The sequence below is a fragment of the Necator americanus genome, chromosome V (genome assembly GCF_031761385.1).
Source record: "Necator americanus strain Aroian chromosome V, whole genome shotgun sequence".
NCBI lineage: Eukaryota > Metazoa > Nematoda > Chromadorea > Rhabditida > Ancylostomatidae > Necator > Necator americanus.
Window position 1 is genome coordinate 1,178,106 of NC_087375.1, and position 288,358 is coordinate 1,466,463.

At 37.7% G+C, this 288,358-nt stretch overlaps 21 protein-coding genes across 33 annotated transcripts in view; 12 read left to right on the top strand and 9 right to left on the bottom strand.

Annotated features, from left to right (window-relative positions):
* Positions 1 to 6,433: 6,433 nt before the first annotated feature.
* RB195_012624 (uncharacterized protein) lies at positions 6,434 to 28,719 on the top strand (the record flags this gene model as incomplete). Of its 2 annotated transcripts, XM_064202084.1 has the most annotated exons (30): positions 10,393 to 10,429; positions 12,610 to 12,680; positions 12,746 to 12,868; positions 16,086 to 16,220; positions 16,402 to 16,560; positions 17,262 to 17,414; positions 18,480 to 18,578; positions 18,721 to 18,851; positions 18,917 to 19,058; positions 19,117 to 19,316; positions 19,374 to 19,491; positions 20,528 to 20,608; positions 21,240 to 21,284; positions 21,348 to 21,522; positions 21,828 to 22,174; positions 22,944 to 23,190; positions 23,250 to 23,439; positions 23,502 to 23,621; positions 23,686 to 23,824; positions 23,906 to 23,991; positions 25,444 to 25,589; positions 25,648 to 25,774; positions 25,878 to 26,059; positions 27,113 to 27,250; positions 27,343 to 27,521; positions 27,617 to 27,739; positions 27,975 to 28,226; positions 28,519 to 28,544; positions 28,578 to 28,582; positions 28,658 to 28,719. In XM_064202084.1, the coding sequence occupies 30 exons, from the start codon at positions 10,393 to 10,395 to the stop codon at positions 28,717 to 28,719; spliced, it is 4,038 nt and encodes a 1,345-aa protein (XP_064057965.1). The 2 variants fall into 2 exon arrangements, with proteins under 2 accessions (XP_064057964.1, XP_064057965.1); XM_064202083.1 differs by lacking the exons at positions 10,393 to 10,429; positions 28,578 to 28,582; positions 28,658 to 28,719 and adding an exon at positions 6,434 to 6,494 and having other exon boundaries at positions 28,519 to 28,548.
* A 3,942-nt stretch (positions 28,720 to 32,661) lies between these two features.
* On the top strand, positions 32,662 to 39,016 carry RB195_012625 (uncharacterized protein; the record flags this gene model as incomplete). Of its 3 annotated transcripts, XM_064202085.1 has the most annotated exons (13): positions 32,662 to 32,676; positions 32,762 to 32,863; positions 32,928 to 33,039; positions 34,112 to 34,208; positions 34,266 to 34,365; positions 34,945 to 35,042; positions 35,120 to 35,247; positions 36,179 to 36,186; positions 36,828 to 36,920; positions 38,447 to 38,571; positions 38,663 to 38,733; positions 38,827 to 38,858; positions 38,933 to 39,016. In XM_064202085.1, 13 exons carry the CDS (start codon positions 32,662 to 32,664, stop codon positions 39,014 to 39,016), a joined length of 1,065 nt encoding a protein of 354 aa, XP_064057966.1. The 3 variants fall into 3 exon arrangements, with proteins under 3 accessions (XP_064057966.1, XP_013291667.2, XP_013291669.2); XM_013436213.2 differs by lacking the exons at positions 36,179 to 36,186; positions 36,828 to 36,920; positions 38,447 to 38,571; ... (1 more) ...; positions 38,827 to 38,858; positions 38,933 to 39,016 and having other exon boundaries at positions 35,120 to 35,297; XM_013436215.2 differs by lacking the exons at positions 32,662 to 32,676; positions 32,762 to 32,863; positions 32,928 to 33,039; ... (5 more) ...; positions 38,827 to 38,858; positions 38,933 to 39,016 and having other exon boundaries at positions 38,663 to 38,822.
* A 2,399-nt stretch (positions 39,017 to 41,415) lies between these two features.
* On the bottom strand, positions 41,416 to 43,393 carry RB195_012626 (uncharacterized protein; the record flags this gene model as incomplete). The annotated part of the gene is made up of 5 exons (XM_013436216.2): positions 41,416 to 41,558; positions 42,755 to 42,845; positions 42,910 to 42,993; positions 43,044 to 43,136; positions 43,259 to 43,393. The coding sequence occupies 5 exons, from the start codon at positions 43,391 to 43,393 to the stop codon at positions 41,416 to 41,418; spliced, it is 546 nt and encodes a 181-aa protein (XP_013291670.1).
* Positions 43,394 to 45,771: 2,378 nt separating this feature from the next.
* On the top strand, positions 45,772 to 47,441 carry RB195_012627 (uncharacterized protein; the record flags this gene model as incomplete). Its single annotated transcript, XM_064202086.1, has 3 exons — positions 45,772 to 45,831; positions 46,542 to 46,604; positions 47,355 to 47,441. The coding sequence occupies 3 exons, from the start codon at positions 45,772 to 45,774 to the stop codon at positions 47,439 to 47,441; spliced, it is 210 nt and encodes a 69-aa protein (XP_064057967.1).
* Positions 47,442 to 64,343: 16,902 nt separating this feature from the next.
* On the bottom strand, positions 64,344 to 68,183 carry RB195_012628 (uncharacterized protein; the record flags this gene model as incomplete). Its single annotated transcript, XM_013436217.2, has 8 exons — positions 64,344 to 64,495; positions 64,556 to 64,707; positions 65,332 to 65,438; positions 65,504 to 65,588; positions 66,785 to 66,903; positions 67,314 to 67,412; positions 67,955 to 68,034; positions 68,099 to 68,183. 8 exons carry the CDS (start codon positions 68,181 to 68,183, stop codon positions 64,344 to 64,346), a joined length of 879 nt encoding a protein of 292 aa, XP_013291671.1.
* Positions 68,184 to 72,910: 4,727 nt separating this feature from the next.
* Positions 72,911 to 78,329, top strand: RB195_012629 (uncharacterized protein; the record flags this gene model as incomplete). The annotated part of the gene is made up of 10 exons (XM_064202087.1): positions 72,911 to 73,003; positions 73,199 to 73,333; positions 73,457 to 73,642; positions 74,106 to 74,232; positions 74,290 to 74,467; positions 74,615 to 74,773; positions 74,931 to 75,013; positions 76,972 to 77,097; positions 77,212 to 77,336; positions 78,138 to 78,329. The coding sequence occupies 10 exons, from the start codon at positions 72,911 to 72,913 to the stop codon at positions 78,327 to 78,329; spliced, it is 1,404 nt and encodes a 467-aa protein (XP_064057968.1).
* RB195_012630 (uncharacterized protein) lies at positions 75,791 to 76,057 on the bottom strand (the record flags this gene model as incomplete). Its single annotated transcript, XM_064202088.1, has 1 exon — positions 75,791 to 76,057. The coding sequence occupies one exon, from the start codon at positions 76,055 to 76,057 to the stop codon at positions 75,791 to 75,793; it is 267 nt and encodes an 88-aa protein (XP_064057969.1).
* Positions 78,330 to 79,035: 706 nt separating the features above from the next.
* On the bottom strand, positions 79,036 to 96,494 carry RB195_012631 (uncharacterized protein; the record flags this gene model as incomplete). Of its 2 annotated transcripts, XM_064202089.1 has the most annotated exons (19): positions 79,036 to 79,201; positions 80,389 to 80,567; positions 84,375 to 84,470; positions 85,678 to 85,854; positions 88,595 to 88,818; positions 89,748 to 89,888; positions 91,507 to 91,607; positions 91,699 to 91,784; positions 91,839 to 91,949; positions 92,007 to 92,156; positions 92,237 to 92,312; positions 92,396 to 92,477; positions 93,638 to 93,762; positions 93,891 to 93,976; positions 94,578 to 94,719; positions 94,833 to 94,930; positions 95,734 to 95,879; positions 95,960 to 96,011; positions 96,465 to 96,494. In XM_064202089.1, 19 exons carry the CDS (start codon positions 96,492 to 96,494, stop codon positions 79,036 to 79,038), a joined length of 2,268 nt encoding a protein of 755 aa, XP_064057971.1. The 2 variants fall into 2 exon arrangements, with proteins under 2 accessions (XP_064057971.1, XP_064057970.1); XM_064202090.1 differs by lacking the exons at positions 92,396 to 92,477; positions 93,638 to 93,762 and having other exon boundaries at positions 91,528 to 91,607.
* Positions 96,495 to 100,026: 3,532 nt separating this feature from the next.
* RB195_012632 (uncharacterized protein) lies at positions 100,027 to 131,944 on the bottom strand (the record flags this gene model as incomplete). 2 transcript variants are annotated; one of them, XM_064202091.1, is made up of 18 exons in its annotated part: positions 100,027 to 100,035; positions 100,105 to 100,200; positions 100,755 to 100,908; positions 101,020 to 101,130; positions 101,939 to 102,019; positions 102,078 to 102,286; positions 102,936 to 102,986; positions 103,065 to 103,211; positions 103,273 to 103,416; positions 104,051 to 104,156; positions 104,219 to 104,340; positions 106,314 to 106,464; positions 108,590 to 108,741; positions 110,556 to 110,687; positions 110,746 to 110,821; positions 113,439 to 113,572; positions 119,376 to 119,505; positions 131,808 to 131,944. In XM_064202091.1, the coding sequence occupies 18 exons, from the start codon at positions 131,942 to 131,944 to the stop codon at positions 100,027 to 100,029; spliced, it is 2,142 nt and encodes a 713-aa protein (XP_064057972.1). The 2 variants fall into 2 exon arrangements, with proteins under 2 accessions (XP_064057972.1, XP_064057973.1); XM_064202092.1 differs by lacking the exons at positions 108,590 to 108,741; positions 110,556 to 110,687; positions 110,746 to 110,821; ... (1 more) ...; positions 119,376 to 119,505; positions 131,808 to 131,944 and having other exon boundaries at positions 106,314 to 106,343.
* A 9,363-nt stretch (positions 131,945 to 141,307) lies between these two features.
* Positions 141,308 to 150,036, bottom strand: RB195_012633 (uncharacterized protein; the record flags this gene model as incomplete). Of its 2 annotated transcripts, none has more annotated exons than XM_064202094.1 (9): positions 141,308 to 141,325; positions 141,785 to 141,853; positions 143,209 to 143,283; positions 144,185 to 144,352; positions 145,346 to 145,498; positions 147,180 to 147,296; positions 147,713 to 147,826; positions 149,400 to 149,459; positions 150,016 to 150,036. In XM_064202094.1, 9 exons carry the CDS (start codon positions 150,034 to 150,036, stop codon positions 141,308 to 141,310), a joined length of 795 nt encoding a protein of 264 aa, XP_064057974.1. The 2 variants fall into 2 exon arrangements, with proteins under 2 accessions (XP_064057974.1, XP_064057975.1); XM_064202093.1 differs by lacking the exon at positions 150,016 to 150,036 and adding an exon at positions 149,547 to 149,557 and having other exon boundaries at positions 149,400 to 149,481.
* Positions 149,690 to 150,061, top strand: RB195_012634 (uncharacterized protein; the record flags this gene model as incomplete). Its single annotated transcript, XM_064202095.1, has 1 exon — positions 149,690 to 150,061. The coding sequence occupies one exon, from the start codon at positions 149,690 to 149,692 to the stop codon at positions 150,059 to 150,061; it is 372 nt and encodes a 123-aa protein (XP_064057976.1).
* Positions 150,062 to 151,187: 1,126 nt separating this feature from the next.
* RB195_012635 (uncharacterized protein) lies at positions 151,188 to 153,324 on the top strand (the record flags this gene model as incomplete). Its single annotated transcript, XM_013448971.2, has 5 exons — positions 151,188 to 151,338; positions 152,302 to 152,435; positions 152,955 to 153,020; positions 153,082 to 153,176; positions 153,252 to 153,324. The coding sequence occupies 5 exons, from the start codon at positions 151,188 to 151,190 to the stop codon at positions 153,322 to 153,324; spliced, it is 519 nt and encodes a 172-aa protein (XP_013304425.2).
* Positions 153,325 to 153,681: 357 nt separating this feature from the next.
* RB195_012636 (uncharacterized protein) lies at positions 153,682 to 156,301 on the top strand (the record flags this gene model as incomplete). The annotated part of the gene is made up of 3 exons (XM_064202096.1): positions 153,682 to 153,826; positions 154,216 to 154,355; positions 156,167 to 156,301. The coding sequence occupies 3 exons, from the start codon at positions 153,682 to 153,684 to the stop codon at positions 156,299 to 156,301; spliced, it is 420 nt and encodes a 139-aa protein (XP_064057977.1).
* A 2,916-nt stretch (positions 156,302 to 159,217) lies between these two features.
* Positions 159,218 to 159,755, bottom strand: RB195_012637 (uncharacterized protein; the record flags this gene model as incomplete). Its single annotated transcript, XM_064202097.1, has 3 exons — positions 159,218 to 159,355; positions 159,412 to 159,424; positions 159,559 to 159,755. 3 exons carry the CDS (start codon positions 159,753 to 159,755, stop codon positions 159,218 to 159,220), a joined length of 348 nt encoding a protein of 115 aa, XP_064057978.1.
* Positions 159,756 to 173,358: 13,603 nt separating this feature from the next.
* On the top strand, positions 173,359 to 181,253 carry RB195_012638 (uncharacterized protein; the record flags this gene model as incomplete). 2 transcript variants are annotated; one of them, XM_064202098.1, is made up of 8 exons in its annotated part: positions 173,359 to 173,476; positions 175,527 to 175,569; positions 175,660 to 175,801; positions 177,857 to 178,020; positions 178,083 to 178,211; positions 179,596 to 179,725; positions 179,827 to 179,980; positions 181,066 to 181,253. In XM_064202098.1, 8 exons carry the CDS (start codon positions 173,359 to 173,361, stop codon positions 181,251 to 181,253), a joined length of 1,068 nt encoding a protein of 355 aa, XP_064057979.1. The 2 variants fall into 2 exon arrangements, with proteins under 2 accessions (XP_064057979.1, XP_064057980.1); XM_064202099.1 differs by lacking the exon at positions 179,827 to 179,980 and adding an exon at positions 180,933 to 181,017.
* Positions 181,254 to 185,227: 3,974 nt separating this feature from the next.
* On the top strand, positions 185,228 to 197,571 carry RB195_012639 (uncharacterized protein; the record flags this gene model as incomplete). Of its 3 annotated transcripts, XM_064202101.1 has the most annotated exons (19): positions 185,228 to 185,290; positions 185,914 to 186,096; positions 186,154 to 186,288; positions 186,349 to 186,423; positions 186,549 to 186,647; positions 186,728 to 186,811; positions 186,888 to 186,938; positions 187,482 to 187,601; positions 188,313 to 188,464; positions 188,515 to 188,632; positions 189,589 to 189,768; positions 189,850 to 189,909; positions 190,240 to 190,361; positions 191,839 to 191,986; positions 192,062 to 192,123; positions 192,598 to 192,622; positions 194,359 to 194,508; positions 195,058 to 195,165; positions 197,509 to 197,571. In XM_064202101.1, 19 exons carry the CDS (start codon positions 185,228 to 185,230, stop codon positions 197,569 to 197,571), a joined length of 1,998 nt encoding a protein of 665 aa, XP_064057981.1. The 3 variants fall into 3 exon arrangements, with proteins under 3 accessions (XP_064057981.1, XP_064057982.1, XP_013304430.1); XM_064202100.1 differs by lacking the exons at positions 192,598 to 192,622; positions 194,359 to 194,508; positions 195,058 to 195,165; positions 197,509 to 197,571 and having other exon boundaries at positions 192,062 to 192,163; XM_013448976.2 differs by lacking the exons at positions 185,228 to 185,290; positions 185,914 to 186,096; positions 186,154 to 186,288; ... (11 more) ...; positions 192,062 to 192,123; positions 192,598 to 192,622 and having other exon boundaries at positions 194,362 to 194,508.
* Positions 197,572 to 197,782: 211 nt separating this feature from the next.
* RB195_012640 (uncharacterized protein) lies at positions 197,783 to 202,167 on the bottom strand (the record flags this gene model as incomplete). Its single annotated transcript, XM_064202102.1, has 6 exons — positions 197,783 to 197,940; positions 199,193 to 199,298; positions 199,807 to 199,889; positions 200,029 to 200,137; positions 200,226 to 200,312; positions 202,051 to 202,167. The coding sequence occupies 6 exons, from the start codon at positions 202,165 to 202,167 to the stop codon at positions 197,783 to 197,785; spliced, it is 660 nt and encodes a 219-aa protein (XP_064057983.1).
* Positions 202,168 to 207,068: 4,901 nt separating this feature from the next.
* RB195_012641 (uncharacterized protein) lies at positions 207,069 to 211,154 on the bottom strand (the record flags this gene model as incomplete). The annotated part of the gene is made up of 7 exons (XM_064202103.1): positions 207,069 to 207,164; positions 207,303 to 207,422; positions 207,488 to 207,744; positions 207,805 to 207,907; positions 207,968 to 208,101; positions 210,796 to 210,916; positions 211,002 to 211,154. 7 exons carry the CDS (start codon positions 211,152 to 211,154, stop codon positions 207,069 to 207,071), a joined length of 984 nt encoding a protein of 327 aa, XP_064057984.1.
* A 4,600-nt stretch (positions 211,155 to 215,754) lies between these two features.
* On the top strand, positions 215,755 to 245,372 carry RB195_012642 (uncharacterized protein; the record flags this gene model as incomplete). Of its 2 annotated transcripts, none has more annotated exons than XM_064202105.1 (49): positions 215,755 to 215,833; positions 219,760 to 219,962; positions 221,150 to 221,218; positions 221,859 to 221,989; positions 224,157 to 224,328; positions 224,397 to 224,463; positions 224,527 to 224,667; positions 224,774 to 224,903; positions 225,036 to 225,147; positions 227,156 to 227,214; positions 227,288 to 227,435; positions 227,489 to 227,622; positions 227,759 to 227,849; positions 229,085 to 229,252; positions 229,331 to 229,478; positions 229,564 to 229,726; positions 230,894 to 231,078; positions 231,190 to 231,292; positions 232,063 to 232,201; positions 232,409 to 232,540; positions 232,876 to 233,096; positions 233,277 to 233,446; positions 234,197 to 234,304; positions 234,691 to 234,785; positions 234,889 to 235,011; positions 235,813 to 235,941; positions 235,994 to 236,110; positions 236,165 to 236,257; positions 236,340 to 236,504; positions 236,772 to 236,931; positions 237,000 to 237,142; positions 237,242 to 237,387; positions 237,892 to 238,102; positions 238,406 to 238,690; positions 239,636 to 239,782; positions 239,858 to 239,967; positions 240,025 to 240,223; positions 241,624 to 241,798; positions 241,852 to 241,952; positions 242,031 to 242,159; positions 242,212 to 242,376; positions 243,269 to 243,346; positions 243,625 to 243,734; positions 243,803 to 243,917; positions 243,976 to 244,046; positions 244,111 to 244,216; positions 244,897 to 244,983; positions 245,052 to 245,178; positions 245,245 to 245,372. In XM_064202105.1, the coding sequence occupies 49 exons, from the start codon at positions 215,755 to 215,757 to the stop codon at positions 245,370 to 245,372; spliced, it is 6,588 nt and encodes a 2,195-aa protein (XP_064057985.1). The 2 variants fall into 2 exon arrangements, with proteins under 2 accessions (XP_064057985.1, XP_064057986.1); XM_064202104.1 differs by lacking the exon at positions 215,755 to 215,833 and adding an exon at positions 218,452 to 218,479.
* A 3,691-nt stretch (positions 245,373 to 249,063) lies between these two features.
* On the top strand, positions 249,064 to 274,998 carry RB195_012643 (uncharacterized protein; the record flags this gene model as incomplete). 2 transcript variants are annotated; one of them, XM_064202107.1, is made up of 18 exons in its annotated part: positions 249,064 to 249,140; positions 258,296 to 258,379; positions 266,672 to 266,814; positions 268,219 to 268,313; positions 268,789 to 268,848; positions 269,481 to 269,567; positions 269,656 to 269,730; positions 269,966 to 270,071; positions 270,129 to 270,223; positions 271,058 to 271,197; positions 271,313 to 271,400; positions 271,457 to 271,558; positions 271,616 to 271,716; positions 272,322 to 272,427; positions 273,161 to 273,220; positions 273,277 to 273,410; positions 273,528 to 273,636; positions 274,870 to 274,998. In XM_064202107.1, the coding sequence occupies 18 exons, from the start codon at positions 249,064 to 249,066 to the stop codon at positions 274,996 to 274,998; spliced, it is 1,791 nt and encodes a 596-aa protein (XP_064057987.1). The 2 variants fall into 2 exon arrangements, with proteins under 2 accessions (XP_064057987.1, XP_064057988.1); XM_064202106.1 differs by lacking the exon at positions 249,064 to 249,140 and adding an exon at positions 257,859 to 257,902.
* A 5,712-nt stretch (positions 274,999 to 280,710) lies between these two features.
* Positions 280,711 to 288,358, top strand: part of RB195_012644 (uncharacterized protein) — a gene marked incomplete at both ends in the record, with an annotated part of 13,400 nt that continues 5,752 nt past the window's right edge. The window contains 6 exons of one of the 2 annotated variants that reach the window (XM_064202108.1): positions 280,711 to 280,871; positions 282,840 to 282,923; positions 284,489 to 284,615; positions 284,701 to 284,869; positions 285,414 to 285,542; positions 286,338 to 286,420. In XM_064202108.1, coding sequence (XP_064057989.1) covers positions 280,711 to 280,871; positions 282,840 to 282,923; positions 284,489 to 284,615; positions 284,701 to 284,869; positions 285,414 to 285,542; positions 286,338 to 286,420 — 753 coding nt within the window. Of the gene's footprint in view, positions 280,872 to 282,839; positions 282,924 to 284,488; positions 284,616 to 284,700; positions 284,870 to 285,413; positions 285,543 to 286,337; positions 286,421 to 288,358 lie in introns of those variants that run through there. The other variant, XM_064202109.1, reaches the window with a different exon arrangement.

The following is a 288,358-nucleotide window of genomic DNA, read 5'->3' on the forward strand; positions in this document are numbered from 1 at the left end:
CACGTGTGTGTATGTGTGTGTGTGTGAAACGAAATTCTAAAAGACGGGTGCGACGGAACCCCGTGATCGAGTTGGTGCGCTGACTCCAGATAGCTGTAAAAAGGGATGCGACAGGTCCACCGGCGTCGAACTGGTGCGCTTCGTTGTAGAGTGGTAAAAAGGGTGCAACGGGTCCATCAGCGTTGGTGCGCCAACAACAGAATGCTGTGAAATGAGGTGCGACGAGTTCCACGGCATCGGGTTGGTGCGCCGGCGCCAGATATCTATAAAATAGAGTGCGATGGGTCCACCGGCGTCGAATTGGTGCGCTGGCGTTGTAGAGCGGCAAAATGGGGTGCGACGAGACCCACGGCATCGGGTTGGTGCGCTGACTCTAGATAGCTATAAAATGGGATGCGACAGGTCCAACGGCGCCGAATTGCTGTGCCGTAGTGCATCGCATCGTGTAGCATCGCGCAGCACCATTGTGTGCATGTCGCGAAAGGTAAACGAGACGTTGGCCCGTTCTGTGTTTCACCTCTACGACTACCTCACACGTATATTTCATTGCACGTTTGCTTCACGCTGATAGTACTCCTTCTTCAGAACGTGGAAACACCCACGCAAACGGCTGCTTAAAGGCATCACTCCACGAATCTGAAGTGGTGCAGATTTCGGAAGGAGTATTCTTTCAAGGGATAATAAATTATAGAAAGGAGGGTGATTCCGTCCATTTCTTCCAAATTGCCGTGAAAAACGGTCCGGAAGATGCGGCGCGCTCCAGTCGAACTCCTTGTAGAAAATAGTGCATCAGAACGCCCGAAGCCGTATCTTCCGGGCTGTTTTTTACGGCAATTAGGAAGAAATAGACGGAATCACCATCCTCTCAATAATCTACGATCCCGTTCACAACTGCTCCACCGGATATCCGTACCATCTCGGATTCGTGGGGTGATGCCTTTAACGAATGGCCAACAGTTTACATGATCTGGCGTGGAACGTCATCTTCATCAGTACGATGATATCCACGCCATTCTACGTTAAAACATCATTCTGTGATAACTGCTGAGGGAAAACAGGGGGAAAGCCCATACTTTGAGGAATGCTTTCAAATTGTGTCTATATTATGTTGATATCGAAAGAGTGTTTGAAGCTGAAGTCTGAATGAATGAGTCGAAGTCTTCAAAAGTAGAGATGATGGGTTCAGAAAGAAAACTGTGGAATCTTTCGCCTAATTTCATAGCAAAAAAAAGAAATGAAGAAGGAAACGTTGTCAGAAAAACAGAATTCGTACCTATATTAAATTGGTATCGTGGGAGTGCTTGGAACAGAAGTTTGAATATTTTCCAAATGTTTGTGTAGAAAGAAAGCTATGAAATCTTTCGCTTTTAATAGTTATTTTAAAAAAAGAGGTTGTTTGAATAACACAAATCTAATTTCACAGAAAATGCTACTACTATTAATATTTTCATTGACCAGTGAAAAGGAGCGAAGCGAAGACCGTGGAAAGTCTGAAGTACGGCTTTAGCCGGACATTCAGACGAGTCGTAAAAACATATGACGACGTTTTAATCGTCAATGAGTTGACGTAAGAAAATTTATCGATTATTTTTTACGCAGTTAAAATGTTTCTTCAAGGTATTTTGGATTATTGGATTTGACGTGGGTGATCAGCTAGTTTCAAGAAGAAAAAAACTCGTAATTAAAAGTGCTATTATAAAATAATTCACTATCATATAAAGATAATAAAATTGTCCGACTACTTGTCAGCTCGACGCAAATTTCCACAAAATTCTTTGATCACAGGGTACCTCAAAGTTTGTTACGGTGTTGAAAGAAAACAATAAACAAGTAAGTTATGTAGTGGAATCTGGACCGCCAAAAAAATCAAATCATCTCTATTTTTTTGTCTTTTTCAGTTACTTTCGTGAGCTGAAGGACTCACGCTCGGACAAGAAAATTAGCCGCATAAGTGTATAAGTCAGATTATGTCTTTTCTTCTTGAGAAAGAAGAAAAAACTGGAAAACTCGCTCCACTTACGAGTATTCGTGTGAAACAAGCACTTTACGTGAGCGATATCATACTCCATTGAGATTTCTAACTAAATAGCAACGATTTTCAAAGAGTACGACATAATAACGGGACCAACATGCTATACAGCTCCTACACTTGTCCAAGTGATTTCCAAGCGTATGGGAAAGACATTGTGATTTGGTTGTGGCTAGGAAAGAATGAAAATTTCATGTTCCAGAAAAATATGCATGTATGAGAGACGGAAGACGATGAATTACCTCGAATCCGATACCTACTGTTAAGGAGGGTAGATTGAATTTCTCAATGGGGATTTTATTCGAGAAAAAAAAACGAGCAGATTTTTGTGACAAAATACTTATGTCATAGGAGCATATAAACCTCACGAAAAATCTGCTGGGAGTCTTTGAGATTTTGACTATCAATGTGTTATTTAATAATAATTTTTTTTTTGATTCAACTACTCAGAAATTTCATGGTGAGTTTCTTAAAAATGAATGCAATGCATTAACTAGCATGCTTAAGATGGTAGCGGCATTATTTCTGTCTGTCCTTTTTTGTCAAAATCTCCCTAACCCCTTAAGCCTGGTTATATTTCCATTCCGTTACGAAACCGACTGGAAAACGTCAAGAACCACAACTGTGAAGCATCCATGACTACTTGAGAGGAATTTTTCAAAATGATTAGATTGATTGTACAGTATTAGTTAAAAAAAAATTTAGAAATTAAAGAAAAAACAGAAAAGAAGAAAGTTTTTGACTGGTTCATAAATCAATTTCGTGGTGTTGTAAAAAAAGCACAAAGGAAAAAAAATTAATTAGAATTAGAAGAATTAATTAATTAATTAGTAGGAAAAAAAGAGAAAATGAACGAGTGAAAAAAGCATTTATAGTCTTTTCACACCTTAGCGGGCAATCGCCTTCGATTTTCCCACTTAAGCTCGAAAAAAAAATCGCAAAATCGAGAATAAACCTTAATTTTCGTGAAAACTTATAGGTTATAGATTGTTCCAACGTTGAACGTTACACTCTCGGGATTTTCACATTTTTTGACATAACTGATATTAATAACTAACATAATTACGCTCATATGAAAATCTATAGGTTCTAAATCGGTGTTACATCACCACCTGGTTAGGAACAGTGTAGTGTAGAGGATTAGATGGATCGCCAGTCTCATTAAAGTTAAGTAAAAAAAAATCGGTAAACGAGGAATCAGTGGAGGGATGGATTGGCCTCCAATAAAAACGAATGAAGTTTGGCTCCGGAAAGACGTGCAGCGGTATTCTTTGAGCAAATTTTTTTTTCCTTAAATGATAGACGTGCCTTGTCCAATAGCGAAGCCAAATTGAAGAAGCGTTTTTCCATTTCTCTATAGACCTGCTACGAAATACTTATTGATTTGGGGTACCTCAATATTTCTTACTTTCTTTCGTCTGTGTATTTGGATTCAATTTTTTTATGTCGACATATGCAAATATAATACCCGGGTGTTATGATTCGAGTGTTCAAATGAAAATCTTTCACTTTTCTTTCCCATTCACTTCAAGAAATCCCATATATGTGAGTGAAAAATGCAAAAGAAACTGTTGGAAGCATTTTATTCAACTTTTTCAAGCGTTTCACTTATTTTCATTTGCACAATGTTCTCATGCAAAGAGAATACAACGAGAAAAATCATAGTCAGAAATTTAAAAAAATAATAAATAAATATAAAATATATGAAATAATAAATAAAATAATCAGAAATCTGTATAAAACACTTTAAAAAAACAGAAAATAAGATAAAGTATTCATTGGAAAACACAAACAATAAATATTTCTTTCCAGTTTACTGAATTCATACAATGTTTTCGTTTTAAAAAACGATTGCATTTGTCGTAGAGCGGCAGGTAATCAATCTCATAAGTGCTAGCGATTTTTCCAAGCTCTTTTTCTAACATGGCAGTCAAAATTCTCAAGAGAGAATAAACGAAAGGCAATTACTCGTCGGCTACGATACGGTCTTTACTTTCATGTTTGAGATTATAATCATTTGAGAAGGTTAAAACAGCGCTTATGCATTTTTTAGGCGAAAAGAAAAAAAAGCTTTCAAAAAAAGGAAGATTCTCTCTAGATGTTTGCCAAAAAATGTTAATGGTCTGGAAAAAAAAAACGAATCCGAGAAAGAGAGAAGAAAGAGAATAGAGCCAATCAATATAAATCTTGGCTACAGCTCAAGAAAATCAATTAAAAACTACGTTTCAATCCAAGAACTATTCTTGTTATTATAACAGTAAGTAATTGTATATTTGAACGAGTAAGAAAATCAATCACATCATTTTGTAAAAAAAAGAGAAGACTTCTTGACCGATCCAATCAATACATGAGAATTTCGAAGCACAGGACGTCTATCGTAAAGAAAAAAAAGTTTTCAAAAAACGGAAGATTCTCTCTAGATGTTTTTTGCCAAAAAAAAAGAGTTAAGGATCCGCAAAAGGAAAACAAATCCGAGAATTATTTTGTAAAAAAACAAGACAATTGTGAAAACATTATTCCACAAGTAATGTGCACGGTTATCCGTCACTTTTCAATTGCACACTTCTTAGATCAGTTCATTTTCACATTAAGGTGAAATTTAATTTACTTACTTACATTTTTACAAAACTCATTTCACATCAAAAAAAAGTGTAAGTGGTGTGTAGACGCAGGCAGGCTACAAAATACGAACACCGCAATTCCAAAAAAAAAGAGTAATGTCACCGCAATGCTCTGGATTTTCCTTTAAGAATAATGGATTCGAGAATAGCTTCGAGTAGTTGATTAGCTTCGAATTGAATTGAAAATAGTGGTAGAAATGATTGTTATTCACGGAATAATTTCTATAATACCCTATTAAATGGTCATTTCACTTTTTTTGCAGCAATTTTGAGAAATGTGAAAAACAGGAAAATGCGGCGACGTTACACGTAATTAACGACGTTAATTTAATTAATGATCTCCAGCACACAGTCAGCGCTATTCTTGGATCGCTTTACACCTTTTAAGGCTGCTTTTTCATTGCCCCACCCGGCTCCATATGTATTCATCGTATGAACGACTGAATAAGAAGCCTTGAAGGTGAAGTCCTCCTCAGTTTCCCTCAGTGTAGCTGCACTGACGTGGGACAGGCATTACCAGGGAAAGCAGACCCACACCCAGCAATTTCTGCACGTGAAAGTCTCAAAAGGAGAATTTTATGCGGCTCTATTATTTATTTTATTTTATTTTATTTATTATTATTTATTTTCTTATGGGTTTTATTTAAAACAGAGAAAAAAAAGAGAACTTTTGAACTTTTAAAAAACTTTTAAACTTTTAAAAAGAGAAATTTTTCATGTACGCAGCATTTCTCCGGAAACTTTTTTCCAGTTTTCAAGGGTTTTTTTTTTCAAACTGGTTATCTTTTAGTTACCAAAGAATGAGCTATGGATAAGGACTGAGAATTTTGAATGAGCTCTTCAGAACAGACTTCAATTTCAAGTACAAAAACATTTTAAATAATAAGAGGTATAAATAAATAAATAAATAAATAATAAAGAAATACAATTAAAATGAAACGTACGCAGCAGACAAGCAGAAGAACATTCAGGCGAAGTACGACGGTTATTGGCATTTCCACCGCAAGATCCAAGATACTCAAAAGCCAAACAGGAAAATGTAGATAAGTAAATTTTAAATAATAAGAATATCACTTATTTTAAATAATAGGTGATATTCTAATAGCAAAACAATGGTCTACAAATCCTCCCTCCACCTTAAATTGAGATCCCGACAAGAGGATGGTGAGCCCCCGGCAATGGTGAGAGCTGCAGATAGGAAGGTATGAACAATGATTGTCATTTTAAAGGCGGAGTTTGAGGAGAGGAGGGATAATAGCCAGAAAAGCCTAGACACAATATTGAATATTTCCGCAAACGTTGCCTTTATCCGAACGTTGCATGTCCATACGCCTGTTACTAGACTCTAGACTGGTTTTCCTGAATGACAGCGGTTTCAGCTTCAGCCCCCTATAAATTTTTATTTGACAATGGCTCCTAAAAGTGAATAGTATGTAGTTGCAGATCCGATTGCACAAACGCTATATCTTCTGGAATTTTTTTCTTTTGAATTCGAAAATCCATTTTAACATTATCGTGCCAGGTGTACTCCATTATAACAGACACCATTCTCATTAAAATTTCTCATTTCTTTCTCATTTCTACTGATCATATCCTTGATTTAATGTGCTTAATTTAATACTACAACCATTTTTCATTTTTTTTAACGTTAACACATTTTTCTTAACGAGCTAAGAGCATTTACACACCGAATGGGACCCTCCGGAAATCCATGTCATGCCCTGCCCATGTAAACTGCTCCTAAGAATCCTTGATATTCCACGCTCTACACATTCTGTCGCGCATGTCTTTATTTTCTGACCAATATAAGACAAACATTGACGGATACGAAGTGACACGTATACGTACGTAATCAGATATGCTCTACCCCCCTCAGCAGAATACTGCTTTCCTCTGTTCGTTGATTGAGAGGGTTATTTCTTTCAGAGGAAAATATTCCGGAAATGTACGAAAAGAACGTGCTGTTACACGAATATTTCTGGAAAATAAATCTTAAATATTTCTGGAAAATATAAAAAATCCTCATTCATCAAGAAGCCTAAATGTGGTGTCCTATAGAAGTGAAATCGAACCAGAGCCTAAATGAGACGTAATTCACCTTCGTCATTAGTGAATCCATAAGAGAAAAGTCCACTTGGTACCTTCTCCCTCACACTTAAACCTAAACCTCACCCGTGAAATGCTCACGAAAAAAATCCTTTTATTTACTCTCAGAGAAAAAAAACACAAAACGACTTTTTCACTTCAAGTGTGGCGAGCGGGAAGGGAGTGGGTGTGTACTTGCTAATTTATCTTCTTAAATACTTTCGTGCAGTACCCCAATCGAAAATTGAGAACTTACAAAAAAAAAAGAAAACGAAAACTTTCCTCTCACAGCTTTATTGATTTTGATATTTGTACTTAGCTTCATTCGAAAATATGAGTTCAAAATAATATCATTTTACTATTTTGTTTCCTAAGTTCTCTGTTAATGCTGTCTTCAGTTTTGAAAGTGTAACTCAGTTCGAGACAATCGATTCTCTAATTTAAAACATCCCATTTTACAACATTATGGTGTTTTTTGGGCGGGTGTAGTGTAGCGGTTAGAGGTTCCGCTGCCTGCACGATCGATCGGAGGTTGGAATCCGCCCCAGTGCTCACCAAGCCTTTCATCCCTCCGGGGTCGATAAATTGGTACCCGAGACCTGTCTGGAAGGATAAAAACACTGACTTGACACAACGGCTGGCCACCGCAAGTCATTCTATAGGCCAGTTACGCGGTCGTGAACCTCAAACGATTCTGAATTGAAGGGAACTTGGGGGCGAATCCCAAGCGGATTGATTAACGCCAGGCGCTTTATCCATTATCCTAGATGGTGCTTTATAGTCCCGGCTTGGAACTTTTCGTGAAAATAAAAATACTTATCGTACTTCGAGATGAAATTTTTCGCTCGATCTCGAACTCGATGATAATTTTTGGAGCAATTTCCTATTTCTAAAGGGTCTTGCTTAAAATAGCTAGGCTGTCAAAACAACTTCCAAGGAATTCAAATTGTTTACAAAATTCGTAATCTCCGGCATTGCCCAATTAATTGCTCTGATGCATAGCAACTGTAATAAGAAGTAGTGGACGAGAAAAATTTATAGCAATCTGAAATTAGCTTGTAGATTGAAGAAATATACTTGATCTTGGGTCAGTTTTCATTTTACTTTGCTTTTTAAGAAAAAAAATGAGATTTATAAAGATAGATAGAAAAAAGAAAGGAATTGTGATGTTTTAGCAGGTCTTTGAACTGCATGGAGCCTTTTTTTTCTCTACATAAGATTTTTTTTTTAAATTTGAAAATGTTCAATTGCAATCTATTTTTGTTTTTGAAAAAAAACTGTAAAAGAACAATTTTTGATCTTTACATTGGAGGTTTCATTCTTGAACTAACACTGAATACGCCATAGTTATCATTCCACGTTTCATACTGTAATTGAATCCGTTCTACACTACATTGTTCAACGTAATCCAGTTTCGAACTCCCGTGTATTTCACCGGTCCCGTTCCGACCATGGATCAACTTCCACGAACGTGCTCATATGCATATGAGTTAGGAAGGTTGCTTTAAGGATTCACACCATAAGTCATCTAAAATTTTAGATTTTGAAGGTTAAAGAAGGTTGCTTTAAGGAAATTGAAGGTTAAAGAAGGTTGCTTCAAGGATTCGCCACTATGAGCCATTTAAAATTTAGCGAAGAAGCGAACCAATAAGCTTTAAAAGTAGTGTTGGCGAAATTGGCGACTTTGGGATCTCACCACGAACAGGAACAGGGAAAAGTAAGGGTGTAGTTCACGAATATGAACGTGACCACGCTCAATTCTCATTCGTAATCCAGAGAAATGGGCACGAAACAGATCTATAGTGCATATGCGTGTATGTATCCCTCTTGCGCTTCGTGTTCTACGCACTTTTTCGAGTTTCCGAAAATGTAGCGCAACCTTCTAACTAAAACAAAATCTACGACGAACTAAGTGCAATTTTCATTCACTGGACTCGGCCCGGCTAATTTTTTGCAACATGAAGAAGTATCCTATAGAACATCTATGGATATACCACCTTAATTTATTAATTAATTACCTTAATTTATAACATCTTAATTTCGCCATTCTACAAGAATATCATCATTGACTCAGGGTAGAGGGGTGTTCGACAGGGTGATATAATCTCGAAAAATATTCACGTCCACCCTCGAGAATGCAATGCGAAAGAGTTGGAATGGGACGATTCGCACATGCTATATTATTATTCGAAACTGGCAATTCGTATTTATTGTCGATGTGAGCATGAATGGGTGAACAAAGCCGTAGTTTTCCGGATCGAAGATGATTTTAAGCACTTCGATACTCGAATTGTTCAAGTGGGTTCACTGTTTAAGACCTCCTCTCCAGCTGTCTTGAAACAGTGTGCAATTTACCCTCAAATCTTGAATACCCTAAAATTATGGTAATTCCTTGGTAAGGCTACGGCTAAGGAGCTGAAATGTATGAGTTGGGCGTTATACACGATATATATAATGACCAACTCATTCCTCTTTTCTCGTTGCTGGATTTTTTATTGTTTATTTGTATTCATTCCTTGCCTCTTACTCTGGGCACGCCTTTGAGCGTAATAAATAAATAAATAAATAAATAAATAAATAAATATACTAATACGATATGATATGGATATGCATGTTGCAAGATGGATGCACCCAATAATCCTTAAACATTTGAACAATTGGACATTTCACTGTTTTCTTTGATGTGAACGTCAGGAACACATCGCGTTATGCGTTATTTGAATTGGCTTTAAGGAAAGAAAGTGTAAAATCAGTGCCAATCCTATGGCCCAAAAATCGATGAAAACGACCAAATCGAAGAAAATATGCTGCCTGTTCATGCTGATGCTTGGATTTTCCAGCAAATGGAGGATGACCAAGATCGAGAGTGCTAGTTTTTTTGTCATAACCGTGACATATGTGCATATGAATTCCATTAGGAACGTTATGTTTTGAACCGCATATTATCGCACATTTCATTTCTGGTCTATGGATTACAGTCGTGCCTCAGTACCAGTAAGGAAATGAAAAAACCAGTGTGCTTTTTTTTCTAAGGAATAAATTCGTCCCAACAACCTTAAAAAACCTTAAAAGGGAATTGGCATCCTTGACAAAATCCAAGCAGAAATTCAAAAGAAAAAAAACCACAGATCACCAACGCATTTTCGCTACCCATATTGTGAACATTCAGTTTTCTTATTACTTATTTATTTATTTTTTATTTTATTTCTTCTTTATTTCTTTCTTATTTCTTACCTTATTTCTTCGAATTTTTCGGAATTTTTCCTCGCACAGAAAGTCCCCACTTTTTCGCGTCATTCATCACATTTCTGTGTCTGTCTCTCCATCTTTATGGGAACACAAATCTTCGAGAATCCTATTAGTGAAATCCCGAACAAATTTATGAGTTCTCTCGCGAAACTATGACGTAGTTTAAAGAGTTTGTTCGCTGTAAAAATGTAGCATCTAATAAATGATGTTCTATTCGTAGAGCATTCATTATTTTTGGTGTAACAACGGAAATGGGGGACCTGCAGCTACGCGTTAGGAGCTGCGCCATGTCCTCACATTCGCACCTCATCATTCTCCGATGGCCTCTTGGTGCTTAAACTCAATACTCAATTAACCCCTCTTTCTTCCATATGCTCGACGTCAATGAACTGCCCTGAATGTGTTTGAATGTCAATTAAATCCAGGCAACAGACACCTGCCGATTGTGAGCAAAAATGAAGAATGAAAAGTTATGAATTTATGAGTATTCCATACTATTTCTTGATGTTTCACGTAAAAAAATCATAAAATTTGAGAAATAAGTCGTTGATATGAAGGAATATCTCCAAATGGTAAAGTCAGTACGACTACAAACGTCAAATTTCTTTCCTGCACCTCATTCCTGGAGTTTGTGAACTACATCTACCAGATAAGATTAGATTCCTAGGCTGAGAATAAGCAAATGGTAAAGAAAGTAGAGATCTGTGGATGTTAGCTTCCAGTTCCCGAATGTTATATCCACAGTTATGTAAAGAAAGACAGGCATGAAGGAGGAAAAGTTGGCAGGAGAAAGAGCCAGGAAGACATATGGATTGTATCTGTTAGAACCCTAAAAATAATAAAATAGATGACATTTGGTCCCAGTTAACGTATAAATCATTATGGTTCACATCTAAATTGAGCTATTGATCTTTTTTTCTTCTCGTGTCCTCTCCCTTATTGAGGATTACCGAGGATTCACATGCTGCAAACCACTTTGCAGGTTTTCCACCACGATCTCTGTGTACGTTTCTGGGAATATGGGAGATGCTATTCGATTTTCTGAACGAAAATCGATTTATTTTTAAAAGAATGCTCTCTGAATTCTCTTAAACTAATGCTTTTTTTTGGAAAAAATTCTACAAAGTATCCAAGCAACCCACACACACACACGCACGCATTGCACCCACATCTCCTACAGACCTCAGTGCATCGGTCCGTAGCTAATTTGTGAATTTTACAAATACCTTCCTATTCAACATCTATTCTAAATTAAGGTAAAGTTATCCTTTATGAAACTGCTGGAAGATTGGCAATCAAGGATCAGTTTCAAACGAACGAAACAAACAGAGACAATAAAAACACAAACAAAAAATTATTATTCGACAAAAAAAAACTCACATAGTAGGCATTTTGGCACCGGTTTAGCGCAATAATAGTATGAACTAAGAAGTTAACGTAAAGATGATTCAGATACACTGATATCACCGAACTTCTGAAGCGATTCCCTGGCGTGGTTAAGCAATTAAAATCGAGGGGGGTATGAATAACAGCGCTACGATGGCGTGCTGCCAACTCGCTGCTGCCCGAGCCACGCCCCACCCCCCGTCGCATCCGAAACTTCGACTCGGCGCTTCCTCGAATTGAAATCAGCAATTTTGTATGCTGAACGGAAGCGAAGGGGATTCGGGGATTTGTCGTTGCTGAGTTTGCTGGTCAGGGTGGTGGTTTTACTCTGAGAACTACATTGTGCTACCTAAGGTTTATCTGGATAACTATCTGGTAAGGATAGAAACATTACATCAATCAGAAGTGATTCAAGGAAAGTTCGATTTTCCTTGAATCTTAGCATAGAGATTGCAACTTGTCGATAGTCAAATTTAAGTAACTGACAAAATTGTAAACAAGCTTTTTTGCGGCTAACGTATCGGCGTTATCGCCTTCGTCTGGAGAGTCTGGATGGTTAGATTACAACAATCTTCTATAAAACACTTCTTTCATGGCGGTTTGATGACATTCGAACGAATAAAAACTAGCTGCTTTAGAATTTACTTTAAAAAGGGGCAATGTTACATTAGAAATGCTTTTAGAATTAGAAAGAAAAGCATACATACTTCCCCTTATGCGCTTTCTTGGAGTGTACACTCTTGGATGTCATCTATAGGCATCCCACGAATCTGAGGCGGTAAGGATTTTCAAGTGGAGTATTCGTATAAGGGATCGTAAATTATGTAGGGATGGGTGATTCCGTCCATTTCTTCCTAATTGCCGTAAAAAGCGGCCCGCCCTACGGGCGTTCTGGCGCGCTATTTTCCACAAGGAGTTCGATTGGAGCGCGCCAGCCTTGTGCACGCGCCGTCTTTTCCGTGCCGTTTTTTACGGGAATTAGGAAGAAATGGGCGGAATCACCCCCTCCCCTCCCTCTCTATAATCTACTATCCCGTATATGAATACTCCACCTGAAATCCGTACCACCTCAGATTGATTGAGACCTCAGGGTGATGCCTTTAGGCTTCATTTTTTCTTTCTGCAGTAGTGAATTCTGTTCGCTGACCAGTAACACGGTTTTTTTTTACTAGGAGGTTTTTTTGCAAACAGGACGGGTGGAGTGATGCTTTCTTATAGCTCTCTATGTTGGCGTTTCAGGTCGTCCTACCCCAGTTGTGGAATGGTTCAATAATAACGGGGAGTTGATAACGAGCTCCGAGAAATATAAGGTAAGTAGATTTTCCGCTGTTCGCTATTTTTTGTCGTTCTCAGAACGCATGCACACCTTTTCAAGGTCGAAAGCGCTGCTCTGAACACCGTGCTCACCGTTAGGAACATTAGCGTGATAGACAGAGGAGAATACAAGTTGAGGATCAAAAATCGCTGCGGAGAGGACAATTTTTCGATTTCCATCCAGGTATTATAGATCAGATCTCTTTGCTGTCTCCATTTGCACTACAGTATGTTTCGTTTCGGAAACAAGTGGGAGTGTGCAATTGTTACGGTTGTAAATACATATGCACTTCTCCTATAATCCCCTCTACAAACAATGTCCTCTAATCTTTCAGACACTTGTTTTCCCGGCAAATCCCTATGTATCTGTCACAATTTACTTTAGAGAATTAGAGAAAATGTACAGAAAACTCACGGTTCCATTGTTTTCGATCCCTGAAAAGTAAAATTTGTTAGGAATGTCGTCGTCTGGTTCAGAATAAGAGTATAGTTATGAACAAATGACAAATGACAGAAACGAATTGCCGTCAACTAATCAATTAAAAGATTTACCGTAGGGATTACCATTCTCCGTTCTCTTCTGCTATTTCTCTGTCAATTAAGCAATCAAATGAATCGCAATGTCAACTGAAACAGTCGAACAGTTTCGTAAAATAGTGCACATTTATTCGTTTGAGTCGTAGAAATAAAGGAACGCTTAGCGGAATAACGAAATAGTACGGTGGAGAAGCATTAATCCATATAGATATGGATTAATGTACGCAGAATTCAAAACTCCTACTAGGGAACGACTTATTTATGAGAGTACTGTTCAGCTGAGGTGCTACAGTAGATGAAAAGCTGACGAGACCGAAATGATTATATTAAAATTATATCAAAATATATGATAATATAATGATATAATGATATAATAAATAAATAAATGACATAATAAATATATGATGATGATTATATTAAAATTATTAACAAAAATGATTATTAAAAAAAGATTATAAAAAAATTAGAAATGAAGAATTAAATTAAGCGGATCCCTCAAATTCTGAAACATGTAATTCTACAAATGTTGAAAGAATTATGCACTGACGTAGAGTTCACAGAATAAACGTGAAATAATTGAAAATACAATAATGGATCGTAAGAAAATAAAAAGACGGGGATGGCTGACTGCTTTGCAAACCTTTTAATCAGTGGACTTTACTTGGCGGCAATTTTCTTCCCATTCACACCCTATAATTCCATAAATCTCGATAGTAAACTGAATCTCAATTTGAATATTTCATTTTTTTTTTCTCATTCACCTACAGTTGGTTTTTACCTCTTGAAAATGGCAGAATTGTTAGGAATTTTCTACGACTTAGTGACATTAAACATCACAAAAGTATAAAATCCATATTAAATAATATAGGAGGAATAATAACAAATAATACGAGGAATAAATATAAAATGAATATAAAATGAATAATATAATTAACGAGGAATAGTAATAAATAATACGAGGAATAAATATAAAATGAATATAAAATGAATACTAAATAATTCAGGAGAAATACGGGATGCTTAATAAGAGTAATAGGTGTAGAGTATAATATAATGTATGAAGTATGAGAATAAGGTGTTTAAGAAGAAAAAGTGCAGCAATGCCTTAACCTTAAGAACTCGTGAATTTCGCGTGGACAACGTGTAGGTAGGAGATATATTCCATGGTAAGCGTCTCTCGGAAGGAACTTCCCCAGGGACTTAAACCAGACGACTTGTTTCCTCCAAGTGGTGACAATTGCATCACACATACACACACACACGCCATCAAAAGAACTAACACATTTTTAAGTCAGCGCACTACGGTACTAAAGAGGTTTTTTTTTTCTTTTTTTTTTTGTTCACCCTCAGCTCTTAGCTTGATCATTATTTTGTGATGTGATAAAATAAAAATGAAAAATAATGATCAAACTAAGAGCTGAGGGTGAACAAAAAAAAACCTCGTTAGTACCATAGTAAGCTTACTAACCTTACTAATTTTATCTCCTTTATTTAAGTAGCATTTTTGAGTTTTTTTCAAGGCGGAAAATAGTGAAATTTGGTTAGTTTTGTGCGAAATACGATGTGGTGCTCAAATAAACTGCAACCTCCCCCTTCAATGTCCAGTTGATTATTTGACGGTTAAAGTAAGATTAGGTTCTAGAAATGGGAACTTAAGCTACTTGTTCAAATTGTTAGCTCTTGTCGAACTAAATTATTGTTTCAATTATTTTAACGGCTATTTTTTAAAATTCTTTCTTCCTCGATAGTCTTTTCTTTGGGGACAAGAGGAAGAAAAGGAACGGGACTAGCTAGAAAAATCTCAATAGTTATCACTACCAAAAAAACTGGAGTATTTTTTTATAGTAAAAACTAACTCAAATTGTAATGTTAATGTTATGTTAATGTTCGCTATTTTGTGAGCTTTTTTCTAGCTCTTTCTAGTGAGGAGCCAAGCAAAAATGTGATACAAACACCGAATCAACATCTACAACATCAATTTTGGCATTTTTCAAAGATATTTCATATATTTCAAGAGATATACTCTTTATCCAAGATATATATTTTTTTCGAAGAGGAAACAAGCTGGCCTTCCAGCTTTTACATTGGAGTAACAGAATTTTTCCAGTAACTATGTATATTTCTCTAACACATGCATGTAATAAACAATATTTCTAGGAAAAGGAATACTGAAAAAAAAAGACTTCTGTCAGAAGAACTCTTGTGCTTACTGCTTAATGTTTTGATTGCTCAATGACTATCAATTCAGATTCTACATGTAGTCAAACCTTATTGAGTAGGAATTTTTGTTTTTGTGCTGAGAAGCCCGTATTTTTCGTTCGTACTAGTGTCACCTATTTCCCACCGGTTTAAGGTTCCGGAAATAAGTTCCGGAAATCCTGAACTATTTAGGTTGTTCTTTAGTTGATCTCCAGTTTTTTTTTTTCGAATAAAAGCATGTCACTTTTGCAAAAACACAATACAAAGAAATGTATGTATTCACTCCAACTTCGAAAAACAATCCAATTCCACGATTAGAAAATTTTAATACAACTTTCATGGGAACCTTTCTTATCTCGCCTATTCTAGCTCCTCAATAAAATCATATCCGCTGTCATTTTTCTAAATTAAATCACGTTCTCCGGCAAAATCCTTAAGAAATGTTCAAATTTTATCATTTTTGCGGTCTAAGAACGATTTCAATAAGTGAAACAGACGAATAACTGTAAATGAGTGTTGGAAAATCCACTGTGTGATTTATTTCATCTCATTTTTATTTTTATTCAAAAATTTCCTTTTCAACAAAAATTGACATACATCTGAAAATCATGAAGTAGTAAAGATAAGTGAAATAGGTCAATCTTCACCGCACTGAAGTGTTTTAGACAACAGATCGTCCTGGACCTCCATCGAAGCCATCCGTACAAGATCAGAACGTGGACTCAGTCCGGCTTCTTTGGTCGGCTCCAACGCAGGATGGTGGCTCTCCGATACGTTTCTACACTGTGGAGATGTGCAAAGTGGGTGATTCGTAGCGATTTTCATGCATATTTGCTTCATTCCTACCACTAACCGAAGTATTTTTGCCAATTGTTTGTCTTGTTTACCACGACGCTACATTCAATGAGGTGTATTCTCAGCCATAGATAGTTCTTTGCCTGAAATACACCGAAATTAGTTGGTATTGTTGAACTGTTGTAGGTTTCCGAACAATTATGGATAAAGAAGGAAACCACCAAACAACCATTCATTACTGTTTTTAATTTGACGCCAGAAGAAACGTACAAATTCCGGGTAAGAGCTGACAACGCTTTCGGACAATCCGATCCATCGGAGGAATCGGAGCCCATCTACGTCAAGGTGAATTCAGGATTGGAATCTTTTTTTTTAATTTCCAATTTTGTCAAATCCTAGAAATGAAAGAGTCTTAATCCCACCCTGTCGAGTTTATGCGCTTTTTGAAATTACTAAATCGTCCCTGCTTTACTGTTCGCGTGACTTATCCCTGCTTATTCTCATTCTACTCTTTTCTCGTTTCTGGATTTTCTATTGTTTATTTGTATTCATTTCTTGCCTCTTACTCTGGGCACGTAGTAAAGAGCGTAATAAATAAATAAATAAATAAAAATGCTTACACCCTAACGACACTTTACATTTCTACATTGCAAATTAAGTTGGCCGTTGATCTAATGTTTCGTTCTTGGAAGCAAAATCCATCGTATTCTGGAATGGAATAGAATAAGCCTTCTAAAAGAAATTGTCCCAATTTTTACGCGTCGTTTTTACAATCAATTCTCTTTTTTCACTATTTTAGAACTTACAGAACACTATTATCTTTTTTTTTTCTGGGATAAAATGTATACCTTTCACTTCGCGAGAACAAATTTTCCCCCCGGGATGCTTTTCATCAAGTCTGCTTTCGTCAACAACAAAAAAAAAACCCGTTGGGTGTGCATAACCTCTTAGCATCGTCAAAAATAAATCCATAAAAAAACCAGGAGAACTTTTCTTCAGGATGATTAAATAAACGAGTTTTCTAAGACTATTTTTTTTTTCTTTAGGATGTATCGAGAGCGGTGGAGGAACCGAAGAAAAGAGTAATGGAGGAAGAAGAGCCAGAGACAATCGATTACGATAAACTTGACGCTAAAGTCGATCACTCGGATCACAAAATTATTGACATAAACCATCTACCAAATGATCTACAAGCAAAGGTTTGTGGATTTGAATGTCGGGGCAGTGGCGGTAGTGCTTTTAGCCGTTTGGGGGCCATGGATATGATGTTGGTTCCTCGGTGGAACTACTACTGCTTCTGAAATCTCGCCTCAGTCATTTTCCGAAGAAATTGAATTTGCGAACAAATCGTTTTCCTGGTGTAAGGGAAACCGGGTTTTTTGAAAAACTCCGTACCCACATTCTTATTCTTTTAACTTTTTATAATAAATCCGAAGATGAGTCCTCAATTCCATGTTTATTTTTATAGGTCAAAAAAGTTCCCGTTTCCTTTGATCAATATATTGCGCGCCATGGGTGGTTCAAAACTGCTCGCTCAATCGTAAGGAATCCCATCTGATTATTTTGATACTTCGGATCCCAATGGAAATTCAATCCATTTCAGTCCTTAATGAAAAACCCATTAGGCTGTCTTTGTTGGAATCCTTGCCATTTCGGATAGCAACATTATGGAACTCAGAAATACTTCTTTTTAGCGAATCCTCCTTCATTTTTATTCTATTCTGATCACTATCCGAATTGTTCTTTCTTAAAATGTATTGATCAACCAATACATCGGGTTGGTTCTGGAACCAGAATTAGCTCTATGGTACACCTTGATCAATTTGACTACCGTTGATCTTCGAATCGATTGATCTGATCGAGCGGGCCCCGGTAATTCTTCCATTACTCCCGTGCCAGAGTTGCCCAGTGGTTCCTCTGTTCGCGTGGGGTATGGTTACTCGGAATAAATGGAGGCCTCCAATGTTTTTGCTCCGCCATCTGAGGTTTTCACTTAGGTTCACCTTGACTCCTTCATTTTTATTCTATTCTTATCATTTCTTTCTCTTCTCCTTCATTTTCATTCTATTCTGATCATTCTTTAGCATAACTGTTCCAACATCAATTTATGCTGATGTAATCACTGTTTCCTACTGTTGCCTACGAAAATCCTGCAAATCTCCTGAACTTTTCTTCCTCAACACTTTGTACACTTAATTCGATTTGAACACACACATGTAAGTGGTGTTTTCCAGAAAGAAAGTACGTAACAAATTGTGTTTCAGTACATAATTTGCGAGGAACTGGGACAAGGAGCCTATGGGACCGTTCATCGAGCTGTCGAGAAGGCTACCGGGAAAACATGGGCAGCTAAAATGATACAGGTAATTGCCAAAATGCTTTGTGTCGTCTGATCTCTGGATTAGAAAGACTTCAGCATAACTGTTCCAACATCAATTAATTTTTTGTGCAGTAATGTCTGACTTCTCTGTCTATTCCAGAACTTTCACAAAAATTCTTTATTAGGTACGTCCTGGCGTTAAACGAGACGACGTGATCCACGAGATTTTGGTGATGAATGAGCTGAATCATGACAAACTGTTACATTTGCACGAAGCGTTCGACCTCGGCAACGAGATGTGTCTCATTGAAGAATTGTAAGTTTTCGTAATTCATACCAATTATAAATCCTATTTAGTATAAGTTAGATTTTTATCCGTAGTGTCTCCGGAGGCGAGCTTTTCGAGAAAATCATGGAAGACGACTCTTTAATGAGTGAGGAAGAGGTTCGAGACTATATGCATCAGATATTGTTAGGAGTCCAGCATATGCACAAAAACCAAATCGTTCATCTTGATTTGAAGGTATTTTTGCACTATATTTTTCAAAAACCGTTCGATCCCATTACAGACTTCAATTCAGCCTGAAAATATCCTGCTCAAGTCGAAGAAGTCAACTGATGTGAAGATCATTGATTTTGGTCTTGCTCGGAAGTTGGATCCGAAAAAGTCAGTTAAGCTACTTTTTGGAACACCAGAATTCTGCGCTCCGGAAGTGGTTAACTATCAACCGGTTGGTCTTTGCACAGACATGTGGACGCTTGGAGTGATCACCTACGTTCTGTAAGTAGTTGGTCTTCTTATTTATTTACTTCTAATGAAATGCTACCGCTGATTCAGACTCTCTGGACTATCACCTTTCCTCGGAGACTCGGATGAGGAAACACTAGCTAATGTTTCGGCTGCTGATTGGGACTTCGATGATCCGTCATGGGATGACGTTTCTGATGTGGCAAAGGTGTGCAACTATTAGATAAGGTCACATTCCTAAAGGGATCACCCCACAAATCTGGAGTTAGGAAGAAATGAGCGAATTTCAGGTGGAATATTCGTATACAGGATCCTAGGTTGCAGAAACGGATGGAATCCCGCTCATTTCTTCCTAATTGCCGTAGAAAACGGCCCGGAAGATACGGCTTCGAGCGTCCCGGCGCACTATTTTCTTCAAGGAGTTTGACTGGACCGCGCCAGCCTTGTGCGGCACCGCATCTTCCGAGCCGTTTTTTACGGTACTTAGGAAGAAATGGACGGAATCATCCCCCCTCTCCGATAATCTACGATCCCGTATACGAATACTCCACCTGAAATCCGTATCACCACCTCAGATTCGTGGGGTGATGCCTTTAAACATTCAAATCTGGCCACCAGGTGCTATACTACTCCAATCGATAGTTTTTTGATCTTTGGCAAAAAAAACGGCAGTGATGGTATATTTCAAATCGATATCATCATTCCAGCAGTATGTAGACACAGACAGTCATTAAATCCCCAATCCTAAAATGAGTTTTTTAATTAAAGGTCTAATTTTGATTCGGTTACATGGGTGTTCTTTGTGAGTACACTTAGAAGAAATATTTTCCTATTACATTCTTCCAAATGTTGCATTGTTTCTTTTACATTCAATTTTTTGTTATCATGATCTTTTTGTTTTTGAAGTTATAGTTTTGACTTACGCATTCATGAGGGAGCGAATACATTACAAAAACTTTTTTTTTTCTCTTTTTTGAATGCTCAGATAAGACCGTTATTACGTTTTAATTTTCCATTTACTTTTTATCAAAAAAAATAATAGTAGTAAACAATATTAGTAACAAATAATTATAATAAAAATAAGCCAAAATTAACAACATCTTACCCTTACGGTGAGGACCAAGAAGTTTATTTTAGAATGAACAAAATTTTTATTCTTCCTTATACCATGTGAAGTGCAAGTATTTTATCGATTATTTCGTTTGGTTTTAAATCACATTTGCATTGAACTGTATCATTTCAAGGACTTTATTTGTCGACTCATGGTGAAGGATAAACGACGACGTATGTCTGTGCAGGAGGCACTTCGCCATCCTTGGATAACTGTGGGTTTTATGTAGGAACAGATTTGAAAAGTTTCAAAAATAATCACAGATCCAAAGACGAAAAAAGAAGATATCTTCGGACAATGAGGTTAAGCATATGGAATGTATACATTAAAAGCATCAGCCCACGAATCTGCAGTCAGCGGCATCAGCGGCGCGTGCACAAGGCTGGCGCGCTCCAATCGAACTCCTTGACCTTGAAAATAGCGCGCCGGAACGCCCGAAGCCATATCTTCCGGGCCGTTTTTTACGGCAATTAGGAAGAAATGGACGGAATCACCCTCCTCTCCATAATTTACGATCCCGTATACGAATACTCTACTTGAAACCCGTACCACTCCAGATTCGTGGGGGATGCCTTTAACCAGAAATTTCGATTCACTCAAACTCACAATGTACAATGCTCATCAATGGCACATTGAAGGACATGAAAAAAAAAACTGAAAAAAATTAAAAAATGTAACTGCTAACTAATGATACGACAAAAGCGGATTTTTCAAACCAAAGAAAAATTAAAGTTATGAACTTTGCAAACACACACACACACACACACACACGCACATCAGTATCTTCTTCTTAAACAGGTTATTACATTACAAATCCAAACAAATAACCCATCGATGATTTTCAGGGTCCTTTGCTGTCTGCATTCAATGATTTATCCGAATACATCAAGGTGGTGACAACTTACGGACCACAAAGTTTCTCAGTAAAGTCTTACGGCAAGAAACAATTTCAGAAAACGCAACCCTTCCCGGCTGGTCGTGGTCCATTGCCAACTCGTCAGAAGAAGAATTTCCTTGCGCTTAAACGTTGGTCTGACGATCTGCTACCGATTGGTCGCCTTGCAAAAAGAGGAGCCATATTTAGAAGACTCACGATGGATGGCGTATTCGAGAGGAACATTAGTTTCGGTGCGATAGTTGTTTTACTCCAACAACTTCTCTTTGAAATCCTAACGCTTTTGAGAATAAAATAAAAGAAAATACTTCCGGAAAAGGCATGTTTGTGCGTCGATTTTAAGATAGTTGAGAAGTATCAACGTTTCAGCGGGTCCTCTGCTCACTCCCTTCTTATTGAATCCTAACTAGCCACAAATTTTAGAATACTTACGAACACATCTTTTATTTTATTCTCCAAACAATACTCCGTAGTAATTCAATTTTTCTTATATGGAATTCTTTAGGAGCATTTTTATTGTATAGCCTAACGTTTTTAGAAACAGAATGTGCTCCATCGGTGAAAAAGCAGCTGGAGGATATAGTCGCTAACCTTGACGATTTGATAGCGACGCTATCCTGTGATATTGGAGGAGTCCCAGAGCCGCATATCGCTTGGCTTAAGGACGATAAGGAGTTGTTGGTTCCATCAGCCAAGTACGAAGCGCGATTCACAAATGGTTTGGCGGAGCTGACTGTGAAGAATATTGTGGAATCTGATGAGGGCAGATACAGTTGTCGGGCAACCAACGATCTTGGATCTATAACTACGAAAGCCACATTAACTGTTGCCACGAGGAAAGCTGGTTCATCACCTGCTAAATTGGAGAGGAGAAAAAATACAGAGGTAAACTTTTTCTCTTCTTCTCAGAAAAATCATATTTTTGATGTAAACATTGGGTTGAGGAGTGATTCATTGGTTTTTTTTCTCAAAACTAATTAAGAGCAAAGAAAAACTGCAACAGATAGACTTTCTTCCATTGTTTGAAAGATTTGATTCGTATATCGTTTTTCCGCAAATTTTTTGCCTTTTTTTTTCTACAAACCTTGTCTAATAGATCTAAAAAGAGCAAAGAATGCCCAAATTCCCCTGCTTTGTCCGTTCGACATTTCAGTTTAATATCAGAATAGATTTAGTTAGAAAATATTTCCTTGTAGACTGAAAAAGTCGTTAAATAATTCATTCATCATCATCATCAAGTGTAGTCAGGTCAAAACGACATGAAGCACGGACGTTTGCGCAAGCGGCTGCGCTCGAAGCGGAGCGGTGGAGCGTAGCGGTTGGGATCGTGTAAGAATCCTCGTTGTCGCTGCGGCTGAACCACCTCTGCGGCTCGCTATGGTCCCACCCCGATTCCAACCGTTGTCTGCACCGCACCGCTTCCGAGCGCGGCTGCTTACGCAACGGTCCGTGCTTCATGTCGTTTTGACCCAACTATAAATCACACATCTACTTGCTGAGTGCATCCAAACAAAGCCTTTGAGTCTTTAGCGGGGACTCTTTTTAACCCTTGGCTCTTTTTTAAAAATGGATGTTGACTTAAAATTCTACTATTTAGTGTGTTAGTCTGTTCTAGAAGTAGTATCGACACATAATACCCAACAAAATGTTGCAGAGTAGCGTTCTCGATGGCAGCACGGTCGGATCCGCTCCTCCCTTCTTCCACCTCCACTTAGCTGACTGCACAGCTAAAATCTGTGAGCAGAAAATCCTTTGCGTCACTAACACTACTCTACCGGAACCGGAAGTCGAATGGTATCACAATGGAGAGTTGATCCGAAGAAGCGACTTCAGGTATCTACAAAAACACGACAAAGGACGATTTGTACTAACAATACTCAGTGTGACCAAAGACGATGAAGGTATGCTTGGACCTCACTTGGATTCTGATCAGCAAAAATTGTCCTCCTTGACGTTGAAGGAGAATGGAGAGCTGTTGGTAAAAATGCTTATGGAAATTGCGAGAGTTCCTGCAACCTCACCGTCGAAATCCCTGATAACTTCGTGGCCCCATCCTTCGACCAACCGCTTTTGGACATCCGTTCCGAGGAAGGTGATATGATGAATTTCGCCGTTAGAGTCACGGCTAACCCTGCTCCACTGATAATTTGGTAGGAAGTACCAGTACACATCTATCATGTATTTGTTTGTTGAGCAAGTTTTTTTTTCTCAGGTATCTTGATGATGTCGAGATCCATCACTCAAAACACCACCGCATTCAATTTGATTTGGAAAAGCGGGAGTATACCCTGACCGTTATGAGCTGTACCATAAGAGACAGTGGAGAGTACAGGTAAAGATCTCTGACGTCACGGAACCTCATCAGTTAACAAGTAGTTAAAAGTAATTCGAAACAGGTGTGTCTCTAAAAACGTTGTTGGTGAAGCGGAATGCTCGTGCCATGTCCGTATCGGATATCAAAAAACGGGTCATCCAAGGAAAGTTGATAGACTGAAGGCGCCGAAATTTCACATGCCATTGCCAAATCCTCGACAAGTTAGTTATTCTTCCTCTGAGGAGTTGCTCATTCTTCTAGGGAGGTTTTTTTTTCATGTCAAGAAATGTGTAGTTTTTAAGATTCCTGAAGGGGCTGAAATGATTCTCACTTGTGTGGTAACAGGCGTTCCTCAACCAAACATCACGTGGTTCAAAGATGGTGAGAGGTGAGAGGTTCCTTGTTTGCTGGAAGTACTTTTACATATACGTTTAGAGTGCTCCTCTCTGAGATGAAAAAAAATAAAGAACAAGGAAAAATAAATGAAATAAAGGTTTTCAAAGAGGAGGAAAATTATGAAAGCGAGATACGTTCTAAGCTCACATAATTTAGGAACGTAACCAAAGTTTTTGACGTTTAACGGGTCGTTAACTACAGAGATCACATCATCTTTCTTAGAATGTGAAATTTGTAGACTATACAACCAACGAAAACGAAATCTCCACGAAATTTTTAGGATTTTCGGTATCCCAAAAAGTGAGGGTGCGAACTGTTGCGAATGTTTTCAATATGATAGAACTTTGAAATGTTATACTATCATCGATAGTACACTAACCATCATGAAGTCCAGTTGCTTAATAAATGGAAATAAATCAAATTCTTATAAGAAAAATCAATGGCAAAAACAATGATTTGATATCCAGGAATGTAATAAATACTATCTACTAATGATAGAAAATAGAAGAGAAGAAACATCAGCTATTGCATCCTTCGGTACAGTTATGGTTATTTTTCTACTATCTAACAGGCAGATATAGAACTTCATTACATTAAAGACAGCATATCACAAAATTGGCAATGTCGTTGTCTTGATTGAACAATATAGAGTTGAGGACAAAAGGGTTACGGGTATGGTGTGGCGGTCAGAGGTTCTGCTTCCTGCACGATCGATCGGAGGTTCGAATCCGCCCTAGTGCTCACCAAGTCTTTCATCCCTCAGGGGCCTCCAGGGTAGATCGTAAACCTCAAACGATTCTGAATTGAAGTGAACATGGGGACGTATCCCGAGCGGAATGATTAGCGCCAGAGACTTTATCCTTTATCCTTTAAGAGTTCAGGATTACGAATTACGAGTATGTGCGCGATCACAAACAATTCTCCCTAAGTGTCCTGAAAAGCAGCGCCTTAGTTCTTAGGAGGTACATCAGAACACTCTACCTTTGCACTTCGATCTGATTCGCTCCGATTTCTTCAACAGCCTACTCATTTGTTTCACCTGAATAGGCTGCTGAGGAGGATCGCACTGATTTTCGGCTGGTCGGTCGTTAACGAGGCGTGTGACGGTGACGCGGTCAACGTACCTCGTAGGAGCTAAGGCGATTCTCATGCCGTTTTTCAGGACGATTAAGGGGAATTGGATGTGGCCACGCTAATACTCGTACTCTGCAATCGGAACTCCATAGTATTCCAATAAAATTCCAGCATCGTCAATTTCAATGTTTTCTTTGATTATACTGTTTCATTAGCTGTTGTACTTCTGTTTAAACGATGACACATTTTTAACTTTTCACATGTTACTGTTTGTGAATCTAATGCGCACACAAAATTAACTTAGCATCAAACTTCACTCACTGTACGGCTCTACTAAAGAAAACAATTATTGAAACTTCACTCAGTTTAGACTAATTGGTAAAGATGTGAAGTGCGAAAATGGCGTCTGCACTTTGACACTCTCAAAAGCTTCAATCCGTGATGCTGGGACCTACGTATGCGAAGCAGAAAATATCCACGGCTCGGCAAGATCGCACAGCATCGTGGAAGTCACACGTGAGTATATGTATGTATTTTTCGTCTCCGCTCAGATAATCAGTGCATGTTGCTTAAGCTCCTCCTGAAAAAGAACATTTTGCTCCGAAGTTCATTGAACTTCTTGCTAATCGATCCGTTTTCGAGAACGAGGAAATAGTTCTGGAATGTTCCGTTACTGGAAAGCCAACTCCGACCATTACATGGTAACTACATTCACTTCGTTGCCTTTATGAAACCCCAGTATAAATGAATTCCAGTTCTAATTCAGTGAGTATGGTTAGATTTAGACTTAGTGTGATTTTTTAGGTACAAAGATGGATTGAAATTGATGTTCGAAAACCGAATGCTGCACTACACCGATCGAAAAGGAATCACTCGTTTGAATATAATGAAAGCTACACCTCGAGATTCCGGAGAATATACCTGTGAAGCTGCTAACCCCCTTGGAAAAGACTTCACACACAGTCATGTGCATGTGAATGGTCCGAGTAAGGAAATGTTTCTGAGTTCTTCCACGAAATAGAGCAATATAAAAATTGGGTGGAAAGATATTTTAAAGTATTGAATAGAGGAGAATGTTAGCATCATGTGTGCACCTACGATTTATTTCATCCGGGAATTTCCTTTCTGCACTTCTCGAATTAATTCTCGGATAAAATTTATCTTTCGTCCTGTGATCCACCTTCTCGCATCAACTACTTGCACCCACTGTAACATTTCGGTTTTGAAGATTAAAATTTGTGTGAAGTGGTGTTTGATGTGTCTGTTTGTTCGATTACCACTCCACGAAAAAAAAAATAACTTCACCCTTGAGGATAACAACTATATAGAGAGCAAAGAGAGTAAAGAGCCAAATATATGGATTATAAATTACTTAATAGAAATGGTATCCACAAAAAAGTGAACGAAGCAGAAAAATCCATGCACTGCGAGTTCCGTGTTCCTACCTTTTCCAAACTGTCGCTATAGTACAGATCCTATATTCACCTTAGGAAGTCAAATATTTATTCACTTCGAAGGTGGTTCCACTTTTGATGCAAAACTACCAATACACTGAAATCAGTCTCTAGACTAGGATCGCTCAATGCTTCTTTTCAAAATTCATCTAATCAGATTGTTCCCGAAATTTGCGGAACTTCTTTTCACAATTTCCCAGTAAGCATCGTCGATAGTCATTTGAACACCAAACATGTTGTGTAGGATATAAATGCAATATGTAATGTAAGCGATTTATTCGTCTCCCATCCTGAATTTTTACACCTCAGCATTAAATATTTAAACGCGAATACGTAAACACGATGTAAGATCAAATATGCTTCATTCTCCCTTTAAAAGGGAGACGTGCAACAGAGCAAAATTTCGATTTGATCTTTTTCCAATCCAAATTTTCCCAGCAGGAATGAGGTAGTACTGTTGCTTCTTGCTTCTTTTTTTTTTTTTTGGTTACTCCTTATTTTTCGATGCGTACTCGATGAGTAGTTTTCGAGTGGGTCCCCATGGAATGTTCAGATACGGTTCCGTTAAGACTTTATGACTTTTAGGTGTAATACCATTTCGAGGCACACCATCAACTTCACGGTGTCCAAGTCGAAGTGCCAGCCCATCACCGGCTTATGCGTTGAATGAACTTCGCCCTCCTATTATAACTCGGCCGCTAGAGGGAGCCACGGTGACAATAGGTGAGAGGGTGCTTGTTTTCTTTTACATCTAACTGATACGCAGGAGCAGGACGAAAGTAATACCTCCGTTACTGCAATGAGAGAAATTCCAGGAGGTCGTGAATTACTCGAACTTGAAGTTAATGCTAACCCGACGCCGACTGTTGAGTGGTATCACGACGGAAAACTCGTCGCACAAAGCAGAACACTTCGAACTTACTTTGATGGAAGAGTCGCCTTACTTAAAATATATCGAGCTCAAAAGGATCATGCAGGATCTTATGTTTGCAAGGTAGCTTCCATTATTAGTTCAGAGTATCTGTCAAAAAAACATCCCATAGGAAATAGTTATTCTAAAAATGTATGGTTATCCTCAAGAAATTGTAGGTCTTCAACAAACTTGGAGCTGTTGAATCAAGCGCACAATTGACAGTTGAAAAGGAGTTCTCTCAACATGTTCCAAATATGCCTGTATTTGTTCGTAAACTCGAAGATATCACTATTGAGAAGGTATTTATTGATCTAAAAATTAACTCTATCTAAAAACTAAATCAGCATAGAAAATCAAAAACACTCTCCTTTAGAGCAGAAAATGCCCTTTCAAGTATCTCCTTAAATAAAGCTAAACTATTTTTTTTCTGTGAGCGAATTTAATCTTGAAAAGTCATTATTTATTCACCAATCTAATGGGATTTTAGATAGTTGCTTCATGAAACGCGCTATCCAACTACGAGTCATGTTCCAGATCGGTCAATCCGCATCTCTGAGTTGTCGAGTATGCGGAGATCCACCACCGGTCCTCTGCTGGCTGCTGAATGGCCGAGCCATACACAATGACTCGAGATACAATTGTCACCAAGGAACGAATGGTACAGCAAGTCTTCAGATCGTTGCCGTCACTGATCAACACTGTGGAACGTACACTGTGGTAGCATCTAACCAATTCGGTGACGCTCATTCCTCGGCCGTTCTTAAGCTGGAGCAGTTAAAAAACAATGTATGCTTTCACGGAACTACTCAATATAGTCGGGTCAAAACGACATGAAGCACGGACATCTGCGCAAGCGGCTGCGCTCGAAGCGGAGAGTGTAGCGGTTGGGATCGTGTAAGGATCCTCGCCGTCGCCAACCACCTCTGCAGTTCGCCATGCTCTCACCACGATTCCAAACGCTGTCTCCACCGCACCGCTTCCGAGCGCGGCCGCTTACGCAACGGTCCGTGCTTCATGTCGTTTTGACCCAACTATAGCTGCGTACGCACGTGCGAAATATTTCAAACGCATATTTCAGACACATATCACTCACTCGATTGACATGTGATACCTGCCAAGGGGAGCCTTTTTTATAAGCACTGGTGAGGAATTTTTCGCAACAGCAATGGTTTCTGAAAAAAAAACGGATTATTTGTTTTCTATGGTATCACTTTCAGATTTGTCGTCATTACTGTGTTCAATCCCGCTTAATGTGCACTGTACGAGCCATATCGAATGAACGAGTCTTCTTTCTGCTGAACAAATAACTACTTTCTTCGAAACTTACAACTTTTGCAAACGATTTGTATCTAATACTTAGAGGAAATGTTTAGAACTGTACAGTCGATGCTAAGCTTTCCCCATTTCGATCGTGCAAAAGTGTCGTGTTAAGCTGTGTACTGTATATTTTCGAATACGATTTGAAAGAAACATCACGATAGTTACAAGCAGATAGGAATTAAAATTTTTCATCAACCCACTTGTTTTATTCCAAACAGGGGGAATATCAATACAGTTAAAGAAATTCATAATGGTTTACTTCTTCTAATTGTTGCAGTTCGCGGCAAACGTAAAGAAATAAGGCTAGGATCACAAGAAATTGCGACATGAACTGTAGCACGAAACTGCAGAAGCAAATAATTGAAGCTTATATTTGAAATCAGCCTCAAAAATTGGAGATGTGTACAAGGCTACCAAACTGTTGTTGTTCGAAAAGACTTGTGGCTGGCTTGGTAATGTCAATAGCCGCTCGATTTATTACGAATTTCAGAGAATATAGATTCGGTTTTGATTTTTTAAAGGTGTGAATTTACTTCCTGCTTAAATGATCTGTTTAGCTTGCTCTTCCAAGGAAAGATCTTGAAAGGGAATCTAAAGACACTAAAACAAAGTCGATTGAAAATATTTACGAGTTGAGACTGTAAGTAAAGTCTGAAAACCCTGTCTAGTTTGTAAGTAAAGTCTGAAAACCCTGTCTAGTTTTGTTATGGACCGCACTGCCTTTCTTTCGTACTTTTTTCAATATTTTGTACCAATGCTGGAGCAGTATAATCCAAGATGTTTTGTAGAAAAAGTATCTTCCCCAACTAGAAAGAGATACTGAAGAAGTCTTTACTTTCATTTGAGAAACGTCCACTACTTTTTCTATGCGAATTGTGTTCTTTTAGCTTCAATGTTCTTGTCATATATTAACATGACATGAGTGCCGATTATCATGCAGTACGGATTCTCTAAGTAGGAGCAAAATAAGCAACTCAATTACATGCTGCGAAGTAAAGATAGAGTGAAAAAAAGAAAGAAGGAGTGAAAAAGCAGAAACAAAAAAGAATGGATTCAGGAACACTGAGACACACGAAAATGAAACAAACATGAATGAAGTAAACGTGTGGTACAGGGGATAAAACATGCTGCATAGAAAAAAAAACAAAGAAGTGGAGGCCGAACGCTTTTCTGAGGAGGTAAGAAGAATAAAACCTAGAAAAAAACACAAAAATACAACTTTAAAAGACGTAGAAACAAGGCAGAATAATCATAACAAGCAAAACAATGGATTAACACAAAACAATAAGACAGAGAAACAATAAAAGTAGGACCGAGAAACAAGACAAGTAAGAATAGCTGATACAAGAGATAAAAGGAAATGAAAATACAAATTAAATAAGGAAAGCAATGCAGAAACAAATGGAAAAACTCGAAGAAAACTGGACAGAGGAAGAGTAAAAGATGTCAACTATGAAGTTCACTGAAGTCTCTAGCCGCAAGATTAGGATCAAAAACCTCAAATTATATTTCCATCATTTGGATTAAAGTTCATTGTGATATTCTCTTCGTCTGTTTTACGGTAAGAGTTGGTAAAGTACCGTAAAGCACCCGTCTTCTAGGTTTTTCCAAGGTTAGTCTTCTGAGCAGAGGAATTCACCGTACCGTTTTGAATTTCGCGGCGCGTTAGCATTGGTCCACGGGGCGGAGCCTCCCGCAGCCGGGTGTAAGTTTAGATACGAGTCTTCCAAAAATAAGAGCCCTGTTCATTGCCAGCGAAGCAGTGAGAACCTGAGTAAAGAAGAACAACGTATAATCTATTATTAAAGACTGCAATTACGTGAAGAACGACTCTGAAGAAACGACAGGAACTGGAAACACACATGAAGAGAAAACAACACGAGTTTAAAGAAGAAACAGATATCTTCAATACAAGCAACTTAGTAATAAACTTGAATAAAAAGCAGCAGCATATCGGAAGTGGACGCTGACTGATGAGAAGAGGGATAAAAAATGAAGAAGAACATAACCTTGCAGGGTTTGACGATAGTGAATTGTAAGCAGTAGAAACCTTGCGCCGAGGCTGCTGTGCTCCAATGTACAACGCCGCGACGCGGCCGCCAAAGCGAAATCTGCGCGCCCTCTACGTTTTTTTTTTTTTGGTGCGCATTAAGTGGTACCCAGAGCGGCTGTCAGAATATATCCTTAGGAGTTGTGTGCGTCGACACGCTACATTGCGGTCGGTAGCCAACTCAGACCCTTCCACTGCGCACGCAGAATGCCCTGCACATCTACTTTCTGCAGCTGAGCCTAGGAAGATCCACCAAAAATCTAAGAACTCCAGAATGCGATTATGACCGTTAAAATCCACGTAGATGGCGAAAATGAGCAAGGAGTGGTGTGTAACTGGTAACTCAAGAGATAGCTTATTTTTTATTCAAAACTTGAAAAGCTTAAATCTTGGTTGTATTTGTTTTTGAAACCCTATTCGTAGTCGCCTTATTTTCTTAGTGATATGTATTATTCTCGCACTCTTCTAAACATTGTTTGTTTTAGTTTGTTTTTTTATTTGTTTTCGTTTGTGTAAGGTTGTTTTTTGTTGTTTGATTGATGGTATCAATCGACCTGGCAGGTGCGAAAACTTTCTTTAAGGTATACAATATCCCTACAGGCATATCTTACGGATAGGATGCCGCATAATCGTCAGTCAACTATTGTTTCTAGCCACATCGATCTCTTAAACGTGGAGAAATACGAAGTAATATATAAATACATAAATATATATGTATTGATTGGCGACTAACAAGAGTACAACTTGAAGCCAAATTTTTACTCGTACAAAAAGATAGAAATCATAACCACTATAATATATGTTACAAATATACTTCATATGTACTCTTCTCCGTAACAAAGTAGTGATGCTCGCTTGTAGTATTCATATAGAGAAAGCTTTGAAATATGTAATTCAGTTTGTACCTCACCTTTACGAACTTCACTTGCATTGCCTCTTCGAACTACGAAAGCTGTAGGGTATCTCACATTATGTAGTGTTGTATAGTGGATGTGACTTCACAGAAGATCAACGGAGGTAACAGCTAACATCGCATTTCGTTCCCTTCCTAATTAATCAGTCGGTTTTACTTTTGCATTCTGTTATTCCATTATTTTTCTGTCATTCTTTAAAGCATAACGCCTTTTCCCGTCACTTTTACGGAGCAATCTTCATGTGCAAACGCGTTTCTCATTGTTGAGCTCATGTGTTACCCTCTCATTTCTTTATAAGCTGGTTTTGTCAGGGTAGGGTGTCAGGGTTTTGCCTAGTAGAAATATCACGCAGGACTTCTGTGCAAGGGGTGGCCAGAGCCTAAGGGTGGACAGTGTGCCTGGACAGCCGCAGCGTCGATCGCTGCTGCAGGCACATGCATCGGCTGCACCCAATTTGCTTGGGTACCTCCTGAGCGCCCCCGTTTTAGTTGCTTGTGTAAGTTCTCAAGCATAGCTGCGATAGGGAGGAGCCGGATCCTCCTCAGGTGAAGGGGTCCAGCTCACGGTGTGCAACTTAAATGGTGAGGATCACTTCGCCAATCGTCCAGATGTGAAGAGGGTCCCTTCGGCGACTGTACAAAAGTGAAGGGGATCCCTTCGGAAACCGTGCATAAGTGAAGGGGATCCCTTCGCCAACCGTACAAAAGTGAAAGGGGTCGGAGCACCGGGTCCTACTATCGCATGGATATTCTCCAGTGAATTCATCCTTATAAATTGTGGTCGCACCTGACGTTTCCTTGTTTTCCGTTGTACTTATGTTCATTTGTACTATATATCTTATTTGTGCGCCGAGAACTCTCATCAGTAATTGTAATTTTCACTTGGTAAAGGCTCAACGTTTCAGGCGCCCTCCCTCTTATATTTGGGAAGAACTACTATGGATAAGGAAGAAGTGAGCTAACAGCTATCTCCCAATCTGCAGTTGTTTTGCTTAGTTTTTTATGCAAATGTCGCGTTGTTATTCTACATGACTTTAGTTGGCGTTAGATATCGAGGACCTTCGCTCCCTGCTCCCCGCTGCGAAAAGGCCGGCTGTTCGAGAGTGGATCAAGTCGAAGATAGAAGAATTGGAGAAGAAAGTGCTGACGTTAGATTACAATCTTCTGCTCTGAATACTATTTTGATTTTTGCCTTATTCTACAGGTGGGAGAGCCACAAGCAGCATCTATTCAGTCTGCTCCTGCACCACCAATAACGGATTTCAACAAGGCTGTGGCTCCTTCAGGCCTTCCAACTGTCAAGGTCACTAATTACGGTGAGTTAGCAGTGATCTTTCATTCCTTTTGAGAGTTATTGTTACTTTGGCTATTTACTATTGGGAAGTGGTAGGGTTGGACCACATTCAGGAAGACTGTGGTGGCAGTGATTAGAATCCTGCTGTTGCGTTTTCTCTCTTCATAAAAAGTGACGGTTGAGAAAGCAAGAAGACACACGTATATCGTTGCTTTGAAAACTCTTATTCGTGGAACTGCTACTGCAGGCACAGGACATCTACTACCTTTATTTTTCTGCCATTCATATTTATTTTTGAATTGTGTATTTTCCAGTGCAGGCCACATTCTCACTCTGATCATCAGTTGCACCAGAAAACATTCTCTGCTTTAGGATATAGAATGGTTTAGCAACCATCCGATGTCAAGCAATAGCCAGGATTGTTAAGTCTTTTATTACGGCTAACGTTCCGGCGTTGTCGCCTTTGTCAGAGCCTAGGAAGTAATAACATTTGCAATCTATCTTCGGCTTCTAGAATTTTCGCGCATGAGGTTTCCGATCTCAGTCGCACCGTCCATTGTGTGTCAATTTGCACCGGGATAAATTCAATATGTAAGAAGTTGAGGTTTGTAGTCATCGAATTACTGAAGAATGTGAATTTCTTGCGAATGGTTTTTGTAGCAGCGAAAGGTTAAGGTGTTTTGAAATACAAAGCATTCTACAACAATGTCGTCATTTCGCGTCGATTATCCTGGGGACACTAATCTTGGGGAGATAAAGGAGACGGATATACGGATTTGATCCGTGCTGGTTAATGTCCAATGTTTTCTAACCTTGTTATCGTTGTACTTTTAATAAACGCGCATACTTGTTATTTAGCTCCAATAACTACTACTGATACTTTTGAGAAGCTCATTTGAATTTAGCAAAACATAGTTCTAGCATTCCTGTGAAGTTTTCCACGTATAACTGTGGTGAGAGTGTTCACAACAACTTTTACCTAAACACTTATGAAGCTGGACTTTGTTTTTATTGTTGGTGAAGACTGAAAGTTGAAAATTATTCTATATGACACAATGTGTTTCTATTCTTTACTCAAATTTATGATGTTCCAGGATGGGATGAATCAGATAAGTTCGTCAAAGTTTATATTACTTTGCAAGGAGTGCAAAATGTAAACCCTTCCTCCATTCAACACAGTTTCTCAAATTAGTGAGTCAGTTTTTGTGTTTATTTGAAGGACGTAAATGATGAAAGCTCATTTTCCAGCGGATATGATATAACGGTCTCGGATTTTTGTGGAAAGAATCATGTCATGACCATGAAAGGTCTACGAGACGAAATTGTACCCGAAAGTAGTCAAATCAAGGTGAGTAGCTCATGAAAAGAGCGCATTTGTTTCATAGAAGCACAGCAGTTTCTGTCATTTTTTGGAAGTTATCATTTTCCAGCCGGAACTATCTCTGTAAGTATTTCTCTTGCATCAGGAGTTATCCAAAAGCACTGGTACTTGTGCTGTTCTGTGTAACCGCATCAACAGTGTCTTCTTTGTTTTCATTCATTCTCATCTCACTCGTGACTCAGTGAATGAATAGTAATACGCAGCTGGAAATGTACAGTGCGGTTGCGCTTAACTTCATAATAACAACCGACTACTCTACTAAATGCACTGTTGTACGGGCCTTAGAAACTACAAATTAATACTACGAAAGTTTATTTTCATAAGAATAATCAATGTTGAAGTTGCACAGTTTCTATAAACATTTGACAATGAATGAGAACTTTATTCCGCAACCTGGGTGGATAATTGCGTCCTTGTCAAAACAAGAAATGGTGGTTTTCCAGCGCCTTTTTTGCAGAATGCGCATTCTTCTATGTTGCATCCTGTTACAAGAGCTTACACAATCCCGTAAAAGGGAAATGAAGTTCTCTATATTTGTTATTTCAGCAAAAGCAAGATATGCTTGTTGTGATGATGAAGAAGAAGGCGGAAGGAAAGAAATGGGAACAGCTCACGAAATTGGAGTATGATGAGAAGCAGAAAAGGTAGAGTTCTGCACAGCTTAAGCTTCTATGAGTAGTAGTTCTCGTATCCTTGAAGGATTGTGATTTTAATGGTTTAGAAAACCGAAGTTCGATGACAAATCTATGGGGGACGATCCACAGGCTTCGCTAATGAACATGATGAAACAAATGTATGAAGAAGGAGATGACGACTTAAAAAGAACTATCCGTAAAGCATGGCACGAAGGTCAAAACAAGAAAAATACCGCTGAGATGCCATCTTTGGACGACATGTAGATTTGACAAGTGGTGATTATTCTTGTTGATTATTCAGTCGAACCGAGTTAGTATTTGCATTGTTGTTTTCGTCTGTTTGATAAGGCTTTTTTTCGAAAATGATAATCACGTTATAGTCTGTCATTCACTGATCTTGTTTTATAAGTCAATACATATTTCTATCTGATCCGATAATAGTTCTTAAAATTACGCTTCACTAATACATTGAAATCACTTAAAACCACATTCTCTGAATAACCTTAAAGGCATCATCCCACGAATCTGGGGTGGTGCGGGTTTCAGGTGGGTGATGTCTATACGGGGTCGTAGATTATGAGGAAGGGGTTGATTCCGTCCATTTCTTCCTAATTCCCGTAAAAAACGGCGTGTGCACAAATCTGGCGCGCTCGAACAGATCTCGTTGTAGAAAATAGCGCTTCGGAACGCTCGAAACCAAATCTTCCGGGCCGTTTATTACGGCGATTAGAAAGAAATGAGCAGGATCCCACTCGTTTCCGCAACTTACGATCCCGTATAGTCTTTGATAATCGGAAATGCATATGAGGTATCAGTTTCGTGGGGTGATGCCTTTAAAGTGCGAGATACAACTTTGAAAAGGATATTTCGCAGAACTTTCAGATTATTGGTTACTGATAATTATGCTTTTCGGAGGCCATATAATCAGTGGTCATTATTCTATGTGTTGCCTCTGAACGTGCTCTATCACTGTTGTTTTTGGCTCTATTGATTATCACCTTAGCAACCACTTCTAATGTTTCGTCCTGACAACAGGTAAACGTTGTTGTAGACATCTACTTAGGACGCCTACCGCACCGTCTTCGATTTTCGCGGCACGAGGTTTCATTAGTGGTCTGTGCTTCTCTGCCGATAGGAATCAATAGAGATATGCGTGAGTGCAGTTGCTGTTCAACACACGAGAGGTGTTCCTCTCTCCATGTTCATGTGTGTCATGTTGGTCTGATGTAAAGTTCTTCATCTCCAATTAATAATCATGTGCCATAACTAGAACCATGCATATTCGTGTATTCGGGTCCGAACATCAGAACAACATGACACTCGATGTTGTTACGTTAGCGGCTCCGCTCGAAGCGATGCCGTAGAGCGTAGCGGTTAGCATCGAGGAGGGACCCCTGATAGCACCACTCACTACCGCATTTCGGGGTGGTTCCACGTCGATACCAAGCGCTACTTTCACCGCGCCGCTTCGAGCGCAGCCGCCTACGTAACTGCACCAAGCCTCATGTTGTTCTGACCCAACCATATCATTCGTTTTTTTATATCCGATGCGCTATTGTTTTTTCTTGTGATACGACTGCATATTGCTTAAATTGTTCCGGAAATTGTTGCGGCAGTTGACGGCTGATCAAGCAAAGCTCTATAGATTAGCTTTTTAATGTTCGAGAACACACCGTTGCGTAATTTCTAGAAGATCAACCCCGCCTAGAAGTTTTCGCTCTCACCGTATTGAACACCCTTTCTAGTTTCAAATATCCGTCAGCACATTTCGATCAATGCGAGCACATATTTCAGATGGCGAAGGTGCTTTTTGAAGACAAATGGTGTAAGATCACTTCCGATTCCCTCATTATTAAATGTTACTATTTCCCTTTGGGAAATTCTAAGGTGAGACTACTTCCAATACAATTTTACTTTGACCATCTGACTCTATTATGGAGCTGCTGCGGCTTCATTATACTTACTCCCTTAATCACCGTTTTGATGTTATCGTTCGACACGGTTACCAGCATTCTCGTCTAGATTTGCCATCCTTGAATATGGCTCTACCCAATCTTCTCGATCTACAACTCGCACAGATTCTTGAATTCGCCGCTGTTTCATAGCCTTAAAGACTTGCTGTCTCCCGTGAACTGCTTATCGACACCGCACGACCTGAGTACCTTCACGTGGATAATGTCAGCGCAACAAAGCCAAAAGCTATTACTAAAAATTCCACGCTTCCTCTATGCTCTTTGGATTGTCTTTGTTAGCTCCCACCATACAACTGTGCAACTTATATACATATATATATATATATATATTTATATTTATATTTATATTTATATATATTTATACCTACAGGAATTGATAAGAGCAGCTCCGGGAACCTTAGCAAATCAAAACTTTTTTAAGTTACTAGACATACCCGTTCTACTAGACATGCATAAATGACGGGATTTATGTTACGCTCGACGAACGCGATGATAGTTTGGTTGGGTAAGAACCTGGGGAGACTGGCTAAGAAATGAGGCAGGTTGGTTTGACTTTAGGCCTCTGGCTAGTGCGGTTCGATCCTCCACATGAAATGATTATCTTAGGAGCGTTCAACTATTCCTCCGATCCTATTCTTGTACTTCTAATTCGTAATCTCCAAAATTTACCCCAAGTTGTTAGTTACGTCCGTATCCACTCATACTCTTGTTCTTATGCTCTGAGGTAAGATAATTCATCATGTTCTTTTCCTCACTTAGGTATCTAACCGAGACACTTGGATATATATATATATATATATATATATTGATGAACGCAGAGTCAGAAATCAATCCGGCTTCTTCTGAACATCTTTTACTAGGTGCTGTGAACCATTTCTCTGCGTAGTCGGGTCAAAACGAGATGAAGCACAGCGGCGGAGCTAACGATTGAGGTCGAAGTGGGGCCATCGCGAGTTGCATGGTGATTACAGGATTACAGAAATGATGTTTGAGGAAGTTTTAGAAAGAAAATTAGAAAAAGATTTTAGAAAGAGGGAATGATCTTGTTATGTGACTAATGAAGGATCCTTATTCGGTGAGTAGAGATGCTTATGTTTTCCAAAGTGATAAGGAATAGTGGAGCGGTATGCTAAAGTCGGTCCGGAATTCTCTGTTTCCTTGTACATTCTATGTGTTCACAGTTTTCGGTACTACTATTTCTTGCTCTTGCGGCTGCACAAGTCATTTTCTAGTCAGAAGTCCCGTTGTCACATGAATGTAGCAATATCAATGACTGTAGGCCACATCTTTAACTTTTTAGAAAATTTTTCACATTTTTGAGATTGTGGGTTTTGAGAATTAGTACAGCCTTAAAGCATTTCCCAGATAAAGGATATTTTTCGTTTAGGTACAAATAATTATTACTCTGCGTCTTGTGGATGTTAAGGTACCCATTTTCAGAAAGTTGACACGAAGAATATTATTGGAGTATTCTACGTGGAACAAAATTTATCTGAACAGTGCTTCAGAGTGAAAGGCTGGGGAATGTCATTCAGCCCATGTTGGTGGGCATGTGATTTGCGAAGGTCCACACTTATAACTGATAAACGCTTCTCCTTTTCTCTTTCTTTTTCTTTGGTGATTGTACAACTTACTCATACATTATTAGTTTTTCAGATGTTGGCATGACTCATCCGGTCCAGTGCATTACAACGTTGTGATTGACTGCGGCGAAACACTCTACAAAGGTTTCACTGTTGTAGACATAAAATACTTTCTCGAACAACTCAGGATGGTTGCACCAGAAGCAGTTTACACGCCGGACCTCCCATTTTAAACAGAATCCCAAGTGTCTTATAATGTTGAAATTAAAGTGAGTCTTTATAGGGATTGTTACTAGCTATGTATCCTAAAAAAATGTACATCCCTCACGTGATTTCTAGTCAGACTGCTGAATATGTGCTGAGGCGTCGACCTACCTTGGCAACTTGGTGTGTCTCAATGATAGAGCTCGCACCTTCATGTGGTTAGGAACTACGCACCTTGCGCGTGAATGCTTACTCAATCTTGCACTAAAATCGAGACTTGCCGACCAGACTGTATCTGGGTGTTAACGAAGAGAGGCGATCCTACAATGCCCAATATGGCACAACTGTATGCTGTTGAGTAGTTGTCAATAAGTTGTTAAACACTATTGCTCCACAACTTGTCCCAATAACACTAGTACTTCCGACTTCGTTATTAGCGAAAAGAACTGTGGCTGCATAATTTAAAGATATATCAATGTAGACTACACACATTGCGTAAACACTTACGAATGTTTTGTGTTTTCAAAATGTTTTCTGGCTTTGATTCTCACGTTTTTTCTATCTTCCAATGTCTAGTAAGTGAGTTTTCTTTTCTGTTATTTCTTTGGGATATATTTGCAATTAATTGGCTTTTAAATGCTCGTGATGTATTTGCGTACACAATTGTATTGTGTGGTTTTTCGCGTTCTTCTTCTCCAAGTTTCACTCGTCATCGTTTCCTGTACCTTCTGTCATTGGATGTTCTGCAATGGGAATGGAAAAGGAAAAAGACATGGAAAACGAAAATAACACGGAAACATGTAAAAGATATGGGCAGAAATCTAAATCCTTAGAACTAAAATCTCTAAGACGCTACGGCAGCACAAAAAAAACTACATTAAACAAACAAAAAAGGATTTTGGTACGCTACAAGGCGGATCATGCATAATCATGAGAAAAAAACTCTCACGGCCCACCCCGTAGATCAAAACCCGCACAGGTTTAGATACGGGGACAGTTCGTTTGTGATCGCAATGCACTCATCCTTCCTATTCATCTTTGGACTTTTGGCGGTGATCCAACTGCCTCTAGTGTTCTGCGTGCTGTGATCTCGGACTCCTGTGATTGCATACTAACTTCGACCTCTACTTCGGAAATTTGATGACATTCTACGGCATGCTCCGAGTATTGAATAAATAAGTGAAAATAAGTATTGAATATGTAGTAATATGACAAGGAAAAGTTCCTATGCTCATCCCCACCAGCCCGGATAAATTCTAGTATTCCGAGAGTAAATTTTTTCTCGGTTTAGGTGGAGAGTTTAGATTTTGCGAGTCCATCTAGATGCTCTCTGACCTTAATACACAGTGGACGTCACGTTTCCCCATTACAACCGTCACCGCACAACCTGCACGTGATACGATACACCACTCCTGATACCATGCAATCACCCCCTGCCACAAGGGCAAACCATGCAGATGGGGGTTGTGCAGAATCTGTATATACATGATTACGTACATTTACCCTTGAGGTTCGCTAGAGGTATTTCCACGGGCATCACGTCATTCTCTATACCCGCTTTTCGTATATAGCCCCGTAGCACTCTGTTCATATCATCGGATATGTAAGGTGAACAGAACGGGATCTTTCCTGGGCCATCCACTACGTTGAATCTTCAAGAGGAATGTCGCGCTTGTCGAGTAACACCATTTATCGTGAACCGAATTCTTTTTTCTTCGGTAGAAAATTGATAACTATGCGGTGAGACTGTTTATGTAGCCAACAATTTCTGATAGAATGCAAATTCCTACCTTATCAGAAAAAAGACTTGGCGGTTTACAATGGATGGAAACGTGAATCCTCTTTAATTGAGAGGTTGGCAGATGAGCTCGCAGGTCAAAGTAATGACAATGCATCGTCCGTTCTTAGCAAAAATTCCATGCGTGATCAAGACAACTAACTTTTAACTCGCTCTCTCAGAACATTGATGCATTGGAAGGCAAATATTGCAGTGTCGACGAATCACTGCGTTTTGGAGAGTTAAAAAATCCAAATATTTATTAGAATTATACGATGTATCTCGGCATAGAAAGGAAAGCATAGGCAAATCAATGACAAAGTGAACTGATCAAAGCAAATAATTGAATGATAACATCAAGAGTAACGACGTGATCGACCCGAAAAAATGAAGCCTGAACATCATGAAGAGGAACTGAGATGAACAGCGTTTCCATCACTCTTGAGTTGGCTACAATTACTCTCAAACAGAACATTGTCTTCTGTGAACCAGAGATTACACGAAAGCAAAAAAAGACAACAAGAAACAAATCGACACGATGTTAAGGTCATCAACGGGTTTAACTAGACTCAGGGCAGGCAACATATGAACAAGGCAGAGACCAAATTTATAGAAATCAATTTCAGCGAGTGATACTGGCACCATAGAATTGTCAAATTCATAAAACAGGCAATGACCACAACTAGGTTCAGAAGCTCTATTTCACACTAGTTTGCCGGGCGAAACTTGCTAGTGGAAGAAGTTGGAGACTCCCATTACTGATTTGAAAATTGGAAATCTTGAATGTACAGTTAACGTATTTATCTACATGAAAGCGACGACAAAATGCATTACACAGAAGACTGTCACATAATTGCACAACAGCCTTTATTTTCCCGTGCTTTGCTTTGCACGTAGTTCATTTCACGGACGATTTCAGCGAACGTCACGTTTACGTTGTGGTTATTTTTTGCCGAACATTCGGTGAACGGACATGACCAGTATTCAGCTGAACAATTCAATATAACGTGACGTAATTTCTGTCAACAGAAACTTCAAGTAACGTTCATACAACAGAAAAAAAGAACCGCCGTCTTAATTGATTGTGAAAATTATGGGAACTGTATCTTTTCTATGTGCTGCTTAAAACCTCCAAGAACGTTCTGTAGAAATTTTAAGTTTGAAATTGTTTAGTGAGCATAACTTACTTCAGAAAAACATTTTAAAAAAAGTTCCTAGAGAAGATAAGCTGTCTCTAGATTCCAGCTGAGTCTATGGTTATAAAATTGAGTTGCAGTATCGTCAGAAACAACGGAGATCGCAAAGGAGTTAAGAATGCTAGTAAAATTGCAAGATTAGAGCCGGTGGACCAGGAAACAAACAATTTATTGTGCAATCCATCTTGGAGTTTTACGTCCATGCCCGAACTGTTAGATCGCTTTTGGAAGTGAAAATGGCCAAACAAAGTGAATTGGCACGCTGCTGTACGATGTGCCCAATAGTGCATAATTTGAATAAATAGGACATGATAACAACATTCCAAATCCACTTAGGTGTCCCTAAACTGCTTCTAAAATTATTACTACATTTAGATACCTCGAAGACGTATTATAATGCTGTTTACGAAAAATTGGAAATTCGATTATACTATACGGTTACATATGAACGAATATGCAATCCAGACAAGACAAACAGTCTCACGCGTAAGGAATTACATTGAAAATAGGTTAAGAAATTAAGAAAATAGAAAACCGCCTTTATATTCGATAGCAGAACCTCGAACAACTAACTATAGCAAAAGAAAATAGGCTCATTCGGTTTTACGGAAGCAATCACAAAATCAACCACAGCAACAACTTCATTACTCGTACTTTTTGCTCACTGCAAACTGGGTCTAAACGTGGAATTTTTGTAAATTTACAGTTGCAATCTTCCCAGGGAAAATGACAAGATTGGAAATGATCAGAAAAGCGTCACCTTTTTAAATAAGTTTTTAGATATGCTCCCGAATTTTTGCAGTGAATAAACAAGAACAAAAACGACGAAAAGGAATTTGATCTAATGAACCTCTTGAACGAGTGCCAAAACATCACACTTCCAAAACATGTAGAATAGCCAGTTTTCAACGTATCCACTGTTATTTTCTTCACTACACAAAGCGATCAACTGCGAACAAGAAAAAGAAATCATTTGAATTGCACCCACCTAGGGCAATGCCCTCATCGGTTCTCACTTGTCGCTGATGTTGAAGATCACACTTGTTTCCTACTAACAAAATCGGGACCTGCTCCGTTCCCTTAATTAAGTTCATTCCAACGTAAGAAAAAAAAAACAGAAAAGAAAAGTAAATAAGGAATTACCTTGACCCGTACGATTTGTTCCCGCATTGTTTTAATGTCATGAAAGGTTTGCTGACTTGTGATTGAATACACAACAACGAATCCCTCAAGAAATAATGTTGTGAGAAAAATTCAATAAGAGAAGAAGTAGCTACCTGCCCATTTTTGATATACAAATCTCGCATAGATGAAAACTGCTCCGTTCCAGCAGTATCCAATATTTCTAAAACGCAAGGTTGGCCGTCAACCTAAATATGACGAAAATACAACATATCAGAGATTTAAAGAAATTAGAAGTATTTGGAGGGCTAACCATTACTTGCTTCAAATGTGACGAGAAGTCTTTGAAATTCACTTGTCACAGGCTTACCTCAATTTCCTTCCGATAGAAATCTTCTATAGTAGGATCGTATTTCTCGATGAATGTACTACTAACGAACTGAACAGTTAATGCCGATTTCCCCACACCTCCGCTACCCAACACCACCACTTTGAATTCACGCATCTGAAAACGAGTGATTTCTTAGAACTCTAGTACAATTAAGCAAGTCAGCTTGGAATCGAAAAAGGAATTAAGCTTAAAATAAGAAAGTAATAATGATATGTTGGAAATGAACAAGAAGAAGGAAATATTTGTCAATAAGCAGACAGTTTAGAGCAGGGCTCGGACGACAAGCAGTTGGAAATAACCAATAAGCAAAACAAACATCAACAGAAGTAAGTATGACAAGAATTCACTAGCACAAGATGATACTGACGAAAAGATTAATAGACAATTAGTGAGTGCTACTCTTCATATAACTACTGCTTCCCTTAAAATCCCTGAACAAACTTTGAACGACATCAGCATGATAAGCAATAGACGGATAACAAAGATAGTCTCGTCAGTAACGGCAGTCTTCAGATCATGTCGTTCTGACATATGAGAATCAATAACTAAAGAATTTTAGGACCTGTGCATCGAATAAATTTAGGAGCTTTATCAACGAAGTGAATCAAATAATATAATATCCAAGTCTTGGAAAAATCAAAAAAGTGCAAATCTGGAATAAATCAACGAAAAAACTAAGGTCAAGTCTAAGAGCTGAAAACAAATACATCCATCAAGATAAGTACTACAGACTTCACAAGGACGAAATTCGGCGAAATATGTAGTTTCCAGGTCGTGAAGCCAGAAAGAAAATGGATAATGATATCGTAGAGTTCTTTGCAAGAAATAAAACGAAAACATAGTTAAGAAAGGATAGAAAGCTGACAAGAGCACGGAAAAAACGCGACTTCAGGAAAAAAAAGTAAAAAAAGAAAAGAAGTAATGTGCGAGGACCGAGTACGACCAATATAATCTTCCTCGCATTTTAACGTAACACTGAAGAAGAAAAATCGAAGATTGTGCACAGCCTTGCACAGTTCTTCCACGAACCAGTCGTAGTTCCAGGGGATTCGCTGGAAAGTCAATTTACAGAAAGATCACAGCAGTGTACAACGCGCGAAGACGAGAATCGACCACTTCTTCTCGTATCTCGCGCGGCAAGAGACGCGGCGGTCGCTCACGACTGCACCGCGGTTCCGTCTCCGATCAGCGCTGAAAAACCGTGTGTGCCATTGAAAGCCCACATTCACGGATCTGAGCTGTCCGAGGTCAAGTGGCATCTTCAAATGAATGCCATTACTTCAAGATTTGAGTTCTCTACCAGCTCCCAATGGTAGTGACCAGCTGTCATGCGAGATAAGTTTTAAATTCATCAGATTTTCTTCATTGACACTAATTTCATAGGAAACTGAATTGAATTAGAGCTGAGGGGAACACAAACCACTAAAACACACCACGGCGGCAGATTTTGTTTCCGCGGCCGCGTCGTAGCAGGCCACATTGGAGCGGAGCAGCCTCGGCGCGGGCTTCTACTGCTTATTATTCGCAATTGTGAGGACATGTAAGGTTTGTCCTTGCTTCATTTTCTGTCGTTTCTTCGAATGTCATTCTTCTCAGCACTCTTGCTTCATTTTTGGTACGCTGTTGCTCCTTTTCAAACTTATTGCTACGTTCTTTATGTTCTTCTACAAACTCCCGTTCTTTTCTCTTCACGTATGCATTTCATCTTCTGCTGTCTCTTCAGGGTCGTTCTTTACGTAAATCTAGCTCTACTTTCGATGTATTTCTTAATTCAAGTTGATTTCTATGTTGTCTACACTTAAGAGGTATGTTTTTTGTGTAAGCTCCTGCTGTTTTCTTTTCATGGTATCAGATTTTTATCTCTCTCGTTTCTTCAGAGGCGTTCCTTACATCAGTCTATTATATCATCAGCCGTGAAGAGCGACTCTGAAGAAGGGACGGAAACTGAAAACCAGACATGAAGAGAAAACAACATGAGTTCATAGAAGAAACATACCTTCTCCATGTTAGCAACTCGCAATAAACTTGAATAAACAGCAGTAATGAATCAGAGGTAAAGATAGACTAAGAAGCAACGCTGAAGAAACGAGAAGAAGATAAAAATCTAATACCATGAAAAGAAAACAGCAGGAGTTTACACAAAGAACATACCTCTTAAATATAGAAATAAACTTGAATAAAGAGCAGTAATGTATCGAAAGTAAAGTTACATTTACGTAAAGAACGACTCTGAAGAGACGACAGAAAATGTCAGAAAAGAAATGCATACGTGAAGAGAAAAGAACGGGAGTTTGTAGAAGAAACACCTCTTTGACGTTAGCAACGTAACGATAAGTTTGGAACGGATCAATAGCGTACCAAAAGTGATGCAGGTCTGTTGAGAAGAACGACATCGAAGAAACGACAGAAAATGAAGCAAGGATAAAGCTTTACATGTCCTCAAAATTGCGAATGTGAGCAGTAGAAGCCTGCGCCGAGGCTGCTCTGCTCCAATGTGGCCTGCTGCGACGCGGCCGCGGGAACAAAATTTGCTGCCTTGGTGTGCTTTAGTGGTTTGTGGCTCACAGTGGAGTGGGCCCTTATTTCTCTTATTTCTAACTTACTTTCTTCTCTTAGTAACTTGAGTTTACGTGTCATAGATCCTCTAGGACTAATGCTTAGGCCTTAGGGCCCCGATTGATTTGATTATTTACGTCGAGGAAATGCTCCCCTCCAAACGACACTTTACCCTAGAATTGTTCATACTGTTCAAAAGAAAATCCATTCAAAATATTCAGTAAAAAAGCCGACTTTTTGTTACTTTTTGGAATTTAACTTTGTTTGTTTGCTAGCTCATTCTTTTACTCTGCTCTTATTCTTTTGTTCAACTCAAGAAGTTTCAATCATTTCATCAAATGAGCCTACATAATCCAATTTAATGTCGTTTAGCCACAAAAAAAAAAAAAAACTTCTGGGTTAGAATTAAGAGTACACCAACTGCTGAGGAGAAGCAAAAACTAGCCTACAGTTAGTGACTAACCCTCTGAGAATATCGTTGATAGGAATATTTGCAAATCAACCGTTAACTACAAATTATGTAGATATCGTTCCCACAAATCCACAACTGAACTTCGCGTGGTGTCCCATCTCTAGTTTCCTGTTTTTCTCTAAAGTTACACATCATTTAATTAGCGGTTGTACAGTTCGGGATGGAATTGCATTGAAGAAATTAAATTATGTCGAAATACAATAAGAAAACCTTCTCCGACACCAAGTATTTCAGTACTTCTCCTTCCACTCTTTATTGATTGCCAATATCGATCGGTTGACGCATTCCAACCACCAGGTAAGTTCAGGTGGGCGCACATGGATCCCCCAGTATTCTTGTGATAGAAAGAAACAAAGAACTGAACTGGTAAAGTACAGCCCATTCTGCGCTCCAAGCAGTGAGGTAGGGGGCTATGGCCCCTTTCGTTCCCAACCGCTAGCTCCACCGCACCGCTTCGGGCTGAACTGCCTACGCGATTGCACCGAACTTCATCTTGGTTTGACCGGAGTATAGGATCGTGGTCACTGCTTGCCTTCCAGCCGATAGTAAGGTTGTGTGAGGTCCCACCACGCAGATATTAACTGCAGATCGGTCAGCGAAACAATGAAGCACAAAACAGAGAACCCAGATTCTCAGTAGGACTGCGTTTAGGTCTGATATTGTAGATCAAACGTCTGAAAAAAACTTAGGGAAACACGGACCTATTGTACATATAGTCGGGTCAAAACGACATGAAGTACAGTGCAGTTGCGTAGGCGGCTGCGCTCGTAGCGGTGTGGTGGAGCGTGAAGGTTAGGACTGAGTGACGACTCCTGCTACACTACCATTCATTGCTGCAGTTCGCGATGGTCCCAGTTCGATTCCCACCGCTATCTCCACCGCGCCGCTTAGAGCGCGCAACCGCTTACGCAACTGCACCGTGGTTCATGTCGTTGTGACTCTATTATATATTTCTATACATAAGAAAAGGACATTATTCCCCCCACACACAATATAGTTTGGACATTTTGTCTTATGTTGAAATAATCGAAATGCTAACAAATACAGCCTGGAACTGTGATGGACTTGGGTGACACCGGTACATTGTTCGCGAACCCTAAACTGATAAACATCTCAGAATCCATAAGAAACTAAGGTAAGTAGAGAAGGTAAGAATCCATAAGAAACTAAGGTAAAGAGTCGGACCAATGTGCGGAGTCACGTTTTCTATTGGATGAGTTTTGAGTGTGTTGAGTTATGTTGATTGTTGAGTTTTAAGTAAACTTCTCGAGAGTTACCGTTCCTTCCTAACAGTAAATATATGCGCGGCTTCAAGAACTAAAAGAACGGACACAAACGATCATTCGGAAGTTTTGCTATGGAATATTTTTTTATTTTATGAGCATATTTTCTACGCCTTCCACGAGTTTCGGTATTGATTAAGAGCACTTTCCTAGATTAGGACTACGAGTACACTAAAAAGAAGCAATGGACATCCATATTCAGGAAAACAACAGTGCTTTTGTTCTTTGTCCAAAGGCGGACTTTGTTCACGAGAAGCAGTTGTGAAAGAAACCTGGAAATACTCTTCCAACCATAGATGCGATAGTCGGAGCCGGGGCTCTGACTCCCCTTCACTTTTGGGCTGTTGGGGAAACGATCTCCTTCACTTTTGGATGGCTGGCGAAAGGACCCCCTTCAATTGAGCTACACCCCATGGGCTAAACTCCCTTCACCTGAGGAGGGTCCGGTTCGACCCTATAGCACTTATGCTTCCAACAGTGAATTACCCTTTTTAAATGTTGGGGTTTGCAAAAATTTCCTTTCTTTCGGTTCTCTCCTGAACGAATAAGGCTCATGACGTAGTTTACGAGTAACCTAGACGGTCCTATCCAGTGTCCTAGACGGTTATCATTATCAGTAAATTCAGAAATCACCTGGAGCGGAAGGGTAGAACTGATCAGCTGCTTTAAAGTAGCAATTAATTACAGCCAATGAATAGAAGAGGAAGAATAGAAATCATGTAAAATGGGTTTCATCGGGTACAAATGATTACTTTATAGAAAAGAAAAGTGATTCCTCGGTGCTCTTGATCCATTTATTTTTCGGAATGGGTTTTTCACGCTTCATCATTGTCATTTACGAGGTACGTATGCAATCTACTCATTAAAAGAAAGCAAAGCACCAAAGATTTCCACAAATGTTTTAATTTAATAAATTTTTTTTTTGCTTTTAATCGAAAAAATATACAACACCTCATTTTATGAGAAGATAAAGAAAAACATCCTTGCATCCCACTTAGCGTACGTCATAACGGTTCCCTAATGCTCTGAAAAAATGGGGACATAGCTGCTGGATTTCGATTTACCAGTGACAATTCCTCAAAATTCGTCTAGAACTACTTAAATTGCATTTCTAGGTGGTGCAATTTCCGTGAGAAGAGAGGCTTTCGACGCATTTCAGCTGGAGCGCTTTTTTTTGTGAATTTCATCAATTGACCAGATGAACGAGACATGAATTTTGTAGAAATTGGCTCAACTCGGCATCATTTTCTTTAGAAAACTCTATTCTTCATCATACAAACGTACGTAGATATCTCTGCACAGAGTGATAACTCAGCTTCTGTCCAAGGACTACTGTACATATGTCTAGGACTATTACAGTAAAATAGAAACCTCTTCACTTGTATGAAAACATAAACCAATTCAAGATTAGAGAACAATGAATTAGAATTTCTATTTTATTTTAAAATTTCCAGTTAAAATTGGTCCTACCTTCTCTTGTCTCTGTTACAGTACCATATTATTATTCAATTATAACAAATAAAGTGAGATTCGGCATTTTTCCGTAGTACATATGCACTCTAAAGTCATTGTATAGGCCGACAAGCGTTCCAGAACCTCAACGACTACGAATTCCAGTAAAACGCATTGGCGCATCCCAAGTGGATTGATACGCCAGTGACTTTTATCCTTATTTTTTATCGTAGGACAGGAGTCCCCGAAAAGCCTTTAAAAAACTTTTAAAAAACCTCTTAGGGAACCTCAGAAACTTTGAAAACTTTGAAAAAAAAACACTGAGGGAAATCTTGGTCAACGTAATTTCCAATCTCTGCCCCTATCGTAAACCTACAAACCAGCTCCGAAGTGAACAACTCCAAAATATAGGATGATGGGGGGATGTCAGGGCTACTACCTGTTAAAATGTGAGAAAATGAAAGGAAATCCTCTGTTGAAAATGTATTTTTGCTTAGAAGTTCTTCTAAGTAGAAGTTCCGTTTCCTACACGATCGATCGGAGGTTCGAGTCCGCCCTAGTGCTCACCAAGCCTTTCATCCCTCCGGGGTCGATAAACTGGTACCAGACTTGTCTGGGAGGATAAAAACACGGACTTGACACATCGGCTAGCCACCGCAAGTCATTCTATAGGCCAGTTACGCGGTCGTGAACCTCCAACGATTCTGAATTGAAGGGAATGTGGGGGCACATCCCAAGCGGATTGATTAACGCCAGAAACTTCATCCTTTTTAGAAACATATGCGCTTCCACTTCAACACTCGCGAAAAAAAAAAACTAGAAACCGATTATCATTGAAAGTGCCTTCCCTGAAATGTGACTAGAACGATGCGCTAGGAAAGACAGAGCAAAAAGAATGAAGCGAAATGATTAAAGATTGTGATTTTAAGGAAGAAGTACAAGCAAAACAAAACCTCAAACGAGCTAACAGTTGTAATGTGGTTCCTTTGTTTCATGTGTTTCGATGATAAGTGCAAATGAAGGTGCGGAGAAAACGTCAGAGAACGGAACGACTGCAATCGACGATCGGCGGAAGGAGGTGCATGGCGAAAAACGTTGGATCGCATTTCACGCAAACGTTTAGACCAGTCCGTTCTTCGTCAAACATCGAGATGGATGGATAGCGTTGCCGAGAACAGATACAAACCTCCGGGAAAGCTAGGAATTGGAAAACGCTGCTCACGGTGCTAAAAAGTCATCTGTCCAATAAAATTTATTCAACTAGATAAACGAGGTGTTGGATATGTAGGCGTGATTGGTTGGTTATGCTGTCATCCGGAACACACCCACATGTGTCCGATGAAACATTATCCGTGGATAAACGGCTCACACCACGGAAATACGCATCCGATCCACAAACGTTGCGTTTGTTGCGTTGAAACACTATTCAAATCCTATTGTATAATATGGTTAAGAAAACAAGGAGATGCGGATTGGTTCCATTGCTATTTTTTAAAGACAAATATATCGAAAGATGTTGGCCTAGATCCCGCCTACACGAAAAACATCCATCCAATATCTAACGTCAATTCATCAAAAATTTCTCGCAATTTCTGGGTCAAAGCGGTTTTGCGCTTTGTTCTGCAGTGTCCATCCTATTCAGGATATGTAAGATTTCTGATTTCTGGTAAATCTGAAACTATTCTGAGATAGAAAACTGTAATTTTAAATTAAGTAAGCTGTCACCAGAGGGAAGAAAGGAAAATTGGGAGGAAATTCCACCAGAGACGTCACGCGTTACGTGTCGCATTCCAATGTCAGCCACGTGCTTTTCAAAGTGTACTCTGACCGTCTGACACGTCTTCTGTCAACACCCTATGTCGAAACAAAAAAAAAAAACACTGATAAACATCCTTAGATTTTGTTTTGTTTTGTGTTCACTTCTCTCAAGCTTCAATACACGTTACATGGAACAGAAGATAATCCTGCCCATACCACTAAAAAAGAACGAGAAGAGAGGAGAATACTAGAATCGAAAACACACATTTGAAAAAAAAAAACACAACAAATGATGAGGACGGCTGAGAAGCACGAAGGTCCCCCGAGACACAAAAGTAAGTTGGAAGTTGAGAACGATATTCAATACAAATAAACTATTAACTTATTCTGGAAGATATTCTTATTATTCTTATTTATTATTGTAACTTATTCTGGAGTTAGTTATTATAACTTATTCTGGAAGATATTCTTAATCTATATTTAAAATTTGGAAATTAATGGACTACGAATTAAATTTTAGACTACAATAAATTAAGTAATTAGTTAAAATGTATGTGTTCATTGTTTGTGTGACCTTCCACATTTATTCAATATTTTTTTTCTAGATTTAATAATTTGTAGATAAGAGAAATGGTCTGCTTGAAAAGAACATATCAAGAGTCCTCTGTAACGATTGGAAATGGTTGCATTGCATACAGAACTCCGAGAAAAAATGTTAAAGACACGTATGGACCTAGGTGTTACATCTTTTTTTTTTATTTGGAGAACAACATCAAAAAACAAAAAAAAATCACAAAATAATATATTATTGTATTATATATTATATTACAATACATTATTATTATTATTATTATTATTATTATTATTATTATTATTATTATTATTATTATTATTATTATTATTAATATTTTTGCAGATACGAGTGTGAACGTTCGGCTGATGCAGGACATCAGATTTTTTCTGCGGAACGTTTCGTACACTCTCACTGATCAAATAGAAATTAAATGCAGTGTATTTTCCAAATAAATTCCCCACACCAGTTACATGTAGTGATAAAATTAAATTTGTATTTTTTTCTAACGATGATTCTTTCGTCTTTTTTGTTTGTAAGAAAAAAGAAAGAAAAAGAAAAAAGAGATTTGTTAGAAATGTAAGCATTCATGAAATGATGAGTGTGTTCATGTTATTATATTTTCAATGTTTTTATCCTCCCAGACAAGTCTGATACCAATTTATCGACCCCAGGAGAGATGAAAGGCTTGGTGAGCACTAGAGCGGATTCGAACCTCCGATCGATCCTGGAAGAAACCAGGAAGCGGAACCTCTAACGGCTACACTACACCCGCCCACTGTGAAAGAATAAGCTCGTTAAATAGCACCGTTATTAAATAGCATGATACATTCTAGGGTGGGCTTTTCTCCTCGAATCCACATGGAAGCGTTGTCTAATTTAATTAATGTCTGAATATAGTTACGGAATTGCAAAAAACTAAATTTCCGGAAGAAAAAAGTCGGAATTCGAAGAAAAAGGAAGTGAGACAAATTTATCACTCATCATTGAGAATTATAACTACTTTATCTACTACTAATTCCATTACTCTTATACTTTTTCATAGCTGTCTTCATTTATTCAATGTGATGATTCCTAATGTTGAAATTTGAAAAAAAAAATTATGCATCAATCTAGTAGTTCCAAAGTTCCTGAAGGATAATTCATTTTCAGAAAAGTAAGAATCATTCCAATCACGACCTAACTTCAAGCGCTGTTTGTAGGACAAGACTGTTCTTTTTGTGGCGTAAAAATAAAAAAACCTCGAAATCGATAGGAATTCAAGATATTTAAACGAGCGAGTAGAAGAAGACCACCTGTGGAGCCGGTGCAGCTGTGCCGTGCGTTGCGCCTAACGTTTTATTAGGTTCCTCTGAAGCAGATGTGAATCCTTATGCGCTGCAACCTTCAGGTCACATACAGGTCTACGCATACGCAAACAAAAAATCCAGTCATGGCTGGGAGAACTTTCAAGTAGACTACGTTATCGGGTCGGGTTGAGAAGAAAAGACGAAATACATTAGTAAATTAAATCGAGGCGAGGTCTAAAGTAGGCCAAGCGTGCAGACATACGAACTAGAATTGGTTCGAATTAAATTTCCGTCTTGTGTGCAAGTTCGAAACAGAAAAGAGAGAGAGAGAGTAGCACAAATGACCTCAACCATCAATCAACAAGCCGGAAAATTAAATAATTCTTCCTGACATAATCAACCTTTAGAAAAATGGCTTATTAAAAATGGTAGTGAACAAGAACGTCCGGAGATCTCGATTTAGGCACCATAAGTGTGGAGCAGTGAGGAAGATACGTAGGTGGGATACGTAGGTTATTACATATATGATCATATATTATTACATACTTTGCTCTGTCATTATATATTATAGTATATGATGGAGAATTTAGGGCGGGTGTAGTGTTGCGGTTAGAGGTTCCGCTTCCTGCACGATCATGGTAGGTTCGAATCCGCCCCAGTGCTCACCAAGCCTTTCACCCATCCGGGATCGATAAATTGGTACCAGACTCGTATGGGAGGATAAAAACAATGACTTGACCCATCGGCTAGCCACCGCAAGTCATTGTATAGGCCAGTTACACGTTCGTGAACCTCAAGCGATTCTGAATTGAAGTGAACGTGGTGATGGGTCCTAAGCGGATTGATTAACGCCAGACACCTTATCCTTTACCCTTTATAGTAGAATATTTATCTAACACGGTAAATGGTAGTTTCGGCACGACATACGATAAGGAAGAGTACGCTACGATGGAATTCTACTGAAAAGTAAATTCTCGTTCCCCTTTTTTTTTACATAACTTGAGGAATAACTTACAGTCTACTGTGTTCCAAATAAAAATCAGAAGCTGAAGAGTCACTTGCAGAGAAAACGAGAAACACTGTTATTACTGGGCGGGTGAAGGGTAAGAACATCTCAGCCCTAAAGGAAAAACTAAACCATATTAATTAAACCAGAATAGAGTTGATGAGAAGCACTTCGTAAACGTATTTCTGTTGTAATCTAATAGAACATGGGACGGAATGTTTGGCGAGAAATAAGTCCCTGTACCTATGACATTATGGAAAGCCAAATCCATCTAAACCTATAAAAAATGACTGTATAAAGCAATGAAAACGCCAAAGGAAACAAGGTTCGAAAGGTTGGGTAAAATTGTAAAATTGGACCCGTTTTTTTTAGAAGACCCTCAAACCCCTCCTCCACATCCATTCGGATGGAGTACCAACCAGAGTGGGCTTGCTTAGGCTTAGCTAAGGCTTATTTTGCCTTAGGCGAGCAAGTATCTCTACAGATTGCGCATTTTCGGCCCGGTTTGGGTGAAATTATGAAAATTGGACCCGTTTCCTTCAGAAAACCCTCAAACCTCTCCTCCACATCCATCCAGATGGACTACCAGCCAATGTAGAATTGAAGAGAAAAGGAAATTTATGATGGCCTTGCCAGCCAGGGCCGTGTTCGAAATCACAATGTTCATTGAACACGAACTGCGTTTATTGAGATTCACCCGTTCTCAGTCGCTCTATCAATTTCTGTTAAGCGAAAATCGTTTATCAATCATATTGACCTCAAAACCAACAAAGCACCGGCTAACCAGTTCACGCAAAAGGTACATAGTTCGTATTAATCGAACATTTGAAGGATTATTTCATCAAAATTAAATTAAATCAAAGAAATAGGTCAACATCGAATAACACATGCAGTGGAAAGAAACCGTCGAGGACAAAACGGAGCGGCGGAGCGAGAATTTGTTTGCATTGCCGAAAAAAAAAATCGTGTGCTCGCGAATTCTGGTGGACTGGAGAGGATTGCGAACACAAAACGAAAGAACGTGAACCTCTTAGGTACGCAAAATACGAAGCTTTCGAGGTTCCCGTAATGATCAGCCATGTACTATTACTTCTGATTGTGTATATTGATGGTTATGGGGACTGGGAAGATTTAAATTTTTCTTTTCCCAAGTGGGGAACAATGGAAGCAATCGAACGACAACGACCGAAAGAAAAAAGAAAAGCGATAGCCGGCTAGACGCCATTCGTTAGAAAAAACCAAAAAAAAATCAATTCAAATCTTCCTCATTTAGCAATTCCCAGGTATCCTAACTTTTCCTAACCGACGCGTAAAAAATCCATTCTAGGAAATGTAAAATGTTATATGCTGACTATCCGCGGGAATACGTTCGTTTCTTCTGAGTTGGAAATGACAAAGTAATTTTTTATGATATTCATAAAAAATGATTTTCACCATCTTGTTGATTTTTATGATTCTCGAAATGAGGTCACAACTTTAAATAGAGCACTTTTTTTTCAGAGAGGTTTCCAGTGAGATTTCCAGAAATCCAAACATCCCCCATGTGCATTTTACGCCAATCGAACGCCACTCTGCACATCATTGATAAAATCAAGTGCACTTTTGCATAAATTTGCATTTTTGCATAAATTAATTTAGCGCACTATCCAACGCATTCTAACAATCTACATAGAAGAATTGGGAACTGTTAGAGGTGACTAGACACGATTCGCCCTACAAATAATTATTTTCAGGACATTCCTTGAAATTCCTTCGCAGAAAAAGGTCACTGTTGAGCAGCGGAACTAGATTAGTGCTTGCTTTGCAGTGTTATCTACTTACCACAACGACAACATTACCAAGAAATTCAAAAATTAAAGAAAAAATTCAAAGATGATTGTATCCATTTTTTCTATCTTCTTCCTAAAAAAGGTAAGGTATTAGAGAAGATAATGACAGTGCAACAAGAAAATTTTGAATATGCAGGAGGGAACAAAAGCAGATGACGAAGCATCTCGAACATAATTTGCAAGTTAGTAAGTAAGTAAATAAAATAAGTAAGTTGAACAAAGTTTTTAGAACAAATTCCGCTCAACTAAGCGTTCCATCGGTAATTTTAACTCATGAGATAACTTTCATTCTTGCTGAGTTTCGATATCCATGTCGGAAACGGTGGTTCCAGAAAAAAAAAAACAGACCGAGATGCTCCAATATTGCCAAGTGACACTTCACTCTGTCTCAATCGAAGAAGAAAAAAGAAGTTTAAAAGAATTTTTGTCCTTAATGCAGTGTTAATCGGCAACCTCTACAGGTGATAAAATATAAAACTCGGTTAATATGTTCGATTATTCGAAGAATTTTTGATCATTCAAGCCTGAAAAACGCGCAAGGATTCGCGTGTTCGAATAAACTGCATTCATGAGGTATCAGGTGATGTCAGAAAACTCATTCTCTTGCATTGTTTTTCTGTCACATTCGTCGAAGGAGTTCGTAAATAAATTATATATATTTTGAATAGCAAGGAACAATGGGCAAGAAATGTGGATTGAAAGACTACTTCTTTGTGGTTTGTGGTGGAGAGAAAGTGCAATGTTTGAGTTGTTAAAGGCATCACCCCAGGAATCTGAAGCTGAGGTGATACGGATTTCAGGTGGAGTATTCGAATACAGGATAATTATGAAGAGGGGAGTGATTCCGTCCATTTCTTCCTAATTCCTGTAGAAAAAAACGGCCCGGAAGATGTGTGCACAGAGCTGGCGCGCTCCAGACGAACTTTTTGTAGAAAATAGTGCGCCGGAACGCTCGAAGCCGTATCTTCCGGGCCGTTTTCTACGGGAATTAGGAAAAAATGGACGGGATCACCTCCTCTCCATAATCTACTATCCCGTATATGAATACTCCACCTGAAATCAGTACCACCTCAGATTCGTGGAGTGATGCCTTTAAAGCTTACGTCAGTCAGAGTAAGTAGATTCTGCCGGCGACGAAGCGAAGCGAGGAAGGGAAGTGGTCTCCCAAAGTGCTACTGATCGGATACAACATCAGTGTGGAGCGCGGAAGGGTTTCAGCCCGAAAAGGCCTTTAAAGTGTTCAGTCAGCGAGTCAATAGTCGTGTTTGCCTGTGTGTGCGTGCGTACGTGTGGTCACAACGCGATTAGGCTCGTTTGCCACGATTCACTCAGTGCACGATAATAAGATCACTAAGCTATTCACACAGCGCACGAAAAAAAAAAAAAAAAAAAAAAAACGTAGTGTCGCATTTTATCGTCGTCTAGCTCGGTCGTTTCGAATATTTCGACGGAGAGTGAACCAACACACTGCGCTAAGCGCACATATGCGCTAGATCTCATCAGCAATTAGAAATCCTTTGGGAAAAAGGATTATACATCTGCAGGACGATCGAGGCTAGTGGGTGCCGTGGAGGCAGCGCCTCTTTTCGAGCCGGTGAAGACCTATTCACATCACTTAGAGGACAACACAAGAGAAGAATAAATCCCGAGAAATAAGCGAAGAATAAAAAGCTAGATATTTTTCGTTTTGATAGATATTTTGTGGCGCCAAGGTTTTGTTCATTTCATGAAATTCCCCATCCCGCTATGTGTCCTCCGCCGCAAATTAGCAGAATTCCTCTGACGATTGAAGAAGCACAAAAGGACTCTGGATTAAAGTGTAGTTTCGGGAGAAGGGTGGCGCGCTCAGTCGCGCTTGTTTCGGGAGATAACTAAATCAGTCGCAGCTCTAAGGTCCAAAATGGAAGAAAACGGCGGCGTCACTGATTTGTAAGGGAAACCTTCTCTCTGAAAAACTTTCTGGAATATTTCTCTTCGTGCTCTTCTCAAGAAGTTGTTCGATTGCGATCACCCACACCTAACAACACATAACATCTGTGCTTTTTTTGGACATTAAATTCCATTAAATCCACGTTTAAACTGCTGTAAAGTACCAATAATTAAATTCTTCTAAATTTTTCTTTTAAAGATTTTTGTAAAAATTTGACTAAGCGCGATGTCGAACCTGTATCTTCACATTTGATATTGTATTGAAACAAAAAGCTGATTTTTCAGTTTTTTCTTCTTTGTTCTTCTGTAATTCGACCTTTGTGCCTGACTTTTCTCCTTTTTTAGTTGCATTATGTGCTTTGATCAGTAGATTAAAAATATTTAATTGATTTTAGAATAAAAACGGAAACATTTCAATATCAATGTTTCAACAACACATCAGGAAATTTGCTCCTGATTTTTGGTGTTTCTTCGCTTTTGTCAGCCACCGAATTTCACATTTGCCATTTGTTACTCAGCTAATTTTTGATTATTTAAAACACATGAAATTTTCAAGATATGGAACTGGCAGCAAGACCGAGAACTGTCGGTCCGAACTCTGTGCATATTAGACATCCTAAAGTCATTTTTTTGTCAAATTGAAAGAAAATAACTTCTTAATATGCTCATATTCTCAGATAATACAGTAACCATAATGATCTACCATCTAACTAATCGCCAATCCAGCATATGTCGAATGACAATGGAAATTTCTAACAAATTGAGAAGTTGGTCAAAGTTCCGGCACTGCTAATAGATCAGTGATTTATGAAATCCAGGATCCAGAATCCAATGATTTCGTTCCGATGTATTTTCTTATAGGAGTAGTCATGTAATAAACAGAAATGAATGAATGAGAAATATTTTTATGAACAATTTAACGACTTTAAATTTTCTTAAACGCGCTTACTTTGGTGCAATCTATGAGCATTTAGTGTGTGACGATCAATTTTAATGCAAATGACACGAATTAATAAAATAATGGAGTTCATTCCTAACATTTCTAAAGTTTACTAGGCCACTAGTTTACTGGAGTGTTGAAAGATGAACTCAAAAAAGAACGACAAAATCAACGAGAAAAAAAAGCTTCAAAAGGACGCCAGTTGAGATGAAATTCATCGAAAAAACTGACCTAGTTGATATCTTGAAAGAAATCAGGCAGGTAGTTGGATTTGCGGGAGGAAAAAAAACGAAAACGGAGGAACAACAATACGAGATAGAATTTCCCCCTCGACATATGCTTTTCTTGTAGCTGTAGCGAATTTCCAGAGGTATATCCCCACGAAATTTCCGCATCACCGTGAACGAGCAAAAAAAGAAAAAAAGAAGATATTTTGGCTTGCTGATGAAAAAAAGTCAAAATAAATAAGATAGAGGATAAAATATGGATAGTTTCGCCTCTACCTAGACGACCCATTTTTGGACTAACCTTCCTTGAAGCTCCTCAGTAGAGGAGGAACGCCAATCCTAACAAACCAAAATTTAAACATAATCAAACAATTAATTAAAACAATGTAAAATAAGCAAAATATGAAGACAAAATTAATTCTAACTAAACTAATTGAAGCAATGGGCTGACTGGGCTCCGTTAATGAATCAAACAAAAAGTGGAACCGATAGTCTCCGTCGTCCAGAACGCTGTTAAACGCAAGGAAAAGCATTGAGAGACAGAGAGAGAGAGAAACAGCGAGCGGCTCTATACCGGCCGAAAAACACATGAGTCAGATCAAACAAACAGGATGATCTGCAAGCAACGCGGGAGCGCCGGTGTGGACGGCGCCGACGAGCGCACACACACGCGCGCGTATTGGAGTCACATACACACGTCGCAGCAACGCCTCCGTTCACGGGATGCATAACGACCGCATAAGGGGGGAAATACGATCGCGCACCGCGCAGCAGAACCAGAATCGTTGAGGCGTAGAAATCGAATACGAAACGACAAGGCACGTCGTCCACGTACCGCTCGGCTACGAAATCTCCTAAGTGCTCAAATGTGAATTCCTTCTCTTTGGTTTGAACGGTGTGATCTCCGGTGAAAAAGGTGTTTCTCCAGAGTTCTGACCAGGATTTCCGCTAGCACTACTAAAAAATCCTTGGTTAGAGCAATAGATTTCCAATAACACGCTGAATTTCATTCGAATAGTAGACAGTGGACATCCACTTACAATAGTTCAGTAGATCTGTGTTCAGAGTTGTCTATTAAAGGCATCACTCCACGAATCTGAGGTGGTACAGATTTCAGGTGGAGTATTTGTATACGGTATAGTAGATTATGAAGAGGGGGTGATTCCGTCCATTTCTTCCTAATTGCCGTAAAAAACGGCCCGGAAGATACGGCTTCGGGCGTTCTGGCGCACTATTTTCTACAAGGAGTACAACTGGAGCGCCCCAGCCTTGTGCGCGCGCCGCATCTTCCGGTCCGTTTTTTACGGCAATTAGGAAGAAATGGACGGAATCACCCACCTCTCCATAATTTACGATTATAGAGAGTGCCTTTAATGCCTTCTAGCTCCACCAATTTAAATTCGTTAACAATACATTCGAAAATAACAAACCATAATAAGATATATTCTCTACATCAGTTTATAGGGTCAACACTAAGATAGTCCTCTCGAGAGAAATCTTACTTATCTGGACAAATTGGGATTTTCTACAGGTGATTGCTATGTACATAAGTGGGCGCGATGCAAGAGAAAATGATCCAACTTTGAAAACGACTGACCTTGAAGCGCACTATCGTAGAAGACGTTTTGAGTTGATAAAATCGGACAAATACGGTCCGCAAGAGCAACATTTTGAATTAGAGAAAGAAATTGGAACATTTGACACAAAATCGGTCCTAATTTCATGAACAAAAAAGAAACGCATGTGACGCAGTCGCGGGACGAGTCAGGAATAGTTCTTGTTAGAAATTTCTTTTTAGCTCAAGTTTCCAATGGAATTTAACTTGCATGTATGATCACAAAGCTATTCTTAGCTAAACAATAAAAAGAGCTTATTGTGGTATTAGAGAAAGGAGGTCCGAATAACCACAACCATTTCCGTTTCTTTGAAACATACGTTCCACGTGCTGGTAATTCCAAAAAATTTTGCGTAAAAATCAATCTGTAGCTGAACTTGAAGGGTATGATGGTCATAAAGAGAAAATATCATATAACGTTTATCTGATAGAGGATCGGTGTGCTAATGATAGCGAGAGAAAAGTCCGATTCTCATAGGCATTCAAGAAATGTGCGCCGCTAGATTAAGGTATGTAGATAATTTCTCTCTTTGTGGTACATTCGGAGAGATTCTCACGGCAACATAATGATCGAAAGACTGCTGCTTATTCTGCTGAAAAGGAATTTTCAAGAAAAAAAAACAACAAAAAGCTGTTTTCAGGAATTTGATCGGTTGATTTACACAGAATCCCAGGTAGTCCGTAAGCATAACTATAATACACAATTCGTTACTTTTCAGATTAAGAGTAATTTTCATGAAGCGCGAGGCAGAGGATGACTCAAGTTAGGACGGGTTTTTATCCAGAAATGAGATCAGAGATTGATTGTATACTACTTTTTAAGCAGAACCAAGATTGTTATTGTTCTTTATCTTTGAAATCAGAGAGAAATCCTTGAAATTAGAGAAATAAATGCACTCCAAATCTAAATTTCTTAAAATAATTGCGGTGTTCGACCCTGACGCGCAACAATAAGCTCAGTTAACTTGTTTCAGAAGTCAACAGCGTAAAAGAAGTGTTTGCACGTCTACAGTGAAACACCCTGGACATTGGAAAATTGAGCAAAAACACATTATGAACTCGTTTTCCGAAGCACGAGTATTGTTTAGTTTGTCACAAACAACCACTTGTAAGGTGACAGTGAAATTACTGAGATTCAATTTTGATTTGTAATTTTTGATCAGTATTATCATTATTTTCATTATTATGTGAAATTAAATAAATAACAAATAAATTAATAAAATATAAAATTATTATTATTCTACAATTGTTTTTATTATTATCAGTTAACTATTTTGTAACTATTATCTTTTCTATTTTTTTTAGAGTTCCATCACAAGTTTTTTTTAGGTTAAGCTTCTTCGCATGCTATTCGCATATTTTTCATTCTCTTCTGGAATAAGGATTATAGAGTCGTAAAATACTTCCAAAATGAGCAGAACGGAGGGCACAGAAAATTGTTCTGAAACTTACCACTTTGGGAAACTACAAAGAACCAGTTTGGAGCGCTAATTCAAAACTGAAAGTCACATGCGAAGTGTTCAAGGCAAGATTGTATGCGATAATATTGCTGAAGTGTGCGGCATTTCAGATCTATGCATCCTCAGTGATATGAAAAAACATGTATATCTGTCGAAGATTATGTTCTTTGATTTTTTATAAGTATACGGGAAAAAAGATGCGAAACAAAACCAGGAATAGTGGAAAAGAGAGGCGAGGAGTTGGTTGTAGAACAGAAAGAAATTATCGTTGAAGAACGAGAAGGCGACAATTCTACCTTGATTTAAAATGTTCTACGGGAATAGGAACAGACTTCTTGTGCATCTTTTAGTGGAAGGAGCTAAAAAAACTCATGTTGTAAAGCAGATGCCGTAAGCTAACAATGAAATCGCCATCTTCAAAGCCCAAGAATCTTTATTGTCAAAAAAGAGGGTTCCACGGACTCGAAGGACTTCAAATCGTTGTTCCTTACACTGGAAGTTTTGAGTTCAGCTAGCTAGCTAGCAGTGTGAGGAAAGAGATTTTAAAAAGTTGTTAAGAAGTTCAAAATCACAGCATGAACAAATTGTAGAGTTCTTCTGTCAAGAAGCCGCAATTAATTGTAATTGACCCAAAAAAGTTTGAAGACGTCCTTCACTGGAAGTAAACTGTCGGCAAAATCCAGTTTGAATGTTCCCCAAATTTAAAACTGACGCGTTTATGAAGAAAACTATGAAATCTTTCGTCTATGCCTAAAAATTCTGAAGAAAAAAATGAAGAAAGGGTTGTTAGAAAAAACACAATTTTAATTTTGTAGAAAATGTCACGACTATTAATTTTTGTTGATCAGTGAAGGCGAGCGAAACGAACACCACAAAAAGTCGGAAGTTCGGCTTTAGCCGGACGTTCAAACTGGTAACTAATAAGCAAGCAACTCAAACCAAGATATTTGAATGAATTATGTTGTCTAAGTCTAACAGCAACGACATGGAGTAGCACTTTTTCACATTTTCCAGCAGAAATAACAGAGAAAACGACGAAAGCAGAGAGCGGATGGCGAAAATGGAGAGAGAAAGATGAAAGGAATGTGGGCAGTGACAAGAGATCAGTCAACATTTAATCGAAACATAGGCGCGACGAAGAATCGAAACATGAATGCAGATGTGAAATGAGAACAAAATGAATACGATTTCTGTGGAGATGACCCTGTGAAATTGTTAATTGGGATATTTGCAGAAAGGGAAAGGATTCTAAGAGTGCTCGGCCCGCTCATTATCGTCCTTGAAGAAGAAAATCGAAGCGGAAAAACGTTTTCGCAAACGAACACAACATCATTAAGGAATGAGGACGACTATGACACAAGGTTACCTGTTTCGATTTTTCTGTAACTCAAACTAATTCCTAGGTTTTATGTAGTAACAGGGTAGTAACGTATTGCGTTGAAAAAAATCGTGGATAAATGCGTCTTTTTTTCTAAAATTTCTTAGAAGCTAGTAATTCCATACTATTACTTAGTTCTGACTTCTACTTTCGAGAATTAAAAATTCACAGAAAAAATTTCCATAACAATTTCAATCCTTATTTATAGCACAAGTAGCAAATTTCATGGGTAATCAATCTTGGTCTCTGCCATGCTGGGCATTTCGAAAAAACGCCTGTTGATTCCACTGCTGTTCCTTCCTGCTCTAGGACACCTACGGCAAAATATAAAATCAAGTTTGATTGTTCACCGAATATAGGACTGACGAGTTTAAGGAAAAACCATAGAATCTTTAATCTATGCTTAAACTTTGGGGCAAAAAAAAAATGAAAAAAGCGTTTATAGAAAAAAAAAACAAATCTAATTTTACAACAAAAAAAGTCGCTGCTGTTATTTCTTATTAGTCGGTGAAGGCGAGCGAAGCGAATACAAAAAAAAAAAGCCTGAAGTCCGGCTTTAGCCGGACGTTCAGGGTTATATGTATCTGTATGTATGTGTTAGTACTGATTACAGGAGCGAGTGTACCACAGTCGGTGAGAGATCGTCTCAAATGGAACAGCGCATCTCTATTATCTATTTCTGTAATTAACAAAACTACAAGATGATATTCTACAAATGGTGGTTCACACCCTGCAGAACATATTTTTCTCTGTCTTTATAGGTCGATAGGTTACACGCTGCTCAGATTAAGGAACATTTAATATTTCGAGGAGAAGATCCAATTCTAGTTCGCCATAGATCTCCACTACTAAATAATGTACATTGCGAACCCATGAAAGAACTTAATAGGGATGTACAGAATTAGACAGTTCAACAGGCTAACGCATATACAAAAATCATTAAGTTAGAGAAAGATGCCAAACCTTATTTTCTGAATACCTAACAAAAAAACCTACGTTGTTCTTTCTTCTTGCAAACAATATCACCAATCAACATGTGAGACAAACTTTTCGTAGTAAAAGGTTGTCAAGACGGAGTATTGGAAAAAAAATGCAGGCTTTCAGTACAGGATGCAAAAAACCCAAGAAGGACAAATGACAAAGTTCTAATTCATCGAACCGATATCACATTCTCAATAAACACTAAAGAAAAGATTGCATGAGAATGAAAAGACTTTGATATATATTAAAATGACTAATACGACTTTTTAAAAATAGAAGGTGGTTCTATTGAAGGTAGATGAAATACATAGCATTACGTTAGCAACACCTGCGATAAATGAGGTCGTAATGGCCTGGGCGATAAAGAAGCGTTATACGTGGAACTTCTTTCTCATCAGGAGGAAAGTCATAGAACAATCCACCATTTGGAGCGGCGTTCTGATCCATGTATTGCACACGAACGCTTTGCCCTAGATAGAAAGTAAAAGATGAAAAAGCACCACTAGTGGTAACAAAAGGTATGAAAGCACCTATGGCATTCACAAGTCCAGTAACGGCAAGATGGTCCGCGTCCTTCCACATCGACTCGATTTCCGTAATGCAGTAGTCGGAAAGACTAACGTTTTCTATGAATGGAGCATACTCTTCAGCATTTTCCTTCAAATATCCAGCAGTTATTAGCCTAAAAATGCAAACATGTGGTTAATATGTTACCATACACGGACATATAAGTAGGTTGATTGTAAAAATGAGATCGGAAGAGTAAAGAAAATCTCTGAATTTGCAGAAGCAGAGGTCAATACAGGAGAAATAGATTTTCTGAGGCTTCAATAAATTCCAGATATTAATGGCGTATGGTAATGACCAAGTTTGACAGTGAAGTAATACTTAACAGAGAAAGTTTTCATAAAACCAATTCCACGACATTTTGACAGCAGAGTAATGCGTAAAAGAGATAGAAAGATGATTTGGCGGTTGTATATACGCATTTACGTGTATATGTATGTACAGTAGGGTCAAAACGACATGAAGCACGGTGTAGTTGCATAAACGACTGCGCTGGAAGCGGTGCGGAGGAGAAAGCAGTTGGAATCGAGTTGCGACCACTGGGAACAGCAGTAAATAATGGTGCTAGCAAAGGTCCTCCTTCGATTCTAACCACTGCGCTCCACGCCGACGCTTCGAGCGCAGCCGCTTACGCAACTGCACTTTACTCCATGTCGTTTCGACCCAACCGTACCCGTATACATGTGTAAGCAAGTACTTACTACGAATGTATTTAAACACATAATACTTAAGTGATTACCTCAAAAAGATAATAAGATAGTTCGCTTCATTATCGTCGTTAAGATCTTCGAAGACTTTTTTGCGATCGACTTGGTGAGACCAAATAGGAGTCATCCACTTGTAGAACTAAAGATGTTGTGAATGAGGAATAAAACAACTCTAAAAACTTTGACGAAAGAAATTATACAAACCACTTCACAGAAGTCATTTGTTGTGAAATCTGGGTAACCGAGTTTGATAAGCCGATCCTGCCATCCTCTACACACTTCCTCAAATCTGAAAATTAAGATCGTATGCAAGCAATTAAACGTATAAAGAGAACTTAACATTCCTGAAGAAATGTACGGAGCTGTGGTTCTATTACAGAAAACTAACACCATGCTCATACTCAACATAATGGATGAGTAACATGATTATGAATTTCTAATGCTTCATCTTTCATAGGGTCAGCATACCCTGTCATAAACTGTCTAGCCACGCGCACCTGAAGATAAGCCGAAGATGCATTATTGACTGCTCAATTTACCGCTAGCAGAGCGTTTTTGATATACCCGTTTACCTTGGTTATGGAAGAAATTGGGCAGATGTTATCAGAACTAAGGGTAATATGCTAAATCACACATGTAGCAAACAAAGCACTCTTCATGAAGAACGTATCCTATTCATTAAAATATATTAAAATCTGGCGCATGAACGAGAGTGGAAGTTTGGAAATTGTCGTGACATAAATGGAAAGTAATTCCTAAGAATAGTCTTTAATTTCTAAGAAAAGAATAATCTTAAAAAAGCGCCTCGAAAGCAAGTGAGCACAAGGCTTGCAAAAGATTTAGAAGTCCGCTAGGAGGCTATACCTTCTGCTTTGCTCATCATTACCCAGATATTTTTTTTTGTTGGAAAAAAAGATCACTCTAGCACCAATAGCATCTCACGATATTCTAACCCTATATAGTAGGGTCAAAACGACATGAAGCAAGGCGTCGCCGAATCGAACGTCCGAATTGAAGTCAAGTGTGTTACTACATCCACATGCATTTTACTTTTGTCTGTTTTACCCTAACTCAAACTATGAGCTACCATGAAATCAACATAAGCGTTATTTCACTGAATCCTGTATTTGGGAATAGGCACAGAAGTTTTTCACCAAGTCACACCAGAGCTTATGTTATCTCAAAACACAGATTGTTAATCAACTCTGCACAATACCCGCCCCTCAACGCTATAACTCTGTACTTCCAAACTGACAAATCTCTTCATTCCCTATTCAAGGCCGTTCTTCAACAGAGAATAATAAAAACTAGAGAGCGAAGCCGTCAGAAACAGGAAAAAACCGATCCTCTTGTATCATTTTCTTTCCCTTACAGTATTTTTACACCAATTCATACGTCTTATTAGAAAGCAAGACGTATGATAAGATAAGCAGATACAAAAGGTAACAATTATCAAACCTTACTAAAGAAGATATATGAAGTCACCTTGAACACTCTTCGGAATCATTCAACATCAGCTCCACCTGAGCAACCAATACTGCTCGATAGAAACAATTGCCATCTCGACGGATAAGACGTACATCACTGTATGTGTCTAGCAAGTCCTAAATAAGGTTGTCCATTGATGTGATAGGTCGGAGCCGAACCGTTCCTACGTGAGGTTTACCGTTTGCGTTTACCCTGTCTTGAACAGTTCAGAGTGAAGAGAATCATCGACCGGGGTGGGGTATCAATACTTTTATCAGAAACATAAAAATGCGCAGCTTTTCCATGAAGAGCGGGAGCATGCTATCGCCGGCATGAAGGGACCCCTTCACTTGAACTGCACTCTATGAGCTAGACCCCCTTCACCTGAGGATGGTCCGTCTCCTCCCTATCACACCTATGGCTGAACAGATTAGGTCAAGGGAATAACGTCGTCAACCACCCTAAAGTGAGGAGGAACCGGAGCATCGGCTTCGACCATTGCACGAATGATCATGTCGATAACACATAAATCTTAACTAGTACCCACCTTAGCTTTAATGTAAAACTCTCCGCTCTTGATGGGATCATACTCCATAACAACTACTTCGAAGGGCACACGATCACCCACAAGCGGCACTTGCTTTTGCTAAACTAGAATTAATGAACGAGTTTGTACGTCCGATTGACGCTGTAAAAGGATATGCACCACTCTTGGAGTATTTTTGTATAAAATCATGATAACTGTTTTCGGAGCAGTCTCTTTCCGCGAGAAATCCTCTCGCGGAGAGAGACTAAAGCTACTTTTCACTAGAAGTTAGAGGAAAACAGCTATGAATTCCACAAATTCTATGTATTGAATCATTAACAATTGTCCCACTTATAACAATTCTAGCATCACAATTCTTTAACATAAAAATAGAATATTTGGCGAAAGCAAAAGGTGTACGTAGCATCATAGTGTATCTTACCCTATGCATCTTAGTGTATCCGTATTCAGAACATTCTGCCGCCTGAGTTAAAAACACATTCAAAAATGGTCCGACTTTTAAGCGCTAATGAGGCTATCCCCCTCTGCTAAGAGGAATGGTGAGGACTTCGTTTCATAATAACACCATACACCGTTATTATATTAGTATGACATCACGAAGACTGGACAAAAAAAAAGAAGAAACGAAAACTAAGCATTACCTCCTCCTCAATTCGACTAAGTTGTGCTTCAGTCAGCTCATTGTCTCTTTGAGTATCCTCGAGAGTTCTCGGTGAAGGAACTACAATTTAAAACGAATAAGTTCATAGAAGGAATCATTCTGAATATGTACAGAAGTTAAATACCTTCTTTTACTTGTGAGTTTACATCCCTTGCAGTAGAATCTATGTCGGTGTGTTCAGAACTAGAGAATGTTTCGACACCAGTCATACCGAATCAACTGTGCAAATTTAGAAGAATCACATATGCGAAAAGGTGAGGAAAAAACAGGCATAAAACAGCTCGAGTTCCAGAGAAGAATGTATTTGAGAACAAGCTTTTTCTTTTTTACAACCACAGAAGAGCTGCAATAACGTGAAAAGAGAGATAAGAACAGGAGGAACACCAATTATGATGTATGAGCATGAACGACCAGCTTTGCGAGTCTCCCGCGCTTGAAACAAATACGCTCAGCGTGAATGCTGACATAACAGAGCAACGTGTGCTTGAAAAAATATTTAAACAAAAATCCAACAGTAATCCACAAGGAAATCCATCAGTAATCAAAACAACAACGTTCTAACATACAGAACTTTATCTATCACTTACGTCTCTAATTTTGCCATTTTGCCTTAACTATTTTACCCACGTGCGCACGTAGAACATCACATGGCTCCGTGGGAGAATATTGGACTGCACAAGCGTAAGCGAAGCCAATGAATGAAAGTGAAAGGGAAAATACAAAAAAGGTTAAAACCGACATTGCTCGAAAGAGAGGTAAATGGAAAAAAAGAATGGGAGAAAGACTATCAATGACCATTAAAATCTATACTTGCCTAGACAAAGAGAAATTATGTTGCCGTTGTTAGCCATGATCAGCAATAGTTAGTTCTGATCTATGTACACGGAGGTGAACGGGACCTGGTGGTGGATTTTTCGCGATCGGGTGCTCCATTGCGAATGCTCACGGGGCTTTGTGTTAGTGTACTGAGCGCTATCGTACCTTAGCACCTTGATGAGATCGCAGTTTTACTAATGTCCCACTATCTTGCCCAGAAGAAACGAAATAATTACATGCAGTAAATAAGCTTCAGGAGATTTCGAACCTCAGCAGAGGTAAACGAACCGAACCCACCTTATTAATGTGATTTATGAAGAAACTAATAAAAATTCTCACTTACGACAGGAAAAGTGCGGTGTTTCAAGGAACTTTATATCGGATACAGAATTGAAACAAATGTTTGCATGATTGAATTGATACGATAGTAATTCCAAAACTTGCGCAATGAATAAAACAAGAGGGTCTGCCAAAATCACTTACGTTTACCATCCTTGAACATAAAGCTAACTTTGCAACCATAACACAGAAATCCATAACTAATGCGATTACTTTTCAAATAAGCTACACAGAAACAATGAGCCTCGAGTTAATTAATGTTCAACACCATGGAAACATGCGCCTGGCTACTGTAACTGCTGAGTTACGAGTTTACGGAACATACCGCGGGACGGATCATTTACGTTCAAAAGAGCTCTATTTGCGTAACTTATGGTGCGCTGCAGCGTTTGGCAAGCGGAATAGTGTCCACGTTGAAATCAGCGCCTCCTTCCATCGTTGGCTCCATGTCAGGAATTCGTTTGTGTTTTGGTTTCGGTTTGTCAACCGCTGTTTGTTATTTTTTCATTCGTCACTTGATTGAGTTTTCACTGGCGAAACGTAGTTGGTCTGGCTACTCGCCGTGTAGCGAAGATGAGATGCTTCAGAAATTGACCTCACCCATAGTCGGGTCATATACGTATACATAATCATATTCATGTATACATGTACTTGCGGGACCAGGCGATGCATCAAGTCAGTGTTTGTTCAGTCTTCCCAGCCAAACTATTATCAATTGATCGACTCTAGAGGGATGAAAGGACTAGCTGGCTTAAAGGCATCACCCCACGAATCTGAAGCGGTACGGATTTCAGGTGGAGTATTCGTATACGGGATAGTAGATTATGGAGAGGGTGGTGATTTCGTCCATTTCTTCCTAATTGCCGTAAAAAAAAAAACGGCCCGGAAGATGCGGCGCGGGCTGGCGCGCTCCAGTCGAACTCCTTGTAGAAAGAAGTGCGCCGGGAGGCCCGAGGCCGTGTCTTCTGGGCCGTTTTTTACGGGAATTAGGAAGAAATGGACGGAATCACCCACCTCTTCATAATCTACTATCCCGTATACGAATAATCCACCTAAAATCCGTACCAGCTCAGATTCGTGGGTGATGCTTTTAAGGCGGTTTCGACCCATCGACCGTGCAGTACCAACGTACCAATCGTACTTGTGCAGTGAAATCAAACCTACTAGTTTCGCGTTACGTTCGTCACAACGTCCCCATGTATGATTGTAGATATCATTACACAGGGAAGGATTGACGCTGAATTATAACTGGGTCAAAACGACATGAAGCACGATGCAGTTCCGTAAACGACTGCGCTCGAAGCGGCGGTGGAGAAAGCGGTTAGAATCGAGGTGGGACCATCGCGAACTGCAGCGCTGAGTGGGGTTAGCAAAGGTCCCGCTCGATTCTAACCGCTACGCTCCACCGCACCGCTTCGAGCGCAGCCGCCCATGTAACTCTCGTAACTTCATGTCGTTTTGATGCAACCGTATGTGTCATGTATTTTTCTTGCCGCGGTAGGGTTTCATCCCTTGTTGAAGCAACGATAGACAACGTTCAGCACTTACAAGGACGACCATGGTGGAGCTGAAGTGATCTGATCCCATGCCCCGTATCCACCGTAAACGTTGTTATTGTTCCAGTCCAGAATGGCAAAACACAGGATTGGGGTTGAGACTACACCTCTACGGGGAGAAGCGGTTTCTGAAGTCAGACAGCCTGACTTCAGAAACCAGCCCGCACCGGCCTGCGCTTGATGGTTATTGAGCGCACTGTTGTGAACGCTCAATAAACATCAAGCACAGATCCGTGCGGGCAGCCTAATTGGGCTGCAGGGCCGAACGAAGGCAGTTGCGCCACCAGAGCGCAATAGCTTTGAATGAGAGTTCAACTCGTTCCAGACTTATGTTCTCGTAAAAAATGGCGAGGCATGTGTAGTAATTTAAGAGCTTTCTCCTTCTGATGTACATTTCCTTTTCTTGCCGTCCTCTTAAATTGAATTCACATGGCGGTCGTTTTGCCACGCATGAATATAGTTCGATCAAAGATTCGCGTTCGTTTTGCGAAAAGCTGACTTGGTGATACGATGGGACCCTAACTCAAATTCGCTTTTTGGCTCGAAACCCGTCTTTTGCAACCGCAAGTACTGTTTAAACCCTTGCAATAACGAAAGAATAACGTATATTAACAAAATATGTGGTTTAAAACCGCTCAAGTTCCTGGATAATCGCTTACGCTATATTATAGCACAGATTAGCGTTTTAACGAGACTGTAATTAGCAATACCTTTGTGGCGTCCAAGCAAATGCGTAGATTCGCTGACGAGTTTCGATACCTCAATGCACACTCGATAAGTATATAGGCAAAAACTGATTTGCAACTGTTCTGTAAATTTCCTTTGGGCATAACCGTTTATCTGGCGTTCCCCGCGGAGGTCATGTGGGTTGGTGTTCATTGTTGTTAGAACACAGTTGCACAGGTCAGAATCGAAATTGCTTGCCCAAGTGACCTCGACATTTGTACCGCAACACACGCACACGGTTCTTTTGCTTAAAGGCATCACTCCACGAATCTGAGGTGGTACGGATTTCAGGTGGAGTATTCGTATACGGGATCGTAGATTATTGAGAGAAGGGTGATTCCGTTCATTTCTTCCTAATTGCCATAAAAAAAACGGCCCGGAAGATACGGCTTCGGGCGTTCTGGCGCACTATTCTCTACAAGGAGTTCGACTGGAGCGCGCCAACCTTGTTCGGCGCCGCATCTTCCAGGCCGTTTTTTTTACGGCGATTAGGAAGAAATGGACGGAATCATCCCCCTCTCCATAATCTACTGTCTCGTATACGAATACTCCACCTGAAATCCGTACCACCTCAGATTCGTGGGGTGATGCCTTTAACATACATTCTGTATTCGCTGCCATTTGGAAGCACTTCGGAGGCGTATAAGCAAAGACAGGTGGCGGAGTGTATGTTTACCACAGCTGGCCGCTGCAGAAGGATTTCCGTTGATCGCGATAAAAAGTTCACTTCGAAATATTCTGACAATGAATTCTGTCAATATTTGTCCAAATGCCGTCGCGCTTAGGCTCTTCCCAGAAACCGAACAGTCACACTGTGTATCAGTATATAGTTAGACAGCTGTTTCTCTACTCAATTCCAGAACTTAGCTTCTGTGTTATGTTTCTCCGCTTTCTCATATCTGATTCACTCTTATCTCTTTCTCAGTAATAATATTTCGTCTCTTGGCTGCCTTATACGTTTCGTTGTCTGGAGAAAGATGTAAATGGTTGCTTGTAACGTTTCGCGGTCACCCTTTTTACTCCGGTTATCAGTCGTCGATTGGCGATTTTTCTGATATCTGTGTCTGTTTTTGTGACTATATTATCACTGTGTGACCGCAGTACAGTCTACAAGAATGTGTTTTTGTGACTGAAGTGGAACCGCGTTAAAGTAACCGTATCTTAATAAGTCAGTCGGGTCAGCATACCTAAGTTATTAAGTTTGCGACCAGTGCAAAGTGGACCTATACGTACCTTATTTAACCTCACTGAAACATCTAAATTTTGTCCTCGTCTGAACTAATATTCAGTGATTCAAACCATCATTGTAAACTGTTCCTCAGCGTTACTTATTTTAAATGTACGTGCGGTTTATATTTTGCTTTTTTTTCTGCAGGTTGATCGATGGTCACCTTTTAATGGTACGTATGATGTCGTAGCCATATCTGTGCACAAATAGGCTTCCGGTTTCGTACAGGGTGTTCCTGATTGACCAGTTCATCACGCCCTATTGTAGCAATATGATTTACTTATTAATTTATTCGTGTTGTTTCGTACTTACTGCACAATCCTTACAAGACGGATATTACTGTTACACTGGTGGATCCTTACAGGTATGATTGGCTTCATTTGTTTTCTGTTCTTGGCTGAACGTCAGCAAAACTCTCAAAATCATGGGCAGATGCCGTTCGAGAAAAAAGCACTTTTTCTGTACTTTCTTGTCCCTGTCCCGTCATTTTCTCCTGTGTTTCACTTTTCTGTCCAGTTTCAGTACTCGAAGTAGGTGGTAGGTGGTAAATTACTTCCAGGGCAATGCTTGTCGATTTTTTGCAATAGTTATGGACGCTGGATCAACAGGTACACGATTACACTTACATAGATATATCCATAATGCGGCCGCCAATAGAATTCCATTCAAAGTTGAGGAGGAGATCTTTGAAGAAGTGAGGATGCTGATATCGTTGTTTTAATCATTCATCTTCGTCATCATCTATATTTTGACGTGAATTGCCGATGTTTTTATTTTGCACAAACATAAACCCTGATAACACTGTAGTATAACTTAGGTGAAGCCAGGATTGTCGTCCTTCAGCCATGACCCCGCTGAAGCTGCAAAATCCATCAGAGCACTTCTACTCGTAGCTAAAACAGCTATACCAGCTTACATGTGGGAAAAGACGCCAATAGTACTAAGAGCTACGGCTGGTCTTCGTTTACTTCCTGGCGATATTGCAGACGAAATCTTGAATGCGGTGAGCTACAAGACTCTTTTTTTCTTAAGAACAACCATCTTTTTCATCTTCTGTTCATTTTGGACACTTAAATTTCTCTGGTTTTTCTGTGTTAGAAGAAGAATTCGAATTGAATTTTCGCTCATTTTTTCCTTACGGAGAGCCATGCTAAATGTTGGGCGGTGATTTCGAGTCGATATTTTCGCTATTGCATGACGCACACCCTTCCGAAAGGTGAATACAACACGGTTTTGGTTCCTCAGGAATGGGAAACTTCAACATAAGCTTGTACAGATTTTGCTTTTCAAAGTTTCTCTGCGATGAAGTCTCTAGCAAATAAATATTGGTCAGAGAACATCTGTTTCGGTGTGCTAAGTAAAGTAGTCGAAACAGTTTTGTTGTTCTAGATATTCTTTCCGTAAGTACTCAGTAAGAGTAGTTCTAGTATGGAATAATTGTGCCATGAATGGAAATATTTGTTTAGGTGCAAATCGAGGTTCTCAGTAGCGGCTTTTTCGCTATGCCTGATGCTGTCAGCATTATGAGTGGGTCTGACGAAGGAGTGTACAGCTGGTTCACATTGAATCTTTTGCTAAATACTCTATATTCCGGTACGCTCTTTCCAGTTCCACTACATTTTTCTTGTCCTTTATTTCAGAAAGTTTCAGATAACGTCGCCCACCCACACTTGCCTGAACCTTCACGAAGCGTTGCCGCATTTGACTTAGGTGGCGGTTCAACGCAAGTGACGTTTTGGCCTGAGGACGTACATTTATTTGATAATTTTAAGGAGTTCGAGAGAAATATTGACTTTTTCGGCTACGAAATAAAGTTGTTTACGCACAGGTTAGTTTAAGTTCTCTAGTGTTTTAGCTCCAAAACATTCGAACACAGCCTTGTTGTAAGTTCCAATTTTGACGAAACAACAGAAACAAATATCTGCTTCCTGCGCTTGCGTATTCCGTTTTAAAATCACAAGAAGTAAACATTCAGCTTCCTTGGCAATGGATTAGTTGCTGCGCGTCTGAATATGCTCCTTGACCTTCCACAAGACGAGCATATCGTCCACAAGACGTCTCTTGAATCACCCTGCATGCCCCAGGATTTCGAACTGCACGACTGGGAATATGCTCTCAGGAAATGGAGCGTAAGGTAATTGATTATTCCAATTATAACAGTGAATTCTGTCTTGTATTCCTTTTTATGTTGTAACACGTACATTTTTATCAGATTTGTTATTCACCTCTTTCCTATTTCTTCTCGGAGTTGTTCTCTGTTCATCGCTTTCGTAAGAAAAGCTAGTTTTCAGGGGAAAGCAAAACTACTCCTTCAGATCTTGCTATGACACCGCTCGCCAGTTTATCATCAATAGCAATATTATGAAACTTCCAGGTGGAACAAAGCTTTTTTATTTTTTCCTATCTAACACCTAGAGAATCAGGGTGAAGCGTACGTTTTTTTCCAACAGAGGATCATGGAGGGTACTGATCGTGGGGGAGAGGAAGAGAGAAGTGGAGAAAAGAATTCGTTAGTGATATTCGAATTATGCTTAATGGAAACCGAAAACATAGCACATATTTCACAAAGACAGAACCTAGAGGGTTTAGTCCTCCCAGAATCGAAATTTTTGTGGTGGAGAAAGGAATGCAGAACTGCAGTCAGGTGTTTATTGCATGGTTTATGGTTATTACATAGCTTTCAACTTTTAACCTTTTCATTTAGCAACATTTAGTTGTTAGGTTTGGATTGATCACCTTGATCAGTTTGACTCCCGCTGTTCTTCGAACTGGTCGAGCGGGCGCCAATAATCCTTCCATTTGTCCCGATCGCGTGCCAGAATCGCCCAATAGTTTCTTCTTTCGTATGGGACCCGAATAGAATCGTATTTTTCTTTGAAGGACTTTGTGAAGAGGTCTGATCATCGGGTCGGCGGTCTTCCTGTAGCGTGCTTGATATCGCGTGGGACCAAGTCGCTCACAGCTCTGGTCCAACGGTTGTCATTGAAGCGCATCACGTGTCCGGTTCACCTTATTTTGAAGTACTTGGCAAATGTGGCGGCGTCTCTCATCCTCGATCGCTGACGTAGGACCGAAATTCGAATCTCGTCCCTCACTTGCGTGAAGCGGGATACTCCTAGCATCACTCTTTCGATTGAGCGTTTAATGACGCTCACCGCATTTTCGGAAGTACTGTGGTGTTGAAATGGTGTTGTGAAAAGGTCGTGTTGATGAGGACGCCAACTCCACCAACTCTTCTACTGTCGCATGTTCCTAAGAACAGTTCTTCTCCAGTATCAAACACGGCGTTCAGTGGGTGGCGTCGTCTCGTCTCGGTCAGTCCGATGATGTCGTACGTAAACTTCCTGGCTTGCATCATCAGATCTTCAGTGGCCGCATCCGATGCAAGAGTACGGGCGTTATAAGTACAGATAGTCATCTTAGTTCTTTTCCGTTTCGGTAGCCTATATGACTCCCGCAACCCCGTCCTTCCTGGCGTTACCGTACCACGCTTTCCTCCGGAATCAGGAGACTCTTTCTTATTAACGTAACGTACATAAAATTTTAAAACCCATGGGCAGGTTGCAAGCCTCTAGTCCCATGAGTCTTTGGGAGAGCGTTGCATTCTCTCGGAGTGGACAGATGGAGCTTATTTGTTGGAGGCGACTCCAAACCGTGTCCCTTGCACCTCCCAGTCACTTTAATGCAGGCTTTTGGCCAAACCGACGTGCGGCTTACAAGGATTTCATGAGTTAGTCCTGGCACAGCAGAAACAGGGAGTCCATCCCGTGAATCCACCAGCGTCTCAGGGCAGGCACAAGGCCGCTTTTGGTCTGCGGTTAGCCCCTTATCCGCCACTCGAGGACGCGCCACGTAGCCTCGCAACTAACCGACTGTGATCCCTCCAGTGAGGAAGATCTGTGGAGGTTTGGATTATTATTATTATTTGTGCAAGATGGGCCCTTTGAGGAATACTTGTGGACGTATTTCGTAGATGGAGGCTTGCCATACAAAATGATTAGATCAGTATTTTGTGGCTGTTCTTAATTTTCGGGGATTAAGTTGGGAAAAATTGAAGACTTCGCTTTCTTCGAATTTTCCCATTTCGATTTTGAAGGAGGATCTGAAAGGGAGAAGTTTTCCTTTTGGAGGATGCTTCAGACCCTCCCTAGTTATCTCGTAATTTCGCGGAGTGAAGAGGAGAGAGAGCAGGGTCATGTTTGAGGAGGCGGTGACCCGTTATTGCGCTTGGTCCTGAAGAGAATATTCGTTTTTTTTTTTTTCTAGAAAACCCGTTCATAAATCATTTTCAAGGAAACCTTCAAGGAACGCCAGCTAATTTCCCAATTGCAGCTCTCCGCAGTAAAATAATCTACTTGTTCTCTTATTACTACGACCGTGGACTGAACGCTGGTCTAGTCAAGGAGAACGACGGAGGCGCAATAAAGCTAGTGGACTATAAAAGAGCTGCCGAGAAAGGTACCGATGATAATTGCTCAAATAATGTTTGTAATCACTTTGTTCTTGTTCTGGTCGTTAATATTTTAGTAATAGAAAACATGTTAGAATTTGACAGATAGAGTTTTTATTCAGCCTGCCTGCGATCCGCAAAACAACTGAACGGTCCTCACTGGATACCCTGGCAATGCCACGATTTAACATACATTTACAGTTTACTCTCTGATGGATATGGTTTCGACGACACGCAGCCACTGTTTGTGGGTTTTTTTTCCGGCTAGTTAAAATTTCCATCTTATTTTCACACGTTGACGACATTTTTTCACATTGACGATAACACGATTCCGACCATTATCGTCAATATAGCGAAACGGGTTCCGATTAGCAATTGCAATCAAATACTGCATCTCATGAATTACTCCAAAATATGTATAATGTTATTTATTAGTACTTACTGACACAGTGGTAGTCCCGCTCCGATCCCAACCACTGCTTTCGCCACGCGGCTTCGAGCGCAGCCTCTCATGCATCTGCAGCGAGCTTTAGAGACTATACAACGTTCACACAACACATTCATTTTACGACCATAAAAGAAACAATTTAAGCCGCGTATTGCTCCACTTCTTTCATGTAGGGGGTTTCGGAAGTTTCTGTAGACTATTCAGTGATTTGAGTCTGACTCATCTTTGTTCATTATTTTCACTTAATATATCTTGATGAAGGATAAAGTGTAAAATAGTTGGCCGCGCACAATCCCTTTGGGATGCGACGATGCGTTCGACTTCAATTCAGAATCGTAGAGGTATGACGCTTACAAGATTTCTTGTGAGGTTCACCCATACATCAAGTTAGCTTCCTTATTCTCCCAGAAAATTGTAATAATTTGACGTTTCCGGCTATGAAGGGGTTATTAGGCCTACAACGGTTTAGAGTCACCGGTTGTTCAGATGGTGTGGACGTGCTGCCACGGTGCTGAATTCTATCTTATTGGGATATTCGTTCTTATTTCTTCGTAAAACATGCTAATCAGAAATGTTCTTTTATAAGAGTTCCTATTTCAGTTGGCCAAAAAGCTTAGTGGAATGGAAGTCGCCTGGGGTCAAGGATTGTCGTACACACTAGTGCATGAGTTCCTAAAAACACAAATGTCAGCTTTCGGTGAAAGCGCTAATGTTACTGTTGTTGACCAAATTATGTCGTATATTTATTCTGGTACAAATAACATGTTGTCTTATTTGAACATTATATCCTAGCAATTATTTTTCAGTTAGCTGTTCAAATCAGACAGTTTGTATTCCTTAATGTTAAGCTGTTTTTGTTTTAAAGAGGCTTGTAGGCATTCTCCTTGCCGTACCATCTAGTCATTCGGTTACACAATAGGCCTTATCATGTACTGTTGCATTGTTGTTAGACTTGTTTTGCTACTAGATATCCCCTTACATATGACTGTGATCTTTACTGATTTCTTGAAATGGGATTGTTTCACTTAACATTTCATATCCATGTAATGAGAAACAAACGGGATCGCTTCTTTTTTCTTAAACCACAAATGAGGTAATAAAAAGAATTTACGTTTAAATTGAGTTTTTGATATCTAGCAAATGCAAGCAAGAAAATAAGGTGTAATAAATTGCACGGAAGTTGGTCCTTCAATATTAAGTCTACAGAAAAAAAGTACATTTGAAATGGAGAAGAATTGTTGGGTACCTCCCACTATTACCCGTAGCCATTAGAAATGCTATACAGTTCGTCGGACAGATGCGGCAAATTCTTCAGCGTCTACTTCACGCGCAAACATATGAACGGATTATTAAAAGATGGGATTTCGGATAGTTCTGATAGTCGACATTGTTCTTCAGCTCTAAATAATGAGGATCATCACTGCAAATAGGTACTTGGGACCTTATAATCATGAAATCAAATATGTAGGAATTAAAAGGAGATGTTGTGGAAGAAGAGTCACGGTTTTTGAAACGCGTAGAGCGTTTCATATAGGTTTAGGTTATCTCCATAGGTGCTCATCAACTTTGAAGCATTCGGCCATTTGCTGTAGTCGGCACAGTATTTGATACGCATAAGTTGGTAGTTGTGCACCTTCTTTTCATTTCGCCAGATTGGGCACAATCTGAAAAAAAACAAAAAAAAAAACTTCTTCACCGCCAGCTCAGCTCTAATCTCTATTGCAACCACGTTTGAATGCCTGCTTATTTGTGGAAAGGAGTGAAGGTCGGAAATTTCTCCAAACTCTAATTTTAAAAGTTTTTTCTATTGCGTTTTCTGCACATGCACACTATATAATGTGTTGACGTGAAGCCTATTTTGAAGGGTATTTCGTTAAGTTAGGAATTCCTTTTAATTCATGAATATTGTGTATTGTGCGCTTCTATAATTACTATAAATTGGAAGTATAGAGTAAAGAATAAAATTTGCTACGATTTAGTGAAGTTAAAAATTCTACTCTTCCACACTATCCTTCTTTCTAGTGTACTAAATTTACCTTAAAGGCATCACCCCACTAATCTGGAGTGGTACGAATTTCAAATGGAGTATTCATGTACGGGATACTAGGTAATGGATTTTGGATTTGGATTGCTGGATTTTCTATTGTTTATTTGTATTCATTGCTTGCCTCTTACTCTGGGCACGCCTTTGAACGTAATAAATAAATAAGTAAATAACAGAGAGGAGTGTGATTCCGTCCATTTCTTCCTTATTACCGTAAGAAAACGGCCCGGAATATGCGACGCGTGCACAAAGCTGGCGCGCTCCAGTCGAACAGCTTAAGACTAGTAGGTGCCAAATTTTGAAAAAATTGCATGAGTGAAGGATTTGATTTTGAGGTTTTTCGCACAGTTGGGCTCCTTTTCTAATTCTAGTAGCTTGTTGGTATCTAATTGATCTTATTGAATATGTACTTGTTCGCACAGTTTTACAGCACTATAGTTGTTTTTTCTTTGTCTTTTTGAAATTAGAAAAATGTGAAGACCTCAGTAGATACAAAGTTACTATGGGATTTTCATTTTTTTTTATTGAGGTTATTGTAGCGAGATAATTCTCTCATTCAAAATTCAACCGTAAGTTCTCATTCGTTACTAAGAGTACCTCCGATAAATTGTAATTTGTAATAAATAATAAATAATAATAAATAAATAATAATTTGTTGAGGATCCGACTCTTCTCAGAAGCAATCCGTGCTCAAACATCTACTCTTCTGATTAAAAGAAATGAAATGCGAATCAAGTGAAGAATAAGAAAGTGAAGAGTTACTGTGAACGTTACTTCCAACCTGTTACTGTAACTGTTACTTCTAACCTGAACTCATCGTTGAGCTGGGGATGTTCGCGGTTGATGCAGTACTGTTGCTGCAATCTATTCCTTGTTCGTATGAGTTTGCCAAGCTTTCGAGCTTGTTCTGTAAGTTTTTGAACAGTCTTCAAAGGAAGTTCCGCTTTGTTCAAAAGACATTCTTCCACGGGTTCATATTCGTCGTCCTGAAATAGCTGAGTTTTTTTAGACGTTGTTGAGGATCACATAATTTTTGCCGTACTGAATCTGCAACAAAACAGTTTCGTGAAGTGTTAGTCCTCAATTTTTAAAGATTATCATTACTATTTGACTTGTACGTCCGCAAATCCCGGTTTTAATCCTGTTTATTTCATCTAAATTCGATTTTTCGAGTAAGATTGTGAAAAAGCTCAGCAAAATCAAATAATATTTTTGTTGACAAATCTGAGGAGATATTTCCTCAAGAACCGAGTAAACAGTGCCATTAGCCAGAGAGTGCAAGTGCTATAGCCGGATCAAGATGACCTGAAGCGCATATCCGTAAGCGGTGCGGCGGAGCGTAGAGCGGGAGACCGCTGTAGTCCGAATGAAACCTGCTTGTAGTCCCACCCCAACCACACCTCTTCGTACGCAGCCGCTTACGCAATTGCACCATGCCCCAGGTCGTTTTAACCTGAGTTTCGGAGTTTCTGACACGAAGATCTTAGAGAATCCGATATTTTATGGTTACGATATACTGTAGGATGGAAGCTTGTACACTGCTGAAGTGCTTCAGTGATGAGAATTGCTTTAAAGTCTCTGAGAGTCTATGAGAAAGAAAGAATAAACTCCAGGAGTGGGGTAGGTGAGGACAGATATAGTCGATTTAGGGATTACAAATTAGAATTCGAATCTTTTTGTCTTGCTTTTTTTTGCCATGTTGCTAAGATTTTAAAACAAGTTTAAATAATTTTGAGACGAATGTTTTATTTGATCTGATATGAATGTAGAAAAACAACCATAAATTTTCTGAGTTTAATGTATGAACCACGATATGGAAGCTGATGAAATAATGAAGAAGGATGTATGCTTGACTATGTTCGACTACTTGAATGCAACCCATGAATGAATTCGATTATATTTCAACAATATTTTGAATTCGAATATATTTCAACATTCCAGTTCAGCGTTAGAGTCAAACTGTGGAGATGAGTATTTGAGGAACAGGAAAAGCAGTAAAAAAAAAACCGTGGGCGGAGTAGGTAAGAGGCTCCGCCGTGTCTACACGATCGGTCGGAGGATCGAATCCGCCCACCAAGCCCTTTATCCCTCCTGGGTCGATAGATTGGTACCAGGCTTATCTGGGAGGATTAAAACCCTGACCTTACACATCTGCTGGCCCCCGCAAGTCGTTGTATAGGCCAGTTACACGTTCGTGAACCTCAAACGATTCTGAATTAAAGTGAACGTGTGGGCGCATCCCAAGCGGATTGATTAACGCCAGGAAACTTTATTTACTCGAAAAAATCCAGAAATTCGGGAAAATAGGAGCATTTACAGCCGAGGACGATCCGCACTGTACTGCGAAAACTGGGTCCGAGTAAATCTCAAGAAAAATCCTTGGATTTTCGTAGGGAGTTGAAAATTTTTACCTTGATAATTGTGGAATACGTCGTTGTTCCTACTAGTGTTCTTCTTCTAGAATATTCCCCTGAACGGTGTCTCAGGAGAAAATTTTGGATTTTGGTTTGTTTACAGTAGTTGGTGGGGGTTCTCGGCATAGTGTACCAATATAGCAGTCAAAAATGAAAAATATTTCCTACAAATTCAAATTTAAAATGGATCAGACGTTTTAAGATGACCAGTCTATCCAAAAAAAAAACAATTTTTACAACAATAGTGATGTATCGAAAGCATATGAAGTGGATTTCATTAATTCCTACGTATGTAAAAAGTTTTGCGTCATTCACTGATTTCACCCCTGATGTCAATGTTACACCACCTTTTCATTACGTCAATCGTGCGGATGTAAAAAATTGCTTTGAGCGGTCTCATGTTCCTGATTTATTTGTTTCTCAGAAATTATATAGGAGATGTTCTATGGTTTCGATTATTTGCAAAAAAAATTCCATCTAAAACCCCATTTATACCCCATTTATTAGTGAAAAATTTGAAAAGTTACTCGAATGCCAATGCCTTTAACATGAAATCCATGGTGAACGATAAGAAATCGAAACAGAAATATAGGTCCCTAGTTGTATGTCTGTATGTATTCGAATCGTCGGGCAATTTCGCCCCTCGGGTCATAAAGCAAGTACAAGCTCACATTACAACGAGGAAAGTCGGTGGAGAGCAGCAGCAGGTGACAAGACACACGACATTTCTTCCCATCCATACCACGATGTTTTGTCGATTCTAATTTTCGCTGTGCTTCGCTTGCTGTCGGAAGAATGCGGACGACGCAATTCTTCGGACATTAAAACATTGGCAATAAATACAATGTTATGTGTAACTTGTAAATTTTTGGAGCTACTCCATGGGGACAAATGGGACAAATGGAACAATGGGACAAAACGTTAATAAGAACGGATAAATATGGCGTAAATAAAAGAGAGTGTCTGCCGTTAATCGATCCGCTTGGGACCAGCCACCGCCTTCACTTCAACTCAGAATCGTTTGAGATTTACTAACGAGTGTCCAGCATACACAACTTGCGCTGCGGGGCCAGTCGATGTGTCAGGAGAGTGTTTTTATCTCTCCAGACAAGTATGGTTCCAATTTGTTTACCCGGGAGGGATGCAAGTTTTGGTTGGCACTGGGCGGATTTCGAACCATCGATCGATCATGTGGACACAGCGGAACTTCTTACCGACTACACGTTGAACACGGCTATCACGAAAATCATACTGTTCCTTTATAGCTGACTTTTGAAGAATAGGAATAATCCGAAGCTCTTTGGAAGACCTCGTTTTTATCAGAAGTAAGCTTAAGCTAGTTCAAGTTAGTTTTGATTTAAAATGAAAAAAAAAATCCTGAATGAATACAATGAGACAGAACAATATCCTCGATCAACACAGAGGAAGAAAACACAAAAATCTTTGTGCTGCGCTCTCACGCTTTCACTGGACTGCTACTACTTTCACCTTCTAATTTCTATAGTGATTTTCTATTCTCCTCTAATTTAAAACTGCTTATGCCTGCTTATGAATGCGATGTTTACCTGGACGGATGTCTGGAAAAATTCTCAAAGGAATAGCGAAAGAATAGCGAAGAAAACTCAACGCCATTCAGACTCTTGTTCGTTGTAGTGAATATTTCAAAGTGTGGATAGAACTTGAAGTCGAAGTTACTACTCTTTGAAGCATTGTATACTATTAGGTAGGAAATAGGTAAGCATATTAGAAGATTCGAGAAGATTCGTTGTGTCCACACTGAATAGCTGAGCAAATAGAGTGTATCAAAGAAATTGAAGAAAAAAAACACAAAACTTTCAGTTCCTTTGCCTTCATGTGCTCAAAATCCAGTTTCATCAATTCTCGGAAAAGAATGAATGTGTGGATGTGGAGAATTATATTAAGAGGAAGTCTTTTGAGGGCAAGGAACTTATTCTGTTCTCAAATAGCAGAAATTTAGTAGCATCTGAGTCTGAGGTACGCTGATTCGCCCACACTTTTAGGAGCGATAAAATCAATAACAGATAAAAAATAACCACTTTTAAACTAGAAAAGAGTAGAAAATCGCTAAAGAAAAGTGAAAAGTCTCTGTGAAAGATGTATGTGTTCAAAATGAAATCGCGAAATGATTGAGATGAGATGAATGTGATGATTATACATTTCTTATTCTTTTTACTATCATATTTTATCTTTGCTTATTTTATTTTACTGCATTTTATATTTTATCTCTGCTTATTTTATTTTACTGTACTTATTCTCTATTCTATTTTGAAGTTAACTATCCAAGTTATTAGTTTAGTTATTCAAGTTTGGTTCAAAGAATGGATGAAGTTGGGAAGTTTCTTCGTTGAAAATTTTTACCGAGCTGCTTTCCTCAGCTTCCGGAGGTAGAACATCGAGATCATCATCGATATCTGACGGACTTCGTGTGGAATACGACGACAACCATGCTCTGGCCTAAAATTAAGTGAATTGGTGCTGAATTCGGTGCTATACTTCACATTATTAGCAGCGCAGAATTCTGCGACCCGATTATACTTTTGACAAATATTGATTGATATGGGCGTCGCAGTCGCTCTTGATTGGAAAAAGGTGCCAAAAATTGCTGAAAGCTAGACTACTTTAAAGCCAGCATACCACGAATTTGATGTGGTGTGTGGGAATCCGCGGGGAAAGCTAGAGATAGGGATCGCAATAACGGGATCACGGGTCTTTTCGCTCATATTTCCCTAACCGTCTTTAAAAAAACGGCGTGGGAACAACTTTGTTCATTACGAGGTACATTAGAACGCTCCTTTATGCAGACGTTCCGGTCCCGTTAGCAGCCTATTCATTGGCTTCACTTTAAAGGCATCACTTCACGAATCTGAAGTAGTATGGATTTCAGGTGGAGCATTCTTATAAGAGAGAGAGTAGATTATGGAGAGGAGGGTGATCCCGTTCATTTCTTCCTATTTGCCATAAAAACGGCCCGGAAGATACGGCTTCAGGCATTCTGGCGCACTATTTTCTACAGGAAGTTTGACTGGAGCGCGCCAGCCTTGTGCAGAGCCGCATCTTCCGGGCCGTTTTTTTACGGCAATTGGGAAGTAATGGACGGAATTACCCTTCTTTCCATAATCTACGATCCCGTATACACCTGAAATCGGCACCACCTCAAATTTGTGTGGTGATGCCTTTAATGAGCTGATGAAAAGACCAGCTTTTGTAACTGACATACGACGGATCGCACTTACAGCATGCGACGCGTACACAAGGGTGGCTGCGTTGCAACTGAAATCGTCTTAGAAAACGTCGTCTTGAACGCCATCCGTTTCTTACGACGATCAGAGAGAGAGAGAGAGATAAGCGGAACCAGCCCTGATCCCGCAATCGGCGCAACCCTAACTTGAGATCCTCCAGCGGGTTCTTTCACCTCTTCATATTCGTGGTATACTGGTTTAACTATACTGACTGGAAAGAACCCAATCTGTGTTTTTAGAGAGACATTTATGTACACACGTTACATAAATTGTTCAAATAAAGAACAATGAAATGAGTTCGAACGAGTTTTGCAGTTCTTTCCTTCACTTTCAAGCAATTTCTGCTGCTCTATATGTGAAAAAAGATTACGTGGTCGCGTATTATTGTGATGGAAGGATAACAACAGTGAAATGAGGTGCACCTCTGCTCGTGGAATGATCTTGTCAGATTCCCTGTGTGTAAAAGTTTCTGTAGTCGTAGTGGCGTCGATGGTCGATGACGGTTCTTCGGTAACAATATTGTCTGTACGCAGTTGAACTGCGAGTTCTGTTGGTGTGTTATCCTGACGAGTCAGTATAACGTCACTTACGTATTCAACCTAAAACAGGAAAACTGGAAATGGTAACTTTCCCTACCGACTTTTTTTAGGTTTGCTTTCATTAGTGATATTGGCAAGGATTAGCGCTTGGTTTTGGTGAATGTCTTTGTGTGGTGCTGAAGCAGGTGATTTAGAAGCAGGATAAGATGTCCTGACATGAGGGGCAAGAACTTTTCACAGATACTCAGGTAGCAGTTATGTTCTGGATAATTGGTTTTGGTAATTTGAGAAGTTATAATTTTCTGGAACTTTCTGAGCTGCGTGAGCAGACTTGCTGTTAGCTGGAGATAAGCGAAGGGATTAGCTAGAAATCCATGATAAGTGCACTCCGCAACTCTATTTACGCGATTTTTTCTGTCATTTATTTATTTAATAATAATAATAATAATAATAATAATAATAATAATAATAATAATAATAATAATAATAATAATAATAATAATAATAGTAATAATAATAATAATAATAATAATAATAATAACATCTACTAATATTCACTCTATTTTTCTATTTCTATTTTTTAGGGATTAGCAAATGGTGTCACGTAGTACTTTTTTTTTTACGATGAAACAACTATTACAAGCGAAACTAAAATTTATTAATTTAATAATCCATTTCAGAAAATGTTTCATATTTCTGACCTACTTAACTTGATTTTTCTATTTTTGTCTATGATTTTAAGCTATAAAGGAATATATAATGAAATTGGTCTCCTGGTTAAATTTATCTCTGAGCCATGGAGATAAATCGGAAACCATCCACAAATCTTAAGTTGCGTGTTCGCGTTTTGGGTTCTCTACGATTGATTTCCACCCAATCAATATGTTGTTACATCGATATTTGAGTTGCCTTAGTCATAAAAAAAAGAACACACAAAGACAAACAGTGATTAATCGATGGGTGCATGGATTAAATCATGACATCATTCGAATACTCGAATATATTGTTTTTCTTTCTTGAATTGTCCAAGTTTTTTTCCTGGAGTTTTAGTCGTTATAGACTCCAGAAGGTATGCTCTGTTAGTAGAAAAATTAATAGATAATTTTTGAATCATTTATGATTGAAAAAAAAACGGAAAAAGGTGTTACCGGTCTCCGTTGGAGGCGCTAAGATAGACGATAACGATGGTAAACAAAACATTAAACACAACATTAAAACAAACGTAAACATTATCAGAAACTGTTCGAACACGTGGTAACAACGTACACCATAGTTGATTTTTATGATAACCAACGATCACTCTTCACTTCCTCGTAGCAGATATGTTACATTCAGTGGTACGTTCAGTCAAATTTAATGCTGCATATTTTATTATTATTTTTATCTATTATTTTTATTATTATTTGCATATTTTTTTATTATTTGAGAATCATTGATGCGGAATAATTCATGCACTCGTTGCAAATAAAAAATGGTTGGAGGTAATAAGAAAACCGTACTGTTATCCGTTGCTAGTGTCCACATGTTTTTTTTTTCTAACGCAGAATAATTTAATAATTTTAGACTCCACCATGTTTGCAGATGCTTGATGGTTACATCATGTTCTGGCATATTTTGCGAGACCTTAAGAAATTCACCCATTTCAAAACAATTTTCACGTGATTTTCAATGTTTGAGAATCTTTCATTGGTTTTTCGAGACCAGTATAAGGAATTGGAATTGGAAAAGGAATTGTACACAAGAACAATGTATGATCGTAAGAAAAAAAAATTTAAAAAATAAATGAGGGTGCATTTGTTGGGTATTAGGAAATTTTGATCGATTGGAATTTAATTGAAAGAAAAATCAATTGGAAATCTGGGTTATTTTGCTGGAAAAATTAATGGAAAGCGTGAAAAGTTTTTGAGACGAAGACCCCAGCATCTAACATGAGAGGATGTCTCTGTCCTGTTGAGCTAGGAGAACAGGAAAACAAAGGTGTCCCACGACAATTAATTTTACTGGCATTAGAGTTATCAGAAAAAAAAACTTTTGACAACTGGTGTTTCTGAAATTAACTTAGAGAATTGTCTCTGGAATTTCCAACATCTCTGAGCTAGGGATTATTATTATGGAATGTATAAAAACATTATAAAAAATTAAATTCAATTAAAAACATGTAAATAACTCGTAAATTATGAATATGCAATTGCCGATTTGTTGATTAAGCAATCCGCCGTCCACTTCAATCCTCGTATATCCTTAGAGCGGTTTAATATGGGACTCAGCCAGACTGATATGTTGCCAGAGGTATTTTTTCTCTTTTTCTAAAAAGTGTTTTGGAGGTAAGTGCTGAGAGTTCTGATTAATCTTTGTCGATATAGATTTGGCCTCTGTCAATCTAATAATTAGATTATAATAAATATTACAATATATTATAACAAATAATATAATAAATAATAATATAATAAAAATATAATAAAAAATATAAATAAATAAATATAAAAATATTTCTTCAAGAATAATATAATTATTCTCGAAAATATTTTATCATTATTATTATTATTTATTATTATTATTATTATTATTATTATTATTATTATTATTATTATTTCTTTATGTTGTTACTGTATCATGACGAAAAGTTCCCAGATACCACGGTTGGCGGCTAGAGATGCGGAATGTACCTATTCGTACTCATTGATTACTGATTACAGGCTAACCACGCTAAAAATTACGGTAAGTTAGCGGCGTTAAGCAGCACAGAGGGATACAAAACCCGGCCACAATTGCGTGCGAAAGATTTGTGTTGATGTTATACCTTTTTGTACCTCACATCGTACTGATCAGCTGATCCAACAACATTCTCATCGATTGCGTTCTCGGTGGCTGTTCCATGCTTCAACTGTGTGTTAACAACACTATTTCCCGAGCTTTGTTCCACGGTTTCAACTGCTGCTGGTGGCTGCTCCAAAACGGTGTTCGTGGAGTTCTCGTCGATAAGCCGAATTTCAATCCTCTCTATGGGGGCGTCCAGCCGCTCGACTAAACAAAAAATGAGGTTTTGGGAGCTTCGTGGAGCGTCGTCGTTTTGGAGAGAGAGAGAAAAAACTTTTATCACTGGTCTCTTAAAGTGAATTACAGTGTTTATCCAGAAATGCGTACATTCTTGTAAAATCCAAAAGAAAAGAAATATCCAGAAGAAAAGCATAACAAAAAATGCAAACTATGAGTTTATTTTATGTTTTATGTCACCTAATGACAATAATATCTCCCTCACATCTAAAAAGGATATCGATTCTTTAAAAATTTCTTTGAGAGAATTGGTGAATAGAACATTTGCGTGAAATTTAATAAGTGACAATAAAGACAACATATTTTTGGACACTCTTTTAGTTCCGGTTGTTGTTGTTGTTTTGTTGACAGATCACTCAACGTTCCAAGTCTCTCTAACAATTCACGATCCTGCACATATCGTGTGGATAAGGATAAGGAAGGTTTTGAAGCAATAAAACTTATTTTTCAAGAAGTGAAATTCTTTGAGAAGAATGGGAAAAATTCTTAGGAAAAAATGGGAAAATTTCTCGGGAAAAATCGGAAAAATCCTCAATTTTTTTATCGAGCATAAGTTTTGAAACGGTCAAATTTATCCAAGAACAACCTGACGGCGAATAGTACACTTGTTTTCGCTTCTTTTTACGCTCTTTCTACAGCCGGCGTACATTTTATTGGAAAGAAGGCGAAACTTACTTCCGAAAAAGAATCATTGAAAAAGACCTTAGTGGAAAGAAAATAGATCACATCGAGTCATTTGTTTCCAGAAAACATGGTCAGAGGAATGGTGAAACTGGTAATTTCTTATAAAATACCGTAATACACCTACTTCTAATGACCAGCGAACAAAAAAATCTTCCAGTTGCACTGATCTCTGGCAGGAGAAAAATATGTAGCTGTTACGAAAAATACATATGTACCTGTAAATGTAGCCATGGTAGTTGCGTTCTCGTTGTCTCGCTTTGTTCGTAGCAAAGAAACATCGTAGTGGATTGGAGATGAACGGACGCAGGCAACCACCGTTGCCAGCAATAATCCGATTCGAAAACTCATCGGTACTGCTGAAAAGAGGTACGGATCGCCTTGATTTCAAAAGCGACCATCAATCCTAACGTGGAACATCCGATTACAAAAGGAAAAATTATCGATAAACGCTGAATTCGATTGTAGTTCGAATGTTCTTTTGTCTTGAAACCTCGGCATATTCTGTCTGTGTGTTGTGAATTTTTGAATGTTTTGTGAATTCGATTGTATTGTAAAAGAAGCAGTATTGAAATGAAACGGTTTATACAAATGATATTATCCCTGATGTCAAATTAGGCTTACTTTGAAAAGGAAACTTTTTTGATGAGGGCAAGACAAGAAAGATTTGATTTGATTTGATCTGTAGTTCTGATTTCGGATGATGCGATGAGGTCATAGCGGTTAGTAAAAAAATCAGAAGATCTAGGAAAAAGTAAGAGAAAAAACTAGGAAATAATGCGATTGAGACCAGATCTTTATCGAAATCTTGTACAAGAAGGCAACATTGAGTGGAACCGTTGAATTTATCAGGGAATGATAGCCATAAGAAATCGAAAAAGCGACGAATTATGACGAGTTTCTAGTTCCTGCGGACTACTGTTAGTGCTGATTAACCGATAGATGACAAGCGAAGACGAAACAGCTGACATCTCAGGGCGGGCGGGCAAAACCGACATCCGACAGGTGAGGAGAGCACGACGAGAGGCAGAGGGAAAGCGATACTCAACGGATGAGACGACTGGAGACAACACCTCCTTTTCATGTACACAGTAAGTACACACAGGTTTTGCTGTAAATCGCTAGGGATGTCGATTAGAGGATCTAACTAAATGTATAAGCAACATAATGGATCCCTTAAAGGCAGCATACCATGAATCTGAGGTGGTAAGGTGGTAATTCTGCCCGGTTTGGGTAAAATTGTGAAAAGTCCTGCAATTTCCCTCCAGAAAGCCCCCAAACCCCAAACCCACAGCGATCTGAATGGACTACCAGCCAGCTTACGCTGATTTAGCTTAAGTCGAGTTCGCCTCTCTACAAATTGCGCGTTCTCCGAACGGTTCGGATAAAGTTGTGAGAATCGTGCACATTCCCTTCAGAAAACCTTCAAACCCCCCATCCACAGCGATCTGGTTGGACTGCCAGCCAGTTTAGGCTTATTTAGCATATGCTAAGTTCGTATCTCTAGAGATTACGTATTTCCTGCCCGGTTTGGGTAAAATTGTGAAAAGTCCTGCAATTTCTCTCCAGAAGGCCCTCAAACCCCAAACCCACAGCGATCTGAATGGACTACCAGCCAGCTTACGCTGATTTAGCTTAAGTCGAGTTCGCCTCTCTACAAATTGCGTGTTTTCCGAACGGTTCGGGTAAAATTGTAAGAATCGTGCATATTTTCTTCAGAAAACCCTCAAACCCCTCATCCGCAGCGATCTGGATGGACTGCCAGCCGGCTGAAGCTTGCTTAGGCTTATTTTGCCTTAGCCGAACCCGCCTCTCCACAGATTGCGTAATTTCTGCTCGGTTTGAATTTCTAAAATCAATATCCGAATATGATTAAAGATGCAGCATTTTTTACGCTTATTTTCACCATATTTTCGAAGCGAGCAACACTTTATGCGCATTATTATATACATAGCAGTGCAGTCTAAACGACATTACACAATCCTTCCGTAACATTACATGTGTACGATCCTGGACATCCGGCGTTCGACGTGCATGGATTTCCAATTGTGTATATAAGGCGATTGAGGTAATTACCTCTGAAATAGTAAGGTTAAAACTATAAAAAGTTTTATTCTTTTTTCTTTCCTTCTTTTTATTTTGTTTAAGATTAAAAACTGATGCGCTTACGCTGGCCCGTACTGACAAACACCAAATGTAAAGTTAGAACAGTGAGCAACGGCGCAACCAAGTCGATAGCTTGTCTCCCAGGCCATCTAAATTTGTTTTTTTTTCAGAAAATACAAATTTTGCTACATGTGAAAGTTTACCTGCGAGTAATGTCCAATTTGCGTGTTAGGTCTGTTCCATAGAGCTGTGGTAAGGTTGTTTGACGGGCCAACCCCATACTGTTTCAGCTCGCCCCACCAGAGTTCGGATGCCTAAAATTTTTGTATCGCCCTTAGTTAGTGTTTATACTGTATGAACTATTACCGTACCTGCGTAGCAGCCTTAACTTTATCAAAATTGACAGCACTTGTCATATAGATATTTTCTCCTAATCCTGGTCGAGCAGCGCTGCTAGAATGTTGATAGACGCATTTCGAGGCGTGTGCCAGCGCTGTGGACTCGACTGAGCAGTCGTACACCTAAATTAGAGGGCGAAGATTAGAAATATTTCTATCCGGAACCTAAAACCTCATCAACAAATACAAGCAAAGTAAAACACCATCTTAAGCATTTTAGCCGCCTTCGGAGCATTTCCGCCGAGCGCGTCCGGCTCTAGCCCGCGTGCAACGCTGGATCTGAAAAATATGAGCTTAAACCGCAAAGTTGTGGGAAGTAATTGTTAAATCAATAAATAATAACTCGAAAAATAATTGTTAACCTGTAATTGTTATGCATTTCGAGGAATTTTTGTCGAACTGCATCTGTTGTTCCTGTATTGTTAGAACACTCATTGTTGGTGTCTGAAACTGGGACCCATTACCCATGGAAATACATCGCATCACTACGGAGGTCGTTTTCATCGTTAAAGACATCACCCCACGAATCTGAGGTGGTACGGATTTCAGGTGAAGTATTCTTATAAGGGATAGTAGATTATGGAGAGGAGGGTGATTCCGTCCATTTCTTCCTAATTCCCGTGAAAAACGGCCCGGAAGATACGGCGCGAAATCCACCTGAAATCCGTGCCACCTCAGATGGGGTGATGATGCCTTTAAAAGAACAGTGTTCGACAAATTTATTCCTATCCCTTCAGTTATACTAAGTCCTCTGTGACATTGATATTTCATAAAAAAGATACATCGATAGCAGTTCACTCTTTGCCACAAAAATTGAAAACATTATTGTTAATCAGTTACAAAGTATACACTTTACTTTCATTCGCCTTTTGGCGATTTCTATCCATAGAATAATTGTCCTTCCTAATGAGACAATTTTTGGACAGAGCGCGTTCGGTGAGAAATTCCGCTGTATATTGAATCGGATAGGTGGTTTAAATCCGCCCTAGTGTTCTCCAAGCCTTTCGTCCCTCCGGGGTCGATAAACTGGTACCAGATTTGTCTGGGAGGATAAAAACACCGACTTTTTTGTAATTCCATTAGTGTATTGTTTTACGACGAATGGTTTTTTGGAAAATCTATTATGAACATAGTGGCGGGTGTGGCGCAGTCGGTTAGAGGTCCGCTGAAGGCAAACGGTGAATGGTTCGAAAACGACCTAGTGCAAACTAAGCCTTTCCTTCCTTAGGAGTCGATAAATTGGTACCAGACTTGTCTGGGAGGATAAAAACACTGGCTTGGTGACACATCGGCTAGCCCCCGCAGGTCATTGTATAGGCCAAAACGAGTGCCAAAACCTCAACGATTACAAATTCCAGTAAAACGCGTTGGCGCATCCCAAGGGGATTGATATCCCAGTAACTTTATCTTTTTTATGAACATGGTCCTTCAGGCTCCTGATTTCTGGACAAAGTTCAGCCCTACTAATATTCCCTAGAGAACTTCCCATTCCGATAGAAGAATAGTCGTACATAGGAAAGCCGAGGAAGAATGCGAAAAAGAAAAAAAATGTTGGCTGTTGTATTCTCTCCTACGTCTAGTAAGAATCGGATTTATAAGTTTACCTGGAATATCCGCTCCTTTGATGCACAGGCCACCACTACAACTAGAATTTGAATATGTAGTGCAGTCGGATGCTTTAGTACATGCTGGACCAGTGATCCACATTGGTGCATTAGTATAATAACCACTAAAATCTTTTTCTTAAATGGTAAAATTATAACCTTTTTAAGCCATTGAAACAAAGGAAAAGTCCATGCTCTTGGTCATTTTGAAAAAAAAAAACTCGAAAAATGTTTCAATTTCATGAAAACTTACATTCCATTATAGAGACATGTGATCGTCAAATAATTGCTGCAAACTTTATATGCGCAACCAAGTTTTGTGGTTTCAGCGAATACCATCTGAAATCCACGAAGAAAATATGTAAACAACAACAGTTTTTTTTTGTTCATTAATCTTATGCAAAAAAAAAATTAGAAGCGTCTGTAGCTAAAAATTTCTGTTGCAAGTTTAACCATCAAAGGCAACATACCCCGAATCTGACGTGGTAAGAGAATCCATGAAAAAAGCTAGAGGTGGGATTATAGATTACGGAAACCACCCTGATCCCGCTTATCTTTTCCTAATTATCAGAAGAAAACGGCGTGGGAGATGCTGTTTCTTACGACGTTTTCAGTTGCAACGCCCCCCCCCCCCTTCCCTCGCGCACGCGCCGCATCCACGTGCGAGCGGTCGAGGATCGATGATGTTCTCTCACCAGGCCGTCCAGGTGAAACTTATGAATAGGGGCTGAGGGGATGGGAACGTGTACATTGAGCAGCGTTCTAGCGTACTTTGTAGGAAATTAAGCGGTTCCCACACCGTTTTTTTACTACAATTAGGAAGAGATGAGCGGAACCATCCCGGATAACGCAATCTACAACCCTATCGCTAGTTTTTCCCGTGGATTCCTTTCGGGGCTGCTACTTTAAGCAACGTCCTTCAAGTTTCGTTTATACTCACATTGGCGAAGGTGTAAAGATTCCCGCTGGTGTACTTGTTCGACGAATCCGTGACACCGTATTGTTTCGCTTTACCCCACCAGCTGTTAAGTGTTGAATTGATCTGAACGGCTGGATTAGAGAATCCACCACTGCTGGAGTACCTTAAAATTATTTATTGATAAAAAATGAAAACTGAAGTATTAACTGGAAAAAAGTATGATGTGAGGGAAACTGATTCAGGAAAACATTCATTCATTCATTCAAAAATACGCACCTTATCAAGTTCTGCGCCATATTCGGGAATGATCCGAGGCTAAGTGGGCAGGTCGTGATGGCATTCTGGGCCTGTTGTTCCATTGAACAGTCCCATTCCTTAAGCAATTTTTGTAATGTTATTGTTGAATAATTCTATAAATTAGATGAGAAGATATAGAGGTGAGAAGATAAGAGATAAGGTCACAGCAAAATTATTTAAAAAAAACGTAGTAATGGTCGCTGTTTTTGGATTTTTTCTTCGGAAAACTCTCGAAACTGTATCTGTTTTTGTTCACTTTTGGTCAGTCCAGAAATGCCGATGTATCAAGTCAGTCTTTTTATCCTCCCAGACACGTCTCTTAAGTCTGGTTGGCACTGGAGCCGATCCAAACCTCCAATAGATCACGCAGCCACAGTGAAACATCTTACCGACTGTGCTATACCCTCCCTGAAAACGGGAGCCGGCCGATGTGTCAATTCAATGTTTTTATCCTCCCAGACAAGTCTGCTACCAATTTGTCGACTCTGGAGGGATGAAAGGCTTGGTTGACACTAGCACGGATTCGAACCTCCTATCGATCATGTTGCAGCTACAGCTTAACCTCTTACCAACTGTATTACATCCGCTACGGTTAAATTAGAAGCAGGGTTAATTATTGATGCATGTGTATGTTAAACTTATCAGCTAATCTTCCACATCGATAAATACCTGCTATAAATGAAGCAGATAGGATTTAATCGATCAAAATAGTAAGTAATGTTATTCTGAAAATTATAATATAATTATAGTATTATATTACGTTATTCTAAAAATTATGCTATAATCTTCGGAATAACGTTACTATAATATATAAACTTTATAATTATATTATATATACAAAATTTATAAATTAATTAGTAAAATTTGCAAATTTACCCACCAATTTATACATGTTTTTCGCCGGATTCAAGGTGCCAACATTATTTGACTCAACGCCTTTGGCTACGCGTAGACGAGCATCATTATGGTAACAAAGAAAAACTTGCCGTAGTGAATCACTTAGTCCAGTATTTGAACAAGAAAAGGCTGAAAATCCAGAAAATTTTATTTTTCCACAAACATTTCCTTCCAGAAGAATAATATAATAAATGAGCGCTTTTACTTACCAGCTCTTTTCTGGCGACAAAGTGCAGTGCTTGAAAGGGAAAACGTAACGACCTGTAATTGGAAATAATGAGTTACCTTCTTATCAAATATCTACTTTTTTATTATTATTTTAAAATAAAATCACCAAAGAAATAACTAACAAAAAATAATATTATATAATATAAAATCTAAAAAGAACAAATAATAAAATAATAATATATAATACAATATAATGCAAAACCTACTGCTAAAAAATAAAATGTATTTCAAATATATTTTAAAATAATGATCTTTTAAAAGAATAGGGTAGAATCTGTTCTAAAATCTAAAAAAATATAAACAAAAAAAAATAAATATACATATATAAAATATAAATTATTACAAATTAATAATCTTTCTTGTTAAGTTAATAAATTAGTTAAATGACAAATTAATAGTACTTAATCAATATTTTTTTATCATAGGAATCTTGAATATTTTTTTTCTGAGTAAAATCCGTCCTAGAATCTCTATACTGCAACTTACCAAGACTAGCAGAACGCTTGAAGGGACCATTCTCGGTGGATTGTTTTTGGCATGATTTTTTTCGCCTATATACTCAGTCTGGCAGCAAAAATGCGGGCAGAGGGGATTATTCAAACAAAAACGTGAAATGCTCAGAAATCACTGCGAACAGTTCGCAAAACATCTGTCTGCGATCGTTGGTACTCAGGTTTTTCAACGGCTTGGTGAGCACAAGGGCGGACTCGAACCTCCGTTGGATTGTGTGGACACGGCAGAACCTCTTACCGACTGCGCTACACCCGCCCACGGTTTTTTAACTGCTCCTTGTTGGTGTTCGGTGGTGTTATGGTGTTCTGTGGTTACTGTGAGGTTAAATAGATAAATTATGGATTATCAGCGACATCATCGAAGCGTCAGCCGTAATAAAAAAATTGTTAAAAATCTCAGACCTTCGCTTGCTCCACATACATTATCGACATATTTGTGGATTTTCAGTGGTACTCCGGGAGATTTGGAAAAGGTGTCCAGTGAGCAACCCAAAAAAAAAGATTTATATCGTAACGTAGCCACTGTTTCAATCTCCAGCGCTCTTTCAGTTGGTACGCCATGGTATTTAGGGAAGTAGTAACAAGTAAATTTTTCATATGCAGTTCGTTCGGCTACCACATTTCCTGTGAGTCTTCTCTGCTTCTCCCGGGTAAAAAATGTTTATTATTACGACTTTATTTGATTAGTGTCCTAGAAATTTTGCCACTTTTATATTTTCCTCCCCTATATTTTCCTAAGCACACTTTTTTTCATCTGTTCGTACACGAATTCGGTATAAAATGCTTAAATCCTTGCAAATGAAATTCCTTAAATTTTTGTAATGAAGAGAAGAAAGCTGGTAAATTTAGGAAATAGACATGGCTTCGGACCGATTATGGTGTCAGGATAAGATGTATCTAAATCTTAGCAGCAAATGTTTCTTCTTCAAACACCGTGTGTATTCATCTACGATTATCATCTTGTGGGCATTGGAAAATTCGGGAAATTCACAATTTTTTCTGGACTTGATATTGGTGAAAGAAAGTCTATTCCTACTTTCTCTAAGGAAAACGCTGTCGAACTCCTGTAGAACCCAAGTTCACTAATAATGTTTTTATTGCTTTAAGTAGTATTTAAAAAAAATGTGAACAGTAACAAAAATCACCCGTTGAAATGAATTACATACATAATTGTCATTTTCTGTTTATTCAAATCTTGATTTCGTCACAAAATACGTTGTTTTTCTGTTTTAATTTCATGTAGGTTGTTAGTTTGAAAAAAAAAGTCAAACACCGTAAACAAAGATCGTTGCACGACGGGATTTGATGATCCTCATAAAAAATACAGTAACTTCTCAATTTCAGTTCGTGATGAGGCAAATATAGGTTGAAAAGTCATTAAAACGCATTTTAATGTTTCTAGGTTCGGAATAATTGGTACAGTCGAGTAGTACCACTTTTTTCTTTGAACCATACCCATTCCTGTAAGAAAAGCGACCGAAGGCTATTGGTTTATTGGAAAAGCAAGACCTAGTCCTAGCACAGTGTACTGTATTAATACTGGATTGTAATCTACTATTTGCTTAACTTATATGAAGTAGGGTACAAATATTTATTCAACTCGTCTATGTACAAATATCTGATACTAATATCATAAAGGTTTAGTGTAAAGTAAACACCTTCAATTTTTCTCTCAACTAAAATGTTTTTATTTTTAATTTTAATACGTAAGAATCGGTTATTCAACGTCAATTTTGTTACTTCTGTAGCAAGCTGAGAATCTCTTTTGAATGGAACAAGACATTCATTTTGGAAAAAAAAACTGCTCCCAAGTAGTTATGCAATGAGAATACTTAAAGACTTCTCACTTAAAGAACTTATTTACTATTGTATCATGAAAATTTAGGAATTTATACTCAGTACTGAGGTGCTGAACTGAATTTGTGCTCCTGTGTTCTCCCTCTATTGCTCCTGATCTCTTTTTTTAAAGTAAAAGTTAAGTCTTTAAGTGCATTAAAGAAAAGTAAAAGTCACTGGAGTGTCAATCCACTTGGGATGCGCCACCGCGTTTTACCGGAATCCGTAATCCGTTAGGTTTTGGGGAAAAAAAAGGCTTGTGGGCCCATACAATGACTTACGAAGGCCAGCCGATGATCGAGTCAGTGTTTTTATCCTTCCTCCCAGACAAATCTGATACCAACTTATCGATGCCGGAGTGATGAAAGGGTTGCTATGTAACGGGGCGGTTTCGAACCATCGACCACGTGGCTACAACGAACCTCTAGCCGACTGTGCCACACCCACCACCTTTGATCTCTTTTTTGGCAGCAAAAAACGTAGAGAAGTCCAATGGAGACGATTTTTCTCGTTTAAATATCTTTGTGCCGGTCCTCTTTGTTCGTGAACTACGGACTGATAACTCTGATTTCATCGAAAAGGCAACTTGTGCTGTAAAGTTTTCTGCAGTTTTCGCTGAGATGTCGCCTACCAGTTTAAATGTACCATTGAACATTTATGCAATATTTTCCTTCTTCTATACTACTGTAATGAGAACCTTGAAGACGAAATTATGTAATTGTTGAGGATAAGTGAGGAAGAAAGTAACATAGATAGTAAAATATTGTAGAGATCAAGTTGGGTTTATTTAGTTATTTAAAAATTTTTTTAAACTTTATTTATAAATTTTCATATACTTTATACCATATTTTTTAAAATATTTTTTATGTACATATTTTATTTATGTATTTCGTTTTCCTAATTTTTTAAAATAAATTTATATTTAGTTATTTAGTTAGTTTATTTAATTTATGGATGGGATTACTGCTGAGGATTTTGGCATAAATGCATGAAGGATGAAGTTCACAAAATTGAACCGATTCGGTTGTGCTTAAGTCTCCGATTTTATTTTTGAAAAATCAGTTAATAAATCTCAAAATTGTTTGAGGTTTATGAATTTATGTGCAGCCTTACAATAAATAACGAGTACGAACCGATTTTTCAAGTCACTTTTTATTTTTTAAACAATAAAAATAATATAAAAATAGAAAAAAAGGAAATATAATATAAAAATAGAAAAAGAAAGAAAGAGAAGAAAGACTAAATCTTTTAAAAAGATCTAACAGATTTAATTTCTCTATTCTGGATGGGAGAGGGATAGCACTATTGCGGTTCCGAACCATCGATCGTGCATTCGCAACCCAACTTCTTATCGACTGCGCTACGCACGAACAAATATTGATGTGTACGAACAGAGGTGAAGTTTTTTTCTTTTACTAAGGTCCCATGAAAAACCACTGTTGCGCGGCTAGCAGCGATTTTCCTCAAAAAAAAAGATCAACATAAATGAATTGAGGTAATCTTAGAAACCAATAAACCGCTGATCCCTAAAAAGTGAAAATAACGGGAAATTACATTTATAGACATGAAATGTTATCTTAATTGTCGATAACATTATGGCAAGATGGAAAACTATAAAATTCCTTGAAAGTCTAAATGGTTCTTCTCCGCATTTGAGTGATCGAAGACTTTCGAAAGGTCAGCGCTGCTTTTCGAACGCATTATTTTTTCTGAAAAGAGAAAAATCATACCATATTTGTAATGTGAAAGAACCTTATTTTTTATCCAAATACACAAACTTCATGCATCTCAGCATTCTCTTCAACGGGTTTCGGTTTGGAAGTTGCCCACGGTGCTGGTTGATCTGTGAAGACGGGGAACGAGAGTAGATTTGCCTAAAACAGCCAGGATATATATATATATATATATATATATATATATATATATATATAGTTTAGTGGAAAATTTTAAGAGTGGAAGCATTCATTTTCTTTCATTCTTATCATTTAAACATTCAAGCACAGTCAATGGTCGCATAATTTATGTTCATTCCAAAATAATCCGTGGATTTCGCACAATTTCGGATAGTATAGCATAATTTTGCAAGGCAATCGTTGCGATAAATTGGATATATCGCTTTTTTTGTTTACTGAATCAACGCGGTTATTAAAAAAAACCTTAATATGTCGAAAACAGTTGTAGAAAAAAATGACATAGGCTTAAAATGACCTAAGCACAATTTTTAGAATTATTTTGAAGCAACGGCTAATTTTTAATTTTCTAATAAATGTGATACTCCAATATCTGCAATATCCGTTTCTTCCCTTCCCCCTTCGTAAACTAAAATAAATGAATAAATATAAATAAAGATAAATCAGCTGCAGTGTTTATACTACATGCCCATGAGTCGCTCTGAGGATCAATCACTTTTTAATCTGATAAAACTCACCGTGATCATAATCACTCCACAACAAAGAAATACCAGCGCCCATTGCATTTTGTTCGAATCATCATCGACGAGAGCATTCACTAATCCTGGAGCAGTGAACAAAGCCACACATTTCATAAACTGAATTGTCGCTATGACGACATGAGCATGTTGTCTGAAACCAATATGAGTAAATTTAATAGAATTTTTTTTATAAAGTTGAATGAATAACAATGAAAAAATAACTGTCCTATAATAACCGTAACGATTCTGGACTTACACTCACCTTGCAACGAAAGTCCCACACTTGTAGAAACCACCACAATTACAACTGCTAAGTGTATGGATAAGGGAGAATATAAAAACAGCCACCCATTTATATTCAAGAGGAATAAACCTGTAATATTAAGAACAATAACGTAAACTTGTAGATTGAGATAGTACTAAGGTGTTCAGCTGTTTGTTTGGAAGTGCGTTTTAAATTTTGTCGTAGTTATTCCAAGAAAAATCTAAAAAATACAAATAGAGTTCGGGAAAAATGTAGTTGGGGGAGGGAGCACTCAAGCATTCTTTCTTTTTTCTCTTAGTAACTTTAACTTACATGTCATAGATCCTCCGAAACAAAACAACTAAGATCTTAGGGATGCGACTAATTTATTGTAGTTATTTACTTCCAGAAATAAGAGCGCGACTGAGTGGCCCTACAACTACATACACTTAGTCTCCCTTTATCCTCCAGCTCTAGATAGGACATCCTAAAAATGTTGTGAATCCATCACGGACATAAAACCTATGCAGAATCTAGCTAAGGTTGTAGCGCATGAGCGTTTCCAGAGGGGCTATTGGGCACCTGAAAAATTTCCTAGCATCGAACACAAACTCTCGTCTTCAGCGGCGTCAGAAATAGCGTTTATTCTATTCTATTGCTAAATACAGTCAGTCTAAGGAATTCAAATGCTCTTCTAGAATTAGAACATGGAATGCTTATCGGTATCTCGGTGTCTTACACTGTAAAAAAAGGTTAGCTGGAAATTATCAGCGGTGGACACTGTTGACTGTTAAGATATTAAAAATGATAATTATATCACAGCGCCCATTATTTTGATTTCACATCATATCTGAAAAATAAGCGGACCATGGTATCTGTCCACATGTGCAATTTGTGCTCTAGGATTCTTCGTATAAAAGAGAGTTCACTCACTCACCCAACAAAACAGAACATTGCACCAACCACACCAACTGAAATTGTATTGAAAATGTTCATTTTTGTTGTTTCCGAAAGGAATCTGAAACAAAAAAAGAATTGTGCGGGAAAAAAGGAGTGGATAGGTTGGAAAATGATACTTTATACGATCGCTAGCGAGTCCGGCGACGACTTTGCACGGCAGTTGAGCGACTGTCGTCAGTGAGACCAGCAGCCCGGTGGTGTCGATTTCGAATCCGAACACGTGACGGAAATAAATCGGTGAATACGTGGAAAGAAGGATCATAGCGGACATCTCACAGAAAGCATTGAACCACACGGAAAGAATAGCTGGGCTTGTGAGCAGATCCTGAGGAATAAATCTGTTTTCAGTCCTAGTTAACTAAGGTAAACATTAGAATTATTTACAACAAACAGCACATTTTCTGGCTGATTTCATTCTAAAAAAAATTGGTAAACCTACTCAGTCATTTATAAACCTCAGTGCTTTTCCTGGCTGACCTAACTCCTAAAAAAAACCAACTCTGTCTCTGAGGAGGCTACCTTAAAAATATCAAAAAAAAGAATCAGAGCTAAAATGAGGTCATAATGGCTTTCCATTCGAGCCATGCTGGAAATGTAATATTTCTAAAAAATTACTAAAAATAATTTCTAATTTTTATATAAATTAAATAAATAATAGCAACAAACTCTGGAAAATACTGAAACAACAGATTTATTCTTATTTTTTATTTTATTTTATTTTTATTTTTTTTTACAGAACAACGTATCCTTCAAGAGCCTGGTAGATCTATTGATTTTTTCAATTACTATTATTTATCATGAATTTTTCTATTATTATTTCATTTATTCAAGTTAATGGTGTATTCTTCCAAACTCATAGTCACATCATAAAATCCCAAAAGTTTAAGTACTTAAATGAGTTCCCAATGACCTCACAAGATCCAAATTATAAGGAAAACTATGGTGTACGTAAAAGTGCGTAAAATACACCATACCTTGTAAGGTACATCTTTCTTGTGTTCAATATGTTCTGCACTTTTTCCTTTCTGAAAATCAGAAAGAAATCGATGAAAAAGACCTCAGACAGAAGAAAAACAGTCACGGAATGACTGAAAAAGAGGAACCTGAATATGTTTCAATTCCTTCTCGGACACTCTTGAGGATATTTCTGGTTTATCCGTATAATAAAGGAACCAAAGAGAAAAAGCAATGGCACCGAATGCCCCGTGCAAATAATACGATGATTTCCATCCAAGCGACGAGCTGCACAGCTGAAACACTCGTTCTACTTACTTATTAATCCCTGGATAGTGTGGATTCACGGGGACTCACCAATCCAGTCACCGCATTCGTAACAATAGCAGAAATTGGAGTGAATGAGGTAAGAAATGCTATGTATATTGCAGTTTCAGACAGCGGAGCCCAACGAACGCATACCAAGCCGATAGCGGCAAAATCTGCGGAATACGCCAATCCCTGAAAGTTATCCACGAAAAAATCCAACAGGAAAGAATTGAATGAATTCAAAGTTTTCTTTACATCAGTAATGTATTTACATTACAAAAACAAGAAAAGTTACCATTCTTTTTTGGTTTTTCTCCTGATCTCATGTTTAGTTCACGCAAAATCACGTTTGATTGCCTAGTGTTGAAGGATTAATATAAGAAAATTAGAGATATAAGAAAATAAAAATGTAAGAAAAGAGAAATATGCGGAAGAAAGATAGTTTTATTTTAAAACTGTATAAATTTTGAAATAAAACATTTTTTTCTACATAGTTTATATTTTACATTCTATTTTTTTTCTATATAATAATAAACCAGGGAAGAATTGTATAATTTTTTTTTCTTTTTTTCTTGACATCAGTTATGTATTTACATAATATTTGACACAGAATTAAACAAACAAAAACAAATGCTGAGAGGGAACGGTTCAGAGAAGGAATGAAAACAATAAATTGGCGGAAAAAACTCAGATAAATATTAAATAATGATTGTTAATATAATTGGTAATTACACGTAAGAAATTTCATTTTGATTTGAAATAATTGTTTGATTTCTATTGTTAGAAATCGATAAATTGGTAGATGTTAGAAATCTTAAAAATTCACCTGAAGAAAACGAACGATGAGGAGTGAAACGAGCCCCAATCGAGCAGCTGTGGGGATTAAAAGCGTAGAAATTGTCGACGTAATCCCTGCGACTAAGAATGGATACCTGTAATTTTATAATTTGGAAAGAAAAACTGGTACATCCTTTAAAAAACATAAAATTTAAACCTCGCTCCGTATTTGATATAAAAATAATTGATAGGGAATGTCCCGATGATCGTCCCAACAGCCACAGCCCAAATGATAGCGCTTTTTTCTCTTTGCGAATAATCATATATACTCTTGATGGTCTGAAATTATGAAAAAAACACTTCCTAATTCGAATTTGTGCATTTGAGATAAAAATGAGCATAATAATCTTAAAAATGTCAACCTTAAAATTAAAAAAAAAACGTTTGAAGTCTTTTTTCGACTTTGAAAACAGGATCTATATGTGTTTCTAATGTTTGCATTGCCTTCAAGATCCCAAGGAGCACTTTTTAAAAAAAAAACGCATTAAAGTGCCTTACGTCTTCGACTATATTCATTAATTGGCTCATTTTTTAAAAGTATTGATTCTATTGTGATTATATTATTTTTATTTCTTTAATTATCTAAAAAAATCGTTAGTTATTATCATCAATTAATCGTTAATTAAAAATTATCTAAGAAAACGGAATGTTGTTAAGCAGTAGCTAATAAAACGTCCTGCATTCAAAACTTCTTAATATTCGAATTTTATCTTATTATATATATTATTACTACAGTATATTATATTTTTCATATATATTATACTACCTATAATGTTAAATTTTACAAACAGAGGCAACTTTTATAATTATTATTAATTTATTAATTTATTTATTAATTTTATCTATAACATTGAAGTTTTAACTAATTGAAATTTAATATTATTGTTATGCTATGTATATATATATATTATTATAGTTTTATATTTATATTTCTATAGATCTTCTAATAATAAAACTGGAATTAAATAAGGCGAGTGTTGGATTTCTTATGATTGAATGACCTCAGGCAACATCTTCGGGCGGAGTTCAGCCGATAAGCGCTCAGTTTCTTAGATCCCTTAGGTCCTCTAGCAGATCAACTCCGTAGTACTGTAGTGTTCTTGAGGCTTTTGTACAGTGGCCTGTATTTGTTTGTCCAGGTAGCGCATACTACAACAATCCTTCCTATCACTCTATCATTTTCTCACACCTTCTCTCTCTCCTCATTCCGCCTTAGTCGAATATGGAAGAGAACGTGCTGTCGATTTTTGAATAGAGAAGAAATCAGAGATTTTTCGACTAGTATAACCATAAAGTTTTATGAATCACGTTAAGATCATTTCTCGTTCTTCTTAGAAGATCAAACAGTTCATTTCTGAATGATTCAACAAGTATTACATTATAAACAATAAGAATACGCAATTATGCGTGCGCATTTCCATTTCTAAAAAAACAAAAACAAAACTGGACGTCATCCTGGCCGGAGGGATTTGATTAATGGTATGGAAACCAACGTATGAAATAACGTATGTGAAACTGTTCAACTGCGGATGGCAATTAGATCAATTAGTTTCGCTATATGAACAGAAAAACAGCTGTGGATTACTTTTGATAGAGATTTTTCGGTAATTTGGTTAATGTCAACGGAATGAAAAGGAAAACTATCTCAACACTATTACAAAAATCACACAAAAAAATTCACACCAGTTGCATAAAAAGATAAAAATAAAAATAAATAGCTGGGAAAGAGCTACATTGGTGTTTGGTTTCTAACAAATTTGGTCAAATCTGCTTAAATGTCGTTGCAAAAATTTTTGTGAATTGTTAAAAAAAAGTTTAAATTTTATTGTAATATTATCTGTTATTTTTATTTAAGTGACGTAAAAGGAAAACGTAAGTAATTTATTTCAGTCGACACGAGTATAAAGCGACATTTCACGGATCAAGGCTGTTTTCTGCCTGAGGCAACATAAAACATTATGTCTTTCTGAAAGCTTTTTTTTGTTTTTTTTCTAAACGTAAGCGATCTTTACCTGGTTTTTTTTAGGAATAAAAACTATCAACATAGAAAAATACTATACTACCATACAATACAGTACTATAACATAGAATATAACATACAACACACATAAACAGAAACTCTACCACCAAAGCAAAACTACAAAACCCAAGGTTATCATGATGTTTGACCTTAATTCCCTGAAATTCCGGCTACATTTTTTAAAAAGAGCATTTTTTTAGTTCCAGAAGAAAAAAAAAACCTATAAACTTACTCCATTTCCAATTTCTACAACGTCTGACATGTCCTCTCGCATACAAATAAATGTAAAATTTATAATAATATAATTCGAACAGATACTCGTTAGACACATTACGCCAATAGCAAGAACAATGAATCGATATCGATTGGTAGCAATATTCATTCTAAAAAGAGTTTTTTTTTTCTCAGAAAAAACTGAATTTCGTTTAAAAAAAAAGAAAGAAAAAGAGGTGCAAGAAAGAAAAAAAGAAGGCGAGAACTGTAGGGTTGAAAGTAATGTAGACCATCGTAATGATAATTAAACACAGTGTCTCACTCATGATATAGTTATCAGATCAATAACAAATTGATCACTGTTGCTTCCGAACGAAACGAACGATCCTGTTTGGCAAACGAACAAACGGTGTAATGCACCACACAACACTCTTTTCTTGTACTCTTCACGTGCACGAATAGAACGGTGGTCTGCTGTTGCAGGATGATGTTTGTTCCCACTACAGTACTACTGTATCGGGGATCATCCTTGGTTTTTTCTTCTCACCTCAATTTTCGTTTCCATTAATGATCATTTCTCTTCCGAATTTTAAACGAAAAAATTCGAAAAATTTTTAAACAATTTACACTATTTGTATTTAATATTCATAATAATATTTTTATTTTCTTTACAATTTAAATAATTTTTTACAACTACTTTTAAGCAGATGTGCCCACCTCTGTTAGAAACTAAAAAAACCAATATAGCTTTTTCCTATTTATTTCCTCTTGTTCTCCTTTTTTCTTTCTTCTTTTTCTCTTGTTCTTCTTTTTCTTAAAAAAAATATACTGCCAAGTACTAAACTTATAAAAAAAAATGATCTGCGGTCTTCAGTTTCAGATAAATTCCGGATAATTTTGATACGGAGCGGATTTTCTTCGTTTTTTCCAATAATATAATATAATAAATAACGAAATAACTCTATTTTTAATTATTAAGCGAAATGTATAGTAGACTTCGTTATTCTCTCTACGTGAGTATGCTTAGGTTCCGTAATAAAATAAAAAGTCCATGGTCATCTCTCAGTTTCTCTTCATCCTTCCACACAAACTTTCTCCACCAGGCTTCAAGTTTTTTTCCATGAGTTCCTGAATGTCGATAATTTTGCTGAGGGTAAACGCTTCAGTGATGGAATGTTGAATTCGTGAATAGGTGGAACTTCGACTCGGATTACCTCATCTCAGAGCTTCCCAATGTTATCTTTCTTCTTTTAATGGAAAAAAAAATGCTTTTTGTTAAAAATGAAATCCTAAACCTTGCTTTGATTGACTCAGTGATATATTTAATTTCTAAAAATTTCACGGCTGAAAAATTAGATCCTGTCTAGAGAGAAGATTTTCCAAGACAAATCCAAAACGCTTCCAAAGAACCTTTCGCGTCAATATCTTGATCGTAACCTCGAAATTTTTTCCGTTATCGTGCCGCATTCTACCATCACCTAGAGCCGTGGAGTCATGTGATTTCCTTTTGCCATCCAGGAGTTCTTTAGCTCAAAAATATAATCGTCTTGTGTCGGATTTAATTTAAATTCACTTCGACGTAGGCGAAGGAAAACGAGATAGAATAAAAATAATATTAGATTTCTTGTAACTTAACGACTATCGTAGGACTGTGCTGTTAATTCTGTTTTTTGGAATAATGGACAGTAGAAAACCGCTCACCTCCTCAGTACACATGGATATTTACCCTTGAAGTCGTTGAGGATACACGTAGAAATTTAAGAACTCTAAGAGATCTCAGTTGCGAATGGATGTTGCTAAATGAAGTAGATCAAAGTGAGTCACAATGAAAAATGCGGACGCAAAAAAAAACGAGGATCTTCTGGACCTTCTTCGAGAATGTTCCGATCACCGATATCGTTGTTTTTCGGATTCATCTCAATTCTTACATTCCCTTTATAAATATATTTTGGTTAAGAGTACTTTTTGAATTTTTTTTATTCATGTAACTGACTTTTTCAACCCCACTGGATTTTTTTCGAGTTGTCCAAAGCTTATGCGATCGCCGCCGATGCATGCTATGTAAGAGAAAATTCCCATAGACTTGAAATGAACATATTCCTCTCTTTATAAAGTGGGAATTAAAATTTTTGCTAGCTCATTTCTCTCCAAAAAATGAAAATTCCGAGTTTGAAGAAGTTGGACGCTCCAAATTCTCGAGAAATACGCTTAAAAATTTAGTAGACTTCAAAGAAATTTCTGTGCTTTTAGGATAGCATTGATGAGCATTAGCATGGAAAAAATGCAAAATCTAACCGATTAAGTATAAGATAAGGAACAACAAGAGCATCAAAAAATAACAGGTTAGTGGTTTCAGCTATAACAAGGTCCCATGCACCATATCCTTCCATGCTCCAAAATTCCCAGTAGATAAAAAATAGAATTTCGAATACAACCATGCATAACACCTGAAAATCGCATGAGAGAACACCACAACTTTTAGTAAAATCCTAAACAAAAAATAGGAAATTGTTATTATGGAAAAATGGAATTATGGAAAAAAAATGTGCAAATAAGGAAAGTTTTTTCTTTTCACCTGTAAAGTCATCTTTATTTCATGATTACGTTTGAATGAAATGAGTTTCCGACGAATCAACACAGCAAATAGGACAGAATATGAAACAAAATTTATAATACCAATACTGTAGTTGGATAAAGTGTTGATGCTGTAATTAAACTCGATTTTATGGTAGGATCCTCCTGAGGAAGTAATGTTCGCTTTTTTTCCACTTGTGGAGAAATAAATGTTCGCTTTTTTTCCACTTGTGGTAGAGAAAAAACACCAGAACTATTATTCAAATTTTTTCTTAGTTAATTGTTATTTTGTCTAAAATTAATCAATTAATTAATTAATAAAAAATTCAACGAGTTATTGTGTCTGAAATTTGAAAAAATTTACGTACTTACCGGCGAAATACTGACGAGTTACGACTTTTCATTAAAGTATAACTCATTGCTGAATCCGTCCATCGAATTCCAAGTAATGGTGTATTCAGGATCACTAAGCATGCGAGAAAAAATAAGAATATAGCAATAAGTATTGCCTGAAAATAAGGGAAAAAATTTGAATCTCGTAAATTCTCAGATTCATTTCACATAAAACTACGCATATGCTCAATCCCGCAGCCCTACATAGTTATTTTGAACCCTAATTACAATTCCCTCCAGATTTTGAGGTGTTCTACAATAAATAAATAGAAATAATAAATACAAATTTTACGTTACAACAAATAAAACGATCCATGGCACCGAGGAACATCCTTTGCCACTACTCCAAAAAATTTTCATGTATAGGAAAAGCAAAAATGATTTGATGAATGTACAAGGATTAGGCTTCATGTGAAAAAAAAATGAAATGGAAAAGGTCCGTCCACTTTTATACCGAGTCAGAATTTCTCTTCGTCATTGTGATACCTTCTTAAACAAAATATTTTAGTGTATTTTTTTTGCTAAATCTATAGCTCAATTGAAATAACATCGCAAATGGCAAACAAAAGAAAAAAAAAATTGTGGAGACTTTTTTGGGTCTAGGGAATTTTTGTCTAGTGCAAGGAAAGAACAGATACAAACAGATATCAGATAAAAGAATAATGTTCACGTTGTTAGTAGAAGGAAATCAATAAATATCTGTAATAAAATGGTCGTTAATCTGTTATCGTGTTAAGCTCCTAGCTGTGTTGTCCGAGAATCAATCGAATCTTTTTGATTTCCGATTATATTAATAATGCATCCATTAAATTAAGTATGGATTGACTACGTCAGAAATATTAGGAGATCCTTGCTTCCTCTTTTTACTTTTTTTTAAATTTTGTGCTTTAGACCTTGCTAAATAATAAGTTTATTTTATATTCATAATGTCAACTTCAGGATAAACACTTCTCGATGCAGATCCTTGTTGATTGACGATCTTTAACTGTACACAAGCAGAAACTATTCCTGGATGATCATTGATCTTAACATCAAACAATTTATGCTGATTTTGACATTCTGTCGCAAAACAAATTCGTTGATAACCTCAAATTCTGTCCACGTCAAGGTTTAGAAAAAGTTTGGCATAGGAAAGAGTATTTTTGTAGAATAAAATAAAATTAAGTGAAATTAGATTAAATTTCTTCCGAAGGAAATTAATACAAGAAAGAACACTTTTCTAAAAAGAAATTATTTCCGATTTGGTCACATCCATAAAAATCACAAATGATGAAATTAACAAATATGTCATTACCTGCGAAATAGACTTCTTAAGATAATTATTTGCTCCAACCGGAAATGCCGTATATACGAGGCGATGGAAGGTGATGACAATATTCAGAAGAACCACGGTAAAGTACGGTGCATAAGCAAAAGCACCCAGACCCTGAAACTTCCGCCCCTAAAATTTCATATAAGTTCTAAATGAACCTCCACGAACTCACAATCCATAAAATTTGATACTTTATCCAATCCATATAGAAAAGAGCTGTAAGACTGGCTATAAGATGAGCAAAAAATCTTAATAAACACAAAATGGAAATAGTGAACAGGAGAGTGAAGGCGAAGTCAGATTTCCAACCGCATAATCTGCGGATTCCCTTAAAAACGGTGGTGGATGAGTGATTGGTTCAGTTACAATAAGAGTGTTTTGTAAATAAACAAATAATAATAATTAGTATGAAATTCAAAAGTAATTCCTAAAATAAAACAAAATACAGCGTGTTGGAAGCGGTTGGAAGTGCGTAATAAGAATAATAATAAATGAAGGTAATAAGAATATCTTTATCGAATAAATAAATAATAATAATTAATTAGAAGCTTACAATGATGAAAACCGAGTGAAGAACGAGGGAGACAACGCATATGAAGCTGTACCACCATACAACCAACGTCCTATCGGTTCCAACAAAATACAACGTTGGAAGCGGTGATGGCGTGGTGTGTTCCTCTACAGGTTCATTCATCGAGGCGGTGGTAGACATTCGCGTTCAGCCAGTTCCCTTCACCTGCTAATAATTAATTTTTAGGATAGAATTTTTTCAACGGAAACCTTTATCCAGTGGCTATTTTGTAAAATATAATAAAATAAAATTAGACTAAATTTAGTCACACTCATGAAACTCATAAATAAGGAAGTTCATATATTTGTCGTTATTGCAGAATATATTCAATCTGAAGGAACCTTACGTCACAAAACACATTAATGCAATCATTTCGTTGAATGACGTCATAGAATTTGAAATATCGAGAAATGTGGGGAACTCGTTATAAATTATTATTCATTATCAGGTTATTTAAGTATATATAAATTTTTTTATGGAATTTATTTCACTTATGGCGTAAAGAGAAAGAGAAGAAAGAAAAGAAGCATCACTGTAAATATAATAACAAATATATGTATCTTCTCAAGTATTGGCTTAAGATACTGCAAATAAATGTAAATATATAAATAAATTAATAATAAATATAAATATATTGGTACAAGGTACTGTAAATATAATAATAAATGTATGTATCCTCTCAATTAATGACACAAGTTACTTATTTAGTTATCCAGAATGCTACAGTGTTAACACTTTACGGAAAACACTAAAGTGCACGGACGACTTTGTCAACAACGCCTGGAAATTTCAAACATTTGCAAGGAATTCTTAGGAATTCCTTCAAATACCCGATCAAGAACCAGTAACCATTCCAGAATAAATCCACACATCTCAAACAAAGATCAAAAGAAAAAGAAAACTAAAAAGCTGTGCTTGCTCAGGAGTCGTATCGCTATCACATTAACTCTAGGTATTGCGTGAGGGGATTGCTCTACTAGTAGTAATTAGGATGCGATCCCTCACATAAAACCGAAGATCAAATCTGGAAAAGTTCTATTCAGAGCCAGATAGTCTGTCAATGCTCTGAATTCTTCCTTTTAATGATATTTTCTTATCGTAAGCACTTATCCTACCCCAAAATTCATGTCCTGAAATGTCCTAAAGCTTTGCAAGTCAGTCAAGTATTTCTGATTCATACGTAAGGATCGCTGCTTGCATTGCTGAAGGGAGCATTTTCACGACACTATGGTAAGTTCTGAGAGTGCGAGTTGCTTAGAAATTTTTCATTTCATCCTGATCTCTTATTCTCGCATAAAATAGTAGCCAGTGTACTGGTTTCCAGGATATTAGATAAATCACACCATGCAGTTGATTTCCTTTCCGAGCATACTGTATATTGCGCAGTTCAAGAGTTAATTAGAAAATTACTAAAAATTAAATTATAAATTTATGAAGACTATGAATTAAATTATGAAAATTGTGTGAGAATTGAATCGTTGAAGTAAATCGGCACAATCGACTGCATAAAGTATCGTTAGTGTTCCCGAAAAGTTTCCGAACCCATCAGAATCCACATCCTCCCAGACAAGTCTGGTAGCAATTGTCGTTCCCGGCACGGACTTTCCCAGCCAGCCGGCACCCTTTCTCGCGCGGCGCGTGGGAAACTTTGCCAATGGCAATGTATTACGGCAGCGCTCCCACGCCGCCGCAGTGTATAGTGGCTGGCTCCGAACACTCGGGGTTCCAGTTCTTATTTTGCCTTTCTCGTGGTGTCGTGATTATCGTGTTCGGGTTCGCGCCTCGATCGATTGCTCTCCACTACCGCATATCCGCATCACCCGTCTACCCTGGCTGACCCTAGGCCCAAACCGCATCCCTTATCCATCTCACGCCGAGGACCACAACTACTTAGCCTGTGACAGGCCCCTTATTGTGATATGCCGTGATGTCGTGTATATTTATGCCGTTGTCGTGTAGTGTGGTGTATTAGGATAAACCCTTTATCATTTAACCATCTATACCATATTCGACCATAGGGAAAAGGTTGGGGAGCGGGGTCAGGGGGCAGCCCCGAGGCCCCCGAAGAGGGAATCAGGGCAGGGGGATGGGACCCTGGGCGCGTGCCGTGCAGGGTTCGGAAGGCTAGGCCACCATCCGGTGGCTAGCCCAGCGCCGGCCCCTCCGGATCCGGGCATTCGGCCCCGGATCCTCTCACCGATCCCTGCCGCTCCTTCTCGGAGCGGATCCGGAGTACGACAGCAATGTTTCGACCACGGAGGGATGAAAGGGTTGGTACTGAAGAGGATTCGTACCTCCGATCAGCCATGCAGCCACAGCGGAACCTTTTACCGACAGCGCTACACCACCAATTGTAACAGGAATGCCAAGAAATTGTCGGAAGAGTTTCCACAGGAGCAAGAAACTCTTCAGAATCATCTTCATTCTCCTACAGAAGGAAGTAGGTCATAAAGTGTTGTGGTAACTGAAACAACGGTTTTGCACAAGAGAATTGGCTTTAATAGTCAGAAAAGGTCCATCTTTGTGGCTGTGTAATGTTAAACTATTGTAAATCCTGAAAAAGGCCTCACATTAAAAGCAGCATACCACAAATCTGAGGTGAAATGGATTTCAGGTGGAGTATCCGTATACGGAGTCGTAGATTATGCGGACCGGGGTGGTTCCGCTCATCTATCCCTGAATCACTGCAAACAGCCGGCCCCTGAATGCTGTTTTGTACGATGCCTTCTATTGCAGCGCGCTACCCTTGCACACGTAGCTTCGTTTACTTCCTCTGTAATACTTTTAATCACCCATTTATCAGTACTATTCAACTGAACGCTGCTAAGTGCCACATGTTTTGGGAACACTCCTCCTCAAAACGTCATGAAACACATTGCAATTGCATACGCGGCATCTCTAGAAGAAGCGAGGTGAAGCGTAGCGGTTAGTAGCGTACTGGAATCATTGCTGGCACCACCCATCGCTGCAGTTTGCGAACCTGCAATCTTCTGCTCCGTAGGCAGACGCGTTATCCATTGCGCCACGCGGCCTAATATGAATGGACATCATGGTACACCAACGGTGATTAGCAGAGGAAACGGTGAAGAGCGAAAAGTTCTCGACCACGGCGAGATTTGAACCTGCAATCTTCTGCTCCGTAGGCAGACGCGGCCCCACTAGCGTTCTAACTTCTGCCTCCACCGGCGCCGTTCCGAGCGCGTACGCAAATACACTGGCTTCATGTCGTTTTGACCCGGCTATTCGTAGATAGGGCCTGGATTATCGCGATTCCTATAGTGTGCGACTTATAAATCCCCAAAACTCCTACCGCTTCTATATATTGCAATGTGGGATTCGTCCTGTGCCAAGCGTACGTTCGTGAAGATCCTATACTGCATAGTCAGGGTTCATTAACTGCGCGACGTTATATGAATGCAAACAACAAGTATTAACAAAAGAGAGTCTAAGGTTTAAAGGAGAAATCAATACAAAGACAAAAGATGAGGGCGAGCCGCCACCCAGTGGCGTGATATAAGCGAATGAAACGATTTTGGAAGACCATGGAGTCCATCGAGCGCGTAGGTCATGCTCACCTTTAACCCACCTTAGACGCGGTGCCCCCGTCTCTTCCTCATAATAAAAGAAATCTTCCTGAGGTCTTCAGTCGACTAGGTCATGTTTTGGGCCACCTTTTTTGAAGAGCACCAGTGTGCTGTAGGTCACACGTGCTAATTTTACGGATTTGGTTTGCCGGATGGTAAGGAATGCTACAGACAGGTCAAATCGACGTCCTCGATGCAGCTTCGCAAGCGACTGTGCTCAAAGCGGTGGTGTTATCGATCGAGATCGAGATGAGACTATCGTGACATGCAGTGATCAGTGATGCTAACAAGGATCCCTCCACAGCGATCCTAACCGCTACGCTAAACTGCAACGGCTCGAACGCAGCCGCTTACGCAACTGCGCTTTCATGTCGTTTTGACCCGACTTTAGCATGATTGTGTTCAGAAACGAGGGTTCAAACACTTTTTGCGCCTTTTGAAGTAGAAGGAATGTCTGCTGCCCCGATTAGACGCTTTTTTACTCCTCTCGTATCGATTAAACTATAAACGCAGCTTAGTTTGTCCGAATGTTTAGTAGGTGAGCTATATTCGGGTCAAAACGACATGAAGCACGGACTGTTGCGCAAGCGGCTGTGCTCAAAGCGGGGTGGTGGAGATAGCGGTTGGGATCAAAGTGGGACCATGGCAAACTGCAGAGATGGGTGGTGGTGGCGAAGATCCTTACACCATCCAAACCGCTACGTTTTACCGCGTCGCTTCGAGCGCAGCCGCTTGCGCAACTGTCCGTTGTTCATGTCCTTTTGACCCAACTATACAGTCGACGTAAAGCACCTCGATTTCGAGGTATGCTGCCTTCATCCATTCACACATTCATTCATTCACACATTCATCGCCACATATAAAATAAAGGACGTTATAATATGCAAATATAAATAAGTAAATAAAATAATTGTAATAATACAATTCGTATATTCTTTTTGCGTTTTTTCATTATGTCTTTCCTGTATTTCTTTCTATTCATCCTTGTCATCTCCTTTTGGCACTTCATTGAGCGTAATAAACATAAATAAATGAGTAAATAATAACTTGTTCTTTTCATCAGTTCAAAGTTGAAATTATACTAATCCTCTCCCTTTTCATGCACATATAGGATTGGCAAATACAGTAGAGACGAAAATCATAAAATGAGTACAGTAACACAAATAACGTGGGCGATTTTATGTGCTTCTGCAACTTTTAGTTTTCCTAGTTATTATTGTAGTAGCTCGCATACGACATACGTTGTTAGGTGCTTCGTAGGGAATTCGGTCGTTAAGGCCGCTTCTTATTCCATTTTTCAGGACCATTAAGGGGGATTGAAAGTGGTAGGACTTATTCTCGTGGGTTACGCTTCTATACTGTATCTTGTCGTGAACAGATCAGAGGATCGTGAGCAGTATGTTGCCTTTAAAGCCAGCATACCCCGAGTCTGAGGTGGTGTGGATTTCAGAGACGGGTAGTTCCGCTCATCTCTCCCTGCATCACTGCAAACAACCGCCTCCAGAATACTGTTTTGTACGACGCCACCTATTGCAACGCTCCACCCCCTGCACCGCCTCCGCCCTGCGATTCGTCAAAAATCAACTCGGACTGCCCCGATAGGCAGTAAGGAACGCCACGCGTGCAAGGGTGGCGCGCTGCAATAGAAGGCATCGTACAAAACAGCATTCAGGGGCCGGCTGCTTGCAGTGATGCAGGGAGAGATGAGCGGAACCACCCCGGTCTCCATATTCTACGACCCCGTATACGGATACTCCACCTGAAATCCGTAACACCCCATATGCCTGCCGTATGCTGCCTTTAAAGAGCGAAAGAAATCTTTTGCTAGATGGACCTCGACTACGGCAGGTGCATTTATTGCCTCCGGTCCTCCTTCCTAACAGCTAATATAATATAGTATGTAATAATATAATACACAATATATAATTAAACGCAAAAAATGAATGCAATGTGAAGTAAAATATAACACACAAAATGAGGAATAACGCGAATTTTGCAGTCGAAATTCAAGCTTCTAGATCTGAACCTAAACATTGGCAGGTGAATACTTCACCTGAGAACGGAGTGATTAAGTGACAAGGTATTTGGTTACAGTGGCAAACAATATCGGTTAATTAACATTGGTTTATCAGTAACAAACTTAGGAATACACTAGGGATCAGCAACACCAAACAACGGTTTCAGCAACGTTAACGCAGTTTTTTTTTTGATAAATATTTTTGGGAAAAATATTCTATGTTATTTGATCGTTTTAAATCTGCATACATGTACAAGAAACGTAGCTAACTTAGATTTTTGATGTCGTTTCCGTCGATTCCCGGGCGAGAAGTAAGTGATTTTCTTCGTCTGCGCCTTAACTAACTCTTTCAAGATCTTAGTGCTCTCGAATGAAGTTCCTAAGGTGTGGAAAGAGACCGTGGTCACATCCAATCCAAGATTTCATTCGAACTTAATAAAGAACAACTATATATCCTACTTCCAACACCAGTAAAACTTATGGAAAAAATAATTGTGGATAAATTATTGTCTTTATCTGGAAAGTTAAACTTAGCGCTTTTTAAACATTACGGCTCTATCGCTTGAGCTTCAGTGTCGACTAATTTAATTTCAAGGCAAATCAGTGAGCTTAGTTCACGTTAACTTAATCAGAACATTAATTGTCCCGCTCCAAAGAATTTCGAGACTCGAATACTTTCAAATACGTGATCATAGTCTTTGAGGCTGGTTGGATTCTTTTGACAGTCAATGCCACAATTAAAGGTATCACCCCACGAATCTGAGGTGGTACGGATTTCTGGTGAAGAGTTCCTATAGATCATAGATTATGGAGGTCATAGATTATGAAGAGGAGGTTGATTCCGTCCATTTCTTCCTAATTACCGTAAAAAAAACGGCCTGGAAAATGCGACGCGTGCTCAGAGCTGGCGCGCTCCAATCGAACTCGTTGTAGAAAATAGCGCTCCGGAACGCTCAAAGCCGCATCTTTCAAGCCGTATGTATTTTACGGCAATTAAGAAGAAATGGACGGAATCACCCCCTTCCCAACAATCTATGACCCCGAATAGGCATAAGCCACCTGAAACCCGTACCACTCCAGACACTCTTCGTGGGGTGATGCCTTTAAGACCCGCAGATCTTTATAAGCCAGTAGTTCTTGTAAGTGCAATTTTGAACTTCTCAGAGCATAGCGAGCAACAAAGCACTAAGTACCAAACAACATTATTAAATTAAAACACTTTTACTTTACTTACTTACTATTATTATTATTATTACTTTGTCTATTTCAGATTGTCTACATAACTAATTACTCCCAGTTATCTACGTGACTCGTCCATTTTCCTTCACCTTGAGGACGGCTCTCAACTTGGAAATCCCTAAGAGAAGAAAAACATGGCGAAAACAAAACAAATCCAGCAATGTCGAACCAAGAAAGGACGTTTTATCGCTTCTTGTGTTTAAGTCATCTTTTAAATGATTGTTCCTATATTAATCTAAATTTCTAAAAGTTTGGAAAGCTAAATCTATTAATGTCTATCTAATCTAAATTATTCTCAATTTTTAAAATTTTGAAAAGCATTCAAAAGACGAAATGTAGTGTTTTGTGTTAGTACTGGTCATCATATTGTAACCCAGGAGCTAGAATATTTTAATGAAGCAGCCCCAAAACTACAGAAATAATTGCACCCTGCTCAAATATTGAATATATTGAATATATTTCAATTTTACGAACTGCAGTCTCTAATTTTACATTGAAAAAAAAACAACCGCGGAAAGAAAATTGTATACACTTCTCTCATATAAGAGGGATGTGTAAATGCGTTAAAGTTACGTTTATTAAAGAAGAATAATATTGGAATAATACTAAATAAAGTTAAAGTTAACAGAAAACTTTTTTTTTTGCAATTTATCATTAACAAATTTATACACATACAAATAACAATGTTACAAATATGTATGGTGCAGGCAGGATGGATATACGATTGAAGAAATCCAGACAAGTTTTTATTTAAATTTCTCGGGAAACATTGCACAAGTAACGGAAATTGAATAAGCTGAAATTACCATGAAAAATACAAATATTCATTAAACATGTATTCATATGCTTCGTCTTTGAAATGCTTTCATGTGATCGGCGGAAATTTTTACAACAGGAATAGTCGGCCGACCGCAGAAAATGCTCCTTATCTCATCTTTTACGCTTCTGAAAACGATACTAATAATCAAGGATACTGGATAGCTTTTTAACCTAATTAAAAAAAATTATTTAATTTACTTTAAATTTTCTTATAATCGCAAACAACACCACTAGAAAATTAGGGAACCTCTTCTGAAAAAAAAATTTGTTTACTTGTTTAGTATAACGTAGGGTAATATGAGCACATCAAAATAAATCAATATCGAATATCCGTCACAAACACGTTTCCAGATTTCCGGTAAACTATAAGTTGGACCATATTCCCAATATAGGAAGAAGATTAGCTCGAGTATTGATACAACTGCCGCCTAAAACAAAACATGGAACATTGAAAAAATTAAATTTTTTGAAAATATGGAACGATCTCGTAATTTTGCAGAAATATGAGGCTTTCGAAGTATTTTTTGATTTTTCGTTGAGTATGGAATCCGATCATTCGGCAGGAAACATACCTGTACCGTCATTTTAATCTCGTTATTCTTCTTAAAAGTCAAAACTCCTTTTAGAAACAATGTGGTGAACATAACGAAATAGGCCGAAGCGTTAACAACACCGACAAGATAGTTGGACACTTTATTCAACCTGAAATGCGCCTTTAATTATTTCCAGAGATGTAATTCACCATATTTCGACATGGTATCTGCCACAAAAAGGAAAGCGCCAGGTTCCAATGAGAAGAAATTGGGTGCCGGGTTTTTTTTTGTAAAATTTTTTTGACTCTAACAAAGTGTGTTTCTCTCTTTTTCCTTTATTTTTTGGTGCTCCGCTAGTGTATGTGGATAAACAAAGAAAATATTCAAATATTTCTGTGTAGCGGCGAGATGAAGGAAAAAAGTAGGAAAAATTTAAGCAACAGCTAAGATAAAATTAAGGATTAAGATTAAAGATTAAAGATTAAATTTGAATATCGAAAAACTGCAATCTTTATGCCAAGATTCAAGGAAAGTCGAACTTTCGCACTTTTCGAGATTCAAAACTGGAAGATATGCTCATAGCTTTCTTCGTGGACATTCTTTCGAGTGAAACGTGAAAGAAGCTGCATAAACTTATTTTCCTGGTTTTTTCATCAACTTTCTCTTTATTTCATTTTCATGACAACCATCGTTTCCCGATAAATCCATCAGGTCTAGTGATCACGTCGGAGGGAATCAAAGCAATTAGCAATTAATCAGATTTTTCCAGGCTCTGACGGAAGCGAAAACGCCGAAACGCTAGCTGTTAATAAATGGCAGTACCAATCTAGGAAACAGCTCAAGCAAATCAACAAAAAAAAATTCAATTAATCAACTTGAACGAGATCATTCTAAAAATAAAATATATAGAAGTGAAACTTAAAATTGAAGTGAAACAAATCCATTCGTCGACAAAGAAAGTCTACTTTTTGTACAACCACGATAACAGGAAAAGAAATTTTCTGCGTTAAAACGTTCCTAATCTGGAAATCTGATGGATATAAATTTAGCGATCCTTTCCTTGAATCCGGTTTTACGGATTGCACGTGATGAGAGTGTCATTACCAAAGTAGATAATCTTTTCGGCGAAACCACAGAGAAACAATCAAGAATTTTCTTTTTTTTTCACAATTTCAAATTTATACAGGTTTTTTTTCTACGCGGTTTTCTAGACGTTTCGGACAATGGAAGAAACGTTCAGAGAACTGCCCCGGAAAAATAAGTAGGACAGTAGAAGAGGTGAAGCTTAGGTGAGTTGACGTGTTGTTTAAAAATATGAAAAAAAAAACACCTTTCATTTTATTTACTTTAGTTTGGACTTTCACTTTCTCCGACTTTTTACAACGTGGTAATCTAGTGTATAGTTGTAGCTGCTAATCCAATTGACATAATTTTTCTTTATGAAATTATAAACTAATATAACCATACAAGATTCCAAAAACTTTCAGAAATTGAGGATGTTGCTGACTTTTCCGAGAATGTGAAGATTACGTTCTTTGATGGACTTGACGGAAAAGAGGATGATACTGTTTCCAGTGTCCATGAATGTCCATCTTTCCAGGAAAATACGACTCATTTATGAATCTAATCGAACTCACGTTGAAAGAAAAGGGAAAAAGGAACTTCGATCAAAATAGAAAAAGAAATAACTTGGACATGATCGGACTGATGCTAGTGGTGAGAGAGTGAATGCCATATACGAGGTATAAAATATGAATACAAGTACGATGAACGCCTGAAATTATACATGAAGATTTCTAATTTTTCCTATTTTTTTGCACTTTTTTTTTCTCACAATCTCATTCTTTACTGGGTCCAGAATTAGGATAAAAAAAAAGATAAAGTCTCTGCCGTATCAATCCACTTGGGATGTGCCAACGCGTTTTACTGGAATTCGTAATCGTTTGAGGTTTTCGGACGTGTAACTGGCCCATACAATGACTTGCGCGGGTCAGCCGATGATCAAGATCAGTGTTTTTATCCTCCCAGACAAGTGTGGTACCAATTTATCGACCCCGAAGGGGTGAAAGGTTTGGTTTGCGCTAGGGCGGTTTCGAACCCCCGACCCTACAACGAACCTCTAACCGACTGCGCCACACCCGCCGCTTCAGAATTGGAAAGTAGTAAATATAAACCGAAATCATGATATTTGAATGCTTCCTTTCATCCTTTGGGCTGATCTTCCCAGCCTATTTTTTTGATTTTCTGTTGTTGTTTTCTTTTAAATGCAATACTGAGGAAGCTTAATAAGTTTATATCAGTAACAAACCTTCAATACATTCGTAGTTAGGATATTCGGAGCCTTAAACGGAAAAATTGTGTATAAAAGTCGATGAATAGTGAGAAAATTAGTAGTTATGACGAAAGAAAGGAAGCTGCCTTGATAATTAGAACCGGTTATCTGAAATTGAAATATGATATGATCGAGCAAGAAGAAGTTTTAGCAAATTTTTGACAATTTTTTGAAAAGGAAGCGTTTCTCTTCCTGACTTCTCTCTCTTATCGAAACCAAACGAATTTATCGATCTCAGAGGGATGAAAGGCTTCGTGAGCACTATGGCGGATTCGAACCTCCGATCGACCGTGCAGGAAGCAGAACCTCTAAGCGCTACACTACACCCACCCATGGAATAGTTGCAAATTTCGTTTCTTCTACACCACCTACTTATAATTTCTTTTATCTCCTTCAAAAAAAGCGGATATGTTAGAATCAAGGCTTCAAGACTCACCTGTGGACTGACTTCTATATTTCTATTATAAAAATTTAGAATTTTTTTCTAATCAAACATTGATTCCTGTCGTTAATTACGTTGATCTTACAAATGACTAAACGAGTCTCTCTTAATTGTACCCTAGTGTCGATAATTGTCTGATAATTGCTGCACAGGTAATTAGCAGCAAGAATCAGAGTTTCACGGAAAAAAAAAACTTCAAATTTTTTAACAGAAACCAACTCACCGGGTAGATCGTAATGTGCTGATTTAAAAAAAAATTTAAAAAATTGAGGAGATCAGGAGATCTGCAACAAAAAATTCCCAATTTTATAATAGAATCAACTCAACGGAAAGATTATGATATTTTGATGCTTTTTTAAAGAAAAAAAACCAAGCTGTTTTGTTATGGATAGATCAAAAGATCTATCAATAACAAAACAGCTTTAAAAAAACGCAGATTTACAAAAAAAAAATCAGCTGAAAATAGTGGCACTAATGCACCAGTTCACCGGATAGATCTTGATGTGCTGATGCTTTCCCATAAAATCGGGAAATTTTTCTGGGAAATGCGATTGTGGCTCATTTCCCAGAAAATCGGGAAATGAGTAATCGAAATTGTTCGATACGTAGGAACTTACCCGGGAAACTGTTGTACTTTCAATAAGAACGATTCCATGGACGTATGAAATAAATAATCCAATATAACTTAATATACTGAAGATTGTCATAATTTGTAGTAGATAGAAGGCGAAATCCGATTTCCATCCTTTCATTTTCTGGCATACCTAAAAGCTAGGATTTGTAGTGACAAAAACTGGATCTCTTAATATTTTTCTGTTAATTTAGATTTTTTTATCGAATATTTTTTTTCATTTTTTGGCCTCTAACAACATTATAGCAATAATAATAATAGTAATAATAATAATAATAATAATAATAATAATAATAATAATAATAATAATAATAGTAATAATAATAATACCGCTCACCATAGCGAAAATCACTTGCAAGAGCAACGAGCACGCGATCAACAGAAGAGCTGAGCCAGCGTAAAGAATTCGTGCTGTTCCTACCATCGGATAATATTCAACGGTACAATTGTAAGCCATTTTTGCTCGAATAAGGACTGAGAACAATATGTAGAATCCAGAGAACTTGATTTGCAATAGGAACACTAAAACGCGGACTTTTCTGGAATATATAGTATTATTTTTTTCTGGAATATATAGTAGAAAAAAATAGAAATACTCCTGTTCCTAAGAAACGAAGCGATGGAAGCCGAAATTGATGGAACTGTTGTTATTTCTCAATGTATCTACATGTTGATGTGCTGTGGATTGTAAGAAAAAAATTTAAAAAATCTAAAATTGTGTCCGTTTCCTTTTTATTCTTTGAACAACTTTGACTTTTTTCTTGAACAACTTTTTTCTTTGAACAAAATTTTTTGACAGAAAGCCATCTTTATATAATATAACGTCTGTTATTTTTATGTATTTTGAAGCCATTTCTTTAAATTTTACAACTACCTCAGCTAGAGACAATGTGAAATCATTTATAAAAAAAATCAAGAAAAAAAGGTTTAAAAAGAATCCAACAATTCTTTTATGAGTTCAAAAAAGGTAGAACTTGGAGTATTAAAATGTTTTATTAGGAAATTATTCAATTTTGGCACAGGTACAATCTTTATATTTTATCAGATCTTTATATATTTTTGCGCTGTTATTTTTTTATGCCGCTGTAAAGTTTTTGAATTATTGAGGCTATTTAGGAAGAAAGTGAATATATTCTCAATTTATAGAATATTTTGGGTAAATTGTAAGCAGTAAAACTCATAGAGGGCACTGAGTACATTCGCTAGAATCGCTAGCAACTTACTGATGGGGAATGTTTTTAGGACAGATACTAATGCCTTACAAAGCCTACTAGATGTTTACATAAAGATGCACTTACAGGTAGGAGCCAATGACGAAGAAAAAAATCTTGGTGAGATATATTAAGGTCCCATCAAAGTAGTTATTTGTTTTTTTTTCTGCTTTATTTCTATCCTTTTATTCATTCAAATGTAAAAGTACATCCAATTTGATCAATCCCTTAGGGGATGCGCCTACGCGTTCATCTTCACTTCAGAATCGTTTGAGATTTTTTCGAGCGTGTCTTTAGCTTATGCAATCATTTTTGAGGCTAACTGATGTATCAACTCAATTTTTTTTATCCTCAGAGAGAAATTAGGCACAAATCTAAGGACTCCGGAACTACGAAAGACGTGGTTAGCACTAGGGCGGTTTCGAACCATCGACCGTGCGGTCACAGCGGACCTCCACCACCGGCTGCGTTACACTTTGTCTTCTAAAAATCGTTTATCCATCTATCCTAACAGACTAATTTTCTTACCAATTTAATTATTATTATTAACTTATTACTATTAATTAGTTTTAATTTTAATTTTAATTTTTTTAACCCGGATAATTTATGAAGTCTAGAAAAATGAAGAGATGAGGAGGAAAGGAGCGCAATATGTGTGTATATGAATTTCGAGAGAAAATAGAGTTCTACACACATCGGCGGATTATCACTGTCATAATAATACAATCATTCTAGTTCCTGTTTTTTTTTATTACTGCTTGAGAACATCAGAAGAGGTAGACGTAGTAGATAATGTGTTTTGTTTAGCGGTCACCTCAACGGAATTGTCTGTAATTTTTCAAATGAAACTAAGCGTGAACGCTAGACATAGTATGCTAGAAAAACAACTGTTAAAAACAGCAATAACTAAACAAAGAATTTAAACATAGAAAATTCTACAGAGGAGAAATCACGATGCGGAACGCTGATACTACCTGGTGCATGATTTGAAATCATTATCGAATATGATTCGAAACACGTTTCATTAACTTCGGAATGTTGTTGTCTTAAGCTTGAATGACGATTTCAAAAACATTTCCAAATGAGGAACAATGCAAAGGTATCTATTCTGCATGAGAAAATTTGAAAACGCTTGAATTTCCAAGAAAAAAAAACACACAAGCCGCTTTTTTTCAATACACGTACAGAGTCGGCATCGGCGCAAAAAATTCTACAACAGCACGACTGCGCCACGTCTACGCCTACGTACGCACATCGCTGCGCAAGACGCACAGACCATCATTTTTCTGCCTCGAGCCGCTCGGAGCGCACGGTGCCTACTGTCAATATTTTGTTGTTCGTCAAAGAAGTGTAGTTTTCAAGCCGAAAATTTTTTTTTTAATTTTTTTGGAAAGATGTTATTCATTTTTACACGAGAAAATTCCAAAACACCAAAGAATGCAAGTAGCAATAAGGAAGAAAACTAATTATAGCTGTAAAGTTACGTCGGTAATCAACGTTTAGATTTAGAAAGAAAAAAAAGAAAAAAAGCTTAAAGACACAACCCCACGAATCTGGGATGGTGGGGGTTTCAGGTGGGTTATGCCTATACGGGGTCGTAGATTACGGGGAGGAGGGTGGTTCCGTCTATTTCTTCCTTATCGCCGTAAAAAAAAGACCCGAAGGATGGAAGGCGCATGCACAAGACTGGCGCGCTCCAATCGAGCTCGTTGTGGGAAGTAGCGTCCCGGAACGCTCGAAGCCGCATCTTTCGGGCAGTTTTTTTTACGGCAATTAGGAAGAAATGGACGGAATCACCCTCCTCTCCATAATCTGTGACCCCGTATAAGCATAACTCACCTGAAATCCGTACCACTCCAGATTCGTGGGGTGGTGTGAACGGGTTGATTACCGTCTTTATACCCAACGCTTAATATAGAACTCTTATGAATAACTACCATAATCAGGACAATCGTACGGCGCAATCACACACAAAACAACAATCAAAATGCTGATTGCTTATTAAGTAGCAAGTGGCATATGAGCCAGCACCGTCAGCTATTCGCTTTTTGCAGCTACGAAACACATTACTACGATGATAAGACAGTGACGTAAACAACAGTATGAAAGTTGTATGAAAGTTCTTAACGTTCCCAATAGGTACAAGAATAAATGGTGCTCCGACGGTGGACCTATTTGTAGAGAGTCTTAAAGGCATCATCCCACGAATCTGGAGTGGTACGGATTTCCGGTGGAGTATTCGTAGACGGGGTTGTAGATCATGGGGAGGAGGGCGATTCCGTTCATTTCTTCCTAATTGCCGTAGAAAACGGCCCGGAAGATACGGCTTCGGGCGTTCTGGCGCACTATTTTCTACAACGAGTTCGATTGGAGCGCGCCAGCCCTGTGCGGAACCACACCCCTCTCCATAATCTACTATCCCATATACGAATACTCCATCTGAAATCCGTACCACCACAGATTCGTAGTATGCTGCCTTTGAAGCCGGAATACCACGAATTTGGCGTGGTGTGGATTTTCCAGGAAAAGCTTCTATACAGGTTCTTCACAGATTCTGAAAAACCAGGCGGTTCCGCTCATCTCTCCGTAGTTGCTGTAAAAAGAAAGGGAACCACGGCTTTTTCCACGGCTTGCATTGCAACGAGCCATCCCTTCAGGGATTGATAAGGTCTCCGCAACAGTTTATTTAAGTTAAACTAATGAATAGACTCCTGAGGGGAACGGAACGTGTACATAGAGGCCCGTTCTAACGCACGTCGTAGGAATTAAAGCGTTTCCCATCCAGTTTCTTACGACGATCACGTAGAGATGAGCGGATCCACGTGGTTTTTCGCAATCTACAACCCTTTACAGAAACTTTCCATGGGAAATCCATACCCCCTCAGATTCATGGTATGCTGTCTTTAAAGAATTAAAGGATAAGGACTGTAGCGTATCAAATCCACTTGGGCTAGAATATAAATGAGTGGTGATAATCTTTTTTTCCTTGTAATTTTTTTCATGGGTTTTCTGCTTTGCTATTCGTTTGTTTATGGTGATTATTATGGAGAACTTTGCATCTGGGCTTAGCTGCTGTAGAGATCCTTGAATTGTTGAACTGCTCCGAAATGTACCTCATAAATACTTGTACTATAACATAAAAAAACTCTTAGATATGGGGCCCATGTCCTTAGGTCCTTAAGATCTTAGGTTCTTAGGTCTTGGCACGTTCAATAGCTATTGATTGATTTGTTTGAGCTGTACCCAGAACTGGTGCAGATCTTTCTTTATTAACTAACAGCTAACCTTTCCGGATCGTCAGCTTCGTCAGGGCCTGAAAAACTGAAAACCATTAGTGATTTACCCTCCCATGCGCCTCATCACCGTACAGAAAACATTCAAACGATAATTAAACTCAAACAACAACACATCGGCTAATGCTTACCTCATTTCCTGAATCAGGTAACGTAACACTACAACCACGTTCCGCAATCATAAGTCACAAAGGATTTTATAGGGACCTAACGGCAAGCCCCGTAGATCAAAACCCACACAGAGATTGACATGGAGCTATGTAGTTCGTTTATGATAGTAATGTATACTCATCGTTTCTGTTCAGTTTGTTGGATTTTTGGCAGTTATCCAAAATCCCTCAAATAATATTTTTAATACATAATTTTTAGTTTAACTGTAGATTGGCCTGCTTTTTTAAAACAGGAGTAGAGTGGCTGATTTCCTGATAAGAGACCTTCAAGCAGTCTCAAATAAATTGTAAATCCCCCTGATACACTTGAAATAGCATGTAATGTTGTGGCAAGTGTCCTTCATCCTATGATCTCGGACTCGAAGGACAGCGTGGTGAAGGTGTTCGGACGAGTTGACGTGTTTGTGGAATAAATTCTTAGTGGAGTAAAATAAAGACATCTGTTAAGCGTGCCATGATCTGTTTTTTTTTTCGTATTAATCCTCAGACCGTTATTAACATGAGATAAAATATTTAAAAAGACATTATTACTACTTTACATATGAACAAACTATATAAATAATAATATAAACATGGTGATAGTCTTTTTCCAGTGTTGTCTGCCACGCTATTCTTCCGATTTTGGTGATTATGGAAAATTTTGCGTCTCAGGGTAGTTCCCGTAGAGATCCTGCAACTGAGTTGTCTCTCTGTGTCTAAATTTACCTTTAATTTTCAATTTAATTTAATTACACTTAAATACAATTTGCATTTAATTTTTAATTTAATTTGATTTTTCTTATTTTTAATTTAATAAATTTCCCTCATTCATAGCTGTACCGTAACAGCTGTGAAACAGTTTTTTAGATAGATATTTTTTATCGTATTTTTTTTCATCGACTGTATACGAGGCTGCTATTAGTTACTTTTATTTGCTATCGTTTTGGCTAATCGCCTTATTCAGAGCCTGAGCCTGAAATAGGCGATAAAATACACAATCTAAGCGATCAAAACTCTCCGCAACTAAGCAGGGAAACTCTAAGCTCGAAAATATTTTTCAATCGCTAACGTGGATGATTTAGAGGAAAAAGAGCTTTTAGATGGCTTAGAAAAAAAAGAAAATGTAGGAAAAGAATACGAGGTTAATCGATAACTAATTATTATGTATTTGTTATGATTATTATTAATTATTATGCTTATTATGTATTGGCATACATAGAAAATATGCTATGCAGCCTATTTTTTAAGTCTTATAAAGTTAAAGTTTCTTAGGATTTTAAAGTAGGTGCACGGATATGAACCTCAAGGATCCAGTTAAAATGAACTGAAGTGTACATGATTTTTTGTTGGCATTGCATCTCTTTTTTTTAAATTAATCCCTAAAATGAAGCATTTTTAGCAGCAGCAAAAAGGCTTGATGAGAAATTGGTGGTAGTAATTTTTTACATTTTTCAAGTAGTTAGGTATTCGTTTACACTATTATTATTTACACTTACATTATTCAAGTAGTCATTGACAGAATTTTAATGTGATAAATGCATTTGATACTGCTAAGACTAATAATTTTTTGTTGATCGCGAAAAAAGAAACATTATTTATGTGTACAGTATTACTACGTTATTGTGATCTACAAAGAAAAATTGCGATCATAGGAGGATGTTTTGCTTTCACGTTGTTTTCCTGTCTGCCCTGATTTGTTTAGCATTAGATTCTCGCCTCAACACTGTAATGAGATAATGATAGATGTGCGTCACTAAATTTGCGAAAAAAATAATCTTTTATTCTTATTTTTATAAGAAAATGTGAGTTTCTCATTGGAATCGGGGGATCATTTTTTGCCGAGTGTTTTCAGTCGCATAAAATAAGTCAACTACAGAGCTTTACAATTGTTTTTAAGGATTATCGATGATTTTTTAAAATAATTTCTCTCAATTTATTTATTGGGATTAATTTTCTTCTAAGAAAAAGCCAATATTAATATTTTAATCACGGTCGCGATTCCTCACAACGATTTCTACAGTTTTCTTTTTCCTCCTTCTTTAAGGTTGCCATTTGCAGAAACTGTCGGCTTTACACTTGGAAATGTTGTCAAATGCTGAAAAGAAAATTTTGAAGGTACGGTACTTATCACAGAGTTTCTGAGGTTTTCTCATAACAAATTAACAAAAATTCCAGGAAAATATATGCTTGAAGGAGCGGAACAGAACTTTCTTATCAAATTTAATTCTTTTGTGCTAAGATGTTTTCTCTACGTTTCTTCAAAAGACACGTAATTTCAAATACGTCAATTTTTTCACACAAAATTTTCAGCACTGTTCTCCTTTTTGGTAAAGGATTCGTTTTCAAGGCATCACCCCACGAATCTGAGGTGGTACGGATTTCAGGTGGAGTATTCGTATACGGGATCGTAGATTATGAAAAGGGGGTGATTCCGTTCATTTTCTGCTATTTGCCGTAAAAAACGGCCCGGCAGATACGGCTTCCACCAATCCGGCGCGCTATTTTCTACAACGAGTTCGATTGGAGCGCGCCAGCCTTGTGCACGCGCCACATCTTCCGGGCCGTTTTTTACGGCAAATAGCAGGAAATGGACGGAATCACCCCTCTCCATAGTCTCCCATCCCGTACACGAATACTTCACCTGAAATCCGTGTCACTTCAGATTCGTAGGGTGATGCCTTTAAAGAGAGAGAAAAAAAAATTGCTTACCTCTCTACCAACGTGTTTTGACTCTCATTTTCACGTGCTGTATGTGGAGGTGTTTCGACTTTCTGTTGCATTTCAGTTGTGCATGAATCTCCCTTAAATGGAAAAAATGATATCTGCTACTACGCAGACGTCACTCTACTTCAGCACTCGTTTTCTACTTGGAAAGTTATTTGAACCAAACACGACACAACATATGTAGGTGTTTTCAAAGAAATAAACTCCTTTTTCGTGTATAGAATGAAAACATTTATCAAATGACAATTCCAGGAATTTATAAAATATACGTGAATTTGATCTTTCTGTTCATTCATCTCTATGGTTCGTCTCGGGGTTTAGGGTTATTGATAAATGAAGGAAAAATGAAGGAAAAATTCAGAGTTTAGTAGTTAGCCTAAAATTAAAGTCAAAAAAAAGATCAAAGAAAAGAAAATCAAATCTAAAAGTTCTCTGGAACTCGTATTCTAATCTAGGTACTAAATTTAGATTTTTTCCGCTTTCCCTTTGTGCTCAATTCAGAAGATCATTAAAAAAGAGTTTTTTTTCAAAGAATTGAATGTATTTTTTTAAAGATAGACTATCTCCTTCTTTCTTAACATACAAAACAAACCTATTCAATACTAGATAAGGCAGAATAATAATATCGAAGAACAATACGTTAGAAGTTTCATTTAAAACGAGATCCCAAAGACTATAATATTCCCAGTTCCAAAATTCCCAATATACAAAGAACAGAAATTCGCAAATGACCATACATAAAACCTAAAAAGAGCCGAGATTTATGTGAGAAAAACCTCTACTGTTTTTATAGAACTTTTCTAGTGTATAACTAGAATTATTACAATGAAAAGAGGAAAAATTATATATTTTACCTGAAGCGACATTTTAATCTCACGATTGTTTCTGAATGAGATATTCCCTCGTTGATACAACACTGTAAACAAAATCAAATATGCAATAAGATTTATAAACCCGATAACATAATTAGATACGGAGTTGAGTCTGAAATGTTTTGAATGCTTACGTTGCACTCACTGTTCAAATGGAGCATATAACAAAATCAACAGAACAACAACAAGCGATAACAAAAATATAACAAAATTGATAAAGTTGAGGTCTCCGTGGGGAAATTCGGTTTAATATGATAGAATTCGAAGTCTCAATTGCGAGTACTGGCGTGGTCCCGCTCAATTCCCGCTAATCGTCCTGAAAAACGGCGTGAGAAAAGGGGTTTTTCCCTACGAGATACGTCAGAACGCGCCATCCCTGCGCTCGCGCCGCATCCATGAGCGAGCGACTGAGGATCAATGAGGTCTCTACAGCAGCCTGTATTCGAGTAACACCAATGAATAGGCTGCTGAGGGGACTGAAGAGTTTACAAGGATGGCGCGTTCTAACGTGCCTCGTAGGAAAAAACGCCGTTTCCCACGCCGCTTCTTCAGACTATTAGAAGGGATTTAGCCAGGCCGCGCTCATACTCGTAATCTAGACGTCGAACTTTATATTTGCCCGCAAACAGCCAACTTCTTCCATTTGTTTCGTGATACACAGCCTTTAAGGAATAGTTTATGGCTTCAGCGGTAAGAAGAAAATGGGCTAGTGGGAAGAGATTTTATTCAACTTTTGAATAAAACGTGCTATCATAACTATAAATATTAGTACAATTAGTGACGTTAGTAGTAAGTAGTAAAGTTATTAGTAACTTACAGAATAAATACGGCACCGTTACGTTTCACCATTACAGCCCAATTCATCAGCGTACTCAGCCAATATATACCCAAGAGATTCGTGTTCAGCACTATTAGAAAAATGAGATAATATGCTAGCATTGCAAAAAGTATCATCTAAAAATAACTGAATTACATCTAAACAAATTACCAAAAAAAAACTTGGTAGAAAAAATCACGATAAAAATCATGATAAAAATCTCAAAAATTAAAAAAAAATAAATTTTCAAGTATTCCTTCATTCATCTTATTCTTCCCATTTTCCTTATATTCCAAAGATTTCTTAGAAGATGAGATAAATATTCGGCAAAAAAAAGGCTGCACTGGAACCGTCTTCCCAGCTTGATAATATCTTTTCTTAAGGAAGAAAAAAACTGGAGAACGAGATTACACTGCTACTATATTTGTTACTTAAACGCTTGAGATCAAATATTTCAATAATTGGATTTTTGTTTTAAATAATAAATAAATCAATTTAAATTTAAATAGTTAAGAACAGTGCTAAGAGGCAAGGAAATTTTCATCCTGGAAATTTACAGAAGGATCTATACTTTATGACTAAGTGGTGTCCCTGAAAAGTTGTTATAAGAATTTTATTATTTTTTAAAATTTATTTTCACTTCAATTCTATTCGAAGTGACATTCTCTTGGAAAATTGTTTTTTTATTTATTTTTATTTCTATTTTTTTGAAGAGATGTTCTTTTGGGATGTCGAGACAATAAGTTGACGATAAGTCGTCGTTTAACATTGTTCCTGGAGGCGTCCAGAAAGACAGGAAGGGCACTTGAGGCAGAAGAAAATCTTTCTTTTTAACAATTCAGCCAAAAATCTCTCATTTTTGTTAGACCAATATTTAAGTAACTACTTTAATGAAAGTTACACAATAAATTACCTTTAAAACAGATTTTTTAAACCATTTTCTGGCTTCAAACGGGAACGCTGTGTACGCAAGACGTTGTAGTGTTATTGTAATATTTATAATAATTACCGTGAAATACGCTGCATAAGCAATCGATCCAAGACTCTAAAACTCATTTTGTTTAGCTATATCTTTCGTAGAAAACCACGTAATAAATACTTACAATCCATAAAGCTCGATATTTTTCCAAATCCATATAGAAGAATACTGTAATGCTAGCTATAAGTTCGACAGAGATTCTTAGAAAACACAGTATTGAAATAATAAAAAGAAGTGTATAGCAAAAATTTGAATGCCAACCACATAATTTTCTAACTCCCTTAAAAGTCCAGATATACTCTCATAAATAATAAATAAATAAATAAATAATGTATGAAAGAATAACAAACTTACGATCATGAAGGTCAAATGAAGAGCGAGCGATGTGAGAGATAAAATCACATACCATACGGCAGTGTAGGTTCTATATGATCCAGTAAATGTCGGCAGTTCCGGTCCAGTACTGTTTTCTATTGTAGGTACGGTACTGGTCTCTGACATACTGGTGTTCATGGGCACTTTTCTCGCCTTCCTTTAATGATATAATCAATAATCAATACCCCAATAATCGATCAATAATTATTGAGGATTTGAATCTGAATTTGAATGTTTTCGAATTCGGACCATATTTGGTGGATCAATAATTAGGATTACAAAGAAAAAAACTTTAGGAAAGGTTTAAGAGAAGAGCTGTTTCGTAGAGAAAAACATTCTGTTAAATACCGAAAATCATTTCCTACGGCAATTTTGTATGTTTACAGAGATATTTCAATAAAATGTAGTGGGGAAATTGAAGTAGCATAACAAGTCAAATTCAATTATCCCGAAGAGAATTGTTTTTCACTGAGCAGGATTTAGAGGCGAGGCGGAAAATTAAAGCTGAGCGATTTTCTATGGTAAATTTGATTGAAATGTTAAAAATAAAAAATAAATATAAATAATAACAATAGTAAATAAATAATAAAATAAAATAATAATAAATAAATATAATAATAAATAAAATAAGAAAGAGAAAATAATAGTTAACCATCTATCGATTTAAAATAAAGCTAATAATTTTTCCTTATGTGAAATTTATGAAATATTGATGGAAATAGTAACAGCTACAGAAGTTCTGTGATGATTCTGCTGAGAAGCGATCATTCAACGATTTAATACAACATTTTGAAGAAAATTAGTAGTGGTGAAGTGGTGAATTAGTTTCAATAGTGATTTACTGGAATAATTTATTTTTCTGAAACCTATTTTGTGAAGTGAATATGCTATCGTTGCTGGTTGCATTCGTAGAAGACGATAAATCTTTGTTTACACAACTGAAACCACAAAAACCCTCTCCCAACTACGTTTCTATTAATTTTGTACCTGTAGTTACGAAATGAAATGCTTGATCCAAGGAAAGAAATTACGTAGTGAACCGAATTTTCTCACTAAATGACGTAACATTGCACACATCGAGAGACAGTACGATAGAGTTAAGTGTATAAAAACGTGTAGGAGTGTAAAGTGTATAGAAGAAAGACTCTCCTAATCTCCAGAAGAACTTTAAAAAACAATTTTCCGTCAATTTTTCGGAAGTCGGAAGTCCAAAATTTGAAGCAGTCACTCGGATTTCCGCTCATCCCTGGCTGTGTCGTCAGGTACTCCGTTGAGAATTTAATAATTTGTCTGCTCTGTTATAATCAGTTAGACATGGGTTAAAGTGTAAATAATGGATCATGTATTTGGCGTCAATCAATCCGCTTGGGACCAGCCTATCTCGTTCACTTTAATTCAGAATCGTTTGGGGTTTACGAACGTGTTAACTGGCCTACACAATGACTCTCAGTGGCTAGCCGATGTGCCGTGTCAGTGTCTTTATCCTCTTACACAAGTATAGTACCAATGTATCGACTTCGGAGGGATGAAAGGCTTGATGAGCGCTAGGGCGGATTCGAACCTCCGATCGCTCGGGCAGGAAGCGGAATCTCTAACCGCTACACTATAAGCACATCGGATCAATTTTTCGTTGTTTTTTTTTTGCTTTTGTGGAATGATTACAAATGCTGGAAGAAGTAGGCCTCGAGGTGTACAAAATATAATATGAAAACAATTTATTGTATCAATATACGAGAATAGCCGTTGAAGATGAATAATGCAACAGTACTTGTGGGCTAAACTCGTGTTCCTGAACCTAACCAAACTTTTTCTCAGGACATCTCGTTAGTAGATCATATGAGTTAACAACTAGGAGTGAAAAAGCATTATTTAAAGTTAGAAGTACAATCGTTTGCAAGGAATACATATGCTAAAAATCAACTGAAAAGAAAGAAGTAGCCGTTCTGGCCGGATTCACCGTAGAGGAGATTCACCAAAAGGTGCGCCTTCAATTGTAAAACACTAGCAGTTCTGAAAAAAAAAACATAATAGGGAACCTCAAATTTTCAAGAAAAAAAAACAATGCTCCTTTCATCAGGAACAAACATTAACAGGAACAAGGGAGATATCCTGTGACGATCTTCCCCGAGGATAAGAACGAAATACTAAGGAGAAAATCATTCTCACAGAAAAATGAAGCATTGTTATGCTGTATGTCAGGTGGACCTGCTGATTCTGTTGATAACGGAGACGGTCACACCTCGCCCGGCTGGATGCGGAGTTATATTGAAGCGTTTCTGGAGTTGTTTCTTTATATTTCCACTTTTCTTTTCTTGCACAGTATTGGTATAAAAAACGGATAAAAAGGATACAGTAAGGATTTAAAAGTAGGAATCAAAATAAAGTATTATGAATATGATAAAAATTAATTATCAAGTGATTACTTTTCCTATGTAATCAAGGAACTTTGTGTTGAGTATATCCTCTTGTCCGGATACAAAGAGACTCAAAAATCAAAATTTAAAAAAATCAAGAATAAAGATGGAGAAAAATAGAATTTCCAAAACCTTTATTTAAAAAAATGCTTTGAATCTTACCTGGATACGACACCTCGTCAGGATTCGTTTCAATTCAGCACGAATACTTCTGAAAAACAGTACTATTAGTATTAATGCTTGGTTATCTACTGGTTAGTCGGGAACTGTTGAAAAGTCTTTTGAAAAGTAATGGACGTAGGTAACTACTTGACTGTACTGTTTTGTAAAAGCGACAGTAGTCAGAATTGGGACATTAAGGATAAAGAATAAAGCGTCTGGCGTTGATCAATCTGCTGGGATGCCACACCACGTTCACATCAATACGGAAGAGGAGAGCTCAGAAATTACTTGCGGAGGCTAGCCGAGGCGCGTGCACAAGGCTGGCACGCTCCAATCGAACTCGTTGTAGAAAGAAACGCTCGAAGCCGCATCTTCCGAGCCGTTTTTTAAGGGAATTAGGAAGGAATGGACGAGATGAATTAGGAAGAAATGGATGAAATCCCCCCCCATCTCCTTAATCTATGACTCCGTATAGGCATAACCCACCTGAAACCCGTACCACCCCAGATTCGTGGCTTGATGCCTTTAAAAAAGCATTCAGTGAATCATTCTCTTCTTATCGAAAGAAAAAATTAATCCATTAGAAGATCCAGGTATTTTGCAAACATGCAAACATGCAAACGCTAACAAACAACATACGAAACCACACACTTCCATCAAATATTCTCTTAAAAAGAAAACTAACGGGTTAAATATTAAATATGGTGCAATTATTACGTCGAAAAATAACAAATTAGTTGTTTCAGTAATAACAAGATCCCATTTGCCAATATTATTGAGATTCCAAACTTCCCAATAGATAAAGAAAAGAATTTCAGTGAAAACCATGCAGAACACCTTAATCGAAAACTTTGTTTTGGTTAGAAATAATAGCTTAGTTCTCTAAAAAATATAAATAAAATAAAATCTAAATATATCTAAAATATCTATTTAAAAGGGCTAACATACCTGGAGGGTTCCTTTAAGTTTGATTCTTAAGTTTTTTTTTTCGTTTTTTTTTAAAGAATCACGAAATATTCTTCGTTTGATAGAGCTTTAATTATTTTTGTCTTCATTTGCAGGAGTTTCTATCCCAAAATAATTTAGAGATTGAAGCTAGTAAAAGAATAGGGAAAAAATAAAATCCTAAAAAAAACTTTATGTTCTAAGACTCCGTTTTTAAAAAGGGCAAAAATTTGTAGCATTCACCTTTGTTTTATTTATTTTTTTATTAATGTAAGACAAATGAGAAAAGTGTGGAAGAAAAAGTTGGCTAAGAAGGTTTTTCCTGAATCGAAGATGAAGTTGAAGAGTATTTCTTTAATTAGTTCTGATTCTTGTGCCCAAATAAATTCTATCAGCCATATCTAGTAAATTTAGTTACTATTAGACACCACATTAACAGTAATTTATTACTGTTAATGCATTTCTTATTTTAATTTTTTTATTTCATAAGTGTTAAATTAATAGATTTAGAATTACTCATTTAACGCTTATAAGATAAATTTTAATTTTCGGTTTGTTATGAAAACAACATAAAAATTTCAAAACTCAACCATTAACACATTACACACGTAAATAACTACTATTAACTCTTTTCCATCCTGTTTTTTTTTGTTTTATGGCACACCTGCAAGTGTTTTCAATAAATAAATAAATAAATAAATATTTTACAAATTCAATCCTAAGAGTTAAGGTAGATAGGACACTTACCTGCAAGGTCATATTAACTTCTCTATTATTTCTGAGCTTGAACAATCCCTTGTAGTACAATATGGAAAAAAGTATTGAGAAAGAAATAAGATTCAGTACGCCAACGATAATATTGGAAAGTTCATTTAATCTTCAAAAAAAAAGCATTTTTCGTAAAATTCTAACTAAAGTGGTTCTGATTCAGGATAATATTCGATCCTTACAAATTAAGAAGTGCTGAATTACGTGTTACCATATTTGCCCAAGTCAAATATGTTGTAAGCCAGCGTACTCCGATCACGTCTGTATTCAGGATAGCAACAAAAAACGCAAATATCAAGAAGAAAATGAGCGCGGTGATCTAAATGAAAGCAGTTTTTAGTTCAAATGCATAGAATTCGAGGAAGAAAACTACTAAAAAAAATTATGTGCTCTTTTAAGGAGACTTTTTAACACAATCCAGAAGATTGGACTGGTAGCGATTAAAGCGGCATCACTCCACGAATCTGGCGTGGTATGGATTTTCGTTGGAGTATACCTATATCGGATAGTATATTTTGAATACATGAATGGTTTCGCTCATCTCTCTTCCTGCATCACTATAAACAGACGACTTTTCCTACCACGTCCCCCATTGCAACCCGCCACCCTCCCGCCCCGCCCCCGCCTACGATTCGTCGAAAACCTATTTGGAGGAACGACAGTGACAGTCCAGTCAGAAGTCTCGAGTGGAATTGCAGCAGGATTTTCATGGAGGTGACTCCGACCCCTGCTTAAATGAGGACTGACTACATTAACCAGGAAATTACTCCTTCTGCTGGTTGTTTCGTGGTTTATTTTGCATTCCCCCTGAATTAAGTCATTTTCGGATTTGCCCATCGGAGCGTCCGACCGAATTTATTTTCGACGTAATGGTGGCGTGTTGCAATAGAGGACGTCGTAAGGAATCCTGTATTCATAATCTATGACCCGATGTAGGTAAACCCCAACGAAAATCCATACCACGCCAGATTCGTGGGATGATGCCTTTAACCGCAACTTACCTCGTGGATTTGTCCAACTTCTCAGAACAGAATCAAAAATTTCAACTAACCTTTGCGATGAACGTATGTTGTGTGGTGTTTGGAATAAATGGAAAACCTGTGCAAAGAATACGATGACCAGCTATACCCACATTTATTAGTACTACGGTAAAATACGGTGCAAGAGAGAAAGATCCAAGAACCTGAAACACACTGAATTTCTTGAAACGGCAGATGTTAGAGGTGCGGACCGAGAAAAAATTAAAGGATGCGCCAAAATTGGTGCTTTTCGCCACATTCTGAACATATGAAGGATAGTGTGCCCTACCGTACACCTATACCGTAATGCCGTAATCGTGGCCTTTTAGTGAATTGATCAAGACAACACAGCGACTGAAAACGACTTCAAGATAAGTCCCTTCAGATTTTTGACCTCGTTCTCTGCGCAGGAACATTCCGTGAACTTTTAATGAATCCTGTCCTCACTTTATTGCATTGAAAAAAATTCGTTTGAAAAAAATTACAAAAAAAAACACTTACAATCTACAGTGGGTGACTTTTTTGCCATTCCAGTATTGTGATGAAGCATGCAATAAATTCTGTCGCAAACCTAACGCATGACAAAAGTGAGGAACCTAGCAGAAGTGTATAAGCAAATTCTGATCTCCAACCACACAATTTTCTCGCACCCTGGAATTTTTCACATACAGCACTTGAGCATAAGAAAAGTGAAATTATCCGATCACCTACCAGAATGAAAATAATGTGCAAAAAAAACGAGATAGTTGAGAGTGTGAGGTATAGAGAAATGATAAATATTCTCTCCACTTTTCCAAATAATTCTACAGCCATTACCGTTGGAATCCTTTCGAAGTCGTAAAACAGATGTTTCTAAACTTAATGATTAAGGACATTCCAAGTGTTCATGCGACAATAAGTCATCCACAAAATTTTAAACAAGTCTTAGAGTAAAAAAAATTCTTAAAAGAAACAGACAAATATAATTTCCTCGCTCTTCCGTGTACATAAGTTGAACCTCACGTACCAATTTGATCTAAACGATTCTGTTTTCAGTTTTGATTAGTTGAAATTTCCGTTGACATTATTATATTATATTAGATTATATTTATTTGTTTACTTTATTATTCGTATTAATCAATGCTGCAATAAAAAAGAAAAAGATATGACGTTGGGGTTAGAACAAAATTTTCTTTAAATTTCTATTTTTTGACTGTAAAAACAAAAACAGCTGCCTTTGTAAATGATAAATAAGGTCTTCTCTTACAGAAAATAAAAAGTCCACTGAAAAGATCTTGCCAGTTAATAAAATAGGGTGCAAAACCATGGTTAGTTTGAATGACCAAATTAACTCGGAGCCTGAGGAGTACATTAGGGAAGTTAGGCGAGCCTATTATGGTAACTCAACCAAGGGAGATCATGTATTTAATCATTAGGCGACTAACTAACCATTTTGAACAACCAGTGCCAAATTATTATTATTATTATTATTATTATTATTATTATTATTATTATTATTCGTCTATTTTTATTTGTTATTATTTCTAATTTTTTCAGGTAGCAATTTCGGCACAATACGAACGAATCTAAAAGAAAGAGGAAGTTTATAAATTCACTTTTCATGTTTTGCTCTTCAACACTTTTTTTGAGGAAAAATCGAATGTCTTCAGCTTAAATTCTTCAGAATTTTCCCCCAAATTATTTTTTGATAATTTTTATATCTATTTTTCATCAAATTAATCTTTATCTCCTAGAAAGAACAAAAATTCACATTTCTACTTGCGATATTATGTGAAATTAAGAGCATTCGTCAAAAGTTACCTTATTAATCAGCGAAAAGAGTAAAAATTTAATTTCTCACTTAAAGGATTTCTCGCCTAAAAGGATTTTTCCAGGAAAGATTCGTTGCTTTCAGATGAAAAAGGACTGGATACGTTAGAACTCCATGAAGGTGATATATCTTACTGCCACGGTAACATGTATGACCAATTTAATTAAAAAAGGTACCTATTTCAGAAAGTGCTTAAGAAAATAAAGCCTCCTGAGGTTGATCAGGAGATGCTTGTGATCAAATATCGCAGAAAAAACTTACTTTGAAGAGAATACTTTCTGTGTTATCCATGTGATCCATCCATATGGGTTGAAATATTCAAATATACTCTTTAGTGCAGCAGAACAATCATTCAAAACACACCCATATTGGTTACTGTGCTCGAAGAACACAAAAAAAATCGTGAGATATGGATATTTGATCAATTTGAGTAGCTTAAGTTAGAAGAAGAATAAAACAAGACGAATATTCTCTAATAATGTGAAAATATTATAATTAATGAACTGCCCTTCATAAAGAATTCCTGTAGTTTCTCTTAGAAATAAATAGCTTTACAAAAAAAAAAACAGTTATCCTGATCAAGACTAATTCATATTACGGTGTATGAAAAGATTTATCAACCTTTTTTCCTGAAGAAAACTGCAGAAACGTTTCATATCTGTCACTCATGCATGGAAATGTCACTCAGGATAATGGATTATACTTTTTGAATCCTTTCGTGCATGTGTTAGCTGGATTTTCTCGTTCGTGGAGCTTTGTGGCGCTCAACGTAAAACACCGTACTCGATTGTTAACACACGGAAATCAGGGATCATGAAATCCACTCGTGAGTCCCTAATCATCGATAATCATGATGTTGACAAACGAAAAAATTGCCACAATCCATTTGTATCAAAATATCAATTGAAAAACATTTTATTTCACAAAAAAAAACTGTGGAAAAATCTGATATTAATTATTCGTCAAGTCTACACCTTTATAAAAAAAAAGAACACTTATAAATCGATCTGTTTTCGTAATTGTAGTGGTCAAGCAAATGTTGTTCCCTTAAATAAAAATATAGTGAATTCCTATAATTTAAAGGTAATTTTTCACAAAATTATCGTTGTGAGAAAATCTGATGGCGAACATACAGTTCGGGGTGTAGATTTCGAAAAAAGGCGTGACCCTACTCAATTTCCCTACTTTTCCGTCTCCCTTTTCCTACTGCGCAAGCTCCAGTCTCCTTAGCAGCCTATTCGTTGGCTATACTTGAATAGGTTGCTGAGGAGACGTCATTGATTTTTGACCGCTCGCATGTGGATGCGACGCGTGCACAAGTATGGCGCGTAGACGAACGCCGTTCTCCATAACGTTTCTTAGGACGAGTAGGGGAAATTGGATGGTGCCACGCCATCGTATTCGTAATCCAATCATCCTGATTTCTATGTTTTCCATCAGTTTTCCACACTACGTCAATTTTGTGATGCGCTTTTTTTTGAGAAAAAAAAAACCTCCTGACGTACCTCTTGACTCGCCGAAGTTGTTGTTACAGAAAATTGACAGTTAAGACCGTGGCCAGGATAACAGTAGTCCTAAATGTTTAGCCAACTGATCTGTTGTTGAAGCTCTAACGCGTTTACCCCTTAGAAACAACATTCCACGAATCTGGTAAGGAAATCCGAGGGAAAAGCTACAGATAGGGTTGTAGATTGCGGGATCTGAGGAGGTTCTGTTTACACTTCCTTATTAGTCGCAAAAAACGCCGCGGGAACCGCTTTTTTTCCTACGAGATACATTAGAACGCTCCTCTGTGTGCCCATTCGGTACTCACAGCAGCCCATTCATTGGGTTCACTTTAACAGGCTGGTGAAAAGACATCATCAATCCACATATGAGCGGAAAAGAGCATCTTCATGACATTGTGTTCGATGTGCTCCGAAAATGATCCTTGCCTTCGAGGATTTGATCCCATTTCAATGTTCAAACTGGTTGTAACGCTCTACTCACGTCATCCGTTATGTAAGACGAGCAGAAAATGATCTCTTTCGAGTTATCCACAGCTACGGGCCAGATTAACCGTGTAACCTTTGAAATTTGCCATCCTTTGCGCTAGATTGACCCCATTTAATGGGATGCCAACCTTACGGCTGCCTCGAGTCTAAAAAAAACCTCATCGATCGTCGACCCTCTGCACACACTCCAGTCCCCTTAGCAGCATATTCGTTGGTTTTACTCGAATAAGTTGCTGAGGAAATCTCATCGATTTTTAACCGCTCGCAGCTGGATGCGGCGCGTGCCCGAGGGTGGCACGTTGCAACTGAATTCGTCGAAAATACTGCGTCTTTCACATTGTTTTTTTTTACGACGAGTTCAGTGGTAGAGACAACTAGAGGTAGAGATGAGTGAAACCACCCTGGATTCCTTGGTCTACAACTTCATGTCCAGCTTTTCCGGCGGATTTCCGTCAGACTTGTGGTATACTGCTTTTAGGGTTAGCATTGTCCCATTTCCTCATGCATTCGCCACTACATGGATCAAGTATGTGTGTATATTTCAGCACGATTCGGCTACTGTTTTTTTCAGTCAATTTTCTTCAAGAATTTTACCCAAACCAGAAAATAATGAAGAATAAAAAATGAAAATAGAAAATACGCATTCTAGAGAGACCGGCACCGAGAGACCAATATATTATTAGTCGAAAACCCGTCTATAATATCCGTAAAATTTACTTTTTTTATTTATTTGTATAACTACTTTATTTTATTTACTTATTTTGTAGTTCACTTATTTCTACATTATTCTGGGGTCTATTATCTGAGGTTCTGACATTACATTCATCAAGCTTATAAACAGCTTCAAGAGTTCTATGGAAATCCTACCTTAATCTAATTTTCTCCTGCATAAACAATAAATTTTAGTTAAAAATGCGAAAAAAAAAACGAAGAACCTTGCAGTGATGTGCCGTGGTTGCAGCTGTTCCGCAAAGTTCATGAAGTTTCCTGTCCAGTTCTACGCATATCAACTGAAACTGAGATTATTAACTCTATGTCCTCCTTCGAATTTTTATATGATGCTAAAATAAAAAAAATTAGTAGTACTTTCTTATTGTAATAAAATATAAATGTATGCATTCACTTATTTTTCTTCAATCACATTCATCGCACTAAAAAAAGAGAAAGAAAGAGAAAGAATACACTTTGTAGGAGTCAAAAAAATGTTTTTATGATGCTAACATAAACAGAACTATGCGGTAGTGCTCTCCTATTTTAATAAAATATAAATGTATTTAGTAATTTTTTTCTTTATTCCTATATACCAATGGTGCACAAAAAAAAAGAGAAAAAAAGAAAGAATACACTTTGTCTGAGTCAGAAAATTTTCAAGAATTTCGGCGTCAAATTTATTATTTGCAGTGATTTATTAAAGTTTGTTTGTTATTTATTATTATTATTAATAATAATTCCGTTATTTATTTATTAAATTTATTATTTGCCTTTTCTTTTCTTCGGGAATAATATGTCAGATATGTTATCCGCTACGAAAAAACAGAATACAATTTTGGAGAGAAAAAATTCCCAAAGAATGAGAAAAATTACAGGTATCGACGCAAACAGAAGGAAAGATACATTGGGAAAATAATCGTGTCAAATGATTGAATAAAAATTCATGAAAATCCCATTAGAAAATAAAAAAAAGTGCGTAATGCAGATGAAATACAAATAACCAATTTAAATTTAATTTTCAATTATTTTTCTATAATACAGCTGCAAATGATACTTATTACTTCATTAAGATACGAATTATTATGTATGATTTGCAAGAGATTTTCTTTTTTCATTGTTTCAGGAATAAGATTTGACTTCGTGAATTCACAAAATTACGTTCTATCCGTTTGATCTGCCTAAGATCAATATTGATCATACCTTAACGGCTGTTTCTTTCTGTCGTTGTTCCTTTATTCTTTCCAGCAGCTGACCACGTGACACTTCCATACGTTTTGTTGCTTCTTTCAGTTCATCATATTTTTTATCCCATTTCCCCAGTTCTCGATGCATTTGTATCATTTCTGTTTTTAACAGTTTTAGTTGAATCTTAAATTAAATTCATTAATTATCTGATGTTCTTTCTCTTTGATTACACCAAATAATTTTACGATAAAGACACGAAAACAATGATTAGAAAAATTTCCGTAAATTTCACTGAAAATTGGGAAAATTTACGCGAATAAAATGTAATTGTTCGAAAAATGTTTTTTTTTTGGATTTTGTTGTTTGTTTTTTTTGTAATGGTTTTTTGGAAATAGTTTACGTCTAACTTCCTTGACTACTACGAGAAAAAAATGGCGGAAAAGTGACCGCTTCTACGCTGAGCACTAACTAATTTTTGTTCAAAAAGAAAAATCTGCTCTCTCCTTAACTAGCATGCTATTTCTTCAATGCTGCTGTTGAAATGATGTGACGGTAAGTTATAGCAGATTTCTATGCTCCTGTACGCAACAGGCTAAAGGCAGCGTATCCCAGTTTGACTGGAGCGAAAACCACAGCAAAAGCGTAGAGTTCCGGGAGTAGATTGCGGAACCCAGCGTGGTTCCCACTCATTTTTCCCTAATCGTCGTGAGAAACAGCGTAGGAATCGCTTTTGTTCCTACGAGATACGTTAGAACGCTATTCCATGTACACGTTCCGGTCCCCTCAGCAGCCCATTCGTTGGTTTGACTTGAATAAGCTGGTAAGGAATCATCACTGATCCTCGACCGCTCGCTCCTGGATGCGGCGCGTGCGCAAAGGCGTAACTGCTAAAATTGTCGTGAGAAACGGCTTTTTCTTCCGTTTTTCCCTTACGAAGATTGGAAAAAATTTGCGAAACCACTCTGGAATTTGGAATCTACTCCCTGAACCTCACGCTTTCGCTCTGGGTTACGCACCACATCGAACCGGAATACGCTGCCTTCAATCATTTCCTAATTATATGTCCTCGTTCTCCTTCTGGACGTTATCATCAAGGTATACCATTTTATAATCTTTAATCTTTCTTTAATCTCTTTATAATCTTTTTTAAAATTTTAGCTCTTGTAACTCGCAAACCTTGTGATCTCTTTTTCTTTCCTTAATTTCGAGAAGTTTCTTGTCAACCCTGTCTCGCATTTGCATCAACATATTAATGTTATATTCGATATCTTCGGAGATGGTTGCAGAAAGTGTTCCCGTAGCGTAAAGGCGTGATCCACGCGATAACATCTGGAAACGTTGTTCTTTGCTGTGTACATGTTTTATTTATTTATTTATTTATTTATTACGCTCAAAGGCGTGCCCAGAGTAAGAGGCAAGGAATTAATAAAAACGGCAGTAACATATACAATATATATGTTACTACTTAATGCTAAGATCTGTCATCTGAGGGATCCACAGAGCTATCATTGATCAATCGATCGATCAGCTAAAGGTCAGGCTACTCAACGTATCTCCGGTATCGCTTGCTTCGGATATCTACTGTTCTCGTGTTAACGCTGATCTCTTCGATTATGTGGTTGATTGAATAGATCAAATTTAAAATTAAAAAAGGATAAAATCACTGGCGTATCGATCCACCTGGGATGCGCCAACGTATTTTACTGCAATTCATAATCGTCGAGGTTTTGGAACGGATATTGGGCTATACAATGACTTACGAGGGCCAAGACCAACTTTCCACCTTTGACCAATTTTCTGTTTTTGTCCTTCCAGACAAATCTGGAACCAGTTTATTGACCCTGGAGTGATGAAAATCCCTTGGTTGACACTGCAGCGGCTTCAAATCATCGCCAGCGCGCCTACAGCGGACCCGTTATCGACAGCGCTGCACATACCGTAGGTCAAATTTGACCTCTATTTCAGTGACGGAATTTTGAGCGAAAGCTGCTGCTTCGGATTATCCTTACAATTTAGAGTGACACTTAAGGGTACCATTCCGGAGCCACCGAGCTGTTGGTGTTGGGACAAATTCGGTGCTTATCTGCCTGGGTAAGCTGTCAAAGTGAAAATTTGGATCAGACTCCCCGTACTTACAAAATCCACTATACATTATTGATTTTTTTTCTCAGACTTGCCCTTCTCTTTTCGCAAAACGCTTTTCTCCAGTTCTTGTGATTATGATTGTTGTGATTCTTGTGATTGGGACCTTAACACATGTCTCCTATGTAAGCCTACACTGCTTCGGGAACAGTTATGTTTACGCAACGTTACGCAGCGTTACGTTACACTAATCAAACGACTTCTGGTTTTTTAGCCATGAGCGATATTTCAGTTCCTAGGTGTGGTTCTTATCAATGCCAGGAGTTTTTTTTAGTGAAAAACGACAAAAAGAAAGAGACCAGGTGCGAGAACTTTGCGGAATCAGAATCCGAGAGGGAATTCGAACATGATTGAAGCAGCCATAAATATCTGGAAATTTTGGAAAAAGAGGAGGAGAAAAGGTTAGAAAACTAACAGTTTCCTTTGCGTTCAATATTCCTCTGTGACAACTTTTTATCTAAATGGACCTTTTCAGGATCCCTGATCTAGTCCAGTATCCTGTTTATCTACCGTTCGAGCTCTATTTTCGGACTGTTACCGTGTTTGCGTCAAAAAATACCGGTGTCTATTCATGTAAGAAGAATCAGAAGCGGCTCAGGAAATTGTACATAGATTTGCCACCTGAGGGAAGATACAATGGATCAAAGAAGACACATATAGGTCCTAGCGTGAGGTGCAATCGTTGTGGAATTCTGTTCTGGAATTACCAATGCCACTTCTGAAGAAAAAAAAAAACATTTCGCGGCGATCGTACTTTCAGACCTGTTCCTGCACGGTTCCCGTTCTTCCCACTAGATCCGTAAATAGCAAAAGCAGTCAGCTCTCCTATATATATAGGTTTTAAAAATATTCATAAAATAAATGGAACCTTTTCTTTTTCTTCCTTTAAATACTCCACCCATCTTGCGACTCTTTCAGCAAGTTCATTTTCTCGCAGACGTGCTTTTTCCACACGATCAGTGAGTTCGGTGATTTGAGCTGATAGCTGGGAATAAGTGCTCTTACTAGAATTTTTCAGGATCTGACTTTTTTCCTTAAAGCATCACCTCACGAATCTGAGGTGGTACAGATTTCAGGTGGAGTATTCTTGTACGGGACAGTAGGGTATGGAGAGGGGAGTGATTCCGATCACTTCTTCCTAATTCCTGTAAAAAAACGGCCTGGAAGATGCGGCGGGTGCACAAGGCTGGCGCGCTCCAGTCGAACTTCTTGTAGAAACTAGTGCGCCAGAACGCCCGAAGCCGTATCTTCCGGGCCGTTTTCCACGGGAATTAGGAAGAAATGGACGGAATCACCCCCTCTCCGTAGTCTCCCATCCCGTATACGAATACTCCACCTGAAATCCGTACCATCTCGTGGATTCGTGGGGTGATGCCTTTAACAGAGCTATTAATAACTAACCATACGGATTTCGTTCATCTGTTTCGTCTTGGTTCTGTCATACTTTTCAATTTCTTTTTCAAGAGTTCTTAAGCAATTTAGCAACTCGTCGTGTACTTTGTGGACTTCTTGTTCCTATGATAAGTATATCTTTTTCGAACTATCGAATACAGGGTGACCGTAAAGTCATTCTGTACTTTTGACCGGTCACAGGAAGGTAACAGAACCAGATAGAAATGTGAAACCTTCACCAGATGAAAGGAAAACCCTCCAAATTTCCTCACTATGATCCGTAAGCGCACTGGTGCGTGTTGAGCACGAACTGTGCAGCACCGGATCAGCCGTCGCCCACGCCAGCCGAGATGTGGACGGGACAGAGGAAGGTTCAGTGTGTTCTGAGGGCTCCTATGTTCGAATCCGTGAGCAAAGTGCAACGTGAACATCGTCGCGTGTCGCATCACATAGGAATAACATTCCGCTACCAGTGGTGGATAGGCAGAAGTTCTGTCATGCCATGGCCACTAGGACATTAATCACTTGAAAGAGAGAATCATAGACGTTGCTCATTCTGTTATGCCACAGATCCTTAACTTGTGTGGAAAAAACATGAGTTTCGTTGGTATGAGTATTGTTTAAATGTGTTTAGGGCAGCAAATGGAAGCCACATCGAACTTCAGTGAATCGGTAAGAAACTTGACGAGTTTCCTTTTACTTGAGTAAAGATTTCACTTTGCTTTCATGTTTTGTTGCTTTTCTGTGACTCGTCAAAAGTGCACCACGATTTCGAGGACACCCTGTATTATCCGCATTTCGAGTATGTTGTAATCTACATAAACACTTTATTAAATATATAGTTTTATGGCAGTGGAACTGTTTTTTCTATCTATGTTATCCATCATAACTAAAGCTATATACTTGTACGTCAAATTTCTTGTTCAAGAATTGAATTAGAAAAGTATTGTGTTGAAAACACTATGATTTCCAAACAAATAACATACTGTTCAATTAATTGCCGTAATAACGGTTGTAAAAGGAGTTGTGATGAGGTTTTCGTCTACTACTACCCCTAACATATGTATTCAACTAGTTTGTTTATTTATTTACTGCACTACTGAGGCGTGCTAGTGTACCGTTAGATTCCATGTTCATGTGCTAGAAAATAAACTAAATGTTCAGTGATTTCAAGCTACGAAATGTGCGGAAAAGACTTAAGGGATTGAAACCTCGGGTTCTGGACAGCTGAAAAATACAAAAGCGAACTGATTCATTCATCTTTTCCTTTCAATTGTAATTATTCTTTGTATTCTTGTTTATTATTCCTTTTAATAATTTAAATGAGTGAAAGTTGCGTCTGTGGAGGCTTCGTTACTCTAAGCGAAATGAAACTTCCACTTAACAATCTCCGAGATAGATTGTCTTGAAAAATTCAATGCAAAAAGATCCATGGAAGTGGAATATTCAGAAATAATTGATCTACAGAAATGGATCAAAGGTATTATTGCAAAATATTACCAAATAGTTCTTAAACGTCTTTTTTTTTTACTTCCATAACACATCTTCAAACCGAAGAAGGACAGAAGCACCACTGATCTCTTGTCTTTGATCAATTGTTTCGGTAAAATTTGATCGATTCCAACATATTTGAGTAATCTACATATTTTTGTAGTAAAATGAAAGTGTTATGAAAAAAATTATATGAAGAGCATACTTGTACAGGACCATCTTTAAGCAATGAAGACGTATAGGCTATGATTTCTTCTGTATAACTCTGTAATGTCGTTGTGGAAATTCTTCAAAAATTAATAAGTTAATTGTCAAATTAAGTATAATATTATAAGTAACAAAAAATACGGACAGTCGGACCATTGCCTCCTGCGAGGAAGATTTTCCTTCACAAGGAGAGAAGAGAAAGCCGCCAAGTTCAGAGGGAGAACTCGCAGAACTGTCATCAACTGGGATCTCTTCGCTACGTTATCCGGCTTTTTGGAAGATTCCGCAATGGACAACATCGACGAGGAATATGACCGGCTTGTTGAACACCTTCACGACTGCGCGAAGAAGGCTGAGAGTTTTAAAACCACCAAAAGGCGCCTGTCCCTTGAAACTCTTGAGCTGATACGTCAGCGTGGAGCAGCACGAGCTGCAGGGAACCAAGAACTCACGTCCGTGGTCGAAAGGCTTTGCAGAGAGGCGATAAAGGAAGACCTTAAAGAGAGAAGAGCAGAAGTGATGGCTGAAGCTGCAGAGGCGGGGAAAAGCATCCGCTATGCCCGTCGAGACTTCGCCAGTCGCAAGACAAGGATGACTTATCCTGAACAGCTCACCTTATTTCCTGAAGACCACATAGTGGAATTTTTGCAGATCAAATAAGACACACCAGCAGTTATATCTCTGGAAAAATAAGCTCTATCAATTCTAGAAAGGTTATGACGTGATTAACTCGTCCTCTCACTTGTTTAATCCCTAATTTTTATTGACTAATATTTTTTTTAATCTCTTTTTTCTTGTTAATATATCGACGATCAATTCACATTTTTTCACATATCCGTGAACCAATCGTGATTTTTTCAGCCAGCCAACTGCTCGACTGTATTTCCCAGAAAAAGAAACAGATTACAGAACAGATAGGTCCTCTCCTTACTAAGGAGCCTGAGGCTGAAGAGGTTAAATGATCCAATTTTTTAATATTGGGTCCCTATTCTTGTTTTTTTAAATGATTTTACTTTAATTGAAGTGACGCTACCGCATCCATGTAAACATAGAGAGCTACACTCAGCAGACAGCGAGTACAGACAGTAGCATATGGTCCTACTATACAGTTAAAAAATTTCAGTTTATGGTGCAAAATTGATATTGATTGATTGTGATTTGTATTTGATTGAAATTTCTATGACAAATAAGTGCGGAAAGAGTTTGGCTTTGGTTTTGTCCTGTCCTGCTCATCCTGGCGTTTGAATAAAAATCAGTGCAATTTAATTAAGAGTTCGATAAATGGTTAAATAGGCTCAATATGCGTGGAGAATAAGTTAATTGTTCTGCTCCGGAAACCCCCCGTGCTAAATCCACTGGGAGCGCTCACGTACTGGCCGGACGCAGAACCATTTTTCTTCGTTTATTCTCAAATTTTCGAATTTCGAAAAAAGAAATTTCGACCGAATTAAATGCCAGAACCCAGTTTCTGGAAGTGCACGAAAACCCCTGTGCAAAATTGTGAAATGTTTGAATTGAGTTTTTTTTTTCTCTCGGCAGAGAATGACAACGAAATGTGCGCTGAACATGAGGAATAGCATTTGATCGAACTGTTGTTTTGCTCAGATCCAGAAATAACTGTTCTCTTATCTGCAATTGATCGTTATCAGTGGTAGCCGACGATCGACTTCTCCACACGAATTCGCTACTGAATGTCTAGAAATCCTGAATTCTATATACACGAAATTATTTGATTTTTTTGCTTCTTAAAGCAATATTTTATCTGTTTTTTAATTTCAGAAGGTGCATGGTACATTTATCGTTGATCGCTGTGTTTCTATTATTTCTCTATGTTCATACTACGGATGCAGAAAAATCAATAGCTGCTAAAGGAACTCTAAAATGTGGTGGTTATCCAGCAGGGCAAATTCTCGTACGATTATGGGCTGTTGATGAAGGTATTTTTCACTAATTAATTTTTCATTTAATTACTATTTTTATTGGTTTATTTTATAATTTTAGTTTATTGATTATTTTACTCGTTTAACTGAAATTTAAATTTGGTTTAAGTACAGTTAAAATTTTTTCATAACTACACTCAAGTCCTTTTTATTATATTTTTATATTTACCTTTTGCACTTACTTATGTTGTCAAATTTTTATTCATTTTACTCTAGATACGTTTATTTGTCTCTCCTTTCTGTATTTAGCGAAAAGAAAGATACTTAAGCTGGTCAACTAATGAATTTTACGGATTTGTTTTTTTTTCATTCAACCAATTTTATCCTAAGCGCGATCCTGTCGTGATTCACAAGCCTTATTCTCTGAGAATACGCTATTCACCGTTTCGCATCGACTCGGGGCGATCTCCCGAGTCACAGTCGGTGGTGGCTATGTTTATCCGCACGTACGCGACGCGTTCCGCATCGGCCTCGATGATCCAAATTTAATTTTACTTATTCCTTTTGGATGAATAGAACCGATTTCCCAAAACTTTCCTTCATCCATCATCTGTACGTATGGGAAACCATCAAATTCATTCAAATTACGTTGGTTGGGTTACGAAAACGGGTTTTACTGGAATTTGTAATGGTTGGGGTTTTTTGGAACTCGCGTTGCCTTGTAAAATGACCTGCGGGGCCAGTCGATGACCGGGTCACAGTTTTTATCCTCCTAGACAACTCCAGCACCAATAGATCGACCCCGTAGGGATGAAAGGCTTAGTTGGCATTAGGGCGATTTTGAAACATCGACCGTTAGACCACAGCGGCGGGTCTCCTACCGACTGCGCTACACCAGTCCAAGTGATAATGATTATTATTAATTATTCTATGTCCAATCAAAAATTGACAACTGCAAATTTACTGGTTGCATGGCTATCAAGGACCAAGGAACAGAAAATGTTTTTTTTTTTGCTGTAGACGGCAAGGGGCAGCTTCTCGAACAAACTCATTCCGACGATGCTGGACAATTCAACATGGTTGGACGTAGCAAGTCAGGCAACAACTGGAGACCAGTCTTAAATGTGTATCATGACTGTGACGACGCAAAAAATGTGAGCTGAACGTGGATTTTCTTTTTTTTTCATAAAATTAGTTCCAAACTCTTCTGCAACAGTTGTTTATTGTTATTCTTTCGAGTATTTTGAGAAACTTAACAGTGAAAACTTGGGTTTTGCTGATTGCTGTTTTTTTTAACTTTTAACTTTAATTCTTTCTTACTTTTTTGGAATTTCTTACATTTTTGATAGCAAACTTTTATATTTTCCTGTATTAGGTGAAAACCTTCACCTTTCAAATCTTTTACAAACCAATCAATCCATTGATAAAGCCTAAAACGTTCTTTATCCTAGCAGTAACAGGAATATCTGAAATTTGAGGAATTTCTAGAAGATTTAATCAGAATTGTGAATATCGTGGTTGATAAAATATGCAGGTGACCACAGATCAACTTAGCATTTGTTCCAACATGTATTTCCAATGGATCTCTTCCCATCCAAACAGATTTGATTGCACGAAATTCCCTGTAGGAACGAAATTATGCAGGAAATTTTATTTCAGCTCCTTTTTTTTAGCCTGGACGTCGCAAGTTGAATTTTCTCCTGCCTAAAAAATATGTAACCGAAGGCAAAACACCAGCGGTACAAAATTTACGTAATATTCCCTACAAGTTCTGTGGTTCTTAAGTTTTTCTGCATTTAGAATATTTTTGATTTGGGCACCTGGAACTTAGAAACATCGATAACTGAGGATGAAGAACGTGTCGACCTAATAACAAGGCGAAGACGAAGAGATCAGTATGTTTTCTCTTAAACAATAGGAAAAAAATTATGGAAAACTATTCATCCATATTTTTTTCTCAACAAATTTAGAAGAAAATCACCTGAACGCAACAATACACTTGATCGTTACGAAAATCCAGATGAGAGAGTGGATCCATGGTGAATTATGGAAGAATGTCGAATTCGATCTACACCATCGTAGCTCAGCAAAATTTCAATATTACAAATTTTCTGGAAATATTCGTCTTGTGTTTCCATATGTTTTACTGATGTTCTCAATTGTGTATTTCTATAAAGCTTAAATTTTTGGTCCATGTTCCGGTACAGTACAAGATTGAAGCTTCAATATGTCTTTCAAGTTGTGTAGCTTCTCTTGTCCAGGTTATTTTGAATTTTCTTGTTTTTTTTCTTTCTTTTAATCTTTCTTTTCTTTTTTTTTAAGCGCTGGGAATTTCAGAGTAACTTTCTTTTTCCTGTGATAATCCAGGAGGATCCCGATATAAAATAGCTATTGTAGGCTATGTTATTGTTTAATTTTCTACTTCTATTTATTCTCGACTTCACTGTTGCTTTCCGTAAACAAGGAGCTGCCGTAAAAGGACGATTGTTGTGTGGAGAAAAAAGTTTGAGAAATGCCAAAGTCAAACTCTACGACCTCGACAGAAGTGAGGATTTTGTTGAGGTTTACCAGGATTTCCTAGAGTAACTTGGCTTTTACCGATAAATCGATAAAATTATTTACCTTTATTTATTTATTATTTTACCTATAATTTATTTGTTTATTTATTCATTTATTATATATTTATATTTAAAAAATTATTATTTTTTACCGAAGAAAATTTTTAAAGGGTACTCTCTCGTTTGCCAGGTTTTGGGTTCATTTTTTCTGGAAGTCAGGTGTGTTTTATTATTACATTTTATTCAATTTTTTTCTTCGACTGGTGTAATGTTTTCTAATTTGGCACATGAATGAGAAAATATAGACTTTTCTTCACATCAACATCAGTTTGTTGGAAGAAAATTACAGAAAAAAAGTAAAGCAGGTATTTTTTAGATCCGGGAGATACAGACGATTTGCTGGATGAAAAGTTTACCGATAAGAACGGTGAATTTGCTGTCACGGGAACCACCAGGGAATTGACGGATATCGAACCTGTTCTCTACATATATCACGATTGCGACGATGGGATAAGGGTTCGTTTGGAAATTTCTCGAAATTCTAGCGATCTATTTAAGTTAGCTAATTTTTATTTCATCCATAAAAAGTAGAATATATTGTTATCCACACGAGGCCTCTACTTCAATCTCAAAAGTACAGGATTAAAAAAAAGGTCAATTTTCTCTTTGTTTCTTACTTTCTGAATCGCTATTTTAGGACAGCAGTAGCTTTTTTTTAATAAAGATACACTTTTTTTTACAAAATTTTTTATAAAGATATAGGCCCCATACGTGAAAAAATACGGATTAAAAATTTATTGCAATGATTTGTGAAAAATTTTAGAAGCAAACCAAGAGTGTTATCGATTGTCTCTTTATTGCGGAAATTTTTACATTCGAATATATAAACGCTCGATTCGTCTAACGATATTTGATCCTTATTTAGGCGCAAACACTTAAGAACGTATTAGACGAAAACCAATCTCACCGCCCACATTATAATTGCAATATACGTATATTAAATAATAAGTGACGTTGTTGTCAACGAGGTAAATATCAGGATCAACCTCTTCATGTGATGAAGTTGCCATATAAAACCCTCAATCTCATGGACAACGTACCACGAAATTGACGTAATTCGGAAATTCCAAGGAAAACGTAGAGTTCGAGTTGTAGATTATGGAAACGAGCGTGGTTCGCTCAGTTCTCCCTTAGTCGTCCTAAAAAAAACAGCGTGGGAACCGCTTTAATTTCTACGAAGTACGTTAGAACATGCCTCTACATAAACCTCCCGGTCGCTAATTTATTGGTTTCACTTGAAAAGGGTGGTAAGGAGACCTGAATAGTCTTCGAGCACTCACTCGTGGACGCACTGCGTGCGCGGTGCGTTGCAACTGATTCCGTAGAAAAGGACACCTTCTCCAAGGCAGACGCGTCCTAAAGTATCTCGTAGGAACAAATGCTGTTTCTCACGCCGTTTTTTCACGACGATTAGCAGGAAATCGGCACAGATACGCTCGTTTCTGTAATCTACAATCCAAACTTTAGGTTTTCCTTGGGGTTTCCGTACCGCGTCAATTTCGTGATTTGCAGACTTTAACCTGTCAAACTTAAGCAGCCTAAGCTCAATCGCTGGAACTGGACACGTTGATTCTAATCGATTGAATTATAAATTCCTGTGTCCTTTAAACAAAGCATCCATCCCTATCTGAACCAATCTTGGATTATGTAGGATAGCAGTGAGAAGTGATTTACCACTTTTATTACTCAAATCAGTCACTGTCCTTCGGATTCTTCGAAGAGAAACGAGGCCGATGGTTCGTGGATTCTTGACAGCATCCTAGCCAAATAAGGCGTTTATTGTGTCTGACGGATCCCCTCTTTGTTCCAGTAGGTAGTAGTAATAGGTGAGTAATAAAGTAGACTCTTCCAAAGTTTTCTTACGAGGAATTTCGAAGGTTTCGTATAAAATAATGAATAAATTATTAATTAATCATTCATAATTATTATAAATAATAACAAAAATATTAGATAATGAAAGGGCAGTGTTTAATCCGCGATTTCGAGTATGTATGTACCACAGATGCGTACGTCCCACAACCAGTACAGTTTAACGGACGAAACGGTACTGCTCCATCGGTCCATCCATCCATAGGTCAAAGCGGTGAACATCACGGTGGCCTTCACCTGGATAGTGAAGGCTATGGAAAAAAATTCGGAAGTAAACCGATTTTTCGCCGTGGCCGCGTGAGAAAACCGTATCTTTTTGGCTGAAAAACAAGAACAACGGTCTCTTCAAACATCATATCTCTTAGCATATTTATAATAATTAAGGTGTAAAATTTCAGCCATGTCAAAAAAGGATCACTCTAATCGTCCCAAAACGATTCATTCATGGAGGAACACCAAAAGAATGGTTGGATATAGGAACTGTTAACGTCGAAATGGGTTTTCCAGAACAGGATCGAAGTTGTAATCATTGACACTGAAACATTCCACTGATAGACCTTAATGTTTCTATGAAATAAAAATTTAAATTTATTTTCAATCATGTCAAAAATAAAAGATGAGTAAGGGGATGGAATAGGAGTTCAATCTTCAGGACAAGAATTATTTAAAAAGCGTGTAAAATAGTAAATGGAATGCTATGAATTACTTCTATGGATATTACGCGACAACCATTTTGAATCACCGCGCCTCAATTTTCTGTCCACCTTTAGAGGTAACACGACACTGTTGGAGGAAAAAAGAACAGGAATGATGTGAATACTGTCTTTTAAGAAAAAATTATGCACTTGAATCCCCAATGTCAGCCAGGGCAGTCCCCATGTCTACTCATTAATTGAGGCATGGAAACAATTCCGAACTGAAGGCAATCCAAAGTTGTCAGTGAAGAAAAAAGCTGCACCTCAGATCATTTAAAAAAATCATTTGGAAATTGGTTTAGATTTTCGGTAACGCCAATGAACAGGCAACCTTTAAACTAAATATGTCGAATATCCAGGATATCTCTTTGAATACAACAAATACTAATTATAAAACTGCTGTCTTTCTTTCGTATCTTTCATATCCATTAATTCGGCAATCCCCTCCCCCCCCCCCCGTACCGTAATTCACCATGGATTAAAAAAAACAGATAATCTGCTTCGTTCCAGCCGCTTTTAAACAGCGAAGTGTTCGAAACGGCTTTTCAATGTCAATAATTAGCTTTCTTTTCCGCCGATGTTGCTTTCTCTATCAATAAGTCCGTTTCCACGGGTAACAGATAGAGAGGTAATAGGTTTTGTCGTGTTCCGCCTCTATCACTCAACCTATCGCGTCGGGAAACACTCTATGTACTAGTCATTTTTATATCATTTCCCTTAAGCGCTTCTTCATGGATCCTATTGTTTGCGAATCTACTGATTATCAGTGATGTCAGTACAGTAACCGTGTACTCCTAGGCTTAGCTCCCTAAAGGCCTCACACTACGAATCTGAGGTGGTACGGATTCCAGGTGGAGTATTCGTGTATACGGGATAGCGCATTAAGGAGCGAGGGGTGATTCCGTCCCGTTCCTCCTAATTCCCGTAAAAAATGGTCCGGAAGATTCGGCGTCGAACAAGGCTGGCGCGCTCCAGTCGTACTCTTTGTGGAAAATAGTGCGCCAGAACGCCCGAAGCCGTATCTTCCGGGCCGTTTTTTACGGGAATTAGGAAGAAGTGGACGGACTCACCCCCCTCTCCATAATCTACGATCCCGTTTACGTATACTTCACCTGAAATCCGTACCACCTCAGATTCGTGGAGTGATGCCTTTAATCCTACCAGATCTTACAGTGAGGTATTTTCAACAAAGAGGAACGTTTCCCGAAAAATCAGGCTTATGTTCTTTTCATACCTTGAAATCCCTACATTTGATATAAAAAGTTGTATTCACTGCCTTATTCCTCGAATATTTTATATAAAACAAAGTACTGTTGAAAGTTCCTAGCGAAAACAGTGGTACGGCTTATCTCACATCGGAGAAATTTCTGGACCAAGTCATGTTACCAGTACTGTTCCCCCACATTCTATTTAAGCGACGAAATAATCGCTTTTATAATACTGTAATCAGGATTTCTGTAGGGAAAATCTCTTCCATACATGTTATTTTTATGACAAATTTGTCTAGAAATTTATTATTTCCTTTGAAAATATTTCTTTCACAGAAGAACTCATTTCTTTTAAAAGAAAAGTGGTATCGATGAATTATATAAGTGATTCTTTTCTATGAAAAAAAAGCAATGAAATTTTTTTTTCAGCTGTGACAATCTCAGAGCTATAAGTTTTTCTTTTGTACTTTCAATTGTGAACACTTTCTACACGTTCTCAAACGATAACTGTAAAAAAATTACTGGTTACTCTAATCAAACAGCTAAACGAAATAAACGAATGTATATAAGATTTTTTTCTTTTCCAGTAAAAAGGTATTATTGTCAAAAAAAAAAAAAGTTTTTTAATCCATACAGAATCACAAAATTGCCAGAACCTTAGCTGACTGACCATCCACACTCAACAATTATCGCTATTCATTCGGACATCCGAGCGACGTCACTGCTTTTTTATATCCGCTAGCGTCATCCTTAATCCCTACCGTGCTATGTCATCCATAAAGTGCAATATACTGTGGAATACAATTATCGTATGCCTAATGACAATTTCGTTTCGTCTACACTTCAATTTGTATGGATGACTAATTCCCTGTCTTATCTTCTTTCTTCACTGCGATTGTGAAGATCCGAAGAGTAGCCATCAATCCATGATTGGCGCCCGTAAACATTCTAGTACCAGCAATTTCTTCTCCTTAGGTGGTACTGTACTAGGCGGTGGCTAATTATTTTAAGTGTTTAAAACTTGATATCCACCACTTTTAGCCAGTTCTTTGATTTCAGTGCAGCATACATGAGCTAAGCTTAAAGACATCACCCAACGAATCTGAGGTGGGTACGGATTTCCGGTGGAGTATTCGTATACGGAATCGTAGATTATGGGGAGGGGCTGATTCCGTCCATTTCCTCCTAACTGCCGTAAGAAACCGCCCGAAAGATACAGCTTCGAGCGTTCCGGCGCTCTATTTCCTACACGGAGTTCGATTGGAGCGCGCCAGCCTTGTGCACGCGCCGCATCTTTCGGGCCGTAGATATACCAAATCTTGTCTAAATCTTATCGATATCTTTAAATATATGATAAAGACGGACCGTAGATATATCAAAATAAAACTTACAAAGTCGCCGGAAAGCAGTCAGCTTTAGCGCTTCAGTCCGAAAGTTTTGGATAGAGATACCGCCTGAAATGTCTGGGGGTAGTAGGAACTATTAGTTAAAGTTATTTAACTAGTTGTTTGACTATTTAAGTTAGTTATTAGTGCAGAGAGTTACACTACGTAAATCTAGAAGTCGATATAGTTTTACGTTCATAACACGGACCGGGAATGAACCACTCGGAGCGGGAGTAGCGCAGTCGGTAAGAGCAAGTCATTGTATAGGCCAGGTACACGTTCGTGAGCCTCAAACGATTCTGAATTGAAGTGAACGTGGGGGCGCATCCCAAGCGGATTGATTAACGCCACCCACTTTATCCTTTATCCTTTATCATCGATAAGCCGGAACGGCACACATATCCACAGGCACCGTGGCGTAAATCGGTACGATGCGATGATGGGTAAGGATTGGGTAAATTGAGTAAGGATAAGGTGTCCTGAAGTACATAGATGGGATTACGCACCATCACTGTAACGTTGTCCTCGAAGGCGCTTCTTGCATATCGGCACATTGGATTCGATGTGGTGTCGTAGCGCAAGGTAGGCAAGGCACGGAACGCAATCAAAGCCACTGAGTGGCGTGGCGGTAACGGGTAGGACCGCAGCCTGAAATGACCGCAAGGCGCTGCGTAAATCACGGGGGATACCGCGTGACATATGTAAGTGCAGGGAAAATACGAAAAGTTTGTGTGATGTGGTTGTCAGTGGTAACGTAAAAATTCAAAGGTTTCCTGGATTTTTTACTTTGATAGAATAGACGAATTCCACGCAAAAACGTGGATTCTCGTTTTAATTTCGATTTTTCATGCAGTCACTTCAGTGATTTCAAAGTATCCTTTGCTTTTCATTGATTTAGGCTCAGTTTGTGCCCATTAGAGGGCCACTTCGTTCTGATTCACGTTTGACTAACTCTTCTCCATTACTACTTCTTTTCCTTCTTGGAATCCTTGTAAAAAGAGCGTGGTTTGCTGCCGAAAGTTTCCCATATTTTCCTGTCCTTTCCTTCGTATCCTATAGGAAATTATTGTTTTCTCCCTTTCCCTTTATTTCTTAAACTTCCTTCATAGCAATTTTTGACACGTATGAATGCATTTCCTCACTTTTCTTATTTAGCCAGGTGAAAATGGACATCTATAACAGAATTATTAAAATTTATCAGAGTGCATGTTGAGCTCGAAACTTCTTCTGGGTGTTCACTAGGATACATCGATAACCTTGTTAAGATCATTCGGTTTAAATCGAAATAAATTACTGTAGAAATTTAGAACACAGGTCTTCAAGTATTTGATATTATTCGCTTAGTTTTCTTTGCGTAAACTAACTTTCACCGAAAATTTATTCTTATGCATATTTTCAATTTTCATGTAGTTAATGGGCTCAGAAAATGTTCACACAAGAAACAGAAATACTATAATTGAGTCATATCAACGAGTGAGACACCAAGAAACACAAAAAAAATCGTTGAAATTTTCCTTAACCTTTTTTCCATAAATGTGGCTGAATTTTGTTGATGCAGCTGTGAATCTCGTGGCTTCAATGAATGGCTCATTTCAAACTCAAAGCTAGGTCGAAATCACTGTATCTGCTTTGTACACATATTTTCTTATTTTTAGGATAAATAACAATCCAGAAAAGTTAGAAAATCGAATAGGTTAATGTGAGAAGGAGCCTGGTTGCTCGTTATTTTTTTTTTGAGAAAGATTTTAAAACATCTAAGGTACTTTATTCATTTAAATCCTTAAAAACCTCACTAATATTTGTTATTAGTAACATTTACTGCTATCAATTTCATAGTATAAATTATAAAATTTAATAATGCTAATAATATTCGTTTTAATCTACTTATTTTTATCCTACTCCTACTTTTATACTACTACTTTAATTGAATTATTAATTAATTACTTTATTTATTTGTTTTAATCCGCTTATTTTTATCCTACTCCTACTTTTATACCACTATTTTAATTTGTTAGTGTATTTTGAAGGTTTGCTTCATTGTTTTGGTAAATTTCTTCGTTACCTAATAGGAATCAGCATAAACAATTTCATTTTACTTTCGTTGGCACGAGAGGAAAAAAAAACCCTGGATAGCTCCATAAACCGCATATATTTTGAGAATTTTTCGAATACCTCGTTAGAGCTTATTCACAAATACACTGAGAAACGTATGATTTCCGTTCCGTTGCTATGAAAGAATTGTTGATTTCATGTCAATTATCCGAACACCCGTTTCCTAGTGAAATTGTGTAATTCCGAGCCGATTTCGTGTTAACTAAGCGGATAGAAGAACGTTCAATGAGCAGTCTAGGGCTGGGTAATAAGGATTTTATTCTTATTCGACAACTTTTGTAAACAACCATGTGTATTTCGAGTGAAAGCCATTTATGTACACTATCTCGAAAGATAAAGCTGGATATCAACAATAGTTGGGGGGAAACACTGGAATGATTCCATGTGATCTCCCAAAATTTATACAAAATTGTTCTTTCGAACCGAAAACTTCTTTTGAAAAATTTGAACTTTAAATAGAAAACACAGTTTTTTTTCAAATGTAAATGTAATTGCTTCTAAAATTGGAATATAAAGTACATAGGATAGAGTTATGTATGGAAAAAATCGTTTTTATTTGAAAATCAAATAAATTAGTTAATAATAAATATTAATTAAATAAATCCATTCTCAAATCTATCCTATGTGCTTTATGTTCCAATGAAAAAAAGTACAATTGAAACATAACTGTGTAACTATATTTAATTCAAATCTTTCGTAAGGAAAACAAACTTAAATATTTATTGATTATTTATTAAATTATTTACTAACATCGAGCAAACAACATCCACGGATTTCCCGGTACAAACACACTTTTTTCATCGGGATTTTTTTATGAAATTTTTCGCATAAATGTGGCTGAATATTGTAGATGCAGCGTTGAATCTTCTCCTTCGGATGTACGGACGGATGTGGAAATTTTTGACACAGACCTTTGATTTCAAATAATCCCATGGAAAGAAATCCAGTGGTGATCACAGGGGCCAATTCTGATCACTTAAAAGAAAGAGAACACGATCTGGAGATTTCTTATGCGGTAATTGGATTCTTTCACGAATTGTATGAAATGAGGCAAAAATTGAAAAAAGAAAGACAAAAATTTGTTGAAACCACATGTTCTCCACAACAATTTTATACAATTTAGGGACTTTAAAAACTCGGTTATCAAGTCACGATATCGAGAACCCGTAACAGAAACTTTTTGACCAGCCTCATTTTCAAAAATTATGGCTCAAAGACGCGTCCAGGCCAAAATTCCCACCAAACAGTGAAGCGCTGTGGATACTATTCCATTCCATTCATAACCCTATCCTATGTATACTTTAGGATGGCCCAAAAGCTTACGAACCTTTGGTACTTAAACACAAAGGCTCTCTTAGTAGAAAATAGTGAAAAAAAAGAAAAGAAAGAGAGAAAAGGAACCCCAGTAAACAGGATTATTCTCCAGATTTTCTAAAGACTTTCTGAGAAGGAAAGACAAGAAAATGGTGTTAGTCCGGTAGTTCACCAAGCCTATTAAAGGTAACCGAGTGGGTGTAGCGTAGTCGGTAAGAGGCTAGAAAGCTGTCTCCGCAATCGATAGGAGGTTCGAATCCGCCCTAGCTCCGAACAACCCTTCCATCCTCCCTAAGGTTGGTAAAGTGGTGTGAGATTCATTTGAGAGGACGAAAACACTAAATTGACACATCGGCTAGCCTCCGTAAATCGTTGTATAGGCCAGTTCGTTTCCAAACCTCAAACGATTCTGAATTGAAAGGAACGTGGTGGCGCAGGTCCCAAGCAGATTGATTAACGCCAGACACTTCACTTTTTATCCTTTATCCTATGTACTTTATCTTCCAATTTAAGAAAAACATCAATGGAAAGATTGTGTCCTTTATTTAATTAAAATCTTACCTAAATTTTGCGACACCCTGCACTAATATAAGCATAAATATCGTTTTTAAAGGGATCATCCTACGAATCTGAGGTGGCACGGATTTTAGGTGGAGTATTCGTACAAATTGTAGTAGGATAGTAGATTATGAAGAGATGGGCGATTCCGTCAATTTCTTCCAAATTCCCGTAAAAAATAGCCCGGACGTTACGGTTTCCAGCGATCCGGCGCACTATTTTCTACAACGAGTTCGATCGGGGCGCGCCAGCCGTGCGCACACGCCACATTTTCCGGGCCGTTTTTTACGGAAATTAGGAAGAAATAGGCAGAATTACCCTTCTCTCCATAATCTACGATCCCGAACACATAAATGATCGGGCGACCCAACCGTAATGCATTTGTACTTTGAAATATCCCATTTTCACATGTTCACACGGTTTTGACATTTGTTTTTTCATAGACCATATGAAAAAAAGATTGTTTTCACATTATAACATGTGTAGGCAATCAAAGCAATTTTGTTTCTCCAATTACATTACCATTATTACCTATAATTCACCGCTAATGGTCTTTCTAGGTCCCACGACGATTTATGCTTGCTATTACGCTAATGACAACTGTGCCCATTAATGTGAACATAACACTTTTAGCTTGAGTATTCACAGGTAATACTATCTTTAGTCAACATCTCGATAAAAGGATAAAAGGATAAAACGTCTGGCGTTAATCAATCCGCTTGGGACCTTCGTCATTACGCTCACTTCAATTCAGAATCGTTTGAGGTTCACGAAGGTGTAACTGGATTATACAATGACTTGCGGGGGCTAGCCGATGTGTCTAGTCGGTGTTTTTATCCTCCCAGACAAGTCCGGTACCCGGATTTATCGACCCGGAGGGATGAAAGACTTGGTGAGCTCTGGGGCGGATTCGAACCTCTGATCGATGGTGCAGGCAACGGAACCTCTTACCGACTGGGCTACGTCCGCCCCTCAACATCTCCCCTTATCGAGGTCCCAACATGTCGATAAGTTGGAGAACACGCAAGCCACATATATGGCACTGGAAGAATCTATGCACTTAAATTCTCAACCATTGGCGAATGCATGAAGCGAATAGCGCAGACGGTAAGAGCTTTCGCTGTGACAGGATGGTCGATCAGAGGTTCGAATCCTAGATGCAATTGCCTTTAGAAAAGCAAAATTTCAAACGAATTCAAGATTTTCGGAATGGTATAGCACAGTCGGTAAGATGTTTCGCTGTGGCTGCATGATCGATCGAAGGTACGGATCAGCCCCAGTGCCAATCAGACTTGACAGACGTGTCTGGGAGGGTAAAAAGACTGACTTGATACATCGGCTAGCCCCCGCAAGTCATTGTATGAGCCAGGTAAACGTTCGTAAACTTCAAACGATTCTAAGTCGAGGTGAACGTGGTGGTGGGTCCTAAGCGGATCGACTAACGCCAGATAGTTTATCCTTTAATCTCAATTGTGGGGATGCGCACTCTCGTTCCCGCTGTTTCCCCAGGAAATTTTCAAGAGTTTATTTTCAGTTGTTCTTTTTTTGAACAGAGTTGTAAACCAGTATATTATTAAAGATAGAGGGATAAGTTGTGATCGTTCTTTTCAAAGCTAAAAATTCACAAACAAAAAAAAGAGTGTTAACAAGGTTATATGTACCATTTGACAGAGAATTTTATGCCCTACAAAAGAAAAAAAAAACAGTACACCGAATAATTTATTTTGTCTTTCTTTCTTTCCTTTTGCATCATCAAATTGAAGCGTCAGGAGGACAAAATGGAGGTTTTTCGATATCGTTTGTCTTCTGCATTCAATCGAGACGGTAGGGAAGCTGCAATTAATATTGCTGCTGTGGATGGGCTTCCTGGAAAAGCTGGAAAAAAGTGTGGAGAGCGACGCATAAATTTTTCTCGTGAATCAAAATCGGAATTTTATGAACTCAGCTCCAAAAACACACCTCACTCATCAGACTAATTCTCGTGCGTTGAGGAAAAATTTGTTATTTTTTTCTCGATCCCTTTGAGAATAAAAAATTAGGGAAAACTAGTCAATAATACACTCTTCCTAATTACTCTTCGTGTCGTTTCCCAATTTTTCCCATTGATTTTTTGAATATATTTTATCTCCACCTCATATGTGCTGTTACTTTATTACATTTCTTTGATTTTCACTGGTTTTTGTTTTTCTGGATATTTTCGGGTATTTTTCATGGTTCATTCGATTTCCTCCATATACAGTAAAAATCTCGTGAGCCACTTCAGCTCTATTAACACCTTGGTTAGAGGTTAATATAATTTTTCTTTCGGAAAATGGTCTATTTTGTTCACTTGACACTGTTCCTATTCTAATTTGGAAGAACAAGAATCAATAAAACCAGAGAAAAAAAACAAGACGGAATTTTTATGAATTACTTTAATTTTAATTTAATGATTAATTAATTTTATGAACAAAGTTTTTTTATGAACAGTGAAAAATTCTCTTTCAAATCGCATGCGAAATTATACCAATAGTTTCTTATTTTATATGCTTTCTCAGAATTCCGAAAAAAAACACAACTTTTTCCTGGAACCAATAGCGCAAATGAAAATGAATTTAGTTACGTTGCCTTGGATTTCCTTTTTTTCAGGCGATTACACCAAATACTGTCTAAATATCTCTATATCTATACAAGGGCAAATAGTTATTTTTAAAGAGAATTTTCCGGTAACCCTGGCTCTGTTGTATTTTCCGTGTAATTATAAATCCATAGTCCCCACGTTTATAACTTTTTTATAATATATAATTGTAGTTTTAATTAATTAATTAATTTTTATAATATCTATAGTTTTTTTTGTCCTTCCCCGATACACCTGCGTAGACCTTCTTATCTGAATTGTTATATAATTCGTAATTCACCTATTTCTTAGTAAGACAAAAGTTAGTAAGAGTAAGATTTCTTAGTAAGACATTATATCAAATGTTATTATATTAGACTTTTTGTATTAGACTACTTACACTTATACTTACTTATCCGCTTCTAACTTTTATTGGTACGGATCAGACAACTAGGATATTTCCTAAAGCCTTACGCTTAGATTTTCGGTCCAGGATGATTGGTATTCCCTGGTATTTCCTCCTTATGAAGCCTATAATTTTTTTTTCTGGCGATTACACTACACAATACCTCTTTGCCTCTATATCACTACTAGTAGAACTGTCTCTATATCTATTATATTTAGTAGAATAAAGGATAAGGGGTAAAGTATCCGGCGTTAATCAATCCACTTGGGACCTGCGCCACAACCACGTTCACTTCAATTCAGAATTGTTTGAGGTTTAGGAACGTTTAACTGGCCTATACAATGCCTTGCGGGGGCTAACCAATGTGTCACGTCAGAGTTTTTATCCTCCCAGACAAGTCTGCTGCCAATTTATCGACCCCGGAAGGAGGAAAGGCTTGGTGAGCACTGGGGCGGATTCGAACCTGCGGTCGATGGTGGAGGCAGCAGAGCTTCTTACCGACTGCGCTACACCGCCCCTGAGCATTTTTATAGGTATCCAAATTAACGAAAGTAGGTAACATTGAAGATTTAAGGAAAAACTAAACAAATATGAAATTTCCACAAAATATTACGTCCAAGAAACATTATTATTTCGAAAGAAAATATAGCATTGCAGTGTAGATTGACAAAAATATATGCTTTATTTTGTAGAGTCTAGTTAAAACAAAGTTAGAAATCAAAATTCTTCTTACCGACTGCGCCATACCCGACCTGTGTGGTAGAATATAGGTTTAGTATATTATAATAGTAGCGATTCCATCTCTACATACAATACCTATAACTTTCCAAACCAAATAATAAAATAAAAAAAAAAATAAAAATTAAATTAATAAATAAAAAAAAAAAAAAAAAAAAATAATAATATTAAATAACAAAAAAAGAAAAAAAAAAAACCCCCAACCCCCAAAACCCCCCCATAAACCCAAAAAAAAAAAAAAAAAAAAAAAAAAAAAAAATATAAATAAAATTAAATAAAAAAATAAAAAAAAAAATAAAAAAAAAAAAAAAAAAAAAAAAAAAAAAAAAAAAAAAAAAAAAAAAAAAAAAAAAAATAATATAAAATATTATATTTTTTTTTTTTAAAAATTAAAAAAAAAATAAAAATTTAAAAAAAAAAAAATATTAAAAAAAAAAAAAAAATTTTAAAAAAAAAAAATAAATAAAAAATTTCTTTTCAAAAATTAATATATTAAAAAAAAAAAAAAATATAAACCCCCCCCCAAAAAAAAAAAAATCAAAAAAAAAAAAAAAAAAAAAAAAAAAAAAAAAAAAAAAAAAAAAAAAAAAAAAAAAAAAAAAAAAAAAAAAAAAAAAAAAAAAAAAAAAAAAAAAAAAAAAAAAAAAAAAAAAAAAAAAAAAAAAAAAAAAAAAAAAAAAAAAAAAAAAAAATAAAAATTTTTTTTTTTTTCATCGATTCTCTTCTCTGTGACGCCGAATCGCCAGAGGAGCCCCTTTCTAAGGTGTGGGGACCCCGGGCATCCCTATAAGAGGGCGGGTGTGTTTAGAATTTTAGAATCTTAAAAAAAAAAAGTAAATCACACTCAAAAAAGAAAGTTCCCCTTAAAAAAAAAAAATTTTTAAATTAAAAAAAAAATCAAAAAAAACAAAAAAAATTATTTTTTTTGAAAAAAAAAAAAAAATTTTCCCCAATTTGGTCCCCCAAAAAACAAAACCACCCCACCCCAAATTTTTCCACAAAATCCATTATTCAAAAAAAAAGAAAAATTTAAGCAAGGACCAAAAAAAAAAAAAAAAATATTATAAAACATAAAAACAAATAAAAAAAAATAAAAAAAAAAAAAAAAAAAAAAAAATATTATATTAAAAAAAAAGGAAAAAAAAAAAAATCCAACAAAAAAAAAAAAAAAAAAAAAAAATATAAATAAAAAAAAAAAAATTAAAGAAAAAATAAAAAAAAAAAAGAAAAAAAAATAAATATTAAATAATAAAAAAAAAAAATTAAAAAAAAAGAAAAAAAAAAAAAATAAAAAAAAAAAAATAAAAAAAAAAAAAAAAAAAAAAAAAAATTTAAAAAACAAAAAAAAAATTTTATTTAAAAAAAAAAGAAAAAAAAAAAAGAAAAACCAACTTTTATAATAAAAAAAATTTAAAGAAAAAAAAAAAAAAAAAAAAAAAAAATAAAAAAAAAAAAAAAAAATTAAAAAATAAACTTAAAATAAATAAAAAAAAAAATTAAAAAAAAAAAAAAAAAATAAATTATATAAAAAAAAAATCACTTTAAAAATTAAAAATTTAAATTTTAAAATAATACATAATTGAGCGGCGTGAACCACTCACTACACACGCTTGCCGAGCTGCCGGTGATGTGCCAATGACATCTATGACGAGATCATCTTGTTGAATGACCGGAATGGATATAATGTGAGTATCGTACTAGTAATATAAGTAATAATATATGTAACCACTAATATATGTAATAGGGTGGTGTGGCGCAGTCGGTTAGAGGTCCGTTGTAGCCATACAGTCGAAGGTTCAAAACCGCCCTAGTGCTGACCAAACCTTTCATCCCTCTGGGGTCGATAAATTGGTTCAAGTCCTGTCTGGGAGGATAAGAACACTGAATTGATCTGGCTGGCTAGCCCCAGTAAGTCATTGTATAGGTCAGCACACGTCCCAAAACCTCAACGATTACGAATTCCAGAAAACGCGTTGTCGCGTCCCAAGTGGACTGAGACGCCAGTGACTTTATCTTCTTTTTATCCTTTATATATGTAATAGCAGTAGTAAATGGAATATAGGAATAGTGCAGTATAATATCTGTAGCCTCTCTGCTCTCTAATAACTTTAGGTCTTAATATCTAACTTCCTCTGAGTTCTGGGCGCGTTTGAGTACTAAATCATCCTGGAATCGTACACTAAACTGATCCTTGCTCGTTGCATTTGTTTTCTTGCTATTTTTTTTACCATATATTTTCCGTGTTTTTTAATTTGCTTGTATTCATCCTTGCCACGTTAATTTTGGCACACCATTGAGCATAATAAATAAATAAATAAATAAATAAATAAATAAATATTACATCTAGGCCTATGATAATATCAGTACGAATGAAACTAGTCAGTGATAGGTAATGTGTGAGCTTCTTCCACTGTAATCATACATACATCCTTAACTAAGTGGTAGGCCTAATTTAGGATAAATAGGCTTAGGTATATAAGTACAAGACCACATATAAAGCTCTTACTCAGAATTTTATGGGCGAAATAATTGTGAACTATTAAGTGTTAACGATATTTCAGGAAATATGCTGAAATAAGTAGAAGTAGGTAGAATCGGATTTATTGTTATCACGTCACAGTGAGGTGTTTTATTGTATTTTCACCTGTAGAGTGAGGTGTATGCGACACTCTAATTACCTATTCTTCCTTCTATACGGCTCAATTCTATCGTTTAACATTTTTATTATCTATTTTTCTACTTACATTCAGTTAAAGTTATCAATTATTTACAGCAACTCACTCTTACCATTGTGATTTTGCAGATGAATGATCGAAGAAATCGATGAAACGACCTCTCGTTTCCTTTTTTTGTCAATTGTTGACACAAATGTTACTTACTTTTTAATTAGCACTCATTTCAGAAGTTTTTATTACGAATTCGAGATATTGAACTTACTGGAATAAGGGCGGGCTGGCCTAGAAAAAAAAATCAGTAAAAGAAATTGGAAGTAGAATTAAATGATTAACATTCTACAATAATAACAGTAGTACTTAGAGAATGTTTTTTTTTGAATAACACTTTAAAAAATACATAGTATAATGAAAAATTTAAAAATAACATATAATCTTTAACATATAATAACTTTAAAAAATACATAGTATAATGAAAAAATTGAAAAATAACATATAATCGTTTAGAAACCAACGATCACGATGAGAACACCTGCTTTGCCGTTGAATTAACTTCAAATAATTATTTAGCCTTTGATAGTCAATTCTTTACATGCACCTGATATTACTACTCCATCAAACTGATGGCGTCTTGACAGGAACGAACCAAAGATAGTACACGCTTGTTCTAAGAGTACGGTATCATAGAAGTCTTGCTTCTAAAGAGATTGCTTTTAAGGACAACAATCGATTTCGAGCATTGATTTCTATTTTCCGTTTGACTGCTTCAAAATTTCCTGCAAAAAGGATCAGAAAAAAAGAAGAATTATTTTCCTATGGTTTCAAAAAATAACATTTTGTGCCAACTTTTTATATCATAAATAAATACTTACCGTTACTTCTAAACGGAATACATTCCACTTAAAACAGAACATAATCGGTACGACCATTTTCTTTACTCCTCTAGTTTTTTAAATTTTTTCTCCCTCAAGTTTTAGAATATAGATTTGAGGAAGTTCGATACTGATTTATACTCTTTCTCTTATAGAAAACATGGATCCTGGGAAACGTTAGGAAAGAAAGAAGTCCTATATTGTTTTCCTCAAGATCCTCACTTATGTCAGAGAGTAAAGAAGTTGTACTTCCTTAAACAAAAAAAAAGACTCGGACTTTTTTTCCCCAGTAACTTTCAGAATGTTACGGTTTTTGATGACAAAACAATGGGACCAAGCATACCTAGCTCTACTTAGTGTTCCAGTGATGATTTAATGAACAACCGCGTCGCTAGCTTAAAATCAGCGTGTCACGAAATTTACGTGGCACGGCAACCCCAGAAACCACTGAAGTGTCGTTATAGATTACGGAACCTAGCGTGACTCCGCTCAACTTCCCCTAATCGTCCTAGAAATCGGCCTGGGAACGGTGTTTGTTCCTACGAAATACGTTGGAACGCACCACCGTTGCGCACGCGTTGCATCCACGAACGAGAGGTCGAGGATCAATGATGTCTACTTACCAGTGTATTCACGTGAAACGAATGATTAGGCTCCTGAGGGGACCAGAACGTGTATATGGAGGCGCGTTCTGACGTGCCTCGTAGGAACAAACGTCGTTCCCACGCTAAGAGGAAGATAAGAAGAAATTGAGCGAAGCCACGATGGGCTCCGTACTCTATAACCTGAACTGTTACGGGTTCCCTGCTGTTTTCGTACTACGTCAATTTTGTGATAGGCTGCTGAGGGACCAAGGCGTGTGTACATGTAGGCGCGTTCTAACGTGTTTCGTAGGAAGAAACGCCGTTCTCACGCTTTTTTTTAGCAACGATTAGGGGAAGATGAGTGGAGTCACGCTGGGCTTTGTAATCTACAACCCAAACGCTTACGGTTCCCTGCTGTTTCCATTAATTTTGTGATCCATTTCCTTCGAAGGTGTACATTGCTGTTTTTGAGGTTTGTTCCCTTCTCACATTGAATGGATTTCATTGTAGCTGTGATACAAAAGCATCCGGTAGAATGTATTTGAATGATATAATACAGGATACTCTTGTAATGTTATTTGTAACTTAGATACAAATAATTGCGTAGATGGTATTTGGATGATGTAATTCAATACAACATTCTAGGTTTATTTTCCCTGTTTTCAGCCTTGATAAAATCTAGAAAAAATAAAAGTAAATAGAAAATATAAGAATAAAAGATATAAAAAAATAAAAATAAAAGTAAAATAGTTTGGTCATATATGAGTTTCTAGTTACTCATTTTTGTAGAATATATGTATTTATGTGCAACCTTTTATATTTTATAAAAAAAAACCTATAGAACACAAATGATACACTAACATAAATACACATAAAAAAATTAGTACGAAAACTTCCTCTCTTCCTTCAAAACTCCTCTTTTGTCACAAGTAGTTCAACTATCCTTTATATTATTATATATTATATTTTTTATTTTGTACTTTTATTACTTTTATTACTACTTTTATTATTTTTTATTTTATTATTACTTTTATCTATGAAAATTTATAGAAAAACCTATAGAACACAAATGATACACTGTATAAATAAAATTAGTATGAAAACTTCCTCTCTTCCTTCAAAACTCCTCTTTTGTCACAAGTAGTTCAACTATCCTTTATATTATTGTTTTCTCTCTCTTTCTCTACTCTCCTTTTTATTCAGGATCATTTAAAATCTATACTTAAACAGAGAAAATTGCAAAATATAGATGTGTTAGTCATTAGCGGGAACATAAAAATAAAAATAAAAAACGCTGGGGAGATTAAATCTTGCTAAGAAAATTTTTGAGAATTCCATTTTCTTCTCTCTGCCAATCTTTAAATACGAAACTTTCTTGACCGACTGATTCGCCCAAGGTCACGTCTACGGTTTCACTTTTTCCTTCAAAAAAAAAGTGACTTCAGCGATGATCTACTAATTCTCTATATTCTTATCAATTCTTTATGTGGTATTTGTATCACTGCAATTCTGCAAGTTCTACTTTTTTTTTTGGTTTTTTTTTTGGTTTTTTCTTTGCGCTAAACAGGAAATTATCTATAACCGGACATATAGGTATTTGAGTAAACGGAAAAAATAGTATTTGCGTTGAAATTATGCATAAATGTGCATAGAAACCACTTTCCACCAAAGTTACAAGTATTGGGGATTGATGATTGTTCAGAAATTGATTTGATTTGGAGACAATTGAAAATTTTTGTAGTTGATTTTTACTTCTTTGAATTATTTTTATTTTTTGTTTTATTTTTCTGAACTTTTTGAGGGAAGAAGCAGGAGAATTCTTAAGGAAGAAAGCAAAAGCAGAATTACCTTCATGCCATCAAACAAACCGACAAAAATAAATGAAAATTACAGGATTTTCCATCTATACAAATTTCACTTCAAGCTAGAATCTTCACGGTAAATAAAAACGAATTTTAATGGGAAGGATCCCACAAGGAATTTTTCGTTTCTTTCTGGATCTATGAAAAAGTGGAAAAATAAAGGTTTTAGCGAGAATAATGGCATTTACGATTATTTCGTGAAGCATTCCATGTGGCACACCTTAAAAATCATCGTCACTCTTTTCTTCTCTTTTTCCTTCTTCAACTTTGAGAATTTGAAAAATACTCAACTTTATTTCAGGAAAATGTTAATAATAACTCACAATTAATCACGATCATTACTCACGATCGATCTGCTTGCAAATTTAGCAAAATTTCAGATCTATGTTTTTTTGTAAATCTCATTTTTCTCGCTTACGTGGGGAACTCCCAGTTGTTCCCCTCTACTTCCTTGGCAACCGAATGTTTACAGTAATTGTCGGAATATTCCCATGATTCTACAACTACATATGAGAAACGTCACATCATTTCAGATGTTCACAAGTTGCTAACGAAAGCAAATAATATCGAAATTATTCACATAACAAAATGGGTTTATGTCAATCCGTTGAGGATAAACAACTTTCACAAAAAAGTAAAGCAATCGATAAGGAGATGATGCAAGGACATATTGCACAACAGAAAGTCGTCAAACTTCTACTTTTAGGTAGGTGCTTCTTTTCTATGTTTTTTTTTTTCTCATAGTTGAATAACTATGTATGAGACAGCCGAATAAAGGCAATAAAATCGATAGTGTAGCCTTGCTAATTGCACAAAAAAGAAGAAATTTCTAGTAGAGTTTGAGAAATGTGTTTGAAAAAAAAAGGATTTTTCTGGACATTTTCTAGACAGTAATGGGAATAAACAGACCTGTTCATCTAAAAAACATTTCTAGATAGTCTCATTTATTCTTTACATACTCTAACCCCCCTCTATGAGGGTCTCTATGAGGGTCAGTGACCTTTTTAGTTTGGTTGAAGTGATGTGAGTAAAGAGGAATCGAATTTTCCTGAAAATTTTGACATTTAAATAAATCATGGACGAATGTAGCGAAGTCGGCAAGACGTTCCGTTGTCTTCACGATCGACCAGAGACTCGGATCCTTTCAAACTGTGCTATTCTGGAGAAGAATATCCTGAAAATTCATTGCATCAACTCATTTTTGTACTCGAAAAAAGTAAAGGCTAGTCGAGTAATATATATAAAAAATGTTGGAAATAAAAAATTTTGGGGAAATTCCTTGAAAATTTTGTGTTGTAGTTTTTTTTATTATCTAGTAGAGTATCCAAGACCAAGGATGGCAAGGGGACCTTTCCTGGAGCCTGTTGATGCGATCCGTTAAATTAAAAAAAAACAAATTTGCCTCTAGCGTTTATTGTTAGCATTTGGATTCCCTAAAAATGCGCTGAGGTTTTATGGTTTTATGTTCCAAATCTTTTCCAGCGTTTCGAATGTTAGGTGCTTGTCGGCTATAGCTTAAAAATGATTCACTAAATAATTCATAATTGATAATTAAATAATTTTTAATTAAAATGTTCTCCTTGTAAATCCTCCTTAGTTGTACATAGGTTCCTAAATAAATGATGTTGCAGCGCATTGTGGTTGTGTACTACTTCCCGATCTCACTGATTCAACATCAGTGATGTAATTTCCCGTTTGTAAATGATTTACAGCTAATATCCGGCAACGTTGCCGACTTGCTAATGAGCTTTAGGCAATATTCTAGCTATTTATGTATAGTACGTATATTATAACATCGCTACAAACCCCTGTGGCGAAATCCGTCGAAATCCCTGGGAACGGACGAGATTAGACTTTGAAGATCTAATTAAAAAGCAAATGAGCTGCTGATTGCTCAAATATACTTCAAAAATTCAATCTTGACAAAAATTTGGCCTCAAATCGGCGAAGTTCCCCCGGTATTCTGAAGTTTTGTATACATAAAAGGGTAGACAAAGGAATTTTGTGGACAACGTAACGTAATGTAACGCTTTGGGAAAATTCTCATTTTCACTTTTATTAACTCTTAGATTTAGAAATTTAATCGTAGCTCTATTTGTAGTTTAAAGGGACCACCCCACGAATCTGAGGTGGTACGGATTTCAGGTGGAGTATTCGTACACGAGATCGTAGATTATGGAAGGACGGGTGATTCCGTGTATTTGTTCCTAATTACCGTAAAAAACGGAAGATGCGTCGCGTGCACGAGACAGGCGCGCTCCAATCGAACTCACTGTAGAAAGTAGGGCGCCGCAACGCACGACGCCGTACCTTCTGGGCCGTTTTTTTTACGGGAATTAAGAAGAAATGGACGGAATCACCCTTCTCTCAATAATCTACGATCCCGTGTACAAATACTCCACCAGAAATCCGTACCACTCCAGAATCGTGGGGTGAAGCAAGCAAGGCAAGCTTTAATTCATATATTTCTGCACATGTTTTGAAAGTAGGAATCTCACCGAAAGTTAGAAAAATTCTATAACTCCAATAACAAACAGTTTTAGATCCTTTTTATAGGTTTAGATAGGTATTGACGGTTTTTAGGTGGTATAATTTCTCGTACAATCATAGCGTTCTTTGTTTATTTCTCAATTCAATTTAAGAAAATGTTTCCAACTGTTTCAAAAAGATGGAGAAATCTGGAAAGACTTTTTCATATCTCTAAAAACTACTGGTTGACACAAATTTTTCTTTCTTTTCAATTTCGGCTTTTTTAGGAGCTGGAGAATGTGGGAAGAGTACAGTATTGAAACAGATGAGGTGAGCAATTCTACTAGCTCCATTTTCAATTTCATAAAAACTTTTCTGGACTTTATTTTAATCGTAAAATCGTGGTTTTTTTCTCTATAGGATCCTCCATGATCATGGTTTCTCGCAAGAGGAAGCCGAACAACAAAAAGGTGTTGTTTACAATAACACTGTACAAGCGATGGCTCAAATTCTTCGAGCGATGAACGGTCTGAAAATATCGCTAGAAGATCCGTCAAAAGAGGTTTTTTTATTTTTTTCATTTGTTTGATTGCTCAAAATTCATTTTTAAAAACAAATTTCCAGCGGGGGAGAGAATTTGAGATGCGTTTTAGATTTAGATCTTTTCCAATTTTATACTTTCAACCGAAGATCACAACCAAGTATTATTTTTTTTTTCAAATTTTCATAGTTTAACTGCGATCTTCTACAAATACTAGTGAACATGCTGGATTAGAGGAAACACTGCGAGCGTTTTTTTTTTCAGAGTGAAAAATCCACATCTAAATAAAGACTAAAATATTGTACGTCATTTACAAAAATATAAAATATAAAAAATATAAAATACACCAAAATGTTACACATCATTCAATAGAGAACTTTCCGTTCTATAGGGAGATTCTATTTTGACTTTTTTGGTTCTGCTGACGTTCATCCTTTAGATCATTAGAATGTAGCGTCAAGATGACAAAACTGAGTATTTTTGACCATTTCCTGGTTTTTTTTTACAATTTGTGGAAAGAATTTGCAGCCGCTTGTGAGATTTGTAATTTGTGCATAAAGGACATCGAATGAAAAATTGAGGGAAGAATTGAAAGACTCAGAAAATCAAGAAAACATTTCAAAGAAAAATAGGGTAAAAAGATAGAACGTCTAAAAAAAACCATTGAACGGTGGAAGAAAATTGACGCGAACAATAAGAAGAACAACAATGGACAGTATATTGGTAATTAATTCGCAGTAGCTTTATTTGTTTTCGAAAAAGGGAGGAAAAAAGTGAGGTTTTCTTCGTTTCAGCGGTTTTTTCTTCTTCATTAATCGCGAAAAAATCGAATAGTGACGGAAATGCTTCATTTTATGCTCCTCACATTTTATTTTAATGATCTGTAGAAAAAACAAGAATGGATAAAACTAAAAAAAACTTTAACAAAACCATAAATATACACACTTTTCAAATGCGAAACGCTCTTTAGGATTTTATATAACATTTTTAAAATATTTTTTTTTAATTTTTGCATGTGCATTTTTCACTTAAAAAACGCTCACAACTCAGTCCTCAACCTAAAAGACTGCCACCAATAACACTACTCCCGCATTTAGTCGTCTTCGTAATTCTCTGACGACGTGCTTGTTTTCATTTACTTTTTTAACTGTTTATTTAAACATTACCAATTTCTTCGCTTTGATAAACATAAAAAAGTTCAATAATCATTCCCATAGAACAAAACATCTTCGCTCGGGGACTTCTTTTGTTGCTTTAGAGAAAAAAAAATTAATGATGTTATATGCGCCATACGGTGGAAAGCCGGTGAAGTAGTCACAATTCTATTTAACGAGTGAAGTTTCAGAAAGAGGGGAAAATCACAATAATTCAAGGAGAAAATCACAATAACTCTTGAGATGCCACCCTACCTTTTCCTGAATTTAGAATTTCCTGAATTTCCTGAATGAATTAAAACGCTATATATTCTCGTATTTATTTGTTCACGTTACGTTTTCAGCATTTTTTCACTCGATCGATAATTCAAGATATCAGTTGTTATGAGCGGCAAAAAGAAAGAGAAAAAAGAGCAAAAAAAGAAAAAGAAAAGAAAACAGAAAAATAAAATAAAAGAAAAAGAAAAAGAAAAGAGAAAAGAGAAAAGAAAAAGATTTCGCTAGATCCAACGCATTCCTTATGGATCTGTCGGGACGTCCCTCCCAGGAAGAAAAAAAAAGAATTTGCTGGGAATTGAGGTGACCACAGAGCACAGCGCTCCTAGAGACGCATACGTACACACATACATACGTATATACATACATACATACATACATACATACACACACATATACATATACATACACGCTCTCCCCCCCCCCCCCCCTGCTCCGGTACAACCCGCGTCGAGGTCATTGAATTGTAGAATTTCGGTACCAGGGGTACTTATTTCTGTAGATGCAGCTTTAAATACAGTACCAATAAAATTGTAAATATTATAAGCTTACGTAAATGATCACAGTCATCTTCACAATAAAGATATTTAATATTCAAATGTACGTAAAAAAACACACTAAGGTCATAAAAATTAATTATTTCCAGGCTGATGCACGTGTGGTTTTGGACACGATTAAAGCTGGACAAGAATCCGAACCATTCACACCCGAACTCACTCAGGCACTAAAAAATCTCTGGGCTGATCCGGCTGTATCAGTGACGGCAATTAATCGTGGAAATGAATATCAACTGACAGAAAGCGCGCCACAGTAAGATTTTCGTGGAAAAATGGTTCGTCACCGTACCCGTTGCTAATTTTTCCCCTTTTCAGTTTCCTCAGTTCAATAGATCGTATAGCTGCTAAGGATTACAAACCTACAGAACATGATATCCTACTTTCACGGATTAAAACTACTGGCATTGTGGAAGTGAAATTCCGAATGAAAAATGTTGATTTTCGGTATGTTCCTCGTGTTCTCATTCCTATTCTTATCTTATGTATCAAATATTATATTATGAATATTTTTATATTACGTATCAAATTTTATTGCGGTGAGTAAATGTAGCGCAGTTGGTTAGAGGTCCGCTATGGTCGCATTGTCCACTGTGGTTCGTAATCGCCTTAGTGCCAACCAAGTATTTCATTCCTCCGGGGTCAATAAATTGGTACTGGATTTGTCTGGGAAGATATAAACGCTGACATGACCCCAGCAAGTCATTCCTTAGGCTAAGACACTTTCCAGAACCTCAGCGATTACGAATTGCAGTAAATTAAAATTTGGTGCATCCCAACTGGATCAACAGTATGCCAAATTTTATTTTATTACTATTACTTTATTTTTTACCCTTAACAAATTTTATTCAAAACATGTGAAAGCTGCACATGATTTCTCTTACGCTAAGCAAAACAACATTTAATTCTGTGCTCCTGAGAAATTGGAGTAGTAAGAAGTATGTACAAAGCCTGCAATACGGTAGACCTAAAATAAATAAATACTTATAAACGCTTTTCACATTATTCATGTCCTTTCTTTGCTTGATTATGATTTTTTCCATGTACAGAGGAAATAGTGGGAGCCTAAACCTCTTTCCAGGTACTTATCCAGATACACTGCCTCGCATTCTCATATTTGCAACATTTAATACGTGGACTATCACATTAATTCTATTACATTTATTATTACAACAATCTATTGACATTATAAAAAGTAAAAAATACCCACGAACAGTGGTGCGAGTCAGTTGTTATGGATACACAGGAAAAAATAACTACTTAAAGGGATCACCCCACGAATCTGAGGTGGTACGGATTCCAGGTGGAGTATTCGTATACGGGATCGTAAATTATGGAGAGGAGGATGATTCCGTCCATTTCTTCCTAATTCCCGCAAAAACGGCCAGGACGATACGGCTTCGAGCGATCCGGCGCGCTATTTTCTACAACGAGTTCGATTGGAGCGCGCCAGCCCTAGCGGCACCGCACCTTCCGGGCCGTTTTTCACGGAAATTCGGAGGAAGCAGACGGAATCACCCACCTCTCCATAATCTACTGTCCCGTATAAGAATATTCCACGTGAATTCGTACGACCTCAGATTCGTAGGAGATGATGCCTTTAAAAAAATACAAACAAAAATAAAACAAAACAAAATTACAAACTTTACAAAATATGTCCATAACCATGTAAAATATGTAACTGTAACTTCTCTCCGACGTTCTCTTAGCAAATTGTCCTCTGAGGGATTGTAACGCATCAATTTTTTTCGAAACTTTTCAAATTTTCTTGCTATTTTTTTTCAAGAACTCAGAAGAGCTCATACTTTATCCGGATCTCTTTCATTTTAAGGGTATTTGATGTCGGTGGACAACGTTCGGAACGGAAAAAATGGATTCATTGCTTTGAAGACGTGAACGCTATCATTTTTATTGCTGCAATATCAGAATATGATCAAGTCTTATTTGAAGATGAGACAACGGTTTGTTTCCGAATTTTTACGAGAAATAATTAATAATAATAATAATAATAATAACAATAATAATAATAATAATTTTTCATTAATTTTTTACACCTTTACAGAATCGTATGGTGGAATCAATGCGATTATTTGAATCAATTTGTAACAGTCGATGGTTTATAAACACCTCAATGATCCTATTTCTTAACAAAAAGGATTTATTCGCGGAAAAAATTCAACGCACTAATATCACTGTCGCATTTCCTGATTATAAAGGTATTCAATTAGAAATTTTTTTTTCATCGATTACTGGTAGTAACAATGTACAATTAATATGTAGTGTGTGTGTGTGTGGGGTTTGGTGCCCTAATGATTCATTAAAATACAAATGGAATTCCATGAAAATCCCCCGCAACTCTCATTTTACCATGACGACGTCAGCTCATGTTTTCTGCCGCGTTAAACTGCGTTGCCATAGTTGCATCACATATAGGCAATTTACCCAAATAACAGCATAACGAGTGGTTTTTGTTGAATTGAAGGCTTTGAGTGGATGAACATAACATAAAAAATAAGAAAAAAAAACATAAAACAAAAACATTTTTAAAAAAACTTGTGTTGAAGGAAAGAATTGAAAAAAGCCCACTTTAACTCACCTTTTCTTTTTTTTTTCTTCTTTTCCATCTTCTCAACAAATAGCAACGGGAACCATAACCTCGGAGCGATATTGTTGGTTACAGTGAGTGTAGCGTCGGTAGCGTAGTCGGTAAGAGGTTCCGCTGTGTCTGCACGATCGATTGAAGGTTCGAAGCCGCTCAAGTGCCAACAAAGTTTTTCATCCCTCCGAGATTGGTAAATTGGTACTAGACTAGTCTGGAAGGATAAAAACACTGACCAGGACATAGCTAACCTTTGCAGGTCACTGTACATAGGATAGTTACATGTTTAATAAACCTCAAACGATTCCGAACTGAATTGAACATGGTGGCGGGTCCCATGCGGATTGACTGACGCCAGACACTTTATCCTTTGCACCTTACAGTCAAACCAAAACGACCTGAAGTCTGATAGTAGCGGTTGCGGTCGAGGTGGGACCATCGCCGGATCTGTGCAGAACTATCGAGTTGAGTGAGGCTATCGAGGGTCCCATTTCGATCGCTATCGCTAGCTTCACCGTGCCGCTTCCGTCGAACGCGGCCGTCCACGCAACTGGCACCAGGCTTCGCAGGTCGCTTTGATCCTACTATATCCACCACACGAGCTGTCAAAATTCTGGATAGCTGCTCTGCTAACGGGTGTGGATCGTGACCATAGTAAAATGATGAATTCCAAAATTCCGCTTTTTAATTCTAAAATTTTAGGTGCACAAAATTACGACGAAGCAACTGCATTTATTGAGGAAAAATTCGAAGGATTAAATGCGAATCCAGAAAAGACAATATACATTCATCAAACGTGTGCCACAGATACAAATCAAGTGCAAATGATCCTAGACTCTGTTATCGATATGATAATTCAAGCAAATCTTCAAGGTTGTGGTTTATACTGATTTTTTTTTTCTGTTACTCTTCACTCTCTATTTCTGATTTCTATGTTTATCCCAACAACAAAAAAAAAAGACGGAGTCTTGTACAAAACGGTAGCCTTTCGAGTGTTGTGTTCACATCTGAAACAACTCTCTTTGATTTTCATGTCATTTGCTAAAATATGAGTGTTTTTTTTTCGATTGTTTTTTTTTATTTCATATAAAATATGTTTGTATTTTCTGCATATTTCTCCTTTTTTTCATTATCGAAGAGGTCCTTTTTTTCATGACATTGTTGAGAACAAGTGTTAACTCTTTTTCTTGTACATTATGATAGCATTTTCTTCTGGAATTCTCTTTCTCTTTGGCAGTTGTCGCTGAAAGTATTCAACTATATTAAAGGCATCACCCCTAGGATCTGGAGTGGTACGGATTTCCGGTGGAATATTCGTATACGGGATCGTAGATTATGGAAAGAAGGAAGATTCCGTTCATTTCTTCCTAATTGCCGTAAAAAACGCCGCGGAAGATACGGCTTCGAGCGATCCAGCGCACTATTTTCTGCAAGAAGTTCGATTGGAGCGCGCCAGCCTTGTGCACGTGCCGCATCTTTCGGGCCGTTTTTTACGGCAATTAGGAAGAAATGGACGGAACCACACCCCTCTCTCCATAATCTACGATCCAGTATACGAATACTCCACCTGAAATCCGTACCACTTCAGATTCGTGAGGTGATGTCTTTAACGCAACGCATTACTGTACATCCTGGAAGGCCAAATGATAGATCGACTGTAAAAGAAATATACCATAGAATCCCATTGATAAGTCCTGGATCATGGAATTTCAGAGCCTATAGATGACTGTGAAATTCCAAATTGTTTAACTTAGTTGTTTTTGCTATGATGTTTTGCTGTTTCAAAATTTTAGAAAAAACTCACTAAAAACCACTAGAAGACAAAAAATGGGGGGGCCAACAGAAAAGTAATCGTCCTTCCGCAAAAACAGAAGCGACTTATCTCCAGTCGAGTCAAAACCACATGAAGCACGGTGTAGTTGCGTAAGCGGCGGCGCTCGTAGCGGCGCGGTGGAGCGTAGCGATTCGAATCGAGCTGGGACCACGGCAATCCGCAGAAATGGGTGGCGATAGCGAGGATCCTTACACGATCCCAACCGCTACGCTAGGCCGCGCCGCTTCGAGCGCAACCGCTTACCGAACTTCCCGTGCTTCAAGTCGTTTTTACCCAACTATATGTGATTTTAAGGTAATGTGGACCCGTTGTTGCGGTTGAAAGTTTTTCTTTTGCAACTGTAAATGTTAGGAGAAAGTATTTTTTTTTAATAATTAATTCTAATTGTAATCAATATCTTAAAACATCACATCATTGTGCCAAACGAATTGTGTATAGATGATATTAGGAAGATTTGTAGAGGATTTCTTCTTTCTTCCTTGGATGAACTATCTTATAAACATCATTTACATTGTTTACACAAAAAAAAAATAAAGATACGTGTTCAATTGGAGCAGCACAGCGATTGTTTCAGGTGGAGAAAGTCCTCAGATTCCTGGAAGTGGAGCAGCGGCCACTAGGGTAAAAATAAGCACTGACGATTGCAGGGACCTCTTGTGCTTCCAAAAAAAGGAAAGCTACACCCAAAAATAGATTTTGTGACTTGAAAAAACAAAACTTACCGTTTGCGGAATTCCGACTTCCGACAAAGAGCTCATTTTTACGTATATTTACGGAATGATTTGCGGTCGCGCCGATCCAATTACAATCGCTAACTCCGCGCCGCGTTGAGTGCAACCGTCTCGAAAACCCATCCGAACGAATCGCAGGCGGGGGCGGGACGCAAGGGTTGCGCATTGCAACAGAACCCGTCAGTTAACACTGATACAGGGAGTGGAATGAACGGAATCACCCTCCTCCCCGCAATCAGCGACCCCGTACGGGGATTATCCGCCTGAACCCCGTACCACCCCAGAATCGAGGGGTGATGCCTTTAAAAACGGCGTGGGGAACGGCACCCTACGAGTTGCGTTAGAACGCGCCACTCTTGCGTATGCGCTGCATCCACGTGCTAGCATCGAAGATTAATGAGGTGTTTTCACCTTCTCCTATTCGAGTAAAACCAATGAATAGGCTACTGAGGGGACCGGAACATGTACATAAACATGTACATAAGGAATAAATAATAGAAATAAAGAAAATAAAAGACGCGTAATAAATAAATAAATAAATAAATAAATAAATAAATAGAAGAGTGATCTAATGTACCTCGTAGGAGCTAAATCTACTTCCATGCAGTTCTCACACCGTTTTTTCACGACTGTTAGGAAGAGGTAAGCGGAACCTTCCTGAAGCCAGCAACCTACAGCCCCATCTCTACCTTTTCTCGCGGATTCCCTCACACCGTCAGATTCCTGGTATATGTATGGTCTTTAAGCCAAAACTTCACCAAGATGATAAACGTTAACCCCCTGAAAACGTTGAAGTTCAGGGAGACTGGGAAATAATTCTAAAAATAAAGAAATTCAGGTACGTTCGTTATTACGGCAGGTAGAATTTTCTGACAGGCATTGTTGCATAGGTTAGCTGTCCATGTATGATACTGACACATTCCTCCAAGGTCCCACGGGAGTGTTTCTGACATTTTCGTAATTAGCACTCTGAATCCCGCCGTTTTCAAACAACGTTCACTTTCATTCGCAATATAATTCTTACTAATAATGTCTGTCGTTCTAACTGGTATTTTAAAACATTTCAATCACTTTTTCCTTCAGCTCTGTAACTTCGTATAATGGGGTCCCTTTCATAACTGGATTTGCTAAGAGATATTTCACCATATTTTTTCAAAAAAAAATTAGCAGTAGATCTCAAAAACAATAATAACCATATGTAGAGAAAAAGGAGTAGGGTGATTACCGTAAAAAGTGCTCTAATCGTTAACATAGCAGTTTTCTTAGGGTCTCAGCCATTAAACAGGATTAATTGATTTAGTTATTACATCAGCAGCGCCTAATTAATCACGCATAACCGATCAATTATCGTTTTTCGTCTAAATTAAAGATTTTAAATCCACAGATGGATTTGTATTCACAAGGTTGTGGGCCTGTTGAGGACCGTTAGGTAAAGTGAGTGCACCCTTTATGAAGACTGTTGGATTATGAACTCTCTCTGAAAAAATGGGATTGTTCGCGACGAACCGCTTCCAGAGCTCGTAGGAAAGATCTCCTCTCTTCAGCGGTTCTTTCAAGAGAGTTAGTATGAATGATATTCTCACCGATCACCTTCACGTCCACGACAGGAGCCTTCAAGTGAGACTAAGTGCTTTCGATGTGTTACGTGTCCATCCCATCTGGGATGAAATCCCAGATCGACAAAACCTGCGTTGTTACCATACGAACTTCCACTGCGCATCTTCACCGTTTGCCTGTTTCGTGACCTTCCCTCTAACTTATGGTGGGGTCATTACGTCATGAAACACGGACCGTTGCGCAAGCGGCCGCGCTCGGAAGCGGTGCGGCAGAGACAGCGGCTGGAATCGAGGTGGGACCATGGGGAACAGCAGAGATGTGTGGCGGTAGAGTGGATCCTTACACGATCCCAACCGCTACGCTCCACCGCTCCGCTTTGAACGCAGCCGCTTCCACAAATGTCCGTGTTTCATGTCGTTTTGACCGGACTATACTTTGAGCATGATATCCATATGTTGTGCTTATTTGAAGTAGAAATGAAAAAAAAAATACAATACTAATATTTGTGTGGAGGACCAGGTATCCGGGAATTTGGTGGAGGGTAGGGGGAAGAAATAAATTGTGCGCATCGCGGAATATCCCCTAGCTAGAAATATTGCGTAATGAGTTTTGCTAAACAAGCCTTCGATCATCTCAAAAACTGATTTGAGTCCCTCATTTCTCTTCAAAAAGCGTCAAGTTTCATGTCTTTTTTTTCAGAAAATTGTTTAGATTGAAAGATTTTTGGGAAAATTACTGAAGGATGACGACATTCTTGTTTCCATTACTAGCAGCCTTCCTCATCAACGTAAGAGGTGATGGAGAGGTCAGTATTTATTTCTTTTCTGAAAATATTTTCAGCTGTAGTTTAAGCACAGATTTCTTGACACTAATAGAGGAAAATCACAATCACTGTGTTTTAAAGATTACAATTAGTTTAAGTTTCTTTCAAAATTCTACGACCTGAACAGTCCTACCGTAGTCGGGTCAAAACGACACGAAGCACGGTGCAGTTGCGTAAGCAACTGCGCTCGAAGCGGCGCGTCTAAGACAGCGGTTGGGATCGACGTGGGACCATTGAGAATTGCAGGTCCCCGCAGGATCCTTACCGCTACGCCGCAACGCGCCGCCTCGAGTGATGCGCCTGCGCAACTGCACCGCGCTTCGTATCGTTTTGACCCTACTATGTTTATGTTTACTATGTTTATTTCCAATAGTACCTAGAAAGAATGAAGTTTTTCCTTTTCATTTGTCTTTTTTTTTTTTCCTTTTTCTTCGTTCATGAGGTCATAAGAATTCCACGGTAAGTCTCCTGACAGAGGAAGAAGTCTCCCATGCTTAAAATTATTACTATAAATGTTGTAGCTTAAAATTGTTATTTGTTACTACAAATGTTATTACTAATTATTCTTTTGTAGTTATATTATCCCATTAATAATTTTTCTTAAGGTTAGCACCAAGTTGGGACCAACAGTTGTGCACATAGGCTGGAAGGTCGACTTCGCCGATCAATCAGTTCTATTTACTGTGACACAGGCTCGCACACCTCTCACCTACGTGATCATTGGATTTTCCGATCATGGTTTTTACAATAATTCAGATATTTGCATTTATCGAGGAGGAAAATTAAGGGTACTCACTACTGATACAGTTTTTTTGCGAGTTTAAGTGTCCACATTATTTCTTAAGGACGGTTACATCGACGGACGTTTTCAAATACAGTTTGATCGAAGTCAGGATTGTCAACTGGAGAAGAGGCAAGGAAACAGATTTCAATTCCGGAGACGATTCACCACATGCGATCCAAAGGACTTTGCCTTCGAAGTATGTACTATCCAGTAAAACCAGAAAAGAATCGATGAAAAATATATTTCTAATTTACAGCCAGGCACGACACAATTTATTATCGCAGGAGGATACGAGTTTACGCGGGATTTTAGCAGCAGTACCGTAATGAAGGTTTGATTTTGGCGCGTAGAGGCGTATTATATATTCTAATTTATCCTCCCCTACTCGCATTTTTCTATTCCTCCTACTTTGGTGCTGTTCTTCCGAAAAAATGAGTCTATCTTGTCGCTATTGAGGACCTACGCTATGGACTTCTCATCGATTTGGATGCTGACTCCACAAACTCACTGGAATCGGAAGGAGCACATTTTAAAATCCTGGCTGATAATGCGCTTGTGCGTTCATTTGATATATAAGATGAAAATTATGAAATTTGAAGAGAAACTAGTGAGGTTCGATACTTTTGTGTTAACAGATTCCTAACGTAGTCACAACGTATTGGTGTGTCATCAAACGAATACCAGCTGTCCTAAGCGTCCAGAAGCATCATATTATTCAGGTAAGATCCATAAACTTTTTAAGATAATAGTGCTCTAGCAATGATATTTGCTTAACAGTCGAATATACATTTTTAGATAAATCCATACATTAAAAAGGGCAACGAGAATCTTGTCCATCACATGGAAGTAAGTTACTCTTTAAAATACTGTTTTTCTTTCCTTTGAAGCAATTTGCTGTAGAGTCCCATCGATTCCATTTGGAAGCTCTAACAAAAATAGTGAAGCGTAACTCTTACTTTTTCCCCCCGAATTAACGTGCTTAAAGTCTTTCCGTAACAACGTTCTGGATTTTGAGAAAAGATATCGCTTAAGACCTCTCTCCGTCTGTTTTAGAATAATTTCCTTGCAAAACACCACGGGCACGTGAAGGACATAATTAATTAACTAATTTAAATGCATAACTGGTTATTTGTTACTCGACAACTAATTTAAGACTATGTGAAATACCCGTGAAAAGGGCAGTAGCTAACGTAAAGATTAAGAATTAGGGGCAATCCAACTATCCTTTAGCGATCACCTTGAAACAAAGCAAGCTAGATAACGTTGCTTTTGCTGGTAAGGTAAACGTACGTGATTATTATTTTCTCGTTACATTAATTCTAGTAAAATTATTCTCTCAGGACATTCACGATTTCTTTTGGTATTTGTAAATTAAGCCGCTTTCTCCAGATTTTCCGTTGCGAAACCGACTACGAAGAAGAATACAGTGGATATTGTGACGGTTTAACGATGTCAGCAACAGCAAGGTCCTGCAGTCACGTAATTGCTGCTTGGGCCATGGGAGAAGGGGTAAGAAGTGTATTTATTTCAAAAGATTGGTGAAATTCTAAAAATTGAGCCGTATGTGTTTGTTATCGTTGTTGATAATTCTTGTGGTGAATTTTTTTCGGACGTAGCTAGTGATTGGTTTCTCAAGCAATCATGCCTGATGAAATGTTTGAATTGTAATAGTTTCATCGTTCCACATACCTGTGTCATTTTGGTTAAAGCGTGTCACGAAAGTGACGATGCTGAGATTTCTCTCATGGACAATTAAAGTTCGAGGTTTGGCAAACACTCGTGGTAGTCACGTTCAGTTCTCTCTAATCTTGTACACGGAACGTTCGGCAAACCGTTACTGACGCCGTTTATCAGGGATTAGGGAGAATTGAGTGTAGCCACGCTCATACTCGTTATGTGCAACCCGAACTCTGAGCTACGCATGAAAGATCCCAAGCATACCACGCCAATTTCGCGGTATGCTGCCTTTGTTGCCTTCATCCTGCTAGGGGCGATTATTCACTCAATAAGTTTGGTTTTTGTGCTTTCTGTCACGTTCGAGAATTTGAAGGAAATTGCCAATTTTTTTATTATTTAGCAAGTAAATACATCTGATGTAAAGCTCCGAGTTGTTCACTAAGTTTCTCTCCTCCACATAACTATTGAAATTAGTTTCAGTTCTGCTTTTTTGAGATGAATAGAAAACAAATTCTTTAACAAACATTAACTACATATTTCCAGCCAATTTATTTCCCGCCTGAAGCTGGTCTCCCTCTAGGTGGCGAATACGGTAAGGACTATATAAAGGTGGAGATCCACTACAATAATCCTGGTTTGTTGTCTGGTGTGGTTGATAATTCTGGATTTGAACTCGTTGTAACAACAGAACTCAGGTAAGTGATTATAGTGTGACATAAAAATGTTTGGAGTGGTACTCTTTTAGAGAATACGATGCAGGAATTCTGGAAATTGGTCTTATATATTCTGATGCTAACTCCATTCCTCCTGGTCAATCTGCGTTTCCACTGACCGGGCACTGTGTAGCAGATTGTACAAGTAGGGTGAGATGGCTCTAAATACTTTACGCCTTTCCCTTGTCGAGTTGTAGAATTGATTTGTTGGATAATTCAAGAAAAGTGTGCTCTTCATCACTGGTCTATGATCTAATCAAGATGTTATATTCGTTGATATGTAGTGTATGTATTTCAACGTGGGTCAATCGTTCTTGCCCATGGAATGCGATCAGAATGTGACTTCTTCCTGACAGAAAGGGGGAATTCGCCATTTGTTTCAACACTTCAGTTAAATGAATCGTTTCAAATCGAGTCTCTAAGAAACTACTGGTACACATAACAATTTAACATAACTAAAGCGCGGCTCCATATAGTTTAGTTTTTCAAAATGTAACAGTATCATACATATACTGGGATCAAAACATGAAGCACGCTCAAGTGGCGTAAGCGGTTGCGCTCGAAGCGACACGGCGGAGAAAGTTTTTGGAATCGAGGTGGGACGCGAACGGCTGTGAAGGATGGTGCTGTCAAGCGTCCTCACTCGATCTTAACCGTTACGCTCTCCTGCACCGCTTGGAGCGCAGTCGTTTACGCAAATGCGCCGTGCTTAGTGTCGTTTTGACCTGAATATATGCCAGTGCAGTACTGTTTGTTGCAGTTGAGGGAGACAATTACGAAGAACATCTTTGGACACAAAGGTGGTAGAGGGGTCGTTGCAGTAGGAAATCTGCCAAGACCGAATTTAGAGAAGCGGAGTTTTTTTAGTTTTATCAGTCCACGCGAGATTTTGCTACTTTTCGTGCATATCTGTGGAATAGACGCGTTGTTAAGATTTGAAACACGTTGTTAGTTTTAAATCCAGACTTTGTGGAAACAACGTCTTGGTCTGAATCTACAATAGTCCATAAATCTCGATGAAACTTTACACACAAAATTATAGAAACATTTCGAAAAAACTTCACACCATTAACAGACTTCTAAAAATGCTCCTCCAATATTTACAGTTACCCTCCGGGGGAATCCATATTTTTGGATCGCAACTCCATGCGCATTTGTCTGGTCGAAAAATTTTCACAAGTCATTATCGACATGGTGTGAAGATAGGTGAAATCAATCGTGACAACCACTACAGTCCTCACTGGCAGCATATTGTCTTCATCCGTCCATACGTTCACGTTATGCCTGTGAGTTAATTCTATTTCTATTCTATTTCTATATAAAAAGAACTATTGAATCGTGAAGGTAAAATTAGCCAGTAATTTTAGGGTGATGTACTTTCGACCACCTGCGTTTACGAGACACTCTCTAAGGATGTGATGACTCTGGTGAATGTTTCAAAAATTTACCACTCATATAATTTTGTAGAAATTATTCAACGTTCATAAGCAGAAAGTTGTTGTTTACGCCACTTGTTCATCCTGTTGTTGTTTCTGTGTGACGATTACAAAATTACATATGGAAATAAAACAAAACAAACACTTTCACATCTCCTGTTAAGGTAATACCGTAATCAGAGCAGAATAATAGAAGGAACGGTGAATATGGAGCTATTATTAGTGTGCTTCTGAACATAATCTTATCAAATGATCTTGCTGGAATTATGCTTCATTTCTTCTACGAGATATCTGAACTCGACCCAGTAATCAGAAATTTAGGGAGGATACGGGATCGAAGACGAAATGTGTGTTAATTATGTCTACTACTTCCCTGCAGCGGAAGTAGAAGTTTGCAAATCAGCAATAGACAACACGACATTGCACAACTACTTCAAACATGAGTAAGTTCTTTGTTCCAGGAGCTATCAGAAACCAACCAAATTCGGCCCAATTAGGATTCCAGGCGTTATTGCACAAAAATTCAGGAAGCTGAACGAAAGAAGCTCGTTGCAAGCTACTATCCTTTATTGGGTGGGAGCGTAGCCTGAATTTCTCGGGAACTAATTTATATAGATTTTAGTGGTTTTGCACAGCCTTAGTGATAACGATCTTCTCGTCACCTACATAGCGGAGTTATCTGCAGAACAGCTATAACGTTTAGGAAATGAACAACATCATTCTTACAAATAACAAGTTTAATTTCCCTTTTGACTATGTTTCGGACGCAAAATTGACTGACTCAAGCTCTTTAATCATTTTCCTTTTCATTTTCCCCGATCAAAGATTACGGGTCTATCTTGAGTCGAGTAGATCTTGCACCTGACTTCGTTAGTGTTCATGACACTTTTAAAAGGAGTCAACCTCCTGTTGTGACTCGGGCGCGGTTCTGTCCCGCCTAAGGAAGTTCTCTCTCTGGTGTTCAGTGTACCCGCTCCAATTGTCTACCTATGCAACCTAGATGCATCGCTTCTTCTGCCAGGGGCAGCCTGTTTTTAACGAATCCTCTGCTGCCCCGGCAACGCATCATAGCATGTTTATTGTCCCCTCTATTTGATACATTACAGTATCTTATGATAGATGGATACTCATATGAAACTAATTAGAGGAAACGAGGAGATTATATTTGGATCATGCTATGTACCTCCAGCCGCGTGCCACCAAAGCTTACAGTAGCGGCATGGCTCTCCCTATTACGCTGTGTTCCAATTCAAACTTTCTTCCCTATACTATGGGATTTTTCCGGCAGTGCCACGAACAAGCGCATTTACATTCAAATCTATCCACGATACACAACGCAGCAGAACGGTATGCACACAAGCCGAATACAAAAGTGTGTAATAAGCCAAAGTAACAAGCCAACTGCGTTATAACCAAATAGAAACAGAGTGTGACTTACGAAATCGGCGTCCTTTATATTCCCTGAGCTCTGATGGTGTCTCTGTGGGCCTGCTCGCTGGCATCAGCGGGCGCATATGGCTCCGGGGCGCGGTTGAGCAATGCTCGTGGCGACTTTGATCACTTGATCGAGAATAGTGATAGGCGAGTGGTGATACCACCAAAACAGAGCGCTTATCGTACCTTAGAGGTTTTGTTATAACAAAAACATCTCAAGATTACCCTGAAGTTCTCTTTTAGGCATTCAGCTGAGGTGTCAAGTTATACTGCAATTAGTTGTTAGTTGGTTCAATTCCAGCGATTTTTTACAATTACTAATTCGAAGTACTATTTAAAAAAAAAAGTAACAAATATCATTAAAACGTGAGTGCTGGTTGAAAACACTTCTAAAAGAAGTTGACAGCTCCATTATTGTTTGAATGCTTCTCCAAAATTTCTTTTTTCCAGTATTCCTCTGCAAAATACTCTTGAATGAAATTTTAGGCATGGTATCAACAATTGGGATCTCCCCATCCACGTGAAGTATGAAAGTGTGGATTGGACCGACGAAAATGCGTTGTCTTTGAAAGAGTTGTATGCGGTAGCTCCTCTGAACATGCACTGTTATCGAAACGACGGATCGCTGTTCCCGGTATCTCAAAAAATCGTACAGTAGTTGAATGTATTTTTTTAAACTATCCAAACGAGCTTTGTTTTTATTTTATAGAATCATCCAACGAACTGGACTGCAGTACCAAGACCAAGAATCTTTACAGCTCCATTCCTGAAGTACAGGGATGACAACGACTGTCCGGCACTGAATGACTGAAACTAGTAGTGTTGCAACTTTAGCTGTTAACTTCTGAACTGATCAGTGAATCATTACTATTCTAGTTGTGACTGAGAGTGGAATTTTTTCTCAGAAAAAATGTCGTACCGATACTTTTTTGGCCTTTTGTCCTAGTTATTTTCCTCTAATAATTTTTCATTGATAATGAAGATGTGTTTCCGGCAGACAATATTAGAATGTAGCGTAGCATAGCTTTTTGATCCATATCAGGCACCATTGATCTCATCTTCTATGTTTCAATAAAAATTTACTTATTGCTGTCATTCATATGACTAAACTTTTTTCAAATGTTTTTCTCAAAGATAGCATACCATTTAATTAATTTTGCAGAGATCTTTCCACCGAAATATAGGCAACTTTTGCATTGCAGCATCAATGGGAACTTCGGATTCATGAGTTTCCCAACCCCGAAGTAACCTCCACCTTCTGGGATTCGCAGTAAGTATTTTTGTATGCAAAAGACGTGCGACGTCATTAATGGCTCCAGCCAAACTATTTAGCGGGCTTTTGAAGGACTTATTTTTTTCGAGAAGCTAGAGAAACAGACAATAGCATTAAATAAGAATTAGGAAAAATGAGGAAAGGAAGGTGAAGTAAGTCAGCTGCCATACCTTGATATAATACAATTTTCATTGTTCAAGCACGTAACGAACGTGAATATGAATAGCAAAAACTACTCTTTTGATTGTGTCCACTTAAATTAATTCTAGTTCTATGTTTTTGTTGGAAGGTTCATTCCCACTAAGTCAAAATAACGACAGAAATGAAATTTAAAAAAAAGAGGTAATGTAATTTTCACATTCCTCTTCACTCTTTTCCTCATCGATTGAATAATCGTTTTCTATTCATGCAGGAACAAATGGAAAGCTCTTTTCTGTCGTTTTCGATGTCAATATAGATCCAGTCGTTTTTTTTTTTTCAAACGAAGAAGAGAATGTAATCAATAAAACGCTTCAGCACTCAACAACTGTGCTTATCGGAAACGCCGTAGCTGGCCTTATCGAAAGAGAACTTCTTACTCTTTTCTTGATGCATTTCTCAAATCACTTATTGAAACTTTCACAAAGATTTCATAAATTTTGTTCTGTCCGTGAAAAAAACTTTTTTTTTGTACAGTACCATCGGTTCTTCCTCATGCCCTATAAACGCTTGAACTGTTTCCTCCATCTTATGCCAATCACTGTCACTTCAATTCTTGTATAAAAAGAGCTCTTAGGAATTGATCTAACTCATCCGAGTTTCCTAATTTCCTTCGTATTGTTATTATTGTTTTTTTGCAAATCATTATTAGGTTTACCATCATAGTTATTCACTTTTAGCTTTCAAAAGGTCTAAGCTGGTGTTTTACTGTGACTGGTGACTTACATATGGGGATTGTTTATACTAGTATCATTAATGCTAGGAAGTGAACAGCACTAAAGAAAAAGAATATGCAAGAAAAAGAAAAAGGACTGAAGAATAAAAATTCTGGTGAATCAATCCACTTGGGATGGACCAACGGATTTTACTGCAACTCGTAATCGTTGAGGTTTTAGAGAGCGTATTGGCCTATACAATGACTTGCGTGGGCCAGCCGATGATCGATTCAGCGTTTTTTTCCCTCTCAGATAATTCTGGTACCAAATTTATCGACAACTGAGCGATGAAAGGTTTGGCCTGCATTAGGGCGGTTCGGAACCATCGATCGTGCAGTCATAGCGGACCTCGACTGCGCTACACCCGGCCGGGAAAAAGAATAGGGTAGTAGTATAGAATAATGAGTTCGAATAATATTGCACACAACCTGGATCAGAAAAATGCAAATACATGGACATCGTGCCAGAAAAGCGCTGTCGTCAATGGGTTAACGTTAGTATGCGGAGCAAAGGTTAATGAGCATTGTCACTCAGAGCGGTGGGGTGGGAACTCCAAAACGTGCTTAAACTCCAAAACTCCAAAAAGTTTGATTTTTGAGATGTCTTCATTTGAACGTGGAATTACAGTATCCAAGACCAACTCAAGGTAGTTCGCACTTTAAAGACATTGCACTGATTTACTTTGCAGATTTTTAAAGAGTGCTTGAAAATCTTTCAAAGAAAAAAAAAATGATGCAACGGTTCTTTCTTCCTTGTTTTCCTTTCGTGTTCTTCTTCTTCTTTTTCAAATAGAGCAGTAGTTAATATTTTCTTCTTAAGAGAATGTTCCTACGTCTTCTCATCCTCACAGCTGTTTACGTGCATGTGTACGCCGACGCCAATGATGCTAATAACGGGATTTCTTGCTCCTTCTGCAGAGCTGGACTAGCTAGCATGACAGCCACCATTCAGTCTAATCCGGATCTCATGGTGAGGTTTTTAAATTTTTTTTTTGCTGACGAGAGAACAACGATCTGTTGCAAAGAACTCTGTTGAACGATCATCATTCGACTGTGATATCGAATTCATCATCCCATTTTTACCGTTTACTTTGGGAGCTGCGGTGAAAGTTTCGGGAGGAGACATCTAGTTTTTTGAGCTTTTTTGGCTAAAGGAAAATGTAACCAAAGAAAATTTTGACGGTGGTTAACAAATAAGTTTACCGGAACGTGAATGAAAAGTGCTTCCACAATTTGCTTAATTGCTTAACAGAGCCGAGAATGGTGTATGACAAATTTGGTATCATCGACCTTAAATATGTCTGATATATAATACCAAAAAATATAGGAAAATTTAGGAAAATAAAGATAAGAAAATGTAAGTATTAGAAAACAAATATAAACATAAAATATATACATATATATAATATGTAAAATATACACTAAATATAACAAGTGGGCCAGTTTAAGTTGATCACTTTCACCACCTGACACCCTTCCCCTGATGAACTATCTGATAGGTAAAACATTTTTTCTTCAGGGTCAGTTGGGCGACACGATTTCACAAGGATGTGACCAGGTCCCAAATGAGTTACAGCGACGTGCATGCAGAATAACCCTAGACGACAATTTTCCGCTTTTCCTTCAGGTTTGATTTTAGAGCTGGACTCAACAATGAACACTTATTTCAATTTTCGGACCCTCGGAATTCTGAATTTCGGAATTTTATGCTAAATAATCCAGCCGAGAAAAAGCATAGAAAAGTATATTATCATAAACGTAAATCTAATTTCCTCACGTAGGTTATCCATCTATCACAAAATATTTTAACGTGCTTCCATGCAAATTACGTTGAGCACTCAAGTCTTAAAAAATTGCCTTCGAGATAACAAATATTAGCTTTCAACAGCATCTATAAAATAGCAAATAATTGAATCTGCTTATCATCGATGTCAAACAGCCTAAAAATACGGTGGGACATTGTGGGACTCTACAAAGGAACGCCAATAACTTAAAGAAATCACCCACAAATCTGGAGTTGTATGGATTTCCGATGGCTTAAGACTAGACGGGGTCGTAGATTGCAGGAACGGGTGGGAGATCCCGCCCGTTCTCTTCCTAATCGACGTCAAAAAAGCCCCAGAAGGTGAGACGCGTGCACAAGGGTGGCGCGCTCCAATCCAAGTAGAAAACAGCATCCCGGAACGCTCGATGCTCTGTTGGAGCGCGGAGCATCTTCCGGGGCGTTTTTTACGGGAATTAGGAAGAAATGAGCGGGATCCCACACGTTTCCGCAATCTATGACCCCGGTTAGTCTTTGGACATCGAAAATCCATACCAGCCCAGATTTGTGGGGTGATGCCTTTAAGGATAACTCTGCTAATTTCATACAGTCATAGATATAAAGACCCTAGAGAAGGTGTGCACTCATTAAGCAGCTCACTCGGCTCAATCTAGATTTCAACCACTTATCCTGTGCAGCTGAAAAACATGTACACAATAACGTTTTTCAGACTACATACCCATTTAGCTTACTATCGTCAACCGTCTGGTTCACCTCACAGCGAGCGATTTGACAAATTAGCAATGTCTGGCCGGTATTTTTCTTTAAAAGCGGCGTATCGTAGCATGAATTGACGATTTTATAATCTTTGTGAAACAATATAGAGTTCGGTTCGTAGATTACGAGTATAAGCGCGGCCACGGCACAATTCAGCCTAATCGTCTTGAAAAACGGCTTGTAGACCGCCTTAGTTTCTACTTAGGAACCTTCCTACGTTAGGATGCCCCTACCTATACACGCTCCAGTCGTCTCAGCGGCCTGTCCACAGCTTTTACGTGAGTAGGCTGCTGAGCAGACCTGATCAATCGTGGACCGCTCGTGGACGCGGCGCGTGTACGGGGGCGATGCCTCCTAACGTACCACGTAAAAACTGAGTCCGTTTCCCAGGCCATTTTTAAGGACAACTAGGAGAACTGAGCGGAGTCCCAGTCATTCTCGTAATCTACATCCCGAACGCTATGTTTCTACCAGATTTCCACACTACGTCAATTTCGTGATACCCTCTTGTCAGTACTAATCCATAGATGACAAAATGACTCACGGACAGTTCGCTTGTTTCTAGACAATATGTAATTAGAATAAATTAGTGTAATTTGTGTAGCGTATTCCTATTCATGTACTATTAACGAGAAAAACGATGATAACTACCAGAAACAATGGAAAAAAGAAATGAAACAAACACAGGACGACACGACTCCATCGCTGGGTGGTGTATTGTTCACACCCGTATTGACAGAGATCAAAAATACGCTTTGATCTCATCTCATCACAGAAACAACGAGAATCTCCTGGACATCCTTGCATCAAGCAAAGCGCATAGGCTAATAATACTATTACTGGATTTCTTTTTTAAATTTCTCTTAAATACCTGAGATTATTAATTAAATTAAATCCCTACCACACGATGTGCTGTGAAAGACCATTTTTGATTTAAAATTTCGGCGAAACTCTAGTAAGCTCAGTTCCCTCTCATTTCTGTTTTAAAGTACACCTATGGGTGTTTTCAAATAAATAAATAAATAAATAAATAAATTGTGACACCTGTGTATAATTACACCTTTCATTATCAATAAATCGCTGGTCTACTTGAGATCAAAACGTATTTTTGATCTCTCAATCAATACGGCTGTGAACAAAACACCACCCAGCGATGGAGTCGTGTTGTCCTGTTTTTGTTTCATTTCTTTTTTCCATTGTACAGATTTATTATAGTAGAGGATCCATACACTTGTTTTGGTCTTGACTTAATTTGAAATGATGTCAGTTTGTCATTTTCAAAATTTTTCAAGAAAAAATCTTCAAACCTCAAAATCCGAACTGGGGAATTTCAAATCAATCTTTCAAAATTCAAAATGTAAATGACTTGCTACAAAAAAAAAACAAAATGATAACATAATTCTAAGCTGTTTTAATGAGTTCTCATTTTAGAATTTCTTACAACAACCCGGCACAACTTCTGGAGATTTTTGCAAGGATATGGGCTATTGCTAAGTGATATATGTAGACATATTTGTGAATTTCGTGCAAGAAAATAAAGTATTTACAGAAAAAGTGAATTTTTCTTCGAAGTCTGTTTATAGTTTGTACACTCTGTAATTTTAAAAGATACAGTAAACATATTAAACAAAGTTAACAACACGAAAAGAGATCGTTCCTATTTACAAACATGTTTTTTTTTTTCGTGTCCTTGTGTGCTTTATCGCTACGAAGTGGTTTTCTTGTCCTTTGCTTGTTGTTTATGCGTTTTCACAAGTGTTTTCACATCTCTTCGATGAAGGATCGAATCCTTAGTGAGCGCTTCAATCGCAGCCGTTGCTACGGCTTCCTGTCGACGTTGTTGAAGCGCTTCACGATATTGCACTGTAATCGATATAGGATCAGACGTCATGCATAGGTAATCGATTTAATCAATCTGCAAGTCCTCTCTTCCTGATACCTCGGCGTTGAGGACTCTTTTTGTGTCTTCTTGTTATCCCAACGAGGTTTCTGTGAAACTTTTGAGGTCCTCGAAAAACTTTTGAGGTCTTCAGGCCACAAATAAAATTTCAGCAAAATCTCGTTGGCACAATAAAGAAACACAGATGCTGCCGAATTTTCTTGGGTTGTCCCCAAACCTCGAAATTTCTAAAAATTTCTCTTTTTTCTAGGTTAATTAAGAGTAATAAAACAAAAAAGTTAGCTTAGACGGTGAGCAAAAATTTAAACAACTAAAAAAAGGAGTTTTAGAAATGATCGATGTTTTTCACCGTAACCTTTTATCGTATTTTATTTACTTCCATTTACCTTTTACCTTTTCATACCTACCTACCTTAAGTTTTATTTCTTCGCTTCGCTTCGGAGGCTGAAGTTCACAAGTGGATTGGATGCCACGGGCAGAGGTAAGGTTCAATGGAACTACATAATTCTGCTGTACTTCCTATGTGGTACTAGTTTGAGGCTTATTTTCCATGAATTCCAAAATGCAAGAAAAAATCCAACAAAGGAGTGAAATCCAGGAATAGAAGATCTCTCTAATCATGAGTCCAAGAAACTGTGCAAGCATCTTTTTATTTGATCTAGTAGACAAGTTGAAACGGGAAAATATTTATTAGTTTCAGTTTTCTGATTTTCATGAAAATAATACATGCGTAAACGGTCGATTCACCTACTTTCTTTAGGAACATGGATAAAATTTGTTTGTTTCTCTTCCGTAGTCACGGTAGTTACTCATGGAAAAGAAAAAAAAAGGAAAAAAAATCAAAAATCAAAGCACAATTTTTTGGGGGTTTCTATAGCGAAACAAAATCAACTACAAAGTGCTTCAAAATGTAGTGTTATAATTATTTCATGCAATGAACGTAGGGGACATCAAGTGCCACTTATCTTTAATGGCACATAAGGAAAGTATAGGAATTTTTCCGTTTTTTTTTTCTATCCACAAAAAAATCCTCATAGTTTTGAACCTAATGTACTGGAATCTAGGTTTTGAAAAGGAGATTTCGTAAATATTTGGCAAGTGTCGCCTATATTTTGTTTTTTTAAAGGTGTTTTTTTTTGTTTTTTTTTTAAGCAGAGGAATCCTTCCGGAAATTTTCTCCAGGAAAGTAAAACTTTCATCTAGCAAAACACATACTTGAATGAATTATCAAAAGCCCGCCCCATGCGATGCTCCAGAACCATCCAACGAAGAGGAACGTTATTGTAAAGAATTGGCTCACACCAACAAGCAGATTCACTACCTAAACAAAATCATTTATTGCTTACGGAAAGGGGAATAAGGCCGGATGCGGGTTCTACGACACGCAGAGGTGGTCTAAAAAGCTGAGACAAAGCATTTTCCATTTTAAAAAAATCTGTCCGTAAAAAATTGAGGAAAAATTATGTCCTAGAAAAAAAAATTACTTATTAATGACAGCGAAATTGAATATTTTTTGTGGCTAAGAGAGTGGGGTAAAACTTTTGACCTTGGATAGATTATGAATCGTGCAAATGTTAGATTGAGGAGTAGAAACAGCCCTACGATAGAGGGAAGTTCAGAAGCGCCCTCAGTAGGAGAAGAGTCCACAAATGAAGAATAAGAACGCAATAATAAATAAAATAATTAATACATACACAAGCACATAAATAAAATAATAAATAAATAATAGAACATAATAATAAATAAATAATTTAATGGGAAATAGTAGCAGAGCAGGCAAAAATCTATCCGAACTACAGAATAAGCAAAAGAACGGAGAGGGATCGTACCAGAGTGACTAGCTTACGTCCTTCTTTCAGATTTACACGCGGTTGACCCATGCATAGAGCCGATATTCCAGAAAGTATCGTACCTTAATCGCTTTCAGCAATTGAGCTCCATAACAGTAAATTCGTACAAGCAACCAAAAAAAAAAAAGAAATTACATAGAAATTCATAAAATGCATAAAAAGAAAATATGTAAAAAAAACCCAAATATATATTTATTTCACCTGTTCCCGGGATAACAACATTTAAAAATAAACAAAGTAGAGCGACTGGAACTGGTAGGAAAGGAATTGCCTCATGCATCATCGTCAAATCATTCGTTGGAAGATTCACCTGACGAACATTTGGTTAAAAAAAAGAAAAAATGAGATATTTTGCAAATAATTGATGAGCATATTGCTGCTGCAGCTGAAAAATTCACCTTATCGCCGGTCTTCGTCTCTTTTTGTGTGTGCGCTTCTTCCTGAGCGGCTAAAACTATGCCGGTGATGTTGAATGCATTGCTTGGCTGGAAATTTTTTTTTTTGGGAGTTGCTCAGAAAGTCTGGGAATTTTTGAACCTCCACTTCAATGTAAAAAAAAAACAGAAACGCGAAATTATTGTACTGAAAACAGTGTCAGAGAAGTCGTATTGATTTCTTATGAGTTGCATTTGATGTTCTTAATTTATTTTCAATTTTATTACTTAACACTAAGAGTTCATAAAAACCAATACGACATCCTACTATGCCGAGAGTAATTGAAAATCGAACATTTCGAGTGTCAAAGAAGTTATTTTTGGTTCGACGCTCATTTTTGCACCGTAGATTATGGTGTTTCAGAATAGCTCATCAAAATAAACCTGAGCAAGGTCCTGGACCTGAATTTCATGAATAAATTAAACTTCAGTTTGTCAGCTGAGAAGCTCATAGACCACATAGTCAGTGGAACGTAAACGATCACATCTCAAACTTGAGGAAATCTCGGTGGTTGGTGTAATAAAACGGATAGAAATATGACCAGGAGGAATCCGTAACCGTAGTCAACCTAGCGTTGCAAATGCGGCAATAATATCTTATATTTTACTTTCAAGCTACGGTAATATTTTAAGCAATAAATACGATAATAAATACGATCAATCTAAAAACGACATTTATTTTTTTCTGAAGTTATCACGAATGCGGAGCAATTCCAGGAAAAACCTAAGGTCAATATGTTTGTGTTGTAATTTTATTGCTGCCTCCCAAGCACATAGATTAGTTAAGATAGAATTTCTCGTAAGGTGGGAAATTTTCTCTTTGCAGAGGAAGGATTGCCACCTTTAGGATTTTCTTCTTGACAGGCACATTAGAATTGGGAAAGATGACAGAAGATGACTAAACAAAGCAAGAAAACTATTGTAGGGAGTTCCTGACCACTCCAGTTGAACATCGGTGAAATCGTTAGTGAATCCTGGAATTTTTTCCCCTTCCGAGATTTCAAAAGTCATTTTAGAGTCTGCAAGTTTCAAAGTTGCATAAATCTTCATTTACATTTAAAGTAAAACCTAAGTAAGTAAATAGTAATGCTTCTAGATGATCAGTTAGTGAATACTCACCGATATGTTTATTAAAATTACTTAAAGAGGTATTTAATTAAAAAATTGAAAGAATAATAATGTGTTAATAAGAATAATAATAACAAATTATATGTTTTCAAAGACAATTATGCTATTTGCCAAGGTAAACAAAATTAATGATGATATTGTTTGTTTCGCTGTTTGCATTTGAGAATTTGCTCATTTATTCATTCGAAAACGTCCGTAACTGTGTCATAAAACGAAAATAAGAAAGAAAAGGGGTCACTCGAATTTCGCTCAAGTTTTATATAGCAAAGTTGGCCACTTTAGCATATTTTGTGATGGGTTGATTGGTCATTCAACTGCAACAACGGGGGAATTGTTTATCTTTTATATTATTTCTGTGTTGGTGTGAAGAAGAGAGAAGGAAGAATAAGAAATAGAAATAGAAATAGAAATAGAAATAGAAATAGAAATAGAAATAGAAATCATTACTCAAAATTTTCCTAATTCTCATTAGGTCTTCATTTTCATTACCAGATTTAATATCAAGGAAGATGAGGCCAACAATACCTCTGGTTGAGTTCTCATATTTTTTTATATTCACTATTATTTTCAGTACTCGATTTAACATATCTCATTTTGGAGAAGAGATGAACTCTAATGAAGAAATAAACAACAACAACAAACGTATTTTGATCGAACTCACCGCCGACACTTGCAGAATCCCTTCGCTTCTTCCATATTCGATGATTCGTGGAAGAGTTTTTTGGACAAGTTTCCATCCACGAACTTTGTCCGCTAAATCTTTCACTTTTGTAGACATGCCAGTATTCTGAATATTCTTCTCAGCTCTCTCAGAGGAAATAGAATTTTTTTCGAAGTAATAACGATATGAAATCTAAATAAATAAAGAAAAAAAAACGTTACTTTGAAGCGACAGCATTGCTGCACCACACCGAATCACAAAGTATTTTGAGGAGGAATGAATAGAAATGCATTATTGATATGGAGAAATAATGGAGATTTAATGGTTGGGAAAGTAGTGGAAGCCGGCAATTATCGACGCCTGCTTAGGTTTTCGTCCACCAACTAACGCCGTACGACTCCATTCACGCCTCAACAACCAGCATTCCGAGATTGTTAGTAATTTTTTTTTGCGACCTCTGCACACTTCACTGCTATGTACGTTGGAATAAAAACGGTTTGCTTAAAAGCTGCTTCATAAGCTTATAATATTTGCACTTTTTCTAACTTTGAAATAACCAAATTGCATTGTAAAATCGTAAAATTGCTAAAGTGTAAACAAACTTAACTTTAGTTGACTTTTCAGAGAGCATTTCATGGATTTTAAAAGGATAACAGGTTAGATACTGGATGTTATTCAAGTCCTTTGGAACACACTGTCACCAAGCACTTCATCCTCTGATCCTCATTCTTTATTGAGGATTTGAATGGACTCAGACTTGCTGTTTGAGGTCGAAAAAAAGAAGATTTTCCCTTTTTACACCCGCAAAGAGCCGAATTCGTGAGCATTTAAAATAAAATTATTTTAAACAATTCTTAAATTTCGCAGCTCTTCTCAATAGATTTCAGGACATAAACAAAGAGCCGCAAAGTTAAAACCCTTCAAATTCTCCTTAACGGGAACTTCACGAATCTGAGGTGGTACGGATTTCAGGTGGAGTATTCGTATACGGGATTGTGGATTAAGGAGAACGGAGTGATTTCGTTCATTTCTTGCTAATTGCCGTAAAAAACGGCCCGAAAGATACGGCTTCTGGCGTTCCGGCGCGCTATTTTCCACAAGGAGTTCGATTGGAGCGCGCCAGCTCTGAGTCGAATTTTCCAGGCCGTTTTTTTTACGGTATTTAGAAAGAAATGGACGGAATCACCCTCTTCCATAATCTATGACCCCGTATAGGAACTCTCCACTTGAAATCCGTACCATTCCAGATTCGTGGGGTGATGCCTTTAAAAAAATATTATGTGTCGCTGGTGTTAGGTGTTCGACCTTTTCCGACATTGTCCAGACAAATATATGATTAATCTCTCTTTTTTTAAGATTCATCCAGCGTTGTTTTATTGTATTTATTATATATTTATTATATCCATATAGTCCAAATTAAACCGATGGAATAAAGTTGGGCAGAGACAGACAGAGGATTGACACAAAATAATTGTGGTGCTGAAACGAACGAATTGCATAAAATGCCAATTTTATTTATTTTAAATTTTTCAAAATTGTTCAATTTATTTAATTAAGTTTTTATTTATTTATTTAGAACTTTACATTTCTCTAAAATGGTAGACAAATAGTCCTACTTTTTAAAAGTAAAAATTTCTAATTCTAACTCACGTCCGAGTATATTCACCACATTGTCTGTGACGTTCTGGATCATCTCAGAATTCCGATCGATTGATCGCCTAAATGTTTGTAAATCATAGCCGGAATTGTTCAACGAGATCTTAAAGCATAGCGTGTTTCTAACGAGATTAAAATTCGATCTGGAGTTCGATCCTATTAATCGAACTACTATTTAATCCTATTTGAGTGATAGAAGAAATAACCTCGGAAGGGAGGGAGGGGAAATGTCAGGATTTCTGCACTGCTTCTGCTCAGAAGATTCTAGCACATTGAGTGAACAAGCATATGGAAACGGTATTGATAGTGAATGAGCTTATTTGACCTTCTTTGTAAGGAAATCCCATGCGAAAATGTATCCCTTTCGTTCCATATTACAAAAATGAGCCGTTCCTGGTTTTTCTCCGACTATAGTCGATCAGTAGCCAGATTTGCATGAAAATGTTCACTAAATGAGCTGTCAGGCTGCTAAGGTGCGTGTCTTTGGGAGATTCTTACTGGGTCGCTCAATTTCGTACCACAACCTGGATTCCGTCGATGTTTCAGTGGAAAATATCCACGTAATGTCGGAAGTCATAGAGGTTTGATGTAAGTACCGGCTGGCCCTTGTCCATGCACCGTTAGAATATAGCTCGTGCTCTATCACACCACCTAGACATCATATTTCTTCTACTGCCCCATCCGTTCATGTCCTGAAGGCATCACCCCACGAATCTGAGGTGGTACGGATTTCAGGTGGAGTATAAGGGATAGTAGATTATGGAGAGGGGGTGATTCTGTCGATTTATTCCTAATTCCCGTAAAAAACGGCCCGGAAGATGCGGCGCGTGCACAAGGCTGGCGCGCTCCAATCGAACTCGTTGTAGAAAATAGCGCGTCAGATGGCGATGAGAGACGTGAAGAGCACGGAGGTATACAGTTTGAAGGTTTCTATAGAGACTTCGTCACAAATGTATTAAAAATATTTTATGAACCTGAAGAACGACCATTAAGGAAAAAGAAATTTGAAAAAAGATGCGAGCAGGGTGGGCAGCACTCTGGAAACTATAACGGAATCTACGACCCAATTTACGGATCAAAACTTTCATATTTATTTGTTCGATTCGACAATTTTTCTTTTTTTTTTCTCTCTTTTTCTTCTTCTTTCTACGCAGCGAAAACATTACGAAACATCGTGCCCACGTCTAAAAAGTCACTCAACCCTCACAGAGGGCTTACATGATGTTTTGAAAAATTAACGGACCCACATAATAAATGATTCGTCTTTGCGACCCATTGGAATAATTACTCGTTTACAAAGATGTGATGTATATTACTCTGGATTCCGACAAGAGATGACGAATACGAGGCGAAGGAACGAGTTTCGAACAACGCTGGAGGGTGCAAGAACACCGAAGATGGTCATCTGGTGAACTAAGCTGGTATATTCGCCCTCCACGGTCCTATTTTTCCGCTTCAGAGCACGCAGGAGGAAATATTTCGCACTGCACTTTTTTTTTTGAAAAATGGAAGCAATTCTCCTTCAGCCTAAGGGAACATTAGAAGAACACACCACTTAAAGACATTACCCCGTATAGGAATAACCCACCTGAAACCCGTACCAGCCCAGATTTCATGGGGTGATACCTTTAAGGAACCAGTTGAATATGGGCTACGTTAATCCAGTATTTGACATTCTTGCCATACCAGAGGGAAGTGTTTTTGCCGGTGCTTGTTATAAGGAATACAAATGAATAATGAAACGAAATGTAAATGTAATGTAAAAGAAAATGAATTGAAAAAATTAAAGTGGAAATGAGTAGAATACATCACGTACATAAGAAAAAAATTTAGTAGAATGCCAAAAACGCATGTTGTTGTTTATGTTGTAGGTTCGTTTGTTGGTGTCGTAGGTGGAAAAATGTTGAGGAGAATAGAAAAAATTTTTCCGGGAAATCTACTTCCGTCGAATAACTTAATTGTATTCCAGACAGTGAATATGTCGCATACAAATCAATCAATTTATATTTGAATTTTAGAAAGATGAAAATTTTATCAGAAATTTACAACGCACCTTTCATGAGGCTTATGGTGACTCATTGCGGTTAAACCAAATTGGTGAAATTTCGAATTTCAGGCCAGTCAGATGTAATTTGACCGCTCCGGCGGGAAATTTCGATGGAGGTAGGTAAAAGCGGCTTTGACATTCAACTTAACAATAGGCATTCGGTAACTTCTAGGCGTTTGTGTACTTCTGAACGGATTGCTTTTGGCAGCAACAAGAAAAAAGAAGCTGTTCTCCTCGTGTAACACATCGATCCACATATGAGACTCGATTTATTGTGGTCCTACGCACTCCTATTTCGGAACACACCCCTCAAAAACCATTTTGTTGTTGCTTGGACTCTTCACCGTTCAGAAACAACTCATATTATTACTATTAAATTCATATTTATTAGTATTTATTATTCATTATTTATTCGTTTTTATTATATTATATTATAATTATTAAAAAAGCAATTGATTTTTAGTTTTTTAATCTTTAATTTTTAATTTTTTTAAAAAAATTTTTTAGAGTAGTTTTGAACACTAAACTACTTAGCCCGGAATCGTTCACGGGAGCGATCCCTACTCTATTTATTCTTTTTTCTGTCTTTTCATCACTGTATTTGTTTATTCGTTTATTTTTTGTTTATTCGTCCTTGCCACATAATTTCTGGCGCTGTATGTAGTATAATTTGGTCTATTCTTCACTGTTACCAATTATTTATTATGTTTTTTATTGATTTGTTTGAACTATGGCCAGGATTGGTATTGATATTAGGATTAACAGCTAACGTTTCTCAGCGTTTTCGCCTATTTATTATATTATTCATTCCTAGAATAAATCCTTCGGTCACTCAATAGTTTGTTTCTGGAAAATCCAGAGTATAGTTTCAGAAATTTCAGTTTAAAAGTTTGAAAGATAGACCAAGTTTAAAAGATGCAAAGTGCAACGAGTAACATTTGTAAAGTTTTCAAAATACTTCTAGAATGAGATTTTTTCTGGAAATTAAATGAAAGAGTTGAAAATTCAAAAAAAAAAAAACGCGAGAAAAGTGCGGGAAGGTATCGGCCGCGTGGAGTGAACAATGTTCGAGGCTCAATGCCATATAATTATTCCATGTTCTCTGGGTAAGTAGGGTAATTTTCTCCGGGCTGTCATTCTAGTAGTTGTCTTTCTGATTCGGCTAGTAGAACGGCTTTGTAGCCAGGATAATTACGAGTTAATTTAACCATTCCTAGCTTTTTAACATTTATCATCACATCCAAAACGTAATTCTACTTTATTCCAGAAATTCACATCACAACAGCGAATGAAGAGTCCTGAAATCCCCTGATTTCTATTCCTTATAGAAATTACGGTATGACATTTCATCGAAAGACTCATGAGTCGGCTCTGGTGACTGCTGATCATAGCCGACGGATGGAGGTTGAGGCTGAAACTTGAAGCATGTACTCATCAAAATTCATTAGAATAATTAGAATCTAAAAAAAGATAATAATAATAATAATTAAAATCTAAAATGGCCTAAACTCATCAAAATTCATTCGAATAATTAAAATCTTAAAAAAACCTCGAGTTCTCCGATCATGGAAATGATCGTGTTGACACCACAATCCGAAGGACAGTAGGTGGATGGCATTCCAGGTTCTCCTGGAGGTCCAGCACTACCGCGTTCACCATATGGTCCGTACTACACAAAAAAATGTTATGGTATATTTTGGTGAGTAAATTTCAAGCAAAAATAAAAATAGCCACCTTTCCTGTCGCTCCAATTCCACCTCTGGATCCGGTTCGCCCCGGTGCTCCTCGGACGTTCGATGGACGACCAGGAGTTCCCGGTGGTCCCTTTGCTCCCTGTGAACCAGGTACACCTAGAGGTCCTTTTATTCCTTCACCTGCTATTGCATTTTCGCCTGGCGGACCACGAATTCCGTTGTCACCATGTGCACCACGATGACCAATGTATCCAGGGGTTCCAGGAAATCCAGCCGTTCCAGGTTCACCAGGAGTGCCTGAAACGTGAATTGGGAGTGAGGACGCTCCAGGGATCTCTGTACGTGAAGTGTTGTCACCTGATGTTCCTTTACTGCCCGCTCTACCACTCAATCCTCGTTCTCCTTGTGCACCTCGTGGACCGGGCGGTCCTGCTGGACAAATTGTGCACGGCATTTCAACCTTACAGAGACAAATTTTCATTTATTGATTTGAGATCAACGACAGATACATTTCTCTGACCTGTGCATTGAGCTCGATATCCTCACCGTCCATGCCCGGTATACCAGGCTTTCCAGGTGCCCCTGGATCGCCGTCCAAACCAGGTCCTCCTTCCTTACCGGCCTGTCCGGCGGGGCAATGCAGGCGTGTACATTCTTAATGGGCAGAAATGTGATTCAAAGGTAGAGGAGGGGTTCAGATTATGTTATTTTTTGTCCTTCACGTTTTTTTTTCTCTTTCTTGAATGTTCATTCGTGAAAAACGGCAACATTATTATCATTACACCTATCTTCACATCCTGGACTAATAAACAAGACGCGAATGAGGAAGTTATACAGCCAACGGTGTGCGACTGGATTCTTCCTACACACTAGAATACACAAAGCTAAGTATCGCAAGGCGATGTGGTGAACAAGACGAAAACGGATCAAAAATAGTCGACTCGGGTTGTATGAGTTGCTAGATAAGGTTGACATGGGTAAACTGCGAGATAGGATTACTTTCTTCAGATTATTCCTGAAAACTAAACCTGAGGGAAGTGCTAGGAAACCTTTCAATGTTAGGATCTCTGTAGTAAAAAATAGGACGCTTGACTTAGTCTAAAAGAACACGTTGAAAATGTAATTGCGCCCTTAATTTCCTTTCCTCCAGAAAAAAGTTTTAATTCCTCCAAAAAAAAACCTCAAGTGTTTAAATGGCTTCATTTCACCCGACTAGGCAACTCTTTACATCGTAATTGCAGTGGTGGAGTAAAAAAAATAAAGCGCAAAGCATAAACTGGGTGGTTCCATAACTCGAACTCGTACAAAAATTCCTATGAGCCAGGTTATTTTATCATCAGTCCGCCTTCATTTCGTCCCTTTCCTGGGTGTAAATTGTTGCGTTGTTTGCCAAAATTGTGCCTACTTTTGTGATCTTGAGAACATGAAATCATATATTTATTTACTTATTTATTTTTCTGTTTTCATTGCAAATACGTTCAGACCATGTAGTGAAGACTAGCTATTACTACAGAGAATACATCAGTGAAATTTTCAAATTTTCCAGAACACCAGGCATTTATTTTCATTTCCGAAAAATCCACGTCGAAATTTCCGAAAAATGCACGTACGCAAGAGACATAGATTTTCCGCGAAGGAAATCTATTACAAATACACCAATGAAACCACGGTCACAATCGGACCCTTTCAGGATAATTTTCAATTCTTCTCCTTCCTTGTTAGTCATTCGCAGGCAGAACGATTTCGCCTAACGCAGCCATGAAGGCACTGTGTTTACTTTTTGATATCAAGCTCAAAGAACACTCTGCGTTCATGGATCGTAATAATAGAGGTTTTAGTCGAAGATGCGAAAAGACGGAAAGATAAGAAGTAGGAAGATTAAGTGAAGATTAAGTAAAAGTGAGAACCAATCAATCTTAACCAAGTGTCCCAAAGAGAAGGGAGGAAAACGGCTGCACATACCACTTACTCTCATCATCTTCATCATTGATTTGAGGTTTTTTTATTTGTTTTTTTTTTGGGATGGGGAGGGGGGCAAAAATAGAGTGTATTCTTGAAATTATATGCACCAAAAACAGATAGAGCTTCAATTGAATATGTCTATCGGACAGATTACATTATTGATTATTATTTATTTATCAAGTTTTTTTTTTGCACTGGTTGACTTTAAGTGTAATTTCATTTTGGTGAAAATGGTCAGTATACTACCATGAACGGACAATCCGTAAGAGTTAGAAATCCACAAGACGCTCTTCTTTAAACAAAGAAATCCACTTCATCTTCGAAAACTTTTCTATGGAGCTATAAAAGTTTCTGTTCATAAGATCCCAACTATTTTTCATGGTTTCTTGATTTTTTTTCTCAGAAGCGATCCTTAGACTAGAGCTAGAAAATTGTAAAACTTGCTCGTGAATGTTATTCAAGGCATTATTTATTTGTCTATTATTTATTTATATTTATATTTATATTTTATCATTATTATTTGTTATTGTTATGTGGTGGCCAGAAGCACAACACCACTTTTGCTTCGTGACTATTGTAACATTAATGAAAATAAGATAAATGACCAGATTGTTTGAAATGTGGTGTAAAAATTTTAAGAAGGATCTTGTTTTTTTTGTCGTACGATCTTATTCACGCTGTAGTTTTTTTTAGGTAATCCTCAAATTGGGGCTACAGTGCCAGAAAAGACAACAATAATTTGAAAAAGATTGTTTTGTGTTTTTTTAAGGCACAGAGTAAATTTTTTTCTCTTGCTGAAACTAAGCAAAATGATCATAAAATAAAAAAATAAGTATTGAATATGTAGTAATATGACAGGAAAAAGTTCCTATGCTCATCCCCACCAGCCCGGATAAATTCCAGTATATCTGAGAGTAAATTTTAGGAGAGTTTGTAAAATAAAGCTTTGTTTTGAAAAGAAAAAACAATAAAATGAAAAGGGTTATGAGAAATCTGTTGTGGCAAAGGTAATTTACAACACTAGCACTTCCTGCCAGAAAAATTTATGTACTAATTTTGTTTCAGTTTTATTTTATTTTTAATTTAATGTTTTATTTATTTAATTTATGTGCTAATTAGCAAAATTTTCGACATGTTCACGTGCGACTATTATTGATAACATTTGAGGTACGGTAATGTTTGAAAAAAAAAACCACTGATGATTTCCCATGATCATCGAAATGAATAAATGAATAGGGGACGAAAAAATCATCTGATCCCGGAAGCGTTGTTGAAGTCGAAGATAGAAGGATAGAAAATGTTACACTTATTCTTCGTTTAATAATATTTAAGCAATAATTTTAACTTCCGGAAGAGTTTTTGGATGACACATGAGGTGAAACTCACGACTACATTTGTGCAAGATTCCTTTTTTTAGTTCTTCCGTCGCTGACACTCCATAGTCTCTCGGAACTCGAACAACTCGATTCATTTCACTCATTTCTGCCCAGATTATTTGTGATTTTTTCTTAAAATAAAATCAATACTTAATAATAAATTATAAATTATAAAATACAGATGCTGAAGAGATTTTGACGGCTGCCGAGGCTTACCGCGAATGATTGACTTCGTCCCATAGCATTTCCCTTAAAGGTGTTGGCTCGTTGCCAGATGTTTACCACGGTGAGAAGAAGTGTGATCGTCGAAACTACGGAGAGCACACATACAACGATGCCAAAATGGCGAACCGCGTAGTTTGCAACCATTTGGTGGAACTGAAACACAGGTAAATAATATGAAATAAACAATAAATAATAAAATACAGATCCCGAGCAGTTTCCCATAACAAGTTAAATAATTTGAAGATTTTCTAAAAGGAGTTATAAGTTCTGAGAAATTTGGCAGAAGGAAAAAGAATCACTTCACATAAGGTGAAAAGAAGGTGCTTGTACAAAAGAAATCTGAATCTGACAGGAATACAAATGAACTGTATACAAATATTGCGAACAGACGGTGATGGTGCACCTATACACTTCTCCGATTAATGATTAAGGTCCTTGACCGTATCCGAGAAGAAGACGGATATGGAGATGAAGGGAAAGATAGAAGAACATATTTTCGTGTTCGTGTCGAATCCGTACACAATTATTTCCTACCCAAGGATATAGGTAGGGAAGGGTTTTGATATGTAGGATATATATGTCTCGAATCATGAAGTGAACTATACACGTCAAAATTTTAAATTTAACCAAATAAGGAGTGCTTAAAAACCTAACAACTTATGTTTTACTCTAAAACTGAAAATCCCAGGGTACTTCCTGTTTGTTCCACATCCAATCCACAGGAGTACTAAGCTTTAAATTTGAGAGACCCTCATTTTTTTCAGTTGGGTCGATAGTCCATAAGGATAGCAAGAAAGTTCCTGCCTAAGTCATATAAAATAGAATTCACTACAAAATATAAAAAACAAATAAGTAAGCACTATAAATATTACAAAATATGGAATATAATTATATAATATAGTGGATGAAAGAAAGCTAAACCAGAATCCATTTACTTGCAGTAAAAAGAGGTGACAAAGATTGCACATCCACCAGTAAATAGTAAATAGTGAATAAAAAAATATGCTTCAGCACTTTGTGTTAAGACGTCTAGAAAAAATAAATCCGAAAAAAAAAACTATTTTTGTATCAATATAAGTATTGTTACAATGCATTCGAAACAAATGTGGGGTAGAGCTAAAATTTCGACTTAAAAAAAAATCGCCAATGCTTGCAAACATACAAGTTTAACGGTTTTTAAGTTATCGCTTGCCTGAGCTTCAGGAAATGTGTGGTGAAAATTTGCTGCAGAAAACCACATGCCAATTGCAGCAACAAGAATTAGGATTCTTATCTAAAAAAGCTAATAAAAAACGTGGATGAAACATGGATTCCAGTTTTTACCTTAATTTGACAGTACATGCCAGCACCATGTCGTTGCTCAATCCCCGTGGGGATTCACCTACACCTTGGTGCTGGCAAGTATAGCGCAATCGGTAAGAGGTTCCGCTGTGATAGAACGATCGTTGGATCGAAACCTCTTCAACGCAAACCAAGCCTTTCATCCCGAGAAAAAATATTTAAAAAATTAAAATAAAAGCACTGACTTGATTCATCAGCTAGTCCCGGTCATTGTACAGGGTAGTTACGCTTTCATGAACCTCAAACGATTCTGATATGAAGTGAACGCGATTGCGCATCCCAGTCTGGTTAACTACCACCAGTACTTCATCTCTTATCCTTAACTGCGCCTCCAGAACTTTCTGGTTAAGCCTTGTTTATCTTCGAAGATCTGTCTTCGTCTAACTATAATAGCAAAATTCATATTAACTGATATATAATTAACTGATATATATCAAATTCATATTAAAAATAATGTTTGTAAAATGTGAGTGAAACAAGATAAGTAATTGTTTATTATTACAAACTTTGTTCAAAATAAAGATCCAAAGTAAAGAGTTGCAGTTAAAAACTACTTATGTTTAAAATTTGCATATCCTTAAATAGTTACTACTGATCCGTAATTCCCTAGTTTTTATAATGAGCCATCTCTGCCATCTACGCGTTTTTCTTTTTCTGTGGCAGCGATTTTTGATGCGCTACACGGAGTGCGGTAAAGTTGCGTGAGGATAACTATCTCCAGTTGAGTCGCGTCGTCGTCGTCGTCGTGTGCCCTTGAAATGACGGTCGACACGGTGCCAACCTCAAAGCGAAGGAAAAAACGAGTTGCTTTTATTGCTCGACATTTTTGTTCCGAGAAGAAAAAAATCCACACCCAACCCAAAGTGGGGTTTCGTGGTAGCCGCTTCGGATACGACTATGACTGCTTTTTCCGCTTCAAATATACATGATGGAATATTTGCATTAGATATAGTCGGCATTGTGCTGTTCTTTTTTCTGGTTCAGCTGTCGCGTTGTCCGTAGCAACGCAGTTCCCGGAAAGGAAAGTAGGAGAGTTCCTTGTTAAAAATTCTTTTGTTGGCAAATTTAGAAGCAAATGGGCAACATTATTTCAAGGTACATACTCGTGCCGGAAGTGAAGCATTTTACATCTTTTTCTTTTTAATTCTTTTCTTCCTTTCTTTTCTTCTTTCTCCGATCCTTTTCTTTTTCTTTTTACTTATAATTTTGACTATTGTAACTGGTTTTCTTTGCTTTCTGGATAGGAGTTGAATATAATAAAGAGAGTAATCCAAGGAGTCAAGAATAGTCCTTCTGATGATACTGCGGCAAATTCTTTTTTGTTCTCTTGTGTTATCTTTAGTTAAGACTAGTTGATTTTGACCGATAATTAGTTCACTGATCCAGAAACAAAGCGACAAACTACTTATATTAGATAGAAACTTCTTTAATTTATATGAAACTTTTATTTAATGTCAGCTTCAGACAACAGAATGGACTGTCGGTCCTTCTTCCATCCTTCTATACTCTTTTTTTGGCCCGTATTTGCTAAGGTTTTATTCGATTCAGCAGGGACGGAAGGACACTTTTTCAGCAACTTATGACTATTGCCATATCAATCCTTTGCTTTATCTGTCCCTGATTTTATTTATTTATTTATTTATTTATTCGAAAACACTCACAGGTGTGCCATAGAAGAGAAACAAGAAAGAATAGAGCACACTACAATTTTCCCTAAGTTTTATACGACAAAAGTGAGCTGTTTTATCCTTTTGTGTGCTGGATTGACTACAGAAGCTAAGAAATCTCCTCATGAGGTCCCTTTCTCAGCCCTTTTGTGGTTGAACCATCCTCAAGAATTTTGAAAACATGCACCAATGACTACATCGGTCATTCCACTGGACAGAGATTATCATAGACATTAATTTATCCTTCTCTCTATTTTCCTAAAAGTCCTAATTTTTTTAAAGGATTGGCTTAGCAATTCTATGACAAAGTAGGTGCTACAAGATTCTAGAACCTTAAATTTATATGGATTTTCGGGAGCATAATCTTTCTAATTGCAGCGAAAAAAACTTCGTACTCCTCCGTGATCATTCATATCCACGTTTCTTCAGTTGTTCGTCGAATATTGGAAGAACTGGGGTGTAGAGACCATCCAACCCAGGATAAAGTCTTGACACGATCCTTTTTGATTATTATTTATCCAGGCCTTTCAAAAACCTACTGCGGGGAAAATCTTCCAGAGATCTGAAGGCACCTAAAAATAAGGTCAATTTCTTTTTTCAATTCACTGTGTCTCTTCAGTTCTGGAGCAGCAGAATCAGTTATTTATACGCTCGATGTATGAAGATCCTTAGCTATTTAGATATCCTACAATGATTATTTAAGAAATTTCTCGTCTTATTAAAAAATTAAAGGGTTGAATTGTTTCAAAAAAAAGCGTAGGGAAACTTCCAGAACTACCTAACTGTAGTTGAGTGAGCAGAAAAACCGGATAGTGATGTGTAACAGGAACTCCAAGTGACTTTATTGGAGGTGTTGTTCCTACGAGAGCTCCATCCGCTTCCTAAAAAGCAGTTATAATGGATTTTTGAGATTCTGAGAATCGATCTGGACTGGCAGAGTTCATCCAGAAATCGTTTAATATTTCAAATAGTATATTTAGTATGAAATGTAAATTATAAGTTTCTGTGGTATGAATATCGTTTCCGTGACATCCGTCCACTTAAATGAACATTTGGACAAGTGGATTCTTCACTAAGGATTAATGTATGTGTTATCCTAATAGGGTCCCATCATTGAAAACGAAAAAAAAAAGATGTATGGGACTCCTACTAGTTACTACTAGCTAAGAATAGGTCTAGGGACAGTGCGAATCAAAGTTCTAAAGAATTCTGGATGCATGGACACATCTTTTCTATATATTCTCAATTCCTATATATTCCTTTTCCTCTTCCTCCTCTTCCTCCTTTTCCTCCGCCTCCTCTCTGAAACGAAACCACGTGGCGGCGATTTTCCCCCCGTCGTCAGCGCGAGATAATGCAGCAGATAGTCTCGACCGCCGCTCTTCACTCTTCAACATCTTTTTTTTCAGAGAATAATTTTCGCAATTTTCCACTTTTTCCATGGAAAAGGAAATAAAGAGTCGCTGGAAAATCCCGTAGAACCATGGAAAACGCTATCTGAGGTTCCGAGGCGGTGATCCGAGGCCAGTGCTTGCCTGGCTGTCTGACTCAGTGCATAGGGCAACGCTGCGCCTCCGCCGCCGTAGCGTTCTCTTCCCGAACTCTATCGGTCTTGCTCGAACTCTCCCCGTGTCGCACCACATTTTGGCAAACGTTTTCCCGTTTCAAAATTTCTCTCTTTTTAATTTTTTCCACTATATTTTCTTGGTCTCTACCCTAGGATAATTATTACAGTGATGGCAAGAACGAAGGCAACGTTGAGAAAAGCTGAACAGGCGAAAAAACGAAGCAAAGAGGAGCAGCCGACGACATCAGGTTGGTCGAAGTTCTTGCTTGCCCGCAGCCGTAACTCTTCTCCTCATCACCTCTTTTCCCCCCGTAACCTTCACCCATAATATATTTTCTATTGAGTGCTGCCTGTAGAAGAGCAAACAGTAGAACATCCGTTGCAGATCCACCCTATTTCTACTTCAGAACGAACAGAGAACATCAAGCGCGTTAGAAAAAAAACTTTCTAGAAACACTTCAGGAAGAAAAACAAGTCTAAATCGGTTGCTTCTGTATTTCTTCCAAAGATTCAAGGATTAACTCAAGGCTTGAGAATTCACTTTTTAGCTATTTAGGCTTTTTAACCGAGAATAGCTTTAGAAGTAGCATTTAGAATAAGTACAATGAAAAATCGAGCAAGATCTGGAGTCATTTCCGATCGAGGACGATTACAGCGCTTTACGAATGAATTCGTGCGAATATACGAATATTTCGAACTCTTCGCGATTTTCTAACTTGGGTTATTCGAAGAGAAACTCGAAAATTCGGTAGTTTGAACGCTTGAATGATTTAAAAACAAAAAGTATCCATGCCACCGTAGCGGATCGCAAGCTGCGTACTCGTAAATGGATGGATTTCCGGATTCGGAAGGAAAAAAGAATGAAATTGGAACCATCGAGCCCTTCAAAATCGAGAATAAAAGCCCGAGAATCGAGAAAAGAATCGAGAATAAATACTTTGGAGGGTCAAGCGTGTAGTTGTGAAAAAAACCATCCTGAAAACGATTCTCTCACATTCCCACAAAAAAAAAAAGATTCCCACAGGAAAAAGATTTCATTTCTGCTACAGAAATAACTCGACTTTCCTCAATCCCTGACTATCACGCTATTCTTTTCAAACAGAAATTTCAATACGAAACAAATTCAAATGGATTGATATTCCGGAAAATCCAAACTTCACTTGAGGACGCATTTGTCAGAGTATGATATCCTTAAGTGGAGGAAAGTTTATAGGGTTACGCTGACCACATTATTCATTATTGTCACGGGAAATTTCCCCAAAATAAAACGGTGGCGGAGCGGAAATTGAGTCAAATCTGCTTTCTTTCCTCCAGAAATCCAGTCCTCCGATTTCCCGAGCTCGTTTTCATTCGGTTTCGACCGTGCCGCGCGCGTAATGTGGCGGAAGACATGAAGGGGTTTTCGTTCGCTGCCGCACCCCTTTTTTTTCCTTCCTCATCACATGGCGGAACGCTCGAAAACTGGTCAAACCTCGTAATTTACATGAACTAGTGAGGTTTCATTTCTTCTGAATAATCATAACACCGGAACTCCTTCAGTTATCACATGGTAACTCGTCCAGACTAGCAGAAACTCGGACGAACCTCACGGGTGTCACGCATTTCGATTCGTCTCGTTTGCTTCTCTTAAGTGCTTGTAGAAGGATTACTCGGCTGCTACCACTAGATAAAATGTGGTTTCCAACCTCCAGATCTACACAATAAATTTTTCCATGAATTTTTCAATTTTTCAGCGGAATTGAAAGCGGAATAACTGCTTCTGTACGTGTTTATGGTAGTTCTAGGCGCTGTGACTTTCGTTTTCTGTCGCACAGATCCAACGAAAATGTGAAAGGTAGCGGACATCTAATATTTTTCATCTAAGCCATGGAATTTTTTTCCCTCATAGGTGCGGTTGCTTGGAATATTTGGAAATTGAAGTAATGTTCACAGCAGCAGCGACATTTTTGCTTTCTCTCCTCATCAACTCGCACTTTTTTCCTGGAGATTATTATTAGTTAATAAATTAAGCAGTAAATAACCGCATTTCTAGTAAATAATTTTTTCATGGAATTTTAATTTATTATTTATTTATTTTTAGTAGTAATAATAGTAAATAGTAGTAAATAAACGAAATTAGTAAATCAAGCAAAAACAGTCATTGGAATACGTTTCTTATTGAGCCGCTCTCCATTCTTTCTAATGTTCATACGTTCATTTTCCCTTCTCGTTATCAAGTCGTTTTTCAGATTAATTGTTTTTTTTATTATTATATTATATTTCACATTACAATTATTTTCACATTATATTATATTATATTTATATTATTTTTCCTCGACATTATCCCGAGATCACTCATCCTACTTCCCGGATTTCTCTCCATTTTCCTATCAAATAAAAGAGTCACGGCGCTGGCCGCTCCTATTGTTCCTATTGTCGAACTTGAACGCCTACGAATTTCGATGCGGTTTTTATGGTCAAGTTTTTACTGTGACTTATTTTCCTCTGCTGGATTATATCCTGAAAATTCCTCTGCTAGAGTTTGACGTACAGCCAATTTTGTATAAATCCTGGCAAAGGATGATTCATAGCTCTCTTCTACCACGATGGCTTTCAGGAATTTATTTTCTTAAGGAATGTTTTGATGGCTGAACCGCTTCAATTTACTTAATTTATTTTATTTAAATTATTTAAGTTATTATTATTTATTAATTTATTTAAGTTATTTATTTAGTTAGTTCCTAATAGAAAAGTGTGAATTTATTATCACTATCACTTTATTTATTATTAATTTATTACTATTGTTTTATGTTTCATTTATGCAATGATTCGATAGTTCAATGTTGGGTGGAAAATTTTCGGGAAAATGCTCGTGTGGCTATGAAAGATGCACAAACGACTGTTTTCGTTGATAGGTGACCTTTAATTTTCTGCAGCAGCTCCACTATTATGAACTTTTTTTTTACTAAACTTTCTTTTTTACTAAATCTTCTCCAGAATAGTCTTGTCCCGGTAATCACACGACTGTATCAGAAAAGCTCTCCTCATCCGTTTTTTTTTTTTTCGTCGGGGAGAAATTTTCTTGACTTAATAACATTTTTCCATTGAAACCTCACGAAAAATGAGTGATTATTCTCGAAATTTTGCACCAAATCTCCGGCCGACTAAAAAGGAATGACTAAATGGCTAAAATTTTTCTATCTTCATTTTTAGTAGTTGATCACACTTGTGTATGGCCTGACAACTCAGAATGGCACTGGATTGGACGAATTCCTTGAAAATTTCCGTATTTTTTGATTGGATTCGCTTAACTTCTTACTTGTTCGATAATGAAGAGACGGTTCACATTCCCGCGGTGTTAAAAAAATATCAGGGACTAAAAATAAGGAAGAGGGAAGTACATACTGAAAATAAAAAAAGTAAAAATTTCCGCCTACTAATTACTATTTCATCTTTTTCTCTGCGCTCAATTTCTACAAAGAATCTATCCAGAATCTTTTATTTTTCACTTGAAGCGTCGATAAAAGTTCCCTTCTCACTAGCTTTTTTCCTCCTGAATCCGAGAAGTGACGAATATTTGCGTGTTATAAGTTCATTTATTGAAATAAGAAATTTGGCTGGCTGAAAACGTCCCTGAGGATTCCATTGCTTGTAGAGCGGAATAAAGAAATCTTTTAGTACTGAGCAGACTAGAAACATTATTGAAGGGCTGTGAAGTCTTAGGTTAATCGCAAAGTTCATATTATATTTATTTATTACATTTATTATTGTATTACATTTATTTATCATTATATATATATCATTATATATCTGTCCCCATTATATTACATTTATTTATTTAGATTTTATATCCGAACACTATCAGCGAATCGCAAATATTTGTGATTAATATATTTACAAAACGTCATCAAAGTCATCGTATTCCATTTTTTTGTTTGTTTTTTTTTTGATGTTTTTAGTGGTGCTAAATGTCCGTAAATGCTGGGTTTACCAAGTTCAGAAGAAATGATTCTGATTTATTTTAATTAGGCAGTTGAAATGATATTATTTTTCGGCACTCTTTATAATTATGGAGTTTTCCTATTTATTTTTCTAGAGAATGACTTGCAGAAACTTTTGGATGAAAAAAATGATCTAGATCTGTGTGTACTCCTATTTTGTGGATTTACTACTTCCTACCAGATACCGATTACAGCTCAACCACGACACTCAACAAGAATTCGAAAACCAACCGTCATCCATGTTGCTCCAGACTTTGTCAGAAAAGGAACATCAAAAAAACGGACCAAAGGAATTCGACGCAAAGGAAAAGCGGAGGTGGTGGTGATCGAGAAGAAAGGGAAAACCGTCAAAACAAAAACGATAAAAGGACGTCAGGAAATTAAATTACAGAAGAAGGTCAGTCCTTCTTGATTGTGAGCTTTCTAGTCTCAGGTTTTTTTTCGTAAATTGACGGAAAATCTACATTTAAGATATTTCTAACTCTATATTTTCCGATATTTTCACATGCTTATTACTAATTGTTGTTTGCTGATTTATTGTTGTTTATCAAATGTTTCAAAAGATCACTCATTTCTCTTATATCTCAAAATTTTGCACAACTGCCAACACTATGTTTTATGGTTTTGCCGGGTTCGAAACCGCCCTAGCGCTCGCTAAGCCTTTCATCCCTCCGGGGTCGATAAATTGGTACCACACTTGTCTGGGAGGATAAAAACACTGACTTGACACATCGGCTAGACCCCGGAAGTCATTGTCGGGGCCAGATACACGTTCGTAAACCTCAAACGACTCTGAGTTGAAGTGAAGGAGATGGCTGGTCCCAAGCGAATTGATTAACGCTAGACGCTTTATCTCTTATCCTTTATTTTTAGTACCCTATATTTTTATTTTTTATTTTTTTTTTGGATTTTTTTTAATTTTTATATTATATATGTGCATATTTATGTGCTTTTATTACTTCATAGACAAAAGTGTAGTGATAAAACCATTGTACATATAAGGAATCTATACACAGGACAATGTACAGGAATCCTGAATGAATTGATCAACTGTTTCCCTTATCCTCGAAATTTTTTAAAGAGTTCTAGAAGCTTGTATTATCACCTTAACTTCCCAAAAGCATTGAGCACCAGATTGTATTGCGTTTTCTCCTAAAGTCAACAAATTTCATTGTTGACATTGAAGAATTGAAGTCAACCAGGTCCGAGAAATAAAATACCCTTGCACCGGAAAAATATTTTCCATTCGTTACTGAGTAGTTAAAAAAACATACTTTAATTAATAATAATTGTTAACACAGTACTTAGTTGTAATATAATCAAATAGCATCGATAGCTACGTACTTACGACCATTCCTCAGGTATCAAACGAGGTTAACTACTATTTCTCTGGAGTTTTAATTAAATTGCTCAATTGTACGATAATAGACGATTTCGATCCCCATTTTTTGTAAATATTAATATTTTATCTTTATTTTTATTTTTATTTTTTATTTTTTATTTTTCTTTTATTTCACTCCAATGACTTCTGATTTTTGAGGCCTACCGTTCTATGTTCAGTTATAAAAGAATTCAATATTTCAGAAAGCTCCATCATCATCGAAAAAGGGGAATGATCGTCTCACTCCTCGACAAGGAATTAAACAGTACAAGGTCAGCCATGAGATGAAAACTCCACATTTGAAAAAATAATGCATGCAAAATAAAACCGAGCACTTCGTCACTTTCATGTTTCCTTGAACCTGTTACTAGTTTTCTCCATCCATGTCCGTTCTGCTGTCGTTGTTCAATTCCGTATTTGAAAAAATCCGCTGGTTCTGAAAAAAAAAAGAGTCTGGCTCCGTTCACTCTCCATCACCAAATTCTTTCTTCATATATTCATATGTTCGAGGAAGAAAACAAAAATGGATAAAACAAAACAAAAACAACAAAACAAGGGGAATTTGAAGAATATCCCAGCCGAAATCCTAAGTGATTATTTTTCGTCTAATTTATTAAATGAGGGCGTGTATTGTCGTGTTGCGAAATCATTAAATATCATCTTTTTTTTTGAATAGTTGCTTTATTAGCTGAAATTGATTTTCGAGAAGGGTCTGTTAGTGTGTGCGATCGATTTTTATTTATTTAAAAAATGGACTTGAAATACTGAACGTACTGGTAGAAAAACCCAACATAAACTTTTCGTTTATCCAAGTTTTTGGTAGAACCCAGAATATAAAACAGTAAAACTGACTTGCCTTGTCGAATCTGTTCCAATGTGTTCAAAAAAACTTCCAAAGTTCGGTGATTTCAGGAAAATCCGTTTTTCGCCTCAACAAAGTCACCCGAATATGTCAGTTTCATCACCAATACTCGACTACTTATGCGAGCAATTAATAGGGGAGATATGAAGGAGATGAGAAGAATCATGAGATCAGATAACAGGTACGAGTTCATCCTGATGTTAATATGTATCATGAAAGCTTAAGCGATGGGTATTTGATAAACCCTAACCACTTCGTAGGTAGAAATCACAAAAGGTTCGATATGAACCCAGAGCTATCTGTTTGCCTCATAGTAGAAGTTAGTCGTAAAAGTCTAATGTCTTGTGAAAACGACGTGAAGCACGGAGAGTTGCGTAAGCGGCTGCGCTCGAAGCGGTGCGGTGGAGCGCGGACAGCGCGTGGAATCTAGCTGGGACCGTGGCACACTGCAGAGATGGGTGGCGGTAGCGAGGATCCTTACACGATCCCAACCGCTGCGCTCCATCGCGCCGCTTCGAGCGCAGCCGCTTACGCAACTGTCCGCACTTCATATCGTTTGACACAGCTATACGTCACCCATCAATAAATATCATCAGAAGTATTAGAACAAAGACAAAAGGAAATTTACGAAGTAGAGTATTTATACAATCATTTTCCAATCTTAAATTTAGACTCTATTCATATGTAGGACGTAATCTTGGCGAATAGTGAATACATCGTTTATGTTCACCTGGATCACCTTGACTCCCGTTGTTCTTCGAACTGGCTGAATGGGCACCAACAATTTCATCGTTCATCCCGATCGCATGCAAGAATCGCCCAGTGACTTCTCTTCTCGCAGGGAACACAAGGAGAATTAAATCTTTCTTTGAAGAACTTTGTGAAGGGATCCTGCCAACGCGCCCGCGGTCTTTCAGTAATGCGTTTAATATCGCGTAGAACCCAGTCACTCACCGTCTAACGATCGTCATTGGAACGCATCACGAGTTCGGGCTCCCTTATCGTACACTCCTTGGAAAATGCAAAGTGCGCTTCTAATCTTCGATCGCTGACATAGAATGGGACTCTGAATCTTTGTTCCGCTTGCATGATGCGGAATGCTCTTAGCATCACTCTTTCGAAGGGACGTCCATTGACTCTGAAGGCATTTTCCACCTGCTTGCGAAGTGCCTACGTTTTGGAAGCATAGATCAAAGCGAGAAATGTGGTGGTTGATAAAGTAATAAGTCGGACGTTCTTAGTCCTCTTCAAAACATCTTCGATGCTCTTACATACGCTCCCTAAGCCGATCGTTCCCTCCTGTCAAGATCCTTGGTCAGATTGCTGCTTAGATTCATTTACTAGAAATACATAGCTGGTGCATTCGGATATACTCATTCAGTCCAGAGTCATGAGAAAGTCATGAGAATGAGGCAACCGTGATAGGTCTTTCATTAACATCTTCTTTTGGAGATTCAGTTCATGACTGATCTTACCACCGTCTGATTGTTGATCTTGGCAAGAGTTCGTTCCATTTTACTATGTTATCAGAATGATGTCATCAACGAACGAAGGGAAAACGACCAGCTACCAACTTCCACTCCCACGTTGTCCCATTCAATTTTTCGCACTATGTGCTCGAGAATTCCACTGAAAATTTGGTGGGAATGTATCACCACTCTTTACATTGATGAGGACCGAGTAGAATGGTGAAATTCTGCTGAAGAAGTTATTTTACCAGTATCGGAGTATTTTTATGTATAGGGCAGGGACGCTTTGGTTGTCCAAGGCTTCCATGACATCTCAACTGAATCCGAGACCTAAACGTCTGATTCGGGTCGTGAGTTGTCCGAATAATGTTTGTTGTCACATTGGTGCTAACGGGGACACCCACTCCACCAACTCCTCTGCTGTCGCATGTTTCTCGGAATAGTTCCCATTTTCAAATGCGACGTTCAGTGAGTGATCTCGTCGCGGCTCAGTCAATCCGATGATGTCGTGTTGATCAAATTGACTTGCACCATCAGCTCTTCTACTGAAGCTTCCGATGCTGTTGTGCGTCCATTATATGTACAAATCGTCATCCTAGTCCATTTCCGTTTCGACAGCCTAGATGACTCTTGCAACACCATCTAAACTGGCGCTTCGTGCTAGGACCTTTGCCTCGGAAGTCAGAAAAATCTTTAAAATTGCTGTGTTAACGTTAAAGTTAAAATCCATGAGGACTTCTACCAACTTCTAATTCCACAGGGTTTATAGGAGGACGATTGATATATTGAATAATATTTTAAAAAATTAGGTAGATTTTGGCCTGACATATACATTCTAAAACCGCCTTTGTACTATCCTGACAAATGTTTTTTTTTTAGGAATATTGACCCTGCTGGGTGCAGATACAAATTCTCCCATGCCGATCAACGATGGCCTGATTTGGTGGCTATGTTATGCAAGAATGACGCGGTTCGACAAGAGTACTTCAAACTCAGATCTCAGTTATCAGCAAAGGAGAGTCCTCGAAAAGAGCCGAATCTTCTCCAGAGGGTAAATATTAGAAGCTAGGGAACTGTATTTAATGAAATGGCCGTTAAAGATTTTCTCATAAATTTTAGAAGACCACTGGTCGATCAAATTTCTACATGTTAGGTCGCGCCACTAGAGCAGTGGAAATGGCTCGAGGTCTTTTTTTTTCCTTGGTAGCCAGAATAAGCTTGCTGTTATTAATTGGCAGATAAAATTTAGGCGGTCGAGAAGGGAATAACGCATTTCTAAAATTTGAAGCTGGTGCCGATCAAAGCTTTTCTGGAGCAGAACATCTTGTAGAAAATGGATTCAGCTACAAAGAAATTGTGAAACTGTCGCAAGAACCGAATATCACACCTAGTAAGCGTCCATTTCTGTTATATTTAAGAGAAGAAGAAAAAAACTAAATATTACATTCCTCATTTTTAAGGTTATCGAAAAACAAAGACTTCATTGCTTTGTTTAGCTGTAAATGTAAACATGATGGGTGGTATGGTAGTGGTGGCAGCTCGGCTGGGTCTTCGAGAATTGGCCAGCGCTTTTGCGGAAGGAGTGGCAAAGTCAAACTTTAATGATCTACACAGAGAAACACTAAAGTTAGTGTCGCTTTCAATTATTTTTGCTTTTCGAGAGTACGACTTCTTTTTTACTAGTTCAGACCCCTTAATCTATCGCTGTACACATAGAGATTTTCTATTTGTTTTCAAAATTTTCTTCTTTCGTTTCAGGAGCACTGGATCTTTACCTGACCGGATACTACCGGTGTCTGTTCTCAAAAAAGGCTATGACAACGCAAACATTACCCCGCTACACACCGCTGCCATCAATCCAAATGTTAAGGTACGTCAGTTAGAATGGTTTCTGGGAGAAATACTATGTATTTAAGGGAATTAAATAAGGTCTAAAGATAACTAGCCAGTCATTAAACAAAGGAGGGGTGTTCCACTACCATGGGAATAACATTAATGTTTTTTTATTCGAGTTATATTTTTAAAAATCTGCACAATTTCTATTCGTAAGGGATTTGCCTGAGGAGGAAATTTCCGGAAATCCAAGCTTCTCTACAATGAAACATTATCTTAGGCGTACTTGTCAGAAATGTTTCTAAATAGTACGCTGGTAGAGGGAAAATCTAATATTCCAGATATAAATATTACATCCAGCACAGAATTGTATTCCTAGTGAACCTACCTACCTCGTAAGCATAAACGAATAAGTGTAACTCAGTTGGCATCGAGTGCAGCGATTCCAATTAAGTCCACCTAACTTATTCGCCTTAACGGCAGCGTATCACGAAATTGACGTAGTGTGGAAATCGGATGGAGAACACACAGTTCCGGATGTAGATTACGAGTATAAGGATGGGGACCCACTCAACGTTTTCTGATCCTCCTGAAAAACGGCGTGGGGACCGCCTTAGTTCCTAATTAGGAACGTTCCTACTTTCGGACTCCACTCTCTGTACACGCTCCGGTCGGCTCAGCAGCCTGTCCCCTGCCCTTACGTGAGTAGGCTGCTGAGCAGACCCGATCAATCGCGAACCGTCCGTGGACGCGACGCGTGTGCAGGTGCGGTGCGTTCTAACGTACCTCGTAAGCACTGGGGCCGTTTTCCAGGCCATTTTTCAGGACAACTTGGAGAACTGAGCGGAGTCACAGTCATTCTCGTAATCTACATCCCGAATGCTATGTTTCTACCAGATTTCTATACCACGTCAAGTTCTTCCGTCAGCTCACTTCAGTCCTAATCCATAGATGATAAAGCGACTCACGGATAGCTTACGTGCTTCTAGACAATATGTAGTTAAAGTAAATTAATGTAATTTATGTAACCTATCCTATTCTTATACTATTACACGAAAAAAAACGAGGGAAACTACCAAAAACAACTAAAGAAAAAACGAACTGAATGCTGCCACTGAGGACGACACGACTCCATCGCTGGGCGGGCGGGGTATTGATCACAACCGTATTGACAGAGATCAAAAATACACTTTGATCTCATCTCATCACAGAAACATCAAGAACCTTCCTCAGATCCTTGTGTCAAGCAAAACACATAAGTGAATAGTACTATTACTGGATGTCTTTTTAAAATCTCCCCTAAACACCTGAGATTGAAGATTAAAAATTGGAGAATTAAAGGCATCACCCCACGAATCCGAGGTGGTGCGGATTTCAGCTGGAGAGTTCCTATACGGGTTCGTAGATTAAGGAGAAGAGTGTGATTCCGTCCATTTCATCCTGATTGCCGTAAAGAACGGCCCGAAAGATGGGTGGCGCGCTCCAATCGAACTCGCTGTAGAAAATAGCGCGCCGGAACGCTCGAAGTCGTATCTTTCGGACCGTTTTTTACGGCAATTAGGAAGAAATGGACGGAATCACCCTTCTCTCCATAATCTACGGCCCCGTATAGGCATAACCCACCTAAAACCCGCACCACCCCAGATTTGTGGAGTGATGCCTTCAAATTAAATACCCGAAGTGCCGTGTGGGCAACTTTTTTTTGTATTTATAAAGCTTAGACGTTTAAATTAATTGATTCTACTTGAATAAGGTGCTGAAGGGACCTTATTGATCCTCGACTGCTCGCTCGTGGAGGCGACGAGTGCGCCAGGATGGGGCGTTTTCGCGTACCTCGTAGTAACAAACCCCATTTCCCACGCCGTATCTTGAGACTCTTAGAGGAAATTGAGGGAGGCTACGCTCATATCCGTAATCTACACACCGGACTCTAAATTTTTCCACAGAGTTCCATAACTACGTCAGTTTCGTGATGCGCTGTCTTCAAACATGGTGTTCTAGTGGAAGTTGTCCTTTGTTGTCCATGATTTATCTGTCGAATTCAGATTCTTGAACGCCTACGCACAATCGAACCGAACATAAATATCCCGGACAGCAACAACTGGTTTCTTTTTTTTTTCTATTTTTGCTTTTTGCTCCAGAAAAAAAAACATTTGCGATGTGTATGGAATTTTGAGGTACACCATCCATTATGCAGCGGTTTGTGAAGGAACGGAACCACTGAAGCTTTTGTTGAAGAACGGCGCTTCGCCCGCTTCTCTCACGAAACAGCACGAAACGCCTCTTCACGTGGCTGCACGTGCTGGACGGAAGGAGAACGTAAAGGTCAGCGATTCTCCCCGTTCCAGGCGTTCTAGTAGGCGACGTCATCGCTTCAGATTCTTCTTGAAGCGTTAGTTAAACTTGAAGTTATCGACGGCGATGCGCCGAGTATAAAACCAGAAAAATCGCTGATTAACGCTCGAACAAGACGTGGTGATACAGCACTCTGTATAGCAGTAAGAAGTCAAAAGTTGGTTTTTATTTTTTTTTCATTTTTACATTCTTATATATTCATACGTTACATATATTGTTGTTCATTTTTGCATGTATATGCCCTTATTTTTATTTTCTTACATAAAAATTTAGTTTTTTCTCGATTTTTTTAGGTTGGAAGCTGTGAAAGTGCTTGTTGCACATAAAAATGTTCTCGTTGATCATCCAACTACGACGACACACAATAAAATGACTCCATTAATGGTGAGTCTCTTCTAATCATCTGTAGAATCCATTAAATCCATCATTACCCATTAGGATTCCCATGGTTATTCCGATGGAAAGTATCACGGAGTTGGTTTCGCCATAAGGAGAGACCGTTTTTATGCGCTATAAAAAAATAAAATTAAAATTAAAATGAAAAAGTCCGGTAGGGCCCACAATTTTTAATTATGTCCATGTTAATCTGGAAAATAGGAAGGAATAATCTCTGTTGAAAAATAATCCATGACACTTCTTTCCAAGCTCAAAAATACACATGAAAGAAAAAATATTAGCAAAATGTGTCATACCCATTAAAAAAAAAAAACAATTCCTCTTTCACTTCAAGAAAGTTCCACACTGATTTTCTAATCCTATGGATTCTTGTTTTTTCTGATCACTAAAGTAGAATTTCAAGTAGATAAAATGGAAGAAAATAGAAGAAAATAAGAAATAAATAAAATAAAAATAAATGGAATAAAATAAAAAATTTTCGACACTCTGCTTTCGGTATTTGATCGTGGTTTCTGATACTTGTTTTGTATATGAAGGGCATCGAATGAATGAGTCAGCAAAAGCCTTTGAAAAAACAAAGAGAAAACATAATGAAAAACAATATGAGGTTCCGAAAGACTTAATTAGCGATGGAAGAAGTCGGGAAACACTCCATCTTCCTTGAATCTTGGCATAATTACTGTAACTGTTCAGTTGTCGGTGTGGAGTAAGAACCTAGATCATTAACAGTCTTGATGTTAGCAGTCAGGATACCACGAATCTGAGGTGGTGCGGATTTCAGGTGGAGTATCCGTATACGGTGCCGTAGATTATGGAGACTGGGGTAGTTCCGCTCATCTCTCCCTGAATCACTGCAAACAGCCGCCTCCAGAATGCTGTTTTGTTCGACGCCTTCTATTGCAACGCTCCGCCCCTTGCGCCGCCTCCGCCCTGTGATTCGTCGAAAATCAATTCGAACTGCCCCCATAGGCAGTGCTGGACGCTACGTCTGCAAGGGTGGCGCGGTGCAATAGGAGGCATCGTACAAAACAGCATTCAGTGGTCTGCTGCTTGCAGTGATTCAGGGAGGGATGAGCGGAACCACACCGGTCTCCATAATCTACGACCCCGTATACGGATACTCCACCTGAAATCGGTACCACCCCAGATTCATGGTGTGCTGCCTTTAACAATCTTGGCTCTTGCTTTTCACATAAACAACTGAATATTCATCCTTGTTTTAGATTGCATGCAGTATCGGGAACTTGGCGATCGCTGAATGTTTGATCGAAAACGGTGCAATCATTATGGCTAGGGATCACAAGAAACGTACCGCTCTTTCCTATGCTTGTATAAACGGACAAGAACATTGTGCAGCGTTGCTCCTGGCGAAAGGAGCTGATTTTCTTAAGGTATTAGCTCCTATTTGACAATGAAATAAAATGCGTCTTAGTATTGAAAATTTTTGAAGAATTTCTGAATTTCTGAAGGGCGACTCGTCCGGTAACACACCAGCACATTACGCAGCTGCTTACGGATGGTTGGAATGTTTGAAATTGTTGGCCGGTGTGGATACAAGTTGTTTGAAGCAGGAAAATGACTGGAAACTTACACCGCTTTCTATCGCATACCTTAAAGGTACGCTTTAAATTAATGTTTTAAGGTAGCCGTGTTTTTAAGGTAACTTCATCGCACTAACGCTACTTTGACCATTTTATTACAGGTCATTATGGAATTGTTCGATGGTTATTGGAGGAAAAATCCGAATACGTCGATATTAATGGTAAAGATATGGAAGGTGTTACGTTGCTGTCGTCACTGCTACGATACGCTGACGAGAGTACACATAGCGAACTGGCTGAACAAATACAGTACTTAGTGTCACGGTAATTCTCTTCGCTAATTAATTAGCAATTAGCGGCGCAACTCTAACAACTGGTGGTCCGCTAACATCACGATTTTGTGGCTATCAAGGCTCTGAAGAAGGCGCGGACGCCGAAACGTTAGCCAGAATAAAGATAAATAAAAATCTTGGTTCTGCTTTAAAAAATATAAATTAAATTTACCATCATCCTGCTCCTGGCTCCTACAGTCATTTCATTTATCGTCCACAGGAAAAAAAAGGGAATTGGTCTACACATTACTCTTAGTTCCTTGATTTCTGATGATCGACTTGCTGCCAGCAGAACCATGCCATCAACAGAATTCATGCTGAAGTTTCACCAACAAGGGAGATTTCCTGTGGGAAAAAAGTTACAAGAAATAGTATCATATAAGAGAATTTGTAGTTATCATTACCCCGTTATGAAGTAGTGGAGAGGAATTAGAATTGAAGGTCGAACGTTCCGTGATAAAGACAGTATGTCATGATTTTGACGTGGTGCGGGACCCAAGCGGAATGTGTACACAGAGGACACAGTTCTAATGTACCTCGTAGGAGCTGGAGCGGTTCCCACGGCGCTTTTAGAACACCACGAATCTGGAGTGGTGCGGATTTCCGTTGGAGTGTTCGTATACGGAGCCGTAGATTATTGAGAGAAGGGTGATTCCGTCCATTTCTTCGAAATTCCCGTAGAAAACGGCCCGGAAGATTCGGCTTCGAGCGTTCCGGCGCACTATTTCCCAGAAGGAGTTCGATTGGAGCGCGCCAGCCTTGTGCACGCGTGCATCTTCCAGGCCGTTTTCTACGGCAATTAGGAAGAAATGGAGGAGATTACCCAGATTCGTGGTATGCTGCCTTTAAGTCGATTAGGGTATGATGACTGGAACCCAAATAATGATGATATTGGAGAGAGAGATCCAGTAGGAAAACAGAGAATCCAGCGTTTGCAAGAAAAAAACGGAAAAAACACATGAAAAAAAGTAGAAAAACATATGAAATATGGTTTAACTCACCTTTATTCGCGTTCCAGAAATTCGTCATATTTTTGCTGCATTCGCTCCTAAAATTTCAGGCCCTCTAATCTTGAATAAATCAGCTTACTATAACTCCATTTAATAGCGCCTCATGTTCATTTTACCTCCATTTTTTCAAAAACCCCGATATTTTACAGAGGTGCTGATTGTTCTGTGGCGGACAGTATGGGGAATGCTATTATGCATGTTTTTGCTGGGATAAATATTCGAATACGCGATGCCGCAGACAATGCGCATGAAGGAATGACAGAGAAGGATTATCGAACTTGCTTCGAGGAAATAATGAAGCATGGAGGAGCTGTTGAGGTCAAAAATGACACAGGTGATGGTTTTTTTCTTCGTTCCATTCTATCGGATTCAAACCCTTCATAACTGACGCCTCTTATGTTTAGAAGATTTATTAATCACTTATTAAAATTTTTGCTTATTCCAGGTGAAACTCCTTTACATATTGCTCTGGAATCCGCAAATTTACTTCTATTCAAATGGATGCTCGAACATGTTGGGGACATTAGAAAAACGCTGTCATGTCAGTGGTTAGTTTGATTTTTATTCATATCATCCCAGAATTTCAATGGATTTCCCAATTAGTTTCTTTCCACTCTTATTTGCGACTCCTTTTTTATCCACCAAAAGATTATTGATTTTTATTGTGTTGTACATTACTTATTTACTTATTTGTTTATTTATTATATTGGTGTCAACAATGTGTTCATTAAAAATACTCAATAAACCTTCCTCATCGATCAGTATTTGGTTGATTCCTTCGATCCAGAATCCAGAAAACTGTAAACTGAACGTTGACTACTTTGAAATGGAGTTTATAGGGCAATGCAGTAATTTTTTCTTTCATTTTTCCGATTTTCCGTGAGATTTCTTATCGAATTCTCATTACTTATATATTGATTTATTACTTAAATCTAATATAAAATACAATAACGTAATATAAATAAATAACAATATAATATTGATACAATAAAATCCCATAAATATAATAATATAATATAAATATAAATAAATAAAAATGAAAATAATATAATATAAATAATATAATATAAATAAAACCTAATAGGATATATTGTGTAATTATTTGCATATTCTTTGTGAGCTTCCCCTATATTATTTTTTATTTATTTACTGTATTATTATTTTATTAAATTGCATATTGACCTGATTACACGTCTTTTTACATTTACTGCATTAAATCATGAACATTTCGATTCCTATCGAAGTGAAAAATGTGTTTTGCCCTTCCACGAACTTCCTGACTCGATAATAAACTCTTTGTTTGACGGATATGACCTAGGTCTCCTGACGCGAACCTCCTCCATGTTCTTCTTGGGCTTCCGATGAAGGTTTGGTCAACGAATCGGCTTTGGCGTGAACAATCACCACCACCGCTACAACTTTACGATGTTTCATCGATTATAAATGATATTTTATTGGTTCGTTCAGTTATTTCTTCCCCGATTCGTGGTTTCTGTTTATCGTAAATTTCTTCTTTTTCTCATTTGAAAAGTGATTCAAAAAAAGAGCATTTCACCAGAAAAAATTTCATTTCACCACCAAAAAACGAGAAAAAAACCCAACAAAAAAGAGAAAAAAAAACACAACAAAAAAAAACAAAAAGGCTAAGGATTTCACCATTCCAGAAACACTGCAACGGTGAGCTGGACTCATGGTTTTGTCAGGCGAACGCGAACGGTCTGCAACCGGTCCTTCATGCCGCTCAGTCGTATGCCCATCTAAGTAAACCGTTCAATTGTCAACCCGGTGACGTCCAGGTACGTCATGAGTTTTTTCATTAACGATTTTTTTATATTTTATTTATTTTATTTATTTTTTTATTATTTATTATTATTCACTTACTTTATTTATCTATTATTTTTTTTTATTTACTTTTTATATATGTTTTTAGTAGCAATAGTTTCCAGGTCGACGTTTTATTTTCTTAATTTTTTTATGATTTTTAAACTTTTTATTTTTTTATTATTTTTGATTTTTTATGATCTTTAAAATATATCTTTTTAGTAGCAATATTTTCCATGTATTTATTGTTTTTTAATTTTTTTTGATAGATTTTTAATCGGATTTTTCAATGGCTTGCGCTTTTTTCCAGGTATTCATCGACTACGTGGTGAATCTTCTTGTGTGGGCATGTCAGCTATGTCCTGATTCCCTTACAATGATCTCATTACCAAAGAAAAGCTCCACTGGCTCCCCAGAACCTTATCGTGCTACCAGTTTGATCTACTTAACCTTGCGGAATTCATTGGAAAATGGTAGTTTACAATTACTACGACAAATAATGCAACTTGCCGTTGATGAGAAGAAATTGAGGTAATGAATTTTCCCCATCCAATGAGAAAATCTTTATGAAATTTGAATCTTCATGAAATTTCTTTTGGAACATATTTTGGAGAATTTTTTCGCTAAAATAAAATAAATAAGATTTAAAAACTATTAAATAAATATAATGAATATAATATAGCATATATTATATAAAAAAATAAAATTTAGGGATGTACTAAATCTGGAGGATCCAGACGGTTACGGACTCGTGATATCAGCACTAAAAGCGAACCCAGCTGCTGCATGTCTGATACTTCGAACGGCAAAAGATCATAACTGTACAGACGGTGTTCATAACTTTGTCCTCGCTCATGAGCCTAAGCTTAGGAATGAGGAAAGTGAGTGTTTCTCCTTATTTTAAACATTACTAGTTAAATTTGTATCTAAAAGACGTAAATACGTGGAAATATTTGGGTCTACATGGTTCCTTACCATATAGTTAATTCATCCATGCTGTCAAATAATGAACCATCGATGGTAGGGCCACGTGCTGTGCCATCCTACCTTAAACCGGAAATTGTTTCTTCCTTATTTTCTGTTTCTTTTCATCATCCTTCTTCTTCTCTTTGTTTTCCTTCCTTTTTTTTTTGCTTTTTAATTCCTCGGAGACTAACAGGAGACCATTTTGTTTTGCGAGAATTTGTGGAAAAATATATACTTGAGGGAGAGTTTGGGATTCTCCCTAGAATTCCACTCGTTAGGTGAACCTCAGTCGGTAGTTATTATGATTGTATCCCAATTTAGTTAAAATTGTATAAACTTCCAATGCCAATTTTTTTTGCAAAGGTCTTTTTAAGTTATATACCTATGTTTGCAAGTAAGATGGTCCGTACACTGTAACCTGTACATATATAGAATTTAGAAAAAAGAAAAAAAAAGGAAAAGAAAAGAAAAAAATGGAGAAAAATAGGTAAAAGTAGAAAATAAAACACAAAAAGTGCGAACGCAAAATGAAAAACAACTATGTACATTAATACTGGAAGTTAATATCTTTTTTTTTGCATTTTCATGTTATTTTTATGTTTACGCATCACCAGAAAGTTACATTGCGTATGTATTCTTGCAATTTAAGGAACATTCTTTTTTAGAAAAACTTCTCAACAAATCGCTGGCAATGTTTATCGTAGAAATGAAAAGGTTCGAGATGATGAATGAATTGCAGCTTTCACAAAAGGAATGGGCACATTGTGATGCAAGTGAGTAAAATTTCCATTACGTTTGTTTTGTTCCAGATGAAATTTTATTTATTTATTTATTTATTCTCATGCAGCAATATTGCACCAAAAAAATGATTTTTAAAAAGGAGCACACTTTATCTGAGTCAGAGAATCGTACGAACCAAAAAAAAAATCCACAAAATTCACTAAAACCGGAACCCAAATATTGTCAGAGAAAACTGGCACTATCACTGCTTCTGTCGAGATCCAAGCTGAAGGGAGAATGAGAACTGAAAAGAATAGAAGGCTCTCCTATAACGTTTTTTCTCTGTTATTCTCTCTCTGACGAAACAACGATTGCTAATTCATTTTATGGAAGAAAAATATGTTTTTTTTCAAAATTCATTTTTTTTCTCAATTTATAGACGGCGACAATTTGTGGCATTACGTTGCCAGAACTCAAGATCTTCGAGCTATCGAACTGTTTCGTTTTCTCGAATCTAAAGGAGTTCCGATTAAGGTGGGTGTGTGTGTTTTTTCCTGAGATACATTCACTATTTTCTTCGTGTTTCTTTTTTCTTTAGATATGATTATTTTTCTGCTGAAATTCTTTGGGATTTTAGCCGAACAAGCAGGATTCCACTCCTCTTCATGAGGCTGTTCAAACATGTGATTGTTCGGCGAATTCGGTGCTGGAGCCAATCGAATGGTTGGCGTCGAACAGTGCTCATGTGGCACGTGATACGGTAGGACTTAGTTTTAGTGTTTTTGTGTAACCGTAAGGGTTTACTACTTTTTTTAATTCTAACTAAATGCGCAAGCATTGGTCCCAGCAATTCCTGAGCGGTCCCATTAGGTCATTGACGAGAATAGGGATCATATGGAACGTTTACGAAATTTAATTGATTCTGCTTCCTCCATTAAAAAGATATTTTGAGAAAAAAAAACTAAACTTAAACTTGCTCCTAAACAGGAGCGAGCGGTCTAATTAAATAATTACGCCTCAGGCCTCAGGAAAACATTCTCGTTAAATTAAGGATTTTTTAAATTTCTACCGCTGGTCCTGTTTTTTTTTTCCTCTTTCACATCTTCCAGAAATTTTAATTAAAGCTGCGATCCGTCTGCCACAACAATTTACGTACAATTATTCCCCGTTCTCTTGATACAGTTCTTTCGATTTATATCATGTTGATATATTTTTTATAGAAAAAAATGAAACAAAATAATCCGTCCGTTCCTTTAAACATTTTTTGCACATAGTATATGTCGTACATAATTTCATATATAATACAATTTATAATACTTCGTAATTATATATATATATATATATATTATAAAAATATTTATTTATCTATCCTGTTTGTATACATACCTAATAGAAAGAAAAATTAAACTAAATAATTCGTCCGTTACTTTAAAAAAAAATTCGTATATAATATAATTTATAATATTTCGTAAATATATATATATATTGTAGAAAAAAATGAAACGAAATAATCTGTTCGTCCCTTCAAATATTTTTCGTTCATTTCTGTATGCGTTTACAGTTCGGACGAACACCGCTTCATTATGCATTCGCTTCTCGTGAACAGTTACTCAAAGGAGCTTTTGCTGACGCGCTTCGTGATCCGATAGCTGTTGTCTCGATCCTTGCCAGGAACATGACCAAGCAACAGGTAGCTGACCCTCTTTCCGCTGATGCCCCTCCTTAATACCTGATTAATTCAGCTTGATCTGGCTGACTGCGATGGAAATACGGTACTTCACCTCGCAGCTTTCAAGAACGCGAATATTTGTGCTGTGACACTCATTAGGAAAGGAGCAAGTGTGACGATAAAGAACAAGGTCTTGGAAATCCTTTTTCCAGAAAACTCAGCTAGCTAAGATTTCTGATTTAAGGATGGAAACACACCCTTAGCAGTGGCAGTTCTTCACGGAAGACAGGCCGTTGCGCTCACACTGATTCAAGCAGAAAGCAATGTGACGGAACAGGTAAGCCACTTCTGGATCTCTTTTGGTCTACGGTCTCTTCCATTCGTTTCCCTCCGAAAACTATACTCAAACATCGTTCCAGGTATTCCCACCAAAATCAGCTCAGCTTGAGGTTGAATTGTGGAAGTGGGCAGGAGCGAAAGAGCAGAAGGATGAAGTTAAAGTGTCTACCATTCCCGCACAAATCATTGCGAAAGGCGGTGGATGGGAAGCTATGGTTTATGTGCTTATGGATGCGCTTGGAACGGTTAGTCACACATCGCACACGTTCCTGCTTTTAAGGCGTTTTCTGCAGGCCTCCTCTCACAAAAGAATTACGAATTAATTGACGACAGCGCGATTTTTTGCGTATCGGTCGCGTGGGACACGCCGATCGACTTTATGAGCTACATTAGCATTATGTTCGAGGGTAAACCTATTATGCACAAAAAGAAACCTTCTGATGCGTGATATAAACAAACAAAACTACATACGAACGAGGAACAGTTCAAAAGTACTGTATTTTGTCTTCCAGAATCTTACATCATTGGTACAAATGATTGATGCATCACTGAAAGAATGTCAATACAACTTGGCGAATCAACTCACAAAATCACTGCAAGCAAGGCTGCTGGGCAAAAAATTACCGAAGAGCGAATACGATCTTTTGTTGACGTTTGCTCAACATTTTCGAGGTTTGTGTTTTGCGTACGGGACCTGTGGAGTCCTCACTAACGATCCCTCCCACTGATTTGCACTTCAGGTGATCTTGCTGAGGATGGTGTGGAGTATGCCGTGCTGAGTCGACTCTACGCCCTAGGCAGCGAAGTGATAACGGACGGCGTTAGTCGGCCGCTGGAGGCAGTTGTTCTCAACGGAAAATGGCCACTATACCTACATTTTAAGGTGAACCAGTAAAAAAACTGTTTCTCCTCATCTTTTAAGCATTTTTTGTTTATTTCATTACTATTTTTTTTAATTCATATCTTATCTGTCGATATTAAGGCTCGAGCCGGAAAAGCGTGGACGGGTCTGCGACCATCACAACCCACAATGGGCCCGCTTCGGAATGCTGTACTCCGTGCCTCTAAAGGGAGGGATGATTTCGCTGATGGGGTAATACGAGAGCTTGCTGCTTTACCGCATTTCAGGTAGGAGAGAAATTGAAATTGAAGAGAATCCCTTTTGTTTTTTTTTTTTTTGGCAGGAACCGAAATTGATTTTTTCTTGAATTTTTGAATTTCAAAGTCGAATTCTTAGTTCTTTTTTAATTTTTCTTTTACTTTTCAGCGTTTTCGCCCATCACGAGAAAATGTCAACATTTTACTTTTTGTTCTCATGTTATTTTCCTGGCTAAATTATGTAAATACAAACGTATTATAACGTGATAAAATAAATAAAATAATAACAATAATAATTAAATATTTAATAACATATTAAATAACATATTAAATATCAAATAAATAACAACATCAAATAAATAACTTATTAAATTTTTAATAACAATAATAGTTTAATATTTAATAACGTATATAAACGTTATGTAAACGTAAATGTAACTTAACGTAATTGTGCAAATGCGAGAAAAATAGAGAACTACTTTGATTTTTCCTACAAAACAAGTCTTCAGATGATATTTTGCCTAACTTTTTCAGTATCAACGAGCCTCTTTCTCTTCCGTTGCCTCCGGAACTCAAAGAAGCATCGCTGGGACTTCTATCTCCAATCGCATGGGCTTGCACGCTTGAAGAACCGCATCTCACGCTTCAACTGAGAGCAGCTGGTGCTGATGTGAACGCAACTGATCCGGAAGGTCGAACACCGCTAATGATAGCTGTCCTGGCAAATAGGCTGGAAGCAGTTCAAGTGAGTTCTTCTTTTTTTGAAGAAACTACGGTCGACGTAAAAGTTTTTAAAAAAAAACTGCTAGTTGATAAATTATCTCTCACCTCGTTTATCTATCAAGTGGATATTCCTCGGTTTAAATTGTTTAGTGGAATGCACATCGGAAAATAAGTTACAATTTTCCTTTGAACTGCTTCGGTTTGTTGTAAAAGTTATTTGTGTCAAAAGGGACCCATTACGTGCTCGGTTCCCTCCAGAAGACCGGACGGTACAGGATCTTCGACCACTTTTGCACTTATCTTTATCTGATCCCTACTTTTACAGGCTCTATGCGGTGATGGATCTCTACAAACGAAAGAAGCGGCTCCAAAAAAGACTGCGAAGCAGAATTCCACACGATTAGTGTTCAGTTCCCTGTTGGGCAAGGGAAGAAAAAGAAAAGCCTCCGAGAGTGAAAACGATGAACGTGCGGAGAGTGAGGATGGGTCGGAAGGTGGCGCTGAAAGTAATCGTTCTGTTGGCGACGCGGACGCAGATGAAGAACAGGACGGTAATGAACAAGAGAGACGTACACCACCACCGAAGAAGACAAAAATCTACAATAAGAAGGTATTTCGAGAATTTCGATGGCGTTTGTTCCACATTTACGTTAAATTATTCCAATTATTTATCTAATTATTTCAATTGTTGATTTAATTATTAGTATTTTTACCATTAATTTTGCGCTGTGCTCCCGTTTTTAATCGATTTGCTCGAGAGGGCACTAGTGATATTTCCATTTAATTTCCATATTATTAATTATTGATACTTTATTACATATGATTCCCATATTTTTATATGATTTTAATCCGTAATTATTCTTAATTAATTCTTTATTTATTATTCTTCTACATTTTATTGTACTAATTATCAATTATTTTATTTAAATCGTTGACATCTTTATGTTTCTTCAACCGTGAACACCGCACTGAGCACCGTATAATCATTCAGAAACCGTAATCTACGGATTTTCGAGAATTTTTGCAGGTCCCATTACGCTGTCACGTTGTAAATAGTAGTCCTGTGCTTGTAATTGTATCAAATCAAACTTCATCCGCCAATTTCATTTTTTTCGACCAAACTTCTTTTTTCCAACGGAAACGACAATTTCTTTTATTTCACATCCTTGAAGTGTGTTGAATCCTATCAAAAATCGTTAAAAATGAGGAAACGAGTGTGAAAAATCATCTTTAGTGGGATATATGTTTATCTTCAAAAACTAGCTGATCGTTTTTATGGATTTTAAATGTATGGTGAAAACAAAAATAGAGCCTGAGGTTAAAAAAGGTGGATGGTTGGCACTCTTCCTCGACTATCCACTTTTAGATCAACCTCTCTTGAAGCTTTTGAAAAGGGGAGGAAGGCTAATGCAAGAATAAAATAATGTAGTAGTTTGTAATTATAATAAGAGTTGAATTTTTGAACAAAAAAAAGAAGTAACAATAGTAAAAATAGAAATAAAATACCAAGAAAATGATCCAAATAGGATAAGGTCTCTAAGGTGTCTTGTTTTAGTTGGACCTTATGGCATCGGACAAGAAAGGAAAAAATATACTTCATTACATGGTCGAGCCAATTCAATGGGAGAACACGGATCTCTTGGGTCAACTTCACAAGGAAGCACCAGCAAAAATTAAGCAGTTGTTACAAGAGAAGAACAAGGTTTCGAACAATTAATTCTAAATAAACAAAACTAAATAAATAAAGTTCTTTAGGAGTAGTAATTCTCGATTTCAGGACGGAAATACACCACTGGATATTGCTATGAAGACGAAACAACGGAAATTTGCCGCTGCTATACGATCAATCCTTGGTTCAGCAGCGAAAAAAGCAAAAATTTCCAATGGGTCAGTTATATCCACTATTTATCTGTTATCGACTGGGATTCCAATGTGATTTTTTAGGATTGGATCGGATCTTCCCGATGTTTCCGATCTCGCCTGCAGGTATAACGTTAATGAGGACTCTAAAATGTTTATCGAACAATGGCAAGTCGAAAACGAGATGGATAGTGAGCCTGAAACACCGAAACCATCAAGTTTGAGTGGTTATAGTGAAACAGCTGAGCTGGTTCGGTGTCCGGTTACTAATCAATTCATGGCGGTAAGTATTTTTCTTGTAATTACAATTGTAATTTTTTTTAATCATAATTATATAATAGACAGATCTCCCGCAGTGAGTTGGACTCGTTGAAAAAAAAAAACGCCGAGAAAACTATTACTTCTCCCTCTCTCTGCCCCTCCCCCTCCCTTCCCCTAAGTCCACTAGTAACTTCAATTTTCTCTCTTAAACGCGGTTTTGGAGAAACGTTCGATGTTGGGTTCCGGTGCAGGCATATTCAGTGAATATTCACCTGAATAAGCTGCTCAAGAGACCTCATTGATGTTCGACAGCTCGCTCGCGTTTGCGGCGCGTACGCGGGAACGGGGAAATTTTCACGTATTTCCTACGAATAAACCCCGTTCCTACGGGATTTTTCAGGATGATTAGGGAAAATTGAAACCACCATGATATACCCTTACGGGCAGGGTATCACTATTTTGACATGGTGCGGAACCCACAGCGAAGGCGTTGTGTTCGGGTATTGTATTGCAGAACTCAGCGTTGTTCTAATCATCTTTTTCTAATTGTCGCGTAAAAAAAACGGCGTGGGAATCGCTTTAGTACCTACAAGGTACATTAGAACGTTCCACTATGTACACGTTCCAATCCTCTCGGCAGCCTACTCATTGGTTTCACTTGAATAGGCTGGTGAGAAGATTTAATTGATCCTCGACCGCTCGCAATTGGATGCGGCGCGTGCACAAGGGTGCGACTGAAATCGTCGTAAAAAGCAGCTTTTTCGACGCCTTTTTTTACGATGATTAAGAAAAGATGAACGGAACCACAGTCGGTTCCGCAATCTACCACTCAAACTCTACGTTTTCGCTGAGATTTCTTGCTGCATTTATTCTACGCCCCAAACTCTGTAGTCGAGTCAAAACCACATGAATCACGAAATGTAGTTGTGGTGCATTTACGTACGCGGTCGAAACGGCGCGGTGCAGTTGGGACCGAGTTGGGACCGTCGCAAGGTGCAGCGATGGGTGGTGCCAGCAAGGGTTTCACCACTCGGCTAACCGCGACGCTCCACCGCACCGTTTCGAGGGAAGTCGCGTACGCAATTGCGTACGTGCTTCATGTCCTTCTGACCTTACCATATGTTCCCCCGCAGACCAGCATCGTTAGTTTCATGATACTTTACCTCTAATACTACTGAACCACTCCTTAGCGTCGTTAACCAAATCACCCATAGTCGACATTTTATCTCATTGGTTGGGGGATTATGATGCAATCTTCGATTGGGACCGAAATGAAACGAGTCTTCCAATCAATAGAGAAAAATCAATAGAATACGGCAAACGCGCTCTGGGATCATTTGGCGCTGTTTGCATTACTATAATACTTTTTTTAGATATTAGTGTGCAACTTTTCAAAATTTTAAACTAATTCCAACATTCCAGGGTGTGCTCAACAAAACCGATCTCAACTATGGTCGTTACGGTTTCCATAACTTCTATCGTATTGAGCTTATGAAGCGACGCGATACAGATCTATGGATTTTGTTCACGAATTGGGGTCGAATAGGACAAGGTGTTGGAGAATATCAAACAACACCATTCAGCAATATGGATACAGGTTCAAATTATTCTTTCAAGGATTTATTTGTTCCTCTACTATTATTTTTTCAGCTATGAAAGAATTCAAGACAGTTTGGCGATCGAAAACCGGTCAAGATTGGGGACCATTGGATAAATTTCAAATGTTGCCTAAAAAATACAGACTTGTCGAGGTTTCCCGCCTACTCCTTTTTATCGCATATCATATAATAGCCGGAAAATATGATATGATATCATTTCCATCTTTATAGACAACGAAAAGGATAAGTAATATGTCTGAAATTACTATTTCTTGTAAAGAACGTAAAGAAGAGGATATGATAAGGAGGACTATTCAAGACATAAGCAATCCAGAAAAATTGAAAGATTACGCTAAACAGGTCAGATTCGCTTGAAGCTATCAATGCTTCGGATATTTTCTTCTTTTTCCAGATATGTTGGAACATTAAATGTCCATTCGGTCATGTCACTGAAGCTGCTATTGAACGAGCACGTGCAGTACTCGATCAATGCGAGCAAAATGTTCAGGATCTCGAAAAAACACTTCAAAAAGAAGGTCATACCGATATGGACGTATTGAAAATATTTGAAAAGAGTGTAAGTTATGTTAGTTAGTTAGTTGTGGTCTAGTTCAGTTAGTTATGTTAGTTAGTTAGTCAAGTTTTTTTTTTCTTATATAGTTAGTTTTTTGTCAGTTAGTTAGTCAGGTTTTTGTGCAAGTCTGGTTGCATTTATAGTTCCTTGTCTGAATATTGATCTAAAAGTTGACACAAATTAAATAAGAAATCAGAAACACTATCTTGGAAGGAAAGAAATGCTCTTTCAAATAACGTGTTACGTACCGCTAAACTCTTTTTTCATTGTGCGAGTTAAAGTTTTAGAAAGAAATTCATAACTTATGCATCAACCTAATATTAATTGTATCATTTCTACTTACTTTGTGAGAACCAGAAGTTGGAAGAAGTTGCTCCATAGAATAATATTGCACCTTTTCTCTGATTGAGGGCTACTATACCCACAACTGTGTTGACTTATTTGATTGCGCATTGGTGTTCAAGTTTTTATATTCGATCGATTTAAAGATTGTCCCAGTTATTCTCTTTGATTTTCCTTTTACTTTACAATCTTATAAAACAACTAACTCTTCTAATGAACTCGTCTTTCAGTGTTTTTTTTTTGTTGCACTGGATGGCGCCAACATTACCTTTTATTTTTTCTTTCTTTTTTCTCACTTCTTTCTTGCTTTTTATTCATAAGTCGTAACATTCTGAGCTCATCTCACTCGTCCAATTTCTTGCTCCCACTTTGTGACACTGGCCCACCAATCCGACAATGTCAGAATTATCACTTTCTGGATGCGGCGCATAATTCGTTGTGCGACCCATCCGTGTGCAGAAAGTATTTTTATAGTCTAAACTAAATTCGTTATGTTACATCTATCAAAGCCTGATTTCGTAGTATTTCATCAATAACGTTGACATTATTTCAGCGAGAACTTTCTGGAGAGTTCTACCAGAATCTCCCCGTCGGCGACTTCGAATACGGTGCAGTAACAGTATTTGACAATGTGAGTACATTTCATTAACGTTCTCATCATAGCAACTTCAATCAACATGACCGTGATGTGTTTTTTTTTTGTTACGATTTTCCGTTTTTTTTCCCTGAGTTCTTTCCTTGACATTTTTTATTGCGTTCGAAAGTTCTGTGAACTTACCTGATTCGCTGTAGCACGTCACCGTCACTTTTACGTCAGTTCGTTTTTAATATTTCGGCGTTTTTAATATTATTTATTTTTTAATATTATAATAATTTAACCATATTTCGGCTTACTGAATTTCTCTTCAGATCGAAGAAATCAATAGAACTCGTGGTGCCTTGAACCAGTTGACGGAGGTCGAAGTCGCCACCCGGCTCCTTACCGCGTCGGCTCACCGTGCTGACATCGACCGTATAAGGTGGCGCTGAATTTTTGTTTGGCCATTACTTGTTTTACGGAGTTCCTTACTGATACCATGGATTTCAGCTACATTAGCGCTGCGCTAGAATGTCGTTTCACAGAAATGTCACCGTCAGATAATATGAGTCAGAAGATTTTACGATACATACATTCGACAGGTGGAGCTGGCGAAAAAATTAAGGTATCATGAGTTACTAGCACCAGCTGTTGTCATTTATTGACTATTTTCTAATTTTCAGGGCATTCTAGAAGTGTCTCCAAGGAAAGCGACTTTAAATTTCGAAAAATTCGTCGATGACGAGAATCAACGGTTTGTTTACTGTTTCCGTCAGCTGATTTGACTTATTTTACATAAAACGGATGATATCGGTCAGGTTCCTGTGGCATGGAACGAAGGCAGTAAACCTACTGAGCATACTAAAAGATGGATTTCTTGTTGATCCACGAAATACGTCGATCACTGGAAGATTATTCGGAGATGTGAGTCTGTTATTGTAAAAGATACATTATTACATTATTATACCAAAAGTGGAACATAATAAAACGTTACATTGTTCCCAAATCTGATTTTTCCCAGCGCTTTCTTACGACCTTCTTTATTTTGTGTTTCTGTCACCACTTTCAAGAAGAAGCACGTATTTTGAATTGACTACTTATGTTCTACTCTAAGCGAGAGTTTTCACCATAAAATTCTTGAATTTTCGTAAGAAGTGGAAAAATATAAAATTATGAAGGTGATTTGAAAGCAGAAATCCTGTAATTTTGTGATGGGGCATAAACGATCTTACTCAGCAGAAGCTTCGGTTCCTTCCTTCACTTACCATTTTGTCGTTGTGATAATTAGTGGGAACTTTTTACTTGGACCACGCAACTATAGTAGGGTCAAAACGACGTGAAGCACGTACGCGGCTTCTCTCGAAGCGCTTCGGTGGAGCGTAGTGAAACCCTTGCTGCCACCATCACCGCTGCAGTTTGCGACGGTCCCACCTCGGTTCCAACTGCTGCCTCCACCGTGAAGTTACGAGCGCGTACGCAAATGCACCGCAACTATACTCGCTCGTGATTCATGTCGTTTTGAACCGACTGTAATAATTCTTCAACTAATCTTAGCTCGTTTTGTGTGCTTCTGAGTTAGATGTCTAACTATATATCTGACTTAGGGTGTTTACCTTGCCGATGCATTTGAGAAAAGTACGCATTATTGTCAAACATCGGCTAAAAACTACAGATATATGATTCTGTGTCGGGTAGGTCCAATTTTTCTTCTTTTTTTTTCTTCGATGTTTTCTCGTACTTAAAATAATGTATGTAATAGGTGGCACTTGGCAAAAACTACGTCTTGAAATCATGGGATTATTCGTACAACGACCAGATGCCGGCCGGTTATGATTCGCTGCAAGTAATTGGTCAGAAGTATCCGAAGACGTCGATCACCATAAACGGTGGGTAGACGAAGGAGCTGATTCTGCTTTGTACATGTACGCAATTACGTATCGCCAACAATTCAGGTGTTGCGATGCCGTTATGCGACTTCGGCGATCATTCATCAAATCGCTATTCAGCGCTGGAATTCTCCGAATATATCGTTAGGGATAGCGCTCGTGTCCTACCACAGTATCTCGTGATTTTCCAATAATTCTTGGATTTTCTCATCAGTTGATACAGCGGAGAAGAAAATACTATCGATTTCGTTTTGGTCCTTGTTGGAAAGATCTCTTTTATTGAGAAGAGTTTCTAGTGTTATAAAAGTAGCACATTTTTTTTTCAAATAATCACCAACATTCAATCATTTCGTCTATGTGACCGGTGACAAATTGCACACTCAGGGAGTGCGCCTTTATTTCAGTTTTAGATTTAGACGAAGAGTCCCGGAAAATTTTTCAAAACCCTATTTTTTTTTAACCCATTGACCATCGCACGAATCGTTAACGGCCACGCATTTGTTCGCGTGTATATCTGTGACCTACCTTTAATCACGCTTTTTGCGATTATCTCTATTTATCGCTAGATTTCTAGTTTTTAAATTTTTTTAACTGTATTCGATAGTTGAGTTAATCTTAAACAGGACTAGCACAAAGTGCGGTTTGCGAATATTTGATTTTTTTTTTCAAACAATACAACAGAAAATGCACGAAAAGGAGGATACATTCCTCCTTTTCTCAAAAGTGATCTAGAAAGGTCTTACTGATCGCTTCGGTCGATCAACAAATTCCATTAGCTTATCGTAGTGCTCCATTTTTGTATTGTATTGTCAGCTTATTGTAGTCCACTACAGGTTTTAAGGGTTTTTTTGCGTTGATCTATGGAAGTCACCATGTCAATGGAAAGTGCGAGAATTTATCGCTTATCCTCCTTTTTAGACCTGTGTTGCTTTTTGATACAGTCGGGATTTAAATAAGAGTTGGGACCCTTTATTCCACTTTATTTCTTCCTTTCTGCTCCAGGAATATATGCTCTGTGTATTCCTAAAACATGAAATAAAGAGTGGGTCACGCCTGTGTTGGGCTGAAACACGCTCTGGGCATGGCACAACCTGTGCGGCGGTCAGTGGGCCAAGTCCCTGGTCATGGACCTCATTCTATGAGAGTGGGACCATAGGACCAATTTCTTTATTAAGTGCATTTCCTTTGCAGTACATTGCACATCATCAACAGTCTCTTGTTCTTCGATTGTTTTTCCTTTAATCCTTGTTCTTTTTTTTTCTTTTAAAAGGACTAAATTTTACAAAGCTTTAAGAACAATCTATGTTACGGCGCGCTTATTGTCACCTTTTGTCATTTGATTTTGTGAACGAGAAGGACCAGAGATTTTCAGATACTCCTATTACTTACCTAATAATTCCGCTTTTTTTGTGATTCCGTATCTGTCATATGAATTAATATGCCTGTTCGTGAGTTGTTCCGTTCTTATTTCTATATTTCTATCTAGCTAAGCTACTGAGAAATTTCTACGTAACTGACAGTAACGATACGTTTCGTATTTGTTTTTGTGTTCTACGTTTATCATTTCGATCTTTTGTATTTTTTTTTCTGTCAAGAATATTGTATATAATATGCAATCTCTCCTTTATTTTTCCTTCAACAGTGTCATTGTTCTTAAAGGTTAATGAATGGCGTGTTTTCTCTCGGAGTGTTCAGATCTAGCGACGATCGTGTAATGGAGAAAACTATCAAATGGCTAAACTTGGTCAAATTTTGTATGAAACAACAGTTTTGTAAACAAAGGAATTTTCACCGTAAATGATGATGAATACAAAGGAAAAAGCGTTTCTTTTCAAGATATTAACGTTATTTAATATTATTCCGGTTCTGTGTACACGTAAATTTGTGCTCAAAGATATTCAAATCTTAAAATCTTATTTTTCGTTAAAGGATGTTTTTTTTCAACAGTTTCAGTGAGTGCTTTAAAGATTTTACTCATATCGAATCGATAGATCCCGCGCTTGAGATCTCGATTTCTCGAAAGATCTCGATCGATGCCCACATACTATGATAAGGATCAAATTGAGGTGAATTGTAAAGAAAAGATGAGGAAACTGCGGATCCTAGTCTTTTTCGTTTTCCATCGAGAAATTAGCAATTTTACTGTATTCTCTGCCACTCTGGATAAGCAGGTTGGGCTTATTAACGTATTTATTCACTTGCGATTCAAGTTGTTTAAAGCGGACAACCCCGAGGAGAAAATCAGGGTACTTTGTAATTAATATATAGTTCACTTAAGAATGTCTGCCAAAATTAATTATCGGACATCACGGTCAAAATAGTCATGTTAAGTTTTTTTTAAAGAATATTTGGAATATTTTATAAAAATTTGAGGATATCAGTGTCAAGTTGAAGTTTCACTCGAAGAACTATCACAATATATTGCCCATGTTCGACTGTCTTTGAATCTCGGCATGTTGAAGCGTAGTTTCAAGACGATCAATACCAATCTTGGCTACAGCTCAAGAAAATCAATTTAAAACTATCACAATATAGTAGCAATATAGTACTACAGTATCACAGTTCATAGTTGTTATAGGGAGTTCAAAACAATATTTTTCCTTCAAATTGACCTCTCCCTTATTTTCGATTTCTAAATTCGAAAACCGTTGATCTATTTTTTTGGTCCGTTGGTCGAAGCTCTAGCACGAAAAGTTTCCCTCTCTTTCTTTCGACGAATTGTACAAGGTTATTTTTGAGTGTAGGATAGTGAAACGCTTGAAATGCTCCTTTTTTTTAATCCAGGGATCATCATTCTAGGCTTCTAGTAAATTTCTTCCAACGAAGCCATTTCATCGAAGATTCACTAGTTTCCAGTGAAAGTGGCTTCGGTCTTTAATCTGTATCAGATCTTAGAATCAGATTATTTTGTTTTTGTCTTGTTTTGTTTTAATTTTGTTTCTTTTTCCAATGGTGGAGAAAACAAAGTTTTCGCCGTTCGTATTCCTCAGTGTTAAAGGCATCACACCACGAATCTGAGGTGGTACGGATTTCAGGTGGAGTATTCGTATACGGGATCGTAGATTATGGAGAGGGGCATGATTCTGTCCATTTCTTCCTAACTGCCGTAAAAAACGGCCCGGAAGATACGGCTTCGGGCGTTCCGGCGCGCTATTTTCCACAAGGAATTCGATTAGAGCGCGCCAACCTTGTCCACGCGCCGCATCTTCGGGGCAGTTTTTTCCGCCAATTAGCAAGAAATGAACGGAATCACCTACCTCTGCACAATCTACGAACCCGTATACGAATGCTCCACCTGAAATCCGTACCACCTCAGATTCGTGGGTGATGCCATTAATTCTAAAATTTTTAATGTTCAATCTCAGATATTTGAGGGAGATTTTAAAAAGAATTCCAGTAATAGCATTATTAACCTATGCGCTTTGCTTGACACAAGGATCTTAGGAAGCTTCTCGCTGTTTCTGTGATAAGATGAGATCAAAGTGAATTTTTGATCTCTGTCAATACGGCTGTGATCAATACCCCGCCCGCCCAGTAGTGGAGTTGTGTCTTCCTCAGTGGCAGTATTTTTTTCCAGTTCTTTTTTCTTCAATTGTTTTTGGTAGTTTTCATCTTTTTTTTCGTGTAATAGTACTTTAAAGATGGTTATTTTGATCGTGTCGAAAACTGACTGAGTGTGAAGTTTATTATGAACTTCGTGTAGGGCTGGTGAAACATCAAGAATCATTAAGATCTAAAATAAGGAGAAAAAAGGAGGACTATGTAGTGGAAGATGAAAACCGATCACCATGACACTGTAATCAAATCGGATAAAGTTTTGATGAGGAGTAATAACTTATTCACTATTTATTAAAGTTTAGAAAAATTAGCGTTGGTTCTCAGCTAATGGATCGCTCCAAATACGGGAATGTGCTAGGATTTTTCCTTCTGTTTTTTCATGCAACATTCGTGCATTGCAGGAGGTATGGGATTTCCAGCCATTTGCGTTTCTATTTCTATTTGCATTCAAGGGAAGTGTCTCCTTACTAGTTCAAATATTCTCGTGTCTCAGAACCCCGGCATGGTTCTTTCTATGCTTTCTATTAGTAATGTGTCTGTGAGGGTTTTTAGACAGAACCTCTATTAGTCTATGACATTAAATATTAGCCGCCTGAATATTTAGGGCTCTGCAAACCTCTGAAAAAAAACCTGAAACGTTAGACTAATAAAGGTTCCTCACAAGAATCTCATAAGCACTATGTCCTTACTTCTTTTCACTTGCTTTTCCTGGGTTCTTAATTAATAGCAAAATCCCCACATTGCCCATTTTCGACTGTCTTTGAATCTCGGCATGTTGAAGCGTAGTTTTTAATTGATTTTCTTCAGCTGTAGCCAAGATTGGTATTGATCATCTTTGTTAAACAACAGCTAACGTTTCGGCGTTATCGCCCTCATCAGAGCCTGGAAAATTCAAAGCCATTAGTGATTTATCCCCTCAAACGCCTCATCACCCTATAGAAAGCATCCAAACGGTAGGCAAACTTAAACAGCAACACATTTGGATGCTTTCTGTAGGGTCCGTTGTACCGTTTGGATGCTCTCTGTAGGGTGATGAGGAGCTTGAGAGGATAAATCACTAATGGCTTTGAATTTTTCAGGCTCTGAAAAGGCGATAACGCCGAAACGTTAGCTATTGTTTAATAAAGGAAGATCAATACCAATCTTGGCTACAGCTCAAGAAAATCAATTAAAATCTTCACATTATTTATATTATCTTTTCCTGTCAATGAGGTGAAAATTCATTTATGCCCTGACATTTCGGTAACCTATTTTTTATAAGAGGATTGAAAATTATTCGAGGCGTCGACATCGTTTTAAGTACACCACGCAAGAAGTCCAAACACGAAAACAATCTGATCAACCTCACTGACTAACTGGGTTCGTGAAACACTACATTCATACAGATTGGTGATTTACATCACCTAAGGCCAGTTCGTATCGTTGGAATGAAATCCACGTATTCTGCAGTATCCGTAAGTACTGGAGTCTGGATAGTGTTAAGGAAGTGCATGTGGGACAATCTTAGAGCTCACAGAGTGTTAAAAACCGCATAAAGTCTCTCTTGTTAACCGATGAGGACTCATTTCTGTTATTCGTGGTTGGATTCTTTACGGAAATCCAGAATTCTTTCGTTCTTGTGGGCTAATTTTTACATTTACACATTTACATTTTACTTCAAACTGTAAAATGTATTTACTTCAAATTATATAATTTATATTTCAAACTGTAAAACTATTTCAATTTCAAAAAGTAGAGCCAAAACAGAATTATCCCAGTCTTCAACTCGACCATTACAACAAGGTGTCCAGCATATATTGATTGACTTGAAGATTGTTAAAGGCATCACTCCACGAATCTGAGGTGGTACGGATTTCGGGTGGAGTATTCGTATACGGGATCGTAGATTATAGAGAGGGAGGTGATTCCGTCCATTTCTTCCTGATTACCGTAGAAAACGGCCCGGAAGATACGCCTTCGGGCGTTCCGGCGCGCTATTTTCTACAAGGAGTTCGATTGGAGCGCGCCAGCCCTATGCACGTGCCGTTTCTTCGGGGCCGTTTTTTACGGCAATTAGGAAGAAATGGACGGAATCACCCTTTCCTCCATCATCTACAACCCCGAATACTCCACCTGAAATCCGTACCACCTCAGATTCGTGAGGTGATGCCTTTAAACTTCACAACTTAGTGTTTCAACCTTATCCTTGTATCACGATATTTCAGGATTTTGAAACTAAACTTCACCTCAGGAGAGGTTTGATTTCGAAATGAGTTCTGCGTTCTGCAGAAGTGAGGTGCCGGCCGGACTCAGCAATCGACTGGTGTGTGTGTAGCCGGAGTAATTGGCGGCGCTGGACATAAAGCGCATCGATGTCGTCGAGTTCTCTCAGTTGCATTCTATAGTCCCCGTCCCTCGTGTACGTGTGGTGGCCGTCTAATGAGGGACAGGGAATGTTCCAGAACCCATATGTGGCATGCATGCATTCAACTAATTAGCTCATATTTCGTTTTTGATGACAGAGAATTCTTCAAGGACATATATGTGTACGGTTGCAGACGAATTTATTCCTGAAATGAAAATCCGACGATGGTGTCTGTTATTTTTTTCTTTTTTTTTTTTTGTTGAAAAGCACGAACTTGTAGAGTTTTGAGGTCAAAATTTAGCAGAATTTTTGTAGAATTCAAAGTTGAATAGAATAACAATGAAGCTGCAAAAGAATAAAAGAGTGAGAGCCGAGAAATCATTAAGAGGAAATCGATCCGACTTAATGCCTCACGCTCTCCACCCAAATGACACAATCGCACATCTCTGTTTTGGTGGGCCTCCTCTCTCTCTCCTTTCCAGCCTCATTCGGGCCTCAATCGTATCATCTGATCTGCCCAGCAGGGCCGCCTCGATTTCTGAAAGTCCCAGCTTCCAGTTTATTTTCCCGGTGGAGAAATTATTTCTAGATTTTTTTGAGTTCTTCAACAGATTTAAAGAAAAACAGACAGTAAGGCCGCTTAAGGGATAATATAATGTCTAACATGCATAGAAACATCTCTACAGTAACCTTTTCAAACGAAATCTCAAAATCTAGTTACTCTATTGTAAAATTTACCCCTCTGCTCTTGCCTTTCTTGCCCTTAGTGCACAGTTTGAAAGAAGAAAAAATTAGGCAGAAATTTTAGCCAAACTGAATACTTTTTAGTACTGTTCAGCAAATTGTTAGAGCGTAAAGCAGACAAAAAAGGAATATTTATAATCAATGAAATGAAAATTGGAAATAAAAAAAATAAAAAATTTAGACCAGAACCAGCGAGTTAACTTTGTGTTGACCTCTTGTGCTGATTTTATCTCAAAAAATCTTTATTTATCTTTATCTTTATTTATCTTTTATCTTTATCTATCTTCGATTGCCATTCTTTGTTCCTTTTCTATACGATCCTTTATTAACATACATTTTTACTTCATCTTTGATTCGTTCTGACGTTCTTTTTTCCTCTTTTTTTTTCTGTCAAATTTCCTCCAAGATCTGCCATAAATCCAACATTTATAGGATATGTGTTGTACACCGCTTCGGGAGCACGTTCATATTTTGTGGCAGTTGTTAGCTCGTATTCATAATACTCCTTCGGAGAAGCATTCTGTAAATTCTGCTCTTTTCGTGGACACGCTCTCCTACCGCTACCGTAAACGGAATCTTTGCATTCAAAAATTTTCCTCAATTGTCATAAAACCATCGAATGTGACTTATATCCAAGTTTTGAAGATAAAAACTTTCAAAAGTGATATGATTCGATCCCTTCTTTCTTTAGAAACAATAGTGACAAAGAAATTACTATATATAAATATAGTATTAAGGTTGTTAATTTTAGGATTAGAGTCAACTCTTTGATTTGCTGTTATTTCGCTTTTTGCAACATCAGAATTGTCCTAAAGATCCCAACTACTCTTGAAATTCGCTTATAGAGGAACAGTTGGCTAAAATGAATCTGGACAAATTAAAAAAAAAACGGGAAGAAATAGAAATGTATTAAATTAAAAATTAACAATAATAATAAACTAAAGAAAAATTAGCATTAAAAAATTTTTAAAAAAATTAAAAAAAGAAAAATTAACGACAATAATAAGTTTCTTAGCTGTTCATTGAAACCTCGAATACCTCTAATGAGTTATTTGAACATTTCAAGGAACAACTATTAAATTATTTTCCCATTATCCACAGCCAACAAAAATCTTTCTGTAATGTTACGAGACCGTTATCTAACCCTAAAATCTTTCCATTTCACTTTTTTCACTTCATCCGCCGACAGCCAACGTCTTCAGCGTCGTTCCAATTCACTCACGCTTGTCACTTTTTTAGGCGCAAAGAAACCAAAGAGGTTCCATTTCTCATTATGTTTTCAATTTTTCCGGATTTATTTCTTGGTCGACCTTTCTCCGAGAAGCGGACGTTAATAACAGTTGGAATATTTTTGGGATATTTTGATCCTGCACTAAGCGCAAAATCACAGCAAATCAAAGACGTCCCTGGTCTACCTACAAACCCTAAGCCGCCCTACTATCCGCAATGAATTCGTTGCTAGAAAATTTCCGACATTGTTCCTTTGAATTTTTATTTCTGGCTATGCAGTGCAACTAAAAAAAAAATTTAAGAACGAACCTCCATATGGAATTATAATAAAAAGTGCTCGGAATTATACAGTTGAGATAAACATCGATCAGGATTCATATTTATTCATACCATTTTCCTCTGCATCTTCTCCTGTTGCAAACGTAATCCATTTCTTCTCGTTTTTTTTTTGGACAAGCTTTTAAAGGATGAATAGGAGCATTGGATGTGCCTTCCCAGAAAAGAACAACCTTATGCACGATGCCAAAAACAGAGAGGAATAGCCCCGCGTCTGAATCATTTTAAAATCATAGAGATTTAGCTAAGAATGATAACTGTATGTGTATTGCTAAGAATTTTCATGTATAAAAGGTTCCGAGCAGGCTCTGAGCTCCTGGAGATCACCTTAGTGTCCAAATCTGTAGATTTTTTTTGATATCAGTGCTGTCAATCTCGTAACTTGACTAGTTCATCCGAGAAAAACGAGCGAAGAAGCTTGTGGTTAATACGAGTAGAAGTCTTTATGGATGAATTAGGTTTAGCCGTTATACCACTTCAAATCTTCGAGCCTAACCTCCCCTTCAAACTGTACAAAAAATTATGATCAGGAAAATGACGAAGTGCTATGGAAAACAGTTCTATAAACAATAGAACACGGAGTGACGAAGAGCAGGAGGCAAAGACAAACATGAGGTTCATTGTTACTTTGCTGGATGCAGAAGATCGCGATATTTCCTTACGTCTAGCTTGCCCTTTCTTCCCTCATTATTTTTCCGTTTCCATTAGCAAGTTGATAGTCTTACTGTAATCATATTATCGTAATTAATAGTAATAATAGCTCAAAACTTGCTAGACTAGAATAATTATAATATCAGAAGTGAATTGAATTGAACTCGATATCCAGAGACCTAGTTTTGGATTCTCGGAATCTCCTGACTCTCATTTCTCTTCATTTCTTCGCCACACTCTCTTTATTTTTCTTTTTCTTCTTTTAATACGTGCAGTTCCGCTCCTTACTTGTCCCAAAGAATCCGAATTAAGGTGCCGGAAACCTTCAGAACCTTCGGAATCGGACAAATGAGTTCTTAAGAACATTTTTTGGATGCAGATGAGCCACTGAATTAAAGCATAGCATTTCTAGAATTTATAAGAATTTTATAAAATTATTTTATTATAAATGAGAATAAGAAATAAGATTTAAAAGAACTTCTAGAATTTATTTTATTTTATGAAACTTTTTAAATTAATTTAAAATAAATTTTCCTTATTTTTCTTTATTTTGTAATGTGTTTAATTGAAAAACCGCCGCAGTTGAGGATCTCATTCATCAGCTTGTCTAAGTTTGTTAACTATGCGCACATACATATTCGTTCAACAATCTCTATCGGTGTTCGAGTGTCCTATTTCACAGCAACTGTTCATTCTCCTCCAGAGATCAGGTTTCTTCGACTGCAATGAAACGTCAGCTTTACGATCTTAGCCTCGTCGGTTTTCATGTGGTGTTGATCTCTGATTTGAACAATTTCTTGTCAGGAGAATCGAATTCTATTTATATTTTCTTGTTTTACCCACGAGGTTTTAATGGAAGTCCATTTATGGGCTCACGTTTCAACAAACTCGTTTTTATCATAGGCCTGGAAATGGTTCAAGGTTTTTGATGCTGTGCATATTCCATCCAGAACTCTTCCTCTCTCTTTGCCAAGCCTAGATATCGTTCTATGTACACTATGCAAGAATTCCGAATTATGATAAATAAATAAATAAATAAATAAATAAATAAATAAATAATAAATAAAAAATGTGAGAAGAAACTGATGAGTCCACCGCCAGCAAGGTAAGTGAACCCCTGCGTCCTTACAGATTGGCGATTTACATCACCTAAGGCGAATGAGATCTGCACACTGTGTAATATCCTTAAGTGCTGGTGTCTGGATAGTGTTAAGGGACTGCCTGTAAGACAATCTTGTAGCTCACAAAGTGTCAAAAACGAAAAACGACATGAAGTTATTAGTCATTTGAGAATCCAGCTCTTTTCCTACAATAATTGTTTACAGAATTAAAACTACATTAGGAACAAATTGTTATATATAGGTGTTTACAGATAGGAAAACTTCCACAACAATGAGTCCGTGATTTCGCTTTGAACATTTTTAGGCGCCTCTCAGACAATACAACCATATTACAACCGGATTTAAGGATTTAATGAATTGATTTTGACTACTGAGATTTGAAATTTAAGAGTTTTCACTCAAAAAATTCAGTTATTAGCTGAACGTTGATGGGAATAGAGGTATTTTCACGGCTTACAGTTTAAAATTGCACTACGAACGAATCATCATGTATAGGTGCAGGTGCATACGATGATGCTACCCAATTAATCTTACAGTGGCATTTCTTCATGGATTCAGCCGTCCAACATACTGATTCACTCTTCTTTTATTATTATTTCCAGTTCTGAGAACGTGAGAATGTGCTGCTAATCAATCACTGCTCTAACTTTCTTATTCCCGAGAAGTTTTTTTTCAAGTAGTTTTTCCTTTCTTTAAGTTATTTTTCTTAGCATCTGCATAGGATTTCAAATGAGCCAAAATGAACATCCAGAGCTAAACCTATTTCTACCGCTTCAATTCTACGTCTAAAATTCCGGACAACAAAAAAATCCCGAGTCGTCTCAAATCCAGGAAGCGGCTCTTTCTTCCTGAGTTGTTGTGCCACCCGTAGGCGCCCATCCACACATGTCCTAGTCTTTTTGTGTCCCGATCGATGACACATATACCCACAAGAGCAACTACTACTATTGTTAGAGCATTACTTAGTATTTTTCAGCTTTTGCGCAGGTGTAATAAGAATTTTTTCCCCTCTCAATCTTTTTTTTTTTCGTTTTCGAAAATTAAGACAATAAATCAAGTAAAAATAACGCACGAATTATGTATTGTCTACCCAAATCGGTCACCACATCACCACTTTGCTAATACATTACTTTTTTAAGGAAATAATACGCAACGATTATCCTGGATATGTATAAAAATTAAAGGCCTTGGTGCTAGAACTGTCCAAATTTACTGTATAAGAAAATACCGCAGCGAGGATACCGCCACCGACTTTTATTCGAATTTATTTAGATATTCGAATACCCCAACGAATTACTAATTCTCTATGTCCATGTAACTTAATACTACATATGTAGTTGAATTTTTAGATAAAGACATCCTTTTAATTTTTCATGTAGACATAAATAAATATAAATATATAGAGCTATTCAAATAAGTGAATAAATGTGGCTGTGTATTCCCTACATTGATTTCTTATACATATAGCAAATATACTCAACATTACCAAAACAATCTCCGAGTTCTCTTTCCTTGAAACTTCGACACTGAGAGCTGGATTTATGATTCCTTGCTTTGCCGACGAGTTTTTGGCGAAAGCTCGTTTATGACTTGACGTTTCGACAACCTCGTCTTCATCATAGGCCTGGAAATGGTTCCAGGTTTTTCATGATATGCTCATCCTGTCAGACTCCTCCCCTCTCATTGCCAAGCCTGGATATATCGTTCTAAGTGCAAACGCACGCAAGAACTCCAACCACGAAAACAAATTCGCTAGTCTCACGCGCTGACGAAGCTGGTGAACCACCGCCTTCTTACAGATTGGCGATCTACATCACCTAAGGCGAATGAGATCTACGCACTGTGCGGTATCCTTAAGTACCGGTGTCTGGATGGTGTTAAGGAGTTGCATATGGGATAATCTTATAGCTCACAGAGAGTTACGAACGGCATAAAGTCATCGGTAATTGATTAGCACTCAATGTTCACAATTTCATTCATTTGTTATTCTTGGATGGGTTCCTAACAGAAAATCAGAATGGTTCCAATGCTTTTCTAGCAGATATTCTGCTCTCGTGTGCTAACGCTCTGCACTTTATTTAAAACTCATTTCCATATTTTTTATTTTATTTTATTTTTCCACATATATTTAATTATATAGTATTATTGTACTATATCTCTGATTTATTTTATTATTATATTATATTTCTGATTCTTGCATCGCCTATTCCACGCCATTAACGGGGCAAATATTCATTGATACGCAAGGTTACTTGCACTAAATTAAACTAAAAATTAAAAAAAATAAAGGATCACAAATTTGTTGAGATATTCAAATGGGTAAATAAATGTTTGTGATGGTGTGCTCGCCACAGTATTTTCTTATATATCAATTATACTTAGCATTAGCAGTAAAATTCTGCCAAATTCACGAAGACAAACACAAAGTGCTATCCTGGTTGTCCTCGGGACCTTAATCAAGTGCTCGATCTTGTCGTTGCGACAACGCAACGCATCATCTCATTGTTCGATGCGCTTTTCATCGGCTATGCTGTTCGCTAGAAATGAGTTTATATTGATTTTGTGGAACCAGAGCCCATCATTAGGCTGATTGCGAAAGTTCGACTCAGTTTCAGTATTCTCCTCAGGGCGAATTTGTGTTGCGAGCAACTTTCTCTCTTGAATTTAACGTTAATTATTCCCGTCTGCACCACCGCATGTTTTGTCCGCTAGTATGTGGTGGTGATGGAGCAAGAAAACGGTATGTCATCTATATAGGGAGGATTTTCCACTTTTTTTTCTTTTTTCTCGCTCTTTCTCTTCTCTTAGGTTAGAAATCATCAGCGTCTTTGCTGGGGATTTCAGTTTACGCTCAGCCGAAACTCCTCATTCTCATTCCATTGCAAATTCCTTGCCGGTCTTCAACTTCTTCTCCATTGAATTTGCCCAACCGAATCGATTCTTCTCTGCTATCACCGCACCTTTCTTCGCTACTTCTTCCAGAAACCTCAATCTTAGATTAAATTTTTACTTTTTCCGAATCCACAAAGACAACTCTCGCGCCAACATTTTTCTGTATTGCTCTGTGCCTCCTTGATTAGCGAGCTCTTCTCAGACACTTCCTAGACTTCTCGGATGAATTAGATGCTTTCAGAGGACGTCGTTTCGGTTTCGCTTTAACCAGAGACCTCTGGGGAACAATGAGCCTTGCCGGGAGCACTATGCAGGCATATCGACAGTAAGTTCTTCATGTCTTCTCCCTAACATGTTTCTCTCCATGCGACTAAGGTAGGTGTTTTGCAAAGTTATTGAATTCCCAAGCCAATATTCCTCGATGGGAAGGATAAAGAATCCTGTCTTGCTTTGATACCAGCTCTGATAGGCTTTAATCCTGCATTCTGCGTTACTTGGCAACGTCCACCACCTTATAATACGGCGAATCGCCGCCACTTCAATATCATCTACCGCTCCTTCAACACCGTTTTCACCTCAATCCTCATGTAAGGTAGGTTACATGTAGGAAGAATGGCTGAAATCCCCTGTACGAGCTACAGAGCTACTTCTTTTTTAACTACTAACTATTTGTCATTAAAGTAGCACATGTCGAGTCATTACCAATCCTTCAAAGCACACAATATCCAAATCTTGTCTCTACTTAAAAAAATCACTGGGATATTCCTTTAAATTTCCTAAAAAAAATATTCCCTTTATTAAAAATTCCCCATTTACTGGTTCTTAGCCGAACGGCTCGACTAGAAATGATTCATGTATAATAACTATCTGCAGAATCCAGGAGAGGAATTCCATCGCTGACGTGCTTTTCCGCTCCTGGATGCTCCGCTTTCGCAACGCACACAAAAGTAATGATTTTCAATTGTGAGCCTATCCGAAATTGTTACAAACGCCTCCGCGTTCAGCAAATGTCGAATCTAAGCAGAAAACCTCTCAAACGATGGAAAAATGCGACACCAACGCTGTGCTTGAAATGAAATTGAAATTGGGTGAGCAGGCCATATGTGCTTCTCGAACAATTGGCACTTAACGCTTGATCGCGGTCTGTCAAGTTTAGCTGTTTTTTTTTTCAAACCTCAACAAATCTTCATCATCTGGAAGAATTTTCTTGAAAATTTAACGAAGGCACAGGAAACATGTGAGGCGCATTGAACGGAAATTAGAGCAAAGTGCATCGCCGGCTGCTCCCCTCCCGGTTATTTTCTATTTTATCTGTCGCCAGAGCACGCCGAGCCATGCAAAGTTGCGTGCTGTCACGAAAATTTCGAGGTGTGCTAGCAAAATGAGATGCCAGATGTGTCCGTCAAAATATTAAGTGTCCGAGAGAGCTGAAATGGGGCGCCAGAGAGGGTCCTCACAAGGGTCCCCGGATAAAAAAAAACCAGGAAACAGTAGACCTGTTATAGTAGGGTAAAAACGACATGAAGTTCGGTCCAGTTGCTGCAGGAGGTTGCGCTGGAAGCAGTGCGGTGGGAAGTAGTGGTTAGGACCGATGGAGGACCTTTCCTAGCCATACACATCGCTGTTTTTCGCGATGGTCCCACCTGGATCCGAACCGTTACCTCCCTTTGACTCGACTACATTCTATCAATAGAACACCAGCCATCACCAGAACTCTCATGCGACGAACTTGTTATTGAAGAAATGCAGACGAAAGTAGGTAAAAAGAAATACTTTGTCTTTTCAAGTCTGTTTTTCCCTTTCATAGAAGGTTAGATTTTGAAAAAATCCATTTTTTCGTCCGACATGTATAGGATTCACACGTATTTTCGCTAAGGGAGAGGAGCAACCAGCAAAAATTTCACTCAAACCTTTCGCGCTATTCATGTCTTTTATGTAGACGTGGAGAGCAGCGGTTAGGATTGAAAGGGGACCATTGCCGGCACCTCTCTTCGTTGCAGTTCGCGATGGTCCCACCACGCTTCCAACCGCTTTCTCCATTGCGCCACTTCGAGCGCAGCCGCTTACGCAACTGCACTATGCTCCATATCGTTTTGACTGTACATGTGCTAGGTTCATAAAAAAAAAATAAAGAAATGCATGGAATGTCAGGAATTGTCTCATGGTTGTGGCGGCACTGTCCGGAGTGCACGCCGGCACCGGCTTTCACAACTACGTACACTTTCGCTTTCTGCGATTTCATCATTTTCTGGACTTCTTATCGAAATAACAATGAAACTTCTTAGCCGGAGACCAGCTGTTTATAACTTTTCCGATGTAATCGGATGAGAACAGTTCCAGAAAAAGAAAAAGTTCAGCCGAGCACAGCTCGTTGCTATTGATTCAACGCATTTCACAAACGGAAACACAGCGGCTCTTTCAACATCGGCAGCTGTCAACAACATTAAGAATGTATTCAACGAAAAATCCACCAACCACTCAGTTATCCACCGCTGATTCATCCACAACACCAAAGGGGGAGATGAACTTAGGAGAGTCTTCGATCGAAAATTTCTCGTACCACAAATGCTCATGTTCTGTCCTTGCCCTTGAAAAAGGGGTCTTGAAGTCAAGCGCACGAGGTCCCACCAACTTGACATCTAGGGACTCTGCTTTGTCTGTAGCGAAATACTCTGTTATATCCATCTCCTTGTCGCTCCAGTCTGATAGGCGTGTGATGTGTGGTGATGTGCGTGACTACACACGTCTGATCGCTGTTGGACCCGCCTCAACCGCACTTTTGAAGAGGTAGATAAAATTGTTGTGTGCACCCTACAACGAAAAGTCTGCATCACTTCCCAGCGTAGTGATTCCCCGCCTCATCCTCAACAAAACAGACGGTTGCTGTAAAATCGATGGTAACATGACGGCACAATGCGTCCTCGCTGAAAGAGTGCACTGAACTCCATCTACCGTATGCAGAAAACTCATAGGACTTCATTTCCTCCTGTTTTTTATAGTGTTCCGCTCTCTTTTTCATATTGTGATTCTAAATGGGCTTAAACAGTCCCAACAAAGACCTCTTCCATTAGTTTTACCGTTCGTTGAACTCCTAGGATGTCTCTAAGATTTTAGTTTGCAGAGATTCGCTTTCTGTCCCATTTTTCGAGTAATTGTGCACGGGTTTCATTTTTCCTAGTCGTAAAATAGAACCAAAACCCTTTTTTAAGTTCAGAAGTTTCTCCCGATTCCAGGATGTCTCCTCAAAGACATCAGTTTTCAGAAACTGGATTTTTGTACCACTTTTCGTGTAATCGTGCATAGTTAGCCTTCTTCTTGGACAGATATTTAGATCTTACTATGATTTCGATCATAGCAAACGTCAATCTTGTAATCTCGCAATTACACAGAAGAAATAGGATAAAAATTGAATCCTTACAAACGAAAAGTCTCCCTTCAAAAGCAACACTCAATGGTTTTCTATTGAAATTTGCAGGAGGTCAGAGACAGTTAGTCTTGTGGCTAGTTCTGCTTATTCATCTGAAACGCCTTCAGTCTCGCCACATTTCAGAACAGGTCAGGCTCAACCCTAAATTCGGATCGAATCGTTGTACCGTGCGATGCGTTACGTTCTCGATAAATGCGGGTCGTCTCTATTGGGCACCACGAGCTCTTCGGAGTAATTACTTCCTGTTTTTGACACTTATCATTCCTTTTTCGTATACCAGTGCAGAGCTGGGACTAGGCGGCCTCAGCAAAGTTCTTTTTTTGGTGAAGTTTTGTTGTTTGTTCTGTTCCTATAACGCTCCTAAGGTTTAGATTTGTATGGACTAAATTTTTCGTCCATTTCTTCTGGAGCTGTGCAAAGTTAGCGTTTTTTTTTAACAGAAGCGTACAAAGTCCAAAAATTCAACGAAAACTAACGCTAGCCTTGCAAACCTACACGAAAAGTGTTCAGAAATTCAACCCCTACAAAGTTATTTGAGAGTTAAGGAGTTACTTGAGAGGAGCTTCCGTCAGAAGAAAAAAACCTATTAAACTGGCGAGAAATTTCTTCCCTAGAGTTTCGACTACGAAAGATGTTAATCGTGTACAATTACACGAGAAAATGAAGCACAAATCTAATAATTACAAATTGAAATCCTACAGGTGCTCTAGGAGCAAAACAGACGACAAGATTAATGGAAAAAGACTTTGATAAAACTACACAGATCTGCCCATACACTATTACAGATCATGGGAAAAGAATGGAAAACAAAAAAAGAAAGAAAAAAGGAAAAGGAAAAGGTCCAGTGCCCATGCTCACAGAACGCATCACGATACACCAAGATACAGCACGTTTTAGGCCAATTCCACATGGAACAGCATCATTCCTAGTGGTTCACGCAAATTTACACAAATTTTTAGGCCTAGATCCGTACTTGTTAGATGCAACCTTAGGACAACGATGAAAAGTACATTCTTCAATAGAGAGTTAACGAAAAATAGTGTTAAGGTGAAGGGGAATGTTGCATCTCCCAAATGATTGCAGTAGGTCGCGGCAGTTAAGTGGTCCTGACATTTGGTATAGCTGTTATGATCATGTTTGTTCCTACGAGACACGGTAAAACGTGCTTCTTTGTACCCGCTCCGGTCTCCTTAGCAGCTTATACGTTGGTTTTACTTGAATAGGCTGCTGAAGAGTCTTCACTGATTCCCGACAGCTTGCCCGTGGATGTGGCGCGTGCATAAGCGTGCCGCTTTCTAAAGTACCTCGTAGGTACACGCGCCGTTTTCCATGCCGTTTTCCACGGCAATTAGGGGGAATTGAGGGTGGACACACTAAAAACACCACTCATACTCATAATCTACGCCTCGGACTCTGTATCTGCCCACAGAGATCCCAACATCCTCACATTGCTGGTATTTTCTTTAACTGGATGGCTGGGCACTCGATGGATTCGGAATCATAATGGCACGTCGATCTCAAATTTTTACTGGGCTTCAGACTGGTTATAGTCACTCAGATGTGTCAAAGGAAAGATGAATCCCACCTAATTGTTGGCAGCAGTTGATTGTTTGTGTTCTCTCGAATGTGTCTCGAATGGTTCTTCCTAACGTTGCATCAGTGCTTACTCGCTGTCAATGAATAATCTGGAAGCGTTTGTGAGGAGACATGAGGATGATTTGCTGTATTTCGATGCATTTGACCGTAAACAAGGGCCCTTAACATTACGGACTTACATTGGAGAAATTCTTCCAATGTAAGGCCATAATGGAGGTATTTCTCCAATGTAAGGCGATAATGTGAATCCACTCGTAGCTTATTTTCGTTCCGTACCAGATACGGAAGTATTTTTGAAGCACTCTGGAGTCCTATCTAGCGTCCTTCACATTGATGATTGATGTTGAAATCAACTCAGCTGTTGAAGGTCAACGTTCCAGTGCGGAACCCGTTCCGCTTCCTTTCGATTCTTTGCATATTTTAATTGAAAAATGTGTGGAAAAGTGGATTTCCCGTGAGGACCATTTGAAACGCTATGCGGATGTGTAGAAACGACGATATGTTGGGTCATTCCACAAATGATGCGATTTTTTAGGTGCACTAATGGGATATTTTCGGTCACGAACAAGTGAATTTTAGAAGAGATGTATTTAAAGTCTACAAAAACCTGGAAGAGGATTTTAGAAGGTGAAGGATAACATATCATAGACTAATAAAGTTCTGTCTATCTTAATTTTGAAAATTTGAACTATACAATCAGGTCAAAACGACCTGAAAAGGGGCAAACCCGAGTGCAAACGGCTGCCCTCGAAGTGACGCGGTGGAGCTGGCGGTTAAGATCGAGGTGGGACCATCACATGCTTCACTCGCATTGTTGCGATGGATGGAGTTAGTGAAGGTCCCATCTCGATTGGGAGTGCGCTGCTTCATTTGCTAGTTCGTTTTGATCCGACTATACATATAGTAAGGTCAAAACGACATGAGACACGGTGCAATTGCGTACGCGGCTTCTCTCAAGGCGGTACGGTGGAGCGTAGAAGTTAGGAGCGAACTGGGACACTTGCTGGCACCACCCATCGCTGCATTTTGCGATGGTCCCACCTCGGTTCCAACCGCTGCCTCCACCGCGCTGTTCCGAGAGCGTACGCAAATGCATCGTGCTTCATGTCGTTTTGGCTCGATTACATACTACAACTATGAAGTTTAGGCGGAAATGCAATTGGTCCCGTCCTTTCTTCGTTCTGTAGCGCACCGGGAGTGTATTCAAATAAATGGATCAACTCACAGGGTTTGGCGCACCACTCACGACTCCTTGAACAGTTCCTCTCCAACAGTTCCTCAGCGGTTGCGGCGATCGACGCGCAACGTTTCGCTCGCGTCAAGCGCCCATCGACGTAAATGACTCATAGCGTATTGTGACGACGGGAACCACGCCTACGTTCCATTCACCTCCTCCGTCGGCTCGTGCTGCTTCGTCAATTCACCTGCATAGCATAACCGGACCCTCAGGAAGGTGCCGCGCGCGCGCGCACGTCCGTTTCTTTGGCCACCTGCGGCCCGGCGACGGCGACGAATCCTCGCCGCCCGATATCGATTTATCGATCGTCACCACAATGAGGACATAGCACAGCCAGCTGTCCGCTCATTCCCTCATATACGGGGCTTTTCACCTCTTCTCACCTTTCCTCATATCCATGTGAATTGGCTCCGTTTGTCCGTTGAAAAGAAAATCAGCGCGAACTCGGTTCCCTCGACTTCTCCTCCTTGGCTTCAGATTTTTTCTTCGTGATCGATAGTTTCATTATCACATATTGGTAGTGTTACGGGTTTCTGCAGCAAAATGAAAATTTTTCGTGTGACAGCGGATTTTTGCTCCCGCTTGTCCAGCGAAATTCAAAACGTAGGTTTTGCCGTAATATTTTCGAGGCGAAATCAACATTTTCCCAGTGACACTGGATCTTCCTCGACTTTATCGACTATTTTTTTAATCAGTTTTCATAGTTTTATTCTACATTCTGCAAAGAAAATCCTGAAGAAGCGTAAAAGTCGGATTCATTCTTTTTGCTTCTTTCAATGAACTGTTGGGAATACTGTTTGTAGAGCAGGTTTTCATTTCACATACACAGAAACAACGTATTACTCGAAACATCACATTAACTGTTTATGATTCGTGTTTCGTCTAGCACTGTATTAAATTGATGCATAAGCGATGGTGTCCTTTTTTAGATTTAAATTCGCGCAGGGTAAAAAAAAAGAGTTTGGCATTATGTGACACGATGTTTGAGAGAGTATTTCGTAATGTAAAAGATGGTGCTTTTGGTTTCTTCATGCTGATTTAATTTTTGTTAATTTTTAAATCAATACGGAGTTTTCGTTAGTAGATATCGCTCTCATTAATGTAGTTTTCATTGTATGTCTCTGAAGTGTCTCATAAGTTGCGCAACCCTCTGAACTTACCCCTCCCCCCCTCCATAGCCTGAGTGAATGAATCAGTCAATCGCGAAATTGCGTTGACACAGTTATTTGGGATGTGTTCGTGGCCGAATCGATTCCCCCACTCCTCGCCCCTCCTGCCCTCCTCGTCGTTCGCACACGCACCACGAAATTGAATGCTTATGGATGTGTGTGCTGTGCGTTCACTAGTTCCGTCTTAACCTCCATTTCCACTCTGTTTAGACTTTAAGAGGAAAATTGTAGTTGGGGATGAGGGAGAGGGGGAACTCAACCGCGTTCTCATTATTCCTGGAAAGTCTATCTTCTTTTTTTTTCTTTCAGTAACTTTAGTTTACATTTCATAAATCCTCTTAGATCCTCCTTGCTAATCCTCAGCTTATAGGACCCCCGATTGATTTAGTTATTTACACCCACAAATAAGACCGCAGTTAAGTGCCGCCAGCTACATTTTTCCCGACTTTAATTTATACGGTTTAAAAAGCATATCATTTTTGGGATGCCACTCCACACAGTGCTGCTTATTCTATTGAAAAATATCTTCTTGAGAATGGTTGAATATTTAAGCAATGAATCTCTTAAATATTACCTCGTTATCTGCCTCTCGTCCGCAAACGCACACTAAATTGGATGCTCAGGGATCGTGTGCTGTGCGTTTAGCAGTTCGGTCTGCTAACTTGAAGCTAGCCTACAGATTCCTCCTTATTTTTTCACTTCTTACAACATTTTAAGTTAACCATTAAATAATTTGATTCGGGTTAAAATAAGGTACGTCTCACTGAGCCATAGAAGAGTCAAAACGACATGAACCACGGTCCATTTATGTAAGCGGCTGTGCTCGAAGCGGTGAGGTGGAGCGTAGAGGTTGGGATCTAATGGGGACCCATGCTAGCACCTACCATTCCTGTAGTTCGCAATGGTCCCACTTCAACTCGACCTTTACGCAACTGCACCGTCCTCCATGTCGTTTTGTCGCGACTACAGATGTGCATCTTGTGTGCTTACACCGCGCACATGAATTACACTAATAGAAGCTTAAATGCAATAAAATAAGCCATAATTACAAAATGCAGTGTTCACCATAAAACGAATGGAACATTTTCTTTACGTAGATCCAAAATTATAATCTGTTGTTTTTTCTTCTGCTCTGCCTATATTGTGTCAATATTCCCGCAGACTTTCAAATTCAATATTTATGTTAAGGAGGAAGATCGAAAGTTTGGCGAGGATGAGTAATATGTCGCAAGAAGACGTCGCCACAGGCCTCCGAACTGTACAACAGGGGCTTGAAGCGTTACGTGATGAACACAGCACTGTTTGTACGACGCTGGAGAGCAGCCTAAAAGGTTTGAAATCCCTTATGAGCGTTTCGGATTTTATTTATAAAAACTCTAGATTGATAATAACGGCTGGAAGCCGTGACAACCAATTTTTCTTATTGCTATTCTGATTTCAAGAGTGATGTTTTTTTTTGCATTTTGAAGTGCTGCTCTCCTGGAGCTGGAGAAATTGCAAATGTAATGGAATTAGAACAAACTGCGACTATGACTTAATAAAGATTGATTCATTTCATCGTAAAAGAAGTAGTTTAAAGCTGTATCTCAGGTCTTTCATCAACTAGGCCCTAGTTCCCGTCACTTTTTTCCCTTTATGACGTTGTTCACATCGTTCTGTTCTCTATGTTTCAGGGATTATATTAAAATTATTGTCGGCATTTCTCAGTGCGAAGATTCTGCAGCACAGCTGCACTCTTTTTTTTTCTAAAGATTTTGTAACAAAATGTGATAGCTAGCTAGCACAAAGCTCACCCGTTGGTACGCCGCATTTCTTTTTTGCTGCTTCTTCTTTCTGATTCCCTCTTTTTGATCGCTGTAACTACTAATGAATCTATCCAGTTTATTATTCTTATTCTTGAAATTATTCTCAGTTCATAGCTGAAATAATCAACACAAATGCATAGAAGTAATGTTCTCATCTGAAAGTCTGGAACGATAATGTTGGGTGGGTTAGGTGCATTCGTTACCGATCGATTGTGCTATTTTCTGTTTTGCGCTACCACTTTGGAAATGAATTCATGGCGATAAGATAAATCCTTCCGTTTGCCTTTCTTTTACTAGTATGTGTAAACGCAAGTGATTCCAAATTTTTGGTATCAATAGAACATGAAAGATCTGACAATAGGTTGTAGCATTAAAGCAGCTGTTCTATCTCTGACCACGCATGGCTTTTCCCTGTTCCTTCGCTATTTTTCTTAAAGCCCTCATCGCTCCCCTACTTTGCTTTCCCCCTTTTTTCGCCAAATATGTAGTGCCGTCACGCGAGCGCGATCGCGGCGCGTCTCAGCAAGGCACGCATTTTCTTTCCTTCTTTCTCTTCCTCACACACACTCCTTCTTCAATCTACCCTACCCTAATCGAATACGCAACGCTGTAACATGGTTTTAAACAACACATTTGTTGATTTCTGCTGGTGCTTTCGAAATCTTTTTAAATCTCAAGAAGATACTGCAAACCTTAAGATTCAGTAGATGTAAGGAAAAGAACCATAGTTAATCACTTCAAAAGAAAGACAATCAGTAAGCACTAATAAGGGCAAGCTTATGTTTATGTTCCTCATTCAATCATTCGAACAACTAAACTTAGATTCTACGAATATTGGAGCCGGACTATCTCCGAATGTTCTCTTTGATACTGACAAATTTCTAATCGTGACTTATTTTATTCTTTGACGTTTTGATCGAATTATTTCAGGAATAAGTGAAGATGAAGCCCCTATGCCCCGTGAAAAGCACCATCAAATTTCTGACAACGTTGCAAATATTTCAAATGGTCTAGAAGAAGTTACAGTTAGTTGTTCTTGGTTATATAGTATTTTTTTAAGACATTGGTGTGATCTCTTTGCGAATAGATAAAGATAGGGGGTGTTGCTCGCGATTATGAACGTGTTCATGCTCAATTCCATCTAGTAATCCAGAAAAAGGGTGTTAACAACATCAATTTGCACCCGTGCTCTCTTCAATGCAACTTGTTATGCGCTAGAACGATTCCATCGTCGTCTGCAATCCTAATAATATAAGCCAAATAAGCAGATGGTTGTCTGCAAAATTGCAGAAGCAAGGCAGATTGCCATCGTTCAACCACTCGTTGAAAACACGAACATGATTGCAACCAAGGCTCTTTCAAACGCCTTTTTAAGGATTGTGAAAGGGAATTGATGCTGAACTACACTCCTATGCCTAATCTATTCGCTAAGAAATTCCATATCTAGTATTCGTAAATTTCGTGAAGCAATAGTTTAATCTTATTGTTTCATTCTTCTAGATGATGATGTCTATTATGTCTCATCTCAACAATCTTGAAGCGGAAAAGCAGAAATATCAGGTAAATTGATAGTTATAAGTTGAAAACTGTCCACACTGTGAAGCAGTAGCAGTGGGCAACATCAGTCTTGTACTTCTTTCAAAGATGAGTTCACTGACCTGTGATTTTTGTCTTTTATCCTTTGATATAATGGTTAAATATGGTATATTGTATATGGTTATGATAACCTACAAATTGCCATACTTGAGAATTCTCAGTTCTGTCCTTACGCAGAAACTCAAGAGTAAATGAATGTATAATATAACTCAGAACTTTTGAACGACATGAAAAGTATATGTGGAAGTACATCCAGCATCCTGGTTACAGTTACAAGAGAATCAAGAATATGATGAAAGAAAAGAGAAATGTAAACGATGCGCTTGTCTTCCTCTTCTGTAAATAATCGGTTTTTCTTTTCTTCTCTCATAGCTTTTTGACCCTCAGGGGGGAGGGGGGTGGGGGCGTCATGGGTGATGACCAATCAGCTCAAAGTACTACGATGGTTCGTCATATTATCGTCTTTACCACAGAATTAAGATTTTCTTAGAATATAGCTACTATGTAAAGAACAGTTCTTATGCAAGATAATGTTAATTATAGCAGCCAAACTTTCAATCACTGTACAACATGACGGAGGGTGAATTGTGTTTCAGGCTCAACGCCGTCGCCTCTGCCAGGAAAATGCCTGGCTTCGTGATGAACTGAGTTCAACTCAAATCAAACTGCAAACTTCTGAACAGGTGACTGTTGCTAATGCTTTTTGTTGTTGTTGTTGTTGTTGTTGTTTCCTTCTTTCGAAGTCTGATTCCTTATGAGTTGCAATTAAAGCGCGTTGCCACTTTGGAGGAAGAGAACAAGCATCTCAAATACATGAATTCCATCAAGCAGTTCGATGACGACATTGTGAGTTCTACTACAACTCATCTTTTTGCAGAAGTTATTATGCACATATTATGACTTATCTGGAATCACTAGACCACTTATCTGTCTAATTAGGATAGTGAAAATGTGTTGAACATTACAAAAATGAGTGGATTCATTTGTTTGTAACTATTATTCCTCCTCAAGATTTGCTATTTTTCCATCAAAACATAACTAGTTATATTCAAAGGTATTATTCGAGTTTTACTTGTTTAAGCAAAATGATGTGAAATCAGCACCGTCCGAGGCAAATGTGCCTTCAACAAATGACACACTCCAAGATCTTGGCTTTGGACCTGAAGATGAGGAGGATCTGCAATCCAGTACTATCTTACCACTTTTTTTTGTTCCATCAAAACTTAGTAAGGGAAGTTGTTTAGGTCAATTTGCGCAACCAACTCCTGCTCACTCCATGGCTGCGTCAGCATCCGTTGGTTACGAAATTCCTGCAAGACTTCGCACACTTCACAACCTGGTTAGCTTGTCATTTTATCTGGTTCGAATACCAAAATGGCAGGAATAGCTATCGATGGATTGGCCGCATTTTCTGAAATGATTTGATCAAGATCATTCTGACTTCAGTATCTTATGCGTTTGACTCAGTTACTATCTGAGGTGTTGTCTGTAAGTTAGGTTGTTGTTTGAGTGCTATTTCATTAGGTTTTCGTGTTAACGATTTGTATCGTTCACTAGCAGGTAAGAAATCGTTGATAAGCTGCCTGTTTTACATACGTATTGAGGTTGCTTCTAATCTCTTGTGGTCCTCTTCGTGGGTCTGGCACATTTCTTGTGACAGCATGATCTTGTTTCTCCTAATAATTTTTTTCTTCGCACCAAGTACTGCATATTAGAGTTCTAAGTTCTGTTATTTTTTTTCTTGGAGCTTTGACACGTAGTTTAAAAATGGCCCGTTATCATGACCAGCAACACGCAGTTCCAGTTCATCTCGGCACCTTTGATATATAGTTGAGTCAAAACGACATGAAAACGACATTTTAAAGCTGTAGAATGCATTGCTTTCAGAGCTTATGGGAGAAGAGACCCATTTGGGAACGATAATTAATTTTGCGAATTAGTTTTCATTCTTTTTTTTACCTCCGTCTTTTGTATAGGCTTGGGAACCTAACATCTCTCTATTGTTCTGATTACTGAGGAGTAAATTGCACAATCTTGTCGTTCTCGTCTAGTGTGCATGAGTTTTAGTTTTGTATTTCTTTCATTCTACCTATCTTTTAACGTACTACCAAATTATCCTCATGATTATCCTATTGTGGTTGTTATACTGGTATTACGTGTAATTCTGTTTCAGGTAATCCAGTACGCTTCGCAAGGCCGTTATGAAGTTGCTGTTCCTTTGTGTAAGCAAGCGCTTGAAGATTTAGAGAAAACAAGCGGCCACGATCATCCCGATGTGGCTACTATGCTTAACATTCTCGCTCTGGTGTACAGGTGAATTCTTAGTTTGGAGATTTATTTGATTTGATTGCGTAGTATGTGACATCAGAGTGTATACCTATATTTTTGAGTATACTGACGTGTGCCTCTTAAATAATCCTTTATACAGGGACCAAAACAAATACAAGGAAGCCGCTAATCTCCTCAATGAAGCACTAGCGATTAGGGAGAAGTGTCTCGGAGAAAACCATTCTGCTGTACGTTGTCTTCCCGCCTCGTCTATATATTTTTCTAGTGAATCTTTTCTTATTAGGTTGCCGCTACCCTGAACAACTTGGCAGTTTTGTATGGTAAACGAGGCAAATTCAAAGATGCGGAACCGCTTTGCAAACGCGCTTTAGAAATCAGGGAAAAGGTATGCTTTTAGATAAAATGTACTGGTGTTTCTTATTTTTGGCAAAGAATCTTTTAGGTTCTTGGACACGACAACCCTGACGTTGCAAAGCAACTCAATAATCTTGCTCTTCTTTGCCAGAATCAAGGCAAATATGAGGAAGTGGAGAAATACTACAAGTGAGTGCGTAACGTAATGTAAGATAACGTAAATAAGTAGGGGAAATGTGTGTTCGCATGCGCGAGTTCAGTGACAACTCACTCATCTTCTCTTCTTTTCCCCACTCAACTTCGGCTCGACGAATCACCCATCAGATTGCACATAAGATCTACTGTTTTTGAATTAGCAAGTGCTATCAATCCCAATGTAACGGGAATTCCAACTTGGGTTCCTGCACAACCCACCAGTCTTGACCCAACATTTTATTCACAATCCCTAATTGAGTCTATGTCGTTCGTTTTTGTGAAGTTCGTATGGAAACTGTGTGGTTGTGAATCATGCTAAACGTCCGGAGTTTACTCTTTTTTGAACAAGTATAGAATGTACTTTAACTTAATTTAAGCCTAAAGTACATGGAATACACTTTGGCGTAATTTTAACGCCAAATTTGCAATGGGGGCTCGCTAGCACTTGTTCCTTCCTCTTCATGAACGTGATGAGATTCAATGTTGAATCTTTTAGAGAGTAGATTCGTTGCAAAGAAGTAATATTTGTAATTGATCTCTTTTAATGGAACGGTGCCAGACTAATCGTTGTAGAGATGTCTCTCTAAGCATTATTTCAGGCGAGCGCTAGAAATCTACGAAAGCAAACTCGGACCGGATGATCCAAACGTTGCGAAGACCAAGAACAATCTTTCTTCTGCTTACCTGAAACAGGGAAAGTACAAGGTAAGTTTCAGGAAATATTATGACTCCCCTCAATAAGGTTGTAATATGTTGGCCATCTTGATAAGTTCGCGCGATTTCTAGTGGTATTAGTTTTTTTTTAATATAATATTCTACGTTAGTATTTGGCGGATTTCTGTGTTGGGTTTGTTTTTTTTTTTTCTTCACATTCTGGAAGCATCCGCTCGATGCCAACAGCTTCATTTGATTTGTGTAAAGGGCAGTGGGCATCCTTTCATCTAGAAGCGTCGCTTTCATACATTTTATAAATTTGGGGTAGGAAGCGGAAATTCAACTCACCAATTCCAATCGTTGATCGAAAACTGCCCATCATACTCTTTGCCGTCAATACAGTTGTCGTAAAACCGCGTCTCTTCTCAGTGATAACGTTCCAGTAAATCGTGAACCAGTAATGCTGGTGAATTTTCACCTGAAAAAAAGACAATTAGGGTGAGCGTGGTGACGATCATGTTCGTGATCTACACTTCGAACAGTATCATTTGTTGAGGAAACCCCAACGTGAATCTTGGTTAATTTTGGTGTGCTGCTTTTAAAGCTAGACTTTGTCTCCATTGCGTTATCGAAAGGCATATAATTGAATGTCATCTGGGCGCTCAGCATCATGGGCGCTCTCTGTGTGGTGTTATAGTTGTTTTTGACTTCATTTCGCTGCCTAAAATTACTCTTATTTCTGGTTTACCCTTTTCTGGTTCGTTATCTCTTCTTTTTATTTTAGGAGGCTGAAGAGCTGTACAAGCAGATTCTAACAAGAGCTCATGAGCGCGAGTTTGGAAAGGTACGTTGGAGGATCGCCGTCGTCCCAATGATTAATAGATACCTTCATTTTTTCAGATTGGCGAGGACAACAAACCTATCTGGCAGATCGCCGAAGATCGTGAGGAAATCAAACAGAAAGGTGGAGCAGACGCTGGTCCCATTGCCTACAACGACCATGGTGGTTGGCACAAAGCAGCTAAGGTTGACAGGTTGGATGTTCTCTTTCTTCCTTGATGCACAAACCAAATAACTGACAAAACTTTTACGTTATTTTCTTCTCCTAAGTTTGAAGAATTATATGGCCGTCATCAATCTTTGGCGTTTAGCCCCACCGTCACAACAACGTTGAAGAACTTGGGTGCTTTGTATCGACGCCAAGGCAAGTATGAAGCTGCTGAGACTTTGGAAGATGTTGCGCTAAGAGCTAAGAAGCAGGTATCTGGATGTTTTATTTTTTCGATATGCTAACTGGTCGTGCGATCAAACGAACTCTCACCAACATACACGTAGGCATTTCTTTACTTACATTTTTCTCAGTGCTATTCTTCTTGTTTTATCTATTTCGACTCGTCTAATCACTCACAAGAATAAGTAGGAAAAGTAAACTTTGGAGTTTGTTCCCGTATCTTCGTACATAACAACCGTGCGTATGCGTACCGGCTCTTATTCAATCAGTGAATCGTAATATAGTATTTGATGTGACCTATGCAAAACAGCTTTTGCTATGTTGTAGGCTCAGCGCGCTGCGCAGCATGAGCGAATGAACCAACTTCTCGGATATAGCTCGCGAGTACAGGTTGGCGTAACACCTTGGTGAGTTGGCTTCTGATTGAATCGATCTCTATAACACACGAGGAGATGTCGATGCTTTCGGAGTCAACTTTGTATGTTGTGTTAGCTAGCATAGGTTTCGGAGTTAGTGTAGTTGATGTGTAAAATTCTTTTTTTTTTGTTGGTTGCTTTGATTTTTCGATGAATGCGTAGTCTGCATGTGGCAGTTGTTTGTGTGTGCGTGTGTGTGACTAGCAATTTAGCGTGCTTTGCTGTGCTTAGAAGTCTCACGCTCACTGCAGTACTTTCCTGGATTTGTACATTTGTTAAGGTTGGGGTGCGGCTTGGTGTCAGCACTTCGGCATAATTAGACCATGGTAATTGTTTTTTTTTAATGTGTTTGAAGTCACTGAGGATTGACCGTAAATGTTACAACGTCCCTGGTATATACTTGTGACTTTTTTTGTTTGTCCTACGATTTTTGTCTATTCACACGCTCTGACTCCAATCATGGTGTTATTCTGACAACTGTTCTCGCAATATTTCGGACTCTAGTTAATTATACAGCTTTCTAAAAATTTGTCATGCAACAGTCACGCTTGCAAACATATTTTGTAGGATTCACGATGAATAGACGCAGAAAGTAAACAAACAAAATGATCTTCGTAGAATATGGGGTTATTCTCAGTACACTTGCATGCTCCCACTTACGCATCCACTTGAAATCCCTTCACTTTCCTTATTATTCCGCAACAATCCAAAGTCGCGAGCGAACCGCCGCTGACACGCCGCTGGGCACAGACGGAAATTTTCCCGGTTCGCTTGGCGTGATCTACGGCGTTCCGCTACGTGGTGCGGATGAAATCGTTTCGTGTTGTGATGTGTGTCGCTTTGCAGCAGGAGCCATCATCCTTGCGGTCCAATGACGACATGATGACGTCATCGCAGATATCTCGCATGACGACCAGCCACTCCTCGTCAGGTCTGAAGTCGAAGTTGATGAATGCGCTCGGCTTCAATCAGTAACCGACAAGGACCCGACAATTTCACGGGTTACTGTCTCCTGTCTCGCTTCTGTGCCTGAAGTCCATTTCTGAAGGTACATTCTACTCGTGGGCCATTGCTCGTTGTATGTAGTACAGAGTAATTTATCGTGTTGTTGTGTTTTATTTTTGGGTTCTTCTTCTTCTTCGAGAGAAGATATGCAACATCCCTTCATCTCATTTCCATTCACTATCTAGTTGAAGCCTACAAATTAATTAACTATTTGCATTATTTTTTCCCTATGAAATTATCCGGTGGTAGCCTGTGCTAATCGTAGCTTTCATGCTAATCGCTCGATGAAAGCGCGGTGATTTTCATACGCACTCTACAGCTGCCATGCTTTTCTTGCATATAACATATTGTTTCCAAATAATAATATTCAGTAAGAAGGAAAACTGTGATAGGCTATGTCTTGTGATTTACATCGCAAATAAATCTCAATGGATGTGTCCTGCTTGTACTGGCAAGGTTAGATTTATCATCATTCTTGATGGTATGGAAAATAAGGAAAGCATGGAAGTGATCTGACAATAGATACAGTCGAGTTCCTAAGTAAACTAGTGTCTTAGCACTGATACAAAGTAAAACAATGATATATATTTTTAAAGTTTTAATTCTTGCATTGGTTCCACTGTGTTCTCGCACAAAACTCTTTAGATTTGGTTGAATTTTGCTGAGAAATACCTTGAATTTACATGATATGTTTATGTAATCGTGTCTAAGAATGTCCAGATAATGAAGGATGGTGCTGTGAACTTGTCCACAGTGTTTAAAATTGTGTTCAACTTCGACGAACTTGGACAAATATTCACTGAGTTCCTATTTACTTACTTTATTGAAGAATTTGCGATTTGAGTCTGGGTGCCTCAGTAGAAATGGTTGATTTTATGGCGAACACAATTTCATTCCTTGGATTTCATCAAACCTTAGTGTGGAACACACAGAAAGAGGGTGTCCATTTCTCCCACTTTTTTTTCGAGATTATATTTTCAATTATTTCATACTGCAAGGACTTACTGGCTCTTAGATGCAGTCTTTGAAGAGGGTCGTAGAAAAACCGTTTGAAATATCGTTGGAAGGGAAGAAAATAAGAGTATTGATGAAAAATCCAGATAATGGTGGAAGTATTGGCGGGAGTGCTTGAGGCTGTTGGCAAGATTACTATTAATAATACTAAATAGTTAATAATACTATTTTCTCCAGTGCACCACTAGAAAAGGTTCGAGAAAAGAAACAACAGGTTTACCAGTAAAAAATAGTTTGAAAACATTGAAAAGATATGAAAAACGAGTTAAACGCGAAATTTTGAATTGTTTACAAAAAAAGATTAAGTTCTAAGAAAAGGCTAAGGAATTAGGGGGATTCTCAATAGGATCCTATGCTGCTGCATTTTAATTTCGGAAAGAAAGACGAAGCATGTTCAAATAAGTAAGCGGATTTGATGTAATTCAGTACTTTGAATCTAAATCCAATCTAAAAGTAGATGGACGCATATCGAAAAAAAAAAATTAGGCCACATCTATTCTAGGAAAGGAAAAAGGTGCTAATTATGGGTGAATAGTGCATCTTCATAATCAGAAGAAAATCTTGACTTAACCCTTGTGTTCTACATTTTTAGCTTATGCTACAGTTATAATGATATAGTAGTAATTTCACTAGAAAAAAAAAACAGTTACAAGTAATTTCTTCTTGATTTCTCTTAACTATCCACTTTTGCTGTGTTCTTGACTTCACCGTGCGCCTTTTTAATGAAAAATAAATAATTAATTAAAATAAACTGAATCGAATATCTCGAATATAGAAGTGTTCGGAGGTTCCGGGAGTTTCTCAGTAAACCACTAAGTCATCAATAACTATAATCACACTATGAATAAAAAATAAATAAATAGAATAAAAATAATAAAAATAAATAATAAAATAGTAAAAATAAATAAATAACCTAAATTTTTGTTTGGTGAGAAGTTTCGGTAAAATTTTGAAATTTTTTTTTGATGAAATTTTTGAATGTTTGCGAGTTGGGGAGTTTCTGCTAGTTACAAAAACGAATTCATCTACATAGTATCAACATATGCGCTCTTTTTGATGAGTAGAGTATACGTTAGTGCTTCTGACGGAATGAAAAACGACTGAAATACTCTGGAACTTTTCTGGAATCACAAATCCGTGAATTCATAATTGAAAACGTTAATGAATCAGGAATATTGTAACGTAAGGTGTGGGAACTCTCTTTTACAGTTTTATGGGAGCTCAATGTGAGTTCAGTTCACCTCCAGAAGATCTGCATGGCCTCGTGGCCTCCTTCAAAGGAAAATTCGGATATTAGTTCAAAAAGAAACCCAAATATTGAACTGTCGGCAAAATTCGTAATAGGAATCTGTCTTGAACGTTTCTACTCTCATCTTCTCCTTCTTTTTTTTTACATTTTCAACAATTTTAACTACATTTACATGTCGGTTTGTTGTTTTCTGCCAAAACGCGAATGTTTTGGTGGATTATTGGGAAAACTAGTTCTCATATTGAGAGTAGTACGTCTTCTTCATGGAAGAAAAATTCGAAATGATCCTCTAGTAGTCGTTGATTAATTAACATTGATTGATCGATTATGAGTGACTAATTCTTATTGATTGATCAGTCATGAGTAACCTGTCGAATGATGTTTGAAATCGTACCTGATCAACGCAGTCTGAGTTCACAATCCTTAAATTTTCCATAGTTTTTCCCCTCGAATGGTGACTTATGGCGCTGTAAACAGCCTGTATATAAGAAATTTCTATATAAGAAATTTCCCAACTGTGGAAGTGTTAAGAAGTCTGTGGCCGGGCTAAACTTAGATTTTAAAAAAATAAGAATGAATGAAAGTGATTTTTAAGGGAAGTAGAACAACAAAAATTTTAATGATTTAGTTTTTTTGGTTCATACAATGTTGTGTTCATCTGTGATCTTTGTGGTAAAAATTTTACAGTGGTCACTAATCAGTCACCTGATTTCAGATGGCTGAACAACGTAAAATGGAAAAGTCAATCTTCTAACTGGAACCTGGACTGGACGCTCTGGAGTTAAATCCGAAATCCAGCATCGATCCAATGAAATTGAAATCCAATCGCCGATCTTCCTTTGATCTCTCCTGATTCGTCGTCGTCGTCGACTTCGTCGACGTCGTTTGCCGAGATTTTTTGTGTTTGTGTGTGTGTGTGTCTGCGCTAAACACCGTACATATACCGTACCATTACGCAGCCGTTTTTTTTTCCTTCATCCCGGTTTCTGTTCACAGTTGTCTGCAGCTTTCATTGTGCCTTATGTAATGCTGTCGTCTTCTATATTCTGAGTCGGGAGATGCTTCTGTGCCGCGCGCGCGCGCTCATCGTTTGTCGCCGTTATCCGCGCTACTTATTTATTATCATTAAGCTGCTCTCTGTCTCTCTGCTTTTGTTTATGTTTTTTTTCCCCTGCATAGCTGCAAAAGATGAACTTTACCGTAGCCGATCATCTATTTGTATTATTTGGCCAGACGTCCTCCTCGACTTCAAAATATACTGTGTGGGGACAACTGTGTCCGAGACCCGCGTTCCGTTTCGACTCTTGTTCATTTCGCGAGTCTTTTGTGTAGCCAGTGTAGAAGCAGTAAAGGGTGCCGTTATCTTTTTTTTTCTTTTTTTAGAAATTATTTCGTGTACCGCATAGGGTTAGGGTTATTATTTACTTTTAGTTTTTTTTTTTCGCCCATTTTGTTCCCGTATATTATCGTATCGCGTGAAAGGTTGAGCCTTTTTTCAGTGCTTAATGAGAAAATCGCCTTCTTTGTTCAGTTTCAAACCGAATCGTGTCTCGTGTCTTGTTGGTCTTCAGCGTTTTATTCGCTACTTTTCATTTTATTCTTATTTGTAGTGAGCCTTTGTTAATAAATATTGCATTGCATTTTAAATATTTAATGTTGACTCATTGCTAAGGGAGCACTTACAAGAAAAACATTGATTTTAAACTATGATGAACTATGTCTTATTATGATTCTTATTATGATTCTTCTTATTATTCTTCTATTATTTCTATTATTCTCATTATTCTTCTATTATTTTATTCTTCTTATTATGATTATTATTATTAATCTTATCATATGAGACTAATGAGAGCCGGAAATGCCCGGCCAATCCGTTAATTTTCCACTGAGTCATGGTAGGGGCAAAAAATAAGGCAACGTCTGTCTTGGCTGTCTCTTCAGGACCCGTAGTACTGTTAGTTACCGGTGATATAATCAAAGTATGATTAAGGATATTTTGCACCTTTTTTCTTTTTTTTTTTGCTTGGAGCGAGGAGGAGGAGGATCAGCCTAAGAGTACACACCTTAGTGACCTGGTTTAAGGATCCCTGCCAAATAAAAAAATCTCCAATTTTGATTTCCAGATTCAGAATAGAAGATAAATTAATTAATTATTGATTAATGATTAATTGAAGTCCCAAATCTTATGGTGTACGAAATAATTAAATTAAAATGAATAATAAAAAATAATAATAAATAATAAAATAATAAATAGTAAAAAACAATAAATAAATAAATAAATATTTCCAAAATATACATATTTCTGCGATAAAGCACAAGTTTAAGAAAGCTGTGTTTATAATCCTAGTCCAATAAATATAGCATAATGGTTGTAAATAAAATGGTGTAAACAACAATTGTGTGTTTATCAGAATAAATAACCAGATATTCTTTGAAAATCATTGCAAATTGCCTAGAAATTTGAAGTGTCTTCAATCCAACATTTTACACTAATATTTCTTGAATGTTTATCATTACTTATTATTCGAACTCATTTTTACCTCCCCTCACCTCCCCCCGTTGTAAATTCGGTCTTTTTTTCTGGGCCGCCTATACGTCCAACATGCGTTAATCGTCTATTTTTTCTTAACGGGTTCTCCTCCAAGAAAAATTTTTTCCAATCAACGACATAAGCGCAAACATTACCTGTATCACTGGTGCTCTCATTGTTGGTCGATTTGTCCGAGCAGGAACCTGTCCCGATCGCGTGTAAGAGTTGCGAACCATGGAAAAATTGTTGGCACCTAAGCCAGCGTATCACGAAATTTATGTGGTGTGGAAACCTAATGGAAAACATGGAGTTCCGGGTAAAGATTGCGACTATGAGCGTGATCCCACTCAACTTCTCCTAATCTTCCTGAAAAACGGCGTGGGAACGACATTTGTCCCTACGAGATACGTTAGAACGCGCTTCCTTGTAAACGCTCGGCTTCCGTCAGCAGCTTATTCTGGATATACGTGAGTATGCTGCGAAGGAAAACTCATTGATCATCGACCCGCCGCTCATGCATGCGACGCGTGCCCAAGGGTGGCGCGTTCTAGCGTTCCTACGTACCTCGTAGGAACAAACGCCTTTCCCACGCCGTTATTCCGTTATTTAGGGTGAATTGAGCGAAGCCACGTTCGTATTGATGAGCTACCTATACAAATTAAACGCACGTCACAGTAAACATTAACATATGTTTATTTATTTGGAAATGCTGGGCACCGCTAGTGCATTATCTACTCAGACACACAGTGTTAACAAATGTTTTGATGCAAGTTGGTTTGTTCATTCAACAAAAAACAAAGATAAGCAACGATAAGATTCACCCTACCCAGATTCCAACGTATTAGCCGGGCGAAATTCTGTTCTTCTACCAGTACAACACCATTTCTTTATGGTTATTCTAAGCAGTAACTCACTTCGAGGGCGACGATGTAAGCCGCCTTCCAAAGACTCAGGCGATGTCCCCGAAAACTGGATATTGTATAACGTTTTGAAATTCAGTAGCCCTGCTAGGCTAGAAATTTCCCTGCGCTGGATGGCTGCGTATCAAAGGTAGGTACATTACATTTGTATATTTGTTGCATTATTATTTCATTGTATATTCCATTCATTACATTATTCATTACATTTGTATATTTATATTTGGTAGCAGAGACACTAAAGATTCTGGATTAATCACGAATTTGAATATAAAATAGCGAACCCTCGGCACTTGGCATCAACAAACAGCCCCTTTAACAAATAATAAATAAATAAAATAAAATAAATAAATAAATAAACTACTGCTTAAGCTTCGGATAAATCCCTAGAAAGGAAAAAAAAATCATAAAAAAAATACGTACTGCATAAGAAGTGTAACAACAAAATTTGATAATTTACATTTTAATATTTTTTTGCATTCTTCATTATTTTTTTGGAAATATTTTAATTTTTTTTCATTTTCTTAACACTACTTAGAAATATCATATATATTCACAGTATAAGCATAACATTTATGTCTATAGCAAGAAGAGATTATGCTTTCATATCGGGCGCTAAGTAAAAAATCTAAAAAAAGAAATAAAAAAGATAAGAAAATAAAAAAAAATAAAACCAAATGCGCAATAAATCTCCACTCGCTGTTTATACTTCTCGCTGAGGGTAGCAAAGAATGAATTAGAGATGTTAGATTTTTTTTTTTGGAATTTTTCTTTAGATCCCTATCATTTGAACCGCATTTTACTTCACTTTTTTTCAGAACATATAGCCACGGTATTTTTATTTTATTTTATTTTTAAATCGTTGAGCCATAGTTTACTTTTGTTCAGATCTCGGTTTAGAGGTTAGTCGCCCTATTAATTATTTAATAAATCCTCTTTTTAATGGATGAGCTTGAGGTTTCGCTCGTACAGATTCTACGGACTAGCACTAGCTGTTTTCGCTGCTTTTGGCGATTGTTTGGCTGTTCGGCTACCAACAAAATGCATTGCTGACGCGAACTTACACATCTGCGATGATCCGATAGATGATTTTAGTTTTTTGATCGAAATTCCTAATAATTCTGCCATTTTCTACATTTCTATTGTCTCTAATATTGATTTCGCGCTTATAAATTCGCCTTTGTTTTTTGTTCGGCGATCAATACCGCTATACTGATCGCATGGACGTGGATCCTTAACGAATAACAAGGATTACTTTCTTTTTGCAAAATTAGGGGACCCAAGGTCGCTCTCTCGCTTATTTTCCAGAGAACCTTTTTTGTTAATGAAATCTTCGGAGTTCTTACCATTCAAAAAATCAAGAATAAGCCAAAAAAAGAGAAGAAAACAAACGTGATTAGCATTAGTAATTCGCCTTATTTGCTAATTTTGAAAAATTATAGAAAATTAAAGAAAACGCAGCTTCCACATGTGTCCGGACGAGAGTTTTTCAATTATTTAACGATTCTTTATATCCTTCAAAATAAAATTTAAAAAAAAAACCAAATAATGTCGATCAAGTTGTTTTACAAAGAAAAAAATGCTAAGGTAGATAAAAGTGAACGTAGCTCCCGCATGTATCCGGTCAAGCGATTCTTTCTTATATGCTCTAAAATAAGAAAAAATAAATTAAATAAAGTCAAACACGTTGTTTTACAGAGGAAAAAATAAACTAAATAGATAGATGGATAAAATTAATGACTGTCCAATTCCAATCTCGAAAATAGCTATCCATTAATGCTCTCAGGATTGATGTACAGGTGTGTGTGTGCGTGTGAGCATCGCCTCCGCTGTGCTTTACACAATTCTTTGCGCTCTCCATTGAGGCTGAGGATCCACTGGTTGATTCCATCTCAAAAATCTGTGTCTTCACTTTTTAACGGTCTCTTAAGGGCATAAAGTTTAAAATTCTAAAATTTTTATCTTAAATTAATTAAACTCATCCACAATTAATTAATTAATTAATTGTGGATGGAGTTTCCGCGTTGAAGTGATATATCCAGCCGCTCATCTGCCGAATTGCAGAGATCTTTTTTATTGCACGAACTTCTTTTTCTTCCAGGATGTTCTGGAATCTTGTGGTGGTTCAATATGAGAAATATCATATTCATCATATTCTTTTATTCGGGCTGCTCATATTGTACAGGTATGTGCTAGAGTTAGACAGCTGTGGTGGTTTTCAGTGGTCAAGGTGTAGCAGTGGATTTTTATTTCTTATTGTTTTTTTTTTCTGGTGACGAGAAATCGATCTGAGTTTGAAACTCTGAGCTTTGAATTTGATCTCAGAACTGAGAAAAAAACTAAAATATTTTCCTCTAACGGAGTAAAATTAGATAGACAAATAGGAGAACGTTGGCCTCGCTTGAGGAGCTTGGAACTTTTTCGGATTTTCTCCTAATCTAATAATATTCGCTACGTCTTTTTGCTCTATCATTATTTGTTTTATCAAAGGGGCAGCAGCTACGGTCGTGGAATGAAAAGATGGTAGCACTGTCTCATTTTTTCTTATTTTTTATATTTTTCGTTGCCTGATTTTCTCATCTCATCGTTTTTTTATATTTTGTACAATTTTTCGCACTCGACCGTGCCTGAGTTGTTTACATCCCGTTCTTGTACTGATTCTTGATGCACTGTTAAAGATAATTACCTCAATACTGAACTAAGGTCCCAAAAAGAGTGGAGGTCTTGAAATCCAAGGTGAAAGCGAAAGCAAATAAAATTTTCCCAATGTTACACCTTGCTTATTGTTGTTTATTGAAGTCATACTTAAAAATATGAGTATTAAAGGATTTTTCCAACTATTTTTTCATATCTCAATCAATAGCAGGACAAAAATGTATGGAAAATAGTCTCAAAATAATTTTAGAACTTTCAAAACATTGCCCAAACTTGGATTTTAAAATTTCGTGAAGTGAGATTTGTGGCAGAAACAATTGGTCCCATTTTTGAACTAAGAAATAGAAAGAAAGAAAATCATTGTTAGTATCAATATAACTTGCTTGTCCATTTATTCCAACTTCAAAAAAATCCAGCGAAGAACTCTGAAAGGAATTCTATCTACTGTAAACATTTTCAAGACTCTGAGACTCTTTTTTTTCCTTTTTCAGTAGTCTTTTCTTTCCTTTTTCAGTTTAGAAGATTTTCTCCCGATTTTCCCTTTTTTTTCTCAACATTTACAAAGTTGTCCGGATAAAAATTGGTAGTTGTTGTTGTCGGCGTTGATGTTTTGATAAATAGGTGAAATAACCAAAAATGCTCAATGAGCTCCTTTTACTAAAGCATTATGGTGGTTCTGAAAAGAAAATCCATTGTTTCTAGATGGAATTTATGCTGAGCATTCATAAATTCGGCTCAGTCCGTGTTGCTCTTTACTTCTTTTCCCAAGTTTGTTGATGTGAACATACAAAACACTGTATTCTTCCTATTAATGATATGAATACGGTACTTATCCTCATGAATGCAGTGAGCATCATTACAGTAATTACTGTACAGCCAGATACATTACGGTAGCCGGCTCCGCGTGCTTTCACCTTGGTGACGACTCGATAAGCTTTCGATTGGTGATGAAGAGATAAAAATCGGAATTGGTCTCAGAAGAAGAGAGAAATATCTCGTTTTACGGCGAAAGAATCGCGCTGATCGGGTTTAAAACATTCTGCGCCGACTATAAACGTGCACTTAAAGCGCATAATTTCCCGCAATCCATTACAGCGTAGCCGGAGCTTTCATATTTTGCGGATTAGAAAGCGGGAACGAGGACATCCGAAACGATGAGGAGGTGACACATCTAATCCGTCAAAGTGTGGCGGCAAAAAAGGAGCTGGTCGAACGAATCCAGGTGGTCCTCAATGAGCGTTGGCTGCGCCGACTATAAACGTTGGCGTTGGCTCATTTTTAACGGGGAAAAATGCCAGATTTTTTAGGCAATGTATTTTGCGAACTCAGACAATGCCGTATTCAACGAGACTGATCTTCGAAAAGCGATCGATCGATATGATGTGAACATGTCGGTGAAGCCGGCCATACATCGTGAGAAGAGATGGGATCTATGGGGTGGATTGTACTATGCCGGCACAATCTATACTACTATTGGTAAGCACCAAAAATCGATAAATAATATTTTTATTGATTGGTATATGAAAAATCGATAAATAATAATAATTAATAGTTGATATAAGATTAATTTATATTGTATTAGCATTTTGATATTTAATTGATATACGAATATATGATTAATGGTGGAAGCTCCGAGAAAACAGGTTTGTTTCCTAACTTCCTTAAATTTTTCCATAATTTAATAAACTTTAACTAATAAACTTTAATAAACTTTAATAAACTTTAATAAACTACTTAACTTTAATAAACTATAACTTAGCACTTTAAATTGCTAATGAGAAAGTTAAATTAGTTTAAATTACACTATAAATTAACTTTAAATTACTTAAATATTTGATTTCGCTTAAGCTATATTTAATTTTTATAATATTTAACTTAAATAATACTTAATTTAGGGGAATCTTTAATTTCAAGGTGATCAGCACTACAGTATCCTACATGTTGTAGGAATATTTTTCATAACCAAATAAATTAGGATTGTGGTTCGAATGGGAGTCCCAGCGATTTCAGCACCTTCTAGGATATGGTGACTTGACAGCGGTTACTTTTTGGGGACGTTTATTCACAATGATCTACGCTGTGATGGGAATCCCTATGGTGATCAGCATACTCAACGATTGGGGCACAATCATGTTTCATGTCGTCGATTGTAAGTTTATCTCTTTATTAAAATCAATTATCCGAGAAAAAAAAACGAGTAAAAGAATTAGGAGTAGGATTTGACGGCCTCTGCTTACCTCCAACTAATAACGAAATATGCCATTCTTCCTTTCAGTTCCAGAATTTCCAGTTCTGTGTCGCACAGGTGTTAATTTTTTTCAGACAGAGCGCTAGAATTTATGTTTTAAATGAAACATGCGACGTGAAATGCCGCGAAATGATTTTTGCTCGGATTAAAGAACAATATCCGTGATTTTAAAGGGGCAAAGGGAAAGAGGTTCCGCATTTTCCAGAATCACCCGATTCTGTTCATTTTAAAAATGAATTGTTTCATTCTCGATTGTAAGTTTATCTCTTTATTAAAATCAATTATCCGAGAAAAAAAAACGAGTAAAAGAATTAGGAGTAGGATTCGACGGCCTCTGCTTACCTCCAACTAATAACGAAATATGCCATTCTTCCTTTCAGTTCCAGAATTTCCAGTTCTGTGTCGCACAGGTGTTACATTTTTTTCAGACAGAGCGCTAGAATTTATGTTTTAAATGAAACATGCGACGTGAAATGCCGCGAAATGATTTTTGCTCGGATTAAAGAACAATATCCGTGATTTTAAAGGGGCAAAGGGAAAGAGGTTCCCGCATTTTCCAGAATCACCGGCGATTCTGTTCACGGTTTTTTACTCAATTAGTTGCCTTCAGAAGAATGAACGTGGCTCAGGGAATATTTCAATTTGAAAAAATAAATGTTTAACGTTTAAAGAATTTTTTAATACAAGAATTTCTAGTGATATGGAAGAAGAACTTTCGCGTTATTTGTGATCCAATAAAAAATTTGTTTCGATATCGGAAACGTCATGATTCACAGGAGGTACGTTCCATGACACTGTAATTGCTTATGATAAAGTTTACAACTTTGTTTAAAATTAAAAAAAAACGTTTAAAATAAGTTTGAATGATTCCTGGTCACCTTTGGTTCCACCGTTGGGACCACTTCTGGCGCACCCCATGATTTCCACTGGTGCATAGGAGCATTTGGGTCATTCCATTAATGAAATAAATATCAAATAAACAAAATAGTAAAAAAAAATAATAACAAAATAATAAATAATAATGAAGCATTTTATGCTTTTTAATTTTTTTGAATTATAACCAAGGAAACCATTTTTAGGCTCTTTACTATTTTCTGTTTTAGAATGTACCCCTTTCCATTTTTTTTTTAATTTTTCTGAATCATAACCGAAAAAACCATTTCCAATCTTTCTTTTTATTTTTCATAAAATCCTTCTTCATTCTTCTCATAAACTTTGACCATCGTTCTTCCAAAAATCCTCTCTCAGACTCTAATTATTTTGTTTTTTATTTAAATTATTCACTTATATTTATGTTTACTGTTATGTTTAACTTTTATTTTTCTAGCAGTTAAAAATACAAGAGGGATGGAGAGTTTATAAAATATCAAGTATAGGATGATACTACATAAACTACTTATATCCCTCATTTACTTTATTTATCGGATTTCTACTCACTTCAGTTGACCATGTTCTATTTTTTGAGAGTAATAGCAGTACGGTAAAGTCGTTAACATCTTTGGTCATAAGCGGCAATCCAATCATTAGCTTGATCCTTGATGAAACGGCAGTTGTTCGCTTGTGTTGAGTGCAGAGCGGACAAATTGAGCTCAGTTTACGCTGAAAATATTCGCGCTCGACGTCATCCGATACCCAAACAACATGGATTGCGCTGTAAAAATTTCACCCGTTGACCATAGGACGTGTTTTTGTTGAAAATTAACCGGAGCGAGACCAATTTTAATTTTACTGCCCAACCGTCCTTGAATTTTGAATTCTATGCTTAATGCGCAGCTTTTTTTTTTTAAAAATTAATTTACTCAAACTGTAACCAGGACTAGTATGGAACTTTCTTCATCAGCAGCTAACGTTTCGATGCTACCTACTTCGTCAGAGCCTGGAAAAATCAAAGGCATCAGTGATTTATCTTCTCAACTGCGTCATCACCTTACAGAAAACATTCGAACGATAGGTAAACTCAAGGAATACGGTAGTGCTTACCTCATTTCTTGAATCTGGTAACGTAACAGACCATCATCACGTAGCACCACCAAGGCATTTATAAGCGACCCAGAAGAGATCAATACCAATCAATACCAATCTTGGGTTAGCTACAGCTCAAGCTAATCAATTTTTAAAAAAATCATTGTGATTTGCTTTCAGCAACAAAAAATCGAGTATTTACTCATCTTAGATCGTCCATTTGGGATACAAATGAGGCACATCCGGATCTAGTCAGGAGAAGATTTATATATTATTACTATTACATTATTTGTCATATTAAATATTACTATGAGATTATTATTATTATTATTATTATTATTATTACTATTATATGGCTTATAAGGAGAAGATTTATATATTATTATTATGTATATTATTATCATATTTATTTATTTATTTATTTATCTGAAAACGCCAACAGGTGTGCCCATGGGTGTATGTAGTGCAAAGAGTGAGCAAGGAACTTGGCACGAATAGGATCTCCACTACGCTCCGGAAACTTCACGGATGTTAGGAGAAAAAAAAATTAAAGCTATTTATTGCAAATTAAAGAAGTTTCCACTTTGTTTCTCCTTCAAGAAACACTGAAACACTGCACTACGAAAAATATATTAAATTTTTTCCTAGTGATTGAATTTCTGCATGGAAATTTTTACAGTGAAAGGCGATAGGAGTTTGTACGATGAGCAGTTTCCTACGTTAATCCTCTGAGATAACGCACATTCGTTTCCTCC